Source organism: Stegodyphus dumicola, chromosome 12 (assembly GCF_044657685.1).
Source record: "Stegodyphus dumicola isolate Sdum_Otavi_A_Nest chromosome 12, ASM4465768v1".
In the NCBI taxonomy this organism is placed as follows: Eukaryota; Metazoa; Arthropoda; class Arachnida; order Araneae; family Eresidae; genus Stegodyphus; species Stegodyphus dumicola.
The window spans coordinates 33,036,917-33,325,274 of NC_140779.1; the positions used below are offsets into that span (position 1 = coordinate 33,036,917).

Sequence of the window (288,358 nt, forward strand, 5' to 3'; positions counted from 1 at the left end):
GGAATTAAGTTGTGATAGAAAACGTAAATAAATATCTAAACCAAGATGTATTTTTTATTTTCTTTTCGTAACTAGCAACTACACTTAACTTTGATAAGCTTAACCTTTTGATAAGCAAACGTACAGCTTCCTTAGGAACACAAATCAAAAACATACATTATATATTTTAATATGTTATACAAATAAATATTAATTGATGTTTTACAAAATAAGTAACCAACTACCATTTTTTTTAAATAGTGTATTTACATTGTAAGATTCGACGCACATTGTAAGTATTTGTAAGCAGCACAACTCAGTACAAGGCAGAAACTGTGGAGACAAAGAAAGTGTAAGAACTGGCAAAAATTGATAAAACATCATTTTACATGTAAACATAAACCTTAAATAAAACATGAGCTAGAATTTGTTGAATGCTTTCTTTTTATCAATATACCTTCATTGAATGTAAGCGAAATGATTCAAATGTCTTCTATTGGATTTTGTTTCTTATTTTCATGTTTGCAACGATATTGCAAACTGGAATTCTCTTCCCCCTTCATGAAAGATGTCGTTTCACTCTAGCGATGGTTTGCAATAAAAGTAATATGAAATATCTTGAATATATATTTGTCTAGCCACTTAGTTTTAATAATGAGAATATTATATGGTGGTCTCTCATTGACCCACCCTGTCCTCGGAAAATATTCCCAGTATGTAGTTGTTCATGCTGTCCCTTAGGTAATTATTTAATTATGAGGATGCATTCGATGTCCCTTAGGAGAAGGAATAATTTGTGACATTTATTTGCAAGCTGACGAAATGGGTTGAATATCTGAAAGTACTCTCGCAGTACCATTATACAAGCAGGCTAATGAATTATTGTATATCTTGCATTACTGGACCGATTTTCGAAATTTAACATGCGTTTTCTATGTCTCAAAAGCGCGATTTAGGGTATATCTATTAGATTTATACATAGCATTATTCTAACATAGGTAGTTTGACACAAAATCGAACTTTTTCTGAAGTAACATATTAATTTCTTTCCATATTTTGATTCTTCGACTCAAATTATGGCAGAGTGAAATGCGATTTTACATATTGGCGCGTTTTGAAATTTGGCATATTTGTTATAAGCGATAATAACGCCAAATGTGGTTTACGCACTTTGTTGAAATTATTTGGAAGTATGTACGATGATCTTTTTCTGCTCGTGTACATTGAAAAAAAAAAAAAAAAAAAAAAAAAAAAATCTGAAATGTTTCAGATTTTAAATTACGTCCAAAGGGGCTTTTTTTAACATTTTGTGTGTTACCTTTCTTTATTAAATATCATGTTCCTCGCACTTAAACCATAAGATCCAGTGCAACAGCAATATCGCAAAATAGTTTTAAAACGAGCATATCTTTAGAAGTTCCGATACAGAGACTCACGCGCTGGAGATAAAAATGTTTTTTCTGCACAACGTTGCCATTGCTCGCTTTGAAATCCTTGAGTTTGTTAATCAAAAATTCGTCAAAGTTTTAAAAAATAGGAAATCGATCATAAAACAAATTTCAAATTTCAAATTGGGTCTTCCACATGCTCATATTCGTTGGAGGATTACGTTATTCAAAATTCGATGACTCTATGTACCGTTGTTTTATCACAATACGAGAAATATACATACATTTACGCAGATTTTTCATTATTTAATTTCTTCAAATATAATGCAGGACTCTAACATTTTGTGGCAACAGTTTGAAAAGTGAACCGACATTTATGAGTCCGACGCAAAATGCCAAAACGAAACTAATAGTCCTTCGGGATTCAAATCCCTTTGGACTAAAAAAAAAAAAAGGGGGGGGGGAAATAGGTTGCTATAAATTATGAAGTTCGGCAAGTGAATTATCCTTGGCGCAATCTGAAAAAAAAAACACCAAGGTTAATTTTAAAGTTCTCCATAAATTTCTCATCAAAAATTACAAAATTTAATATCTAGGCATAATTTGATTCGTAGGAAAACAAATTGCTATGTTTGTAGTATCTGGCGACTGTTTGGCGATCAACAAAGCGTGTTTGGCGCGCGTAGCCTCTTCTCCAAAGGGAGTTACTGTATTTTTTTTTAGAGTTGCATGTTAGCCTCAGGAGAGGAAGGTTGTAGATTTCGCTATGCTGTAGTAGCGACGTATTGCTCTGAGTTTACTATTATGCTTTGAACTATAATTTTAATAAATGCTTGTTTCGTCTTGTTAAATGGTGACTTATTGAACCACGAAGGCATTAATTATAATGTTATTTTTAAAAAAGGTCTGATTTTATGTCAAAATAGAAGAACAATGCTATATATAAAAAATCTAATATATATCTCACTTTCGAGGCATAGAAAACGTAAGTTAAATTTCGACAATCGGTCCAGTAGAATGAAAGATATAGAACTATTCTCCTTTTTTTTTGTGCAAGGTGTGGTGTAGATATCCGATAATTTAGTTTCTGGAATTAGTTCGCATTTAATCTTAATGATGATCTACGAGAATCTACAATCAGACATTATTATTGGCGCAGTTATATGATGTCAATGATTATCTTAGCATCCAAATTTTACTGCGAATGTGTACGGATTTTTGCTACTTTTCAAATAAAGAAGAATTGCAGCAATGACATTTTTTCATATGCGTTACTCGTTACTTATACGTATTATAAATAACTTGAGATTTGATAAACTAATTCAATAAGTAAGTAGAACTGCGAATATCATAGCTATCACTTTTAAAAAATAATTTTTGTCTAAATTTTCATGTAAATTTGTTTCATCATGCTTCCCCGAAAGTAAACTTTATATGTCTATAATTGCAACACACTGCATAATCCTATTACTTGAATGAATCATGCTGCACAAATGAAAGACTGAAAAATTCCTTTTCAATCAAATATACAAGTTATTTCCATATTTTAACCAGCTTCAAATAATTTTCGAAAAACAAAATGTACGGTTAAAATTTTAATAAATCTTTACTGAGCTTGATAAAAATATTAAAAAATCACAAATATCCTGAGAAGAAAATGTTTTTAATTTTAGAATATACAGAGCAGCATTTAAATCTTTAATTTCAGACTTATATTAATTTGACTTTTATGATTTTTATTTGACTTTAATTTAAGACTTACATTAATTAGATCAATATAATTAGATTTATATTAAGATTTAAAATCTTTAATTTTTTAGAATTAAATTCCTTTAGTTTTTAAATTTTTATTAATAATTAAATTTAAATTTTGTAACATTTATCAAATTAGAATATTTTTTGCATTTGTTATTTGTCTTTGATTTTGTAACTTTTTCATTTTTGTTAGTTCTGTTCTTACATATTTTTTTTAATATTCATAATTTAAAAAGAAGGGACAACTAATAGAAAAATATAATAAAATTTTGTTAGTAAACTTTATTCAAATACCCATACTGTTGTGCTAAAATTTTACCTTGAAAATTTCAGTGCAATTTTAATACAGAGACTGTTCGCACATTTTTGACGATTTTACTTTGCTGTAAAAAATCTGCTTGGAATGTTTTTCAGCTACTATATTTTTGAAAGCATAAATTATCGTCTGCTACTTGACAGCTTTGTTTTCGTGCAAAAATTTCGCTTTTAAAGAAGCAATGGATGGAAGCCTATGTTTATGTTCTTTCCGAAGAAAATTATTTCTATCTATTTATTAAAAAATCTTGTGAAAGCCATAGGTTTTCGATATTTAAAGCTAAGATAAGTAATTTTGCCAGCAACAAAGAAAACAAGCATCAAAATTTAATTTCAAGTGGAAAAATTGTTCCAAATAGCTATCCAAGGAAAAAACGGAATGTTTTGAATGTTGCAAAAGTAAGATCTTATGGTGGAGAAAGATATTAAAAAATATGAGTTATCAAATAGAACATTTAAAACACAAAAAAGTTTAGGTGAAATAATTGTTTAAATAGAATGAAAGTCGTCTAAAAAATGTGCAGACAGCATTTGTAGTGTTGATTTTTCTTTAAAGTCCTCTTGTGACAGGACAATTTTAATGTGAATTTTTGTGGCATTATAGAAAAGGTTGTTATAAAAATTTTCTAAAATTTTGCATGCTTACATGTTTTTTGCTAAAATTTATTCAACTAGCAAGCTTAAGCTAAAAAAAAGCACGGTGATTTTACAATTAATTAGACTGTTATAAATCGTTTGACGAAAATCGTTCTTACAACGTAAAACATCAATTCGAAGCATCTTGACGATTTTTAGCATATAATTCCCAGCTTCTACTGTGTTGTGCTGCCTCAGACAAACATAGATATTAATTGCCATTTTTGATGCTTCAACATTGAAAATAAGCAAATCAAATGAAGAAGAACAGTAAATGCGTTTTCCTTACAGTGATTTTTATAAGGCCTCTTTATTTAAAAAAAGTCAGGATAACTATATTCTTTCTTATTAAATGAGAAAAAAGTCAATTTAAATACTACATATTCAAGCTGCACTTTTGATCGTATGAACAACAACATTAAGGAAAGATTTACTAAAGCGGGAAAACTGCATAAAAACGAAATAAAGTTTATTTTACTTTTCTCAAACTTTCATAAAGCTTTCTAATCGCTATTTGTAATTGATGTAGAAATATTATAGAAAATTTAATAGCGAATAAGAGAATATGAAATATGGAAGTTTCGAAAATTGGGAAATTAATTAAAAAATTTCGCATTCACTCTCTAGAAAGGACTTTGTTCTATATTTAAGTTGTGGAGATAAAAAAGATAATTTGTGAAGTGATAGTATTAAAATTTTTTTGGGAAGTACTTCTTACGATTACTTAATTTATCGTTCATTACTTTTAAAAGGCACGTTTAAATCATAGTATATGGAAAATGAAACAGACGTTCTTTAGGTTTTTGTGTGGCATATTTCATAATTGCAACATGCAAGCAGTAATGGTTATAGAGCTTTGTTAAACATGAATTTATGTTAACAGTATGGAAAATTTCTACATTAAAATATTTTAAAATTAAAGAGTATACTTAAAAAATGTAGATGCCTTCCAAATTTCAGTAAATCGGAAGAAAACATTCAGACATATTTGAAATACTTAAGGAATGCTTGAAAAATTACAAGTAAATAAATTAACAAGAGCTGTAGATTTACAAATCTGCAGCTATTTTAATATTGTCTGATAAAAGTATTCGTCTGTAAATTGTATCAATTTTAAAACACTTATATGATATTTATTATCACTATTTGATGTATTCAATATTAGCTTTAGTTACACTTACATTTTTCTATATATATATATTCATTTGTTTAACATAAATATATATTTAGAATAATATACTTAATTTATTTTGCCATAATTTAATATATTATATGTATTGTACTTTATAGTAGTTTAATATATTGCAATATAAACGTATGGCTTCGTTTTGAACCTTTTAATTTTCAGAAGCAAAAATATGCAAAAATGATGTTCACTTTTGTTAGAAACTGGAATTTTAGTTTCTTTTTGCTGCTGTTACTTTTAAATATTTTATCACGTTCGAATGCTAGGAAAAGTAATTTATGCAACTAAAATGATATAACTAATTTCGAACTGACAGAAGTATGAATAACGGTTTGCTGCACTGACAAATATTAGTGATTTCATTTTATTTCCAATAATCTGCTAACCAGGCCACCAGCGGCCGAGCGGTAAAGTCGCTAAACACTAGTAGTTCGGTCCGAGGTTCGAATCCCGGGAACAGGCTGGCTGCATAGGCGTTTTCGTGGTTTTCCCCATATGTAAAGTGTTAATACCAGCCAGTTTCCCTTAGAAAGTACTCCTCGAAGGCAACCCTTGCTTCCGTGTAGTGTCCTAGGGCGGAATACGTAAATAATAATAATAATCTGCTAACCAATTTCAAACTAATCTTAAAGCTATTATTAGCAGAAGCAGCAGTTTGTAAAAGTTAAATTTAGAGTATTTGCAAAATTCAGGTGAGAGACGAGCTACTATTTAAGCAATTCAAATTTTCCTGTAAGATAGCTTGCATTTTAAACTATAGACTTCTATAAAATACGAGAAATTTTTTGTTTCATAAATATTTACACTTGAGATGCAAATACATTTTTCTTAGACTCATAGTTACAATTACTGCATTTTCCCAGGTTAGAGAATTTAAATGCGAAAATTCTTACTCAGAATTTGTATTTATTTTCCTAGTTGTTTGGGAAATAACGCTGAACTGACTGAAAACAAAAAAGACTATTTAAATCGTCATGAATCTAAAAAAAAAATACAAGTAGTTTTAGAAAGAATGGAAATCAAAGCTTGCTACTTCGTTTCAAAATGTTCTAAGAAATCTTTTTTTAAGGTACAAGCTGTTATGAATCTCTTCCATCTGTACAAGACGGTCAAATTCATATAACTATTGTAAAACGTATCTTCTCTACGAATATAAACTTAAGCACAAAGAGTAATAGATGCAAATGTAAATAAATGCTCAAAAATATTTTTTTTGTTTGAAAACAATTCACACTGATTAATTAAAAATATTTTGAGTATATTTATGTTACACCAAATGCATATAAATCACCATTACATAATGTAGCATTAAAACCATTGAAATGCTTAACTTTAAAAGTTGTACAAAAGTCAAGCTATATTACTTCCAATATGTAAAAAAGCTACAATGTCGTTATGATTTTCTTCTTTTTTTGTTACTATTTTAGTTACATTTGTTCTATTTTATATTGATTTCAAGAAATTATGCGCTATCGCTGATGTACAATATGTGTGTGTTTAGTTGAAAAGTATGTTTTTCAGGTGAGTAGTTTTGGAGGATGTCGTCATTTAAAAAAATTACAACAAAATAAGAGATATCCATAATGCAACAAACCGTTATAAAACAGAAGAAAGAATTTTACTTGCTGAAATTTTTTTCATTATTAGGACTTACAGAATGTCTACCAGAAACTCTATACTTTTCGTCTCTGAAAAATACAAATACAGTATTTTTTAGTATATTAATTTCGTGTAAATGATATATTAAGAATAAATACCAGATATAATATAATTTTAAAACTTCTGCTCTAGAATGAAATGTGAATATTATTTATACAGGCGTAGAATTTTATACAGAGTCAAATTTTGAAATTTTATAAGTACGCTGCATTTCTCAAAATTAAAAACTGGTTTCTAATAGGAATTTATAGCAAAAGTTTGATAAAAGAAGGCTAGTTTTGTCGGAGAAAGATAAAAATATATTATAGATATAAGTTCTATTGCTTTTATATTTAACATGGAATATTGGTCCACTTTAAGGAAAAGGGAAACTTCCATATTATTGTATTAAAAGGTCACTCATATTAGAAAGAAAGCTGATATTAGAGATAAAGTTACTTTAGTAATACACAGAGTTTATAGTCCACCTGCTTGCGAGTTACAAAAATAGATTTATACAAATAAAGTTCATCAAGGATCTTATTCAGATTAATAAATATTTACTTCGTTGTAACCGCGAGAAAATATTTATTTTTTCATTAATGAATTACAGTTCTTTTGATAATTTTAGCATTAAAATTAAAATTAAAGAAAAGATGAATAATTTTTAAAACTCTTGTATTTGAAAAATCAAAACAGCAAATTCGAATAAACTTTATTTACATAAAATATACTAACTATTCATGAAAGGATTCTAGAGCAGGCATTAATTACTAGGTAGCTGAGTCCAATAATTTGGATAATTTAGTTTGTAAAATAAAAGAAAACAACAACAACAAAAGGCGGCTTAAAGGTGGTAGCACACACACATACACACACACACACACACACACACACACACACACACACACAAAAAAAAAAAAAAAAAAAAAAAAAATCTGTTATATGTAAATATTTAATTGTGGCCAAAACTGGTTTAGACTGTATCATTTGTAATACTGCATTATTTAACAAATTATTTTCCGTGTAATGAGAATCACACTTTAATAAATTAAAGTTTAAAAAAGTATTAAGTTACACTTATACTTCTACATAACTGACAAAAAAATGAGTACTTTTTATTCTTCCAAACTATTAAAGAAATCGATGTATTTAAAATCAATAAAGAATATTTTTTATATATTTATATAATATATAATATACTTTTAATTTAAGATATACATAATATTAATATAAATATATAATGTTAATATTAATTTATATAATATAATTTTAATTTAAGAAAAATGTGATTGTATATTTCAACTAAAAAAGAATTGCGTTACTTTTCTAATTCATAACAAAGCAAACATTTTGTTCAACTTGTATTATATTGATTTATAGAAAATTTGGGATCATGTATTTCTGATTAAAATTCAAAAACAATTTATTTCCAAAATTTTCATTCCAAATTATTAAACTCAGCAGCTGTGGGTATATAACAAGAATAACTTTTAATCAATTATGGTTGAGCCTCTGAGTAATAAGTAGTACCATTTTATTAATAAATTGATATTCAATATAAACTTGAATAGATCCCATAAACTTCATAACAATGCTTTGATCGTTAAACTTTTCATAGAATCTACGTAACTTAACAATCTATTTGACACATTTTTTTATCATACTTTTCAACAATGTACTACATTTTCGATTTTCAGTGGCTGTTCATCATCCAGGTGTTCCGCTAGGTGGAGTTGAGTTGTTAGCAACTACAGCGTCCTCTGTCGTTGGGGAAGAAGTTGAAGCACCAGCTGACATGGAACGATAAATTTCTTCATTTCCTTTGCGCACTGTAAGGACAAAAAGAGATCCTTTAGTTCAACTGAAAGTACCAAACCTATTTATGTACTGTTTGCTTCTGAAATAAGGAAAAGCATTTTTAGTAAGCAGTTATTCTTGGACATAAAAACATTATTTATTGTTTAAAATAATTTAGAAAGAATAAAAATAGATATCGCGATTGATTCAATTAAAAACTGACTAATTTTCTTCGAACAGAAATTTATAAAAAAATTCTTTATTCGCCGATAAAGTCATGTTAAGCATTCTGAACAACATTTATTAAAGAACTGAAAATTTACCAATGCAGTTTCAACTTTCTGGAACTAGAAAACATTAATAAGGTACCAGATAATAATGATTTATGTGAAATAAAATCATTAAACAATCACTAAATTAATTAGGCAGTACAATGCACAATCAGCTTGCAAACTGCATATGGTTAGCAACGCCAAATGAGCAGAACTAGCACAACATTTAAAAAAATCTGAATCGACACCACATGACTTCCTTGTACGGCCTATTAAATTACGCATATTTTTTGCAGCATTTCGTTTAAACTTATTTCATCGAATTTCATTAGAGAAATATTTCTCATTCAATTAATTCAGTTCTCACTTCGAGGCAAGGAAAAGCTGTATAAAAACTCAAAACATTCCCATTAAAAATTGTGAAATATAAGAAAAGCTAAAAAACTAAGTACAGTTAAAAACCCTTAAAAACAATTTCACAAAACTTTTGGCCCCACTCGGTAAAACGACACTGACGTTGCAGCTGAAACTGACTTAATTCACTATGCTACTAAGTTTCATATGTAAACAAATGGCGGCGTGGTTAGTGATTAGTGGAACTTTAAACCCTTTGAGTGGCAATGATAGTTCATAATGGAAAAAAACTGGCATGTCATTTCAAGAAAGGTCCAATTTTGCGTCAAAATACCTATATTAGAACAATGCTATATATAAATTTAATACATATCCTAAGTCGCGCTTTCGAGACATGAAAAAAGCAAGTTGAATTTTGTCAATCAGCTTAGTAGAACGGGAGATATAGAACTGTCTCCCCCCACTTTTTTTTTTTTTTTTCCCGCAGTGTACAAGCACGACTATCCAAAAACAATAAAATTTAGAAAACATATACAAATATAACAGTAAGCAACGAAATAATATAACACATTTTGACCCTGATTACATACATTGCTTTACACGATAATACCCCTTTTAAAAATGACGAATATTCTGTATCATTTAGAAAATTTCTCATTTAACTTAAAAATGATGAATCATCTGTTACGTTTTAAACGTAAGCTATTTTTTGTGTCATTTTTTGAGACATATGTTGTTTTTTTATAACATCTTAGAAAAGTTCTTTATCATAGGCCAACTACAAATATATATTTGCAATTAGGTACATAAACATCATAAGATACCGTATTCGAATCAATTATAAAAAGGAAACTTTAGTAAGTATGAACGAAAATACTGTTATGATAGTTAAAAACCGATGATTGACCCTAATCTATAATAAAACTTGAAAAACTGGAGACTCTTGAGGCCGTATTACACATTCAAAACATTTTAGAAGAACAACTCTTTAGAGAAATTTTTCTGCTTGGCACATGATATGAAACAACCAATGACCTCGGACCATTTTGGGGTTACCACGTAAAGGGGAAACTAGTTAGTTCTCTAGTACAAATCATGATTGATAAAGGGGATTTGATGTTGATAGCTGATTGGTTGCTGAAAACAAACAACTTACGATATTTTACGAAAGAAAAGAAAAAATTATGCATCTTTCTTTCAAAGCAGGTTCAAAAATCGTCTGAAACAGTTGTTCGTCTGAAATAAATAGATGTGTGATACCAGCCTTAATTGACATTTAAAATTAATTCTAAACATTTTTTTATCTACCGAGAATTTATTTTTATTTCTAGAGCTTATAATGCTCACATGAAAGAGATAAATAAGAAATTCCAGTAGGATTTCAAAGTTACATTTCTAACAATATTAGTGAAATTTTCGTGCTGATTTGGTTATGACATTACTGACGTAAATAGACTTTACCAAGAACTGTTGTTATCCCATGCGAATGGAATAACGCAAGAAGAAACCATTACATTTTTTAGTGAAAAGAAAAATGAAACAAGCTAAATATTCGTTGAGGATAAAGAAAGATTTATTTACTTGAGCTTTATATAAAACTGGATTTCATTAAACTGTTTTTAAACTAAGTACATAAAGGGTGTTCATTATTAGAGAAATTTACTACCAATAAGGAATTTAGCTTTTTTAGTCCAAAGGGATTTGAATTCCGAAGGACAATTAGTTTCGTTTTGGCATTTTGCGTCGGACTCATAAATATCGGTTCACTTTTCAAACTGTTGCCACAAAATGTTAGAGTTCTGCATTATATTTGAAGAAATTAAATAATGAAAAATCTGCATAAATGTATGTATATTTCTCGTATTGTGATAAAACAACGGTACATAGAGTCATCGAATTTTGAATGACGTAATCCTCCAACGAATATGAGCATGTGGAAGACCAAATTTGAAATTTGAAATTTGTTTTATGATCGATTTCCTATTTTTTAAAACTTTGACGAATTTTTGATTAACAAACTCAAGGATTTCAAAGCGAGCAATGGCAACGTTGTGCAGAAAAAACATTTTTATCTCCAGCGCGTGAGTCTCTGTATCGGAAATTCTAAAGATATGCTCGTTTTAAAACTATTTTGCGATATTGCTGTTGCACTGGATCTTATGGTTTAAGTGCGAGGAACATGATATTTAATAAAGAAAGGTAACACACAAAATGTTAAAAAACGCTCCTTTGGACGTAATTTAAAATCTGAAACATTTCAGATTTTTTTTTTTGTTTTTTGTTTTTATTAAAACTGCTTTGTGATCGTGGAAAAATAAATGCCATATTTGGGTTTATTAGTACGAAATCTGCAAGAAACGTACGTAAAAGTTGCTAAGAGAAAAAAAAAACGGAATGCAAAAAAGCCTTTATTTTGTGCCAGAGTTTTTCATAAATATGAATCTGAAATATGCTAAACACTGTTATCAGTAAAGTTAATGTATTACATATTTCTTAAAAATATTACATTACCCTAGATAAACAACACGTTATTGAAATTATCATATTAACATCATTATTGCTGTTGTCTTCCTTTAAAGTTTACTTTAGTTCAGCCGTAAACAAAAGTTGCTAGGTTTTTCCTCAAAAAGCTTTCGACAAACTTTTAAAAATTCCTCTGCGAACAAAAGCTTAAGAATACATGCTGTAATGGATATTATATCTTTTTATCCATTACATATGTATGAGTTTATATACACGCATGTTATATATATTGAGAACCGTATGCATACTGATGGTATTAAGAAACAAGTAATGGAAAATAGCTAACAGTGATCTACTATATTAAGCAGCACGCAACTCAATGCAAAAAACAGGACATTTCTAACTGTAAATTAAATTTTATAGTGACAATTCAAAGAGGAAAAAAGTGGACTTCAAAAAGAATTTTTCCAGTGAATATTTACTTTATAAAGATGTATGGAATGCAGCAACAGTCTCAAACATTCTAAATACTTTGAATACGAATTAAGAAAAGTATGATTAAATTTTCAATTTTTAGATTTTAGTAACAGGATGTAAAGATAAACATTTGTCTAAATTTGTTACGCACTGACAGTTTTAAGGTAGTTCACTTTACAGATATATACTTTTACAGTCATTTCTCACAAGTTATTGCTGAGAAAAAATTTCAGTCCTTATCAGTTTCAGTACACTGCGCAAAAAAAAGGACAGTTTATATCTCCCGTTCTACTGGGGGGGGGATTGACGAAATTCAGATTGCGTTTTTTATGTCTCTGAAGCGCGACTTAAGATATATATTAGATTTATATACAGCATTGTTTTGAGTTAGGTATTTTGACACAAAACCGGATTTTTTTCTGAAATGACATGCAAATGTTTTTCCATATTTCGGTTCTATTATTCAGATGATGCCAAAATACCAAGTTTTGTAAAAATCGCAGGAGTAGTTTTTTAAACATTAGCTCTCAAAATTTTAGCTCCTCAATATTAATCAAATCTGGTATATATTTATTACTCTCTCTCTTTTTATTAAACTTATTTGATTCTTTCTTTCACATTTCGAAATTTAGATTCGTTCCAAATAAAATTCGCCCATTTTTTATGATCTATTTTTATAATTTTCATTTTAAAATAATTTTTATAAATTTTTCGAAAAATATTTTGATTTTTAACCTAAAAAAGTTTTACCATCATCTTGAATTAGATGTATTTCTAAGCATACCTGCAAAACATTACAGTTTTTTATTCAAAACTTTCTAGGATATACGTGGATTAACATATTGGCGCGTTCTGAAATTTGGCATCTTTTTTATATAATCATTTTTTTTGCGCACTTTCCTAATTCTTGGCGCAAACTGAAAAAAATGAGCCAAGATAAACTTTCAAATTTCTCCATAAATTTCTCACCAAAAATTACAAATAATAGTAAGGCATAATTTGAGTCATAGAATCGATATATGGAAAAAACTGGTATGTTTGTTTCAGAAAAAGTCCGGTTTTGTGTCAAAATACCTAAGTTAGAACAATGATGTATATAAATCTAATACATATCCTAAGTCGCGATTTCGAGGTATAAAAAACGCAAGTTGAATTTCATCAATCGGCCCAGTAGAAGGGGAGATGTAGAACTGCACCATTTTTTTTTCGCAGTGTACACGAGTAAGCGTTATATTTTTACACTGCACATCTGTGCACCGCTATGCATGCTTTTAGCATATAAATATAAAGAAAACAGCGATTTCCGTTTCAAAATCTTTACGTAGGGAAGAAGTTTAAGTATTGATGATCGATTGCATAGAGAAATTTTCTTTTTTAACTCTATTTCAAGTGCTGTAAATTGTTAGAAACAATAGCAACATAAAAGTTAAATTTCGGTGCAGGTAAAACAACATATATAAACTTAAAAACATTGTTATTGTGTATAATATAGTTCAAGAATTAGTGAAAGTTCTGAAATACTCGATGATCTTATTTTTGTTTTTAATAATTTTTTTTTTCTCATTTTGTTACAGCAGTCGCCAATAGTTATTCAAAATTAAATGGAAAATAGTAAAAATTATAACTGTCATAATTATGCTTACATTTCGTAAAGTAACGACATACTCCATTCGCCAGTAAAAATTTACTCTTATATAAATAAAAAAATCTCATGTGTACACCACATGACTTCCTTGTACGGAATATTAAATTATACGCATTTTTTCTTGCATTTCATTTAAACTTATTGGATTGAATTAAATCTACTTCGCCGAAACCGCATAAACCACAATAGAATAAATGCATTCTGTAAAATTCACTCTAGTATGTGTTTATCATTGCGACACTCTGGCCGCTAGACTCACTTAACAGTATTATATTTTGTTCATAACTCATAATGCACAAAATTTATATCATTTAAAGAATAGAATTATCTAATCGTTGCCACATGTTCTACTCAAATAATATCATAAAGCTAGAATGATGTATAAAAGAAATTAAGCAAACAAAACAAAAAAGAAACAGTTTTTCACAGACGATTGAGTATTTCTCATTCAATTAATTCAGTTCTCACTTCGCGAGAAGACAAAAATACATAAAAACTCAAAATATCTATATTAAAAATTATGAAGTAAATAAATCTTAAACACTTATTTCCTCGAAAAATTTAAGAAAGGATTAAGCATGATTTAATTGGCAATAATAAATGAAGGCGTTATCTTTGTTGTTGCGAAGCTAAGTTTCTCTAGATTGGCAACAAATCCACTAGTTTGCTGTTTCAAATGTAAACAATCAATGTCGGCCATGAAAATAAAGGCTTAGCGGCACTTAAACAACTTTAAAATTGTTGATAATTCTAAAAATATTGCATACAGATTTCTAAAGGCATAAAATCCTTAACCGGAAGATAAAAACAACATAATTCGATCATTTTTAAAGCAAAAAATGTACAATTTACAAATATATGTGAGTAAAGAAACTGAGATCACTGAGCCGGGTAACAAAGTAGATATATATATAAATATATTTATATACGTTTGGAGCGACCGATTGCAACCAAGATACGAGGTGCACATCTACATGTTATAGCAGTCCTATATACAAAATTTCGACGTTCTGAGGCTACTCGTTTTTGAGTTATGCGAGATACGTACGTACGTACATACGTTCGTACAGACGCCACGAAAAATTCTCTTCGAAATTTATTTTAAAGCATTTTTATAATTATTTTGGAGGAAACGAGTCTTTTATTCTGTTCTTACGTACAGATATCACGGAAAAACATCGTTAAATTGCATTCGATAGCGGTCAAAATGGATATTTTCGTTGAAATATGCTGCCTGAAACTTCTCGCGATTAGAATACTTCCTTTTTACTTCGCACAAGGAAGTAAAAAATTAAATATATTAGCGATTACAACGTATATAAGATATGCTGAGTGTACTAAAAAAAAAAGTACGTTTCATAAAAGGCAGCAGAATAAACCGAATCTGAAGGGCGGGGATTGCACAATATAGCAAACGTAATTTAAAATTTTTAAACAACTTTGTTGATTGAAAATACTTACAGTCATATAAGTGTGCATAAAGACCAATTTAGTGGCCACTATTAGCAATTTAGTGGAAATACATAGGCCTACAGTACCAGGCCAATGAGTTGCGTTAAGTCTATCTGTTCATGAAATTCTAACCTCAGTCATTGCTCTTTTAACTATTTAAACTCATAAAGCGGATTATGGGCCAGATGTGTCCAGAAATGTTATAATGATACTAAAAGAGTTATATGACGTATTGACTACAGTATTAAAAAAAAAAAATCTGAAATGTTTCAGATTTTAAATTACGTCCAAAGGGGCTTTTTTTAACATTTTGTGTGTTACCTTTCTTTATTAAATATCATGTTCCTCGCACTTAAACCATAAGATCCAGTGCAACAGCAATATCGCAAAATAGTTTTAAAACGAGCATATCTTTAGAATTTCCGATACAGAGACTCACGCGCTGGAGATAAAAATGTTTTTTCTGCACAACGTTGCCATGGCTCGCTTTGAAATCCTTGAGTTTGTTAATCAAAAATTCGTCAAAGTTTTAAAAAATAGGAAATCGATCATAAAACAAATTTCAAATTTCAAATTTGGTCTTCCACATGCTCATATTCGTTGGAGGATTACGTTATTCAAAATTCGATGACTCTATGTACCGTTGTTTTATCACAATACCAGAAATATACATACATTTATGCAGATTTTTCATTATTTAATTTCTTCAAATATAATGCAGGACTCTAACATTTTGTGGCAACAGTTTGAAAAGTGAACCGACATTTATGAGTCCGACGCAAAATGCCAAAACGAAACTAATAGTCCTTCGGGATTCAAATCCCTTTGGACTAAAAATTACAGTTGCTCTTAAATTAGCTTTTTAAAAGCAGAAGCAGAAAGAAGCAAGAAAGAAAGCAGTTTTAATTCATGTTAATTTAACATTTTTAAAATTAATGTAAATATAAAGATCTTAAGAGAAACTGCAATTTTTGAGTGTTGTGGTCAAGAAGTCATATAATTATTTTATTTCATACGTTTTAGTGCGAATCAAGTTAATAAAAATAACCTTTAGATTAAAAGTTTTTCTTTTTTATATTTTATTAGTCCAAAGGGGCTTTGTCCCTGAAGGACTATTGTTTTCGTTTTGCGATTTTGCGTCGGACTCATAAACGTCGGTTCACTTTTCAAACTGTTGCCACAAAATGTTAGAGTCCTGCATTATATTTGAAGAAATTAAATAATGAAAAATCTGCATAAATGATTGTCTATTTCTCGCATTGTGATAAAACAATGGTATATAGAGCCATCGAATTTTGAATGACGAAATCCTACTGCGAATATGGGCATCTGAAATCCCAAATTTGGAATTTGTTTTATTATAGATTTTATATTTTGTAAAACTTTAACGAATTTTTGATTTACAAACTCAGTGCTTTAAAAGCGAGAAATGGCAACGTTATATATAAAAAAAAATACTTTTATCTCCAGCTCGCGAGACTGTATATCGGAAATTCTAAAGATATGCTTAATTTAACATTATTTTGCGATATTGCTCTTGAACTGAATTGTATGGTTTAAGTGCAAAGAACATGATATTTAATAAATAAAGGTAACACTCAAAACGTTAAAAAAAACGCCCCTTTGGACGTAATTTAAAATCTGAAACATTTCAGATTTTTTTTTTTTTTTTTTTAATTTTTTTTTTTTTTTTTTTTTTTGGAGATGAACTTTTTTAAATTTACAACATTTTTAGCTCAAAGCGCGTTAGCCCAGAAGGGCTATTAATTTCGTTTTGGTATTTTGCGTTGATTCACTATAAACGGCGAATCACTTTTCAAATGGTTGCCACGAAATATTATCGCCCTGTATCATATTTTAAAAAATTAAATAATGAAGAATCTGCATGAATGTACGTATGTTTCTCACATTGTGATAAAACAACGGTACCTAGAGCCATCCAATTTTGGATAACGTACGTTTCCACCCGAATACGGGCATCTGGAAGCCCAAATTTAGAATTGGAATTATCTATTTTATATTTTGTAAAGAAATAATAAGTTATTGATTAAGAAACTAAACGATTTCAAAGCAAACGATGGCAACACTGTACGGAAAAAAAAAAAAAAAAATGTCTCTAGCCCGTGAGACTGTGTATTGGAAATTATAAAGATATGCTCTTTTAAATATTTTGTGATATTTCTCTTCAATTGAATTTAACGGTTTAAGAGTGAAGAATATGCTATTTAATAAGTGAAGGTAACGCACAAAACTTTATAAAAGGCCCCTGTGGGCATAATGTAAAATGTGAAAGCTTTCATATTTTTAGTTTTTTTTTTAAATTTTAGAATTATTTTAAATTAAAATTTTTTATGGAAATTCTTAATGTTTTGTTTATATTCTTCAAGTAGTTTTCAGCGCCATCTATTAACGAGAGGATAAACGAATTCTTTCGCGTGCCATTGCAAGCAAGCGAATTCAGCAGAACGTAGTGTTATGATAGAGATTTGTGCCTTAAAAATAGCCTTTAATTAAATGCAGAACATTATTAAGGTTTTTTATATTTAGTTAGCAATTTTTGGTACAATTGAAATTAAAATTGTTTTATATCTCCGTGCAATGCAACACGAGACTCATTTGAAGAGAAAGCTTAGCCGGAAAAGTTAAAGTACAGGGGTACCCGCATTTAACATTTAATAAATAGATATGTCTTAATACTCTTTTGCTACTCAGAAAAATCGAAAAAATGGGAACTGCCAGAATGTTTTCATGGAATATTAAAAAGCTTATAAAAGCCAGATTAAAACAGCTCATTTCAGTTGTTTACTTAGTTGTTGTTGTTGACTGTAGCGAATACGCAGTGAGATCGGATAAGCTTTCTCTGCTTTGGATTGTGTTCCATTTAAAGTTTTAGTAGTTTAAAATATAACTATTGTTTAATTTCTTGGAATAAGAATAAATTTTATTAACTTTTTATCGACTCATGCATTCAGTCCGTTACGAACCCGTACGCACGCAACAATATGAAATACGATTGCAGGTGATATCAACTGAGTTAGACTTCGACAGTTTGTGTAAAAAATGCAAACACATCCCTGCTCCTAAATAGTGTCACTATAACGCAATATTGTTTTGTTTTCACATAAAGTATCTGTAATATATTGATTTGCTCTAAATATTATTTCAAATTAGATTTTTCTAAGGGTGGGACATGGATCCTGAGAGTACTAACGTTTGAATAGTATGATAAGAATTATGGAAAGCCATTTTTGCAGTTTAGGCGAAGGAACCAATGATATTGTTACGTTTTTCTCCTGCTGACACCAGTTGTTACGTTATTTGCTTCCTTCACGTTCGTACGGGGTTCGTAGATTTGGAGTGAATAATGACGACACTACTTGATAAAGTATCGAAACACACTTTATTTACCAATATTAATGAGGACAGCTCCAAAACACGTTTTACAGTCGTCGATGAACTACTATAAACACGCTGACATGATCAGCGACACAGCCTTCCGGTTATCAGGCTATCACGGTGGAGACAGCTTCACTGCAAAGCACTAGAGTACAGCTCCCGACTCTGCTCGGTCGTTCTCGGAGCTCTACGTACTCTTGAGAATCTCCACGCTACAACTCGACGACACACAGAGCACAACTCCCGACTCTTCGGTTCAGGCGTTCCCGGAGCTCAGCACGCTCTCTCGACGATGCACTAACGGTGATACACTAAGAGACTCCTTCGGTGAACTCGGCAACCCACTCGGCACTCGCTGCCCGGCTGTCAACTCGATCGACTCCGCAGGGATTGACTCGCTAGACGAGACACCAACTCGATACTAACTATCTCGCACTTGACGAGGCACTTTCACTCGCCTTCTCGACGAGGCACACACACTCGATGAGAGACACACTCCCTCGATACTAACTGACTGCGGACCAGCAGGGTTTATATAGCTTTCGGATTCTGTTCGAGAACATTCTGGGCTAAACCGGTAAGAATTCGTTCAGAAGGTTATCCAACCGTCCATGGTACATCGCCAATTTTGTCGCCAAATGCGCGATTTCTCGCCAAATGTGGCAACCCTGCCTTCCCTGACCATTTTATGGCAACCTTAAAACTGCTTTGCGGGGAAGCCAGCTCACCGCGCCTTTACATTTCGTAACAATATCATCTTTCTTCCGTTCTATTTGTTCTATTTTACATAAGCAACTGAAAGCTATAGCATATAAATATTTCAGATTTTTGCGTTTTATATGCAATCATGATTATTAAAATAATTACAGTATTTATTAAAGAAGCTTTTAATCTTAAAAATGACCTGTATATGTTACCGTGAGAGACCGAAATTGGAGAATGTCGACTTTCACCAAAGAATATCATCATTCACCAAATATGTCGGTGAAAGATCGAATATTTCACTACATTCTTGTATATTCGGACCCTCGCCGGTGTATGTCGACAATCACAGATATGCTCTGGTGAAAGTCGAAAAGAGAGGTCATAAAGTGCCATAATAGTTTAAGTTGTTGCAATAAATAAGATTTGAATCACATAATTTAGTAAGTTTTTTATTACTGTTATTTTATTTTCTCATTTAGAACGACGTACTGTACAATGAAGTAAGTTTTTAACTTCTATTATTTTCCTTTCTCATTTTGAATGTATTGTGTGTTTTAGGTTCTCACGTTCTCAAGTTCTTATTTCAAGTCTCAAGTGCCTTTATTCGCGACTGAATTACGGAGAAGAAAGTATAATATTGTTATATGTTCAACATTCACCATTAGTACATGGTGAATGTCGACATTGACCGGTGTAAGTCAGAAATAAGAGTATTTGGAAAATATTTCGGACATACACCAAGAGACTATGTGAATGTTGACATTGACCGGTGAAAGTCGACATTCTCTAGATTTCGGTGTTTCACCGTAACATATACATAATGATTCTTAGGATGAAAAATAAAGCAATTTTGGTTAAAGTTTGCTTTCATTCAGAAGGGAACGAAGCTTAAGATACAAAGCAATTTTCTTTTCCCTTAGGCACTTTTCAATTAACTTTTCAAGGCTTCTGAATTTCTTTTGAAGCCTCTACGTGACCATTGGTTTAAAATAGTCTTGAAGTAAAGCAGTGGACGTAATTCAGTTTCGAAAGTTTTCTTCCTCTTATCACTGTATTGATCTGAAATGCGAGACGACTAGATTGTGAGTCTTGGCACTCCCACGCAATTGGATTGTCCGGGGATTTAGGCTGTAAACCACCTACGCCGGAATCAATCTAAAATGTCAGAGTTCGTCTGAGTTCGTTAACCATTACAAAATGGTTACATTTAAGACGTAAATTTTCAGTCCTTCCTTTAAGTATGGAAACAGTAAATCGAGAAGTACAATATGAAATTTGAAATAGTAATAGCATAACAAGTAAGAAAAACATTTTGGTTTAAAAATTTTCATAGATCAGTTTTGCCAAACTAAAACAGAGTAGTGACGATAATCAAAGATGATCTGTTGTTTCATGGAAAATTATAAAATTTGAACCACCAAACTTAGCTTGAATTGTGAAATCAGTCCTGCCGTATCGCTTTGGAAAATTGAAACATTATTGCTTGAAAAGTAAAAAACATCTGCCAGTTATAAACTTCAACAAAGCATTTAACATATTTATCTTCGATTCTTGGGACGAAGACAAAGCTTTGTTTATATTAAACAGCATTCGTGTTTTTGAAATTGAGGTTAAACCAATATATGAGTTTCCTTCATGTAAAAACAAATGTAAAAGTATAAGTTGAAATGGTTACTTTTCTAAGCTATGAAGAAGCACAGCTTGTTGCTCTTCAATACCAACAAGCAATACCAATACAGAGTGATTGTTTTCTAAATTCAAAAGCATATTACAAAACAATAGATAGTGCAACAAAGAAGTTGATCTGTATAAATTCAGTATGATTCATTAAAGCTTCAGTCACTTAAATATGAATCTGCATGTGATGGGGGTTAATTGGTTGGTTGATGTAACTAAAGCAAAGCAAGCGTGGGCTGCCGTCCAATCGGTATAGTGGTTAGCGTCGCTGACTGCCGTGCCGAAAGGCCCGGGTTCGAATCCCGGAGAAGGCATGGATGTTTGTAAATGTATAGTGTCGGAACAGCAGGGCGGCACTCTAAATATGCGGCGAGCTGAAAGCCCTCTCGTGTGGTTTGGAGAAAGGGGAGAGGTGTGGGAGACCTCCCTTTTTTTGGTGCTCTCCATCAAAATTGGAGGCGGAACTGAGCTAAATCGCACTGTCATCTGTAAAGTCCCAATCACATTACGTTTCCGATACGAGGGACTTGACGACGAAAGGGATTCTTGACGAAAGGAAACACTTCTCAGAACCCGCACACTTCCAGGAAACCCACGTCGCTAGGTTACCGGCAAATAGTAATCGATTATTGCTCAGACTGGGATCACGTGATTCTTCAGGAGCAGAAATTTCGTCTGATTGATTGACGAAATGAATCAGATTGTATTGCATTGTAATCAATTAGATCTGATTGACGAAATCAATCAGATTGTCCCGCGTAGATGAAATCAATTTCGTCTACGCGGGGCAGAGCTGCAGCCGAAACATTTTCGGCAAGGTTTCAAAAAGTCCCGCGTAGCCGGTACATCGTTTCCGTAGCCAGGCTGGACTTCGCTTCCAGCAGGGCTCTTTATTCTAAGAATCCTCCCGTTTAAACTAGAATCTCGCTTCTTAGAAAAGTTACGTCTAGCAAGGATGGTTGCTAGATGTGATAAAGACCTCGAAGCAAGGCAGTTGCCAACGACAGGCATATTCTGTGCGCTTCTTGCAAGTAGGAATCTTGTGGGCTTGGCTAATGTTACTGTCAGACAAGTGAGCATAAGTAACAACAATAACAAGAAAGGGCTAAGTGGTAAAAAAGTGATGTCTTCTTGAAGGACATTTTAAAGGAAACGGGTTAGTATTCCACGTTATAATATGAAAAGAAACCTCATGAAAACGCCTGTTTAATTATCCCATTCAAAGCAACCGTCTATTTAGGCCATGATTCGAAACGGGGCTGAAATTTCAGTACTCATGAGCTCGTCTCATGAGCTCTAATGAGCTCATGATTGATCTCAAGAGCTGAATAATACTGCCTAAATTTATTTGTTTTAAAAAGATAAATATAACTTAAGAAATGTGTGCTATAATGCATGTTAATTAGGTACTAGGCATTTGTGTTATCATTTCATATACGCTGTACATTGTTTAACATACGTAACATAATTAACTAGCCAGAAATCTAACAAGCAACAAAACTGTATAAAATGTGTTATGTCTTTTGTTTAAAGAAAACGTTTTCTTATGCACTAAAATTACATAAATAAAATTTTAAAATTAAGAGAAATTTTCAGAAATGTATAGTTGTGGATTAGTAGTTATTCTCTGATAAAAGACATCATTTTTACGTAAGTAACTCTTCAGTGCCCCATGTCAGTGAATATTTGATATCAATAATATAAGGCATAAACACTGGAGAATATTTTACATTAGAAACGCAGGCAATATTAAAAATTAATAGCTGCAAGGATAATTGCAAATATTTAGGTATATTAATAAAAAATTGGGCTGACTTTTCATTTAACAATATGTTCTTTCCTCTCACGAATTAAGATTAACTCTAAGCCCGGATTTTAACTGCGGTTAACCAAAAATAGTTTTCAAACGGTTACAAATAATCGCATTTTGAAAAGTGTTTAAGAACCGCCACGGAATTATAATGCAAGAGGGTATTATGCTGTACATCCCATTTGTAAGAGAATCCATTAAAATGAATTTAAATGATATTTTATTGTTAGTGAAATGAAAAACGAAAGAATTTAATTATAGTAGCAATAGTAATAATTAATTTTGATAACAAAAGCAAAGATGATATTGCTGATGACATACTTCCTTAGTACAAATCGGTATTTGTTATATTTTGGGACTTAACAACATTAGAGAATGAGAAATGTTATGCATTCTTTGTGGAAATGTTAAAATGTTATCACTCCCGTTTTATTGAAAATATCTGACATAAATTTTAGACTAAAATATATTATGCAGATGAGTGATATTAAGAAACCATGAAATTTGCGGAGCAACCTGAAATAGCATCAAAGACGCGATGTAAAAAAAAAGAAATAAAGAACAGAAATAAAAGGAAAGAGAAAAAGGAATAAAAGCAAAGGGCGAAAAGTAGGAGAGAGAAGGAAAAAAAGACAGATAGAATTGGCATATATATCTATCTAACGTATAAGATAAATAAAAATAAGAACTTACCAAGCTAAGAAAGCAAAAACGATAGGCAGAGAGAGATATACGGAGAGCAATATAAGGATGAACAGTAAGACTGATGAAGTAGATGCCAGAAATGATATCAGCTCTTAGTTTTTGCTGCTGTACTAGTTTGTTGCCATTTTGCTTCAGTGTACTAGTGTTGCAACATCTTATTTCTTTCAATAATAATACAGAATCCGAGCAGATATATTTCCGAGCAGATCAATCTAAACTAGATCTTTATTAATTTTTTACCAATATATAATGTAACCCTGCTCTAAGTTAAAACATAGTAATCAATTTAGAAAAACTCCGTAGCAAAATGGCTGTGCGTTATACAAAAGTTATTCTAGTTGCAGTATTGTCGTAAAGTAATTAAATTGGGTAACTCTCTTGAATTGAATCTTAACAGAACAGAATATTTTTCAGATGGTATCAAGAAATATGAATTTTGAGAAATCATTATTGTAACTGTTTTTTATCCTATCATTTGCTAAAACTCCAAATGAAATTATACAGTTAAAATTAAAGCAGGTAAATATTCGAGAGTATAAACTCAGCGGATAAAATCATCTTTAAGGGAAACAACCAGAACTTTTCATTGTTAGGTAAAATGGTTGTCCCGGTGAGGATACTGCACATTTATCACGTCTCCCGCATCGAAAACCCTAATAACTCTACAAGTGTCTCCAGGACTAAAAGTGGTGGACGATAATTCGCTACCACCAGCATTTGACGACTGGGTCCCCTAATCCCAGTTGCGCTTTAAAAGAGAGAGTATGTAAGATATTTTCTCCTGTTTTTCCGCATGTCTCCGTGGTGTAACTGGGAGCATACAAAATTGCTGCCTTGGAAAGATTTTAATACATTGAAATATAATAGATACTCTTGTAGTTATAAATCCATTTATTATAGTTTTAATTAATTAAAGATATTAAATGGAATTTAAGCATTGAATATTACATAGATAGTATTGAAAATTCACTTTTGTTTTATGAACTCTCTGTTTGTAAATAAAGAATTTTAGTAATAAAATAATTTAGGAGGAAGAAATTATGTTTCAGCGATTTTATTACTAACAGAACTCATAAGACCTAATGAAGTTTGAAATCAAAATATGTTGGCATAATTATTAGATCTAGAAACAGTTAATTTGAATACTAATGTTCACATGCAAAATAAAGTTTTCATTATATTGCTCATAATTAATTTTTTTTACAATCCATTGCTACTTTTATTAAATTTTCATCTTCTAGATTATTATAAACTTATTTCCTGATTTATTAAAACAATTTTGAAATAAAATAATTTGCTAAAATGCAATGCATATTTTTTGCATTGCATTTAATGCAGAAAATAATGCATATTTTCTGTATTACACGCAAAGAGAAATTTGGATATTACCTGAAATATTAAGAACATGTATAATTGAAATAACTATTTATTAAACTTACAGGATAGAATAAATAAACAAAAAAAAATGATACATTCTTCTGCTTTCGTAAAGCATACATGACTACAAAGTAAAACAGACACATGTAATTATGAAAGTACTCATGTGTAACACATGGATGCACATCACGTAAAAGAAGCATAAGTACAGGAAACGATATATTTACAGTAAAATAACTATTGTTATAATTAAGTTTGGTATAATTAATTTAAAAGAAATGTCAAGTGAATGTATGTAAACATGTAATTTCCCAAAACAGTCGCAGCTTTGACCGTGCAGAGAGGAAGTCGACAAATATATTGTAAACAGGTGTAGAGAATATATTCAGCAGGAGAATAAATCTAGATATTCAATGAGTATCATATGATTGTGAAAGCAATTTTTTCAGCTATGTACAGTGCTGGTTATAACTGAAAATCGAAAATTCATAACTTAAAAGCAAAACAGCTATAGTAAATTTCTCAGGATGAAGTTTCAAATATACGTTTTCATTCCCCAATTTGAAGACTGCTCAAACGAAGACTTATCTCTCAATCAATCAGGAAGAACTCCATTCCTGCCCTAAATTGTAACCGTGTTATTTCCATTACCATAGCCAAACTGAGGGCAAAACACTTTAGAGGAATGAAGATATTCCCTAAAGAACTTCATTCCTGCCCTAAATTGTAACCGCGTTATTTCCATTACCATAGTCAGCTGAGGGCAAAACACTTCAAAGGAATGAAGATATTCCCTGATAGCCAGCGGGATTATAACAGCTGTCCTCACTGTATCGATAACTTTCTCCAGACCATCTCTTTGACTGTACTGCTATTTTGGCCAGGCTCCTCAGTATAGATATAGCTAACTCGCCCCAACTGCTCTATTCTTCAAAGGGTATTGATGTTGCATGGCTGTTCTGGATGCTTTCGGTCCTATTTGACTCCTATGCACTGACTACTCAGACAAGACAACAACAACAGACTGATCAAAGCAACATGAGGACTGCTGACCCAAGAAAGACAACAAATAGAATAATATCAACCTCCGGGAAAGAAATCTACTATTTACCAGCCACCAAAGGAAAATTGAGGCTAGCAGATCAAATGGGATTTATTTCTAAATATCAAGATAATTTTAATTTTACTGTGACGAAGTTTTAACACTACGACATTTTGCATGAGACTGCTACGTACGATTTTAAAGTTCTTAATAAGATTTTATGATAAACTTAAGTGTTACTAGCTGCTTTAGATAATGTTTTAAGACAATAAAGTTGTACAGAAGTTATAAAACAGTAAAGTTCTAAAGAAAATATATTGGAATCACGGAAAGCAATTCTATTTACTAGCGAATATTCACATTTCGGATCCACAGTTCTCGGGATCTGACTTTCGAATGATCTGGATCCTTTTACCCCTATCTTTGCCCAAAGTATTTGCTGTTATTAAAGTATTAGAATTGAAATTTCAAATGGTGTCATGGATGGTAAGAAAATATGGTAAAATTTACCAACTGCAGTTTGTTACAAAATTTTCATTTGAATTTGAAGATATAAAAAATGGCTGTGCGACAAAAGTAAAATTTTACAGCAGCAGTAGAAAATACCTGTCACCTTCCTTACAAGAATGTTAAAAGAAGTTTGAAAAACGCTGAATTAAATGGATCCTAGTTACATCGATCACATAATGTTTTGTTGATTTCCGACATGTGGATTGTGACGAATGGGGTCTTTTTTCTTTTTTGGTTGCTGCTGTAAAATTTGACTTTTGTCACATATCTCTTTTTTTTTCATCTTCCGATTTATTTAAAAGTAATGATTTAAGAAGGAAAGCGAAATTCAATCATCGAATGCATTTGATTTTGAAAATGCCTTCTGAGCTATATATGATATTAACTATAGATGAGTTAGATCAAAATAAGCATAATAAATTAATTATTTGTTTATAATTTTTGGCATGGTTGTAAGTATCCATCCCTTCATAGGAGGCAAAGGAGGCCTACCAGGTGCCTCTATAATAAAGTGACCACCACTTCTGGCCTTAGAAGTGGCCAAGACGAAGTCGTCTAACAGCTCGCTATTGGAAGAAAAAAAAACGTTTAGTTAGTTAAGTTCTTTAGAGGAATGAAATACAACCAACCTGAATTTGCTGTCACTGAAAATTTAGATTGAAAAAATATTGCAAAAACTTTGTACAGTCATTAGTTATTTTTATTTAAAGTGCAGGAGACTTAAAAATGAGCTATACCCTACCGGGGCTTCAACCTGGGATTCTCGAATACACGCTAGGTATGCTACTGTTGCACCACGACGACATGCTGGAAAGAAGGGAGAAATTATCTTATACACTCACCCCTTTTAAAAACGATTGGGGATTAGGGAACCCAAACGACAAATCCTGGTGGTGACGAATTATTACTCACCACCTTTTAATTCGGGCGCCATTTGTAGATTCATTAGGTTATTTTGGTACAGGAGACGTAAAAGATGAGCAATGTCCTCTCCAGGAGTCGAACCTGAACCTCTCGAATACGTGCCGAGTGAGCTACCGTTACACCCCGAAGGCATGAAATTACAACGAATTTGGGACCATTACCATGAATTTACCTGGTTTCATTACCATGAAATTACCGTTTGGCTGTGCATGTATAATACAAATAGATCAAACCCAGAAAATAACTCTCCAAAATCGACTAGCCAAGGAAAATAGTATCTTCCAAGCAGAATTACACGCAATTCGAATGGCAATAGAATACTCAATCGATAACAATTTACAAAAAATCAATATTTTCTCAGATAGTCAATCCGCAATACTAGCTCTACAAAATCCCATACACACATCTGAAATAATCCAAGATATTTTTAACAAAACTATCCAATATCCTCAAATATCACCAAACATTTATTGGATAAAGGCTCACGTCGGAATTCTTGGTAACGAAGAAGCCGATTCAGAAGCCAAATCAGCTACTACCAACAATAATATCCCTTCAAGAAAAATCTCCTGGCCGAAATCATACCTCAAGAACTATCTATGTAAAATCAGCCTCCAAATGTGGGAAGAAGAATGGATAACAATAAATATAAGAAGACAATTACATCAAATAGCACCTTATGTAAATGATACATGTACAATGGTCAATTGTTATATAAACCGCTTTTTAACTGGACATGGGCCATTTCCCACATACTTCTTCAGATTCAACATCTCCAACTCTGAGCAATGTGTATGTGGAAATAAAGGTGATCCAATCCATTATATTACTCAATGTCCCTTAACAAAGTCAAAAATTGCCTAATTCAAATATCAATGCCTTCCTTCGTTTTGCAATTACCAACAAACATTTAAAAAATATAATAGAAAATACAATGAAATATCTATCTTCAATAGGCAAAAATTTATGTGAGCACTAAAGTAATTAATGTCAAAACTCATTTTTGAAGCTGCAATTCATCTAAAACATTTCTTATCAAATTATCTTAAAAACAAACCCTTGCAATAATACTGATATAGTAAAAAAAAAGGAAAAAGAAGAGGAAGAAGATACAGATTCATAAAATAAACTTTATCTCAAGGAACTATTATGAACTGTTATAAATTATGACTGTTAGCCTACTATTATTATACCTATTATAACTTCTATAATTATATCTAATAGAGATGATATCAATCAAAATAGCGATATACTATTTATACTGTTATATTATGTGTTATATTATACTATGTATTTTTTTTAATATTAACTTTAAAAATAAACCGTAGTGGGACTATACCTACATTACTTATAGTAAACATTGGGTGTCCCACTACATTTCCACCCGAACCTGAACCTGAAATTACCGTTACACCACGAAGGCTGGAATTGGATTTCTCTTAAAAAGAAGCAAAGTCGGTTTAAAAAATGTACAAGCTATGACTAAAAAGATTCCAAATTTTTGTGAAATTAAATATGTACTAAATACGATGATTAAAAGTGTGATAATTAAGCTCCTCCAAGGGAATGTATCTGCATCAGTTAAGCGTAAGAAAAAAGTATCTAATGATAAATTTAAAGGAGAGAGTAATTTTGCATTATAATTCCCTTTCCTTGTATATTATGAATAATTACATGCCAGATAAGTGAACCTCCTGAATAAATAGCCTAAAGACATTTTAGAATAAGGTTTAGCAAGCGGGATCCGACACCGTTTTTTAAAAATCACCTTGAAGTCATCTTCATATATTTCATGGTGATTTTCTTTAGCAGATAAAAAAATAATTACCTGATTTCGTTTTAAAATTCATGATTCTCTTCTTGAATAAATTTATAACTTAACATTAATGAAAGTATAGAAAAGAATCCAAACCACGGAAGATTTAAAAAAATGTATTTCAGTGAGATATAATTAGTACCGAAATGCATAAAACAGTGAAATTTCTGTGCGAATTTTATTACGTTAATGTTTTAATCCCAGTTAAAGGAAGGAAGGCTTCGACCGTGAAATGCATGGAAATCTGCACATTAAATAACTTGATTATTTTGCATAAATTAATTGATTATTTTGCAATTAAAACTTACTGCATTGCTAAAATATATTATTTATAAAAACTACACACTTATTATAATTATATTAACTTCCCTAAACCTAAATATAATGAGAGTTCTGCAGCTTCACCTTCTTTTTTTCGTTTTGCCTCTAAAGCATTCTTTCTCCCTGGGTGAATTTTTAAAATTAGTGCTTCATCTTTGTAAACCTAATTTGAAGCACCTTGAATTTTGGTATATTTGAAACTTCTTACACCTGAAGCTTTCAATATTTCAGTTCGACAGAAATATACCTTCTCTAAAGTATATAACTGCATTCACCTCTGTCCCTTTTTAATGTAATTAAAACAAGCGCATTTAGAGTGGTCCCATGCCGCACAGACACTATACATTTACAAATATCCATGCCTTCTCCGGAATTCGAACCCGGCTTAAAGGAGGTCTTTATATGTAATAAATACTCTTAATTAAAATCTAGCACAGTAATTGGATAAAAAAACTTAGTTACTAAATTACAAATGACTTAGTTAAAAGCTATTTAAAAGAAATCTTTTAAAAAAGGGATGCGGCTCAACTTTTATTGATTTATTAGCGTTTGTTGTTTCTAACCTAATATACTACATATTTTTGAAATCAGGAATGTTTTCAATACTTTTTTAAAATCAAATTTGGAAAATTTTTCGATCAGGATCAGGATCAGGAGGGCGAAGTTTCATCCATAAGGATCATGAAATACTATACTTCATGACACCTATTAATGCTGAGGTTTGCTTGAAAACGAGCTAAGGAACATGCAAAGCAGAAAATACGTTTCTATGTTACAATGTATGAAAAGCAGAAATGTTAATACAATGTATGAAAAGTTAATACAATGTATGGAAAGCATAAAATACGTTTCTGCTGTTCATACATTGTTGCTGTAAATCATTGATACATATAATCATTAAGCACCTTTTCACATTTCTAATGGCGTTGATAACAGTGACTTCAAATAGCCCCATAATTAAAAACTGCAGGAAAGTTAGCCAGGCTGAAGAATAATCATCTCTCATTCTTTAATATGAATAAAACTTGTGTTTAAGATCATAAAATGAATAAAAACTCAATTTCAATAAATTATGATGATAAGAAAGGGATTTTAAAATCCGAAACATAAAAATGTCAAGTAAAGAACAAAAATACTTGCATAACAAATAAACATGCGATTAATAGCCCATAAGGGCTATTAGTCTCGAAACGACATTTTGCGTCGAATAACTTTAAATGCCCGATTCCCTTTTCAAATTGTTGCCACTAAATATTATCGCCCTGTATTATAATTAAAGAAATTAAATAATGAAGAATATACATGAATGTATGTATGTTTCTCGCATTATGAAAAAAAAAAAAAAAAAAAAAAAAAAAAAAAAAAAAAAGACACCTAGAGTCATCAAAATTTGAATAACATAGTTCTCCACCCGAACATTGGCACTTGGAAGCCCGAATTCGGAACTTATTTCATCGGTCTATTTCATATTTTGTAAAACTTTAACGAATTTGTGATTAAAAATCCCCCCCCCCCCCAAATCTGAAAGCTTTCATATTTTATATTACGCCCAAAGTTTTTTTTAAACGTTTCGTGTGTTAAGTTTATTTATTAAATATCATGTTCTTCGGACTTAAACCATAAAATTCTATCCAACAGCAATATCGCAAAATAATTTGAAAAGAGCATATCTTTAGAATTTTCGATCCACAGTCTCGCGCGCTGGAGATAAATTTTTCTTTTTCTTTTTTTTTTGTCGTACAGAGTTGCCACTGCTCGTTTTGAAATCGTTGAGTTTGTTAATCAAAAATTCATTAAAGATTTACAAAATATGAAATAGATAATAAAACAAATTCCGATTCCAAATTTCGGCTTCCAGATGCCCATATTCGGGTGAAGACGTACGTTATTCAAAATTTCATGACTCTAGGTACCGTTGTTTTATCACAATGCGAGAAACATACATACATTTATGCAGATTCTTCATTATTTAATTTCTTTAAATATTACACAGGGAGATAATATTTCGTGGCAACCATTTGAAAAGTGATTCAAACTTTCAAAGTTTTCGACGCAAAATGCCAAAACGAAATTATTAGCCCTTCTGGACTAATGCTTTTTGAGATAATCTTTTTTAGCCCAAAATGTTGTTAGCCCTAAGGCTCTCAAAACGTTTACGTGTCGGTAAATGAAGGAAATGCAAGTTTGGGCGTAAAATAAATTTTCTTTCAGCCTTTCAGATTTTTTTATATATGCTGCTATTAATATTATTGTATATAATTCATAATCCAAAAAACGTTATTAATGAAGAAATAACCAGAATCTGATATGTAGACGTGTGTCAAGTGTATCAAGTACGTGTGATCTATATAGAATACAGCGTAAGTGTTAAACACGAAAACGTTTTAATAAAAAATACATATAGTGCTGAGAATCAAAGCAGTTAGATATAAAAACAACTTAAACAAATTTTGCATTTTTCTTAAATTATTCTAATTCTTCCTTAAAATATTTACCATATTATATTTAATTTCTTTTCAGTGAAGTCTAGACACTTGTTTTATTATTCACCGCAATGTCAGTTAAGAAATACAATCTATACGTCATTATTTCATTCAAAAGCAATGGCTGCAGGTTTTTAAAGCTGAAAGGACGGTTACTTAATGTATCCCTTCAGCTAAAAGCGTAATCTATCTCCTTATTCCAAATACATGGGCTAATAAAATCTCAAGAGAAAGAAACTACATTGCAACTAAATCCCAAAGTCGTTACTTAAGAAGAGCACAGAAGGAAAAAATTAAACTAATTGACATATCCATTGACGCGGTATTAAGACTTTCCAAGGACTTATTTGATTTTCTTTCCTAATTAAAAATCACTTCATTTAAGTTTCTCTTTATTTTTTAACCCCAAAATAGCCTTAAGAAGTCTTAATAACAACTTCCTTTCGTCATTAACTGCCTTTGCGAAACGCGTTTCTATTTGTTTTTTCTTCTTCAGAAGAAGATCAAAATAAATCGTTTCTGAGACTTTTCGCAGAAACGGAAAAAAAAAAAAAAAAAAAAATTCTAACACCAAGTTTAACGACACTGTATGCATTCGAAAGCCACAAGATGTACCTTTTTTTTTAATCCAGTGATAAAATAGCCACGTCTGCACGTTCTTTGAAAATAGCCATTATTCTTTGCTTTTGGCAACATGATAGTTTTATAAATTTTATTTAAATTCTGCGGCTTTTCATCGATTTTTATGCTCAGCGAAATAGGAATTACATTAGTAACTTCAACTTTGTTAATTTATGAGATAAAAATTATATGCATTCGATTTGTTTGTGTTTTTGAAAACACTATTAAATATTTATTTCATATGGAAAAGGAGTGAACTTATTCATATTAACTGAATTTTAAAAATAGGTATAAGTCAGAATAACTTGTTACAGAAAAGTTTTCTGCTTTTTAAGAGATACTAGCATTATCGCTAAAATTGCGTAGAGAGTTTTAGGTCAAAGGGAAAATTTGCCTAAAAGCGCTATTAATTTCGTTATGGCATTTTGCGTTGGTTTACTATAAAGGGCGTTTCATTTTTCAAATTGTTGTCATCAAATATTAGAGCCCTGTATTATATTTTAAGAAATTAAATCTGCATGAATGCATGTATGTTTCTCGCGTTGTGAAAAACAACGGTACCTAGAGACATCCAATTTTGAATAACGTAGTCCTCCACTCGAATATGGGCATCTGGCAGCCAAAATTGGCGATTTGGAATTTGTTTTATTATCCATTTCATATTTTGTAAAAATTTAACTAATTTTTTGTGTTTTGTTTTTTAAATTTCTATTTTGAAATAATTTTTATAAATTTTTCGAAAAAAATTTTGAATTATAATCTATAAAATTTTTACCATCATCATATCATCATAAAGTAGGTGTATTTTTAAGCATATCTGCAAAAAATTAGACTTTTTTATTCAAAATTTTATTTTGAGCAGTGTACATAGATACATACTACGTACGTACAGGCGTTGCGAAAAAATTTCTTCTGAATCCATTTTAAATCCTTTTTGCAAACTGTTTCGGGAAAAAAGGTATTTTATTCTGTCTTTATGTATAGATGTCACGCAAAAGTATCGTTAAATTGCAGTGATCAAAATAGATATTTTCGTTGAAATATGATGCCCGAAAATTTTCGCGACTACAATATTTCCTTTACTTTGTACAAGAAAGTAAATATATAATAAGTGTAAATTGATTAAGAGAAGAAAAACAACATTCATTTAAAATGCACATTCTGAAATAATGTTAGACTATGAATCTCTTGCTAACTTGATACTGCAGTAGTATGTATTATTCACCAAAAATATAAAAATCTGATGTGTACACCACATGACTTCCTTGTATTGGAATATTAAATTATACGCATTTTTTCTTGCATTTCATTTAAACTTATTGGATTGAATTAAATCTACTTCGCCGACAGCGCATAAACCACAATAGAATAAATGCATTCTTTAAAATTTACTCCAGTATTTGTTTACCATAGCGACACTTTGGCGCTAGATTCACTTAACAGTATTAATAATTATCTAACAGTTAACTTACATAATAATTATATAACGGAAACGAAGTTAACTGTTATATAATCCAATAATTATATAACAGTTAACGTATATATTTCGTTCATATTATAACTCATAATGCACAAAATTTATATCATTTAAGAAATAGAATTATCTAATTGTTGCCACATGTTCTATTCAAATACTATAATAAAGCTAGAATGATGTATAAAAGAAATTAAGCAAACAAAACAAAAAAGAAACAGTTTTTCACAGACGATTGAGTATTTCTCATTTAATTAATTCAGTTCTCACTTCGCGAGAAGGCAAAAATACATAAAAACTCAAAATATCTATATTGAAAAATACGAAGTAAATCTCAAACACTTATTTCCTCGAAAAAATTCCAGAAAGAATTAAGCACGATTAAATTGGCTATAATAAAGGAATGCGTTATCTTTGTTGTTGCGAAGCTAATTTTCTCTAGATTGACAAAAAATCCACTAGTCTCCTGTTTCAAATGTAAACATCAGTAGTGTACAAATGAGAGAGCTGGCGCAGTGACCTTTGGGGGCGAAACAATGACTGCGAAACCCTCCATTAAAATCGAACCCACTTTTAGAATGTGATGGCTCTCCAACCCTCCATTAAAATCGAACCCACTTTTAGAATGTGATGGCTCTCCAACCCTCCATTAAAATCGAACCCACTTTTAGAATGTGATGGCTCTCCAACCCTCCATTAAAATCGAACCCACTTTTAGAATGTGATGGCTCTCCAACCCTCCATTAAAATCGAACCCACTTTTAGAATGTGATGGCTCTCCAACCCTCCATTAAAATCGAACCCACTTTTACAAACGCTACTTTTCCAAAACGCCGCTTTTACAAACGCCACTTTTCCTCTTCATCGCATGCTTCTTTTGCAAGGGGACATTCGTCCCCCACATAATCCACTGGCATGGTATATTTAGTGAGGGTATTAATTTATACCATCAGTGCACCATTATGTATGGCTTCTAGAGCGTCAAAGGAGAGACAATGGGTAATTGATTAATAATACCTAGTGAATAATAAAAGCATTTAAAGAGAAGGTTTGTAGTATATAGAAAGACAAAATGGATTTTCAATCAAAAACAGTTCGACAGTTACAAGATTACTGTCGAGAAAATGATATTCGAGGATACTCGAAACTTAAAAAGGTGGAACTGATCGCCCTCATTCAATACCACAACGGCTTTTCCAGGTTCCACAATGACTTGTTTATCAAGCGAAAGAAGAAGAGGGAGCTAAAAATCAGGTGTTGCGGAAAGTTAATAAAGGAATCTAGCATAAATAAGCACTTACAAACTAAAGCTCATCAAAACTATAAGCCTAAGAAGGCCAGCCAGGAGGTTCACAGAGATGATTTTGACAATATGCAGGGGCTGCATCATATGACCATTAACCAACTACGTGAATTTTGTCGATCGCGTGGCATCGCAGGCTATTCCAAACTACGGAGGAAGGCAGACATCAAAGCATACATAGAAAGCGTTTTGTTCAACCGTCACTTCGAATTTGATTCCGACCTGTTTTCAGATTCGCGAGAGAGAAGGCTATATACCCCCAATGAAATTGATACGGCTTTTGAAAACCGTTTGGTGACGTATGATGTCCAAAATGAGCACAATCTGATGCTTCCCAAAGACTTCTTGAACGATGTTTCATCACTGGTCCGGGGTCTTATTACAAAACATCTGAAGAGGCTGCATGGCTTGAAGGTTAATTTCCAATTTCTCTGTGACTATGAAAAAGGGAAAGATGAAACGATGACAGAAATGGAGAAAAACTTCAAAACAAAAAATGAAGTCATCTTAGAATCAACTGATTTGGTAGCTTATTACAGATCAGTTATCCAAAAATTATTGACGGAGATGGAGGAGTTTGTTGCAAGGGGTTCAGGTTGGACGCTTGCTAGAATCAAAAGTCTTGAGGTGAGGATCAATAAGTACACCCCACTGAGAGGATCATCCTACATTGATTTGTCAAAAGTGATTAAAGCTAAAAAAGCAGTCATAAACGTAAAAAATGAGAATGATAATGAGTGTTTTAAATGGGCGATACTGTCTGCACTACATCCAGCAGAAAAAGATGCCCAAAGAGTCACCAAATATAAGCCATATGAAAATGAGCTAAAGTTCGAAGGCATTGAATACCCAGTAAAGATGGAAGACAGAGTACTCGAAAGGTTCGAAAAATTGAATAACATATCAGTGAACATATACTCATACGATGAAAAGACTAACATATACCCCTTAAGAATAACTAAGCATAAAGTAGATAAGCATGTCAATTTACTTTACATAAGAAACGAGAAAGGGAACAGTCATTACTGTTGGATAAAAGACATGTCCAAATTAATATGTGGGCAATTAACCAAGCATAATGGAAGAGTATACCCATGTGAAAGGTGCCTGTTATTTTTTCACTCTGAGGAAGATCTTCAAACGCATGAAAAGGATTGTAAGAAAAATCAGGCTGTTAAAATAGTAATGCCTGAAAAAGATTCAAAATTAAAGTTCAAACATTACCATAAATCGCTACGAGCACCTTTTGTAATGTATGCAGATTTTGAAAGTTTAACAACTAAGATAGATACATGTCAGCCAGATCCCAAGAGCTCTTACATGCAGAAGTACCAAAAACATGAACCCATGAGTTTCTCACTTTACATTAAATATAAGCACGGAGACTACAAACCGCCTATCACATATAGAGGTCCAAATGCAACTAAAGTATTTTACGAAACGTTGAAAGCTGAGGCCTTAGAGATAAAGAAAATTTATGATAAGAAGCACCCAATCAAAATTACTGATGAAGATGACAGGCATTTCAAGAGAACCCATATATGTCATATCTGCGGGTTTAACATCAAAGAAGTACCATCACCATATTCGCCGAAAGACTCTGAGGACTTCCAAAAAGTAATGGATCATGACCATTTACTCGATCCATCCAAACATGAATCAAACTATAGAGGGCCAGCTCATAAATTATGTAACTTAATGTACCAATACCCTTCCCTCATTCCTGTCTTCATTCACAACTTATCTGGGTACGATTCTCATTTATTCATAAAAGAGCTAGGTGGTGATAATGGGAATATCGATGTCATTCCAAACACTGAGGAAAAATACATTTCATTCAGCAAAGAGGTTGGAGCGGAATGGGTAGATGCAGGTGATGGTAAAAAGGTCAAGCTACCCGGAATAAAGTTGAGGTTTCTGGATTCTTTTAAGTTCATGGCTAGCAGCATTGATAGTTTAGCCAAAAATGTGAAAGAATTCAGAGAAACAGCCAAATTCTTTCCCAAGGACAAATTGGACCTCGTTACCAGAAAAGGCGTGTATCCGTATGATTATATGGACTCGTGGGATAAATGTGACGAAACACGACTACCCAACAAAAAAGAATTTTACAACAAAATGACTGAGTCGGATATATCACACGAGGACTATGCACATGCCAAAACAGTATGGAAGACCTTCAACATTAAAAATTTAGGTGAGTATTCTGATTTGTATGTGAAGACTGATGTACTGATCTTAGCTGATATTATGGAACATTTTAGAGATGTCTGCATAAGGACTTACAAATTGGATCCTGCATGGTACTTCACTGCACCCGGTCTCTCTTGGGATGCTATGTTAAAAACCACTGGAAAGGAATTAGAATTATTGACTGATTATAACATGATTTTAATGTTAGAAAAAGGAACCAGAGGTGGGATTTCTCAGTGTTGTAATAGGTATGGGAAAGCTAATAATAAATATATGAAAGACTATGACAAAAGTAAAAAATCTAATTATTTAATCTACCTAGATGCCAATAACTTGTATGGATGGGCAATGAGCCAATTTCTACCATATGGCGGCTTCAAGTGGGGGGATACCGATATAGATGTAACAGCGATCCCCGACGATTCAGATGTGGGTTATATCTTAGAATGCGACTTGGAATATCCTGAATATTTGCATGATCTCCATTCAGACCTCCCACTAGGAGCTGAGAACAGAGTTCCTGATGGCTCAAAACATACAAAATTACTAACAACCTTATATGACAAAGATCATTATGTGGTTCATTACAGGGGTTTGAAACAATTTTTACAAATGGGCTTAAAATTGAAGAAAGTACACAGGGTATTAGAGTATAAGCAAGCACCTTGGCTGAAGACATATATCGACTTGAACACTGAAATGAGAACTAAAGCAACTAATGACTTTGAAAAAGATTTCTATAAACTCATGAACAACTCTGTGTTTGGTAAGACAATGGAAAATATTAGAAAAAGGCTTGATATCAAACTGTGCTGTGATGCGGAGAAAGCCGAAAAACTTATTGCTAAACCAAATTTTAAAGGAAGAACCATATTTGAAGAAAATTTAGCCGCTATACATATGCACAAAACTGCAGTACTCTTTGATAAACCTATCTATGTTGGAATGAGTATCTTAGATTTATCCAAAACTTTAATGTACGACTTCCACTATAATGTGATGGCACCTAAATATGGGAAAAACATTATACTGTTGTACATGGATACGGATAGTTTCATCTATGATATAAAAACTGATGATTTCTATGAAGATATGAAAGGAATGCTTGAACATTTTGACACGTTTGATTATCCGGATGATAATAGGTATGGAATGCCGCGAGTTAATAAAAAGGTTTTGGGGAAGATGAAGGATGAAAATGCAGGGGGGATCTTGGAAGAGTACGTTGGCTTAATATCTAAGATGTATGCCTGTAAAACTGAAAAAGACTTAGTTAAAAAATCAAAAGGTATTAAGAAATGTGTAGTGAAAAATAGAATTACTTTCGAGGATTACAAAAACTGTCTATTCTCACATCAAAAACAGTACAGATCTATGAATCTCATTAGAAGCACAAAACATAATATTCATTCCATACAAGTAAATAAGATTGCCCTTTCAGGAGATGATGACAAGCGGCACATATTACCAGATGGTATCCATACCTTGGCTCACGGTCACTATGCGATAAAGAGCAACCTCAAAAGTCACCTGTACAGACGCCAGGCGAAGGATCAGCATTTTGGTAAGGCCCCCAAGAAACCTCTCCTCTATAATAGCTCGGCTACGTACTGAACATTTCAAGGGTATCACCAACTGGTCCTATCCCAACTGCTGTCCTGAATCCCTCATGCCTCTTCGAACTCCGCCAATAGAGATCCGCCTCCAGAACTGGCAGCACCAAGACTTTTTGATTTTTGCACCTCATGCACTTATGTATAGACATGACAACAACATTATCAATCAATTTAAAAGGGGTTAAAAGGAAGACTTATTAAAATAAATATGGACATGACGGAAGAAATGGAGGAAATAATGAGATTGTTTAGTCCAGACACAGAAGTTTCTTCAGACTTGAAAACTAAAGAGTGTGAACACAAATATGTAATTGGTGATGACTGGTACAATTGCCAAGCATGTGGTGAAGAACTGAGATATAATCCAAATAAACCCCCTATCAAATTAGAAGATTTATATTTCGAAAAGGCGCAGACAGCTAGAATGAAAAGCAGAATGACAAATCTTTATAAATGGATAAGTAAGTATAACTTTCCTTTCGAAGAAGAGCTTATGATTGATTTATCATCTTTTATCTCTAAATACATAGAGTTGTATCCGAAGCGTAAGAACTTAATTAGCAAAGACTATATTTTATACCAAATGTTACGGAAAAGAGGTGGTTATGAGGTCCCACTTAAGCTACCTAAACTGATGACAACGCTAGCTCAGAATGAAGAAATCTGCAGAACCATCTTCGATGCATTAAATTGGAGCACAAATATGGGTGCGATGACCCCAATGAGTGAATTATAATTTTTAATAGCTTTCGTCGGCTATTAAAAATAAACTAAATCCTTCTTATCAATCCAGCTAGTCTCAGGATAGCCTAACCATTTTACTAGATATTTGTCCCCTTTCTTTTTGATGACTTTTTCAATCTTATATACGTTGTCTTTCTTATCATACTTTACCAATTCATTTTCATAAAAAGTACCTTTAACCTCTTCATTATTTAAATCCTGAACTCTATAAGTGATTGGATCAGTTTCCAATACTTCAGAAATGACAAATATTTCTTCTGTAAAAGTTGCTTGATAACCTCTTCTGAAGGCAGACTTATATATTGATATTCTTACTTTATCTCCTACTTGGTATTTAGGTTTATGTATGACCTTTTCTTTAAACAAATTGTGATACACATCACCACTGTTTTCTTTTAGACTGGCTTCAACAGGTGTCATTTTGATACTTCTGTGGTAGGAATTGTTATAATTTTTTACTAACTGACTCAATACATCTATGTATCTTTTTGTATTGTTTGATGCTAAATATTTTCTAATTTTACCGTTTAAAGTTCTGTTGAACCTTTCCACTATGGAGCACTTGATTTCGACATTTTCAGTAGTAAACCAGTGAATATTATTCTCTTTAAACAGTTGTTGCGTCTCTTTGTTAATGAACTCGGTCCCCTTGTCTGTCTGAATTTTTTGAGGAATTCTTTCCTTAAAGATCTTTTTAAACGCTATAGTAACTTCTTCTCCCGTTTTTCTGCGAACTGGTATAGCCCAAGCATATTTGCTAAAAATGTCTATGACTGTTAGTAAGTAGTTGTTACCATCATTAGAACTTGATAATGGTTTTAAAAATAGCAAGTCTGCTTGCCATTGGTCGTCAATGTGTGATACGTAAGTTCTCCTTCTTTTGAATTTACGGATAAGTGGTTTGTGTTTGGTATAAACATCTTGCTGGTGTAAGAACTCTTCGATATCCTTTCTAGGAACATGCACCTTCCTCTGAAGCTCCTTGATGCCGCAATATCCAGTTTCAGGATCATAGTACACATCTCTCAGTCTAGGGGTGTTCTGAGTTACCCCGTCAACTTTAAAAAAGAACTTTTCCTTGATCCACACTTTTCACACTTTCCTTTCATAATAGGCCTTCCGTTGCTTGTTACCGAATTTTCAACATTTAGTGTACCTGTCTTCTTTTTACAAATCAAGCAATATGTCACAATAGCACCTAGTCCAAAAACTCTTTTGGTTTTTATGATAGGTCGGATGATAGCCCTAGCTTGTTTTTCTCCGAGTGGATAAAATCCGCTGTTTGGGTTTTCAATGGCATCTAAATCCTTTAAAAGCTCTTCATCTGCAACATGTCTCTGTCTAGTGTCTTTTGTTTGACTGTATGCTATGTCATGCTTCTTACATGCTTTATCTACTCTGTTAACTCCTGGATCCCCTCTAGTCAATCTTTTAGAAAGCTTTGTAAAAGGTCCACAGTACTGATAACCAGGAAGATGCATTTCTGGTGGATTGAGCTTATCTTGCATCCAACCGACTAAATCTCCACCTTTAATCTTTCTATCTTGTTTGCTCATTTATTAAGAATAGAAAATTATTTTTCGTACCCGTTCAAACCTTTTTCCTTTAAATATTTTTCCATGGGGAAGTACTTCAAGTCCTTAATAAATTCTTGCTCTTTAATCAAAGCTTCCTCCTCCGAAATAGTCTTTGCTCTCAAGCAATTTAGTAAAGACTTATAAAACTTGTAGGCAAACTTGTATTCTTCTTTCCTTTCTGCGACATGCAAGGATTTATCAATAATCTCTATGACACTGGCCACGATGCTCAAGGATGCTAAGGGAAGCAGAGCGAAAGCTGTCAAACTCGAAGTACCAAACAAGAACTTCGCAATTGTCAGAGACAGACTAACATCACTGTAGAATTTGTAGCTTTTTCTGTATGCGTACAAGCATGACTCTAATTTTTGTTCCATGTTTTATTTAAAGAAGAAAAACATTTCCTATACCTCATTTCAGGGTTAACTAAATCAAGCATGAAAAAATCATGAGGTTTCGTGACACACTTTTTGTACATACTATCGAACTCCTCGCTGGTGAGACTACCATCGATTTCCCTCAGGATTTGTTTAACCTCTCTTGGTTGGAGTCTAAAGAAGATAAAGTAGTTACAGTTCTTGCGTATGTTGATGGGTGTTGAGTAATATGATTGAGATATATAGATGATGGACGCATTTTTCTTCCTACCTCTTATGAATAGGTCCTCTATGACTTTTTGCTTCTTTTCTGTCACGCAGTCATCGAATACAACTAGATTCTTAACGTTAGGATCAAGTTCATCTACTGTTATAAAATCGCCCAACTCTGACGTGAATAATGTTTCCTTCTTGAATTTGTGAAACATTTCTAAAACTTTTTCTTTATCAACCTTCTTAACTTTTTTAAGGCTAAGAATATCATCTTCCTCTATATCATTAAACTGCGTGTATGTTTCTTGTAGAGATGAATACTTGGGCTCAAAGATGTCTTTAGCACATACGTAGAGATTGTCAAACTTCAACCAATCATAGATGAAGTTAAGAAGCAAGTTTGTCTTACCACACCCTGAAGGTCCGGTGATTAAAAGTCTGAAGGGATGTTTGGGTAGCAAAGGATGCTGATCAGCATATGCAAACTCTTCAGGTTGCGTGTAATTCTTTATTCGAATCATATCTTTATTTAAGGTGAAAATATTTGCTTTAAGGCAAAAAATATTTACTTTAAGGCAAAAACATTTACTTTAAGGCAAAACTTTATTTGCTAAGTAATAAAGATGAATCAATTAGAAAAGGAACGCATTGAAAAGATAAAGGGGCAGATACTAGCCCAAAAAAGATTGGGTGAGTTACAAAAAGATCTTAGAAGAAAAAACGAGCAGCAGCTTCAAGAAAAATTAGGTGTTCGAGAAATGTTAACAGAGTTTCATAAGCCTGTGACAGAAGAGATGACTAAGCAGGAAGTATCTAGAAACAAACACCTTAAAGCTGTTCAGGATGCAATACAGGAAATATCCTCTCCATCGTTAGAGTCCACAACAATTCCAGAATTGGATTATGGAATAAAAGATTTGGAGCGCAGGATTTATAATTTAAACTTAAATAAGGATATCGACGAGTCTTTCATTCGGGAAGAGGGTTTTGAACTACCATCAGAATTAGTGAACAAAAGTGAGGGCGAGCTGAATGAAATCATAAAACGCGCCAACGACAGAAATAAAGAATTCGGAACTAGAAAAGGGCCTATGAAAAAAGAATGGAAGAACAGTGCAGAAGATAATGAAGATAGGAAAAAATATTTAAGAAAAGAGTTGGACAAGTTCGACTACAAAATTCAAATGATGAGGAACTATACAAAAGCACTCAAAACACTCAGGGATGGAAATTATTATTCAGGCGAGGGTATCGATAGGGTGGAGCTGCTTTCGCGACTGACGGATAAAAGATGTGGAGGGAATAAAAGTAAAACGCTCTACAATAAAATCGTTACTCTGTTGGATGCGCTTTTGAAAAAGGGTGAGCTAACTAATGATTTTGTAAAAAGCTACTACGCAAAGTTTTTGAGCTAACTAAAATTTTCTCTACATATAATAAATGAGTAACTACATTAAAATAAAAGTGCATCTGACTGATCATCAGATCAACAAGTTAAAGACTGCACACAAGAAAAAAGAGGAGGTCACTCTACAGATCAATACCTCCAAGGCGCCAAATCATGATCTATATCTTACACAAACACAGATCGAGCAACTAAAGAAGGGCAAACGCATAAAGATCAGCAAAACACAACTGGAGACAAATGGTGGATTCTTGCCTTTTCTTCTTCCCATTCTTACTACTTTAGCTACCGGTGCTCTTTCGGGGGCAGCTGGATGGGGAGCCAAAAAGATTATGGATAAAGTGAGCGGATCCGGTTGCGGGGGAAAGAAAAAAAAGGGGAAAGGCGTTCTACAAAACTGGGAATCTCGAACAAAATGATTGAGGAATGCATGAATGGTGAGAGAGGATTTCGTGGCGTCTTCACATCAGACTTGCTACCCAAAAAGATGAGAAAGTTTGAAAGTGGAATTATTAATTTAGACTTGTCGACAGGGCCTGGAACACATTGGGTGGCTTACTACAACGATCCAAAAAATAATTTTGTAGAATATTTTGATTCATTCGGAGACTACAAATATAAAGGTACTACTTTAAAGGATGACACTATCCCGGCAAACATATTTCATTACCTGAGAACATCAAACAAAGAAGTTCGGTACAATTCAAGCTTCCTGCAGAAACCCACATCTGAGCGTTGTGGCTACTTCAGTATGACATACATAAAAAAGAGAAATAGAGGACACCCTCCTTGGGACATCTTATACTCCCTAACTCAAGAACCAAGTGATCATAATGAGAAGAAAGTGCTACTTTAATGAAACATGTGTTATTTTAATAGGTAAAAGCCCATTAAAATAAAAAAAAATAAAATGCTTATAATAAAATGACTCTGCTTATATTAAACTCAAAAGACTACCCGAAGTCAGAAGACTTTACTGTCGAATACGCTACGCCTCTGAGAATCAAGAGGGTTGCTTTGCAATCATTTTCCTTATGGGTTTCATGGTACAACATTTGCAAGGCCTATGAGAACAACATGCTTTCATTCTATGATGGAAGCCTTTGGTATGATCTAACTATTCCGGATGGAAATTATACTCTGGGGGAGCTAAACGATTACATGATGCAGTACTTCAAGGACGAAAGTCCTCCCATACAGTTTGGTGTGATATTCGCTCGACAGAGATTTGTGATAAAACTGAAAGAACACTACAAGCTTGATTTATCAAAGAGTAAGCTTCATGAGATTTTAGGATTTGAATCAAAGATTTACGAAGAAGTGAAACAAGAAGCCAAGTATGTGGCTAATATTTCTCGAAGCATCGATGATATTCATATCCATTGTGATATAATAGAGGGAGCTTATTTGAACCAATTTGCATCAGAAGTTATCCATTCTTTCACACCGGCTCAAGAGCCAGGCAGTTTGCTCTCTAAAGATTTTGACAGACCTATCTTTTTTAAGACAAAGAGTAACCACATATATAGGATCAGGATGCGTCTGACCAATCAGGATGGTGAACCTATTGAGCTCAATAATCAAAGGGTACTTTACAGGTTGCTGGTGGAGTGAAGAAAATTTTTGTACTTACAATAAATGAACAGACATAGACTTTACGGAGCAAGCAAGAGGATACAAGGGCGAGGTTTCTTTGGGAGAAAGCTTTTGAACCTAGCTAAGAAAGAGGTTGAACAAGAGGTGCAGCAAGCAGTGAATAGTAAATTGGAGTCAATCCTTAATAAAACGATTAAAAGAGGCACAGGTTTAAAAGTAGTGAACGAAGCTAAATTAGAAGCTATCCTTGGAAAGAATATGAAGCGAAAATAATTTTACTGCATATAATAAAGATGAACAATATTTGGGAGTTGAAACAAACGTCAGAAGACGTCATCAGAGATATAGAAAGTTTTGAGTATAGAGAAATCAAAGAAACGCACAACACTCAAGATACGAGTGAAGATACCACGTATAACTTTCACATACTCGATACAAACGCTAAAATTCTCTACTCCAAAGGATATATTCACCAAGAACTCAGAGTCCTAAAAGCAAATGGAGATTCTGTAGGGGAAGAGAACGTGACATTGGTGAATGGTGGAGGTTTACTCAGGAGAAGTATCATGACCATCGGTGCCTACGAGATAGATTCAGATGTGTATGACACATCCTTGATGTTACAGGTTATGGGTTTAATTAACTTCACACCTGATTATGCAACTTCGGAAGCGACCAATATGTTTTACTATATAGATACCTCCGATTCTACCGAGAGAGGATCGTTCAAGTTTAACGGTGCCCTTACCGACGCTACAACAATAACAAATTTTTTCGCTAACTTAAGAGTGAATGATGACCATAACGAAGGTTTTACCAAAAGATGGATGTATACCCGAGATAGTCAGTCTGTGCACATATTTATACCGCTCAAATACATTTTCGGCTTCCTCAATGATTATGAAAAAGTCATTACAGGCTTTGATGTAAAATTTCAGTTTCAAAGAAACAGTCACAGGAACATGTTGTATACAAATGTACCTAATCCTAAATATAAAGTACAAGTCAAGAAACTTTCGCTTTGGCTACCTTATGTTAAATTCAATTCTTCTGTTGATGGTCAGTTTACAAAACTGATTCTGTCGGACCAATCCATCGACATTAACTGGAGGCAACCTAGAGTAGTCAAGTCCAACATTTTAGAAAATAGCAGCGGATCATGCAACATACCCGCCACTACTGATGAAGTGATGAGCCTTTACGTTGTGCCCCAATATGATAAAAGAAACGAAAACTTTTCTCAAAACAACATGCTGTTCGATAACTTAAACATGATTGATTGCTGGCTTATGGTCAATAACGTGAGGGTGCCAAACATCAATTATACTATGGACTTTGAGAAAAAAGATTATTCGAGACTCTACGCCGCTCTCTTAGATGCAGGGCTTAACAATATCACTTCCGAAGCCGGATGTCTGATCAACTATGAAACCTTTAGAAGTCTCTATCCAATCATATGCTTCAACTTATCTTTTCACGAGCCGTACGTAAATGTTAGCAACCTGATGATTGAATTTCACTGGAGACTGAAGAGCAGCCCTGATGATAAGTATGTATTTTACTTTGTTTTGAATGAGAGAAAGAGATGCAAACTCAATATGGTAGAAAAGAAGATCATAGTGTTGAATACTTTAAGGATGTAATATTTAGAGATTATTTTTAGATTTTAATAGATTACAATCTATTAAAAACTTATTTATATAATAATAAAGATGGCTTGGTATCCTTTTGGAATATACTATCCCAGAAAAGCGGTGGGTCTTCGCGGTCCACCTGGAATAGGGTTTAAACTCAAAAACGATGGGAATTATGATATGGAAAACAAGGTGCTGAAAAACTGTAAAGATCCAGTAGACGCCAACGATGTCACCACGAAGTCCTTCGTTTCCGGAGAATTGGAGGATTTAAAGCTGGAAATTAGGACACTTTATGATGTTATGACCAACAGAATAGAGGAATTAAAGCTGGAAGCTAGGAGAAGTAATGATGCTATGGTAAACAGCTTTAAAAATTATTCGTCAGAGACTTCGAAGAAGCTTAAAAGCTTGGAAATAGGATTCAAGCATACTGAAGAAAAATTACAGGAATATACTCAAAGTGTTTATGTATGCGCAGATCCTCCTGAAAGCGGGTACAGCAGCTCAAAATTTCAGAAGGTGACATTTACTTCGTTCAGTAATAATTTACTGAATGGAGCACTCATGACATTGAATGAAAGTGTAAAGGCTAAAATAACCTTCTTCGCACTCATAGATAATAATGGTACTTATCTTGAAAGTGTGGTTGAAGCTCAAATTTTTAACGGTAATAAGATGCTGCGGGAGTTCAATTATAACACCGAACAGGTATCATTTATAAACTATATTAAGAAAGATAAAGAGATACAAGTATTCGTTAAGACTAAGGACCTAAAAACTTATGTATACTTGAAAGTAGAAATTCTTTTGTGTTTATAATAAATGGCTGACGTAAATTGGAACGATATTTCGAAGACCGGTTTGTTGGAAGGACAAATCAGGGCATTACAACAGAATATAAGTTGGTCGCTCGTGAGTCGATACTCGACTCTTTCGGAGGAGTTCATCGAAGAATTCTCAAATCAGGTGAACTGGAAGGTCATTTGTCAGTATCAGACGTTATCAGAACCATTTATAGAAAAACATGAAGGTTTAGTTGAATGGTATGAAATCTCCAAATACCAGAAATTGTCGGAACCCTTCATGGACAAATATGCCTATAGTTTAGACTGGGAACAAGCTTGCAGGTACCAAAAGATGACAGAACCTTTCCTCGATAAACATATAACAAAAGTGCATTGGATAACAGTTTCCCACTACCAAGTACTGAGCATAGACTTCATGCGGAAGCACAAAGACTATATCGATATGGTTCTTATCTCTTCCCAACAAACACTCACTGAAGATTTCATGAGGGAATTCGCAGAACAGCTGGAATGGGAACGAATTGTCAGATATCAAACCTTTAGCGAAGAGTTTATCTTAGAACACCAGGATAAGATAGACTTTTGTCATCTGATGACTTATAAACACCATTTACTATCGAATGCCTTTTACGAGATGCACTATAAAAAACTGATTTGCATCCTTCTAACTAACATATGCAACAGAAATTTATATAGATATAGCAGCGAAAATGAACCTTAAACCTAGTAATTTTTTAATGCTGTGTAGCATTAAAAATAAAATAACTACCCGCAATTTGTTATGATCGTGTTTCCGTTTTCAACGTCCCGCGTGGGGAAAAAAAATCGAAGCGAACGCTGATGAAATGACCTTGGAGTGAAACGTGTTCCTAGCTTGAGGAAATGATAAGTGCTTTTTTTTTTTTTTTTTTTATTCTATCGTATACGTCACGACCTTGACTGCGTCTAAATGCGTAGTATTAGAAAGTGACAACAGATGGCAGCACTTCACAAAACATGTTTGATATGTTACATTTATAAGACAGTTAGCAATTATTGAATACGGGTACCCTGGCTGAACGGTTAGCGCGCAGGACTACTAACATCAAAGTCCCAAGTTCAAACCCCGACCTCTCCCGGATTGATGTCATTCAATCCGGATTGATGGTCTTAACCTAGCCAAAAAGACATGTCAGCGAGGTGGCCTGTGGAGGTGCAGCTGGCGCGCCTGTGAGCCCTGTGAGTCCAGTCAGACCACAACTCCAGGTGGAGGGCGCTGCGCCCTTCACTGAGAAAAAGTTGGAGGGCGCTGCGCCCTCTAACCTTCTACATTGGGAAAAAGTATGATAGCTTATCTTATCATGATGGTAAGGCCGTCTATATTTACTGTGTATGTGCGTGTTGTAATGGCTGTTCGCTCAAAGTTTAGTCCAATGGGGGAGAGTGTCCGCGGGGTCCTTCGGTCATGCTTGCGGGGCCTTCCTGGCTTTCTTCTCGGTACCTCGGCGAGCGAGTCCTTGGTATCGTTGGTGAGTGTCATCATAGTTAATTACTACAGCTTATGAATATACTGATCTCAGAGTCATTTCAAACGAAGGTTTCGTAAAATTTCGAGGGGTCTGATGAAACCTAGTGAATAATAAAAGCATTTAAAGAGATGCATTCTATATGTAAAGATGGAATTGTTACAAGAATTAAACACATTTAGTTCTCTCAATGAGTTCAAGAAAATGAGCGAACTTAATATCAATGAAAAGTATCCGGTTACAGAAATTAGAGAAATAAACACAAAGTATGGTAAAAAAATAATAGTCCATTTACCTGAGTGTGTTGTATCTTTACCGAAGCGATGTGATAACAAAGCATCTGATTATTTAAAGCTCAATGGCATTAAACCTCTTTATTTTGTTTATTTAGGAAGTAAAGATGTCGGGAAAGCCCAACCTGGAAACATGTTTAAATTTGAGCAATAACTTTTTTTTTAATGGTTTTAGAATCATTAAAAAATAAAGTAGGCTTAGTTACACAAAAGAAATCTGGTCATTTTTGATAGAGTGTCATAACCCATATTCTGTACCTTACTATTCTTTTCTTCGTGTAGTATTTGATACATTTGAATAATATATTTTAAAATTAGCGAATGAATTTCAGGATAATTATTATTCATATCTGTTTCTTCTTCAACAGCAGTCAGTAAATGCTGACACATTCTAGCAAGGCCGCACATTCTGCTGTTATTACCTGAGCTATATAAAGCTCTAATATCACCGAATAAGTCATAAATATTTTCCATCTTTACATATAGAATGCATCTCTTTAAATGCTTTTATTATTCACTAGGTATTATTAATCAATTACCCATTATCTCTCCTTTGACGCTCTAGAAGCCATACATAATGGTGCACTGATGGTATAAATTAATACCCTCACTAAATATACCATGCCAGTGGATTATGTGGGGGACGAATGTCCCCTTGCAAAAGAAGCATGCAATGAAGAGGAAAAGTGGCGTTTGTAAAAGCGGCGTTTTGGAAAAGTAGCGTTTGTAAAAGTGGGTTCGATTTTAATGGAGGGTTGGAGAGCCATCACATTCTAAAAGTGGGTTCGATTTTAATGGAGGGTTGGAGAGCCATCACATTCTAAAAGTGGGTTCGATTTTAATGGAGGGTTGGAGAGCCATCACATTCTAAAAGTGGGTTCGATTTTAATGGAGGGTTGGAGAGCCATCACATTCTAAAAGTGGGTTCGATTTTGATGGAGGGTTGGAGAGCCATCACATTCTAAAAGTGGGTTCGATTTTAATGGAGGGTTGGAGAGCCATCACATTCTAAAAGTGGGTTCGATTTTAATGGAGGGTTGGAGAGCCATCACATTCTAAAAGTGGGTTCGATTTTAATGGAGGGTTGGAGAGCCATCACATTCTAAAAGTGGGTTCGATTTTAATGGAGGGTTTCGCAGTCATTGTTTCGCCCCCAAAGGTCACTGCGCCAGCTCTCTCATTTGTACACTACTAACATCAATGGCCACCATTAAAAACAGGCTTAGCGGCAATTAAACAACTTTAAAATTGCTGATAATTCTAAAAATATTGCACACAGATTTACTAAAGGCACAAAACCCTTAACCGGAAGATAAAAACAACATAATTCAATCATTTTTAAAGCAAAAATGTACAATTTACAACCATATAAGAGCAAAGAAACTGAGATCACTGAGCCGGGTAACAGAGTGGATATATATATAAATATATTTATATACGTTTGGTGCGGCCGATTGCAACCAAAATACGAGGTGCACATCTACATGTTATAGCAGTCCTATATACAAAATTTCAACGTTCTGAGGTTACTCGTTTTTGTGTTATGCGAGATACGTACTTAAGTACGTACGTACGTACATACGTTCGTACAGACGCCACGAAAAATTCTCTTCAGAATTCATTTTAAAGCAGTTTTATAATTTTTTTGAAGGAAAAGAATATTTTATTCTGTCCTTACGTACAGATATCACGTAAAAATATCGTTAAATTGCATTCGATAGCGGTCAAAATGGATATTTTCGTTGAAATATGCTACCTGAAACTTTTCGCGATTACAATACTTCTTTTTTACTTCGTGCAAGGAAGTAATAAGTTGCAAGGTTAGAAAGAATATATTAGAAAGAAGAAACTTATTTCATTATGCAAAAAATTATAGTATTTAATTAAAATGTTCTACTAAGAGAAAATATTTTACTATTTGATAAAGCATACAAAGCGTAATGCAAACCTCATAGAATAGAGAAGTAATTAGATGTGGTGTTTATTATACAGCGTAAAAAGAAGCCACATATTTCATACACTACTTATTTATGAAGTATAATTTCCAAGAAAGCATTATTATTATTTGAGGAATTCCTAAACTACACTGACTACCAATAAGTATTTGGGCACCTATGCAAATGACGATATCTGCGGTCCTAAGGTATTTCATGGACTCCGCCGGTATATATCGTGTAGGAAACATCATCGGCTTTAGTCGCATGCAAGATGCCTCGCAGTTCGGAGCTCTCTGATTTCGAGAAAGGTATAATTATCGGGTATCACAAATGTGGCCGATCCTTAAGGGACATATCTAGCGATCTGAAGTACCCAAAATCGACAGTGGCCTATGTGATTAAGACGTGGAAGGTGAGCGGTGATTGTCGGAATGCGCCCCGAGTCGGCAGACCAACGAAACTGGAGATAGAGACCGACGAGTGTTGTCCAGAGAAATTCGGAAGAACAGCACCCAACCGATGGCCGTCATCTGCGAGGAGTTTCAACAGGCATCCGGGAGTATTGTTTCAATGAATACCATCCGTAAGGAAACACATCTGCTTGGTTTTCATGGTCGTGCTGCTGCCCATAAGCCTTTGATCACAAAGTCCAACCGCGCTGCTCGGTTAATGTGGTGCAAAGCACATCGAAATTGGACCGTAGATCAGTGGAAACGGGTTCTTTGGAGTGACGAATCAAGATTCACCCTTTACCGTTCGGATAGCAGGGTCTGGTTCTGGAGTCTACCTGCAGAACGTCTGCTGCCAGAATGCATTGCGCCAACAGTCAAGTTCGGCGGAGGTGGAATTATGGTCTGGGGTGTTTCTCCTGGTATGGGCTGGGACTCTTGGTCCCCATTCATGGTAAGCTCAACTCCGATGCCTACTGCACTATTTTGGATGACAATGTGCTTCCTACGTTGTGACAGTTTTACGGGTTGGACCCCTGTTACTTTCAGGACGACAATGCCAGTTGCCATGTTTCGACGTTAACCAAGGATTGGTATGGTGCCAATGGAATTCATCGATTGGACTGGCCTGCCCAGAGTCCAGACCTGAACCCTGTCGAAAACCTCTGGGACGAGTTGCATCGCCGAATTCAGGGGTGCACTACCCGTGCAAAATCGGTGAAGGAACTTCTATGTCTTCTCCAAGCCGAGTGGAAGAAAATACCACTAGCTGTCATACAAAGACTTGTGGAAAGTATGCCCCGGAGGGTCCACGCTGTGATTACCTCTCGTGGAGGCTCTACAAACTATTGATTTTGAATAAAGTTAGTTTTTCTTTTCGATCACAGGTGTCCAAATACTTATTTGTAGTCAGTGTATAAGCAAAACGTTTTCGAATCATAAATATTAATTTATAGAAAGTTTTGGTACGCAGATATGTGGAAAAAAAATTGCTTTTTGTTAATAGGACACATGCTTCTAAATTCTCCATTCAATAGAACATATGGTTCGAATCCCGCGAACGGGCTGGCTGCATGGGTGTTTTCGTGGTTTTCCCCATGTGTAACGAGCCAGTTTCCCTTAGAAAGTCCTCCACGAAGGCATCCCTCCCTTTAGGCAGATAGCCCTAGTGTGCTTTGCCATAATTAAATACACCACACCAATAGAACATATGATTTAGATTTATGAGATTCCTGGAAGTACTGGCATGGAAATTTACCAAATATGAAACCTATGGAACGGAACATGCTGGAAACCTATGGAAATGCTGGAAACATATGAACGAAGGAAAAAGTTTTCTAATTCAAAGACTTCAAAACTCTGTAGCTCACAAATATATGTTAAAGAGCCAATACTTTGTCAGCACGCTTGCGTACTGAGAAAAGACAAATGATCTTTTCTGGAAGTGGTTTTAGGTGTAAGTTTCACAGTAATATTAATATTCTTTCCGCTATTTTCGGATAACATTATGTGAATATTAGGAAAGTAAAACTGAATTTCTAAAAATAATTAGAATCTGCATACTTTCGAAGAATTGTTCTTACAATTCTAGTTGCATGACAAGCAGACGACTTATTTTGTTAACCCAAATATACCTGCATTCACAAGTTCAAGAAAAGTAGTTTAAATTTTACTCTAAAAAATCTTATATAATCAAATGGGAAGCAAAAACATTTCAGAATTTTTAAAATTACGCGCAGAGAAGCTTTGTTTAATGCTTTGTGTGTTACCATTTTTATCAAATATCATGTTCCTCGTACTTAAAGCAGATATTCAGTCCAACAGCAATATCACAAAATATTTAAAAACGGCATATCTTTAGAACTTCCGATCAACAGTTTGGTGCGCTGGAGATAAAAATGTATTTTTCCGTACAGTGTTGCCATTGCTCGCTTTGAAATAGTCGAGTTTGTTAATCAAAAATTCGTTAATGCTTTACAAAATATGAAATAGGTAATAAAACCAATTCGAAATTCAAAATTTGGTGATGGCTCTAGGTACAATTTTCTTTTCACAGTGAGAGAAACATACATTTATGCAGATTATTCATTATTTAATTTCTTTAAATATTACACAAGGCGATCATATTTGGTGGCTTTCCATACTATAAGTGGATTCTTTAACTGTTCTTTCAAAGCAATACCTAGAATGTTGAAACTGATTTTACTTTTGTGCTTCGGGAAACTTTAAGAAAATATTTGGGATATGAAAAGAGATTGCATACCCAGCATTTAGTCATACTCCGATAAATCCTTTTTTTAAACCAAATGGCTAATAATTTTGTTTTGGAATGTTTCGTTGAAAACGCTAAAAGGCTATATCACTTTTGAAATTGCTGCCACCAAATACTGTCGCCCTGTATTATATTTAAAGAAATTAAATAATGAAGAATCTGCATAAATATATGCATGTTTCTCGCATTGCGATAAAACAACGGTACCTAGACGTATCAAATTTTGAATAACGTAATTCTCCACCCGAATATCTGCATCTGGAAGCCCATATTTGGAATCTGGAATTTGTTTTATTATCTATTTCATATTTTGTAAATCTTTAATGAATGTTTGATAAACAAACTCAACGATTTCAACGCGAGCAGTGGCAATACTGTGCGAAAAAAAAATTATCTCAAGCGCGCGTGAGTGTGTATCTGAAATTCTAATATGCTCTTTTTAAATTACTTTGTGTTGTTGCTGTTGAACTGAATTTTATCGCTTAAGTGTGAAGAAAATGATATTTAATAAATAAAGGTAGCACACAAAACGTTAAAAAAAGCCCCTTTAGGAGTAATATAAAATCTCAAAACTTTCAGATTTTTTTCCCGCTATTGGCCAGGTGCTTTATTTAATAGCCATTAGCCTTGCGCCACTACAAGGGCTGGAAGAGGTGGCCATTTCATTATGGAAGCACCTAATAAATGGCCGTAGTAGGTAATACTATGGAGTGACGGACAGTTAAAACCCTGTCTTCTCCGGGATTTGAACCCGAGCCTATCGGTTCGGCAGTCAGGGTGATTAACCATCGTACCGGCTGAGCGACTCCGATAAATCCTTATTCAATTAATGGACATAAAATAAGGTTTCTGTAACTCACAAATAAACAAACTCTATATATATCTAAAAAGTACAATCGATACATAATAGTTGGAAAGATATGCCGAAACATCTCCAAAAATTGTTAAATGTACCAATAAAGAGTAAAAATTCGAACATATTCCTCATTACAGTATTTTTAACTGAAAATGTATTTTCAATAATAAGATTTAGTTTCTCAAGTTAATTCCAAAGAGATGCCATGACTACTTAAACACGACTAATTATGCACAGCAGAAAATAAATGATTGCAGAATTTTATTCTTAATGCGTAAGAGATATTTCTACATATAGAGAAAAAAGTAAGCAAACATATATATTTTAAAGGAAAGTCTTTTGCTGTTTTATCTAGCTAGAAGAACAAGTAAAAATGTTAAGGGATAATGAATGTACAAACTGCATCTTAATTACTCTGAAACATCGAAAGCGCACAAATGAACTGGTGAAAAGATTCTCATGGCTCATCTGCTGATTTTCATAAGGGAGAATTCGAGGCTGTGTGGAAAAATTTCCTTCTATATGCTCGTTTAGACAATCAGAAAATAAAGAAACCTAAAAACTTTTCAACTGACTTCAGGCACATTTGCCTGTCTGATGAATAAATTAATTTTGGAAGAAGACACTAAAAAGATTCAGCGCATTTCTAGAAACTAAAAACTGCACATTTTCGATGGCAAATTATTGAACCAATAGCTTCGTCTAAATTATTTCTAAAAGAAATTCGTTATAGCAGCTCATTAGCTAAGATGCTGTAGGAGAGTTTTAAAGCAAAAGCAAAAGCAAATTAGAACCTCAATATTTTTACTCTGTGATCTATTTGTTGCCGAGTTAATTAGCTGCCGTCATATAAAACCTATTTTAGCATATTTAATGGCGTCCAAAAGTTAAGCACTCAAGGCAAATTAGCAATTTTTGAAAACGTAGTAGTTTGAGTAGTTTTTTGAACGTAGTTTGAGTAATTTTGTGAAGCGCAGAGTTTGAGTGGCTGACAATCGTTGCGGATGCAGTGTTAGTGTGAAAATAATCGCATTTTACAATCATTTACGACCGGCCGTCCGAAGATATGCTGATTAGGCAGTCGTTGAAGACACCGGTATTCTGAAGCGTTTGAGAAGATTTACTCAAATTCTGGTACGAAGTGCTTATATAACTTTCAAAGGATAATTTTTGATAGTGTTTGTACTTCTATGCCTTGAAAAAGACGAATGGAGGACACTGAGCACTGGCTTGCTCTGGGGCGAATAGAAGCAGGACACTTAGTCAAAGATGTCGTTATTTTCTTTGGCAGTGATCATTCGGCAATTTCTCGAACGTGAAAACATTTTCGAACAAGACAAACAGTTATCTGGAGATGTGTGCCTGGTCGACCAAGAATTGCCACCCCTTATGAAGATCGGTATATTGCTGGAGTAGGCAAGCAGAAACGATGAGCGACTTTTACAACTGTTACTTACATCTGTGCTTGCATCGTTAATTGGTAAACAATATTTGCCAGTACTGTGAACAGAAGGCTCTACTTGAAAAGCTGTACTCCCGAGTCAACTAACAACACAGGATATACTTGTTTCCGTTTTCTTAACATATCCGTCATGTTATTTAACGTGAAATTTTACGGCCTTTCTTAGTTTGACCAATGCAAATTAAACCACACTGGCAAGGAATACTGTCAATACCCAGAATTTCATACCCGGAATAGAGTCTTGTGAGAACACAGAATTCTCACAGTGAACACTATGGCATCATCGATTCTTGAATCGTTATCGCGCGCTACCACGTGCGTCGCAGTGTATAAAAACTGGAAGGACTGGTTTGTCTTTCTCTTTTCCCTCTTTCTGCCTGACGTCGTGTTAACGAGTGTGTGGGCCTTCGGGCCACACACACTCAGCAGTCGCCATCGTTCCTGCATATTTTCACGTGGAATGTCGTCGTATTATGCATAGAAAGAAGCAGAATTAAGAGATGTAATATCTTGAGGAAAATGCTTGTTTTGAGACTCACTAAGTCCTGCTGCCGTAAATAACATAAAAAAAAAAAAAAAAAAAAAAAAAAAAAAAAAAAAAAAAAAACGCCCAAGAAGATTATCAATAGGTGTTCGACTCCAATATGTGCTTGACCAGCGATGGGTCACCACGTGATGATAAGTGTGTTAAAAAAATGTGAGTGTGAAAAAAGAAGAGCTTGTACGTGTGTAATAAGACTGCGCAACAATACGAAAATGAATATGAGAAAATTTCGACTGCATATAGATTGGATGAGACAGGATTGCAATTTATCTACAAATAGTCACGTTTCAGCATTCACCGACCATTCCATTTTAATTTATCACGTTGTGTGTATCTAAGTTATGGTATTTTGATATTTTATATGTGTTTGTGATAAATGTTCCTTATTTAGTCCAGAAAATGTGTTTGATTAAATGTGAGATTGGAAAAAGAGAGTTACCGACTCATGCATGCCTTATTGGGTAAGTCATTTTATTCTTATGAGTAAAGATCATGCAATGTACTAACCACTAAATTTTAGTTTAACTGTTTACGCGGAATTAATTGGTATTTGATACTCTTAGTATCGTTACTGGCGGTCACGCCAACAACACCAAGTCCTTAAGTATGAAAATGGGAACTTTATCACCATATCTGTTCTTCAGCTGTTCATTTGCCCTTAAACAGCTGAGGAAGATGGCTCTATAGTTCAAACATCGAAACATATTCGAAACTAATCCTGCAAAATTTACAAATATTACGTTGATTCTTGTTTGACTTCTCCAATAACCATTATTTGGCATGTTATTTTAACCTAAATTGCAATGCTTGTAAAGAAATAGGTTGTAAAAAAAAGACACATTGTACCTATTTGTCTGTAAATAAAAGGGTACATTGTAGCTATATATTTACAAATAACTGAACAAATTTTTTGTAAAACACATTATACCTATTTGTTTACAATGCAGTTTTTTTAAACAAAGAGGTACAATGTGTCCTGGCGACAACAGTGTTATTATTTCAAGAAAAGTTTGAAAAAAAAAAAAAAAAAAAATAAGATTCTCTCTCTCAGAAATACCACAAATCATAATAAATATTCACTCATATATTCGAAAATAGGTGAGGGAGGTGTCTTAGTTTCGAGTAAATATGGTAGCTTCGAAGACTAATCCGAAATAAGAAAACTTGAGTGGGATCCTTAATTAAATCTTGATTTGAACTTGTATTCGTTTAGTAGTAATCACAGAATTTTCAACCAAGAAAGTACCTTAATTGAGAAGGAGAGATGCTGCTCTCCTCAAACATTCCCAGGTCATGAGAAATATTTCAAAATCCACCACTGGAAGAGATTTGACATTCCGTATGGTATCTATCATAATTTCCGGAATAGTTTCCACTCCCAAACCCATTTAATAAATTCTGCAGAGGTGTTCTGCGGAATGTTAAATTTTCCTCAGCTCTCTGGAAGGAATCTTGTAAATAGGAACACCATTTCCGCCTGAGAAAAGCCGTTAGTGTGAAATATTTAATTAAATAGAGATTATCTGTGGCCAACCGATGCTCTCGTTCCGCTGGTAATACACGATATACAAATCTAGTGAAGTATTTCCAGCACTAAATGTGTTTTGGGTTAAGAATGCAGTTATATTGTCTACATAAATTTAGAAATGTAATTACATTATCTGAATAAATTATTTTTAACATATTAGTTGGCTAATTACACTTTCGGAGCGTTTAGAAACACTGTGTATCTAGTACCCTTCATAAGAAAATCATTTTATAACAGATTATGAGATTCATGTCACACGGTTGAAACCTCAATGTTTGATTTTTCGTAACTCTGACATTAAAGTTAAGATAGAAAAAAACCTGTTAAAAGGTCTGAGCTTCGGTGTTATGTGGTGAACAGATTTAAATATTTCGTCACACTGACTTCCGCAGGAGAACTGTACCAGCAAACAAAGTTCTGTAGTCTTCTCTACATATAATAAAAGAAAGAGTCTGTCTGTGTGTGTCTTTTGTTCGCGCTGCGCATAAGCTAATAGACCCACGGCTACGAAATTTGGTACATAGGTTCATCTAGACAAGAGCCAGTGCACCTCGAAGCGAGTTTTTCGAAATTCGAATTCGAATTTTTTTAATTTTATGTTTTGTGACGAAATCGCATCATTTTGAGACATAATGGGCTATAGGAAAGCGAGATTTTACTCTACACACTCCATTTTCACATCGTCATGAAACGTAGGCACTTAGCTATTTTACGAACTTAAAATAAATTTCGTGTTTCAATAAATCGATTAAATACGAATTTATTTAACAAAGGGAGCTTAACACCTTTTCAACGGAATTTTTTCTAAAAAAGCTTATTTTTAAAAATGCACAGTTTATTTTCTTTGATTTTTGGACACGTTAAACTTTCATCCTTGCGACTGCTTTTACAAAACGAATTTTCGAAAAATGATAATATTTTGTATTTTTAAGAAATTTTTTAAATGAAGCTTCCGAGTACATTTCTCACATCTTTAAAAATGTGATTTTGGCAAAAATTTTCCTGCCTTATTGTTGTTGATAGATTTGTGATGAAATCGCATCATTTTGAATATTTTCATTCTTTTAGAAATATGGGTTTGGCAACAATTTTTCATCGTATTTCTTATGTCACTGTTTTTAAGAGATTGGCACATTTCATTGTCATTTATATATATATATAATACATTTTTACTGATTTTTTTTATGAAGTTGTTCTGTAGAGTAAACTTCTGCGCGGAATTTTATGTTTTTTGAGTTGCTTTCATGTTATTTTTTGCTTATTTCACTGTTGGTAAGATAATGAAAAGTTTTGCATGATTTTTTCCTTTAACGGAAAGTTGGTTAATTTTTTTATTAGGATAATTAATATTTGTATTAAGGGATATAGCTTATTTCATTGCAATTTTTTTCTCTTGGAAAATATAAGATAAAATATCATTAATTATACTTTGCTTTTCAGAATTTTTTGTGTTTTGTATCTTTTTATGTTATTTATTGCTTATTTCACTGTTTTTAAGATATTGAAAAGTTTTGAGTGATTTTTTTTAGGAAACAAAGTTCTTAACCCCCTTTATACCATTTGAGTTAAGATTTCGCAAAGAGAAGTTGGTTAACTTATTTATTAGGATAATTAATATTTGTATTAAGGGATATTGCTTATTTCATTGTAATTTTGTTATACGTAATAACTTTTTTATTATGAAGTTGTTCTGCAGAGTAAAATTCTACGCAGTTTTTAAATTTAACGTTTGGTGTTTCCTTCAGCCATTTTTTCGGTACATTTAAAAGCCAGACGAAGGCTGGCAGCGAAGCTGCTAGTCAGAATAAAATTAAGTAAAAATAAATTTAAAAATTAAGTTCAAAGGGACGTGTTTTCCTTTACATACACATACACGTTTCGAGAGCATTGGGGCTAATATTCTTTTGAACTAAAAATATTTTAAAACAGCTTATCTTTAGAATTTCCTATACACAGTCTCGCGAGCTGGAGATAAAAATGATTTTTTCCATCGTACAGTGTTGCTGTTGCTAGCTTTGAAATCGTTAAGTTTGTTAATCAGAAATTCGTTAAAGTTTTACAAAATATGACATAAATAATGAAACCAATTCCAAATTCCAAACTTGGACTTCCAGATGCCCATATTCGAATGGAGGACCACGTTATTCAAAATTTGACTTTGATGTTTCTAGGTGCAGTTTTCTTTACAGGGCGAGAAATACATTCATTTATGCAGATTCTTCATTATTAAATTTCTTTAAATATAGTATAGGGCTGTAATATTTGGTGGAAACAATTTAAAAAGTGATTCGCCATTTATAGAGAAACGCCACAAAATGCGGTTTTGAATCTAATAGCCATTCTGGGCTATCGCCCCTCTAATTTTGATATATCGTTGAATTTGTTGAGGTATCGTTGAATTTGAGGAAATTTCTAAATGGAAAAACAGTGATTAATAGATATGCGTTGAGTTTCCTATGAAAAAAGTATTATCTTCCAATAAGAATTTACAAGGAAGTTTCTTCAGTCTTGAAATGCTAATATTTAAAAAGAGTGCAAATTCAACAGCTCACTTGTAAAGTATTTATTTATTTTAATTAACCAGTTATTTTATGTTCACTGTCTATGTTGTCATTTCTTCCTTTCCGCTTTCCCGTCAAAATGCTAATTTTAGTTCGCTTTCTTTAAATGAAGTAGAAAGAGATAGTTTTTAAAGAGAGGTTTTTAGATTGTTTAATCAGAGTGTGTTGCGCCTGCTGAAGGCCACGTTATTAGCTGAAACTTTAAGATAGCAGTTTCGTTGCTTTATTTTTGCCAATAGTGCTTGCCACGTCAGTATAGGTTTGAGACAACTTGCATGCTAATTATTTCTGTGTAGCCTTTGGGCTAGCTTAAGATTTAGCTCAGTTTTAATTTGAAATTCCTTACTTTTGAGTTACGCTATAAATGATGGCTGGTTTTGTAAGCATAAGAAGTGCCTTATGTTCAACTGTAAAGAATTCTTAATAAAAGGGTCTTTTACACCGTCTTACGTTCTGTTGTTTATATAGACATAGTGATGACTACTTCACAAGAGTTGTTGTTGTTTCTTATGGCTTTATTCGGAAATCAATCCTTTTACATCAGGCCACTCGTGAAAACAATAGTAAATTGAAAATTACATCACCAAAATATTAGAAACACTTATGCAGTACCAAAAAATCAAGACAAAAAAATTTCACAATTGAAGTCTTAAAAATCTTCAGTGTTTAGAGGCGAAGCAACCGTGTGCTCAAGACATAAGATCTCTGGCCATCCATTACACCTTGACCCTAAGTTACAACATAGAACATCACCACTATGCTGTAACTTAAAGTCAAGGTTCGGACAGACCAGCAAGTACTGCTTATTCATAGTGTCTGGTTTAGAACTAAAGCAATAGCTATTAGTCCTATTCTCCTTAGATGTTCGGCTAAATGGTCGTGCCCTGTACTTAATCTGAAATTAGCCACAGCCTTTCTACATGGCCTGCCACTAAGCCCATTTCAATGATTCCTGATACTCTCTCAAAGTTTACCCTTCGATTTTATTGATAATTCTGTTTTGTAAACTGACATAGGATTGTCTTTAATACTTCTTTTAAAGGAATCCAAAGGAATGTGACTCTGCTCAATAAATAACTCTGTATCCCTCTTTGTCAAGAGATCTGCTTTTTCATTACTGTCAAGAGATCTGCTTTTTCATTACTACGTAGGATGGTATCCACTGACATTCTACAGTTTTACCGTTTATTTAGTTCTCTGATGTCTCGTTTTATTTTTGACACAAGAGGAGGTTCAGAGTGGTGTTGAAGATCCATTGCCTCTTTTAAGCCAACTTAGTATCAACAAGAATGAAGGGCCTTTGTACAAAACTCAATTCTAGATTTCAAATTAGACACAGCCAAAAAGACCGCATGAACCTCTACATCAAAATGTAAAAAATGGTGACCCACTGGGACATACTGGGAAAACAGGTTCCAATATATACCTGCATCAGCAGCGTCATTCATTCCAGAGCCATCTGTAAATACGCGTATCCATTCTGGTTCAGAATAGGTCATTGTCCAATAGTGATAAGAGACTTGTTTCCAGAATAATATCAAGTGTGTCTTTTTTTCTACTTTCATCCAATTTTAAATTATAGGGTATTTTCCCAAACTCCAGCGGGTATACAACTGTATTTGTATTTTCAACAGGAATGCCAGGGGCGTAGCTAGAATTTCCAGCGCCCGGGGACAACTGAAGAATTTGCGCCTCTTTCTGTGTGCCAAGAACGGAAAACGTTTCATTAAAAAAATTCGTAGCATGAATTTGGCGCCCCTTGAATGCTGTTCCCGGGGACAGATGTCCTCCCTTGCCCCACCCTAGCTACGCCACGGAGGAATACTGAGGTCTCTTCATAAGAGTCACAAGATCTTTCTTGATATCATGGCTTCTTAACAAGTGTATGTGTCTTCTCTACAAGAGTCTTGACTTAGTGGATACCACCTAAGAGAGTCAGACTCTACACACTTAAAACTACATAATAGTAAATGTTAGCTGCTTTAGCGTTACACATGTGTAAATAAAATGTAAAAAATATAACGCTATATGATGAAGCATCGTTATTTTCCGATTTTAATAAATTTGAAAATACTGATTCAGAAGCTGTCAGATGATCCATCCTCGGAAAAAAAAATGAAAATGCAGAGCAGAAAAGAGTAGATCCCGGTTGAATTTTAATTTGAATACATTATTTACACATGAGTATCATTCATTTGCATTTACAGTGCCATTTTCGCCATTTTACAACAATTCACACACAAATATACACATTCCTTTTGCCAGTATGAATTAATAATGCTAAGCAGAAAATCAATTATTCAAAGAAATTCTGAAAATTATTTTATTACAAGTAGATGATTCATATTGCAGATTGAAATTATGCAAAGGGTATATGTTACATATGTCTGGCAGGGCGATTTTTCGTATTCATTGCGTCCTACATATAAAGATTTTATTTACGACAGTTAATGTATTGAATTGAATAAAATTGCTAGTTTGAGATCTGTAACAAAATGCAACTTTGATGTCAATTGATGCTTTTATATTAACATACACTAACCTAAGTAAAGTGTAAAAAATTCTGATTTCAAACTGTAGATTACAAATTCGATGAGACTCCGAGGGAGTGGTTTGGATAAAGCCGTAAAATTATTTGCTTCAGTTAAATAAAGTTTACTTTATATTTTGCGAATATAAGCCAATCCGTCTATAAGTTGAGGTATGTTATTTTGCAGTAAACATGAAGCCAAATGAGAAATTCATGTACAAGCCGAATTGAAAACCGATATACAAATCCAGTGTAGTATATATCGTCTCTATCTTAGCCAACTGTTCCGTCTTTTGGACATGTGTGTCATTTAGCCTTTTGGCAACAGTATAGCAAATTTGGCACTGGTTTTCAGTTACGGTAATCATTCTCAAGCGTCACCTGACTTTTTCCTCTTCATTTGCGCTCTAACTTTCACGAATAAAAAAATTATCTAAAGAAAAATCTTCATTTATGCTATATAGTAGAAGATGGTCAACCAGATAAGGACTGCGTATTTTTCAAGATTTTATTTTATAAGTAAATTTTAACTAGAAGTTATTAATTATTTATAAAATCAATATTGTTATTTATCTTTATTATAGGTTGCTTATAAGTAAATTATGAATTAACAGTTATTATTTTTGTTCAAAAGCGTTACAGACAGAACTAAAGATGATAATAATATTATTTACGAGATACATGACAACGACGTAAGTAAAGGAGAATGACAAGTTTCACCCAGATTTGCATTTAGCAGAGAAAGGCTTCAACACAAAATCTGAAAGCTTTCAAATTTTATATTAGCTCAAAGGGTTTTTTTTTTCAACATTTCGTGTGTTACTTTTATATATTAAATATTATGTTCCTACCACTTAAACCATAAAATTTAATCAGCAGTATAACAAAATATTTAAAATGAGCATATCTTTAGAATTTCCGACACAGAGTCTCGCGCGCTAGAGATAAAAATGTTTTTTTTCCCCCGTACAGTGTTGCCATTGCTCGCCTTGAAGTCGTTGAGTTTGTTAATGAAAAATTTCTTAAAGTGTTACAAAATATGAAGTCGATAATAAAACAAATTCTAAATTTGGGCTTCCAGATGCACATATTCGAGTGGAGGACTATGTTATTTAAAATTTGATGTCTCTAGGTACCGTTGTTTTTTCACAATGCGAGAAACATACATACATTCATGCAGATGCTTTAATTTCTTTAAGGGGGCTCATATGCCTTAAATCCCTTATGATCTTCGAATTATGTCACTGTTGCGAGAATTGGGATATTTTATTTATTTTAAAAGAAATTACTTCCAACTTTTTACAGCTGACTATATAATATAGCTGCTTTGGAAACTAGAAACCATAAAGTTTGTGTTGCCACATATATTTTTGTAATTTAATCCGCTTTGTGACAAAATGTTTCGTCATGTTTCCACCTTGCGCGCATGATATTTTAAAAATGACTAATGGAATTTGATAGAATTCTTTATATGGGCACTATTTACTAACTGAACCAAAAAGCTGATGAATATTTTTTTATTAAAAAATTTTATGCACGAAAACATTACAGATTTTTTAAAAAAAATACATTCTATGAGCTCAGCTCCAAATAAAATAACAATTTAACATGAAATTCTCATTATTTTTGGTTTACAATATTTTCCAAATGTTATAAAAGCTATATATTAAATATGGAATTAAATTATGCAACAGAATGTTTTAAACTGTGCGCGAAAGGCGAAAACATGACGAAGAATTTTGTCACAAAGCGGATTAAATTATAAAAATATTTGTGGCAACACAAACCTTCTCATTGCTATTTCAGAAAGCAGCTATATTATGTAGTCAGCTGTAAAAGTTGGAAGTAATTGCTTTTAAAATAAATAAGTTATCCCAATTCTTGCAACAGTCACATATTCGAAGATCTTAAGGGTTTTATGGTGTATGAGTCCCCTTAAGTATAACGCAGGGCTCTAATATTTGCAGGCAACAGTTTGAAAAGTGAAACTCCTTTTATAGTGCCTGGCGCAAAATGCCAAAAGGAAATAAATAGCCCTTGTAGGAAAATTACCTCTTTGCGCTGAATGTAATGTTATTTCAATCGATTATCACCATGATTTATGATCGAATTATTTGTAAATGGTTTTGAGCTCGTACATCAACTGGCCTTCAGATTTCAGTAATAAAGCATTCTCTAAAAATTATCGGAGGATTATGTAAGGAATTGAAGGTCTACGTCATAAATATTCGGCCGTTATCACCATGCAAAGTAAATTTGAAAGAAATGAAGTTAGGAGCTTGAAAAGAACGAGAGCTTAATTTTCTTTTCTTTTAAACTTAGGAAATAAAAATATGAGCTTTGATCTCACATTTTCCTTTTCTAAAGAATAGTTACATAAGTATCGATATTTTACCAGCTAAAACTTTCGAAGACACAAAATTACATTCAAAGTGTTAGAATTTTAATTACAGCAAAGTGTTAAAAATCTCCTTGTGCTCAGAAAAATTGATTAAGATTTATGACTTTTTAATCTACATTTAATTACTTGCTGGAAATCGATGTTTAATTAATATCGCATAATTCTTTTTCAATCAATAATCAGGTGCCCAGGCACAAAAGTTTTTACAGACATAGGCATTAAATATTGTATCAAATATTAAAGGAAGGAAAGATAAGACGATTATTCTGTTTGTAATTTTGATAGGAGAATTTTTAAAATTTAACTCATGGCGCTCTCGCTAATGAGACCCTAGCCACTTACGTTAAGGAATAATTAAGGATTTCAAGCAATTTTTGATTTTCACGAAGGTTTTCGATACTTAAAAAGGCACTTAAACCATATAATGGATATGCTTGAATATCATCACTAAGTAAACAAATTAAAGAACAGTTTTTAATATCATGGATATTTTTATATGTGAATGCTATGGAATTTCTTAAAATACAACAGATTTTTAACAAAAACGATAATTTTCGAGTGATTAAGAACAAAAAAGTATTTCTGTTTTATTATCCTCATTTCTCTCTAACCGAAACTCTAACATATTTAGGAATTTAAACACACGGATGTTTCATTCTAATCTATTTTAACATGCGTTTAGAAATGACTCAACGAACAAGATCAACATGAGGAATTTCGAACGCAAGTTATAACACATCAAAGAGTTTTTCTTTTTAGCCCAAAGAGAGTTAGCCCATAAAGACTATTAATTTAGTTTTGGCATTTTGCGTTGAAAACATTAAATTTCGGGTCACTTTTCAAATTGTTGGCACCAAATATTATCGCCCTATGTTATATTTAAAGAAATTAAATAACGAAGAATCTGCATCAATGTATGTATGTTTTCCGCACTGGGATAAACGAACGGTACCTAGAGCCATCGAAGTTTGAATAATGTAATCTTTCACCGAATATGGGCACCTGAAAGCCCTAATTTGGAATTTCAAATTTTCGATAAACATGCTGCTGCACAGTCTTTTTTTCCAAGACTACAACTTACATAATTCTTTTGAATGACTCTAACTAGCTAATTTACATTACTGATGACGAACTATCTTCATGATAATTTTTAATATTTTCGGGAAATATTCATTTATACTTTCTTTCATCTATTTAAATTTCCTAACATGGCGGAATATTTTAAATACTTACCCCTTCGCGCCGACTAACACACTTACCTACCGGCCGACACGCAGGCGTGCCAGAGCATTGTTGCGTTTACTACCGACTGTCACGTATTTGTGCCAGTACCTTGGAACGTTTTACAAACTATAATTTCTGCCACAAGATGGCACTGTATGTCCATATGGTTTCAGATACATGTACATTAGACCTTCTACTCGAAATGAGAGAAGCATGACTCACATACACGTGTTTTTGATTATATAAACAAACGGGGAACTAAATGTTTCCGAATGGCGTGATTTATGACGTCTCTTTAAATTGCACTTTATTCGCACGTGGTAGTTGTTTATTGTAAGTAGAAGTTTTATATGCGCTAAAGCGTTGAGTATTTCGGTTTACAGTTCAGTTTTTAGAAAATAATTAGATCTTGTTAGACGTGAATTCTTTCTGTTTCTACCGTTTCAATGTCGAAGCGTCGAAAATGTTTAACAGAGCATGAAATAGCAGAAATGATGCAAAATATTTCAGATATTGATTCTGAAATTCTGATATTGATTCTGAAAGATTAACTGAAAAACATTTTCCAAAACTTTGTTCAGAAGAGACTGATAAGAAAATAAGACGACGATGCTTCGTTTGTTCACATTCCCGGAAAAATCCTCCAAAACGGCAAATGAGTTATTACGAGTTCAAGGAATGTAACGTAGGACTGCGTGTAGATCCCTGTTTTAAAAGTTTTCATAGGAAAAGAGAATTTTAAGTAATATATTTAGTTTTCAGATGTATAATGTTAAAAGTCATAAAATGGTAAGTAATTAAAATAAAATGTGTAAAATATGCATTTAAACAAGAAATAAGGTAATTAAAGTATATATATAAAAATATTTATAAAGCATAAGCCGTTTAAATACTCTATAGAGCATTATTAAACAATGCGTTGATACTTCGGAAATTTCATGGATTTAGGCTTAGTAGCAAAAAAGCCCCCGGCCCTAGAGAGACGCTCGCGGAAGACACTGCCGGCCTCCGCGATAAGCGCGCGTTTTCGCTACCCGGCTCGATGGGGTTAACGTCACAAAGCACTGTAAAACAAAAATAAGCTTCATCAAGAAGTTATGCTCATCATTTGCCGAATGGAAAAAATGCTTGAATATTGGTAGTTTGACTATTGTTTAAGTTCTGGTCAGCAGTTTGGCTAGTTGGGTGTCAAGTCTTTTCAAATTTTTAGCCTTTTTTTAAGCCTTAATTTATCTTCCATATAGTATCACGAATAGTCCTTTATTACAATGCTGCCATTTTAAAGTCTTAAACATATGTTTGAAATTACAGCTGCATAGCTGAGCAATTGTAAAGCAATAGACTCATTTCTTAATAAGAATTTTTTATTTTGTTTTCACAAAACTTTAATTTGTGTGATTTAAAATATATTTAATTTGTAATAAGCATATCCATATTTGTAAAACATATATCCGAATGACTGCTATGATCATTTAGGTCATGCCTGTAATTAATAAAAATGTTTCTAAAGCTGTAATATACATTACGCAAGTCTATGCAGAATTGATATTATTTTTAACTTACTTCAATAATATAGCTAATTGGTGTAATTAAAACATATTCATTTTAATACATATTCAATTAATTATATTCCTGAATTTAAGGTTTCATATATATTACTGAACAAAGAGCCGCCCAGACAGTATAGTGATACTTGTTTCAGGTATAACTGTTTGCTACACTAAAGACATTTCGTTTTTTTCCGAACATAAAAGAATGTCTTTATTTCCTAGACATTAATAAAATTCGGTCTGATTAAATAAGCGATCGTTCAATATGCACCTTATTATCTTTCATTCATTTCATTTTTAAATGCATCAGTGTAAAATTTAAAATACAAATAAAATGACATATTTGACAATATAAATTAGTATTTAACTGAATATTCCATGTCTGAGTTGGGACTTTTAAGCAATGACTACATTTACAAATAAAATTCAGATAATTTTAGAATAAGTTTCATTATAAATAGCTGGTCTCTCAAAAATGTTTATATACTTTAATACACAGTTTCAGGTTTAACACATTTAGCATTATGCATGGAGTGATACTTTTAATTGAATACATAAGGAAATACCTTGTTATTGGAAGATTAAGTATAGTTAAAATTGAAATATAATTTAAGAGAGAGTTTCGGATAAATCCATCTACGCGATTTACCTTCAATGGGATTAATTTAAAGAACATTAAACAGGAGAAGTAGTTCAGAATGTCTACAAGAAATGTTCTAGAAGGTTGCAGTTATAAACGAACCCAACAAGGCAAGAGAATGTGATAGAAACGTGTAATGAGAATTTCAGAATATCTGATTCTTTCGTAAGGAAAGAATTTCAAAATTAACCATGCATTCCATTCTGAAGTGCTGTCATTGGATGTATTACATTCCCCTCCCCCAAAAAAATCATGCTCTCAATAAAAATGATTCCAATGGAAAGTTTAGTTTTGCAAGAGGCACTTGAGAACATTTCGAAGACAAGATTATTTGGAGTGATGAGGCTATATTTAGAAACGGAAGTTGGAAAAAATGATTTTGGAGACAGTTTCAAATTTCGAAAATGTGCTATATGTTAATAAAGATTAGCCATTCAAGGTGTGCGTGCATTTTATGAGGCATTTTGTGTTTATGCTATTAATGTCTCTAGTAAAGGAATATTTATAAATAAATACATTACGGGTATCTCATACCACTGTTATCTATAATATTATATCTGGAATAAAAATAAAATTTAACAATTTGGAAGATCCCTTCTTATACTGCTTCGTTTTACCTGGTCATATTTTCATCGAATTTTTTCCCTGGAATTAAACATGTGGTGATAAATACAGAAAAATGTATGGTGTATATTATACTGAGATAATATACAGTAAAGGAAAATGAAGTAAAAGTAAAAGAAAAAGAAATCAAGTAAAGTAAAAGAAAATAAAAGTACAAGAAAATCAAATAAAGTAAAAGAAAAAAATAAAAGTAATAATAAAAGAAAAATCAAGTAAAGTAGAAAAGTAAAAGAAAAAGAGTAAAAAAAAATCAAGTAAGTAAAAGTAAATGAAAAAGTAAAAGTAGTACCAAAAAATAAAAGAGAATCAAGTAAGAGCGGAATTTATTATAGTTTTGAAAGTTCTTAAACTTATGCTTCAGTAACTGAAGTTGTTACACACTTTCTGTATGTGCAGTTCTTTTTAATTCTTGCTCTTTTTACTTAATTTGTTCTAATTAGGAATAACGAATTAAAAAAAAAGAAATAAAAATACGTTAATTATTTAAATGAAACTAAAAATCACTGAAACACATCGATAACGGAGAATCTATGAATTAATATGTGATTACATGAATGTCAGAAAAAGTATGGTTGTTGATTGGCTGAAAAACTTGAAATTCCTTCAAGATTTATTCAGATAGATTCCGCATAGAATTTAAAGATGCTATTGTTGTTGTTGTTGAGACTTATCTCACTTGTTTGAGAGTAGCATCAGAATAAGCCCACGAAATTCATCATGCAAGGAGTACAAGATTGCGCCTGTCGTTTGCAAAAGTCTTGAGCACCATACAGGTGACAGAACGACCTTGCTCAGTTCCGCCCCCCCCAATTTTAATGGAGAGCACCCCCGGAGGGGGGGGCTCGGGTCCGATGGCCTCCCACTGCTCTTTCCCTACCACCCTACCAACAATCTCTTGAGAGAATGTTTGGCTCGCCGCATATTTAGAATGTCCCCATGCCGCAAAGACACTATACATTTATAAAAGTACATCATCCCGGGCTTTTGGGTACGGCAGTCAGTATCGCTAACCACTATTCTGGTTGGGTGGCGAAATGATTCTGTTAAAACATTTACCTTTCATACATTTATTACAAATTAACTTACATTCATCTGTCATTCCTATTACATTAATGATAAAGCTGACGTGAGTTGTTTTCAAAATAAATGTTGAAATAGGAAAAGAAGCAAAATTTAGTAAACGTTTAATAAATATTTGTAAATTACAAACGTAAATATTTTATAATTTCCTCTACAACCTATAAATTAATACTTTCTATTTTTTTCCGAATTAACCACCTTTTCGTTTATCCGTCCTAAGATACGCCTTTGTGTATAACGAGTAATCAAAAGCCTCTCATAATAAAATTTACAATCAGATACATTGACTACCAATAAGTCTTTGGACACCTATGCAAATGACGATATCTGCGGTCCTAAGGTATTTCATGGACTCCGCCGGTATATATCGTGTAGGAAACAGCATCGGCTTTAGTCGCATGCAAGATGCCTCGCAGTTCGGAGCTCTCTGATTTCGAGAAAGGTATAATTATAGGGTATCACAAATGTGGCTGATCCTTAAGGGACATATCCAGCGATCTGAAGTACACAAAATCGACAGTGGCCTATGTGATTAAGAAGTGGAAGGTGAGCGGTGATTGTCGGAATGTGCCCCGAGTCGGCAGACCAAAGAAACTGGGAGATAGAGATCGACCAGTGCTGTGCAGAGAAATTCGGAAGAACCGCATCCAACCGATGGCCCTCATCCGCGAGGAGTTTCAACAGGCATCCGGGAGTATTATTTCAATGAATATCATCTGTAAGGAAACACATCTGCTTGGTCGTGTTGCTGCCCATAAGCCTTTGATCACAAAGTCCAACCGCGCTGCTCGGTTAATGTGGTGCAAAGCAAATCGAAATTGGACCGTAGATCAGTGGAAACGGGTTCTTTGGAGTGACGAATCAAGGTTCATCCTTTACCGTTCGGATGGCAGGGTCTGGGTCTGGAGTCTACCTGGAGAACGTCTCCTTCCAGAATGCATTGTACCAACAGTCAAGTTCGGCGGAGGTGGAATTATGGTCTGGGGGTATTTCTTCTGGTATGGGCTGGGACCCTTGGTCCCCATTCAGGGTAAGCTCAACTCCGATGCCTACTGCACTATTTTGGATGACAATGTGCTTCCTACGTTGTGGCAGTTTTACGGGTTGGACCCCTGTTACTTTCAGGACGACAATGCCAGTTGTCATGTTTCGACGTTAATTAAGGCTTGGTATGATGCCAATGGAGTTCATCGATAGGACTGGCCTGCCCAGAGTCCAAACCTGAACTCTGTCGAGAACCTCTGGGACGAGTTGCATCGCCGAATTCAGGGGTGCACTACCCGTGCAAAATCGGTGAAGGAACTTCTATGTCTTCTCCAAGCCGAGTGGAAGAAAATACCACTAGCTGTCATACAAAGACTTGTGAAAAGTATGCCCCGAAGGGTCCACGCTGTAATTACCTCTCGTTAAGGCTCTACCAACTATTGATTTTGAATAAAATTAGTTTTTCTTTTATATCGTAGGTGTCCAAATACTTATTGGTAGTCAGTGTATAAGCTGCTAGCATCTGCATATTTCTTTGCGTTTTTAAAATCTTAACATTAAAAACTTAATTTGCCGGATGGCTGTACCCAGCGTTACATTTGTTTTAAACAAAATGGGTTTTGCTTTATTGCCTGCGTTGTAATACTTCAAAGCAATAAAAGTCAAACAGAAGGGTATTAGAGTACAACCAGGAATTCCTATCTCCGCGCTTCATGAAACGAAAGGACCTTATATCTATCTCTATGGTTTATTTCTAGTTCACATTCGAAATTCAATTTTCAGAACTCATAATCTTTTTACAATTCCTTCTTAAATTAAATATCATGCATGTGTATGAGTAAATACGTTTTGTTAGGAAAAGAAAAGTTTAATTTGGCACTTTATGTTACTTGAACGTTTCAAGCTGCAAAATATCAACTCATCATATTTTCAAGTGTAAGTTAGAATTTAAAGGATGCGAAGGTAAGCCTTTTGTTTTAAATGAATTTCACTAAGTTGCATTTTATTTGAGTTAGCATATTTTTAATATTACAATTACACTGAAAAAATAAATTAACGGATTAGCTTCTGATTACTAATTTGATTTCAAAATTCATGCAGATTACTAATTTATAGGATGCGAAGGTAAGCCTTTTGTTTTAATGGATTTCACTAAGTTGCATTTTATTTGAGTTTGCATATTTTTAATATTACAATTACACTGAAAAAATAAACTAACGGATTAACTTCTGATTACTAATTTGATTTCAAAATACAGTCAAAAGATATTTAGTTTAGTTGCAAAATTTCTTTTATTTTTAAGCAACCAAAACTGCCCCATTTAATAAGCTGGTAAAGGAAACTATAAATATCACGGTAGTTGGTACAGGTAAAGCTAGCTCAACCTTTTGACTAACGCGTACGATCTAAACAAAAATTGCAAAACTTTTAGTACCACCACTATATTTTACAGTGATTATTTTTCAATATATCAATAGAAATATCAAGAAAATATATTTTGCCATTTGCACAATCTATTGGCTATTTGTATTAAATATGCATATATTAAAAATTGGTTACCATTTAAATTATGAACATTGGAGTGATAATATTTTAATTCTAAAATTTAATGCGGCATTTGGGCCTGTTTAAGAGAGATCAATTTCTTTGATGTCTGGTCTTATTTCAGTTAGCTTTAACCCTAAATTAGGATCCACTTTTAATTTTGTTCCATAGTTTTAACCCTAAATTAGGATCCACTTTTAATTTTGTTCCATAGTTTTAACCCTAAATTAGGATCCACTTTTAATTTTGTTCCATAGTTTTAACCCTAAATTAGGATCCAATTTTAATTTTGTTCCGTATTTATTTTTCAATCTGACATGGAAGAAAATCCTTGTTCATATAAGTAGGTTGTGCAAAAAGGCAATAAAAATTTAATTTTGAAATGCCTTTAAATTCTTTTTTTTTTCCGGTTCAGACAAAAGTTAATAAGTGTGTTATTTTTTAAATCTTCAGTTAGAGTTCGATCATAGGAAATTTCTATCAGTTGTTCTTTTTCTTCACGAGGTTTTTGAATTGATTGTTAAAATTCTTTGTTTCTTTGCGTACCACCAATTGAGAATCCCTGCACTAGGTATAAAATCACTTTCTGCTTAGTTTCGAAAATAAAAATACATAATAATTTTCACGAAAGACAGCTTGGTAGCAGCAACCTCTTAGGCCTACATTTTATTACAGGCTTATATTTTATAATCAATTCCTTGATAATTTTCTTATTGTCATTCTGTTAGCCAACTTGCTCATTTTAATAGAAGTAACGTTTCCGAACAGGTTCGTAGAGCATTTTTCAAAAGGCATAACACACATAGACTTTAATTACATTTTTAGTTTACATATTTTAAATATTAAAGAAAGAATTATCAGTGTTTGAAATAAACTATTATTTTACAAAATTGTTAATTAAATATATAAAATAAAGAAAACCTTTCAAATATTTCAAGAAGGCTAAACGAAAAACATTAAGATTTATTTGAGAAACAATAGCACTAAAATGAATTGTACACTTTCATACGATGTTTGTTCTGTTATTTAAAAGATATCTTATAAAACACTTTTTAAAGATGATAGAAGGATAATTACAAGATTTTTGGACACGTTTACCCTGCTATAGTTTAAAAAGGAGGTCATTATTAGAAAGAAACTCACATAATCGAATTTCGTTTAGTACATGCCCACAGAGTTCCATAAAAACAAAGGACACATATTTCAAGCTATAAGTTTTGGAAGTGAGAAAATCGTGCATAAAAATCAGAATGCAAGAACACCATTTTAAGTTCAAATTATCGTATTTATAGTAAACAGTTATAATAACATACCTAAAGTTACTACGTTTATAGGTTATACCCTCGTTATGGCATTTTCCTTTTTTTACCATTATAGCTATTTTTTGGCAATTTTTATCACAGGCAATAAAATGCCTAGATTCATTAATTCGTGTTTTTTTCCCTAACTTCGATAACTCTTTTCAATGTGCTAAGCAACAGAATGAATGTCAACAATTTCAAGAACATCTACCGATTTCTTAAAATCTTTTATTGATTATTGTGACAGACATTATACCCATAAATTTATTGTCGAACAAAAGTACCTTTCATGTTGAAATTTTCTTGCGCTCTTTGTTCTCCAGTGCAAACATTTCAGACACAAATTTTGACAATATGGAGTTTTATATACGCTTCTTAGATCAGTATGTTTTTATCCTGCTTTGGACTCATTACTGCATTAAACTGCAGTTGCTGGAGCTTGCGAGAATTTATACTAGGTGTTAGGGTGAATTGTGCTACAATTATTGCACTTTGCATACTTTGCAAAGTGTCACAATTATTGTACAGGTGTAATTTAAAACGTATTAAATAGTTTCTAACAAATTTCCATCCCTTTAAGGGGACTCATACACCTTAAAAACCATACGATCTTCGAATATGTGACTGTTGCAAGAAATGAGATAACTTATTTATTATAAAAGCAATTACTTCCAACCTTTTACAGCTGACTACATAATATAGCTGCTTTCTGAAATAGTAATCAGAAAGTTTGTGTTGCCACAAATATTTTTATAATTTAATCCGCTTTGTGACAAAAGTTTTCGACATGTTTCCACCTGGCGCACACAGTTTAAAACATTCTGTTGCATAAGTTAGTTCAATATTTAATATATAGCTTTTATAACATTTGGAAATTACTGTAAGACTTTTATGTTAAATTTTTATTTTATTTGGAGTTGAGTTTATAAAATGTATTTTATTAAAAAAATGTGTAATGTTTTCGTCCATAAAATTTTTTAATATTAAAATATTCATCAGATTTTTGGTTCATTTAGAAAATAGTGCCCATATAAAGAATTCCATCAAATTTCAAGTATGTATCATTAGCCATTTTTAAAATATCATGCGCGCAAGGTGGAAACATGGCGAAATATTTTGTCACAAAGTGGATTAAATTACAAAAATATTTTTGGCAACACAAACTTTCTGGTTACTAGTTTCCAAAGCAGCTATATTATGTAGTCGGCTGTAAAAGATTGGAAGTAATTGCTTTTAAAATAAATAAAATATCCCAGTTCCTGCAACAGTCACATATTCGAAGATCGTGAGGGGTTTAAGGTGTATGAGCCCCCTTAAAAGATCACTAATTAAGATCTAAAGGCTTATTTCCGGTTCATTCTAGTTCACAGAATCTTCAAGTGAACAGAAAGATGAAAACAAACTTACTTTATAAAGTTTAGACATGTTGTATTGGATAAATCAATAAAATAAAAGTGTGCTTTTTTTAACAAAATTGGCCATTTCATCGTGTACCGATACCTTAAATATTTATAAGTTTTTATTATTTTAGATTATTAAAGCTGTTTGAGTGTTTTAATTTATAACTTTTTATAAGATTTACATCAAAAATTGCTATTTAGCATCCGAGGAAATTTAATTGCATAATGATACTTATCTAGAATGCATATTTATTTTAAATGGATGAGATAAGATATCATATCAGATGCAATATCAGCACTTTTGGAAGGTTTAAGAGTAAGAAAAGAAAACATGCTAGAATCATTATGCAGAAACTCACCAAGCTCATCAATAATTGGCGCCATCCTCAGTGTCAAACCAACTAGAAAGAAGCTTAGCATGATGAGAGATAGTGCGACAACAGCGATCGCCAGTCTGGCTTTCTTGGAATGCTCTGAGTCCCTACCTAGCCCACTGCTTCTTTTGTTGGAACTGTCTTCTGAATGCAGCCTTTGTCTTTTACAGCCACCTACGCGGTGGCATTTATGGCTTTTTCTTCTGCCGTTAGCAGTTCCTGATACCACATCGATAGCAAACACTTTTTTCTTTCTCCTTTTTCGCTTCTTTTTGACAATAGCTTCAGATGTATCGGGTTCCTTGGAAGATGATGGAGTAGGAAGCAACCGTGGAAACTCCTCATCTCTGGTAAACCACAAAGGGCCTAGATCACCGCCTCCTTCGAAATAATGGTTCTCAAATTGGCTACTGAGACAGCTAGAGCTGTGGCTTTTAGCTGAACACCTTGATTTGGAATGGCATGGTACGTGCAAGTGGCAAGCATCTGTCAAATAGTGAGCTCGCTTACCTGACATTCTGACATCATGCATGTTGTGGCGGTTCACTTTCTAACATTGGCACAAAGAAGTTTCGAAAATGTTCTTACGGAAATATTTATACTCTGTAATGACAGTACATTAAAGTGGTGTTTTCTGAAAAAATCTTCAAATATATAGAGCAGTTGCTCGTTCTAGACCAAATTACCTGAATTTTTTGGAAGGAATCTTTTCAGACTCAAGTTGCATGGTTCAGACAAGACATTAATTTAGCTACGATTTCCGCTTTTCTAAAGTGATTCCACTTGTTTTTGAGTATTTTTAATTCATACTAAAACATAATATTATGGAATGTAGAAAGCACGTAGAGAATTATTTTAGTTTTTGCATAAGATGGCATACATTTAGTCATCTAAAAAGTTTCAGACCATTGTGAAAAGGTGTTCCTTTGCAAGATGATGGCCACGTACGGATATGTCAGGAATTACAAATTACTTTTTGCCTAACTGATTGTAATATTCTACATATTTACACATTATTTCATGCTATATATATATCCGAAAAATGAGATAAGTCTTGCATTTCATTAGTATATCAAAATATCATGCAGTAATCATGATTTAATAAATATATGACAAAGATACTTCACATCAAAGGGTAACAAGACTAGTTCTATGAATTACTCGGACAAAGAAATCGTATAGCACATTAAATATGAAGTATAGACAATAAGAAGTTCTGATATGTTGATAATTAATGCACAAGAATACTTATATTGAGCAAATTATCATAGCTACATTACTTCATTTCATGATTAGTATGATTGCAGCACGTGCTTCATTTTTTCTAATACCTCATAAATATAATATTGAGCAGATTGTTTGCGAAAGAAATTAAATGTTGAATGACATATGTCTTTAAAATTTAGTATGATTTCTCTACTTTCCAAACAATGAAATATTGACTTCAAGTAACTTACAGATATTAATTTTTTTAAATGAAAGATTTCAAAATATCAGTGTTTAAAACTGACAGAGTTTCAGTAATTGCCTAAATTTCACTTCTATCAAATACAGTTCTAAAAATTTGTACTTGATATTGATATGTTGAAATTTCAATAAGAATTTAAAATTTCACTAAAAAATGTTTTCAGAAAACTTTATCACAAAATCTTAAACTTTGAAATTTAAGCTCAATCATTATTCATTTCACTATTTGAAAGAGAACGTTTCAAATTTTCAAAGTGCATAAAGGAATTGCGAAGACGAGACTTTTCTCCTACAATTCACAATAATGTTATTAAATAAGTTTACTAGGAAGATGGAAAATTACAATTATAAATACACTTATTCAGAATCAATCAAAAATGCATTTTTTTAGAAAATTGTAAAAGTACCCAGCTAAATGTGTTATCAAATTAATAATTTTAAGTCGATAACTAGGACACTTGGGATGTGAAAAAATGTTAGAAGTTAGAAAAAAAATGTATTACATATATTCTATTATGAATTTCAATTAAATAAGAAACTATATTTCCTTACAGTAATTTTAATTGAATAGAATTGTTACCTAAACCTATATGTTATGTCAAAAGAAATGAATATGTAAAAAATTATTTAAAAACCTGCAAAATCAGAAAGACAGACAAATCACGATATTCTCTCGAAAACATCAAAGTTAGAAATCAACACTAGACGATTTATTTTAATTCTCAGTTTATCAAAATTTTCGTTTTCGCACATTTTTTTACAGAAATTTTACATTTGGACATTCTATTTAATTTTCATTTATAAAAGCAAGCAGCAAAATTTAACTGAAAATTTTAATGAAGAGAAAACGTTATTATACTAAATTACACGACTAATGGAAAGGTAAGTAATTTTCATTCCTTTTGTAAACTAAAGTATGAAGAAATATTATTTCTCATTACGACAAGTCATTGAAGTTTGTTGAAGATGACATATAGGTTCACATTCTGCCAACTTTTAAAGAAAATATGATAATTCAGTTTCAAATTTACTTTGTAATAGAAGAAAATTTCTCATAAAATAATGTAACTCTTTGACAACTTATTCTGATAAAATTATTAAATCTGCCATAGCCTATATCACTCACTCAACAAGTCCAAGCATGTCAGAATCCAAACAGGAAATATCGGTACAATATTTTCACGAATAATAATTAAAGAAAGGCACATAAGAAAGGATGTTCGAAACATATGATAAAGCTATGACTTTCGAAACACGATTTTCCACTTGATTATTTTAATTTGTTTTCATTTTATAAGCCGAGAATAAACAACGATAATGTCCACTAAACCAAAATATCTCATCCATGAGCAGAAAATTTTCTCCAACGGATCCCTTGGCAAGAAGATCCGTATCGATTTGCGCGTGCGCTTGAATCATACGTTACGTCATGGTTCGGGGATGAGCTCCGATTGGATTGCTGTGAAAAGGTAATCTTTCCGTTTTACCAACAGCATGCTGTTGTTTTTCTTTATTATTTTTTCATTTTATCTTTGTTCTCCTGGTTACGAAGAGTTGAATTTGGCCAGACATCTAACCGTAACAACTCACTATAAAATAGCTTAGCATTTTGTTCGCTATTAATTTTCGAAAGAGAACGAGTCTAGCCATTCAGGATGGTTGTTTTCCTGTCACTTCGAAAGACAACAAGAATTTTTATCGAAAGAGTTACATGAAAAATTTGCTCACATTTACTTGCAAGACTTGCAAAATACATATGTCGACGTAGATGAATGTAATGATACGCCAAACATAATAATATCACTTTTAAACATTAACTTTTAAGTTATTTTCAAATACCTCAAGGTGAAACATGTGATAACTAATGTAAACAAAGTAATCAAATTTCCCAAGAAAATAAATAAATGAGGAAAATATCATTCTAAAAATTGATGTTCATTTAATTTTGTTAATAACAATTCAGGAATTAATATATACGCAAATGTTTGTTTTAAAACTGATATTCAAGTATAAATAACCATTGATATGAGGAAAAAACGGATTGGAATTCAAGGTCTCTTAATAACCTATAAATTAAAAAATCTGATGTGTACACCCCATGACTTCCTTGTATTGGAATATTAAATTGGAATATTAAATATACGCATATTTTCTTGCATTTCATTTAAACTTATTCGATTGAATTAAATCTACTTCGCCGACAGCGCATAAACCACAATAAAATAAATGCATTCTTTAAAATTCACTCTAGTATTTGTTTACCACAGCGACACTCTGGCGCTAGATTCACTTAACAGTATTAATATTTATATAACAGTTAACTTATATAATAATTATATAACGGAAACTAAGTTAACTGTTATATAATCCAATAATTATATAACAGTTAACTTATATATTTCGTTCATATTATAACTCATAATGCACAAAATTTATATCAGTTAAAGAATACAATTATCGCATCGTTGCCACATGTTCTATTCAAATACTATAATAAAGCTAGAACGATGTATAAAAGAAATTAAGCAAACAAAACAAAAAAGAAACAGTTTTTCACAGACGATTGAGTATTTCTCATTCAATTAATTCAGTTCTCACTTCGCGAGAAGGCAAAAGTACATAAAAACTCAAAATATCTATATTAAAAATTACGAAGTAAATCTCAACCACTTATTTCCTCGAAAAAATTCCGGAAAGAATTAAGCATGATTTAATTGGCAATAATAAATGAAGGCGTTATCTTTGTTGTTGCGAAGCTAAGTTTCTCTAGATTGGCAACAAATCCACTAGTCTGCTGTTTCAAATGTAAACATCAATGGCCGCCATTAAAAACAGGCTTAGCGGCAATTAAACAACTTTAAAATTGCTGATAATTCTCAAAATATTGCACACAGATTTACTAAAGGCATAAAATCCTTAACCGGAAGATAAAAACAACAACATAATTCAATCATTTTTAAAGCAAAAAATGTACAATTTTCAATCATATAAGAGTAAAGAAACTGAGATCACTGAGCCGGGTAACAGAGTGGATATATATATAAACATACTTATATACGTTTTGTGCGGCCGATTGCAACCAAAAATCTACATGTTATAGCAGTCCTATATACAAAATTTCAACGTTCTGATGAAACTCGTTTTTGAGTTATGCGAGATACGTACGTACGCACGTACGTACATACGTTCGTACAGACGAAAAATTCTCTTCAGAATTCATTTTAAAGCAGTTTTATAATTTTTATGAAGGAAAAGAGTATTCTGTCCTTACGTACAGATATCACGCAAAAACATCGTTAAATTGCATTCGATAGCGGTTAAAATGGAAAATGGATATTTTCGTTGAAATTGGCTGCCTGAAACTTTTCGCGATTACAATACTTCCTTTTTACTTCGTACAAGGAAGTAAAAAGCGATTGATTTAGAGCAAAATATTAACATGATTTTCATTATGCAAACAATGTTCTGAATTATATCCATAACTGAATCCGCATTTGATGAATCATCTGGGATCAGAATTAAAATTCGTTAAACTGGAAGCTATTAAATTAGACACGCAGATATGGAATTAAGCGCAAACATTATGTACTCATAATAACTGATATGAATACCAAGATCTCAGAAAAGCGGATCAGTGAAATGAACTTTAGATATAAAGATGAAATATAAAAAAATATTTTCTCGAATAAATTTTTCTTATGAAAAGAAATCTGGCACTAATTTTATGTTTATTTAAAAAAATTTTGTTCGGGACAGAAAGAGCTTCTCCAAAAATATGTTTTTGCATTTCTTCTTTGATGGAACATAAAACTTATTCTTTTTACCTATAGCATTACACTGTACTCCGACAAATGATATATTAACAGTGACGGATACATGATCTGAAAATTCAAATGAGCAATTTCCTTTTAAACTTCTGCCACAGTCGTTTTTTTAAAAATACGAGATAATACAGAGTAAATTGTACTGGTTTCCACCCTGCAGAATGAAAGAAACTTTTTTAAATATATACTTCCAATATTAAATGTTATTTCATAATACAAAGTGTGACACGGAAAAAAAAGAGACTGATCCAATAAATCATCGTACTTACAGAATCAGTTTCCTGTGATATTATTACCTTCAAAGTAGCCCCCTTCAGCATTTACACACTTCTGCATTTGATTCGGCCATTGCTGGTAACAATTTCTGAAACGAGGGTTTTAGAAGGTCCTTCAGGAGACTCTCCGTTTTTGCCTGAACCTCTTCAACTGGGGCAAAATGGCTTCCCGTTAAGCAAAATTTAGCTTTAGGGAATAAAAAAAGTTGCATGGAGCCAAATCAGGTGAATAAGGATGATACCCCATCAGAGTAATGCTTTTGCTGGTCAGAAACTGCTTGACAGATAGGGCCGTGTGAGCGGGTCCATTGTCCTGGTGCAACAGCCATCCATCACTCCACTGATATATCAAGAGCTGATATATCAAGAGATTTAGTTAGGGATATGAGTGAAGGGTATGAACTTGATACAGGTTTCTTGTTCCCTTTTGACTTTCTTGTACGAAGTAAAAAGGAAGTATTGTAATCGCAAAAAGTTTCAGGCATCATATTTCAACGCAAATATCCATTTTCACCGTTATCGAATGCAATTTAACGATGTTTTTGCGTGACATCTGTACTTAAGGACAGGATAAAGGACTCTTTTTCCACAAAAAATTGTGAAACTAATTTAAAATGAATTCTGAAGAGAAATTTTCGTGGCGTCTGTGCATACGTACGTACGTACATATATATCTCACATAACTCAAAAAGGAGTAGCCTCAGAACGCTGAAATTTTGTATATAGGACTGCTATAACATGTAGATGTGCACCTCGTATGACATTTGAAACAGCAAGAATAGCAGATTTGTTGCCAATCTAGAGAAAGTAAGCTTCGCAACAACAAAGACAACGCCTTCTTTTATTATTGCGAATTAAATCATGCTTAATCCAATCTAGAATTTATTCGAGAAAATAATTGTTTAAGATTTACTTCATAATTTTCAGTACAGACATCTTCAGTTTTAATGTATATTTGCCTGGTCGCGAAGTGAGAACTGAATTAATTGAATGAGAAATACTGAATCGTCTGTGAAAAACTTTCTTTTCGTTGCTGTTGTTGTTGTTCTTTGCTTAATTTCTTTTATACATCGCTTTAGATTTATTATAGTATTGAATAGAACATGTGGCAACGATCAGATAATTCTTAAGATGGTATAAATTTTGTGCATTCTGAGTTAAAAAATGAATGAAATGTAACGCTGATAAGTAACCTAAGGCCAGAGTGTCGCTATGGTAAACAACTATAGTGAATTTTAAATAGTGCATTTATTCTATTGTGGTTTATGCGCTATCGAGGAAGTAGATTTAATTCAATCCAATAAGTTTAAATGAAATGCAAGAAAAAATGCGTATAATTTAATATTCGGTAGAAGGAAGTCATGTGGTGCACACATTAGATTTTTTCAGAAAAATTAACAGTCGGTTTCGACATGCGGCTGCTTGCTTTGTTTTGATGCAATTTTACTCATTGATGTTACTGTGGGTAAAGAGAAGGTGTTTCATATTTGTAAATTGGATATGTAATGTGGTCCTGATAATAGTGTTCTTAATAATTTTCTGCACTCTCTTTAATTTTTATTTGTCGTCTCTTTAATATCAAAAACCAGCAACATTATTAACCCATTTGAAAAACGTTCTTTAGATTCTTTGAACCATGTTCTAATTTTTTTTTATCTTTGATGGTAATAAATGGATCTCTCTTTATTGCAGTCATTTAAATGTATCCCAGGTTCATTGTTGTCACAACAGTTTTTCCATTTTTGAACGAATAATTGTTTCTCATACAGAACTCTACAGAGCGTTCTGCTTTCGGTGACAAGTCGGGGGAGATTTACGATGCACATTACGTTTTTGCAGCTTTTTAAGATTCAAATCAGCATTAACCACTTTGCTTACAATTGAAACTCAACATTTTAATGATTATGCAACTGTTCTTTGACTTCGAAAAGTTTCTTTTAACATTAAAGTTCTTACCTTTGCAATATTCGAAATATTGCGTTTTTTCCTTGGATAAGTATTTCGAACAATTTTTCTCCTTGAAGCCAAGCTTTTATTTTTTTTCTTTCTTATTGAGAATATTATCTATCGTTGCTTTAGATACCGAAAACGCATGGATTTCACAACATTTTTTAATAACTAAATGGGAATAAATTTCTTCCGAATTAGCACAAACATAGGCTTCCGTCTATTGCTTCTTTAAAAGTGCCATTTTGCATGAAAACAAAAGTGTCGAATAGCAGACGATAATTTGCACTTTCAAAAATACAGCCGCAATTTAAAAAAATTCCAAGCAGGCGATTTGTTTTATAGCGAATCAAAATAAAAAAAATTGTGTGAACGACATCTGTATAGTACCGATGGCTAGGAAAGAACAGTACATTGATTTATACATCGAACAAAGATACGCTATTCTCCCAAATACTGACTCAGGGTCAGTGTACATTTGGATGTTAATTCATAGTAATTAGATAATGTAAAATATTACAAATTGCTATTTGCGTTTTATCTTGATTGATTGCCGAGTTAGATTTGAGAATTTTCTTGATTTTCTGTTGAGCGACACTGTAGTCGCTTTTATTTGATCAAGCCTGCCTATTTTCCAAAAGTTCTACGTAATGTGTATACCCTGGAACAGTACATTACAAAATAGAAAAGATCATATAGACCTCTTTTGAACACTGTTATCTTCTGAAAACTGTTTGTCTGTTATAACTAATAAAGACTCCTGTTCACTAGAGTTTAACATTCTAACTTTCGGGAAATATTTTAAGATAATCAATCGAACATTTAATTGAGAATATTTCATTAAGCAAATAGTTTCTTTTGCTTACATGTCAAACTAGCCGCTACGCGGTCAGTTTTCGTCTGGCTGTTAAATGTACCGAAAAAATACCTAAAGGGAACACCAAATATGAAATTTAAAACCTGCATAGAATTTTACTTTGCAGAACAAATTTATCAAAAAAAATTCAATAAGAATTTATCACATATTAAAAAAATTACAATGAAATAAACAATATACCTTAATACAAATGTTAATTATTCTAATAAATAAACTAACGAACTTCCCGTTGCAAAAATCTTAAGAATTCAAATGGTATAAAAGAAGTTAAGAATTTTGTTTCCTAAAAAAATCATGCAAAAATTTTTATATAATTAAAAAATGATATACAAAATTACAATGAAATAAGCAATAAATCTCATATTTTCAAGAGAAAACAGTCAGCAGTCCAGCAAAGCAATGAATGAAAAATTGTTGCCAAAATCACATTTCTAAAAGAATGAAACTATCATCAGAAAGCTATAACCAATCAAAATTGGGCATTGTGGATGACATAATTCAAAATATACAAAATATACTCTTTGCCATTGGCTAATAAAGAGAGAGAAGGAAAAAAAAAAGAAATTCTTTTTGTTGTGTCTCGCGAGACACATGCGCGTCAGAATAAGAAGCTTGCGACGGGCGTGTTGCGTGTATAATTAATAATATTTTATCTCATATTTTCAACAGTCAGCAGTCCAGTATACAAAGCAATGAATGAAAAACTGTTGCCAAAACCCCATTTCTAAAAGAATGAAACTACTCAAAATGATGCGATTTCATCAAAAAAGATAACATAAAAAAATCTGATTCGAATTTGAAAAAATCGCTTCGAGGTGCACTGGCTCTTGTCTAGATGCACTTATGTACCAAACTTTGTAGCCCTGGGTCTATTAGCATACGCGTAGCACGAACGAAAGACACACACAGACAGTTTATTTCATTATATGTAGAGATTTAAGTGAAATATTTTTGTGTGTATTTTATACCCACGTATAAAGTATAACTTTGCATCAAATTGCATATACAGATAGAGGTTTTATTCCCATCGTAAGTGGATATGATTAGCGTAACGTAACGAAAATTTTACTTATTCTGAAATTTTTGTAGCTTTCATATTCAAACTTTGTCTGATACTTTACTTAGAAATCAAAGAATTTTACCTAAGCCTTAAATATAAGCATAAATTTAAAATTTTGCAAGCATTCTGTGAAATTTTACGCAAATAAATAAAAGTCACCTTAATTAACTGAATGACAGATATTGACTTAACTTCAACTAAAAATGAAATACAAAAAAGCATAATAAAACATAAAGAAACTATGTTGAAAACCTCGTATAACGCCATTTTTTAACAGTTCGGAATTTCAGTTAACGAGTAACGCAATAAAATTTTACGCAAATAAATAAAAGTCATCTTAATTAACTGAATGACAGATGTTTACTCTATTCCTAGCTGAATATTAAGTATACAATACTGCTTAAACGGAATAGATAAAAAATATAAAATTTAAAATAATCAAATTTCTGTTAATACAATAAATTTTAAATAAATTCTTATCAAAAGAAGCTAATGTTTTTTACTTCCTTGTATGAAGTAAAAAGGAAGTATTGTAATCGCGAAAAGTTTCAGGCAGCATATTTCAACGAAAATATCCATTTTGACCGCTATCGAATGCAATTTAAAGATGATTTTGCGTGATATCTGTACGTAAGGACAGAATAAAAGACTCTTTTCCTTCAAAAAAATTATAAAACTGCTTTATAATTAATTCTGAAGAGAATTTTTCGTGGCGTCTGTACGAACGTATGTACGTACGTACGTACTTAAGTACGTATCTCGCATAACTCAAAAACGAGTAGCCTCAGAACGTTGAAATTTTGTATATAGGACTGCTATAACATGTAGATGTGCACCTCGTATTTTGGTTGCAATCGGCCGCACCAAACGTATATAAATATATTTATATATATATTCACTCTGTTACCCGGCTCAGTGATCTCAGTTTCTTTACTCTTATATGTTTGTAAATTGTACATTGTTTGCTTTAAAAATGATTGAATTATGTTGTTTTTATCTTCCGGTTAAGAATTTTATGCCTTTAATAAATCAGTGTGCAATATTTTTAGAATTATCAGCAATTTTAAAGTTGTTTGACTGCTGCTAAGCCTTTTTTAATGGGGGCCATTGTTGAAACGGGAGACTAGTGGATTTGTTGACAATGTAGAGAAACTTAGCTTCGCAACAACAAAGATAACGGATTCATTTATTATTGAGAATTAAATCATGCTTAATTCTTTCTGGAATTTTTTCGAGGAAATAAGTGTTTGAGATTCGTAAGTTTTAATATAGATATTTTGAGTTTTTATGTATTTTTGCCTTCTCGCGAAGTAAGAACTGAATTAATTCAATGAGAAATACTCAATCGTCTGTGAAAAACTGTTTCTTTTTTGTTTTGTTTGCTTAATTTCTTTTATACATCGTTCTAGCTTTATTATAGTATTTGAATATAACATGTGGCAACGATGCGATAATTGTATTCTTTAAATGATATAAATTTTGTGCATTATGAGTTATAATATGAACGAAATATATAAGTTAACTGTTATATAATTATTGGATTGTATAACAGTTAAGTTAGTTTCCGTTATATAATTATTATATAAGTTAACTGTTATATAATTATTAATACTGTTAAGTGAATCTAGCGCCAGAGTGTCGCTATGCAAACAAATACTAGAGTGAATTTTAAAGAATGCATTTATTCTATTGTGGTTTATGCGCTGTCGGCGAAGTAGATTTAATTCAATCCAATAAGTTTAAATGAAATGCAAGAAAAATGCGTATAATTTAATATTCCAATACAAGGAAGTCATGTGGTGTACACATCAGATTTTTTGAAGAAAGTGATTGTAATTACGAGTAAGAAGTAAGTTAGAATAACGAGTAATAAGTTGAAAATTAGAATATAAATAGAATTAAAATTAAACTGAGATTTCAACTTTTCGTTAAGCAATTACATTAGTTAGAAATTTTACTTATTTTAGCGTTGTAAAAGAAATACCAGCAAGCATGCTTTTCTGCTGTTCTTATATTAAAGTTACGAATACCCCTAACGTAAAATTCATACTTTTTATTTTGCCAAATATCAAGTTCAGAAAAATCACTGTATATATGCATTCTTATAATATATTTCAAATCAATAGAATACTGGAAAGTTCTTGATCAAATGCACATATTCCAAACATATGTCAAAAATTCTATTCGGAACTGTCAGAAAACTTTTTAAGATTCTGGAATCGTAAAAAAATTTTGTGCAGCACGTAAGTAGATGGAAGGATGGCTTGAAGTCAGAACCTAGGTCACGATTATATTTGGAATATGCTTTGTATCATTCATAGTCCATATTTCTTCTCAATACAATTTACTAGAAAGAAAAAATCTGATGTGTACACCACATGACTTCCTTGTACGGAATATTAAATTATACGCATTTTTTCTTGCATTTCGTTTAAACTTATTGGATTGAATTAAATCTACTTCGCCGACAGCGCATAAACCGCAATATAATAAATAAATTCTTTAAAATTCACTCTATTTGTTTACCATAGCGACACTCTGGCGCTAGGTTCCCTTAACAGTATTATATTTCGTTCATAACTCAGAACGCACAAAATTTATATGATTTAAAGAATTATCTAATCGTTGCCACATGTTTTATTCAAATACTATAATAAAGCTAGAAAGATGTATAAAAGAAATTAAGCAAACAAAACAAAAAAGAAACAGTTTTTCACAGACGATTGAGTATTTCTCATTCAATTAATTCAGTTCTCACTTCGCGACAAGGTATAAATACATAAAAATTCAAAATATCTGTATTAAAAATTACGAAGCAAATCTTAAACACTTATTTCCTCGAAAAAATTCCAGAAAGGATTAAGCATGATTTAATTCGCGATAATAAATGAAGGCGTTATCTTTCTTATTGCGAAGCTAAGTTTCTCTACATTGGCAACAAATCCACTAGTCTCCTGTTTCAACAATGGCCCCCATTAAAAAAGGCTTAGCAGCAGTCAAACAACTTTAAAATTGCTGATAATTCTAAAAATATTGCACACAGATTTACTAAAGGCATAAAATTCTTAACCGGAAGATAAAAACAACATAATTCAATCATTTTTAAAGCAAACAATGTACAATTTACAAACATATAAGAGTAAAGAAATTGAGATCACTGAGCCGGGTAACAGAGTGGATATATTATAGCAGTCCTATATACAAAATTTCAACGTTCTGAGGCTACTCGTTTTTGAGTTATGCGAGATACGTACGTACATACGTTCGTACAGACGCCACGAAAAATTCTCTTCAGAATTCATTTTAAAGCAGTTTTATAATTTTTTTGAAGGAAAAGAGTATTCTGTTCTTACGTACAGATATCACGCAAGAACATCGTTAAAATGCATTCGATAGCTGTCAAATTGGATATTTTCTTTGAAATATGCTGCCTAAAACTTGTCGCGATTACAATACTTCCTTTTTACTTCGTACAAGGAAGTAAAAACACATTTCTCCATTCATATTTTAGAATATTTCTCAGGTATCCCAGGAAATTACATCTTATTTACTATTACATGTAATTTAATATATTAACAAATAATAATTAAAAGAGTAAAAAATCATCGCTCGTTTTAAACAAGTTTTGTATAATTAATAGCTCATATTTTTTCTCCATAGAATGTAATGGAAAGAAAAACATTTTCACATCCATATTTTAGTGTATTCGTCAGGTATTCCAGGAAATTGCATTTTATTTATTATTACATCTAATTTAATAAATTAAAAAAAATAATCTTATACAGAGTTAAAAGCTCTGGCACTTTTTGAAGAGGGTTATTATTTTGAGACCAGATTTACTGAAAATGCTTATCGTATAAGTAAGGTTTTGTACTTCATTTAAAATAATTTAAATACGCTCCGATAACAAAATCTGAAATACCGTTATCAGGTTCAATGTTCCGTCTAACCTTCTTCGGGAACATGCAAGGACCTGACTCGGAACAGAGAGCTTACTAACTGTGGGAAGTAGACAGGATACACAAGAAGGGTATACAAAACCCTTTATTTTTCTCTATTTACAATAATTTCCGTACTTCGGAATACAATGACCCACTACTCGTGGTCTAAACGTAAGAATATAAAAAAAATATAACTAAACGCTAACTTAACTTTGAAATAATAAACGTGGAAGATTGGCCTTATATTAACAGGAAGCCGTATGTAGTACAGAGAACTGCTAACACTACAATAAGTTTAAAAATTATCAAGAGGATTAAAACCTCTGGCCTGGAAGGCAACCAGCAACTGCGTAAAACTTCTAAGGTAAGCGGCCTGCTTCGACTCACTGCTTCCTCTCTTTCGCTTGGCAAAAAGCCACAACTTAAATACTTGGCGTTCGCCAGACAAATTTGCATAAATACATTCACGCTTATAATTCTGGCCGGAAGTAGAAAATAAGAAGTGATAGTAAAGATTTAAAATAAAATAAACGTTAGTAAAACTTAAGATCCTTACATACTTCCCGCCAGAGTTAATTAGTTTGAAACTGAGGTCTAAAACGACCTTGTTGAAAACATTTAGCTCTAGAATCTAACGCGAGGCCAATCTTTTACAAACATTTTTCGGTAGAAACTAGAAATTTAAAAGGAAGAAATTTGTTTTTACAATAGCAGCTCCCAGAACACACAATTTGTTTCATCTGTACTGCATCTAAACAGGAGCTTTTATTCAAATCTGGTTCCTTCCAGAGATCTGGAAGGAAAACTAGTTTAATGAAACGTTACACAATGAAATGGCAAGTAACATGTATAATTATATTTCTCTTAACATTCTTTTTTCATTCATAACTATTTTAGTTATCTCTCCCCGTGCTCTCTGACATGTGTTGTAAAAGAACACCAAACACGAATGTGTTTATGTCTATGTGTTCAACACTTCCTCCTACAATCAAAACACTAACGTGTTAAAATTCAACATACCAAGACCTCGTAACACACCCTAATTTCAACTCTAAACCCTGAGGTACTATTCTGAAAGTGGCTAACTCTGAAGTGTAGCGTCAGAGAGCCTAACTACATCATTCAACCTTTAACACATATTCACCATGATTTAGTCTTTTTACAGTCACACGAATAACAAATTTTTAACATTACTTTCACTTTTACCATATCACGGTATTTCTTAACATTTAAAATAACAGTTCATATTGTATATAAGAACATATTAACATGCCGTTAATTTTACACATTTAAAAACATACATTAGTAGTACATTGTTAACTTCTATTCTTTTCAAAGCAAGTGCCAATTCTTTCTACATTGAAATACTACATTTCAAAAAGTCTTTCAGACTAAAACTTCTTTCTTCCCAGAATGTTTTAAATAAAATTTATACAATACTTTTTACAATATTTAAGTATTTACACATCGCTATTATACATCAACTTTAGTTTTACACGCGAGTAATTGAAAAACATAATACCAAAATCGGTAACAACTCATTTCTCGCCCTTTTGGCGATAAAGGTAGACCTCGCATGAGGTAAAACTTCTTGAAATCTGCCACTTGCAGTAAGAATGACAGATTAACTTAAGTTTGCAAAGTAACATAAAATTTTATTTATCTTTGTGATATTCGACATTCTTTTCTGGGCCCAGTCCTTAAAGGTAGTGCAGATAGTTGTTTGATTTATCCTCCTTCTTCTACGGGCTCGCCCTTCAGTGCCTTCCTCTAGATGCTTTCTTTTTTCTCCAGTTCGGTCACCCTTGAATACCTTCTTTTTCGCTTCTGCCTGTGGTCTTGGCCGTTTGATGGCAGCTGGTCTTGGCGGAACCGGGAAACTTCTTTCGTGTTCCTGCTTGGACCTCGTTGCTGGCCGTTCAAAGTTTCCTTGTAACTTTTCCTCCGCCGCTGATGGCCCTTCCGCAGTTCGGCGACATTTGCTGCGGAGAGTCCTGTCAGATGAGTAGATCTTCCGTTTTAGAGCCGGGTTATAGTTGCCGTCATTTCTCCTGGCTCTCTTTGCATACGTCGTCCTTCTCCCTTCTTCATTCTGGGGGTGTTCGTGAGCTGTCTTTTCTGGACGGTGAAACGGCTTCTTTTTCTTGCTACCTTCAATTTTTCCGCGGGGAAACTTTCTTTTCACTTGCTCCTGCCTCTTAATGGCTTGCCCTTGTACTTGTCGTTTTTTCACCTCTGGAGCTTGTGCCTGCGGTGTCTGCCGTGCCGGATCCTGCAAAAGATCTTTGAAAATTTCCATTTTATTACGATCATAGTAGGGTTTGATTTGATCAATGTTTGCGGAGCAGGTTTCACCATTTTTAGCTTTTAACACTACTACAACGTGAGGTATTTTTTCTATGACATATGGTCCTTCAAATCGTGGAAAAAATTTGGCAGTTTTATCTTCTGGGGCTGAAGAAAGTGAATGCTTAATTTTTAAAACTTCATCCCCTACTTTATAAGTTACTCCCCGTCGTTTCAAGTCGTAATACAATTTTTGTTTTCTCTGTGCTACTTCAGTATTCTTCTTTGCTTCCTTAATTAGTTTTTCTATATCACCCATTTTAAATTCTGGGGCTCTTTGTTGCACATAAAATAATTTATCTAACGGCGTTATAATCTTTCTGCCTAAAAATAACTCAGCAGGAGTTTTGCCCGTTTTATCATGTTTTGCGGTCCCAAGAGCGAAAGCAAATTCATTGACATAGTTATCCCAGCTTTTATGAAAATTTTTAACATAACTACAGATAATTTTCACTATATTTCTATTGACCCGTTCCGCTATATTTGATTGCGGCCGATACGGGACCATTTTTAAATGACGTATGCCCAGTTTTTGGCACATGTCTTCAAATACATTACTTACAAATTGAGGACCATTATCCGATATAACTTTTAGGGGCGCCCCGTATTTTAAAATATATTTATTTAAAATAGAATCAGTAACTAATTTCGCGGAGGCTCGTTTTAAGAGAACAATTTCGGTCCACTTACTAAAATGATCAACCATAACAAGGAGATAGCGACTTTTATTTAACTGACTTTTTGGGAAAGGGCCCAATAAATCGATGCCAATTATTTCATTTGGAAATTCGGATTTAATACTATTTAGAAACCCGGCCGGGCGGAAATTAATATAATTATCTGCTTGACATGTTGGGCAGGACTGGACATACGCCCTTGTTAACTTTTGCAGTTCAGGAAAATAGACTGTCTCGCGTACGCGTTGGATAGTTTTTCGAATACTAGCATGAGAAGCTAAAGGGCTGTCATGGAGCTTCTGCAGGATATTTAATCTAAGACTAGCTGGGATAACAGGTCGAAATTCGTTGTTGGAATTCGTAGTTTTTGTATAGAATAATAGACCATCTATTAGTTCGTAATGGGCCGCCCTATTTCTTATCGCCACAATATCTTGGTGGCTAAAATTTTCAGGATCCTTTAAATACTCATAAATGCTTCCAAACTCAGGATCCTCACCCAGTTCGGTTATTACAGTTTCTCGGGAATTTATTGTACATGCTGTGAGCATTGCCACCTTTACAGTATTACCTTCTTCATCTATTTTAATTCTAGATAGGGTATCTGCTACGATATTTTCCTTTCCGGGGGTATGCTTGATTACCAGATTATATTCTTGTAGCTTGAGTGCCCATCTTATTAACCTTGGGGATAAGTTTTCCCCTGAGTTCAATCTAGTTACCGCCGCATGATCAGAGTACACTGTTATTGGCGCCTTTCCAAAATAGACTCGGAACTTTTGCACTGCTAACAAAACTGCAAGTGCCTCTCTCTCGGTCGCGGAATAGTTTCTTTGTGTTTGATTTAAAGTTCGGCTAAAAAATGCCACGGGCTGCTGATTTTGCGAAAGTACCGCTCCTACCGCATAATCCGAAGCATCCGCTGAAATTTCTAAATTCTCATCCTTTTCAGGAAATTTCAACACAGGGGCTTGCGTTAATGCTTGTTTTAATTTTTCGAAAGCACTATTGGCTTCGGCCGTCCACGAGAATCTTGCCTTTTTCCTTTTTAATTTTAACAATGGCTCAGCAATAGCTGCAAAATTTTTTATAAAGGACCTATAATATGAACAAATTCCTAGAAAAGAAGAGAGCTTCTTTGCCGTGTTTGGAGTCGAATACTTTTGTACAGCGATTATTTTTGATTCGTCTGTCTCTATTCCTTTCTGATATATCTTGTAACCTAAATATTTTAATTCAGGGGCTGCAAATTTGCACTTTTCGACATTAACTTTTAGACCGGCCTCATTTAATAAAGAAAACACCTGTCTTAAATCCTGTACATGTTGGTCGAGATTATCACTAGTAATAATGATATCGTCTAAATAGATAAAAGTGGACTTTCCAAGAACATGTCTTAACACAATGTCCATACATCGCTGAAATGTAGCCGGCGCCCCTGAAAGGCCAAACGGCATACGCAAAAATGCATAAGTGCCAGACTTGGTTATAAAAGCAGTCTTAGGCACGTCCTCAGGCCTAACCGCTATTTGAAAATAACCAGTCGTTAAGTCTAAAGTCGTCATATATTTGGTGGATGTTATGTTCCTTAGAATTTCTTCAATAATAGGTAACGGATATACCGGATATTTAGTTATGGAGTCTAATTTACGGTAGTCAATAGCGAATCTCCACCTTTTTGGATGCGTCAAAGGATAGTCATTATTTTTCTTACATAAAACCACCGGGCTAGCATAACTACTTGAGATGGGCGTTATGATCTTTTTACGTAGCATATCGGTGATATGCCATTCTATAATTTTTTCCTTATTCTTATCATACCGGTATGCTTTGTGGCGAACTGGCATTGCATCTCCGGTGTCAATACTATGGTTAGTAACCTGAGTAAATCCTGGAATATCACTAAATAACGAAGCAAATTCACTTACCACTTGTCGGATTCTTCCTTGCTCGTCATTAGGCAGGTGGTCAAGATTTAACATCGGCGGTTCAGCCTTTTCTGCACGAACTGGTTTCATTGTCAGCTTAAGGGACGCTTCATTAAAATCCAGCGTTGCTTGTGCATCTGAAAGAAAATCTATTCCTAAGATTATATGTGCTTGCAGATTCTTTACTATAAAAAACATCACCTTTACTTGTTCGTCCTTGATACGGACATACAGCGGTACTTTACCTATACACTTACATTTTTCTCCTTGCGCCGCTAACACTGTATCCGAATTATATATGCGGTATTTCCGAAAATACTTCCTAAAAAAATCTTCTGCCACACAGGAACACTGATTCACTTTCAAACTGGATTGCTAGCTCAAATAACTTTTCCAGTGTAGTGGGATTTCTTAATTCAATAAAGTCTTGGACTTGGGACAGTAACCTTGGCAAAATCACTTGAATTATCGCAGGATCCGGACGGTTTCCATACAAGAGTTTGAAGACGTGAATTTTTCTTAAAATAAAGCTTGAGAGATTTTCGATTCTTTGTTGATATATACTGAAAAGTTCCGTTTCTAATTTCGCACGATCCCTTACAACAGGGAAGGCTTTTAGTAGGGCCGTCTTGAAATTTTCGTAAGTATAAGTGGGACTTCCTGCTTGACCCAAGAGACTTCTGCCTATACACTTGAACCAGTTAAGCGCTTGGCCCCTCAAAGCGCTGGTAGCGCTTTTTGAAAGGTAACTTTTTGAAATTCGTGCACGGGGTAGAGCATGAAGTGGTCATCCAATTTTTCCAAAAAACTGGTTACCGGTGAGTTTCCATTAAATGTTGCTTCTGGTTTCATCGAAGCGCGCATGGTCTGGACGATGTAACCAAATCCTTCCAGGGCGGCAGCTGGCATTTCTGGATTCTGAGCTGCTTCTGCAGGCAGCACAGGTTCTTCTTGAAACTCGGCCATGCTTATTCTTCTTCGTTGGGCGCCACTATCAGGTTCAATGTTCCGTCTAACCTTCTTCGGGAACATGCAAGGACCTGACTCGGAACAGAGAGCTTACTAAAGCTATGTTCACTAACTGTGGGAAGTAGACAGGATACACAAGAAGGGTATACAAAACCCTTTATTTTTCTCTATTTATAATAATTTCCGTACTTCGGAATGCAATGACCCACTACTCATGGTCTAAACGTAAGAATATAAAAAAATATAACTAAACGCTAACTTAACTTTGAAATAATAAACGTGGAAGATTGGCCTTATATTAACAGGAAGCCGTATGTAGTACAGAGAACTGTAAACACTACAATACGTTTAAAAATTATCAAGAGGATTAAAACCTCTGGCCTGGAAGGCAACCAGCAACTGCGTAAAACTTCTAAGGTAAGCGGCCTACTTCGACTCACTGCGTCCTCTCTTTCGCTTGGCAAAAAGCCACAACTTAAATACTTGGCGTTCGCCAGACAGACTTTGCATAAATACATTCAGGCTTATAATTCTGGCCGGAAGTAGAAAATAAGAAGTGATAGTAAAGATTTAAAATAAAATAAACGTTAGTAAAACTTAAGATCCTTACACCATTAGGATAGCATAACTATGAATTTTCATTTAAATTTGCTTTATTAAAAGCATTTAGAAATTCCTATGAATTATAACTATTAAGTTATATATAACTTAATAGGCATTTAGTTAATAGGCATCATAACGTAATAGGCATCATAATAAACATTTAACTTAATAGGCATCATAATAAACATTTAACTTAATAGGCATCATAATAAACATTTAACTTAATAGGCATTTAGTTATAATTCATAAGAATTATAACTTAATAGTTTAATAGGAATTTAGTTAATAGGCATCATAACTTAATAGGTATCATAATAAACATTTAACTTAATAGGCATCATGACTTAATAGGCATTTAGTTATAATTCATAGGTATTATAACTTAATAGGAATTTAGTTAATAGGCATCATAACTTAATAGGCATCATAATAAACATTTAACTTAATAGGGATCATGACTTAATAGGCATTTAGTTATAATTCATAGGAATTGTAAATAAATGCTAGAACTAAAAATACTTTACTTTCATAATGTGGTTATATTTATGAAATTTTAAAGGCATTTATTATTTTATTTATTGAAGTAAGTATTAAGTTTGTGGAGTTAATATATTTCGTCGAAGCAGGATGTAGGATTATTATTTGAAACTAACCAGCTAATTATGTTTTTTGACCAGTTATTCAGCCTTTACTATAACGTCTCCTTTCCGGTTTCTCATCGAAATGCAGATCGGTTAGATGGTATTTAAGCCGAGGTTTTTGGATTGTAAGACAGAGCGTGTTTCCGCCTCTCGAGTCCACGTTACTCTAGTTTAACCATCTCTGATAAGTTTCTAATTATTCGGCTTTGTGTTCTGCCGACATTTAATCGACAAGTTGCTTAGTTTTATGAGCCAGCTTAGATTTAAATATAATTGTTCAGTCTTTAACTACTTCCCCATGTTTAAATTTGAATTTGGCTATTACTTTAGTTTCATCGCAACAAGAGGTGGCTGATTCTGTTAAGCACAAGACGTACATTTATGTTCAAGTTCCGTTTTAACGAAAAGTTTGTTTGAAACCTTTTCAAATCTTTGCCATTTCTTTAGACACAGTGATAATTCGCTCTACGACTGTTAAAATTCTGGAAATAGGTTTTGCTTCAAAAAGAAATTTTACAAAATAAACATGAAAAATGTGCGATGCTCCTTCCAGAATTCGAACTCCAGAGCTTCCGACTGCTAGCCGGACGGGCTTCAATTACGCCATGAAGACCTGTGGTAAAGACAGAGAAACTACCTTAAAAGTTTAAATGCAAACTATTATTTTCTAGTAGAGCTATTTTAGTTGCAGCGACAGACTCTTTGAAGAGTAGGAAAGATCTAGTGCTGAAATCTAGAGAGAAATAAACCCTATTATCCTCTTAGAAGCGCTTTAAAGAAGGTTTTAGTAAGCTTATAATAGCTTCTTTCCTAGTTGGTTTGGACAATTTATATCTCTTTCTTTGTTATTGTTACAGCCGTCCTGCCCAATAGGTAGCTTCAAATATATTCATCCTAGCTTGGATATAGTTTAATATTTCATATGTTTTTAAAACTGTCATTTTTTCTGCAAGGTTAAACCTATTCATAAGGAAGTTTTTGGGGAGAGGGGGGAAGAGTGTTTCTTTCCATTCCCTTTTATATGTAATAGAAGTCTTTATTTCCTTCGAAGGACTCTTAAGTTCTTAAATTTTAGAAGATCATTAAAAGAGAGATTCTGTTCCTAATTCTTTCAAGTACTCATAAACTACGAGTAACATTGCACAGAGCAACTGCGCAGAATTTCCTTCTTTCTCAGTTTGGAACAGATGTAAGGTCAGAGAGACGAAATTTCAAGAAATAGAAGTCAAATTATTGCTGCATATGCATACAAATATGTAAAATGAATTGTAAGTAATTTATAAATTCTCCATTCTTCATTAAGGCCGCGTAGATGGTACAGTAGTCAGGAAAGCCTACTGCAGTACCGAAGGGCCCGGATTCGAATCCCGGAGAAGGCACGGATATTTGTAAATGTACAGTGTCTTTGCGGCAGGGGGCACTCTAAATATGCGGCATGGCGAAAGTCCTCTCGTGTGGATTGGTGGTAGGGGAGAGAGGTGGGAAACCCTCATATACACCCCCTCCTCTGGTGCTCTCTCTCAAAATTGAAGTGAAAATGGAAGTCCAAATTTCTTGAGGCTTTGGCAGCCATTCTTCCATGAAATTCATGGACAAGACAAGAATAGCAACAACATTCTTCATTAAGACTTTGCAAAGTGTTCGGAAAAAATTATTATATTCAAAAGCATTATCAGCTGGTAAGAATATTTTTAACTGCTTGCGCATATTATTATGTTTATCCGAACCATCTGTATTTTCATTTAGTCATTGGGGTGTTACAAATCTGACAAACCAGTGCAGGAATACACATTATGCATTGTCTTGAATACTTGGAGTAAACGCCAGTAATTGAAAAGAAAATGAGTTTTTTTTCCTTTTACAAATACTTCAAACTCTCTCTATATATGTTCCAAACCAATATTATGAAAACTACTGTAGAAGTAACTTTACAAAAAACGATCGAAAACATTACTAATTAACTCTCCAAATAAGTGCCCCATATGTGACTTAAAGAACGCAAGATAAATAACAAAAGGGAAGCAAAGAAAAATTCAACTTGGGCACATATGGCAATCTCGTCGAATGTCGGGGGGGGGAGGGACGGAGCGAACCCATTAGCCCCATGTGGCGGATAATTTTCTGGCGCAGAAAATTCAATACGATAATGATATTGTTGTTTGTCTAAATAATTTGTGGTTGGAAGACTAGCTATTTTTTCGTGAAGAAACAAGTCATTTCCATTTTACTGCTAGCTAATATTTTGTCACTTTTACTTTTATGCTAGAACAAATACCCAACTGAAACTCTACGAAAGCAACAATGTACTTGAGTTAATTAAAATTTTCAGTGATTTTAATGCTCTTCATGAGAATCAAAATATCGCAGTTTAAGTTTGCTTTAAAATATATTACTTATAGTTATGATAACAATTGCAAGATTATTCATTAAAAATCGAGAATATTGATAATAATAATTTCTTACAATGTTGATAATGATAATGTCTTATAATAGTTACTAGGAGAATATTTGTACTTTAAAGTCTGAGGATGCGAACAACTTGGCAATGACTTTAAAAAGAAAAACGATGCATTAAAAGTGCATTTTAAATTCCTTAGAAATAATAAATTTTTAGTCCAAAGGGGCTTTGTCCCTGAAGGACTATTGTTTTCGTTTTGCGATTTTGCGTTGAATCACTATAAATATCCGTTTCACTTTTCAAACTGTTGCCACCAAATATAATGCTGTCCTGTATTTGAAGAATTTAAATGATGAAAAATCTGCATAAGTGTATGTATATCTCTCGCATTGTGATAAAACAACGGTGCATAGAGCCATCGAATTTTGAATGTCGTAATCCTACTGCGAATATGCGAATAAGCCCAAATTTGAAATTTAGAATTTGTTTTATTATCGGTTTCATATTTTGTTAAACTTTAACGAATTTTTGATTAACAAACTCAAGGATTTGAAAGCGAGCCTTGGCAACGTTTTACAGAAAAAAACATTCTTATCTCCAACGCGTGTCTCCGTATCGGAAATTCTAAAAGATATGCTCAATTTAAAACTGTTTTGCTATATTGCTGTTGAACTGAATTTTATGGTTTAAGTGCGAAGAACGTGATATTTAATAAATAAATATAACAGATAACATGTTAAAAAGTCACTTTGGACGTAATTTAAAATCTGAAACCTTGCAGACTTTTTTTTTGCAAATTATGCGACAGTTCGAAATACAGAAATGTTTCACCTATTCTCAAATACTTCTTGAAATTTATTGGTGCACTATACAATTTAGAAAAATTTTACTTCGAAACTGGCCTTAATAATATTGCATCTCGCACATCTGTTTCGAGAATTTTTTTTTTTAGAATAGAAAAGAGAGCATTTTTAAACATAAAAGTGCTGTTTTTGAAGTAGGCATTTTTATTACAACTCCTCTGGATATGGTAAGTTTAATGTTTATCTTGAACGATTTAAGCTGGCATCTTCCAATTTGTGTAATTGCAATCTTGGCGTTCAGCAAAGTGTTTTCCACCTGCTTTTTGATTGCCGATTGCTTGATAAAGCAAGAAATCTTTTGAAATGTAGATTGAAATTCATTGGAATTCATTGGCCACCGAAATGTTATGATTTTGTATCTTCGACTTCAGCCTACCGAGCTTTCAATGATTTTGTTGACTTTTATTTTAAACACTGTTAATGATTTCTTTATTCATTTTTATACTTTTGTATTTACTTGTGTTTTTTAATCCTTTTTATGATTTCATTGGATTGTTGAAAACTGATGATATTACTTACTATTTTGCCTTTTTTACTTACGATTTGTAAGTCTCGTGTGATACTTTGTGGTGCACGAGGATTTTTTTTTAAATAAAAAAAAAACTCCTTTAAGGAAATAAACAAACACCATAAAACACAACATCTCTGTCAAATAGTTATATTAAATTTGCCATGTTCTGGTAATTCAGAAAACCACAGACTTTTCCTCGATAAATTCAGAATAAGTTCACAGACAATTTTACTTTCAAATGCAAACGAATTTCGTTTCATCCCTGCAGCTTAAGCTGTAAATACGAATGAAATTGATAGATTTTAGCATTACTTCACTATAAAAATTGTAAGATTGTAAAATATACACTATGAAGATTTTAAGATCTGTTTGTTGAAATGAAGCTTCACGTGTGACTGGTTAACTGAATATTTCGGAATATGAAAAAGTAATCAGCTTTAAGAAGAACGTGTTAATGGAGGACTTGCAATGGAAATTCGCTTGTACAGGGAACAGCTCGTACAGGGCTCGTACATTACGTACGGGGAAGACTGTGAATGTCCCATCCCACCAGTCATTTGTCGAGAACCGAGTGGGATGGAACACCGGAATATATTATTCTTTTGACCACGAGACGGCACATTACTATTAGGCCAACATAGGTTTTACCATGTTTTAACATGTTGTAGAGACATTAGGTATTTTTGGAAGCTGGCAAGATGAAAAATTAGCAAACGCCTTCGCCGGGAATTGAGCCACGGACCTCTGGAATACCGGCCCAGCGTGCAGAACCACTACACCACGAAGGCACGCTAGGGAAGCGGGAGAAATACCTTATAATGTGATCGGAATAGATGAGTAAGGGGTTATAGCTTCTACATGAAAATAATGTGCCTGTTGGAAAAGTATAAGCCATGAAACTTTATAGAAAACGGAATATTTTAAAACCTCAACTTTACATTAAGCTGAATCTTTTAACTGTTTTCTAATGCCAAGAGTAAGAAAGAATAATTGTATGAATTCTAAAAAAATTTTAATGGCACAAGAAATTGAATTAACGGCTTTCTTAAAATTCGTGGGTAATATTGAAACGAACAAATATGATGCTTGCATTCAGATTATGAAAAGCATTCCCAAAAAAAAAAAAAAAAAAAAAAAAAAAAAAAAGGCAGAAGAAAAAATGGCTTTAAACGAAAAATATTGTTAGTTTAGAGTAAAGTACATGATTTTTTTAGCATCATCAATCCTCATCGTCAGAGTGTCAAAATACCCGGTCTAGCAGCCTCGAGATTTTTATTTCAAATCTTTATTCTTGAAATTAGCTGATAAATGTATTTAATGGCCAGTATTAGTCCACCATCCACCTAAAAAATACAAGTATGCTACTTACTTTCCATATTCTCAAGTCTGAATCTGGATCGTTTTTCGATGTAGCATAATCATTAGAAATAACAATTACGTGTATGAGAGAAATTCTGTACGACGAAAATTATGATGATTGTGTGTATGATAAAACGTTCGTATTATATTACTATGCGTATGATAAAAAAACCTGCATGTTACAAAGGAAAAAAATTCATATTTGAAACAATGTAAAAAAAAATTAAAAAGAACACATCGTACAAATGAATAAAGAGTTCTGTTAATAAAGCTCATATGTAACAGGCTCGTATGCTCGTATGTAATGTATCTATTAATAGAAATAAAAGTAAAAAAAAAATCTGAAAGAAAGCTGTCAGATTTTACATTACGCTCAAAGGGCGTTTTTTTAAAGTTATGTGCGTTACCTTTATTTATTAAATATCATTTTCTTCGCACTTAAACTATAAAATTCAGTTCAACAGCAATATCGCAAAATAATTTTAAAATGAGCATACCTTTGGAATTTCCGATACACAGTCTCGTGAGCTGAAGATTAAAATGTTTTTTTTTAATTTTTTCGTGCAGTGTTGCCATTGCTTGCTTTGAAATCGCTGAGTTTGTTAATCAACAATTCGAGAAAGTATTACAAAATATGAAATCGATAATAAAACAAATTAAAAATTAAAAATTAGGGCTTTGACATGCCCATATTCGGAGGAGGGTTACGTTATTCAAAATTCGATGGCTCTAGGTATCGTTGCTTTACCACAACGAGAGAAACATACATGCATTTATGCAGATTATTCATTATTTAATTTCTTTAAACATAACACAGGGCGATAACATTTGGTGGCAACACTTTGAAAAATGAAACGGACATTTAAAGTTTTCAACACAAACTGCCAAAACGAAATTAATAGCTTATCTACGCTAAAAAAATATACGAAGAATGTATTACAATGAACTAAAAAGAATCAAAGATAATGAACATTAAATAAAATGAAATAAATAAATAATATTATTTTTAACCCAAAGGGGCATTAGCACAGAAGGTCTATTATTCTCGAAACAATATTTTGCGTCGGTTCGCAATAAATGTCCGTTTCTTTTTTCAAACTGTTGCCCCCAAACATTATTGCCCTGTTTTATATTTAAAGAAATTAAATAATGAAGCAGATGCATGAATAATCTACGCATGTTTCTCGCATTGTGAAAAAACAACAGTAATTAGAGCCATGAAATATTGAATAACGCAGGATTCCACTCGAATATGGGCACATCGAAGTTCGGATTTAGAATTTAGAATTTTTTAAATTGTTTATTTGATGTTTTGAAAAGCTTTAACGGGTTTTTTGATAAGCAAACTCAACGATTTCAAAACGAGCAGCAGCAACACTGTACGAAAAAAAAAATATCTTCTAGACTGTCTATCTGAAATTCTATGTTTCTATGTAAGATGTTTCTATGTATGAAATTCTATGTAAGATATGCTGTTTTTAAGTATTTAGTCCAAAGGAAAACTAGCCCAAATGCGCCCGAAACGTGATGGATGTGCAAATGAAAGCAAAACGCCCCTCTGAGGGTAATATAAAATCTGGAATCTTTCAGATTTTTTTTTTACTTTATAAAATTTTTAATTGTTATTTAAAATACTTATATTTTACCATTTTTTATTTCCGTAAATTACACTTTTTCCAGAAAATGTCAAGGACTGACATATTTTGCATGTGTATTAGAAGACTATTAGGAAAAAACTCGTTTTATAAAATTAATGTTTTTCTTATTTATACAGAAAAAAAAAATAATTGTTATTTAAAATACTTATATTTTACATTTTTTTTTCCCGTAAATTACACTTTTTCCAGAAAATGTCAAGGACTGACATATTTTGCATGTGTATTAGAAGACTATTAGGAAAAAACTTGTTTTATAAAATTAATGTTTTCTTATTTATACAGGAAAAAAAAAAAAAAATCTGAAATGTTTCAGATTTTAAATTACGTCCAAAGGGGCGTTTTTTAACATTTTGTGTGTTACCTTTCTTTATTAAATATCATGTTCCTCGCACTTAAACCATAAGATCCAGTGCAACAGCAATATCGCAAAATAGTTTTAAAACGAGCATATCTTTAGAATTTCCAATACAGGGACTCACGCGCTGGAGATAAAAATGTTTTTTCTGCACAACGTTGCCATTGCTCGCTTTGAAATCCTTGAGTTTGTTAATCAAAAATTCGTCAAAGTTTTAAAAAATAAGAAATCGATCATAAAACAAATTTCAAATTTCAAATTTGGTCTTCCACATGGAGACCACGTTGGAGGATTACGTTATTCAAAATTCGATGACACTATGTACCGTTATTTTATGACAATGTGAGAAATATACATACATTTACGCAGATTTTCATTATTTAATTTCTTCAAATATAATGCAGGACTCTAACATTTTATGGCAACAGTTTGAAAAGTGAACCGACATTTATGAGTCCGACGCAAAATGCCAAAACGAAACTAATAGGCCTTCGGGATTCAAATCCCTTTGGACTAAAAAAAAAAAAAAAAAAAAAAAAAAAGGATAAGGAACAAAAAAAATTGAATAAGAAAATTGAATAAAAGATTGAATAAGGAAATTTTAAACGCAAGATTAAACCTGTTTTGGAAAATTAAATAAGGAAAAAATTGAATAAGGAAATAACAAAAAAATTGAATAAGAAAATTTTAAACGCAAGATTTCGTAAAAAAACTATGATCTGAAAATTTTCATTCTTCAAGAGAAAGGAAAAGAAATAAAGACATATATTAACGGTTTCTATGGCAACATATCTGCGAATATTATTAAACTGGTGTTTCAAATCAGAGGCACTACTTTCTAAATTACCAAACGCAAAATTGCTACAAATCCTTCATTAGACTTTCAAGATAACATCGTGTTTTTAATTAAAAGTAGTATCTTGACATAATCAGTGCCACTGATAAGAGCACTACAACTACTTTCAAGCAGACGAAAGAGTCCTTTGAAACAGATCGGATTTTCACATTTTTATCTTTGAAATGTTAAAGGCCGTGGCGAAGTATTGGTTGTCATTAATGTCTACAGACAGGTTCTTGCTAAGCGAAGACAACAAAGAAAACAGACTTTTATAGCGATTCAAGTAAGAAGCACATTGAAGATTTCAGATAAAATCACATTAAATTAAAACTCCTTAACTTCCAGAAAAAACATTCTGTCGTACATACGAACAATATTTCCCTGACGCTTAATGAAAGATTCTTTCTTTGCAATTATAAGCATATTTTTAAGAACAATCTGCACTAAACGTAAGCACCAAAGGATTAAATTTTCCTCAGTAGTGAAAAGTAGTATCCTAGTAGAATTAGTAGAAGTATCCGTAGTGGTATTTAGCATTAATACGTAGACAAGATATAAAGAAAAAAAGCACACAATGTAAAGATTTTCTAGACATATTTCTTTTAATTATTTTTTGTAACATTAGAAGTTAAAATAATTAAATATTTCAGAAGTGATAAAAGACGTTAAAAAGGGATAAAAATATGTTAGTATGGTTTTAATATTGAAGGCTGATTTTAAATTATATTACAGAAGAAATGCCGAAGTTACTAGATGACATATTTATCCATAGAGGAATATATATACTCTTTTTCATCTTTTGATAAAATAACAACAATAGTTTGTTGTAATGATTTTCTATAACGAAATTAAAGTACTAGTAGCATTAGTATAGGAAATGCATGTAAAAGTTATTTGTTTTTATGCTAAATCACTTTCCTTAAGGGGACTCACACCTTAAACCCCTCATGATCTTCGAATATGTATGCTGAGCTTCTTTCTAGTTGGTTTGACACTGAGGATGGCGCCAATTATTGATGAGCTTGGTGCGTTTCTGCATAATGATTCTAGCATGTTTTCTTTTCTTACTCTTAAACCTTCCAAAAGTGCTGATATTGCATCTGATATGATATCTTATCTTACCCATTTAAAATAAATATGCATTCTAGATAAGTATCATTATGCAATTAAATTTCCTCGGATGCTAAATAGCAATTTTTGATGTAAATCTTATAAAAAGTTATAAATTAAAACACTCAAACAGCTTTAATAATCTAAAATAATAAAAACGTATAAATATTTAAGGTATCGGTACACGATGAAATGGCCAATTTTGTTAAAAAAAGCACACTTTTATTTTATTGATTTATCCAATACAACATGTCTAAACTTTATAAAGTAAGTTTGTTTCATATTTCTATTCACTAGATATTGAAGATTCTGTGAACTAGAATGAACAGGAAATAAGCCTTTAGATCTTAATTAGTGATCTTTTAAGGGGGCTCATACACCTTAAACCCCTCATGATCTTCGAATATGTGACTGTTGCAAGAATTAGAATATTTTATTTATTTTAAAAGCAATTACTTCCAACCTTTTGCAGCCGACTACATAATATAGCTGCTTTGGAAACTAGTAAACAGAAAGTTTGTGTTGCCAGAAATATTTTTGTAATTTAATCCACTTTGTGACAAAATATTTCGCCATGTTTCCACCTTGCGCGCATGATATTTTAAAAATGGCTAATGATACATACTTGAAATTAGATGGAATTCTTTATATGGGAACTATTTTCTAACTGAACCAACAATCTGATGAATATTTTAATTTTGAAAAATTTTATGGACGAAAACATTACAATTTTTTTTAATAAAATACATTTTATAAACTCATCTGAAAATAAAATAAAAATTTAACATGAAATTTTTAGAATTTTAGGTTCACAGTAGTTTCCAGATGTTATAAGAGCTATATATTAAATATGGAATTAAATTATGAAACAGAATGTTTTAAACTGTGCGCGCAAGTTGGAAACATGACGAAAAATGTTGTCACAAAGCGGATCAAATTATGAAAATATTTGTGGCAACACAAACTTTCTGATTACTATTTCAGAAAGCAGCTATCTGTAAAAAGTTGGTAGTAATTGCTTTTAAAATAAATAAGTATCCGAATTCTTGCAACAGTCACCTATTCGAACATCTTATGGATTTTAAGGTGTATGAGTCCCCTTAATTTCTTTACTAATAAATTATTGTCACCAAAATAGGTAGTATTTTTTACTCAAATTGCATAACAAATTAATCCTTTCGAAATACTGAAACAATTCACGGAATATTAAACGTAATTAAAAACAATCGGTTCCAATTATTAATAATGCATTAGTGCACACTTTTAATTTAATTATCTGGATATATAAACTTCAGCGAAAATGCAACTTTAGAATGATGTAGATTTTAAATAAGATATTATAGATGAGCTTTTCATATTTAAATCAATTTTTCTTCGATAATGGCGCTATGTTCATTTTCTCTTCGCCTGCTTGCTATGCACTATATACAAGATGCTTCAACAAATCGGTTATAAACTTTCAGGACATCTAGACGATGGAAAATCACATAGCAATGCATGGTCGGAAACACTTTCCAGGCGTGGTAGTGACGGCACAAATAACAAGACAGGAAGGATACGAATAGGGTGAGAATAATGTTTACTGTATTTAGTGCAGCGGAAGCCAAAGAATAAGAACAAAAACAGACAATCGTCATCAAAGGTGTTCGAAATTACGACCCAGACCATGATGGCAGGAACCATGCATTATGTATCTTCCTAGCGCCGGAGATATGAGAATCTGCATTACGGTTCGAGTCGTAATTTCGACCACCTTCTTTAATGAGGATCGTTATCTGTTTCTCTACTTTTTTGTTGGTTTCTGCTGTACTAAGCAGAATAAAAATGTTTTGTCACACTTTTCGCGTCCTTTTTTTGTTTTGTGTCGTTACTACCGCACCAAGAAAGATTTTCTGATCTTGCATTGCTGTGTGATTTTTCATCGTCTAGGCGTATGCTGTCTCTCCTGAAAGTTTATAACTGATTTGCTGAAACACCCTGTGCATTGAATAAAACAAACAACTAAGCCGTCCAGACGGTTTAGTGCTTAGGGAAGCCGACTGCGATAGCGAAGGGCCCCGGTTCCAAATCCCAGAGAAGGCATGGATGTAAATGTCTGTCCCCTCATAGGATGCAACGGTGGTCGCCTATTAGGCGCCTCCCCAATTAAAATGGCCACCATTTATGGCCTTAGTAGTGGCAAAGAAATGGCTAATTGCCCGCCATTAAAAAAAGATGGAACCCGACCCAAAAAATCGAATACGAAAATGAATCAAACTTTAACTATACCGGCTACATTAATGATACAAATTCTAAACTCAGAGACAATTTTTCAATCACGAAAAAGCAAAAGAAAGGTCGGCTTGCAATCTGATAACTATGGTCCATTTGGTTGTTAGCTCTGTGCAGTCTGAGGTAGCTTAGTGTAGGAGAGGATAATTTTACAGTTTTCATTCTGGCGTGTTATTTTCTAGTTATGTTTGGTGGATTTGTACCATTCGAACGGATTATGGGCACATACATATGATGTTTGTAGAGAGACAGGGTTATGAATCATGTTTCTTGTTAGATTCCTTGGATGGCATTTTTGAATGATGAAAAAAGCAAAAGAAAGGTCGGTTTGCAATCTGATAACTATGCTACCTTTGTTTTTTGTTCTACGCAATCTGAGGTAGCTTAGGATATTTTCTACTTTCATTCTGGCGTGTTATTTTATGGTTATTTCGGTGGAATTTGTACAATCAGAATGACTGATGGACACATTCATGTGATATCAGAGAGAGTTTCATGAGAGAGTTTTTAATAATGTTGACAAGATTATAAATTATGTTTCTTGCATTCCTTAGATAGCATACATATAATTTCGAGCTACACATATCGTTTCCCATTTCTGTCATTCTGACTGCCAATATATATACTTTTATTTGATAGCTGAAAGGGGTAATTTGTCCAGAAGAGTCTTTAATTGCGTTTCGGCATTTTGTATTGGTTCACTTTAAACGGAGTTTCGCTTTTCAGATTGTTGCCACCAATTATTAGAGCCCTGCATTGTATTTAAAGAAATTAAATAATGAAGAATCTGCATGGATGCATGTATGTTTCTAGCACTGTGTAAAAACAGCGGCACCTAGACACATCAAATTTTTAATAACGTAGCCTTCCACTCGAATATGGACATCTGGAAGCCCTAATTCGGAAATTTTTTTTATTATCTGGTTCATATTTTCTGAAATACTAAAGAATTTTTGATTAACAAACTGAACGATTTCAAAGCGAGCAGTGGCAACATTGTACGAAAAAAAACATTTAATCTCCAGCGCGCAGAAGACTGTGTATCGGAAATTCTAAAGATATATTCTTTTAAAATTATTTTGTGATATTACTGTTGAATTGGATTTTATGTTTTAAGTGCGAAGAACATGATATTTAATAAAAAAAAGATAACACACAAAACTTTAAAAAAACGGGCGCAATATAAAATGCGAAAGCCTTTAGAATTTTTTTTAAATAATTTTATACAAATTTAAAATTACAAGTCCTTAATGCTCTGAAAATAAAATTTTAAGGAGTAGATGAATTACGAAAACTCTTGCGCTCCTAATTAGTTATGGTTATTAATAACCAATTTAAATCAATAAAACTCTGGTCTCTCAAATTTATATTATAATGATTAATTTAAATAATCAGATTAGATGCTCAGTTAATAAATTACACAATATCAAAATGGCTTCTCAAAATTTTCGTTACACTTTAAACAGCTGGTTTTCTTTAAGTAATTTAATTTAAGGAGTTAAATGAATTTTCAAGCTAAAATTTTTGTTTCCTATATTTTTAACAGAAATTTAATTTGAAGTTTTTCTGCCTCCTAAAATATAAATTCTTTGTAAATTATACTATTAGTGTAAAGTACTAAGTGGACATTATTTTTTTTTTATTAAAAGCGAGAAAACTGAACAAATTAGAAAATCGTCTGGTCAAGGAATAGAGCAAAATTAATTTTATACTGCTATCGAAAATCTGCACTTTAAGTTCATCTCGCATAGATTAGCAACAATATTTGAAAAGGCTTGGGAACGGCAAAGTTTGTGTAGATATTTGGGATGATAAAATAGCTAAATTCTATTACAATACGCTTAAACTAATGCTGTTGAAATAATACCCGAAAGAGCATTGATTAATTCTGAGAATACTTTGTCATTGATTTATTAAAAATGTAAGAATGTTCAGCACAAATTAATTCGACAGCATCTTGAATAATTATTAGCTCACAAAGTCATTTTCTGTATAGGAATGTTTCAAGTTGTATTACATTGTTGTGTTAATATTATAGATTGATAAAATATAATACGAGAAAGCACAAAAAACAGGTTTCGTGACTGCTTAAATAAGATGAAAATTTATTACAAAAAAGCACGCGAGGACGTCTTTCTTCGGAAAGATTAATTCTGATGAAGCTTCTCAGCAGGATGTTGGATTTTGTTTTTATTACATATGCAGAAAATCCTGAAGATACATATGAAGCCAGCTCATTCCGCAGACAAATATTGCATTTGGGTAAGAACCATTTGTCTCTAAGCAACTGGTAAACTGTCATATCCGAATAGGAAAAAAATTGTAGAGGGACTATTAAAGATATACATTAACATTAAGGGATGAATATTTAAAAAGTATGTGGTAGTTGACTATAAAGTTCAAATTATCTAAGAAATGAAAGTCATTGTGTCATACTTAGCTTCAATATAAACATTGAAATGCATATTTTTTGAAAGGAAGTTTCATCACACAATCCAAACCCAGTTTTTGCCCTTGATTTTACATGATTGAAAAAAACCCATATCTTCCTTGTATGACCTATTAAATTATACAATTTTTGGCTGCATTTCATTTAAATTTATTTCCTCGGGTTTCATCAGAGATATATTTCTCATTCAATTAATTCATTTTTTTTTGCGGCAAAGAAAAAATACATAAAAACTCAAAATAGCTTCATTAAAAATTGAGAAAGAACATAAAACACAATCTTCAGTTAAAATAGATAAAAAATTTACGATAAAAAATTGTAGTTTTTACGCAAAAATAAGCAATTCGGCCTACTGAGTTTCAAATGTAAACAAATAGCAGTTCGTTAGGCTTAACTTGCCACCTTAACTTCCAAATTGCTGATAATTCTACAACTATTGCATGTACAAAAAGCAACATAATTCAATCACTTTTCAAGCAAAAATTCCTCAATTTGCCAACATATAAAAATAAAAAAAAAACTATGTTACTGTGAAAGACCGAAATTGGAGAATGTCGACATTCACCGGTGAATGTTAATACATAGCAAATACGTGGGTGAAAGATAGAATATTTGGTTATATTCTTGTACATTCGCACCATCACCGGTGTATGTCGACAATCACAGATATACTGTGGTGGAGGTGGGAAAGAGAAGTCGAGTTTAACAGAGGAGCGACTGTCTGTCGCCAAATTCTTTGCTCTGCTGCGACTGAAGTTATGTAGCATGTATTTATTATACTCTGGAACACTGTTTGTCAGTTTTATGCTAGGTTTGATGGTACGCGCAACGTTTTCTTAATTTTTTTTTTATCCGATACCCTAATTTATGTTGAATGGATACTGCAGTGAATCGTGAACTTTTCCTTGAAAAGTTAAATGCATTAATTGCGAGTAAATGAGAAGACAACTGTTTTTATTTTTCAAACACATCTCTGCTCATCGAAATTGATTACTCCTTATGAAGCTATGTTTGGCATTAAGTTAATAAAACTTCATTTTAAATGTTAACCATAAGCAGTTTCCTTTTAATACCGTCACAGCATTAAGGCGCTAGCTAGACATTTGCACGACGGCGCCGATTAGGCTTGGCCGCGATCTTCGTGAATTTAGAATATTCTTCGAGCTGGCCGTGGCTTGGCGCGGGCCGGATAACACAGGCCAAAAAGGTGGTTTATCTGCACCCGGTGAACTCGTCGGCAACGTCGCAAAGCGCAGTTAGACTAACAAAAAGATCATGCTTTGTATCTGGTGGAGTTGCGGGGATATTATCCACAAAGAATATCTGGAAAAAGGCAGAATCCTTGACAATAAGGCGTATAGCGAGATGCAGTTATCAAGGAAAAATGTCGAACTGAGTTACGTTTTTTGGCGGAAAACTTTCGTTACAACCCAAAAATTGGAAGGAGAAACAGAACATATATTTAATAGCAAAATTAAAGAAATTTTACTATTACATTTTGGCATAATTGTACAGATGCTACCCAGTTAAAGTTAAGGCTTACATTGAAATTCGTGAAAATGGAAACGAATTTGGCGACTTTCTACTAAGAGAATGTTTATTGGCGTGTATAAAATACTAGGATAAAACAACTAAAGTGAAACTGAAGCGTAACCAAACACGGAGTTAATTTAACAATGAATTCTGTGAACCAAGAAAACGAAAATAAAATGGATAGTTTCCAGGACGAAATATCAAACATCTATGCAGTAAGATATAGCTATAAATAAATAATAATAGAATTCTTACAAAAATCAATTTGCTAAATTAATTAACTACTTGATAATTTGAGAAAGCAAAATTAATGACATTGCCTAAGATTTATTTCTACCATTTTATCTCTAGCTTTTTATCTTTAGAGTAATACTATAGAGAATAAAAGTTTCGTTTTATCTTCTTTACGAGAAGCCTTCGAATGTAATCAACGCAAGAAATTAAATTGCTAAATATAATAACATTTATTGTGATGCTTATGAAAGGTAGAAAAGTTTAACGATCGATGAACCTACAAAAATAAATTTAATCGCTAGATAGGTTTTTCATTCATTAACTAACGTATCCACCTGCATGAAACTTAAAAATCAGATCAAGAACTTATTAGCTGCTACAAAGAAATAAAATCTGATGTGTACACCACGTGACTTCCTTGTACGGAATATTAAATTATACGCATTTTTTCTTGCATTTCATTTAAACTTATTGGATTGAATTAAATCTACTTTGCCGACAGCGCTTAAACCACAATAGAATAAATGCATTCTTTAAAATTAACTCTAGTATTTGTTTACCATAGCGACACTCTGGCGCTAAATTCACTTAACAGTATTAATAATTATATAACAGTTAACTTATATAATAATTATATAACGGAAACTAACTGTTATATAATACAATAATTATATAACAGTTAACTTATATATTTCGTTCATATTATAACTCATAATGCACAAAATTTATATCATTTAAAGAATAGAACTATCTAATCGTTGCCACATGTTCTATTCAAATACTATAATAAAGCTAGAATGATGTATAAAAGAAATTAAGCAAACAAAACAAAAAAGAAACAGTTTTTCATAGACGATTGAATATTTCTCATTTAATTAATTCAGTTCTCACTTCGCGAGAAGGCAAAAATACATTAAAACTCAAAATATCTATATTAAAAATTACGAAGTAAATCTCAAACACTTATTTCCTCGAAAAAATTCCAGAAAGGATTAAGCATGATTTAATTGGCAATAATAAATGAATGCGTTATCTTTGTTGTTGCGAAGCTAAGTTTCTCTAGATTGGCAACAAATCCACTACTTAGCTCTTTCAAATGTAAACAAGTAATGGCCGCCATTAAAAAAAGGCTTAGAGGCACTTAGACAACTTTAAAATTGCTGATAATTCTAAAAATATTGCATACAGATTTACTAAAAGCATAAAAACCTTAACCGGAAGATAAAAACAACATAATACAATCATTTCTAAAGCAAAAAATGTACAATTTACAAACATATAAGAGTAAAGAAACTGAGATCACTGAGCCAGGTAACAGAGTGGATACATATATAAATATATTTATATACGTTTGGTGCGGCCGATTGCAACCAAAATACGAGGTGCACATCTACATGTTATAGCAGTCCTATATACAAAATTTCAACGTTCTGAGGCTACTCGTTTTTGAATTATGCGAGATACGTACGTATGTACGTACATACGTTCGTACAGACGCCACGAAAAATTCTCTTCAGAATTTACTTTAAAGCAGTTTTATAATTTTTTTGAAGGAAAAGAGTATTTTATTCTGCCATTACGTACAGATATCACGCAAAAACATCGTTAAATTGTATTCGATAGCGGTCAAAATGGATATTTTCGTTAAAATATTCTGCCTGAAGCTTTTCGCGATTACAATACTTCCTTTTTACTTCGTACAAGTAAAAACATTGGTTGTAGATAAATATTTGATATTTAATAGATTTGCAATTAGTAGTTAATACTTTCCTTAAGAATAACAGGTTTTTTAATACAACCATTTAAGTAGATTTCTCGTATGGCTTTTAAATTTTAAACTATTAGAAATTTATTTTTAGTTTATGAAAAATTTTCTATTTGCAAGAAAATATAAGCAGGACTATAAAAAGATGATAGTGCAAGACTTAAAAAGAAGAACTTATAATAATTTAAGAATAGAATAATGTACAGAAAATATGAATATAAGTGTTCAATAAAATGTCAGTTAAAACTTAGTACGTTGCCTTGCATTACAGATATTAATTTTTTATAGTTTAAAAAAAAACGCATAATTTTGTAATAATATAATGTTAAAAACGACTTTTAAGCTAAATATACAACTTACCTCATGTTTCATTCTGCTGCCTAAGTTTAGGTTTTAAGTTTTAATCCATCTTTCCTATCTTTATTTCTTACAGCTGTACCAAGACGCTGTAGCATCTGCAAATGAGTGATTTTGTACCTGTAAATTGCGATGACTATGTACAGACATTAGGTTACTTTTGAAGGAGAAGTCTTGAAAAATGAACAATGCTTTCGACGGTACTCAAACCACGGACCTCTCGAATACGCGCCGAGTGTGCTGACCATTACACCACGAAGGCATGATAAGAAGGCGGGACAAATACCTTATATACTCCCTCTTTCTCTTTTAAAGGGCGACTGGGGGATTAGGGGATGAAATCGTCTAATCCTGGTGGTGGAGAATCATTACCACCACCCTTTTAGTTCGGGCGCCACTGCAGAGACATTAGGTAATTTTGAAGCAGAAGTGAAAAATGAGCAATGTCCTCGTCGCGACTCGAATCACGGACCTCTCGAATATGTGCCGAGTATGCAGACCATTACACCACGAAGGCATGCTAAGAAGGCGGAAGAAATACCTTATAACTATTTTAAATTGTAATTTCGTTTCTGTGATTTTATATGCTTCTCTAATTTTCGGTGTTAAGAGAATAAAAATCTATGATCAGATACCAGACACTTAATCAAACCAACAACGCACACGATTTGAGTGAGTGTAAGTCACTTAATTTTTCTAACATTGCTTACTAATTAATTGATAATTTTTTGAAAAGGATAAATTTTGTGCATTTTTGACCGTTTTGAATGACTGAAAATTAAAAAAAAAAGGTTAAATTGTGCACATTTTTAGAAACATATAAAAATAGAACTAAGCTTTCACATACTATTTTCAAGCTATTAATTTATACTTAACTTAATTCAGCATTCATAGATGGCAAGGTTAATTAATGTAGCTGTTTAAACAGTCAATATCTTAATTACTGAAATACTTAATGCATTCGATTACTATGAGTTACGTTTATTCGCGACAACGACTGAGATGAAGTGCTCAACATATCCAGATCTTTTACCGGATAACACATCATTCTGACGTTTTATCGGATGACACGCTAATATGATTTGCGTTTTTTCGACCGTTTGTGGATTTTGACAGTTTTGAATAACGAATAACTTTTAAAAATGTTAAATTTTACGCATTTTTATAGAATCCTACAAAACTTAAACTAAGCTTTCGCATATTTTCACGCTATTAATTTCTATTTAACTTACTTCAGCGTTAGCAGATGGCAGGAATAATTAAAGTAACCTGTTAAAACAGTAAACATCTTAATTACTGCATTTACTAAATGCATATGACTAAATATTCCTGACAACAACTGAGATGCAGTGCTCAACAAATACTGAGCTTTTATATCTGATAACACACCACTCTCGGTTTAAATCTTTATATGACGAATGCTGTAGTTGTCTCCTTAGACTTCTGCCTAGAAGAAGTCTAAGGAGTTCTTAGAAATTCTTAGTAGAATTTCAAATACTTCTTTCTATACTGAGGCTGAATTGTATAGAGAAAATTTCATTCGGCCCACCAAAGAATTTTTTTTCAAACGCTAAATTTTACAGCTTAGTAATAAGATGTGAAAGGGGATTTTGGGTATCAATCATTACCTGAGTATTTCTCAGCGAAAATTTACATTTTCGATCCTTTCTCTTCTTTAAATAGTGCAAAATACAAAGCATAAGTGAGCAAAAGTCTCTTATTTCGTTAATTCTTCCATTAACCGCTTGACGAGATGCTAGTACCATTTTATATTAATTACAGCAACGATGCAAATAATCATATAAATTATTAGTTATATTATAAATCTTACGATATTTAAGTGTACTGTGAAAACACAAATTTGAATCGCATATCTAAAGTTATTTAGATAATACTTCTTCCGTCAGTAACTCCATAAAACAAATTAGGTGCAAGTTAAATAACAAAAGAATGCGCGATTTGGAGAGAGATGGTTACGGTAACGCACCACAGGAGCAGCTTCTTTCGCGAGTCGATGCTATGTATGCCGATTGGGTTTTAGGAAGTGCAGCTAGCAGCGATTATGGTAACAAGTCGTGAACAATTCGGGCTGTTAGATATGAATATATTTGTCTGTTTTGTACATGTTTACGCTTTTGCATTCTCAAGACTATGTAAGTAGTGGTGGATGAGTTTAATAAAAGTTTAGTTGTACTTATAACAAGGAGTATTAAAAGCTTTTAGCTAACTTTTAACTGAGTCTTTGTTCTTAAATCTAAACTTCTAACTAAATGCGAGGGCAATCAGTCGTACGAAGCACGGGAAGATTAAACAAATAGAAATGCCGTATACGCTCACGTAACGTACGAACGAGTTTTACTAAAATTACATCACTAAAATGCAGATGCGGACATGACACGGATCGTTCAAATGTCAGGCTTTTTGTCGTGAGTAGTTTTGGTGTAAATTTCATTTCAAACAGCCAAGTTGGTTTCGAAGTGGAAGAAAATGGAATATGTAATAAAAGTATAAAATTTAAAATTGTCTAATGGCTACCTAAAATTTACAAACTCACTTTCTCCCATTCAGATATACAGTGGGTAAAAAAAGTATTGGCAATTGTCTTAATTTATTCATACTGACAAATAAATAAAATGTTATGCAATTTTAGCTGTCGTAATTAAATACAAGACATCTTAGATCTAGAAAAATAGTAAACATTTTGTTTTAATTTGCATTTTCTACGATTATTTTCTTTCGAAAACGAAAATTTGCATGTCAAAAAAGTATTGGCAAAGTTTTAACTGCTATTCAAATTTTGTTAAATTGAAGTCACGTGTTTCGATTGATAAGAAACTCTACCGGTATAAAGTCTGCAAAACTACTCCAAAAGAGTCTATGCATTATTTTGCGATTACTGCAGTAAAATGACTTCGAAATCGAAGGAGTTGGACGTTAGTGTTAAAACACAATTATTAGGCTCAGAAATGAAGGTTTGACTTATCGTGCTATAGGAGTGCAGTTCAATATAAGTTTATTTTCTGTCAGAAGTGTTGTAAAAAAGTTCAAGGAAACAGGATCAACTAAAAATAAGACTAGAAGTGGACGACCTCGAATATTTTCTACAAGAGAAGAACGTGTCATTATTAATAAGGATAAGAAAAATCCGAAAATAAGTGCACCTCAGATAGCTAGAGATGTTGCTTTCACTTTGCAAAAGACTTTCAGCGTACAGACTGTACGGAATGTTTTACACGTTTAAATCCCACGTTGATTTATCTGAAGAGTTTCGGAACATAGTTATTTTTTTCCGACGAATCAAAGTTTAACATTTTCGGCAGTGATGGACGACGATATGTGTGGAGGAGGCCAAATACTGAATTGGAAAAGAAACATTTAACTGCTACTGTAAAACATGGTGGAGGCAGCGTCTTAGTTTGGGGCTGTATGGCAGCTAATGGAGTTGGCAACCTGTATTTTATTGATGGTATTATGACAGCACGTACATACATTGACATTTTGCGCCATAACTTAAAATTCAGTGCCCAAAATCTTGGCTTGGGAACATCATTCGTTTTTCAACAAGACAATGACTCCAAGCATACAGCAAATCTCACCCGTGAATGGCTACTCTACAATGCTCCTCGCCAGTTAAAATCCCCACCTCAATCGCCTGACATCAATCCAATTGAAACTTTATGGCACCTGCTGGATCTAGAAATAAGGTAACATAAAATTTCAAGTAAAGACGACCTGAAACGTTTACTCTTGCAAGAGTGGCACAGAATTTCCAACAGCACAACAAAGACCTTAGTTTCCTGTGTGAGAAATAGATTACAAGCTGTTATAGATGTAAAAGGTATGCATACGAAGTACTAAACATATACTGATTTTGGTTTTGCTCATAATTTTGTCAATTTCATAATTTTGCCAACACTTTTTTAATCATGTAAATTTTGGATTTTCTCGTAGATTTTGATTAAAAAAATATTTAAATGAAAATTTTGTTATATTTGTTTGTCTTTTCTCCTTCTGTAATCGCTATGTTAAAATAAAATTTGTAAACATACTTTGTTAGCAAATATGATCATTTATAGGCAATTGCCAACACTTTTTTTATCCACTGTATAATATAAACCACCCCGTTTACGTTATTAACACTCGGCGAGTATTAGTTCGCACAGCGAGCGCAGAATAGATGCACAAATTAACGAACACTTGCAATTTTAATATTTACTTTTATACAAAATAAATAAACTTTGGTTTTTTTTAATATCTTGCACACATTATTTTTTTTTTTAAATCAGTTTTGACGCATTGTATGAAAATCCATTTCGTTTCATCATTCCCCGCAACCAGGCTTCGTTTGCTTTGAGTTGCGATGTAGGAATGTCTTCTTCTCGTGCCGCAGCAAGCGCTCTTATTTAGCACATTTCACGTGTTACTGTTACCTGAGAATGCACATCACGAACATACGCAACTACTTTTTTCCTAAGTTCGGAAACTCACCTTTCGAACAACGAAACGCACGTCTTGTTTTGTTCGTTGCCGCCAGCTGATCACGCTGTTTGCTCCAATTACGGGCACTCTTTTCGTCCACCTTATATACTCTTGCTGCTGCTTTTTCCCATTTTCCTGCGCCAAATTCTACGACTTTCAGTTTAAAAGCCGCTGCATACCTGCTGTATTTTCCCATTTCATGCATGCTACTTGCTAACTATCATGAATTTCAAATGATACTATGAACTTGAAATATACGAATGCTCCAAGGAGGATGAAGGGGAAAGTAATTTCGTTACAAAACGGTATTTCCTGGAAGCTATAGTGGTGAAAACCTGTTTGGACTGCCTTTATTTATTATCGCGTCTGCCGTCTGGATCGCTGGCGTGGATGTTATGACTGAATAAAAGCTGCACCAGAATGCACCAGAAATGCAATCCCTGCTTTCCATCCTGGCACCAACCAAAGACAAAACAAATGCATATTCTTTCTTTAAAGATATTTATTGACTAACGCTATTGACTAAAGGGAAAAGACGATGTTAAAGAAAATACATTTTAAAGTAAGAAATTCTTTAGTTTTTGGGGTGCGGACTTTGTGCTGGTCACTTTTTTTTTACATAAATATTATCTGTATAATTGGGATACGGACATTACATGAGAGCGGACATTACACGAGCGTATACGGTACTTTTAACAGTAAATTATTCTTAACCTCACACTATTATTAAGAATACTATTATTGTTTTCAGATCCTTCAGTTTATCAAGGAAATTTAGTTAACATTTTGAAAATGAAATAAAAATTTTATGTATAATACGAAAACAACACTTGTCAGGTCTCATAGATGATAAACACCACGATGATGTATTCTAACAAAATTGCGCAAACATTTCTAAAGACTTTGCTAAAGAGGTCTCAAACGTTCAATAGGAATATAAAATTATACAATTTCATTCATAAATACTTTTCAGAATTCTAAGCGTCCATTATATTCTATGTCGAATTAATAGGATAATAAATTTATAGTATAATATATAATAATAAGTAGGTTAATAGTATAAGTAAGGAACTCGAATACATAGAATTTAGTTAATTATTTAAAAATCAGTTTACAGGAAAATGTAGTTGCTTCTGATATATAGCAGAGTTTAATATATTAAATGCTAGAGCCATTGATTGGAGGCACAAGGCGAGTAATATACGGTTGAATTAAAGCTGGAAAGACCGAGTAATAGATGGTTAAACTAAGTAATTAAGCTCCGCTTGCCGAGTTTGGATACGATGTGTTAAAATGCACATTAAGACATAGAAGTGTCGGAGACTGATATTAAATTTACGAAAGATTCCAAAATTTTACCAAAAATGCAACAAATTTTAATTTAATTTGAAATTCCATAATTTTTAGGAGAAAAATCAAGTATTTGATGACACAAACAGTTTTGTTGCCTAGTATAATGTAACTTAGATATGCATTTTAAATTTTATTAACTGTTGAATACGACATTTAACTTTCTTTTACACACCTCACCTAATATAAGGAAAACTAAGGACTTTAAAGTAAGCTAAGATCTTAAGGTTGTTTCATTTGTGTTTCAACATTAAATTTCGGTTATCACTATACGAGTTTTGCTTTATTGTACAAAGTAAAGGATGTATTATAATCACGAAAAATCTCGGGTATCATATTTTCAACGAAAATGTCCATTTCAAGTGCTCTTGAAACCATTTAAACAATGCTTTCGCGAGATATGGGTACGTAAGGATAGACTAAAGGTCTGTTTTTGTCAAAACGAATTGTAAAATGGGTTTAAAATGCTTCAGAAGAGAATTTTACTTGACGTTCTGATTTTTCTTGACGTATGAACTTATCTCGCATAACTCAAGAATGAGTGGACGTAGAACGTTGCAATTTTGTTTATATGACTGCTATAACATGTTGTCGTGCACCTATCGTTTTAGTTGCAATCGGATGTACTAATCGTATATATATACTAGCGGAAGTACCCTATGCCAGTTAAGTTAAATTGTGAGTAATGCATGTAACAACAGAGAGAACGATACCGCTATAATCCTTCTCTAATAACGATGCAAAAAAATACGATTCATAGTCTTGCATTTTTCAGGTTGATGCGATATGGAACCCATATAAAAATTTTCGATACAAAAATAAACAAATTCTCTCTCGTTATATAGGCAACAATGGCATGCAGTTTTTAATGATTTTCGTCTTTCTAATCAAATGGTCGTAAAAGCTCAAGTTCCATCCAATATTTCACTATATTTAATTTTAGTCGATTAAATGAGGCAAAAAGTTGATCATAATTGATCAGAAATCAATAACGCGAACGAGCGAACAAACACATACACAAACAGATATTCTTCTTTATATACATAGAAATAGATTTTGTAAAACTTACAAATTTTTTATTAACAAACTCTACGATTTGAAAGTTAGCAGTAGTAACACTTTTCGAAATGAAGCATTTTTATCTCCAACGCGCGAGATTGTTGCCACTCGGAAAAATGAGTACGAAAATTAGTGCTTTCAAACTTTTTAATTAATATTTCGGCTGATCAAATTCGTACGAAGATGGGAACAGTAGAAATGTCTTTCCACTAATTTTTGGAATCGGGAATAATGTATTTAATGTTTGGCAATGTTATTTTTATTTCATCGTAAAACTTAGAAATATTTTACAACAAATTCTAGGATTTGAAAACGAGCAGTGGCAACAACTTATAAAAAAAAAGCAGATTTCCATCTCCAGTGTGCGAGACTGTTGCCACTCGGAAAAATGAGGACGAAAATCATCGTTTTTCCAAGTTTTTAATGAATATCTCTAATTTTAGGTACTTTATTTGAGGGAAAAAGTGATTTTAGGTACTTTATTTGCAGGATCCAGAAAAGAAATGTAGAAAGTTTGGTGAGGATAGCTATAATAATAACTGAGTTATTAGCTAACAAACACATACACAGACTTTCTTCTTTATACATAACAAACACACACGCAAACTTTCTTCTTTATACATATAAAGATATTTCCACTTTCTTATCTGGCTCGGTGATCTTAGTTTTTTCATTCTTATGTGTTGGTAAATTGTGCATTTTCTGCTTTAAAAATGATTGAATTATGTGGGTTTTATGCTGCAGTTAAGGTTTTTATGCATTTAGTTAATCTGCATGCAATGAAGAATTAATTATCAAGAATTTAAAATTTTAAGTGAAGAGTTACTCCTAATGAACCGCTGTTTGTTTACATTTAAAACTCAGTTGAATAACGAATGAAGTTAGTTGCTGTACATTGAATGTCTTTTTTCCAAATGGAAACAAAAGTAAACTTTTAGTTTTGTGTACCGTTCTTGCCCGCTGGCTGGATTGCTCGTTTTCGCGTAGAAACTAATTTTGATTGTAGAAATTCGTTTTTTAACTGTTTTAACCGTGTTTGACGTTTTTCTGTATTTTACAATTTGTAACGAAGATGTTTTGAGTTCTTTATGTATTTTTCATTTGCCGCGAAGTGAGAACTGAATTAATTGAATCAGAAATATACGTCTAATGAAATTCGTGGAAATAAATTTAAATGATATGCAACAAAAACGTCTATAATTTAACAGGCCATGCAAGGAAGTCATGTGGTGGCCACATCAGATTTTTTAGAATAATATAATATGTTCATCAATAATTTCCAGTTTTTGAAGAATGGTTTTGTTTACATTAAAGAATTAAACAGGCTTGTTTCTTCAAATGAAGTTATTCTTATGAATGTAGTCGAGTAACATTTCGATGCTGCGTTATTAAGTACTCAAAAAATCTAAATATTTTATTATTAAATATACACTGGTATTTGAAACTTCCTTCCGTATAGTAAAGAATATTTGAAATCAAAAGTCTCAAAGTCCACCATCAAAGAATTCAGAACTTTGCTGGTGTCACACACAATTATCATGTGCTTAGCTATGAAAGACACATTCCCTGAAATTTAAATCACAGAGTGCTTTACAACTAATTGAACATATCCTATCAATTCTGAAATGTAACATTACTAAAGCATTTTTTGTGATTTTAAGGGTCATTCAACAAATTTTGTCATTCTAATCTAATTTTAAGAAATTAATTACACAATTGTTCCTGTTCTCAATTTTTAAAATAGGCCCACCAGCGGCCGAACAGTAAAGTCGCTGAACACTGGTAGTTCGGTCCGAGGTTCGAATCCCGCGAACGGGCTGGCTGCATGGGTGATTTCGTGGTTTTCCCCATGTGTAACGTGTATACGAGCCAGTTTCCATTAGAAGTCCTCTACGAAGGCATCCCTCCCCTTAGGCAGATAGCCCTCGAGGCTTTGCCGTAATTAAATAACCTAACCTAACGTCAATTTTTAAATTCTGAAAAAATGTCAGAGAAACATTGTATGATAAATTATTGTTTTTAAAATTGTTGCTTTTACTTCTTTGTACGAAATAAAGAAAGTATTGTAATTGCGAAAAATTTGGGATACCATTTTCCAACGGAAATATCCCTGTATATATATGAGGAGCTTTAGGTAGTCCAAAAAGCTATGTTTATTGGCATAGACACGATCCTTGATCATGCCCCACAATCAAACATCACATGGCGTCAGGTCGGGTAAACGTGCTAGCCATGTGTGTGTGTGATTATGGCAAAGCCTCGAGGGTTATCTGCCTAAGAGGAGGGATGCTTTCGTGGAGGACTTTCTAAGGTAAACTGGCTCGTATACACGTTACACATGGGGAAAACCACCATGCAGCCAGCCCGTTCGCGGGATTCGAACCTCGGACCGAACTACCAGTGTTCAGCGATTTTACCGCTCGGCCGCTGGTGGGCCGGTCGTGCTAGCCATGAGAGATCACTTTTACCAGTCCAATGTCCGTGACTTTTGCATGTATTGAAATGTTACGGTGAAACACCGAAATCTGGAGAATGTCGACATTCACCGGTGAATATCAACATTCACATAGTCGCTTGGTGTATGTCCGAAATATTTTACAAATACTCTTATTTCTGACTTACACCGGTAAATGTCGACATTCACCACGTACTAATGGTGAATGTTGAATATATCAGAATATTATATTTTCTTCTCCGTAATTTAGTCGCGAACAAACGCACTTGAGATTTAAAATAAGAACTTAAGAACATAAGAACTTAAAACACACAGTACATTCAAAATGAGAAAGGAAAATAATAGAAGTTAAAAACTTACTAAATTATGTGATTCAAATCGTATTTATTGCAACAACTTAAACTATAATGACACTTTGAATTGCACAAGAGGCACTTGCTTTTACAGCTGCATTTACATGTGGAACACTTCCTCTTGCAATAACTGCGTGTACATATACTCCTCTCTTTTCGTCCTACACCAGAGCATATCTACGTGTCTCCCATATCTCTACGTGTCCCCCATATCAGTGTCCAGCAATCACATGTTATTCCCATCTTATGGCCCCTCGTCTGTAAACACACCCCACAATGTACAGTATATGTGATCAATGAGGCCAAATATGTATCTGACATGTGGTATATGTGTATTATTATTTTTTAAGTGAGCTTTATTTGTCATAAGTCTTCAGTGTTAATCAAGTGTATCCCTCTCCCCCCTTTTTTCCCGTGTGTTTTCTGTACATTTTCATATTTTTGTGTTTTCATACATTTAGTACCTAGCTCTGAGCCCCTCACCTGTAAATCCGTCCCACAAGTCTCATACCTGTAATTATGTAATTAGTCAAGCAATGTTAATAAGTCGCCCCTGTTTGGCCATGTAAACTCCTGCACCCTTAATAAGCTCTCGGTGTGGACTCTTGAGGCCACAGGGAGTTGTTGCCATTAGATAGTGGAAGGCGAGGGACACATGCCTGTTTATCTCTGGTAGCCACCAGGCGTCCCCGTCTTCCGTCACCTACCTACCTACCTACCAGAGCATATCTGTGATTGTCGACATACACCGGTGAGGGTCCGAATGTACAAGAATGTAATGCAATACTCTATCTTTCACCAACGTATTTGGTGAATGTTGACATTCTCCGGTGAAAGTCGACATTCTCCAATTTCGGTCTTTCACGGTAACATATATATCACGCACAACTCAAAAATGATTAGCCACAGAACTTTGAAATTTTGCGTATGGTACTAATAGAACATATTGTTGGGCAATTTCCTTTTTTACTGCAATCGGCAGACATTAGTTAAGTTAGCCGGCGTCTTGTAAACGTTTAAGACATGCGACTAACCTTTATTATCATAATATTATAATTCTCAGTTAAAGTAATGTAAAAAGAAGTTTTTTTTTTGTAAGCTCCGTGTAAAGCTTATACTTTATACTAAAAGTGAAAATAAGATTTTAGTAAAGAATTTGTTTTTCATATAAGTTTGGAATTAAAGTGAAATCTTCATTATTCCTTAAAATTTTGGATAATTAAATTTTACTATAAATTAAAAGTTATTTTGGAAGAAAACATATACAATTAATGTAAATGAAGATATTTTCCTCGGAATATGTTGTTTTAGTTTATTTAAAGTAACAGTTAAATTAAGGTATTGAAAACCAGATAAGAAATTCTTTAACAATACTCCATAATGGTATAGGAACCAAATTAGGTAAACAAACAAACGAAAGAAAAATCTGAAGACTTTCAGATTTTACATAACGAACAAAAGGGCGCTGTTTTAACGTTTTGTGTGTTACCTTTATTTATTAAACATCATGTTCTTCGTACTTAAACCATAAAACTGAATTCAACAGGTATATCACAAAATACTTAAAATGAGCATATCTGTAAAATTTTCGATATACAATCTCGAGCGCCAGGAGATAAAAATGTTTCTTTCTCCGTAAACAGTTTTGCCTTTGCTCGTTTTGAAATCGTTAAGTTTAATAATCAAAAAGTCAGTAAAGGTTTACAAAATATGAAATAGATAATAAAACGATTTTCAGATTTGGGCTTCCAGAAGCGCATATTCGAGTGGAGGACTACGTTATTTAAAATTTGATGCATCTAGGTAGCGTTGTTTTTTCACAATGAGAGAAACATAGATACATTCATGCAGATTCTTCACTATTTAACTTCTTTAAATATAACGCAGGGCTCTTATGTTTTGTGGCAACAATCTGAGAAGTGAAACGCTGTTTATAGGGAACTGACGCAAAATGCGAAAACGAAATTAATAGTCCTTCTGCGCAAATTGCCCCTTTGGGCTAATAAAATAAAAATAAAAATGAATAATAGTTTATTTTTTTGCTGGGAGATCATAAAAAGTAATATGAATGTTGAAAAGTTGAATTTAAATATATTCATAATGTTAAAATTAAATCTCGGTAAATCAAATCATTAATTAGAAACTACTTCTTGGTAAATCAAAAGAGTCTATGTAACTAAAATAAAAAATCTGATGTGTACACCACATGACTTCCTTGTACGGAATATTAAATTATACACATTTTTTCTCGCATTTCATTTAAAGTTATTGAATTGAATTAAATCTACTTCGCCGACAGCGCATAAATCACAATAGAATAAATGCATCCTTTAAAATTCGCCAGTGACACTCTGACGTTAGATTCACTTAACAGTATTATATTTCATTCCTATTATAACTCATAATGCACAAAATTTATATCATTTAAAGAATAGAATTATCTAATTTATGTCACATATTCTATTGAAATACTATAATAAATAATAAAGCTAGAATGATGTATAAAAGAAATTAAGCAAATAAAACAAAAAAGAAACAGTTTTACACAGACGATTGAGTATTTCTCATTCAATTAATTCAGTTCTCACTTCGCGAGAAGGCAAAAATACATAAAAACTCAAAATATCTATACTAAAAATTACGAAGTAAATCTTAAACACTTATTTCCTCGAAAAAAATTCCAGAAAGTATTAAGCATGATTTAATTGGCAATAATAAATGAAGGCGTTATCTTTGTTGTTGCGAAGCTAAGTTTCTCTAGATTGGCAACAAATCCACTAGTCTGCTGTTTCAAATGTAAACTATCAATGGCCGCCATAAAAAAAGGCTTAGCGGCACTTTAAAATTGTTGATAATTCTAAAAACATTGCATACAGATTTACTAAAGGCATAAAATCCTTAACCGGAAGATAAAAACAACATAATTCAATCATTTTTAAAGTAAAAAATGTACAATTTACCAACATATAAGAGTAAAGAAACTGAGATCACTGAGCCGGGTAACAGAGTGGATATATATATAAATATATTTATATACGTTTGGCGTGGCCGATTGTAACGAAAATACGAGGTGCACATCTACATGTTATAGTAGTCCTATATACAAAATTTCAACGTTCTGAGGCTATTCGTTTTTGTGTTATGCGAGATACGTACGTACGTACATACGTTCGTACAGACGCCACGAAAAATTCTCTTCAGAATTAATTTTAAAGCAGTTTTATAATTTTTTTGGAGAAAACGAGTCTTTTATTCTGTCCTTTCGTACAGATATCACGCAAAAGCATCGTTAAATTGCATTCGATAGCGGCGAAAATTGATATTTTAGTTGAAATATGCTGCCCGAAACTTTTCGCGATTACAATAATTCCTTTTTACTTCGTACAAGGAAGTAAAAAGGTTTTTGATTATTTTCTTGTAATGCAGTTAACCTTAAGGTTGAAAATGTATGATCTGATGTTTCTGCAGTTTGCAGATACAACCTCGAATCATGGGAAAAAAAAATTGTTTTCTTATTTCTTTCAGAATCTTTAGTTTGACTCTCACTTATAAGATGACGTGATGTTGTAAGACATCGTTTTCAATATGTCTCTTGGCTTCCTTGCATGACGTTTTTGTTTTGTGATAAAAAGATGGATTTTCAAGTATTGCTTTTCTTTTACTGAACGATCTCTGAAACTTTCTTCATGGATGCGTCAGCTGTCTTTGTCTTTCGCTTGAGGCGACTTTATTCTTCTGAAATTTAAAGGGTGCTCAATTTTTGATGATGTTTTTGCCTTAGTTTCAGTTTCGTTAGAAAGTCAAGTAGGAAGACCCAAAGTAGAGAATAATAATACCTATTTTTAGAAGATAAAGCACAGAACAGTGTCGGTGAAAAAATTACCGATAAGTGCCCAGATAAGACTTGAATACTGAAGATAAGGGCTTTGTGGCCCGAATCAGGTTAACACGCATTAAACTACTATCTTACTAGGATAATGTCTCATATGACAAGTTTTAACGGTCTATTTTTATGCACTTACTGAGTTTTTGCCTATAAGTTTTAGCTATTTATAATGATTATTTTATTTAGGTTAATTCATTTCTATTCATTGGCTTCAATAATATTCAAAAGTTAACTCATTGAATGAAATGCATTTATGTAAATTTTAACTTAGGATTAATTGTTAGACTTTAAAATGAATACGCATGATTAATTTGGATTACATTATTTTTCTTAAAACATAAGAGAAAAATATTTTATGCGTGTTTCATGTACCGAACAGCATTTCAGCTCTGGCAATTTTAACAAACTCTTTTTTTCAAAAAATTATTTCCTTCTTAGATCTTTTAACTTGATTTTTAGTGTATGGTACAGAGGCTGTTCACACATTTTTTAGACGATGTATATTGTATTCACAAAACTAAATTACATAAAAGTCTTGTGTTTTAAATGTTCTATTTGACATTTCTTATACTGAACTATCTTTTGACACCGTAATTTCCAGGATAATAATGCCTTTTGAAGTGGCAGAAGAGGTATTCTATTCCATTCCTCCCGAACAGCTTTCCAGAGTCCTGTTAGGGTTTGGGACAACGTTTGGATAATGAAGTTTTTAAAAGTCCGAAAGCACAAAAATCCATAGGTGACACATCGGGAGATTTAGTAGGGATATCAGTGAAGAGTATGGCCTTGATACCAGTTTTTTGTTCCATTCCTTTTAGGAAATTTACAGTGGATTTTGATGTGTGACTGCTAGCTTTGTCCTGATGGAGTCTCACAGATGGATGGCACTGTGGGTAAAGCGATCGCACTTCATTCAGAAAAATTGGCGACAAAATATGTTCCTGATAGTAGTTGGAGTTAATCTTGACATTTTTTTGCACTCTCTTTATTTTTAACTTGCGATTATAAGAAAAACCAGCAACAATCATGAATCCCTTAGAAAAACTTCTTTCGATTCTTGGAACCATGTACTTAAATTTTTTCCTCCCCTTTTATGATAATAAATGGCTCTTTTTTTCTTACAATCTTTTAAATACACCCATGCTTCATCTATTGTGACAATTGTTTTCCATTTTGCTTTGGATAAGTGTTTCTCATATAGAATTCTGCAGCGTGCTCTGCGTTGAGCGGTATGCTTTGGAAGAAGACGATGGACATTGCGTTATTTCGCTTTCTTAAGATTTAAATCAACTTTTATCATTTTGTTTACAGTGGACTCGAGAATTTTAATGATTTTGCAACTGTCCTTTGACTAGGGGGATTTTCTTTTAACATTAAACAACGTACCTTTGCAATAGTCGAAGATGTCCGTTTTTTCCTTGGATACTTGTTTGGAATATTTGTCCCACTTGAGGCTCCAATTTGACGTTTGTTTCTTTTCTTGTTGATGATATTACCTATCGACGCTTTAGATATTACAAAACCATGACTCTCACATCGTTTTTGGATAACGGAGTATGCATATTTCTCTTCGAAAAGAGCGTAAATGTAGCCTTCGAACCACTGCTTTGTTAAATTCGCCATTTTGAATAAAAACAAAACTTTCAAGACACAAACGATAGTTTTGACTTTTAAAAACATAGTACAATTGCAATTACTTCTTTTGCAGCAAACGAATTTTTATTACCGCTTACCAACATCCTCTAAAAAATGTGCGAACAGCCTCTGTATTAGGCAAGAACAAATACTTAATTTATATGTTTTTGTATCAATGGCTAAATAATTTTTCAGTAAAGAAATATTTAAATGTAATAAAATTATGTCGGATTGATAACAGATTTCACTCGAAAATTTTTGATGCAGAATTTAGTTATTAATAGTTGGAACAAGTTAAAAAAAATTGAAAGCTTTCAGATTTTATGTTACCCCCAAAGGGGTGTTGTTTTCATTTCCATACACATACACGTTCGACTTTGAAATCGTTGAGTTCGTTTAGAAAAAAAGTCGTTACAGTTTTACAAAATATGATATAGACAATAAAACAAATTCCAGATTCCAAATTCGGGCTTCCAAGTAGCAATCTGTGGGTGGAGGACTATGTTATTCAATATTTGATGACTTTATAGGTAGCACTGTTTTTTAACAATGCGAGACACATACATACATTCATGCAGATTCCTCATTATTTAATTCCTTTAGAAACTGAAACGATATGCTGAAATGAATGCCGAAAGCTGGTTTTCATTAAGCTAGGTGGAAGTATTACAATTCGCAAGTTACAGTATTAAGTAAAACCGGAAATTATGTTTCCAATTCAAATATAATTAACGTCATAATATCTGATTTTACATTCTAAGGTAGGAATTTACATGGAAGTACTATATATTTTTTCATGAAAACATTTCTAATCTCACATTCCTCATGCATTATGCGGAAAATCCTTTGACATTCCTCATTATTCATTTAATTCCGCCTTTCGGGCTTTTTTATTTTACAGCAACACTGAAATGTAACTTATACGAGACGTGTGCCTAAAATAGCTCAGCCGTAGGTTTTATATCGTAGAATAGAACGTTTTATGGATTTCAAGACGAAATGCTGCAGTTACGTCAAATGAATAATTCCACACCAAAGCGCATTCTCCGAGGGTTGAATAAAATTAGATTAACTAAAATTGTTAAAAATATAGCATCAGATTAGACAGAAGTGTAATCAAAATTGCTAAACTAATTGAAATGAAAGGAGCTTGTGTTTTAATATTTAAAAGCAGACCCTTCGTAAAATTGCGCAGTAAAGCACTTGCAGGATGCGCAGCTTTGCCTGCAGTGGCGTAGCGAGGAGGGGGCAAGGGGTGTATGATGCCCCGGGCGCCGCTCGTAGAGGGGCGCCAAATGGTCTCCAAACGAGATTTTACGGAAAATTTCAGTTTTTGTTTTGATCAATTTCTAGAAAATATATTTGAAATTAATAATTATTGTAATATAATTAATTATTTTCTTGATTTGTCTGATAAAATGTATAATAAAATTTTTACAGTACATCAACCAAATATCTCCTCATACAAAACGTTTTTTCTGGCCACTTTATTTCTCTAAAATAGATATATATATATATTTTTTTAAACAAATACAAGTATAGCTCCCGCTTTTTATTTTAAAACGATAACACGACTTTGTCCCGAATTTCTCGAACATATCCATTTTCCTAAAACCGATTCCATAGTCTGGAAATCGGCATTTTGGGAAACTCCTAACGCTACAATGGATTGCTTTTCACTCTCCTGTAAACCGATTCCATAGTCTGGAAATCGGCATTTTGGGAAACTCCTAACGCTACAATGGATTGCTTTTCACTCTCCTGTAAACCGATTCCATAGTCTGGAAATCGGCATTTTGGGAAACTCCTAACGCTACAATGGATTGCTTTTCACTCTCCTGTAAACCGATTCCATAGTCTGGAAATCGGCATTTTGGGAAACTCCTAACGCTACAATGGATTGCTTTTCACTCTCCTGTAAACCGATTCCATAGTCTGGAAATCGGCATTTTGGGAAACTCCTAACGCTACAATGGATTGCTTTTCACTCTCCTGTAAACGACTGATGGCCTTACTGGCTACCGATTCAACTAAGTCATCTTGCTGAGACATCGACAAAGCAGTAAACGCGTGTCAATTGTTTTAAATCTCCTACTACAAAAGGAATGCTGCAGGTTGGTCCTTACTCCTTACCTAAAACGCATAGTTTTCGACGTCACAGACTAAACTTGCATATTTCGAACTTTGTAAACATTATAAATTTCCTTTATACTCTCTTCTACTCCCTTTAGTTAAAAAGGTTGTCCATTATATGGTTATTTCATACCGAACTCACAATATTCCCTAATTGTTCTGAGCAGTGAATGTGACTGCAAAACGTTACTCCGCAGTAGAAAAGAAACTGAACCTGAAACTCCGTTACAGATCTATGGAGAAAATGTTTTTTCAAACCTAAGAGTCCCACTTCAAATACTCCTTACTATTTCCTTATCAAATACTAACTATGAATGTTCGTTCAGCAAATTAAAATAAATTTTTTACATATTTACAATCAACGACGGGACAAGATCCCCTAAGTCATCTAGCATTTTTAAATGCGGAAAGAAAAATATTTGAAATGATCGACTTTGATGAGGTAATTGATAAATTTGCTTCATCCAAAGCAAGAAAAATGTATATTTTGTATTAATGTATTATAATATTATATTATTATTAATAAACATATCTACTTATCTATAATATATATTAAACTTTTAATTATTTAAAAATTGTACTTTTTTAAAAACAATTATATAAATATGTGAAATAAAATAAATAATACCTTTTTAACTAACTCTGGATCATCGTATGTCTGATTATTTCGTCGGCACAGATACATTTTCGAATTCAATGCTAATGTAGTAAGGTAGTGAATATTCTTAATATATTTTAAGAGTATTTTATGGCAGATTCAGCATTTTATTATTATTTGCATTATTTTCCTATTACTAATATATTCTATACGTCATATTACTGTAAGTGCTTTTTTGGGGGGAGGAGCAAAAAGATATTTTCCCCCGGGCGCCAGTTATGCTCGCTACTCAACTGTGTGCCCTTTTAATAAACGCCATAGAATAGTGCAATGAATTTGCTTCTTAGATTACTAAATGGACATAGCGTAATTATTACACTTCCATTACAAAAGTAAGGGATGCTTTAAATTTTAATATAGTGGTTATCATATTTTAATATAATAGTTATCATGTTTAAATCTTATAAAAGGTTTCATTAGTTTTGCACTAATTTGAAGTGTGTGTGTGTGAGTGATTATGGCAAAGCCTAGAGGGCTAACTGCCTAAGGGAAGGGGTGCCTTCGTGGAGGACTTTCTAAGGGAAACTGACTCGTATACACGTTACACATGGGGAAAAGCACGAAAACGCCCATGCAGCCAGCCCGTTTGCGGGATTCGAGCCTCGGACCGAGCTACCAGTGTTCAGCGACTTTACCGCTCGGCCGCTGGTGGGCCCACACTAATTTGAAGAAAAAGAACGAAAAAAGTATTATGCATAAGCTCGTACTGATTGGAGCGTCATTAACAGAACATAAAGAATATGCCATATCATCTATTAAAAAAATAACAGTCAAAAAATTAATTAAACATACAAGGTGTTCTGTTTGGCAGTCTGATTCAAATTTAAATTGTTAACTTTAATTTATAGGTGAAAGCGGAAAATTTTAAGGACATTTAACTCAGGAACTAAAGATTTGTTTGAACAATATTAAAAAAAGAAATGTTAAGAAAAATGTTCAGATATTACGTTAAATGGCAGAAAATTTCTGACGTAAAATTCCTATTTTGTAACGAAAGGTTCCGACGTTCTGTTAGGTGGGCGAAAATATACAGGATTGCAGTACCAGTTTGCCCATTTTTTAGACGATTTTTCATTGCAGTTACAGAAATCAGTTACACAAACGTTTTATGTTTTAAATGTCTTATTTAATAACATTTAATCTCCACTATCTTTATACAATGTAATTTCCAACACAACCTTTTGTAGGTTGTGTTGGAAACAACCTACAAAAGGTACCTTTGTTTATAAAACCTTTTGTAGCATTGGTAAATGTATTTTATACTATTGCTCTCGAACAACTTTCCAAAGGCTAAGGAGGATTTTTATATTTATTTAAAGAAAAAGAAATCCTCGTGCACCACAAAGTATCACACGAGACTTACAAATCGTAAGTAAAAAGGCAAAATTGTAAGTAATAACATCAATTTTCAATAATAAAATGAAATCATACACAAGGGAAAAAAACACAAGTAAATACAAAAGTATAAAAATGTATAAAGAAATCATTTGCAATGTTTGAAATAAAAGTCAACAAAATCGTTGAAGGCTCGGTAGCCCGAAGCTGAAGATACAAAATCATATCATTTCGGCGGCCAATGAATTCCAATCAATTTTAATCTGCATTTCAATAGAGTTTTTGCTTTATCAAGCAATGGGCAGTCAAAAAGCAGGTGGAAAACACTTTGCTGAACGTTAAGATTGCAATAACACAAATTGGAAGATGTCAGCTTAAATCGTTCAAGATAAACATTAAACTTACCATGTCCAGACAAAAATTACGTAACTTTAAAATTGAGCAACAAGTCCTTCCTTACTATTTTTGAAAGACTAAAAGTCTTTCAAAAATAGTTGGGAAGAATGTTTTTGTAACAGATCCCTTATCAGAAGAAATATAATCACAGTTCCACCGCTCAATCATTTCAGCTTTGAATGTTTTTTTAAAATAAGTTTTTGGAATATTTACATCAGAATTAATATCATTTTTAGTTGCATTCTTAGCAAGCCAGTCAGCTCTTTCGTTTCCATAATTACCCGAATGACCACGGATAAATGTAAAAAACACTGAAATATCCTTCGTCTCCAGATCTCCAAGAGACTGCTGTATATTAACAATAATATCATTACATAGAGAGGTACTTTTAAGGGATTCCAGGGAAGAGATTGAATCCGTACAGATTAAGTAGCTGAAACCACGTCCATCCTGGTTAATTATCCACTTGATTGCAAAATTAATACACAGAAGCTCAGAAATATATGTACTACATTCATTTCTAATGCGAAATTGGTGACACTCAATTTCAATATCATCTTCAAAAATAACATAAGCAAAACTAACTTTATAATCAATCTTACTACCATCCGTATACAACACAAATGAGAATGAATTTACATCAGTGTCCATACTATCCAGAATCTGTACTGGTTGTCTTACAGAAGGATGTGGAAGAACAGACAAGGGCAATAAACAATCAAAATGAGAACTGGAGTATTTTGCAAGACTATTCTTGTAATCTATAAAGATCAGAATAAACAAATCCAGGGGTGGAAATCCGGTAAGAGAGGAAACAGCATTGCAACTAATAGTTAATAACCCCTTATAACTCGCAGTAAAATTCGTCTTTGAACTCGAAGCAGGCATTTAATTTTCTTTTTTAGAGACAATCCCCAAGTTCTACATCCATATGAAATAAAAGGTACAATGCCTTGTTTATAAATAATTGCGCTAACATTCGATTTAACACCAAAACTATTACATGCAATTCGATTCAGCCCACGCTGAAGTCTCTCACATTTATTAGAAATGTAGGAAATATGCTTTTTACAGTTTAATTTGCTGTTCAACAAAACACCTAAATATTTAATTTCATTCACCCTCTCAAGAGGATTGTCATTTAAAAGCAATTGATATCCTTCATAAGTAGTATTTTTTCTATCAATAAACATGGTGTCTAAGGAGGTTATAGGTCGAAATTTGGACAACCCGCTTTTTAAAAGTTCAAGAGTAAAACAATACATTGGTGATAGATTAGGAGATTTAGTAGGGATACGAGCAAACGTTATGGCCTTGATAACCGCTTCTTGTTCCCCCTGTCTCGAAACCCCCTGTCTTTCACAATATTTATAAATAACTAGTTGCGAATAATTTTTTTCAGAAAGAATACAAACATAGCCTTACATCCATTTCTTTATTAAAAGCGAAATTTTGCATAAAAACAAAAGTGTCAAGGTAGCAGACGATAATTTATACACAACAAAATATAGTTTCAGTGAAACAAAGAAGTTCCATATAGAGGATATTTTTCACAAAAAAGAAAATTCGTCTAAAAGGTGTGCGAACAGCCTTTGTATATTAGAAGATCGTAGTAAAAATTTTCTAAGAATTTAAGTTTAGAATTCTGGGCTATGCAGCACAGTTTTATAAATTGAAAAAAAAATTGATGTGTACACCACATGACTTCCTTGTACGGAATATTAAATTATACGCATTTTTTCCTGCATTTCATTTAAACTTATTGGATTGAATTAAATCTACTTCGTCGATAGCGCATAAACCACAACGGAATAAATTCACACTTTAAAATTCACTATATTTGTGTACCATAAGAACACACTGGCTAGGTTCACTTAACAGCATTACATTTCGTCCATATTATAACTCAGTATACATATAAATATCATCTGAAGAATTATCTGATTGTTGCCACATGTTCTATTCATATACTACAATAATTTTAAAATGATGTATAAAAGAAATTAAGCAAAAAAAAAAAAAAAAAAATCTGAAATGTTTCAGATTTTAAATTACGTCCAAAGGGGCGTTTTTTTAACGTTTTTTATGTTACCTTTCTTTATTAAATATCATGTTCCTCGCACTTAAACCATAAGATCCAGTGCAACAGCAATATCGCAAAATAGTTTTAAAACGAGCATATCTTTAGAATTTCCGATACAGAGACTCACGCGCTGGAGATAAAAATGTTTTTTCTGCACAACGTTGCCATTGCTCGCTTTGAAATCCTTGAGTTTGTTAATCAAAAATTCGTCAAAGTTCTAAAAAATAGGAAATCGATCATAAAACAAATTTCAAATTTCAAATTTGGTCTTCCACATGCTCATATTTGTTGGAGGATTACGTTATTCAAAATTCGATGACTCTATGTACAGTTGTTTTATCACAATACGAGAAATATACATACATTTATGCAGATTTTTCATTATTTAATTTCTTCAAATATAATGCAGGACTCTAACATTTTGTAGCAACAGTTTGAAAAGTGAACCGACGTTTATGAGTCCGACGCAAAATCGCAAAACGAAACTAATAGTCCTTCGGGATTCAAATCCCTTTGGACTAAAAAAAAAGAAACAGTTTTTCACAGATGATTAACTATTTCTCATTCAAATAATTTCAGCTCTCACTTCCCGCCAAGGCAAAAATACATAACAACTAAAAATATCTATATTAAAAATTACAAAATAAATCACACACATATATTTCCTCAAATACATTCCAGAATGCATTAAGCATGATTTAATTCGCAATAATAAAAGAAGACATTATTGGGAAGCTTACTTTCTCTAGATTGGCAACAAATCTACTATTCTGCTGTTTCAAATATAAACAAGCAATGGCCGGCATGGAAAAATTATTAGGCTTAGCGGCACTTAAACAACTTTTAAAGTGTTGAGTGTTGATAATTCTTAAAATCTTGCATACAGATTTACTAAACGCATAAAAACCTTAAACGGAAGATAAGAACAACATAATTCAATCATTTTTAAAACAAAAAAATGCACACAAATATATAAGAATAAAGAAACTGAGCTCACTGAGCCGAGTAACAGAGTGGATATATATATATATACAAATATTTATATACTTTTGGTGCGGCCGATTGCAATCAAAATACGAGGTGCACATCTACATGCTATAGCAGTCCTACATCCAAAATTTCAACATTCTAAGACTACTCGTTTTTGAGTCATGCCAGATACGACAGACGTCACGAAAAATTCTCTTCGGAATTCATTTTAAATAAGTTTTGCAAATTTTTTTTGGGGGGAGGGAAGAGACCTTTATTCTGTCCTTACTTGCGGATGTCACGCAAAAACATCATTAAATTGCATTGGAAAGCGGTCAAAATCCGTATTTTCGTTGAAATGTGATACACGAAATTTTCCGCGATTACAATACTTCCTTTTATTTTAAAAAATTGATGTCAATAGTACAGCATATGTCAGAACTAAAATATTCTGCATGAAACCTAAAATTACTGAATTATGATTTTTGGGGTTCTCTATATAGAAAAGTCAATTATACACTGACTACCAATAAGTATTTAGACACCTATGCAAATGACGATATCTGCGGTCCTAAGGTACGTCACGGACTCCGCCGGTATATATCGCATAGGAAACAGCATCGGCTTTAGTCGCATGCAAGATGCCTCGCAGTTCGGAGCTCTCTGATTTCGAGAAAGGTATAATTATCGGGTATCACAAATGGGGCCGATCCTTAAGGGACATATCTAGCGATCTGAAGTACCCAAAATCGACAGTGGTCTATGTGATGAAGAAGTGGAAAGTGAGCGGTGATTGTCGGAATGTGTCTTGAGTCGGCAGACCAAAGAAACTCTGAGATACAGACCGACGAGTGCTGTCCAGAGAAATTCGGAAGAACCGCACCCAACCGATGGCTCTCATCCGCGAAGAGTTTCAACAGGCATCCGAGAGTATTGTTTCAATGAATACCATCCGTAAGGAAGCACATCTGCTTGGTTTTCATGGTCGTGCCTTTCATGGTATGCCCATAAGCCTTTGATCACAAAGTCCAACCGCGCTGCTCGGTTAATGTGGTGCAAAGCACATCGAAATTGGACCGTAGATCAGTGGAAACGGGTTCTTTGGAGTGACGAATCAAGGTTCACCCTTTACCGTTCGGATGGCAGGGTCTGGGTCTGGCGTCTACCTGGAGAACGTCTCCTGCCAGAATGCATTGTGCCAACAGTCAAGTTCGGCGGAGGTGGAATTATGGTCTGGGGGTGTTTCTCCTGGTATGAGCTGGGACCCTTGGTCCCCATTTATGTTAAGCTCAACTCCGATGCCTACTGCACTATTTTGGATGACAATGTGCTTCCTACGTTGTGGCAGTTTTACGGGTTGGACCCTTGTTACTTTCAGGACGACAATGCCAGTTGTCATGTTTCGACGTTAACCAAGGCTTGGTATGGTGCCAATGGAGTTCATCGAATGGACTGACCTGCCCAGAGTCCAGACCTGAACCCTATCGAGAACCTCTGGGACGAGTTGCATCGCCGAATTCAGGGGTGCACTACCCGTGCAAAATCGGTGAAGGAACTTCTATGTCTTCTCCAAGCCGACTGGAAGAAAATACCACTAGCTGTCATACAAAGACTTGTGAAAAGTATGCCCCGGAGGGTCCACGCTGTAATTACCTCTCGTGGAGGCTCTACCAACTATTGATTTTGAATAAAGTTAGTTTTTATTTTCTATCACAGGTGTCCAAATACTTATTTGTAGTTAGTGTAGGGAAAAGGCGCTCTTCAGATGAAAAAGTGATAAAATGTCATGTCTTCAGTTATAAAAAGGATGTCACGAAGCAATATCCTTGAAGTTTTTGAATCATTTATAAAATGTGAAAAGTATAAATCAAAGTGAAAAAATTAAGTTCAACAAGGAATACGTACAGGGTCAGCTGAATCATCTGATTTTGTATAAGAGAATCATTCTGAAAACTTTTCAATCAGCATACGTATTACTGCTTTTTTTAGCTTATGTAGCTCCGATTAACTGCGATATCAGAACTAATTGCATATGCAGTCTAATGATTGTTTATGTAAAAGTGTATGAATTAACTACGTAATAATGAATAATTCCACACACTAATTTAAGTCATAAATTAGAATTACCTTCAGTCATAAAAAAATGAGTGACATAATAGCAGCATAAAAATGATTCCATTTGTTTTTGATAACTAAGTTTTATTATTCCCGTAGCTCCGCCTTAGCCTCTCGTGATGCACCCTAGAAACGTTTTGCAGCTAAGTGATCTAGAATTTTGGAAAGAAACTCTTCGTCCACCCATTAACACCTGAAAGTTTGCAATTTCAAGAACTGAGAATTTGCACCGGGGAAACAAATCATTCTCCAGTGGGTGCCTGCCCATTGTGGTCTTTGGGGCGATGAACAAGAGGAGTTCCTTGCTAAAAGAGGTGCTAGTTTACTACAACATGCTAACATTTTTTATTGGAAGATTAAATTATTTTTTAGAAGATATTTACGTTTGATATCTTACGAGATCTTCAGGCTCGTACATCCTTAAAAAATTGGAGAAGGTTAAGTCCTTCTCTTATTCCTGATAGTCCAAGACGCTATACAGTTACGGCCTTTCATTCGTTTACAGGACATGATTGCCTTGTCGCCTGCCAGCACAGCAAAGGCATTTCAACCGATCCTATTTGCCCACTTTTTGATTTTGGAGAAGAAATGGAAAGGACTACCTGCTCTGATGTGGAGCTCTTCGTGGTCCTACAGAAGAGCCGAAATACTGAGACTCAAGAACGCTCTTTAGGCAATGACTTTGGTCTTTATTTTAGTTCTATTGCTTGTAACCCTCTTTTATAAGATTTCAGTTCTTTTTAACTTTTTGACTAACCACTGGAAATTAAAAAATATTGTTACTTTAAAAACGTATTGCGCTACTCAGAAATTAAAAAATGTAAATTTATTGTTGAATTAAGGGATTTTATATAGTGACTATCACTTGAATCGAAGTGTTGTTTTAAAAGAAATTTTAGTTGCTGAAAAGATCCGGCAAACCCCTCAACTTTTAGTTCTATCATTAATTAAGCTTCCCTGAGAAAATGTTCTCCATCTTTATCCTTTTTTTTTTTTTTTTTTTTTTTTTTTTTTTTGTGAAATTCAATCAGGGCTTTCCTCTACTTCATTTATTTCTTCCCAGACGAGGACGAAAATAGAAACTTCTGCTCGTATGAAATGTGAAGAGAGTTAAAGAAAGGGATTTGCCAAGTATTAATTCTTCAGATCGGTGTCTGTTGATCAGCCGCGCATAAAATTACAACTTGAGCCTCACAAAATTGTAAAAAAATATTTTTCTCGACCTCAATTTTAGAAGACAAATACCTCCAAATAATATTTTTGGACTGCAAAATGTAGACTGAAAACGGGGCATGTTTTAATTTGAGAATACAAAAAATCTTTAAAAGAAGAGAATGATATAAAGTAACTGTGAATGGTATGTTTTTATAATAGTCTGCAAGTTTCAGGGTATTTTTGTCAAGAATTAGTAACGAAGGTTTTTCCAGAAAATATACATGTGTTTACAAATCGTTTAGTAATGAGTTACGTTAGATAATTTTATGACCCATAGAATTCAACCAATGAACACGATTTAAAAACATATTGAAGGAAAATCCGAGAATAAAAATAAAAGGTTAAGAAAACAAAATAAAAATTTTTAGTGCAAAGGAGCATTAGCTCAGAAGGGCTATTAGTTTTGAAATGAGATTTTATGCTGAATCACTGTAAACGCCTGAATCACATTTCAAATCATTGCCACTAAATATTATTGGCCTGTATTATTTTAAAATAAATTAAATGAAGAAGAATGTGCATGAATGTAAATATGTTTCTCGCACTGTGAAAAAATAACGGTACCTGCAGCCATCGAATTATGAATAACGTACGTTTCCACCCGAATATGGGCATCTGGAAGCTCGAAATTCGAATCTAGAATTTCTTTTAATATGTATTCCACATTTTGCAAAACTTTAACGAATTTTTGATTAACAAACTTAATGATTTCAAAGCAAGCAATGGCAACACAATACAGAAAGAAAACATTTTTATCTGTAGCGTCCCAGACTGTCTAATGGAAATTCTAAAGATAAACTGTTTTTAAATATTTTGTGATACTGCTGTTGAACTGAATTTTATATGGTTTAAGTGCGAAGAACATACTATTTCATAAATAGAGGCAACACACAAAACGTTAAAAATGCCCCTTTGGGAGTAATATAAAATCTGAATGCTTTGAGATTTTTTTGTTTTCGTTTTGCGATTTTGCGTTTAAAACTTTAAAAGGATATATCCCTCTTCAAATCGTTGCCACCAAATACTCGCCCTGTATTAATATTTTAAGAAGTTAAGTAATGAAGAATCTGCATAAATGTTTGTATGTTTCTAGCACTGTGATAAAACAACGGTATCCAGTTTTGAATAGCGTAATTCTACTGAGAATATGGGAATCTGAAAGCGCAAATTTGAAAGTTGGAATTTGTTTTATGATCCATTTCATATTTTGTAAAACTTTAACGAATTTTTGATTAACAAACTCAATTTGAAAGGGAGGAATGGCAACACTCTACGGGAAAAAACCTTTTTATGTCCACCGCGCGGAACTGTGCATCGGAAATTCTAAAGATAGACTCATTTTAAAATTATTTTGCGACATTGCTGTTGAACTGAGTTTTATGGTTTAAGTGCAAAGAACATGATATTTAATAAATAAAGGTAACACACAAAACGTTAAAAGAACGCCTTTACGTTAAGTACTTTGGACGTAATTTAAAATCTGAAACCTTTCAGATTTTTTCGTTTTGTTTTATTGCACTTGATAACGATTTTTTTTTTGCATTTAAAAACGAATTTCAATCTATTTTCTTTCCAATAATACAAGAATTTAAAAATGGAGCTACATAAGGTGAAGCAGAAAATAAAAGTTACCGGCATTGGTGCAGAAATAGTTTAAAGTTCTATTGCATTTCAAATGGTAAAAGAAATATATATCACTGAGAAAAACGCATTAAATAAGTACTTTTACAATTATACTTGTATAATGTTTGTATATAATCCATTTCACTTGTGTATTCACGTATTCCATCTGCTGTATTTGCATACATGTCACATATCATGCCCATACAAATTTCCTCTAAGAGTCTATCTGCTATAAATTTGTAATACGTGGACATAGTCTGAGTTAAAGAACTTTCCACTTCATGAAACACTGATCCTGAAATAAGAAAACTGCATTTGTGTAGAATCCGTTGCATTTGCGGATTTACAATAACTTCCATCCAACATTCCATTGCATTTCTTTGCATGTCATATATGATGGCCATACAAATTTCTTCTAACAGTCTATCTGGTTAGGTAATCAATATGTAATACACGACCATCATCTGAGTTAAAGAATTTTTCATTTTATGAAACACTGATGTTCAGCAGAGGAAAGAAAAGTTGCACACTTGAAAACCTAATTCTGAGGAACAGCATTCCCTTTAGATATATTTTAAATATACATAAAATGCTGAGTAGCAGATATAATGTTTGTAGCTTAATTGTAAAACCTAAACATATGTAGCATTATTATTTCAAAATAAAACAATACATTTGATTTATAAAAGAGTAGGTTTAATAGCATTTAGGTCTAAACAAGCAGTCTATTCTAAAATAAAAAAAAATCTAATGGAAGTTTCCTTTAATTTATAAAGGACGGAAGCTTTTTCCATCAGAATGTAGATTTTGTAAATAGGATTAAATGGTAATTCGTTAAGTAAGTGAAAGAAATTTATGTTAATAAATGATGTGCAATCTGAATTTGAAATATATGAGAGAAAATAACAGAAGCCTCGTGTCAGCGTCACAGAGAAAGTGAAGGGTCATGTGAAAGATGCCATAGAAACGCAACATAATTGGTGAGTTTCTAAACATAACATAATATGTGCAATCACACTGAAATTTTAAGCAGTTTTTTAGCTATAGAATATCGGAAGCAAATTAGAAGATTCTACTCGTATCCAAATAATTATAACTTTTTCATTTTAATTTTAATTAAAAACATATTACTTTACAAACAGTAATTTCTTTTTTTTTTTTTTTTTTTTTTATCTTTCGTTGAAAGAAACTGTTATTAACACAAACCCTTTCTTTGAAGATAAATTATCCTTCCGCAAAATTAAATTTTTACAAAATATACTTAATATTTATATTCATAACAAAAATTTAATAACGCATGAATTAAAATATTCCACTTATTAAAAACTTTGCTTAATTAATTCATTTCAAGTGTCTAAATTTACGAAATAGCGCGCTGTTTCTCCTTATATGTTCTTCCTCCGACTTTTAATACCTTTACAGACACAAAAAAATAAAAATTGAAAGTTTAATATGAAAGAAGAGAATCATATAAGTAGGTTTCTAGAAAATGAAACAAATTTGATGTTCTTTATTCGTTTTTTGCATGAAGCTGAAATCCTAAAATTTATAGCTTTGATAATACAAATGATGTTTTCCACACCAGCAAATGTTTCTGTAGGATAGCATTCCTGAGCTTAATCCTGTTATAATTAATTTAATTACCATGTAGGGTTTATATTTATTTTAACTAACATTTATTTTAAGTTTAAACTATCTTTCCTGTCAAGCCTTACTTTCCCCTGGAATTGCCAATGCCAGAGTATGTAAATTTTAGTAGAACGCGCAAAGTATTCAAATTGTCAGCAGAATTAATTTGAGTTAAATAGAAGGGAAACAAGTTCGTAAGTGTGCTTTTTTGCTTCACGAGCGTGAAGGTGGCTAGGTAGAAATTGAAGAACCGCGCGTTTCGGCCTGTGTGCTTACCTCGACAGATAGTTGAATCTTTCAACTTAATATTCAGAAGTTTGCTGAAATATCAGCGGTATCTTAGAACGCGGTTAGGTTAGTTACGTTTAGAGAGCCTCGTACGTAGTAACTTGTTATTATTCATTTTTAGTTTCTTATTTTTATTTTACCGCCGGGTCGGCGTAGTTTGTGAACGTCAAGTACACGCATCTGTAACTTCTAAAGTAGAATAAAAAGGGAGTTAAACCCTTCTTAAGAGTTTTGTGTACTTTCCAGTTCATAGCAGTCACTATTATTGTTGCGTGTAGGTTGGGGCCGCGCAACACCACAACCAATTAACTAATTATAAGAAGTGATTAACATAACTAGTGTAACTGACGTCATATTTAACCCAATGCATAAATTAAACTGATAATATTTAAGAAAAGGCCAAGGAAAAGGTAGAATTTAAATATTTCCTAATTATATAATACTGAATAATCTAAACAAATTAGACTAAGATTATGTTACTATTCTAATTTTCATTTTTTGTCTCACATAAAGGCATTATTATTTTAATTAGCATCATAGGAATTAAGTTATTGGTTATCTAACACTGACATCATTATATGATGGGTGATAAATATACAGCTTACAGTCACAAAGCATTGTGAACTATCCACTGATTCAGGAATGTACAGTTAGGGATCAAGTACAGCGAATACTAACATTTCTCATCGCATCAGTACTAAAATTTCGTTCAGCGGGAAACATGCAGCTATGAACTCCGTTAGGGGCAAAATATACTATTGCAAATTTGAGTACTTTTGCTTGTTCAGCTACAAAATCTGTACAGTTTGAATATATCTATTTGAACTTCTCGGATTCCTACAATTTCAAGTGTAAAACTGTTGAATTCTCGTAAACATTCCAGTGAAAGTTCAAATGTTTTATATTTGGTATATAATTATGTCATTATAGATACTGAATTTTTAATTAGTAGAAAGTGTGCGTAGAAAAAAGTCCCTATTTTTGGTTGCAAGAGATTTTGATGCAACTGATGAGACATTTATTTATGTTACTGCAAATAAAATGAGTATTCTGGCAGCAAAGAGGTATAAAAGGAACTCCGAATTACCCATAGTTTTGACAAACAGTCCTCCAGAATTGAAAATACTATATCAGATAAATACAGCGGCAAGCATTTGAGGATAAAAGAATCGTCAAAATTCATTATACAGTTACTTTACTGAATTTTAAGAGAAATAAGCTTGATTTTAAAAAGCAAAACGTTGGTCAACATTGTTTTGCGTTAGCCGCTGTTACTCTCAAAACAAGGAAAATAAAACAAAGCTGAGATTTAAATAATTAATTAAAGCATTTGAGAGCTCTTTACCTTGGCAAGAGTTCTTACTTCGATAATTTCGCATTACGTTATACATGGGAGAAACACATAATATAATCATATATATCTATACATCTATATATCTATATCTATATCTATATCTATATATATATATCTATATATACATATATATATATATACATATACTGGAGAAAGTTACTAGTGTTCTGTGCTCTACCTGTCTACATACTAATACCAGTTTCTACTAGTGAGCTGACAAAGATAGATTAATAAATATAATCATATTATTAGATTAATAATATATATATTAATATACATTAATATATACTTATATATTAAATATAAATCTATATTAATATATATATATATATATACATATATCAACATATTACACACACTATCAAAATTTTTATTTTAAAACAAATTATCCCAATATCATATCAACTGCTGCTGAAAATTAATCAATTATAGAAAAAAAGAAAGAAATTTGGAACAAAATCCATAAAGACATGAAAGAAATTCAAAACCAATAAATCTAAAATTCCCCTTATATATGTGAAAAATCAACCAACAGTCAACAAACCATTCGAAATACTGAGAAAGGATATGCAAAAATAACCAAATATAATAAAAAGTAAAAACATAGTATAGCCAGAGGAATGCAGTTAACATCTGATTCAACGTTATCATCAGGAGGTAGATCAGATCCAAAATTAGCTGATGAAGAATTCTAAATTACAGTATTTAATTTCAACATTTCGCCCGATAATATTCACCGAAAATATATATTATAATTATATAAATTTAAACAAATTTAAATTCTTAACAAATACGTATAAAAGTAAAAAAATAAAAAAGCAAATTTAAATTCTAAAAAAAGGAAAAAGCCAAAAATAATTTAAAATAATTTAAAAATATGCAAACATGTAAAAGATTTAATTTTCGAACTAATCTACAATATCATTTAAATTCAGAAGCATAAGCAAATCAAGTGCAAAATCTATCCATTTAATTTCCTTCAAGCAAACATACATCTCTTGATTAGCTCAGTTACTTAACTCCCTAAATAATTGACATTACTACCTTTAGGATTTTTAATTTAATTTAATTTAATTAATATTAATATTTACAAAAAATTTTTGACTATAACAAAGATAGCAGCTTGACACTCTACCTACATAAGAGCCATCTATATAATTTGAAGAACACACTTACTTCACTTTCACAACACTTTTGCAGACCCCAACACTTATATAGTAGGTAAGTTAGAATTAAAACTTACTATTTACTTGCTTTAAGTATTTTTTTTAAATGTTTTATGTAGTATCTAAGTATTTTCTAAATATGAAATTATATTTTTAAATATATATTTATTTTAAAAATTGTGAATTAGTTCTTTTTGTTTCTTTTTGTTTCTTATTTCTTATTGATTTATATGGATTTTGTATAGTTCTTTTATAGTTTCTTTTTATTGATATGCATATTCGTGTAGGGGAAGTTTCTGTAGACAAGGATTTCTAAAATACATTGGTTTCTAGATTTTTTTATTATTTTATAAAAAATTAATTAAAAAAAATTTAATTTAATTTTTTAAGAAAAAGTTTAATTCTTGACTTTACTTGCTTGTTTCTCAAAAGACTTAATTAGTATTTTCCTTTTTGAACTTTAATTCTTAAATGTTAATACTTAATGTAAATTTCTAAGGATACCACTTTATTGGAATTACTTTTGGTTTTGACTTTTACCCTTGTCTGCATGAATGACGAAACACGAATTGAATGATTGGAGAGTTAGGTTTGGAAGCAACTTCCCCTTGATAAGTCTGTCTCCTGCCTACTCTACGATCATTCACATATGCATTTAAAAAAAATTGTTTAATTTAATTTTAATTTATTAAATTAGTAGATTTATTTTCATGGATAGATTTTGCACTTGATTTGCTTATGCTTCTGAATTTAAATGATATTGTAGATTAATTCGAGAATTAAATCTTTTGCATGTTTGCATATTTTTAAATTATTTTTGGCTTTTCCCTTTTTTTAGAATTTAAATTTGCTTTTTTATTTTTTTACTTTTATACGTATTTGTTAAGAATTTAAATTTGTTTAAATTTAAATTTCATTCCTTGCAGCAATGGCGCAAAGAATCTTTAATTAAATATGTATTTAAATTTAATTTTTTTAATTAAACTCAATTTATTCTTATGTTTATAGATATATATGTTGTTAAAACTAAACACTAAACGAAAAGGTATATTTATGCTAGATAATCAGATATAAAATATATTTGCAGAAGTTGATACATCATCATCATCATCATCATCATCATCATCATAATAATAATAATAATAATAATAATAATAATGATTTTTAGAACTTACATACTGCGTCGACAGCCGGGGACAACAGCAAAGTTAGAGCAATTAATACCACACTGAGTACAAGGATTATGACAGAAACAACCATTACTGTAAAAACTACTCTTCTCCTTCTTGCCTCTTTTTGTGTCAGTCCAGGTATATCTTTGAGTCCCATTTCAACTGCAACTATTTCAGATATAGACACGTTACTAGACAGAGTTTTAGTTGAACTGCATCTAGAAGAATGAGTGTCACTCATACTATGTGGCCGAAGTCTGGGCCTCGGAGGAGCCAAATGTTTACCAACAACAATTAAACTGGATCGATCACTGATACTCCGTCTAATATGAGGCCTATAACTGGACTTGTTGGTTTCGACATCAGAAACAGACCGCCGGATTCTCTTAGAACGTGGTTTATGGTTAGTCTTAGGAGCTTTTTTTGTAGAGGTAGTGACATTTCGAGCTTCACTGTCACTATGATGGCGACAGACACGTCGTCTGGATGACGGTTTCCTTGCAATTCTTAAACTACTGTGAGTTCTGTCATCTCTATGTATTTTTATTGACTTCGAATCACTTGGTAGCCCTTCTTCATCAATATATTGAATATCTGGAGATAAAACCACATTAGGAACCTGCTGTACAGTTGGGAATTCTTGATTGTTCAATGATCTACAAGCATTCATATTGTCTTTCGAAATTCTGTATTCTTCCATTGACAGCAAAAAAACTGAGTTATGAATTTTCGATAAATTTTTTGTGGCTATGTCCTACTTTAAACTCTTTAAATGTTGATGCAAATGATTAGAAAACAAAATCCATTTAATTAGGTACCTCTCTTTCCACCTTTATGATCTTTATGACCTTTCTGTCTTTCTATATAATTTTAATAACATGAAATATAAAAGGCATTCATATCGTTCTAAAAAAGTCAACTTTTATCAAATTTTGATAATATATTTGATACTAATCATTTTGAAAATATCTTTTGCAGAGTTAAAATACATTCAATATTTAAATACAGGTTATTATTTAATTAGAAAATTTACATTTAAAGCATAAATTTTTAAAATTTAAAACTTATAATTAAAAGAGAATGATCCAGTGAGAAAGGTTGTATGTAATAAAAGGTAATTAACTGACGTAAGGGATATAAAATACATTGGCAATAATTTACAATTCAAGATTTTTCAAAGAAATTTTCTTTTAAAGTAATTTTAATAAAGTGCTCATATTGAATGTATTCTAAATTTAAACTTGGTGCCAATAGATTTTATAAATATTTTTTCTTAATATGTAATGCCTTTTTAAAAAATAAGACGGAATTTTTATCACAAAATATAACAAAAAGAATTTGAAGAATTGAAAAATTAATTGCAAGAATCCGATATATTCTTAGTTGCCAGTGATACTAAAAATGCACATTGCTAGCAAGAACAATTTTAACAGATTTAGTATTTGATCTTCTTCTTTCAAACAGTAAAACAGAGGAAGAATTTTCGCCACAACGATTCACTAACAAATATTGGGCTACTTTAAATATCAGATTATTTTGGATAAATCTCAGTTGGTATAAAATTAATACTTTTAATGCCACATTTAATCAGGATGAATAGCTAAGAAATAAAAAAAAAATGAAATAAAAATTAAAATTTTCCTCATACGCTTCAGAAATAAGATTTCATAAATGATGGAATAGAACTAGTTTAATAATCTGTACTATCTACAGATGCTTTTAAAATTTTCATAGTTTCAAACATATATAGAGGTTAAGTTATTTTTTATTCTCTAATATATTTACAAAAATATCCGATGAACGAAAGTATTTTTAATACTTTTGCAAACATACGTTTTCAACATACTTTTTCTGCAGCAGTACTTGTAATACTGAGATTTGATTTAACCGAAATAGCTATCTCAACTGTATAATGATATTCTTATTCACTCTGTGAAAGACATATTTTGAATAATACTTAGAATTTCCTGCCATTATACCAAACATGAAATACTTAAAGATGGTTAAAATCTCTAGCCATGTCAAATAATGAAGAATTAATTTCCAGGCAGAATAAAGCTTACAGCATTTTAAGTCAAAAAGACTTCGACGAAATACATTACACTATTAACATAAAATGTCCAAACATCTAGAAGGGCAATGTGATCACCGTGTTTCGAAAGCAATATAGAACACTTGAAAAGTGATGAATTAAACGTTGCATGCTGTATAATCCGAAGCGATACGGGAAGTTGTGAACACAGTCTTCGAATCCAACAAACTGATGTTAACAACTAGGATGCACCCAGAAAACATTAACCCGAGGTGTATGTATAGATATCCTTCCGATACCCCTTGTTCCCCCCTTCACTTTTCCGACTCCTAAAATTACCCGTGATGCTTCAGCAGATCCATCTCGAGGCTAAGTTTCGTTGAGGAGTAAGATGCTATTTTTTTTACAAAAAAATAGTGAATAATAATAATAATAAAAAATATTACAGAAGAAAAGAAAGACTGACGTAATTTCTTGGCAGTGATGAAAAGTTATGGATAAAAAGTGCCGGTTCAGAGTATCGTCATAATCTTTTTACAAATATTTAATACTGCGTTTCTACTATTCCTCTGAAAGAGAATGTTTGTACTTAGATTATTTTTTTCTCAGTATTTCAATTGCTCTTCAAAACGTACATTTCGTTTTCAATCAGTTTAACAGCTAAAAAGCGAATATTCTAGGTTGATATACTTTTTTCTAAGTTTTTATTATTGAATTCTTTTTTAAGCAAGCAATTCAAAAACTGAAAGCGAGTGTATCTTATTTTATTACTCTTTTCTGATGATTTCAGTTGCTATTCAATTCATTACATGTATGATAAATTCAACAAATGATGGAATGTTTTTCTTGATATGGTCTTTTCTAATGATTTAAGCTGTTGTTTAAGTAATACAAATTTGTGTTTAAAGAATGAAAATGTGTATAATTAAGTTACAAACCTTTGTGACATAATTATACTAATCTGTATTCTTTGTTAACAGAATATTTAATCAGTTGTTTAAGGAATACAAATTTGTGTTTAAAGAATACAAATTTGTACAATTAAGTCACAAACCTTTGTGACATAATTATACAAATATGTATTCTTTGTAAACAGAATATCTAATGTGTTATTTAATCTGCTGTTTAAATAATACAAATTTGTGTTTAAAGAATACAGATTTGTATAATTAAGACACAAACCTTGTAACATAATTACACATATCTGTATTCTTTGTAAACAAGAGTAAAACACTCTTGTTTATTTTACTTTCTGACGATTCCAAATTTTGTTCAATTGAGGCTTTTGTGCATTCTGATCAAGAGCTTAAAATTATATCATTGACTATAATGATGTTTTCTGGTGATTCAAGAGACTCAGTATGATTTGTCTATTGACCTGATTGAAAGATTTTATTTTACAACAGTTACAAAAGTAGGAGATTACTAAGTTATTTTTATCAGTAGCATATTTCCACGTGGAATTCAGTTAGGTACATTTTTCAATATTTCCAAGAGGTGCTTACGCAAGTTGCCATTTTTGTTTTACTCGGAAAATAAATGTCACAAACTGTTTTAGTTTAACAATAATCTTTAAAAACGATTTTGATGGCTTTGGCGGTACATATAAATTAAGCAAAATATTATTTCAGACTTATTTAATGCAACGAATATGTAATACTTTCCAGCTTAGTTCAGCTTAATGAGAAAGCAAACTATAGAAAACATTTTCAGTGGTTGCGTTTATGGTCAGAAACAACAGTTACAGTGAAGTGATAAACAGAAGAGAACTTGGAAAACATATTGTTAGAAGTTTTGATCCTAGCTAGGTAATTTTAATGCAATATATGTGATTTTGTTGTATTTTTCTCTATAATATCATGTGAAAATCTTTCCGAAGCTTTCCGGATAAGTAAGAATACAGGGGCAAGTCTATTCAACATTGAGTAAATTGCTACCTTACTAGATTGGCGAGATACCGCCAAGCTGGCAGCGGTTTCAGCGACTAACTTTTCTCATTAGATTTGGCGAGAAATCGCCAAACGTCGCCACAACTGGCGACATTTTGTTCCGGCCATTGTGTCACCGTAATAGTTACTTTAATTACATAACGAGTTCCTCAGTTGTTGTTAATTGATAATTCAATGTGAGTGAGGAATACTGAGATACCTCCGGGTTGGCTTAAGTATTTAATGATCCATATTTTTCAGCTCTTAAGATGCGCTTTGCATTGCGAGTAGTTTGAAGTGTAAGTATGATACTGTACTCTGTGATACTGTGAAGAGCTGTACGACTATTTTTGTGGAAAGTTCCAGAACTATGAAGTACTGCTATTCATAAAATAAATTTTGCAAACCTACCAGCGGACATGTGTGCATTTAGTCTACTACGAACCCGTACGCACACAAAAATATCTTAATTTGTAGCCTCAGAAAATAGCAAATAAAACATTTAAAGCACTACCTTTTCTATCTAGAATTTCATCACAATGAACTGATATTATCATCATTGTTTTAACAAATTATATAGATTATCATTTTTGTAATACTGAGCAATGATATGAATTAATTCCAATCTTTTCATTTCATACTGAATTTAAGTAGAACAATTGCAATCGAATTGAAACACATAAATAGTAGAAAATGCTAAGTAAATTAACCGATATTACAATTTGATATCTACTCGTAAATCAATCTCCAATTAAATTTTAAATTTAGAAGATTAATTGCAATGCATTAAGGTTATAGTTTTTTTAAAAAAAACATCTGCATGTTAAATATGAGAAATACTAAAAACAAAATGCTTAATCCATATTTTTCAGTTACCGATATGATGGAAAAGCATTACCAGTGTGTAGTCCCAGCAGCTGGTAACTTATTTGTGTTAAGCCACACACTGCTATGGGATAACAAGAAGTAGCTTTCAGTAGTTTCAAAAGATATCATTAGTTGATAAGACAATTATAATTTGCACTGAATCAGTGACAATACCAGTGATCATCAACTGCGAGTCAGGGCAATGAGAAAATGGCTACCATGCTGGAGGAATGTATGTGTATGGCTGTGTGCTACTAGCTCATTTCTAAAGGCGGTGAGCTAGTGGGAAGGCTACATGGCACTGCGACGCAATGTTGCGAGTTGCTACTTGTAGTATGTCAATATCTTGTATGATACCTACTACCTGTCACATCCTTGTAATACCAAACATATCAGCCCATTAGATTTTCAGGATCTAGCCTTACATTCGCTTTTCTTCTTTGAACTATTTTAGAATTACTAACGAATATATTAAATGCCATTTGCTTGGAAATGCTGCCAAATCAATAAATTCTTTAGCCCTTTAAAAATAGCGCAGATATGATACATTAATAGTAAATAATTTAAATAATAATTTAAATTTGTTATACGTAAAACCGAAAGTAAAACCAAAAGAGTTCTAAAACTGCGATTCTTTAAAGTTTTTCAATAATAGTGGTTTGGTAAAATAATGGCAATAGATATGAATTCAACATGATATCATTAAAGACAAACGAATGCATCAGCAATTTTAAGCAAAAGAATCTATACAATATTTTTTAAATGCAAAATAGAAAATGAGTTTTAGACATTTGAAATTCTTTCCAATTTAGTAACCTTCTAAAAAGCAAATAAATACCTAGTTTAAAAATAAAATTGACAGAAATGGTTCTACGTAGCTGTGATAATTAAAAAAAAACGGTGTTGGAACATAACCGTATCACAACAATATTGTCTAATTTATGCATTATATTCTTTCTAGATTTTTAAATCAAATATGTACCTTTCAATAAGAAAATACACAACACAAACAAATTCCTTCGAAGATAAAAGAAACGCTCTTTATACCGCTAACCGAACAATCGATATCATGTATTCCGAAAATCAATCTTCTATCGAATTTGTAGTCATCGATGCAGTTCCTTAACGAGGGAGAGTCCACCACTAAACAAGCTAGTGGGTGTGTAGGTGAGGGTTTTTCGAGTGGAAGATTGGAAATGCTATTTTTAGAAATGGTTCTAAACGGGCGATGCTACTCTCGAAGAGCTATTTTAAGACCGCCGGAGAAGGGGGTTTCGGGTGAAGGAAGGGGGTGTTGTGACGGCATGCACGGGGACTAGGTTATTCCAGTTGATGCGGGGGGACAGTTGCATTGACATCATTGTTCCTTAAGAGAATTAAGACCATTTTATTTCTTAATATGGAATGACAGCAACATTTAACCATAATTTTCTACTAAATCCTAAAGCCAAAAGAAGTGCAACGCTTCCCCAACAGAATGGTTTATTTGATGACTAAGGAAAGAAAGACATTAAACAGAAATCAATTTAGAATCAAATTACTATAAAATTTTTAGTACTTTCTTTATTTCGTTTTATGATCTTTGCACTGAACATTTCTTAGGAAATAAACTAAAGAATAAAATTTATTTAATAGCAGATAAAATTGTGGATTTTCTCCCCTTGTTGTTTCGCCTCGATACTTTCAAAAATTTATGTAGCTGTGCGGATCTTAAAAAGACATTAAACATTTGCGTACAAGCTCTTTTTAAAAAGGCCCAAGAAGAGATCTTCATTTAGTGCAATGGAATGATGAAATGATGTCGGCAGTTGAGAGGATTATGTACATAAAGGAAAGAACAACATTTGCATGAATTCGTACGCACGCAACATGTGACTGAAAATGTTTTAAGAATGCTTTTAAATAATTGGTACATTAAGAGACCAACTTTTGGTTTCAAATGGGGATACTAGTTTAACAACAGAATCTGCTTGCCTCAACCATATTCGTAACATATTTTACACTTTGTCGCTATCGAATAAATTTCTTATTTGAAAAAACAAGTGTTTCAGAACCTTTCCTTCCCCTCAAAAATAATAATATGAAAGGCAATATAATTATTTCTTTCAAAGCTACTTTAAATGGCAACAGTTCTAATGCTTATAAATGCACACAAGAAACCTATGAAACAATCACGTAAATAAGAATTTTTTTAAAGTGTTTTGTATTTTAAAATGTAGTCCCTATAGCTTTTATACTGCACACTATTTTTTGCTATTATTTATACAACTTAAAATGTCTAACATATTCTGCAAGTATCTGCATTATTTGATACAAATACCGGATAAAATATTGCTATTATTTTTGTTATTAATAACTTGTGTGGCTTATAAAATAAAATAGCTGTACTCTTAAATGTTCTATCAATTATAAATAAGGTTTGTGTTGAAAAAAGTGATATCCTGCAATGAAACTACTTATTATCAAATAAATAAGTAGTTACATTGCAGTCCAAACTGTAAGGATTATGTTAATTTTATTAACAGTTAAATTTTGAGTTGAAGTTCTTTTCATATCGATTCTTAAATTCAACTTACCACTTCCGGCCAGAACGTAGTTTTAGAATCACGTCTGAATACATGATGAGGAAGAGCTGTATTTAACCGCGAAGTTCTTCGGTCTTAGAAAGAGAGATACCAGGTATTCTGGCTGCACGCGTCCGCCTTTTCATGCTACTCTCTCGTAAGCTCGTCGCTCGGCCGTACTTTAGGCGCTTGTTAGCTTTAACGTTAAGGGGCCAACTCTGTTAGAATTTTGATAGCTTCGGCTATACCTCTTAGATTAGTTTAGGTTAAATCTTAGAATCTTAAGTTCAAGCCGAAGTGTCGGCTTTATTGTACTCTCCAAGACGGAGTTTTGTTAAACTTTAGTTGGAATAATAAAGGGTTAGTTTACCCTTCTATCTTGTTGTTTCCTGTCACACGAACTCAAGCGGTTATTCGCTTATCAGTTCTTAAGGTTCTTCACTTCCAACAGTAACTTAGAATTACAAAGTGAGGAACTCTACAAAACATTGTGCAGAAAATCCGGTATTCCTAATTACTAACTACATATATACATAGTTTACACATTCAGATACACATTTAAACGTATTTAGTAATAATAATAATAATAAAAAATCTGATGTGTACACCACATGACTTCATTGTACGGAATTAAATTATACGCATTTTTCTTGCATTTCATTTAAACTTATTGGATTGAATTAAATTTACTTCGCCGACAGCGCATAAACCACAATAGAATAAATGCATTCTTTAAAATTAACTCTAGTATTTGTTTACCATAGCGACACTCTGGCGCTGGATTCACTTAACAGTATTATATTTCGTTCATATTATAACTCATAATGCACACAATTTATATCATTTAACGAAATAGAATTTTCTAAGCATTGCCACATGTTCTATTCAAATACTATAATAAAGCTAGAATGATGTATAAAAGAAATTAAGCAAATAAAATAAATAAGAAACAGTTTTTCACAGACGATTGAGTATTTCTCATTCAATTAATTCAGTTCTCACTTCGCTAGAAGGCAAAAATAGATAAAAACTCAAAATATCTATATTAAAAATTACGAAGTAAATTTTAAACATTTATTTCCTCGAAAAAATTCCAGAAAGGATTAAGCACGATTTAACTGGCAATAATAAATGAAGGCGTTATCTTTGTTGTTGCGAAGCTAAGTTTCTCTAGATTGGCAACAAATCCACTATCCTGCTGTTTCAAATGTAAACAAACAATGGCCGCCATCAAGAGAAGTATTAGGCTTAGCGGCACTTAAACAACTTTAAAATTGTTGACAATTCTAAAAATATTGCATACAGATTTACTAAAGGCATAAAAACCTTAACCGGAAGATAAAAACTACATAAGTCAATCATTTCTAAAGCAAAAAATATACAATTTACAAACATATAAGAGTAAAGAAACTGAGATCACTGAGCCGGGTAACAGAGTGGATATATATATATATATAAATATATTTATATACGTTTGGCGCGGCCGATTGAAACCAAAATACGAGGTGCACATCTACATGTTATAGCAGTCCTATATACAAAATTTCGACGTTCTGAGGCTACTCGTTTTTGAGTTATGCGAGATACGTACGTACGCACGTACGTACATACGTTCCTACAGGCGCCACGAAAAATTATTTTCAGAATTAATTTTAAAGCAGTTTTATACTTTTTTTGGAGGAAACGAGTATTTTATTCTGTCCTTACGTACAGATATCACGCAAAAACGTCGTTAAATTGCATTCGATAGCGGTCAAAATGGATATTTTTGTTGAAATATGCTGCCTGAATCTTTTCGCGGTTACAGTACTTCCTTTTTACTTCGTACAAGGAAGTAAAAATAATAATCATGTAAAAGACATATTTATTTATTATTAAAATTGAAACTTATGTCGATCTCTTGAATCTGTCAATAACGCATTTTAAAATTAGCTTATGTAGTTCATAGTGAAGGCAAAATAACAAATTTTTATAAATATCCAAAACATTATATGTTCTTATATTGTGCATACAGATGAGGAAAGATCGTTTTCAAGAAGTCAATTCCGTCATTCTCAGCTTTAAAAAAATTCTTCATATACGATTAATTGAATTTTTACACATTGTTGAACTGACGATATTTGAATCTACTTTCTGTTTACAAAATGTAGGAATATAAGTCCAAGTAACATCTTCTAGAACAACATATGTTTTGTGTATGTCAAAACATTCTAGAAAATACAGAAAGTGTTTGAGTCTAAAATGAGTATTTTTTATGTAACTCCAAATTTTAGAACTTTAATGCTATTTAATTCCACCTTAATTAAAATATATTAATAAAAAATCTGAACAAAAAGAAACTGAAAGCTTTCAGATTTTATATTATGATCAAAGGGGCATCAACCACAAATTTTATCTCAACTGCAATACCATAAAAATAATATTATATCACACTAAAGAATAAACGTGATTTTCGCATGAAGACCATGTTGTTCAAGTTTTTTTTTAATTTTTATTCAAAACACATCTCATACATAAACATATTAGACTGATTATATAATCCAAGTATAATTAATCAGGTAATCCGAGAAGAATAAAGAATAAACTAACCTAGTAAGCAAAAACGATCCGTTACATTTCGAATTCTAAATATTTGTTTACATAAACGTTTATTGCAAGGTCTGCCGGGAAAAAGATATCAGACAATTGCAAACGCACAATCGCTAGAGATCACAACGTGATCATTTTATTTTCAACAATATTAAAAGCGAATCGACGCAAAATGCCAAAACGAAATTAATAACTCTTCTGGACTAACGCCCTTTGGGCTAACAAGGGATATCAAATGGAAGACTTAAAACACAAAAATGATAGGTAAAATTCTTTCTGTAAATACAATGAAAGTCGTCTAAAAATGGGCGAACAGGGTTTGTAGTAAAGCATAATAAATGTCAAAAATCAAGAAAACTCGAATTTCAAATGATATGTTTGGACACCATATGAATTCGTCTTACGAAAGGGGCCCACCAGCGGCCGAGCGGTAAAGTCGCTGAACACTGGTAGTTCGGTCCGAGGTTCGAATCCCGCGAACGGGCTGGCTGCATGAGCGTTTTCGTGGTTTTCCCCATGTGTAACGTGTATACGAGCCAGTTTCCCTTAGAAAGTCCTCCACGAAGGCATCCCTCCTCTTAGGCAGATAGCCCTCGAGGCTTTGCCATAATCACACACACACGTCTTACGAAAGGCATTCAGACCTTTTACTTATCTTTAAAACATTTACTATGAGTTTAGATGAATGCGAGCACATCCGAACAAATGATACGGAGAAAATCTATTTTACCACGATCTTTGTACCGGATAAAATCAAAGTAGCAGTTTGTGTGAAAATTTTAGATACTTAGTTTACCAATACATACTTAAAGCAGAAGCCATTTTTGAAACCTTACAACTACTTAAATCTTTTTTCACTACAATTTGTGAAACAAGACCATAAAAAGAACAGCAAAGCGGTTTCATAAAAATACAAAAAAATTAGAAGCCAAAATGCCGGTTGCAGTCTGGCGTTGATTTGGAGCATAGCAGAATGTTGTGTTATGGCGGAAAGAAAGTGTTAAATAAATACTGCCGGTGAATACCCTGGCAGAAGCGACATAAATCGAACACTCCAACCGCGAAGAGCTGAAGAGAAAAACAAACCTGGTATTTCTCCGCAGGGAGATTCTTACATGTTCGATGTTCGTGGGAACCATTGAAGCGGCGATGTTCTTTCCACAGCGAAAAAAGGAATGAAAGAAATAAAAAGTTGAATTGGAACACAATAAAAGATACTGCTTACACAGAAACGGGGAATTACAAGAACGTTAACGAGAAGAAAGGAAAGTAAAATATTCAAGTGTCTGAAACTTCTCGTGTAGATTAGACGAAAAAAAGCGAAATATGTTCTCTAACAAAACCTGAACAACTAGTCGTTATTTGGAATGGTGCTTGGTTTTGTTTAAGTAGTTCTCTTTGCGCTGCTAATGACTCTACTCTGCTAAGAAAGTTAGAATAAAAGCCAAGAATTTTTTACTTCAGAGTTATTCTACTTTTGCTGAACTCTGATGAGAGGATTGTATCAAATATAAAGAATAGGATGAATCTACAGCGTAGTGCGCATAAAATGAGGTTCTCATATAAAGTATTTCGAGTGCAATTTTCGATAACTGCGAATTTCAAATACAATAAATATTAAACAATTTTCTACGTATATGAAACAATTTAGTTCTAAGCCCCATACATGCTAAAAATAATACAACCAAAATAGCATTTCGGCATTAATGAGTTTAATTTCTTTGTAACATAACTATTGCGGATATTCAAAGAAATCGATTATCTATATATATGTAAATAAGAAAGTCTGTGTGTGTGTGTGTTTATTCGCTAATAACTTAGTAACTACTATAGCTATCGTCACTAAACTTTCTACAATTCTTTTCTGGGTCCTGGAAAAAGTCGACGTCCACGTTTATATAAAAAAAAAGTAGCTAAAATCAGAGATATTAATTAAAAACTCGAAAAACCGATAATTTTCGCCCTCTTTTTTCCGAGTGGCAACAGTCTCGCAAGCTGGCGATGAAAATCTGCTTTATTTCGAAAGTTGTTGCCACTGCTCGTTTTTAAATACTAGAGTTTGTTATAAAATATTTCTAAGTTTCACGATGAAATAAAAATAGCATTGCAAACATTACATTATTCCTGAATTTAAAAATTCGCGGGAAGCCATTTCGACTGTTCCCATCTTCGCATGACTTTGATCAGCCGAAATATTAATTAAAACTCTGAAAGCGCTAATTTTCGCACTCATTTTTTCCGAGTGGCCGAGTTTTTGGCCAAATATGAAGTATAAGAATTATTATATACTTCACCTAGACATTGTATATAGTACTTAGGCAATTAATGGAATGACAAATGCACTTTAGGTAATATGAAAAAAAAGGTAACGATAAGATGGTATTTAAAAGCCATTTATTCCTGAAAAAATAATGAAAGCCTGCATTAAAAACTTTTATTCTAAATAAGTAAAAAAATTACTGAGATGATCTTGGTACACAATGATAAATTTGCATTGTTTATCTGACTGGAAAGCAATAAGATCTACCTGACAAATGGAATTAAATTCACTATAATGCCCTTTTTAATACCTTTTTTTTTCTGGCAGCTTTCACAAAGTTGGATGTACAGTTTAATATCTATCCGTGGTATTTGATTTAAAGTTCCTTCAATATTCTGTCACGCTCTCCGTGTCCAACAGCCAAATGCATTTTATGAAGTACGTTAAATAAACTGACGCTTCTTTTAACAGGGTAAACGAGTTTACGTTTGTTTTCCACAAACAACACGTCATAGCGATTCAGCAACCAATAGTACCTTCTTAGCAGTCATTTTGGCTTTTTTCACATCATTTATTAACTTCAGGTAAGTGGTGTCGGTTATTCGAAAATGATCGCAGATGTAGTTCATAGCTTGCCGATTTGTCATTTAGCATTCTATAAAATGCCTAGGCAATATGTGAAATATTTAATCGTTTTATACACTGCCGATACACTGTTTTATACACTGATTGAAACCAAAATACGAGGTGCACATCTACATGTTATAGAAGTCATATACACAAAATTTCAACGTTCTGAGGCTACTCGTTTTTGAGTTATGCGAGATACATACGTGCGTACGTACATACGTTCGTACAGACGCCAAGAAAAATTCTCTTCAGAATTAATTTTAAAGCAGTTTTATAATTTTTTTGAAGGAAAAGAGTATTTTATTCTGTCCTTACGTACAGATATCACTCAAAAACATCGTTAAATTGCATTCGATAGCGGTCAAAATGGATATTTTCGTTGAAATTTGCTGCCTGAAACTTTTCGCGATTACAATACTTTTTTTTTTACTTCGTGCAAGGAAGTAAAAAGGCTAAAGTTACACATTGGAGAAAACACTCGTTTGTTATTAGTTGAAATATCGAACAAAAATATTAATTGCATTAGTTTAGAAAAAATCAATAATTAAATTCTTATGAAAAAAATGTTACGGATTATTATAACAAAATTAACATACTACGCATGCATAACTTAAAACTAGATATTATAATATAAATAGTTATTGCTTGAAATGTAAATATATATAATTTTGATAATTTGGTTTGTTCAAAACAGACGATTTGTATATGGTCACCTTTTTTGTCTTTAATTCAAAACATGGATTCAACAGCTATCAAAAGGCAGAGCTCAGCGGAGAAAGGAGTAAAAAAGTGAATTTCTATTTTACGTATGGTTTGTTCTACGCATAAAATATCAGTTACTTTTATTAATACAGGTTTGTTATTTCATTCCATTTGGGCATAAAATACCTCCTTATTTAATAATTAAATATAGACAATTAAGTATTGAATCTGTTTAATTTCTTCTCTTTGATAATGATATTTACATTTTTAGTTGCGTTATTTCTGCCGTTATGTACTAGAAGAACATTGTTCTTTGCATTCACATTTTCGTTGCATAGTGGTTCATAGTTAAATTTTCTTATGCTTTCATTAACAGATTCGACTATACAAAACACAATATTCGTTTGGAAACAATCATATATGTTTCATCGTAACAATCGAATGTTATAATAATATTACAACATCCATCATACCAATCCTTCATCTAGATGGATTGGTCTGGCAAAAGGCGCGACACCGGAAAAAGCAGAAAGTGAGCTATTAGATAAAAATATTCTTTATTGGTTTTAGTTAAAAGCTTATTTTACTAGCAGTAAAAAAAGAAATAGTGACCCATACTGCGTTTCTGTAGGAAGAAATCCTCTTTATTTCTTTATCAAAAAACGTGTATTTTGTTCCAGAACTAGAGAAGGTAACCGATGCCAGTTAAGTCAAATTGAGATTAATGTATTATTTTACTCACGACATCATTTGAAAATTCGTATAACAGCATACACATCATAAGGAATGTGATGTGTCATTGTAGAGCATAAAAATGCCAAAGAAACATTCAATACATATACTACATTTGACTACGTAATCATAGAATCATATGTGTATATATCCATATGACATCATTATGTTACAAAAAGAAAATCATTATTTTGAGCAAAATAAACTATTTTGAGCGATATGGAACCCACATAAAAATTTCGATCGAAACATAAACTAATTCTCTCTCATTATATCAGCAACAATGGCATGCAGCCATTGTTGCTAATATATCTCTGTTGTCGTTGTTGCTGATATCAGCACTGTTGTCAATCGGGAAAATGAGGGCGAAAAATAACGTTTTAAGAGCTTTTAATTAATATTTTTGACTTTAGCTATTTTGCTTTTGGAAAAAAGTGGACGTCGACCTTTTGCAGGACCCAGAAAAGGATTGTAGAAAGTTTGGTGACGATAGCTGTCGTAGCGACGAAGTTATTAGCGAACAGTATCACAGACTTTCTTCTTTATATATATCTGAAAATGGCCAGGAAAGGCGTTTATAGGGTTTTTATAAATCTGGTAAAAATAAATTCAAACTCCTAGATGTCAAGCGAATTATCGCTATGTTTAGTAGCTGCAGGGACTTGGAATGGTTTTAATAAAGCCTTTTTTAAATGGAACTTAGAATATAATTGCACGTTCTTGTGCTAACAAAATCAACCACAAATCGTGGTGATGCAAATAGTATATTAACAGTTAGTTTCAATTTGACTCTTAGAATAATAGTCAATGCTGTTGAATTTTAATCTAAGTTGGCACAGAAATTCTAACCGGTGTATCAAATTCAAATGTCAGCAGCGATATCGCAAGGCCGAATAATTGCAGCTTATTTAGAGCAGGCAAGGACGAACATAACGTGTCCGCGAAAGGCAAAATGACTGTCTATCTTATAATAAAATAAACTCAGTTTTAATCCTAAATAATTAATTTGAATTTTGGTGAGGGAACGGAAAGCAGAAGTTACAGTAAAAGCTGAAATCACAAGTAACTGGTTAATTTAAATAATAACCTTACACAATGATTGATAACGCTCAGTTTTCTGTCGGTTGAATCTAATTCTGTTAAATGTGGTTTTTTAATTAAATGGAATATTGCTACATTAAGAAGCATTGCGTATACGGACTTGATGAAAGTGAAATACAGGGTGTTTATAAAGTCCCGGACCCATTTTGATGTTTGATAACTCATAAAATAAGAAAGATAGATTAAAATTAATAACATAAATGGTTAGATAGACTCAAAAAGTTTCATGACCCTTGTCAATGAACTTCCACGTGTGGCCTCTTCGTCGCACGGAGAATATCAAGTCGATATTCAATTTCACGCCCAATTTCACGCCAGGTACCGGCAAGCATGTCGACATCCACAGAGGCTATTGCGGTTGTAATTCTGGATTTTAGGTCATCCATGTTCGACACTCTCCTTCTGTAAACGTTATTACAAATCCCCAAAGGAAAAAGTCCATAACACTGCAATAGTTGCCAAAAACAAAAGAGAGAAAAATGCAATTAATAAGCAGACGATATTTAGAAAAGTACAGATATTTACACTGGAAAATGAAATTGTCTGAAATTAACCACACACGCAGTCTATATTTACAAAAGTAAAGATATTCAAACCTGAAAAGGATACTATATAAGTTATTCCATCAATAAATGCCATACGTTTGTTTATAGCTTCAATATTTTATGAGTTATTAAACATCAAAATGGGTCCGGGACACCCTGTATATTCAATAGATTCTGAAAACAGTTACGGTAAACATGATATTGTATGGACTGAATAGTATACATTGTATGGATTCAGTCCATACATTGTATGGACTGAATTAGTCATTCGACTTGAAACTCGGAAAAACCAACACAATGTGCGTATGCAAAAGTTTGATAAAATGAATAATGTAGCTTCAAAACTTTTTGAATCAATAATATTATGTCTTCTTCTGGTAAGATGTTTATCAGTAAAGATATTTTGTTCTGAAAACAGAGGAGAAACAGATCAAGTGAAATGTAAATTTAGTAACACAAAAACCTTGAGTTTGTTACATTGGTGTAGATTAATTGATTTCGAGGACAAACAGGTATACTGCGGAAAAAAATTGGACAGTTCTAGTATATCTTCCGCTCTATTAGGCCCATTCACGAAATTCAAACTGCGTTTTTTATGTCTCCAAAACGTGATATGTATTAAATTTATATATAATGTTGTTCCAATATATGTATAATGACACAAAATCGGACTTTTTTTGAAATGACATGCCAATTTCTTTCTATATTTCGATTCTAGGACTAAAATTATGCCAACCTGCCGAGTTTTGTAAAAATCGCACGAGTAGCTTTTAAAAAAATTAGCTCTCAAATTTCTACTTCCTAAATGTTAATTGAATTTGATATATATTTATTAATATCTCTTTTTTATTAAACATACCATAACACTGCAATAGTTGTCAAAAACAACACTCTATTTTCTATTACACAGCGCCAAATATTCCCCTAGCGGTGACTTTTGGAACTAATTTTTTTTTCGCGTAATCCTTCGTTTCCCATCTTGTTTAATCTTCCTACAAAATGTGGCGTCATTCTTGCAAATAGATCGCGTTACAGAACACTGTGAGCACTGTCAGTTTAATTATGGCCACCCGGTATATAAATTTACATATTGGAGTGCTTTGAAATTTGGCATCTTTTTTTTGAGCGATAATAACGTCAAACGATAATATGAACTTTGTTAAAATTATTTGAAAGTATAAACCATGACTTTTTTCCCGCTCGTCAACAATGAAAAAAGGAAAAGGAAAATAGGTTGCTATAAATTAAGAATTTCGGCAAGTAAACTATTCTTGGCGAACACTGAAAAAAAATACGCCAAGATAAATTTTTGAATTTATCCGTAAATTTCGCACCAAATTTTACAAAATTTAATACTTAGGCATAATTTTAGTCCTAGAATCGAAATATGGAAACAAACTGGTATGTGTCATTTTAGAAAAAGTTCCTGTTTTACTTCAAAATACCTATGTTAGAATGATGCTACATATAAATCTAATAGTACATGTCTCGGAAGTCGTGCTTCCGAGACATGAAAAACCCAATTTGAATTTCAACCATCGGTCCAGTAGAACGGGAGATATAAAACTGTCTTCTCCCTTTTTTTGAGCAGGGTATATGCCCTTCTTAAGCCTTCTAGATTTCTTTGCTCTTGACGAAGAGGGACCTGTGCTTGTTTGCCCTCGAAATCTATTGAGACCTTGACATAAACCTACGCCAAACTTAGGGTTGTTTGTCTAACGAATTTTATACTTAGTTTTATTATTTGATGAATGATTTTTGGACTGGTTAAAGTTATTTTAGATATCAGTATTATTTTATGAGCACCACAATGGTTTGCTGTCCAGTTTGAATTAGCGTGCTTTAGGGCAAAGATATTACACATACAGGAAAGAATACCAGACATTTACAATGTATGAGTTCTCAAAGCTATGCATAAAATTTCCTTCATAATGTTGTAGCAAATTTGCATATAAATACTAAGTTTATACCTTAAGCTATAGCTTGAATAGTGAGGCAAAGGACCATAACTTATGAGGAATAATCAGCTTATTCTTAACTCGCAGACACACGTGAGTCATCCATTACTCAAGTGCTGAGAGGCAGTGCGCAGACGCAAATGATAATAATCGATTTGTCAGATAGGGATGTTGAAATCTCAAATACCAGGATGTAACAAAGGCGTGGGAAGCTTATTTTCGAATGTATTCTGCATATTATTTTGTAGGAAAGTTTTGTATTTAACAAAAATAATTGTTTGTAGTTAAATGTCTTTGATTGATAGATATGGATAATTATATTTAGGAAATGCAAATTCGTTTATTGAAAATTTAATTTTTTATTAGTTTTTGTTTCGTGTAAATTTGATTTTGATATTTTATTTCAGAATGGAAATGATTCTCTTTTATATTTCGATTTCAGAATAATTTTTGGAAGAAATGAAATTTATAGAATTTCCCAAGAGAAATCAACTGTAATCTTTGTAATATAATTTCTTCTCTGAGTTTTATTTTTTGAAATATTAATACCGAGAATATTATAAAAACGAGTTTTTTTTTTATCCTGCAAAAATAGCTCATTACTTTAGCATTTGTAAAAATTGCAGTTTATAACCAAAATTATATAACTAAAATTTGCTCCAATTCTCTGCAATAAAAAAGAGAACACTGAACTATTTTATACAAAGAAAACTAATTTACGTTGCATAAGAAAGCATAATTATGAGCAATATATATTATATTACAGAAAATAAAATCCATTTCATGTACCCAGAAAAAACAAACTTTGCAATAATTTATATTTTATTGTTTCCAAAACAATTTAGTAATTGCTAATAGATCTTTGGGGCTAAAATTAATACATTTATCTTATCAAGAAATATAAAACATTTTTATGGAAATGTAAACCATACGGCACTTTATTATTACAGAAAACACTAGTAATCCTCATTATGTTTAAAATTTATGCGTCAGAGGCGATCTGAAACTTAAAAATGACTTAATATTGATCCTTATTCAAACAAAAGTATTCAAATTTTGTGAAACAAACAAGTGGTCTCTCAACCTAAGGAGAAAATAATGGTCCTGATGTAATTGAAACCAAAGTCAAACAAACTGTCATTTTTGCTATTTCTTAACATTTAAAATTGTGTGCAGTTCTCGTATTCAGTATTAATTTCATAATGTCGGTTGCCATTCGGCAAAATGTAAAATATTTATCTTTCAAATTCAATCTGTCTGTGTCGGATTAACAAACTGTGCTATCTGAAAACATTCGATGCAATTCTTAATATTTGTTTTTTACTTTTGACTCGCATTGATTTAAATATTAAAAAAAAAAAAAATCTGAAATGTTTCAGATTCTAAATTACGTCCAAAGGGGCGTTTTTTAACATTTTGTGTGTTACCTTTCTTTATTAAATATCATGTTCCTCGCACTTAAACCATAAGATCCAGTGCAACAGCAATATCGCAAAATAGTTTTAAAACGAGCATATCTTTAGAATTTCCGATACAGAGACTCACGCGCTGGAGATAAAAATGTTTTTTCTGCACAACGTTGCCATTGCTCGCTTTGAAATCCTTGAGTTTGTTAATCAAAAATTCGTCAAAGTTTTAAAAAATAGGAAATCGACCATAAAACAAATTTCAAATTTCAAATTTGGTCTTCCACATGCTCATATTCGTTGGAGGATTACGTTATTCAAAATTCGATGACTCTATGTACCGTTGTTTTATCATAATACGAGAAATATACATACATTTATGCAGATTTTTCATTATTTAATTTCTTCAAATATAATACAGGACTCTAACATTTTGTGGCAACAGTTTGAAAAGTGAACCGACATTTATGAGTCCGACGCAAAATGCCAAAACGAAACTAATAGTCCTTCGGGATTCAAATCCCTTTGGACTAAAAATGTATTTAATTTATTATCTAATTAAAAGTATTCAACATTTTCATAAAATGGCATTATATATTTTTATCTCAAAAGAGATATTAGTTCTGAATGGAACATTTGTCTCGAAATGGCATTTTGCGTCTAAGCACTTACATGCCTTCTACAAGTTTTCAGACTGTTGCCACTAAACATTATCGCCCTGTATTATATTTAATGAAATTAAATAATGAAGAACCTGCATGTATGTATCTATGTTTTCCGCATTGTGAAAAAACAATGGTACCTGCAGCCATCAAATTTCGAATAACGTAATCCTCCGCCCGAACATGGGCACTTTGAAGCCCGAATTTTGAATTTGTTTTATTATCTATTTCATATTTTGTAAAATTTTAACGAATTTTGGATTGATAAAATCAAGGATTAAAATGCGAGCATTTGCAACACTGCATGGAATAAAACATTTTAATCTCCAGGGCGGAAGAGTGTCTATCGAAAATTCTGAAGATATGCTGTTTTTAAATATCTTGTGATTTTGCTGCTGAATCAAAATTTGTATGGTGTAAGTGCGAAGAAATGTGATATTTAGTACACAAAGTTAACACAGAAAACGTTAGTAATAAAAACAGAAAAAAAAAGCTTTGTAAACTAACGTAGTCTAAGAAAATTGAACATTAATATGATGTACTGAGAAAAGACTGAAAAGAAAAAAAGAAAATGTATACTAACACTGAATACTGAATCGAGAATTCTAAACATATGTTGCTATGCTGCTTTTAAATTTTTTGTGACTTTGCTGTTGAATTGTATATGGAGTAAGGTACCAAGAAAATGATGCTTAGTAATAAAATAATAAAGCTAAAAAGACCAAAAACAAAACGTTTTGGAAGAAGTGAAATCAAGTGAAACCAAAACAAACTGTTGTGAGCTCAGCGAGAGCGTAAAGAACCTTACCAAAACCTTTTGGACGATCGTTAAACCCTAAAACCTTTCAGACTTTTTTTTATTTTAGGTATATAACTATATGTATATAGGGTTCTATAAAATTATGTATTGCAAAGCATAAGGTTCTAGACTTCGAAGACAAGTTATTCTACATAGTCGTAATTTTGGGTTCATACATACAAACAAATACACAACATGTACTCGGGTGAATCATAAGTTTCATGAACGGAAATTAAAGCTTTTATCATTTTAGACTCTTTAACAGCATATTGGGAAACATATAAACTAACTTTCAGTGGATGCAATTAAAAAATTATCACTGTTCTAAACCTATAAATTCTGTATTTCACAGCGTTTTATGAACTTTATCTTTATAGAAATAATGACGTCATTAGTTTCATGTCGTTGTTGTAGTCGTGTTCATGTTACATTGAACAATGGTTGCCAGAGCCTGTTCCGAAGAGAGGTTGGACTTCTATTTTCCATTCCCAATTTTGAGGGAGAGCACCTGGGGGAGAACAGGGGATTTCTCACACCTCTCCTCTGCCACCAATCCACACGAAGGGAGTTTCAGTTCGCCGCATATTTAGAGTGCCACCATGCTACACCTACACTATACATTTACAAACATCCATGTCTTCTCCGGGATTCGAACCCGGGCCAGTAGTAGGCTCCCCTAACAACTATACCGTCTGGGCGACTAGTTTCATGTTACTAATCAAGAATAGCATTGAAGTTAACAGCTCAATTATATTTAACATGATAAAGTAATACAAAGAAATTTAAAAAAATCGTTAAAGCATTTCAAAAACTGCTGTGCGTTTTGTCTAAATTCAGTAATCCGTTTCACTTTGTTTTCAGAAAAAAATGTAAAAACGAGTCTACAAACCCCAGTTTAGAGATTAAGGCTCAAAGAATGCTATCTCTACGTTTTGGATAAAGATACTTCTGAAATCCATCAAATAAATCTACTCAAAATTTGAATAATTCTCAGATATGTAAAGATATCCAAGCTAGGACGAAAGTATTAACCTATCTGGTGAAATAGCCATAGACCATTTTGCTTTGATGCAAAGTTAGCTCAGATTCGGAAATATTTAAAGCCTTAGGGTTTATAGTTTGATTGCGAGAAAATTCTTCTTGAGATGAAATATCATTCAATTTCCAACATTCGATCGATTCGAAGATAAAAATCTATCCAATTTACCACGTAGGTATTAAAGAACTTTTCCCATCATTTCCCATTTCTGCATTTTCTTATTTAATGGATTTCAATTTCAGAAAAGCAACTTTAGAAAGCGTTAGCTCAGAAGGGCTATTAATTTCGTTTTGGCATTTTGGGTTGATTCACTTTCTGCGTTGATTTACTTTTCAAACTGTTGCCACAAAATATTAGAGCTCTGTGTTATATTTAAAGATATTAAATTATAAAGAATCTGCATAAATGCATGTATGTTTCTCACATTATGATAAAACAACGGTATCTAGAACCATCGACTTTTGAATAGCGTAATTCTCCTCCGAATATAGGCATCTGGAACCCCAAATTTAGAATTTGTTTTATTATCTATTTCATATTTTGTAAAGCATTTATGAGCTTTTGATTAAGAAACTCCACGATTTCAAATCGAGCAATGGCAACAGTGTACGAAAAAAAAAGCATTTTTATCTCCAGCGCGCGAGTTTGTGTATAGAAAATTCTAAAGATATGCTCATTTTAAAATTATTTTGTGATAATGCTGTTGAATTGAATTTTATCGTTTAAGTGCGAGGAACATGATATTTAATAAATAAAGGTAACATGGAAAACGTTAAAAAAACGCCCCTTTGGGCATAATGTAAAATCTGAAATACCATCCGTAAGGAAGCACATCTGCTTGGTTTTCATGGTCGTGTTGCTGCCCATAAGCCTTTGATCACAAAGTACAACCGCGCTGCTCAGTTAATGTGGTGCAAAGCACATCGAAATTGGACCGTAGATTAGTTGAAACGGGTTCTTTGGAGTGACGAATCAAGGTTCACCCTTTACCGTTCGGATGGCAGGGTATGTATCTGGCGTCTACCTGGAGAACGTCTCCTGCCAGAATGCATTGTGCCAACAGTCAAGTTCGGCGAAGGTGGAATTATGGTATGGGGGTGTTTCTCCTGGTATGGGCTGGGACCCTTGGTCCCCATTCATAGTAATCTCAACTCCGATGCCTACTGCACTATTTTGGATGACAATGTGCTTCCTACGTTGTGGCAGTTTTACGGTTTGGACCCCTGTTACTTTCAGGACGACAATGCCAGTTGTCATGTTTCTACGTTAACCAAGGCTTGGTATGGTGCCAATGGAGTTCATCGAATGGACTGGCCTGCCCAGAGTCCAGGCCTGAACCCTATCGAGAACCTCTGGGACGAGTTGCATCGCCGAATTCAGGGGTGCACTACCCGTGCAAAATCGGTGAAGGAACTTCTATGTCTTCTCCAAGCCGAGTGGAAGAAAATACCACTAGCTGTCATACAAAGACTTGTGGAAAGTATGCCCCGGAGGGTCCACGCTGTAATTACCTCTCGTGGAGGCTCTACTAACTATTGATTTTGAATAAAGTTAGTTTTTCTTTTCTATCACAGATTTCCAAATACTTATTGGTAGTCAGTGTATTACAAGAGACCTTATTTACGGAAACTGACTCTAATTTTCTTTACTAAAGCAGTTACTAGGAGAGCCTATGTAAGAGATCACTCGTAAATTAGTTGATGACATTTTTAAACCTGAAAACAAAATATACCTGAAAGTAATTCCTACACCGCATATTGTTCTTATTTCAGAAAACTGTTCACTTATTCATTTGTGATACTGCGTAACACTCTTAAATACAAAATATGAAATTTTTTAGACATGAATACATTTCTGTACTTTCGACTGTGTTCTATTTAACGTTTAGTAACTCCTTTAGTAAAGAAAATTAGAGTCAGTTTCCGTTAATAAGTCTCTTGTAATAGTATCTCTATTACCATCCAAGATACCATCTCTATAATCATCCAAGGAAGACGTCGACTGTTTTTTTGCAAAAACGTTAACCAGTCAGTTATGTCAATGAAAAATTAAACTGCTTTAAATTCACTTAATTGACAAAGCTATTAGTTTACAATATCCCATGAATAGTTAGCTCGCAATACATAAAATTTACTATTTCAAGAACTGTGTAATTGTGGATTAAAAAAGTAGGTAAAGAAAGTACTTTCAGACAAGCAAGTCCATATTTCCAATTATAGGTACAATGAGTTCGGGGAAGCACACAAAGCCTTTGCATACTTTAGAATTTCTGTTAGCAGCAGTAGACCCAGAACGAAAGTGTCAGTGTACCCTTGTATAGAACAAATTGGACACTTCTATAACTCCCGTTCTACTGAGGGGATTGACGAAATTTAACTTGCATTTTTTATGTCTACAAAGCGCAGCTTAAGATATATACTAGATTTACATATAGCATTGTTCTTACATAGGTATTCCTACACCAAAATCGGACTTTTCCTGAAAGGACATAACGATTTTTTTCCATACTACCATTTTACGATTCAAATTATGCCAAAGTGCCAAGTATTGTAAAAACTGCCCGAGTACTTTTTAAAAAATTAGCTCTCAAAATTTTAATTACTCAATGTTAATTGAATTTGGTGTATATTTATTAATATCTCGTTTTAAAATTAAACTTACTGTATTCTCTCTTTCATAATTCGAAATTTAGCTTCAATTCAAATAAATTCGCAGCACTTTATTTTCTTTTTTAAAATTTTCATTTTTAGTAATTTTTAGTACTTGAGCGAGTAAATTGCTTTGCAAAACGAGTGAATTGTATTCAATGCAAAGGTGCATAAAGATGTTATTCTAGGGTTTCAAGGAAAGGGGAGCATAATTGCATAATTTGGAATACGAATGTTCTTCCTACCCGAATGAATTCGAGGAATTATGAATCAGATATTTTCTCTTTCTGTAATCATTCGAAACTAGATTTTGAAGTGAACATAGAAGACTTTAGTAAACTGCATTTGCATTAGTTGAAATACAGTTGTTATAGTGTTCCTTTCAAATATATAATAAATTTGTTTGTTTCGCTTGCACTTTGTTTGTTTCGTTTGGCAGGAGCTGTATTTAAAAGAATACAGCTCCTGCCAAACGAAACAAACAAAGTGCTGGTTACCGATACATTCAATTTGCGAAAGAAAATGGAAATTGTGCCGCAGCAAAGATGTTTGGTGTTGGTGAAAACTCCAAACGTGATTGGAAGAAAAGTGAAATTGCAATAATTAATATGCCGAAGAATAAATATGCTTTAAGTGAAAGGGTAACGAGTCTTAGTAAAAAATGTTACGAACTTTGTCCTAGAAGATCGCCAGAAGCAGTATTTAGGTACATGCAGAAATCTAATTTATCTTTTCCGTATTTATCTTTTCCATATTTTATCTTTTCCATATTTATCTTTTCCATATTTATCTTTTCCATATTTTATCTTTTCCATATTTTATCTTTTCCATATTTTTAAATCTATCATTTTTGTATCTGGAGCTATAAATTTCGATCTTATTTTTTGCATTAAAAGTGCGCATTATACCCTGGAATATACGGTAAATATTTTGAAATTGATGCATAATATTTTATGTTCTGGTGTAGAAAACACGTTTAATAAATCATTCAACTTCATCCTTATCGTTTTCCTCGGGATAAATTACGTTTGTTAAGCAAAAATATTATTAACCACGGCATTTTCCCTGAAAAAAGCATTTGCAGAATTTCCCCTTTCCTTGGAAACCATTTTTTAATCTCGAAAACATTCTAGAAAAAGAAGGAAAGCTGTAAACTCTCAACAGTTTCCTAGGTTTAAAAAGAAGCTGAAATCGAGAAATATTTTTCAATCGTTGAATATGTCATAAACAGGAAAAACTGCTAGTAAAAATACGTTTTTCATTAAGTTACAACTCTCTTCCTATAACTAATACGAATAGTTTGAAATGGTTTTCCGTTTTGTCTGTCTCATCTAAAAATATCGTATCCTGAAACATTTAAAATATTTTGTTAAGCAGCATAGACACTACATGAATAGAAATACAAAGATTTTTCAGGCTTAATATTGTCAGTGTTAGAAAATATACACCCAAAGCTTAAAAACTATGTTAGCACAGCTGCGTTTTGTGTTTCTTCGAAAATACTTATATCCTTTAACACTCATTAAACCCAATTCCCTTATAATGAAATAACAAGTTACTTATCATAGGAAAAAATTATAATGCTTTTTTACGTATATTAAATTGGTTTATTTAATTACGGCAAAACCAGCGAGGGCTATCTGCTAAGATGCCTTCGTGGAGGACTTTCTAAAAGAAATTGGCTCGTACACACGTTACACATGAGGAAACTACGAAAACGCTCATGCACCAGTCCATTCGCATGGATTCAAATACTACAGTGTTCAGCGACTTTGCCGCTAGTGTGCTGTATATTGTAATATGATAGAGACCATCAGCTAGTAATTTCAAATCTTTTCTGGAGTAAACTTAGCCCTAACTCTGAGTTCCGAAGGCTACATATGAGACAACTGTGACTTCCTGAGGGTAAATGTCATCAGGAAGAAGTAATTTTAATTAAAAAAATCTGATGTGTACACCACATGATTTCCTTGTACGGAATATTAAATTATACGCATTTTTTCTTGCATTTTATTTAAACTTATTAGATTGAATTAAACCTACTTCGCCGACAGCGCATAAACCACAATAGAATAAATGCATTCTTTAAAATTCACTTTGTTTACCATAGCGACACTCTAGCGCTAGGTTTACTTATCAGGATTATATTTCGTTCATATAGTAACTCAGAATGCACAAAATTTATATCACTTAAAGAATTATCTAATCGTTGCCACATGTTCTATTCAAATACTATAATAAATCAAGAACTATATATAAAAAAAATTAAGCAAACAAAACAAAAAAGAGACAATTTTCCACAGACGATTGAGTATTTCTCATTCAATTAATTCAGTTTTCACTTCGCGACAAGGCAAAAATACATAAAAACTCAAAATATCTATATTAAAAATTACGAAGTCAATCTTAAACTTTTATTTTCTTGAAAAAATTCCAGAAAGGATTAAGCATGATTTAAATAATAAATGAAGGCGTTATCATTGTTGTTGCGAAGCTAAGTTTCTCTAGATTGGCAACAAATCCGCTCCTCAGCTGTTTCAAATGTAAACAAGAGCAATGGCCGCCATCAAGAGAAGTATTAAACTTAGCGGCACTTAAACAATTTTAAAATTGTTGATAATTCTACAAATATTGCATACATATTTACTAAAGGCATAAAACCCTTAACCGGAAGATAAAAACAACATAATTTAATCATTTTTAAAGCAAAAAAGGTACAATTTACAAACATATAAGAGTAAAGAAACTGAGATCGCTGAGCCGGGTAACAGTGTGGATATATTTATAAATATATTTATATACGTTTGGCGCGGTCGATTGAAATCAAAATACGAGGTGCACATCTACATGTTATAGTAGTCTTATATACAAAATTGCAACGTTCTGAGGTTACTCGTTTTTGACTTATGCGAGATACGTACGTACGCACGTACGTACATAGGTTCGTACAGACGCCACGAAAAATTCTCTTCAGATTTCATTTTAAAACAGTTTTTTAGTTTTTTTGGAGGAAAAAGAGTCTTTTATTCTGTCCTTACGTACAGATATCACGCAAAAACATCGTTAAATTGCATTCGAAAGCGGTCAAAGTGGATATTTTCGTTGAAATATGCTGCCTGAAGCTTTTCGCGATTACAATACTTCCTTTTTACTTCGTACAAGGAAGTAAAAACCGAAGTCGCAGCTTGACTGCAGTTATTAGTTTCGAAATTTTCGGGTTTCGTCTGTTTATATACAAAAGAACAGTAAAAATTTATTTTCTGGTTCAATTCAGTAAATCATTGAATATGTTAATAATTATATAGAGTGAATTCTTTTATTAATTAAAATAAAATCGCTAAACTAGGAAATGAAATCGTAAAACTGTAATTCGAAGGGGTGAATCACATCTACAATATTTATTAAATTGATTCTGAAATGGAATAATAAACCTAAGAAAGGTATTCCTTTTAGTTTTGACAATTACTGTTGTGTGCATTCTATACCTTTGAAAACGGAATCCTTCTTAACATGCATGAAATTCATAATTCAGTCATTGAAATGAATAATTGAAAGAATTATAGTCTATTATTACCGTGAAATGAATATAATCTTGCATGAGTAACTGGTAAGAATGGACATGTACGCAAATGAGTTAGCAAGTAGAAAAAACTTCCACGAAGCTCTGAATCTATTAAAAACATGTTAAATACATCTAAGGAAAAGCAAAAAGCAATTATTTTAAGCACGATAACTTTTAATAAAAGGTAAAAGGTACGACGCTGAATAAGAAAACCCATCAACCTGAAAAACATAATTGTGAGGAATGTTTACGTAGGTGTTCATAGAAAAGTTCAAGTTGCATTGATAACACAGTGAATTGCTCTGAAAAACATACATCCAAACACAATATTGGAGAAAAAGTTTTTGAAAAGACAGCGATGAAATTGAAGAGTAATTTACTACTATTACAAGCACTTAACTATTACATACTTATTAATGTTTATTCTTATTAGTATTTAATGCCTGCTCTTACTATCAATTTCCAGTTAATGCGCCATTTTCTGGAGGTAGATTAACTGAATTGCTGATTAGCTAATAACAATAATAATAATTGAAAAATATGAAGTTTATTTCAGAATGAAGAAAAATTATTATCATAAACTACAAGCGTAGAACAAAATTATCTATGGGAAACAAAAACGTAGAATAACAACAAAGAGAGCTGAAAATGTCATAGTGTTTGAGAATTGTAACCTAAATATATGAACGTTGTAAAATCAACCATTAAAATAAATTGCACGACTATAATAACAAATCAAGCATACAACTATTACTATTAGTTTCTTAGCATTAATTGCAGTCATTTATCGCTTAGTTCCTTCATTTTTAATGATGTTTATCCTTCCGTTATTTAGAATATATTCTTTTTGAATATTTTTCTGAATGTTAATTTAATTTAGGTAATTAAATGAATTCACCAGATAAACTACTTGAAAATGCAGGTGTATAGATAATAGTATTTTCGGTATTTATGTATTATCCCGTCGATCGGCCAAGTAGCCCGATTCAGTGCCAATTATGGATGACCGTGTTCCTTAGAATTCTGCAGTAAAGGTTGACGATTGGCGACCGCTGCCAAAATTTCTGCTAACGGTCGACGGAATAATATGTAAGTACCGTATTTTCTAAAAGTTACGAAATCAGTACCTACCCTTTGGTATGTTTTTACTGCTTTTACCTAACGTCATTCTGAATTAACGGTGTTTGTTGATCTAAGTATTATTCTGGTAAATCGGGTGATGACTGTAACCAAAGAGGTGAGGTAGCATTCGGCTTACTAAGATTAGGAGTACAAAATCTGTCACACAAATTGGCCATGAATACTAAAAATAATGAACCTTTTATAGATAAATTTTAGAATAAAGGTTGCAGGCTATTACGCAAAATTAATTAATTATGAAAATTACTAAGAACACTAATAATGAATATGCTTAGTTTTAATTTCGAATGAAAATCCTGTAAAATATATATTTATACATTTTTAAAAATATTTTCATTGAATTAGTTAAACTTCACAGACATTTTTGAGGGATATGTTTCTAATCGTTCATTGCTACTTTTGGTTAACGTTACATTAAAAAAAATAGGAGTGGACATTAGTGTTAAAATTAAGAGGCACTTATTATAAACCTTAGTAATCTAATATCATTGATGCAAGAGATTCAGATCAAAGCCAGTTTTAATAATTGATAAATTTTCAACTTTAGTTTATTCAATACCAGATGGATTTCGCCTGACTGCCGAACAGATCTGTGTTTTACTTCGCAAGAAAGAGAAATCTTTCAGTATTTACACTCTTTCTAAATGTCCTAAAAACATTTACTTGAAGTCATCATTAAATATAGCTTTTTTATTCAAAATTTTGCCAATTATATCTATAAACATTGACATAATTGGCCTTTGTTATGAACATAACGGTGATAGAGACATAATTGGCTATATCTTTGTTATGTTCATAATATGATAATAGACATAATGATATATAGTAGTTAGATAAATAATATGATTATAGACAGAATTGGCCTTTGTTATGAAACTACCAAGATAAAGATCTTGGTAGTTTCATAACAAACAACATATGGTTTTTCAGAGAAGAATTCTCTTTGAAAAACCATATGTTGTTTGTTAGATTTCAAAGTACTGAACATTGAAAAGCATTAAACTTTATTTTTTCATTTAATCAATCACACATGACTCATAAATTTAGTTGTTTTTTGTATAGGTTTCAAATATGTAACTGATTTCCTCGTTTTGCTTGAGCGCCATAAACCCAGATTTGGAGCTTATGTGTTAAATAATTGAACAAATTTCAAAACTGTAAAAAATATTACAAAATTCTAACTTTATGTTTAAGTTTTTAACTAATGCGCACTAATAAATTCATTTTAATTTAAAAATGTATAATTATGTAGCTACATCTGCGATTTATTGATAACATTAGATAGACTTTATCCATTTCAAGAAAAAAGTTTATTTTTATGACGAATATTGAATATAATTACTTAATAATTACGATTCGTATCAGAAGTGCGAGTAGAGAAAGCAGTATTAGCGAAGAATTTACAAATTTAAAATTAACATTAGGAATCTTAAAAAAATTATAACTTGGTGAAAGAAAATTTCCAAAAAATAATTCTAATCTATAAAATAAAAATTTACAAATTAACGTAAAGAAAGAAAGGAGAATCAAAATTTCGTTGTTAAAAGTTAAATCTGTCAAGTTTGTCGAAGCGTATCTAGGACAATTATTCTAATTTAAATCTTAATGATTTCGCTTTCAAGTAACAATTGTTTATACCGAAAGCGCACAAATTATTTACCAGGCTCTGCAAAACTTAATTGGATTAAGTTGCGGCACACGAAAATCCATAACAATTCAAAGAGAATTCTTATTCCAATGTCTAGATTTTAAGTAATCTCACGTGCTTGAAATTTAAGCAATCAAATTAAATAAGATCGTGGTCCTTACCAATACATATATACCCGTGTATATATATATATAATTTATTTCCTAAACAGTATTAATTAATTGATTATATTATCTCCTAAGTTTAATTAAAGTAGAATTATTTTAAATGTGTGCATCCATACTGGTAAGTTATATTTTGAAAGATGTTTTGAAGTAATTTGAAAGCAAAATGTTAATAATGTTTTAACGGGGACTGGAGTTAAATCATCACGAAGAATAATATTTCAATTGTAAAAGGAAAAATTAAAACATGCAATTATTGTCATTGATCGGAAATTAGTTGACTTTTCAAGGGGAACAAACCAACTCCCGTTCAATGAACAATAATTGATAAAAATAAGTAAATATGAAATTGTTTCGTCTTTACTCGAGTTATAAGTTAAAGCCAAACCGGCAATTCTAGTCAGGCCAAATATTTCCGCGAATAGTTGCTACTCAAAGAACTTATTCTCATGAAGCATTTTAGTCAATTCAATTTGGAGTAAAAATCAATTACTGTAGAGAAATCCTGTAAAACTCGAGTAACCGTCCCCGACACTATCATCTTTATGTATTTGAGTACTATATTATTTGTAGAAATTAAACATTGGAAATTGTCATCATGAAATCGAATTCAAAGTAAAGTTGAAATAAACATAGAAGATTATAAAAAAGATAAATAATGCAAACTTTGTAAAAACAAATCAAAGAAAACATAAAAATAATATAAAAATAATATAGAAAATAATAAGATCAGTGAATGTACATGAAGATATAAAGGCCATAAAGGTATTAAGTAACTCACATTCTTTCTAGTGGGGGAGTTGGCAAAGTGTTCTCTTCGTGTCTGACTCAGAAGTGTAGGGTGTCCGAAAATTCTTAGCGGCAGTAGGGGCTTTGAATAATATCAGTCGGTAAGACTTGGGTGAAGTAATTTATGGTAGTGGGTGGGACTTGGAATTCTTGAGGGATGTATTTTGTGGAGTTCTAATCTGAGAGAGACCGTCTGTTAAGATTTTTTTGAAAATACTAGTGAATGGAAATTAATTAATTTCTGGCTAATTGTCGTGTCGCAATGATTAAGAATTTAAGAAAGGAAAAAGGCATTTTCGCTGTCCAAGAGCTAATAGACAGTCTAAAGGCAGGAAATAGGCCCATTTTTTTAGTAACAGTATAGTAACAGTATATGTCTGAAGACAATTAGCTTTTTACAATATATACAATTGAGTAATTACACTATATACAAATCTTTCAACTGACAGTCATCCAACTTATACCGCCTTCTCAGGTTTAGGAATAAATTATCATATCCGTATCAGTTAAATGATTTAGAGTGAGTATTTAACGCCTGCTCTTTTAAGGCAATGGTTGATAAATTGAAAGGGAATTAGATTATTTTTGAGAATTTTGATAAGGATCAAAATTTCGCGTTGTAAATCTATTGTATCTGTGCATATAGTTTTAATTCGTTGTATTTGATTAATTATAGTATTGTTAATTACTTTTTTGGATATGTTGGAGTTCCAATTTATTAATTTGTTAGTATTAAAATTGAAGTTTCTTGTTTTGTCAAAAAGCAAAATTTTTTTGTAGTTAATGATTTGAAGATCTAGAAAGTCTATGCTATTTTGTGAATTATTAGTTTTATTAAGTTTAAGACAATTCGGATAAATGTCGGAGTTTTCAATTTTATCAAAATTATTAATTGTAATTAGATCATCAATATATCTGTAGGTGTGTTTGTAGTAATTTAACTCTTGTGGTTGTAGATTTTTTTGGAAGTTAAATTCTTTGACAAATAAAAAGATATTACAGATCGAGGTGCTGGAATGTAAGCCCATTGGAAATCCTCTGACTTGTTTAAAAAGTTGATTTTGAAACTTGATGTAGTTATGAAAAAGTGTGCATTTTAGGTAGGTTTTCCATTTGTCAAGAGTCATTATATTGAGTATATTAGGGAAAAGTTTTGGTAGATCAAGTAGACTGGTATAGATTTCTTCTAGAGGAAGTGAGGTATATAAGTTTTCAAAATCATAGCAGTTAATGTTTTGGATGTTAATGGTATGAATGGTATTAATGACAGGAGTGTTATTATGAATGATCCAGCAATAGTTATGATTAGTGTTACAATCATTGAAAATAAATTTACAGATTTTATTAAGTTGAATTGAAAAATAATAGTCTATATTTTTCTTGTAATTATTAGTATATATATATATATATATATATATGTGTGTGTGTGTATTATATATATATATATATATATATATATATGTGTGTGTGTGTGTGTGTATGTATATATATATCAGTATATATACATCAGCAATGTAAAAACCAGTAATATAAATAGTAATATAAAAATGTATTAGAAATACACTTATAGCATATATACTTCTGTCGTCATTCCTTGATCATTAATTAACAAAACAAGAAAGTACTTGAAATATTCTGAAAATAATAACAGTGACTGAACAGTGAAATTTTAGTATTTTAAAATAATTTTGTATAGGGAATAAGTTATGTGTTCTTTAATTTTAATATTGTTTTGAATTAATTTGTAGACATAATTTACGTTTAATTAAACAGTGTTGTTTTAATCCTTAAATGCAATAAACGTTATGTAATTTTCTTCTGGTAAAACTGCCTATCAAATGTTAAAATTAATCAAAAGCTTTAGTTTTAATCTTTAAACAGCTGAATAATAGTTTTGCTGTTTCTATTACTTTGAGCTTTAGCATAAGGAAAGGATGATATTGAAATCACGTTTAACAATTTCCTTTGAGTTAAGAAGAGTAAGAATGAAATTCTGTATCGACATAATAGGACATACATTATAAATAGATATATATGAATAATATATATGGAAGAACATAATATGAACTTGTATTAATTACTGTTTTTAATACGATTAATACTTGTGGAAAATTAATTCTATTGATCATTTTATCTAGTATAATTTTGTTAGCAATTAAATACACACACACACACACACACACATACATATACACCTTAATGTGTTTCTTCAAGCGGACGCGTCAGGAAATTGGAACAGAAAATTGAGACTCAAGATTCTGACAAAGTTTATTTAATTAATTGAAAAAATGTGTCGCGTACAGTTTCAATTGTCTGTTTCGGTATACGCGTGATGGAGTTAGCTTAGTTCGAAATTCATTAAAAAATATTTCCCCTGACGTGCCTTAATGAACTTCGAATTGGGCTAATCTGCCATTTACCGCTTCTTAATTTTCATTTTTAACTCGAATAATTAGTTAATACTTTTACTATGTTTTAAATATATCTTAATTAGTTTAGCATATTACTTACTATTAGTATTTATTAAACTCGATAGCTAATATAAAATCTTTATTTAAAATAATCATACAAAGTATGATACGTAAATATGGAAAATGAACTTGCATATTTACATGTGTATTTCTCCAACCAAACGGGATAGTAGTTAGTGACTCCGACAAGTGAAGGGCCCAGGTTCGGATCCCGGGAAAGGCATGGATGTTGTAAATATATAGTGTTTTTGCGGCATGGGACACTCTAAATGTATTGCGATCCAAAAGTCCTCTTGTGTGGATTGATGGTAAAGGAAGAGGGGCGGAAGACCCTCGGATCCCCCCCCGGGTGCTGTCCCATAAAATTCGGGGGAACTGGGAAAAATCGTGCTGTCACATATATTGTGCTCAAGGCTATTGCCAAAAACGGGCGTAATCTTGTACTCCTTGCCGCGATGAATTTCGTGGGCTCACGTCAGACAAGAGCGATTAGTCAAAACAACAACGACAAGATGTGTATTCGCTCTTCTTTTTTCTAGCAATTTTGCTTCTTGGAAACAGAAAGGGGATATACCAGTTCTGAAGAGACGGCTTACATGGTAAGCACAGTACATTAAAAAGCCCCCACAAAAGCACATTGATATTATTATATTTTACAGACCTTTCAGTTTCAATAATAACCTTTTTTATTTACATAAAAGACTTTCCTATTTGTATATGTATTTTCCGTTGCTTTACAAATCGGAAGTTTCTAAATTATATGCTGAAAAAACTACGGCTGGATATGGGAGCAAATGCGGTATATGTAATCGTTTTGGAATATGCACAATATTTTTACATAATCTACATTTTTTTGCTTTAAATGCGCAGTGGATGTGTGTGTTTAATTGTTTAATATACCAGTTAAAAATATATAAACACGCAACTGTAACATGCAACAGTCTATTGTCACCATTCACGGTATATATCAAAAGCCACCATGAATGATAATATATTCCAGTTATGCAAATTTCAACTTCTTCTAATTTTATACGATAACTATGTAAAACGTATGCTATTAATGATAAGACGTTTCGAGAAGTAACAATTTTATTGTTATTTATTGATAGAAAACTTATTTCAGTTATCTAAAATGATAACACACGATAGGAAATGATTAAAATATGAGTCTCATATATGTCTAATATTAATATACAACAAACGGGATTTTTTGTTGGACACTTATAGTAGTTTAGAGTACATTTTAAACTAGAAAATTAGGACTGAAATGATGTGCTTTGATTCCCACAAACGGTTATACTTCAATTCGTTTTTGAGCTCTACGAAATTTCTAAATTTATTTAATGAAAAATTGTGAAACAGTTCTGTTGGCATAAGAAACCACAGTATGGATAAAAATATCTTATCTTTGTCAGTCTAGTTATTGAAAGATTTTATCTATGAATTAAAAATTCATTTGATATAATTAAACGCAGTTTTTATTACAGAAATCTTCCAACATTTGAGATGACAATACATACAATTAAAGTACATGTGAGAAATAACCGTTTATGTTTGGTAAATTCGACCTTAATTTAGTATTTGAAATAAAATTGTACAGTGTATTTGCGGAGACAGCACATCCTTCGTTCAGGAGCAAGATCGTCTTCATTAGCAGAAAATATTTTTAATACATTAGGAAAATGTGTTTCCTTCGATTTAGCAGAAACATGTCTTACATGTATATATTAATAAAAGTTAATTTAAACCATTATTAGAATTATTCCACCAATAAAGAATAGCTTTCTTTTGAAGAAGACCGAATATTTCTTTTCTACAGAATTTCTTTTAACTGCTAAAAATCAGTTTCCACACCCAGTTCTACAAGCTATTTACAAAAAATCTTAAATGATATTTTCAAAAATAAATCTTGAAAAAATGTTTTTCCGAAACTTTAAATTAAATATGAGTAAAGATAATTTCGAGAAATTACAAGAATTTGCTTAGATTGGATGCGAATTTTACAAGGAAATTTGCAGATATGTTCTTTTGTTTAACCATAGAACCGTGATTTTATAAATTATCATAAACTATTGTGCTAAATTCATGATTTTATAAATTATCATAAACTAATGCCTTCTTATTATACTTCACAGCATCTTCATTTGTAAAACTGAGAAAAAATGTTGCATTAGTTTAGGCACCATTAAAGCTTTCATTATGTGAGTTATATAAAAAAATGGATGATAAATATGTTTGTGGGAAACTGGGTAACTTTGCTGCAAGTTCAAACAAATATCGAAAACAGAGAAAATCACAGGAATATAACAATGCTTAATAGGTAATTAAAGTATAGACCAATGATGAGAAAAATGTTCATAGAAGTTCAGAAAATGGTCTTTAGTAAATGATCCTCCAGAAAACGATTATTGTCTTTCAAGAATAATTAAACAAAAATACCAGTACATACACTCATACATCAATGAAAATTAAATGAATAAAATTTTGTTTGGTTTATCTGATTACGGCAAAGTATCGAAGGCTATCTGCGTAAGGGGAACATACCTTCGTGGAGGACGTTCTATGGAAAACTGTCTCGTATACATGTTTTATATGGGGAAAACCAAGAAAACTTCTATGCACCCAGCCCATTCGTGGGATTCGAACCTAACAACCACTGTTCAGCGACTTTACTGCTCGGATGCTAGTGGACTTCAGAAAAACTTATAAAATACAGAACAAGGTAAAAAATAGTAACAAATAAATTTAAATAAGCAAAATATGGACAAAAGTTTTTGAAAAGAAATAAAACAGCTATTTTTTCCACAATCCTCTTTAACTTTTACGCTTATCAATACATGTTGTTTTTATAACGTGCATGCAAATGAAACTATTTTAGCAAGAGTCCAGTTTAAAATGAGTTGCACTGAAATTATATTCCGATGTAGTAAAATGTGGGTGCATTCTAAATGTAAACTGTAACATATATGTAAATAAAGCAACGATAGTGATATCACAGTCATAGTGCATGCCATCATCAACATGGCCAGTTTTAACATTGTCAAATTAAAAAAAAAAAAAAACAGTAAATAATTTCGTGGCACAAATTTAGTCTCTTTTGTTTCCGCAATTAAATATTCTCTTACCGCAATTAAATATATAGGTAGATAACACATACATACAGCATAAGCATTTATGATGATTTCATATATATCTAAGAACTACAGAATACTGTTTTATGTCTTTCGGTGGAAGAGATATTTTAAGCTTAAATCAATTTGAGTTATGAACAATTCACATATATTATATCTTAGAGGATACCGCAATAGTGTTTATATTACGTTATGGGTGTGGGAAATTTACACTCTTTAGATATTGCCGTAGGAGACATTTATTTGGCATCTCTGTAAAAGATTATTGCAGCAGAAAAATGTGTTGTTTGATATAAGTAAGTATTATAACATATTACGTATAACATTCTCTAGATAAAATTTAAACCTCAACAAACTGAAAATCAAAGCGCGTTTTCCACATTAGTTATTAAAATGTTGATAAAGGAACAATTGTTGTTTTAATGATCTTGTTATCAAACATTTTATACACATAGAATTTTAATTACCAGCATGTTAGACAATTACCAGCATCTTACACGGGACTCGAACCTGGATCTCTCGGATATGCGCCGAGTGTGCTATCGTTACATCACGAAGGCATGCAGAAAGGAGGGAGAAAATACCTTATAACTCAATAAAGAAGCAATTAGTATCTGTATAGGACGAATTATTATATATGATAAATAAGACTTTGTCAAAGTTTGTATCAAATTAATAATCCCTCGGTTCAGTGATTTTGTCGAAATTTAAATTTTTGAAACTCAAATCCAGATATAAAATGAAGCATACTCCCCACAATATGAAATTTATATGTTATTATGCATATAAAAGTATATATAACTTTAGCATAATAGACGGTTCATATTATCCAACCGAATTTATCTGAACTTGACATTTAAATCAGAGTTTAAATGCGTTTGTGTAATTCTAGCAGAATCAAAAGTTTTTTTTTCCAGCGGCAGTTATAGGCCAGTATGGCGCTAGCTATTATAGGCGTTGGCCACTAAAAGGTGGTGGATGATGATTCTTCACCACCAGAATTTGGCTACTGGGTCATCGAATCCTCAGTCGCCTTTTAAAAGGGTAAGGTATTTACTCCATCCTTCCTGCATACCTTCGTGGTGTAACAGTTAGCACACTCGGCGTATTCGAGAGTTCCAGATTCGAGTCCTTATGACGGAATTGCCCATTTCTCATGTCTGCTGATGGCAAAAATAACTTAACAGTCTCTACAATAACTATTAAAAATAAGAAAGATCTCTGAAGGTTATGTTTATAATTGTTTAAGAGAAACGCTCTCTTAACTTTCAGAATCGACTTTAATGCATGGAGTTAGGTTTTGGAGGTTTTACTCACTGATAAGGCAATACCTGCATTAAAAATTTTAAGAATACAGCGAACTATAGTGGCAGTTTTAGCTTGGTTTTCTCTTTACGGTACTTTAGAGACATTAAAGGAGCAAATACGTTTGCCAGTAAAAGCAAATAACTAAAAGAATGAAAGAGAAAAAAGCTGTTTTCTGTAATTAGTTCAGTCTCATTTACAAAACGAAGCAAGATAGTAACTATCCTAAATAGCACTAAATGTAAGAACAAGTAAATGATTCCGAATAATTTAGATAACAACAGTGAACTAGACAACAGAAAATAAAATAACTTTAACTGCATTGCTCATTCAAATTTAAAGAGGAAAATTACGTTTCAACTCCCATGCAATTGATGAGTTTAATGGAAATAGCATTATGATGTAAATAACAAAAACCAATTCACATAAAATAGAGACTATCAAAGCTATTTAAACGCGAGAAAAATAAATAGGTAGCTTTAGATGATAACAAGTAATTGAATAACTTGAAAAGACGTCATGACCCTGTTATTATCTCTAATCGCAGTTTCTAACTAATAATTAAAAGCTATTCAGCATTCATGAATGTCATTCTCAATATAATAGGCAAATATGTAACGTTATAATGTGATAAATAAATTATTATCTTTAGTAAAATTGTGAGAAAATTCATATTACTTTTTACACTAAGACAGAAGTTCAAAAAATTCATTCAAAATAAATTTTATATATTTGAAAATTATGGATTGGATAACGTTGAATTAATCAAAAAATAAAAATCTAAAGAAAAGGTTTTTACACGAACGAAAAAGAGAATGTTGAATTTATGCATTGCATTCTCAATAGTTTGAGGCGCCTTGAAGTAATAAGAAGCTGTGATATTATTGATCGTTACAGAAAATATTGTATTCCATTTTGCTTAAAACTTGGTGTAAAAATAACGGCATCGTGATATTGTGAAAGAGAAAACAAAGAAACGCTTTTAATTATCTTATGGAGGGAATGACTTCAATAAATATTCTTGAAGTAATAATAATATTAAAAGGATATTAAAAGGAGGGGTTTGATATCCTAGCCACGAGGTGATAAATAGCGCCTTTCGTAGTTCAATCAAATATATATTAAACAACATGGTTATAATCAAATCCATATTATATAGATATACCTTTAAGCATTAAATAATAAATAAATATTATATAAAATCTTATACAACACATAAAATCTTGTATAAGATCTTATAAAATATAAGAAATTTTACACAAGATGCAAGTTTTTGAATGGTATAAAAACAACGAATAATAATACGAAAACCATGAATAAAGAACGAATATTAAAGAACATAAAAACAACGAATGATAAAGAAACCACAGAAGTTAAAATAATAAAAATGTTGCTGAAGTAGATTAGATAAGTTTTTAGGAAATTAAGTATCAAAATATGTGATAACCGATTTTAGTTCATCGTATCGTACCGCTCTTTTCAACCATTTTTAGTTCATCGTATCATATCATTTCTTTCAACCATTTTTAGTTCATCGTATAAAAAAACAATGAAATTGTAAAAAGATGAAAAATATTCATAAATGAGTAAACTATTTCTGCTACGAAAGGCATTGATTAAATCCTATTTATCTGATTCATAGAAATTAAAGCAAATAAATATTTTCACATGAAACATATCGGTATCAATATTTCACCACTGTGCCATAGCAATTTTTGGAGCAACATTTTCAGACTTATAAGTATCAGACGGTCCGTAAAATATCAGAGCTCAAAGAAGATATTGAAATCTTAAATTTAAAGTTAAATATATGACAAAAATGAAAGTATAAAAAGCAGAAAATGTCTAAAAATGGAAGAACAAAGTGAATGCAATTCTTACCCATTTCATCTATCACAGGTCCGAGTCTTAAGGTGACACCAACTAGCAATATACACAGTAGGAACAGAAAAACAGCTACAAAAACAATCACTTTTCTACCTAGAGGAGATAACTGGTCATCGTCCTTTTCCTTTTCCACGTTAAGTAAGTTTTTATTCCTTTGTTTTTTACCAGTCTTTTTCTTTCTCCTGGATCCTCTGAGTCGTTGTTTGTCTGATGCCATTCTTTGTGAAGACCATTGTTCGTTACCACCATAATTACTGTTTGATTGGGAAGAAGTTTCGTCCTTAGATGGTCTGCTTCCATCAAATTTGTAATTGGACCACTCATTCGTTGTTGATGGGGCTGTCAGATGCAGTCCTGGCAGCAAAGGAGTAATGGTTGGATCCATCAAGCAGTTTGAGCTCCTACTCTTGATGGAACCTTTGGTCACTGTAAGGCAAGATGATCGAATCATTGGATCTTCTTGTTCTTTTGTTGGCGTTTCCATTGTGTTGATTGTCAAAAATAATTCTAACGAGAGAAACTTCTATTCCATTGGTACATTACCATCCTTGATATGGCTGCTATTCCTAACTTCAGTTTTCTTCAAGAGATTAAAAACTACCTTGAAAACGTTTTGATTCCAAAGGACATATAAAATTAGATGTTGAGACCTATCTCAAATCTACATATTTTTATAACTGCATATCCTGGCAACTATATTCTGATAGCATGTCCTTGTACATAAAATGGTATATAAATGTAATTAACTAAGTAGATTATCTGAAGGTACAATAATTTAAATTTACATTGCACGAGCTCACAATACAGGATTTTGTTATGATTTTGTAATATATCGAAGACATGATATTCTATTTCATGTGTTTTTGTACCTGATTGTCATATATAAAAAAGCTCTCTAATCTCTAAAGTGATAGCTGTAAGTACAAAGCCATGGAAAATAATTGCAGTTTTTTTCTTCCTAAAGATTGAGAATGGATCAAGTAAATCATATGAATTTACATAAATTTTATATTCTAATTATAATTTCCATCTGAGGATATTTAACCTGGAATAAATTCTAGAACTATCTTCCATCTTAATTTTTGTTCTCTTTTCTGTGTTTCACTAGTGATATTAAAACTTTTAAATCCACATATTAAAATGCATTTTTTTTTCTACAAATTTTGATCTGAAGAAATAAATCAAAGTTTCATAAAGAATTATAATATTTAGTCAATGATCTTGCACTCTAATTAGGCTTTATGAAGTAAAGAAATTAATTGGTAATTCACCAAACGACATATGTAAATACAATTCCGATTAGTAAGGAAATTCAGGCTGTTTACAATATATCGTACATCGCAAGAGGCTAGCTTGTTGAAGGCTTCATTAATGGCGAAAAGAAATTAAAAAGGTTTTTGAAATTTCATTTTAAAAATAACTCAGATGTTTACTGCAGAATAATTCCGTGCTAAAACACGCTGTAAATTAAATGTGCTGATATATGTAACGATATCTTAGTAATTCTCTGAAGTAACTTTTAACCATTTTTCGTTCAAATTGCCATCGCAAATATGTTAACTACAGAAGAATAATTTAATAAGATTAACTTCTGAAAAGTAAATTACCTTCGAAAAGTTTTAGATGAAATTTATATTTCATCTAAAAAAAGCTAATTTTAATAGATGATATTAAGTATCTACGCAAATTAAGTTTTCAGTTTCATTTTCTTAGTTTCCTTTATTTGAATTTAAAGCTAATTCATATGAATTATATTGCGGTAAACTTATATATATTTTATACTTACGAAGATTTACTAAAAATGTGCAGTACCTTCGCACGTTAATCTGTGCGTAAGTGACATGATATTGGTTTCATTAAAATATCTGAAGGTATGTCAAACAGAATGAAGCTCTAGTTCTGGTCGTAACAGTATACAAATGATTCTTATTTCAGTTACATAACTCTATATTTCACTGAACTATACTTCTCTACTCTATGAGCAACTAATTCTAAAACCATACTAAGCTCGTATCTCACTTTACATTCTTTATCGGCGACTCAGTTTTTTTATGAGAAATTTGGTATTTCAAATATTGATGAAAGTTTATTCGATACTTATAAAAATAATACGAAATATCTTTTTATTTCTTTTCCTTGGTTACTTTTGATAACTTCTTCTTTCGATTGCAGATTTAAATTCCGCAATTAGGCTTAACCGCAAGTTTGACTTATTTTAAATTCTGTCGCATGACAGTTTCGGTAAATTACCTTCTAATATTCGATGAACTTGTGAAGCATTTAAATCCAGTAAATGCATAAGTATTTACTTCAGTTGATATGACTGATTATAAATGAATATCTATCCGATTTATCTAAAACCTATTCTCACATTCGGTGATAAACATCAACGTGATTAAATATCAATAGTTTGATCTACCACGGAAAAAAGTGCAAATTATTAAAGTTGAGTGCTATTGAACAACTATTACAACTCACCGATGTGATACAGAAAATGTGTAGGTGTGAGAAATGTGTAGTATTCCACTGAGTAGGTCTCCGGAATGACGCTGTCATAGTCGAAATCTAGAATTCACAAAACGTTGAATTCTACGTCACATTTTTTCAAATTAAACGTTTGAATTTTGTGTTCCTTCTTCCGGACTGATTATCGCGAAGGAGATGGTAATGGAAGTGGATGTTATCACAGGTAATAAGCGATGAAAACTGGAGACTTGTGCTCCGACTCGGGAGCTCTCGAATTGCAAACAGAACACCGGTTACGTCTTGCGAAGAGCTCTCTCTCTCTTTCTCTCTCTCTTCTCCCGGCTGAGATGGAGAGGGATGCCGCGCTGCATGTTGCCTTCATCAAATAGGGGTGATTTGGAAACTGAAAACTGCGTGACCGCATTGGCTGGGATTCCCAAGGACGAGGAAGTAAAAAAAATCTGATGTGTACACCACATCACATCCTTCTACAGAATATTAAATTATACGCATTTTCAAATCATTTTATTTAAACTTATTTCCTCAAATTTCATTAAAGATATATTTATCATTCAATTGATTAATTTTCCACTTCGCGGCAAAGCAAAAATACATAAAACCTCAAAATATCTTGATCAAAAATTTAAAACTAGAAAAATATAAAACGCCAAATACAGTTAAAACAATAAAAAAAATATTTTATAATTAAAATTACAGTTTCTGCGCAAAAACAAACAATTCGACCAGCAGGCAAGAAGGCAGAGTTTTCGATGCACAAAACTGAAAGTTTTCTTTTCGTCCCACTCGGCAGAAAGACACTGAAGGCGCACAAACTGACTTAATTCACTATTCTGCTAAGTTTCAAATGTAAACAAATATGGCTGCTATGGTAAAAAGAAAATTAGGCTTAGCCGCACACAACTGTTTATGATTCCACAATTATTACAAGCATATTACCTAAAAGCATAAAAACCTTAATCGGAAAATAAGAACAACATAATTCCATCACTTTTAAAGCAAAAAATGCACGATTTACCATCATATAAGAATTAAAAAACTGAGCTTACTGAGCAGAGTAACAGAGTACATTTATACACTTTTGGTGCAGCCGATTGCAGCCAAAATGGGAGGTGCATAACTACATGTTGTAGTAATCTTATATACAAAATTTTATGGTTCTGAAGCCGTTCATTTTTGAGTTATACGGAATACAGATGTCACAGAAAACGTACAGATCACGCAAAAACATCGTTAAACTGCTTTCGATAGCGGTCAAAATGGATATTTTCGTTGAAATATGATACTCGGAATTTTTCGTGATTACAATACTCCCTCTACTTCGTACAAGGAAGTAAAAAGGTATTAAAAATAACCCCAAATATCATCATTTTTAATTTCAAAATTTAAAGCTATGATGCTCAAAACTGCTGTTTTCGCGTCTATCTGTTAAACATAAAAGTTAAAGCTATTAAACATTTCAAATTCTAAATTTCAAAGCAAATGTAGTTTGGTTTTATTTTAATACTGTTCTGGGTATTTAAATTTTGCTGGTTGGTTTTACTGAAATAGAAAATGTTTAACGCATTTAAACTAATGCCGACCACAGCAACACACTGGAAACTCGTAATAATGACTCAAAATGAAAAAGAATGTTATAGCAAATGGTCATCATAACGCTGTAGAATATCACCTTTTTTAGTAGCATAAAATGGTGATCTCTAGATAGACTTCACAAGAATAAGCTTTAATCTTAAACTGCAGACACATAAAGTCAGGAGAAGGGTGTAATTAGCAAATTTATTCGAACGAAAATTAGCAATTACCCGCCTTGGGTTTACACAAGCCAAGCACTTCTGTCTTGACAGAAATACGTAATGTTAAACTAATTCAAATGTTGCAGATTAGCCTAACGGCTCACAGAATAGTTTAATGCGCAGGAAAGGCTCTGGTTTGTAGGAAAGCCGGCGAGACAAGCCAAATGGCTAGAAACACTCAACGCCACAAATTCAAATCGGTAATAAATCATGGCGCAACGTGGCCTGAACTAGGAAGATACGCTCTAAAAGTAGCTTCCGAAATTCTTGCTTAAATAGCACATCTTTCTACCTAAATTTGAATAAACGTTCGCGATATCACTTACATTTCTGGCATGAAAATCGTGGGTGAAAAGAAAATGATAGGAAGTCTTTCAACTAAAAATTATCTATTAGTTAAAAATAAATAGATAAATATCACAACAGAAATGGATTTATTATACTCTATTCAGTTGGAATTTAATGTACTGTCATCAGGTTTTGTACCTATTGGTTATAATGTATGGTCGCTATAGCAAGTGCTAAAATGAGCGTCGATGTACGTGTCATACATAAAAAACCTAGAAACATTAAATTTTAACCAAGTAAATACAGAACAGGGTTATAAAATAATATGATGTATAAAGTCGAGTTTCATTTACATGGGGCATTTGTAACTTTTAAACTAATTTCAGCTTTTTAAAAATAAAATATAAAAGCCGGTAAATGTAATGAAGGCGGAATAAGAATGTTTGAAAGATATAATACAAAGTTACGTGAAGACGAATAAAAAATAGTTAAATAAATTAGTACATATTTTCCAGAAGAAATATAATTCTTTAGTATCTCTAAGCAATGCAAACTTCTGACATAAAAACGATGATTAGGAAAAACATTTAGAACAATTTTTAAAGTTTGTTACAGTGATTTTTAAAGCTTTTATAGTATAAGCTGCTTACAGTTCATTGAATAAAAGAGAAGGCAAGCACCCGCCGTGATTCTAGTGTTAAACAGATCAAAACTTCTCTTTTTACTCTGACAGCAATAACGGATGATTTACAGCCCTCTCAATCTGAACGGATTTCATATATATTATGCAGTCTCTTAAATGAGATAAAATGTATCTGTAGAAACGTTTTGATCACTATTGGTTTTAGAAATTCTCAGGCTAGACAGTTTTACAACAAAATGAGTTACTGTATTATACAGTAAAACCCCGCTTAACGCGGGGGATACGTTCCATCAAAGTAGAGCGTAATGCGAAACAGCACTAAACGAGGCTATCTTTACATGTAAATACTGGGGTTAGGGGAAGATGGCTAGGAAATTGGTTAGGTATTAAATTTAAAAAGTATGTTTTTTTAATAAAAATGAAACCAAACATTTATTTCTTAAAGCCCAAATTAATACCACATTATTATTTCTTGCAAAAATAAAAACAAAATATAAATAACAAAACGAATATTCTTAAAAAAACAAATAAAATTCTCAGTCAGTCATATTTAGTTAGCCTTCCGCGTTTTCAGTGTTCTGCCTTTTTGTGACAAAAGCATCTAATGTTGTTTGCCTTTTTCTTTTGCGTTGTTCTCTTAAAAGTTCTTCATAAACGGATAGAGCATCTCTAACACCACGCCTTACTTTTGAGCTCCTGTCAAAATTCGGATCATTTTCAATGAATTGATCCATTATTTCAGTTATGGTAAACAAACTCCTTTTTACAAACGCCATCGAAAGTTCTTTTTGCTCTTCTTCTGATTCACTGCTGTTTTATTCTTGTTCAGTTAATTCCTTGAGGTCATCATTAGAAAGACTAGCCGCTGCTTCTTGAATTATCTCTTCGACATCTTCCACATTTACCCCTTCAAAATATGTCTGTACAATACCGCACCAAACAAGAAATACAAGTACACTCTTTCGGATATGTATTTGAAACCTATCGCTGCATAATATTTCGGGGAATCCCCGTATGCTGTGAGCGATTTCGTGGAATCCCCGGGTTGAAATAAAAGAGCGCTAAACCGAAACAGCGCTAAACGAAACAGCGTTAAGCGGGGTCTTACTGTATATTGTTAGACAGCCGCCCAGATGGGAAAGTGTTTAGTGTCTTTGACTGCTAGACAGTTTTACAACAAAATGAGTTACTGTATTATATATTGTTAGACAGCCGCCCAGATGAGAAAGTGGTTAGTGTCTTTGACTGCTAGACAGTTTTACATGCGACATGCGACGGAGGACGTGGGCACCACCCCTCTACTAATACGGTTAATCGGTATAGCTCCACGTCCACCTTATCTAGATAACCATACGTGTTCATTGTGCTAATATACTAATATATAAACATACATACAAGTTTGGTACTTCATACAGTGGCGTTAAAGCTAATTAATGTTAGACACTGGATAATACATTGCCATGTTACAAGGTGTATGCAAAAGCATGGATACGATAGCATATATACATAACGTGTGTACTCATATGTTGAGTACACTATGATCCTTTGAAGCATTATCATTAGATTACAGAAGACATGTACATACTGAAATATTAGGTGCGCAATGTTATGCTGGAATAATTTGTAATAAGTAATTTGTACAGTGAATTAAAAGTTAGACCCTAGATTAGTACTGTGTGTACAGTGTCTTGCTACTGAATTATTTGTACTGTTTCCTAAGTACATTAACCAATGTACAAAGATATTAAAACACGTGTATTAGGTACACAGTAATTAGTAGATACCCAAGCGTTAGGTAAGTGCTACTTTAACATACATTAACAATAGGTACTTAATACAATGCTGAACAGATAATTGGTGCAATTAATTTTAGAGTGGGGCTCTAGTTAGATCTTTGCGATACGGTGCCGTGTTACAGGATAAAATGTGCACATGTATAGTTACATTATCATATATACAGAACTTAAATTCATATACATATATACAGATATTTTGTCTACAGACACATTAGGTACATGATTATTCAGTGCGTAATAGATGTATATTAACTACACAGTGCCAAGATATGTGATAACACTAGTAGATACATGGGTACAATTACATATAAACAAGGACATACACAATTACATATAGACAAAAGCGTACATACGCTTATATTTGGTACCTAATAGTCATTGGTGACATAAACATTTGGTACTTACTTCATATACTTAAACTCTAGATCCATAAAATAATGTTATAACTAGTGATAGGTGCTTATTAATTTCATAATAGGACACTAGGTTGATATTTTGCCTTACTGTGTCACGTTACGTAGAAATGTATGCGGGTGCATGGGTACAGCTTCCTATTTACATTGCTATAGACAGTTTTACAACAAAATGAGTTACTGTATTATATATTGTTAGACAGCCGCCCAGATGGGAAAGTGGTTTGTGTCTTTGACTGCCGTACCGAAAGGCCAGGTTTCGAATCCCAAAGAAGGCATGGATGTAACTTCTCCGTCCCTTTCATAGGAGGTAACAGTGGTAACTATTAGGTGTCTCTATAATATTAAAATGACCATCAATCCTGGCCTTATATAGCATATAGCTAGAGATTACAAAATGGCTAGTGCCCGCCAAAACCAAGTGTCATAGATACACGCAGATACTTCGCATAAAAACAACCTTTTATGAACACACAATTAATCAAGCTATTCAGGAAACAGGTAAGCGAAATAGTTTTAATGTACCAGGAAACAAATATGGACAGCCATATGGGTAATACGATATCGAGAAACAGTAACATCCCTTCTGGAGACGTATGGTGGTTTTCAGACGTTTTTTCCAATCAAGCCAAATCGTAAGGCTTTTGAGACAGGTCTCATTTCTTTAGATAGAAGTTTTAAATCATACATCTCACTTACTGAGCTGTTCACATACTGCTTGTCTTTCAACGCCTTTCTGCCTGTTAGAACCACCTCTAGTATCGCAAATTTTCAATTCTGTTCAAAAACATTGCCATTTTGTAAGACTTTGCAGTAATTAGTAAAAAGACTCTTCTTTCCCTAATGTTTATCCGCAGTTTACTATAGACTATTACCATAGAATAGGTACTTCAAGGCCATTTCTTCACACCATACTATGACTCACAACCACGGCAAGAATTATTGCAGGGAAGAGGTCAAATCCTCTCATTTGCTAAAACCTCCCAATTCCCTTTGCGCTGTTATTACGAAGATATTTCGTGATCAAAGCCAAGCCAATTTTTGATCACGAAATATCTTTTTTTTACTAATCAGAGGAGGGTCGCCAAGACAGAAGTGTCATAGGGCGAAAAATATGGCAAATATTAATGCTTAAGACATGGATTTGTTTCGGATCAAAGAAATTAAGTCTTATCTCTCAAGTTCCAATATCGCTCCAAAGGGTCGAAACATGTTTTTACTCCGTTTGTATTACAATACAGATGCCTCTCTTCCCGATAATGTGACATCACATATTTCTTCTGTAAAGAGTACGCTTACTCCTTGTATGAGCTAAACTCGGTTGCTGCAAGTTCCACGCGCGTGACATGAATTGTTCCGTGAGTATTTTGAACAGAAGAGTACTATTACACTAATATTAGATATACAAGTGCTGAAATACTTTGAAATATGCACAAATTTGTTTCGCAGTTTTGAAATGATGCAAATAAACACGGAGTTACCAAATTATTATTATGCCAATCAAATGATTTCATAAAAAATAGTTACTCTACAAATGTGGCTGAAAAATGATCACTAAATTTATATGCGAAGTAAAAGACAGAAATAGCGAAGCCTAGTTGAATTTATCCTTAATTAAAACCATATAACGAACTTGTTTGTTAATAATTCCGAAATCTTGGAATATAGTATGAGTATTAAAAATGGTTGCTTTGGTGAATTATTTGAAGCAAAAATTGCGCTAATGTTGACAGATAAAATCCCTGAATTTTGCAATTAACGCTTATGACAAGCCTACCAACGGCCAAGCGGTAAAGTCGCTGAACACTGGTAGCTCGGTCCGAGGTTCGATTTCGCCGAGGGCGCTGGCTGCACGGGCACTTTCGTGGTTTTCGCCATGTGTAACGTATATACGAAACAGCTTCCATTCGAAAGTCCTCCACGAAGATATCTCGTCCTTTCGTATAGTGTCTAAGGACGGAGCAGGTAAAAATAATAATAAAGTCATATGACCTAAAAGCATAATGATTAATGAATGCTTGAAAGGTGAGTCTATTAGTGAAACGACGATAAATGAAAGTGATTTCAAATCAGGAAAAAATAGTTTTAGTTCAATAAATAGTCCTTACATATTACATTACATGATTTTCTGAAGGAAAATATTTGTCAATTTGCTACAAACAAAATGGAAAATGTAAGACTTATGTCGAGAAACAAGAGAATCAGAGGAAACATAATTGGAAATGTTTTATGCGGTCGGTTTTTAATAAATATATAAATATTAAATCATAATGTGATAATATGCAGATAACCACACGAGAGTACAGATCTCTCATCAATATCATTCTTCAAGCTGAGAGAGACAAATTTATGTCAAGAGCGCACTAGGCAATGTTATTAATTTAATGCACAAAAAAGTAGAGGGCTTATAAGAACAAAGAATAAATATGCCATATATTTAACGGCAGTAGCTTTTAATATTGTTATATCTAATAGTAGAAGATACACAATACAAATTAAACTGAAATATTACTTTTATTGAAGATGGTAACACAAAAGAAATAAATTTTAATTTAATAAATAGTTGTTTACTTTCTGTTATTTTGTTGGAATATTATGGTATTAAGTTTTCAATTTTGTTAGTATTTTTGCCCACAAATGGCGCTACTGTCTATTGTCGTTACTGCCGCGGCATATAAATACAAACGCTGCACCAGTTGCTTTCCAGTCTTGCAGATTTCATTGCTCCTGATGAAGAAGAACCTGCACCTCTTTGCCCCTCGAAATGGACTGAGATCTTGACTAAATCTACGATAAACACAAGATTGTTCTTTTGCTAATTTTACAAACAATTTAGATGCTTTTTTGAATGTAAAGAATAACATTTCGTACAAATTAGAAGCAATAAATAAATTAAATTTAAAAAAGCGCGACTTTTAATCTGCTGTTCGATGTTAAAGGATCCTTATATAAAAAATCTGATGTGTACATTACATGACTTCCTTGTACGGAATATTAAATTATACGCATTTTTTCTTGCATTTCATTTAAACTTATTGGATTGAATTAAATCTACTTCTCTGAAAGCGCATAAACCACAATAGAATAAATGCATTCTTTAAAATTCAGTCTAGTATTTGTTTACCATAGCGACACTCTGGCGCTAGATTCACTTAACAGTATTATATTTCGTTCATATTATAACTCATAATGCACAAAATTTATATCATTATAGAATAGAATTATCTAATCGTTGCCACATGTTCTATTCAAATACTATATAAGAAAGCTAGAATGATGTATAAAAGAAATTAAGCAAAAAAAAAAAAAAAAAAAAAAAGAAACAGTTTTTCACAGACGATTGAGCATTTCTGATTCAATTAATTCAGGCAAGGCAAAAATACATAAAAACTCAAAATATCTATATAAAAAATTACGAAGTAAATCTTAAACACTTATTTCCTCGAAAAAGTTCCAGAAAGGATTAAGCATGATTTAATTGGCAATAATAAATGAAGGCGTTATCTTTGTTGTTGCGAAGCTAAGTTTCTCTAGATTGGCAACAAATCCACCAGTCTGCTGTTTTCAATGTAAACAATCAATGGCCGCCATAAAAAAGGCTTAGCGGCATTTAAACAACTTTAAAATTGTTAATAATTCTAAAAATATTGCATACAGATTTACTGAAGGCATAAAAACCTTAATCGGAAGATAAGAACAACATAACTCAATCATTTTTAAAGCAAAAAATGTACAATTTACAAACATATAAGAGTAAAGAAATTGAAATCACTGAGCCGGGTAACAGAGTGGATATTTATATAAATATATTTATATACGTTTGGTGCGGCCGATTACAACCAAAATACAAGGTGCACACCTACATGTTATAGCAGTCCTATATACAAAATTGCAACGTTCTGAGGCTTTTATTCTGTCCTTACGTACAAATATCACGCAAAAACATCGTTAAATTGCATTCGATAGCGGTCAAAATGGATATTTTCGTTGAAATATGCTGCCTGAAACTTTCGTGATTACAATACTTCCTTTTTACTTTACGTACGATTACAAGGAAGTAAAAATGAACAAAGTATATCTTATAAACAGGCGCCTTTCCTGGTAACTATAAATATTTTTGCTTTTAAATGGCGTGAAAAATGGCGTCGGTGTTTTAAGGGGATGCATATATTTTTACCAAAGTCACCGATGGTATCAATGGTTTATCATCTAAGTCTTATATTTTACGTGGGTCGTTTTATAAAATATCAAAGACATTTTTATACTCTGCGGAGCTTTTCAATCATCAATGACAGTCCCATTTAACACTTGTATAATACCATCAAAAGGGGAATCCGATAAATGTATATTTTGTCAAAAACCGTAAGAAAGTGGAAAATAAAATTTATCATTGCATTTTAACTCTTTTTTTTTTTTTTTTTTTTTTTTTTGTTGTAGAGAAATAACATTATTTTGAAGCAGAAGAGATGAAAAATCAGCAATGCTCTCGCCGGAACTTGAACCTGTGCTTGTCGAATACGCGCCGAGTGTGCTACCGTTACATGCAGAACCGAAGGCATGCAGAAAGGAGGGAGAAAATGCCTTTAATTTTATGAAACACGTATCGGGAGCTTTCTTTCTTTCTTTCCACCGACAGCGAGGCAGCCGGTCCACTGGGTAGTTAGCATATCGGCCAGGTAGCGCCGCTGACGGAAATAACTTGAACAAAATTACACACTTATAAATACATATTGTGCTCACGACGACTACTGGGGGCAAAGTAAACAAATGCTGGACGAAGACGATAGTGCATGATGGAAGAAGGGTGCATTGCTGGTGAGAAGAAAAATTTCAGTTACATATTTACAGAGTTATGGATAGGTGGTTACAAATACTAAAAGTAATAAGAAATAAAATACTAGGAAGTGAAATAATACATAAAATAAAAAAAGGCAAAACAGTGGAAACAATACATAAAATAAGGCAAAATACATAATTCAAGGTTTACAGTTCAAGGAGATAAATATATACAGGGAATAAGAAAAGCCGAATATGCTAACTTAAGATAACTTAAGATACTACAGGCACAGAGCATACAGGGCCTGTGCTGGTTACGAGGATGGTAGCTGAGAATTACTCCAGCCTGTCTGAGATTTTGCGTGCAATGTTTATGCAATCGCATATGCGTTTCAATGCATTGCGATTTTTTGAAGTAGCTTCGGCCCATGCATGGATGTGGTTTGCTACTGGTTGCCTAAGATGATATGCAAGCGAACAGATAGTGGTCCGGATCTCCTACCATCACGCATGATAGGAGATGTTCGTTTTCGCGTCGTCTGAAGCGATGCAGGTAAGTCATGAAGGGACCATGTCCTGTTAAATACTGAGTGAAGTGAGACGAGCCAGATTTTAGAAGCCGGCAGACTCATGGAAAAAATCTGTAAACTCTTCTGCCGGTGGTCTCTCTCCCACAGATGTTGCCAACGTTTGAGTAATTCTCTCTCGAGCTCAGCTTTTAAGAACGAACCCGGGAGAGGCACGTCCAGTGTGCGAACGTGGGGATCAGTTGCTGCTCTTTTGGCTATTGCATCTGCAATTTCATTACCCAGTATTCCAGTGTGGGCAGGTACCCACTGGAGTTCAGGCCTATAGTATTTAGGTGTTCTTAGTAAGAGTTTTTGTATGGCCCTGACGAGTGGATTTTTACTACATGTGCCTTGGATTGCCTGGAGGCTAGAGGCTAAGTCTGAATATATACTGGAATAGTTATTTTCCAGTGCGTAGACAAGTGCAGCTTTTAATGCAATCAGTTCAGCCTGAAAAACTGAGTTGTGGTGCTTAAGCTTTCTTTCCCAGATCTTTAAGATCTGGTTCCCAAGTAGAACACAGTATCCGCTACCGGTGCCACATTCTCCTTTGGAACCATCGATGTAGATTGCAGTGGCGTTGAACCACGTTGTTGACCTGCAGTTAATCGAGACGTTGAATTCGGCCGGGTTGCAAGGTGGCTCAGGAATTCTTTGCTCATAGTCAGTATAAACATAAGTCCTGTCCCATAAACTTATTGTCTCTTTGAGTCGGAGCACTCGCACTATTGCACTCTAGCTAAGAGATGCAGAGGCGGTAGTCCTGAAATCACGTTTAAAGCATTTGTGGGCGAGGTTTTATATCCTCGGGTAATGCTTAGGAGGAATGGTCTTTGTGCTGAGCGTAGCAGATTCTCCATTTTAGTAGTGATCGTTATGCCCCACATGGAGGCCCTATACAGTGCAATACGTTCAGCAACTACAGAGTACCACGTCTTAAGCATCCTCGAAGAAACTCCCCATGTTGGTGCTGCTGTTCTGAGAATGGAATGAAATATCCTGTGAAGTTGTGCCTTGACCTTTAAATGTGGCATTCAAGTGAATGTGTCGTCAATTATAACTTCAAGATACCTCGAGTTTCTGACTATTTTAATATTTTTCCCATGAAGATTGATGCACGGGGTTCTTTGATGGCGCTTACCTGGGCAAATAAGCATATCTTGGGTTTTGAGTTGGCAATAATTAACTTATAGTGATGTAACGGTAGGATATTCGAACCGTATTCAAGAGGTACAGGTCCGAGTCCCGGGTAGGACGTTGTTCATTTTTCACATCTCTTGCTTGAAAAAAACCTAATGTTCTACAGTAGCGTTCGAACAAAAAAATGGTGGTGGCTGATGATTGTTCACCACCAGGATTTGGTGACTGTGTCCCCTAATTACCATTCGCCCTTTAAAAGCGGGACTATATAAGGTATGTTCTCTCTCCTTTCTTGCATGCTTTCGTGGTGTAACGTAGCACACTCGGCGGGATTCGAGAGGTCCAGGTTCGAGTCCTGACGAGAGCATTGCACATTTTCCCGTCCAACTAATCTAATGACTCTATATTGGCGACCTAACTAAAATGTGGTAGATGATGATTCTTCATCACCAGACTTCAGACCATCATTAATTTACTACTGGGTCCCCTAATCCCTAGTCTCCCTTTAAAAGAGGGTATTTTCGCCTTCCTTTCGTAGTGTAAAGGTAGTACACGCGGCGCGTATTCGAGAGGTCTAGGTACGAGACCCGGCGAGGGCATTGTTATTCCTTATGTAATCCTACTTTAAAAAAATCTAGTGAATCCACAAAAGTTGAAAGATTTTTGATGTGCTTTTTGATTATCTTAGTTATTTCATAGGACTAGTTCACAATGTAAAGCAAACAGGAGACATAAAAATGCCGCTGAAGCTGCTTAGCCAAAAGAACAATCGCAATTCATAAGCGCTGATAGCCAAATAAATCCAGACACGTTTTCTTTTAAAACGTCACATGCATTAAAATTACGCACTTGTTCAAATTACAACATTCAGTTGCAAAAGACACCCCCAAATGCTCATCTAGCCTCGAATTACTTTCTGGGATCCTATTTCTGAAATCAAACATCAAATCGATTTGCTTAGCACAAAATCACTTACTCGGTACATTCACGAAGCAACAATCTGGTTGACAGCCAAATAAATAATTGTACGATCGTTTCATTTGCTCAAAGAAGGCATCAAAGATTCAGACGCAGAAATCTGGAGATGATATATTAGAAGCAGAATGCATAAAAATTTCTTGAAAATATTGATATTTGCAGGACCATTTATGAGTCATTGAAGGTTTCTACATTTAGATTGATCCTTTGTTTGAGCTAGGAAATTCATGCATACTACAGATTTTAAATCTTTCTTATTTAACATGTGTAATCATACATATGCATAATTTTAAGAGCAGGGTTTTGCATCAGCATAAAAAGAAATAGGATCTTTTCTACTAATTTGAATCAATCTTCGGCTAAAGATACTTTTACTCGCTGCCGATATTTTAATTCTGACGCTCGGGTAGAGTACAGTTTAATTCATAATTTGGGTTTAAAATGTTATTGCAGAAATATTCTGCATTGTTTTAACTGCAATAACATTGCACTGCAGTACTTACTTACAGTGCATTAGGTATTACAAAAGTGTAGGAATGCGGAACAAGGCACGCACACTATAGTTTAAATCAAATTGTTACCAATTGCCAAATAAGACTTCTTAGCAGTATCTCAGATATATATCAGATTTAATAAAAGTGTTGAAAATTTATGGAACATATTGCATAACCTATAAATTTTAAACAGATTCCCACTCCGCGTAAGTCTTTTTTTTTTCTGTCTTAAGTTCGAAAAGTCAGCAGAAAGCTGTAAAAAAACTTCGAAGAAAAAGCTGGGAACAAACATATACTTTAAGTCGGCTTCATCAAATGGAAATAAAGTTGGGTTAAGATAAACAAATAAAAAAAAAGGAAGTACTATCACAACGTAGTTACTAGGGCCAAGTCAGACCTCAAAGTTTGTTTACTTTTTCTTGAAATACGTGAGTTTCATCACTCCGTGAATTCAGAAAGGCTATTTTTGTTTGACTTTTACTGGGAGTAGAGTTTTTTTCGCTTTCTCTGACTAAGCTGATATAAAAGCCTGTATCGCTCTTTTTTACGTTGCACTTTTGAAATAGAATTTCGCTTTGACGTTAAGATAAAACGAAATGTCTATTACAAATTTCTTGGAAACAGTTTAATTCATAATTTGGGTTAAAAAAAGTTGTGACTCTTGAACACATTCCAAGGAAGATATTTATAAATCTTCTGTCAGTTCAGTTTCAATTATCAGCTAAAATATATCACCGTTTTGGGGGAAGATGTGTGTGCACAATGTAGAAGCAAATTAATAAATAAGAAGGAAGCAAGTTACGTAAAGAAACAAAACGCCCTTATTTATATAAACGATTTTGTTTCTTGAATTTAATGACCAAAATATAAAAACACAGCTTTCGTTTTGCAAGTTTAATTTTCTTTCTTCGTTATTACATAAAACACATCTACTGCAAACATCCAAAATCTTGACAGTTTTCCACAAGCTTTTCCCTGCCAGGGTTAAAGATACCCAAAATAATCTCAGGAAAAGTTTAAACAGAAAATAATCTCAGAAAAGTTGTTTTAAACTTTGAATTGTTTCTTGGTTGGTGTGGAAACGGGCTGCTTTAATTACTTCTTTTGTTGTACCAACTCCCTGATGATGATGTAGCGAAAGATATAAATTTGTTCTTTTATTTTTACTACAACTTCTCCTTTTCGTACTCACCAGAATGCAAATGAGTAACCAATATTTAAACTGAGGTTTTAGGATTTTTAAGACAGACAGCTTGCTTCTGGCATCGAGTGCACGTTACGTGTTAGTTTCTGCCAGCTCTGATAGTTGTAATTATTCGACTTTGCGTTTTCTCGCTGCTGATATTTTAATTCTGACACTCGGGTAGAGTACAGTCTGTCTGTCAGAAGAAAAGCTCTCGCTCGTTAGTTGTCTGTTGCTGTAGAAACGAGCCTTGATCCATTTCTGTAGGGTTTTCCTGAAGATTTACTTTCAGTTTGCCATCTTGGCGTATTTAAAGGTGAATTGGTAACCTCTGGTTCTCCGCTATTTGAAATATACTAGCCCTGTTGCTATAGCGATCGCCAGATGCCAGACACTGTGGCGGGGCTGTTCTTCTTGTAGACAGACAGTAGTGAGCCAGCTCCTAGTATATTAATTAATTGTGTAGCCTTTGACTACTGTTCCACATTTAACTTAAATTTGACTATTATATTTAGTTGCATCACCCCGAGTAGTGGTTATATTGTCGCCTTTGTGTTCTAAATTCTACTTGAATAAAAAAGATTACTTTTAGTCGAACGATTTCATATTCGTTCATCATAGCGATAATTTGCTTGACTTGCCTTAAGCTTATTGGACTAAATAGCATTACCAGGTCAAGTGAAACCCTACAACAGGTACCCGAACATATTACGGATCATGTGGTAACATATTACGGATCATATTACGGATCATGTGGTAACATATTACGGATCATATTACGGATCATGTGGTAAGAAAAAGCAGCAGCATTTAGTGTGTCCCCACCCCCTGCATGATTACCCCCTGCTTTATCGGCAGCAGGAATTACATTGGAAGGCCTTTTTCCTGAGCACTATGCAAGCTCTGATGGAAACAGCCATTATATTCGTTGGTAGAACTTCGGTAATTACATTTTTGGAACATTTAAAGACGCATTTTCTACTTCATCCGGTCAATTGCAGAAGTACAGAAGGTCACGACAGCAATCGCCACGCTTGCAGGACAGGCACTAACCTGATACAAAGGCGTCGGTAAATATTTTTGGGTGAAAAACATGCCTTTCATTTTCAATTAAATATAACGTTGATAAAACATTTATCCTTACCCATGATTTAAATTTTATTAAATAAGGTACCTGCAGATATATTATTAGACACAAGAACGCAAAATAGGTTTTTCGCAGAAGATGGTTTTAGGAAAAACTTTAACTAGTAAGTGACAATTACAAAATTGACGTACTTAAAATCGCCCTTGTAAAAGGATTCCTTGTGATGAAAGACAGGGCGAAATTAAGCGGAAATGTTTGATAGATATCAAAGTAAAGCTGAAGAACTGACGGAGTTTATATTAAAGAAACGGAAAGTAATAAGCTTATGATACAGAAAAAAGCCCTATGCAGAAATTATTCAAATAATGTATCCTGAATCTGAGGCCTATGTTGGTTGCCTCAGATTCAGGATGTTAGTGATAATGATAGTGACGGATGACGTGGCTGATTCAGGATGTTGTTGAATTACGAAACCCTAATACGCGAAAGCAGCTACTTGAGCTAGGGATAAAGTTCGGAAGTAAGCGAGTAAAATGAACACCGGCACAACGAGATATGAGTAGAAGTCAAGCGGATATTTTCGCAGATTTGTAGCGGAAGGAAGCCTTAAGTTTAACGACAGTAGACATTTTGATAACCGGAAAAATGCTTCACCCGATAATAGAGATGGCCAAAATAAATCGTAAAATAGAAGACTGGGGAAGATACTAACGATTTGAACTTGTCACGTGTACTAAAATACATAGGATACTATCACCCCGAAGAGAAAAACATTCATTTCAATTTCAATTAAATATAATGTTGATAAAACATTTATCCTTCCCCATAATTCAAATTCTGTTAAATACCTGTTTACCTGCAGATATATTATTGGATACAAGAACGCAAAATAGGTTTTTCGCAGAAGATGGTTTTAGGAAGAACTTTTAACTGTCTAGAGTGTTTGGTGTTAAGGAATGAGAGCGATCACCTTGGAGGAAAAGAAATAAAGTCCGAAAATAGCGAAGCTGGAGTAGTTGGCAAGAAAATTTTCAGATATATTTGATGAGGCAGGTTTGGCTCAGATGGGATATCACGCAACAGAAACTGGAAATCAACTGCCTGCCGAGAAAAAAACCTACATCTATAGTAAGGTCAAGGAAGAAATAATAGAACAACATTTTGCAGAAATGCTAAAGAATAAAATTATAATCCCCACAAATAGCCCTTAGACTAGCCTTATGGAACTGTGCTGAAAGAAAGCATAATTTCCCACCTGCGGATTTTAAAGCATGGCGTTTTGCTATTGAGCACAGAAAACTAAATTGCATAACAATATACCCGGTTACTCCTTGTCAATAACTGAGGAAATCATTTGAAAAATAAAATCAATAAAATACATGGCGACGCTAGACCTCACATCTGGATACTTTCAGATATATGTGTGAAACCAATGTATGTGGCAACAACGGCATTTATTACCAAATCAGGAGTTTTCTTAGATTGCCGTTATGCTTATGCGGAGCACCCACCCCATTTCAAACAGCTATGGATACTATTCTGAGACCTGACCTCTGAAAATCTACGTTGATTTACTTAGACGATATAATAGTTTGTAGAAAGACAATTGATGAACATGCTCTGGATGTATAGGAAATGTTTTCGCTTCTAAAAGGAGGAGGTTTTAAAGGTGGATGTGGCCAAACTAAATTTGCAGCCAAAGAACTTCGTTATTTAGGCTATAAGATATTTCAAAGGGGAACCGAATTGGAAGATTTTAAAATCGTACGTTAAAAAATTATCCACTAATGTAATACAGGAATAAGATTGGCTCCATTTTTAGGCTTGGTTTCCTATTATAGGACGTTCATCAAGATTTTGCTCATATTGCAGAACCATTATTAAACTTAAAGACAAAAATAACAACGTTCACATGGGCAGCGAAAGCAAACACAGAATTTAAATATTTAAAGTTGCATTAATTCAAGCTTCTGTCCTGAAATTTCTTGAAGCGAATTATAAATCTTCATAGATGCATCGGATTTTGCGGTTGAGGCCGTGCTTATGCAAGATGGACAGTCGGTTGCATATTTTAGCAAGGCACGTAACCCAACTCAAAGAAATTATACCACTATCGAAAAAGGGAAACATCAGCAATTCGTTTCGACATTCCTGCACAATGAGCTTTACTAATAATCATGTACATAAATTGACTTCGGAGTGTCTTTCTTTGTTATACATACATATTCATGCGAAATTTCATTAAAATCTGCGACTTATTTTTCAGAAAGGAGGGCATAATGTAAAAATTCCCTTTAGTTTGCTCACGAGTGTATTTCCCAAATTTTCAGATGCAGATACCTGACCTCTTGTATGCAAGTATCTGTAATATTTTAAAAATGATACTCGATTTACTGATCAACTTGTAAGGATCTTAAGTTTTACTAACGTTTATTTTATTTTAAATCTTTACTATCACTTCTTATTTTCTACTTCCGGCCAGAATTAAAAGCTTTAACTTATTTATGCAAATTTGTCTGGCGAACGCCAAGTACTTAAGTTGTAGCTTTTTGCCAAGCGAGAGAGAGGAAGGAGTTAGTAGAAGCAGGCCGCTTGCCTTAGCAGTTTTTACTCGGTTGCTGGTTGCCTTCCAGGCCAGAGGTTTAATCCTCTTGATAATTTTAAACGTATCGTAGTGTTAACAGTTCTCTGTACTACATACGGCTTCCTGTTAATATACGGCCAATCTTCCACGTAGGCCCTTGTTTATTATTCCAAAGTTAAGATAGAGTTTAGTTAATATTTTTATATTCTTACGTTCAGACCACAAGTGGTTGGTCTCTGTATTCCGAAGTCCGGAAATTATTGTAAAGAGTGAAAACTAAAGGGTTTTGTATACCCTTCCTGTGTATCTTGTCTACTTCCCACATTTATTGAACATAGCTTTAGTAAGCTCCCTGTTCCGAGTCAGGTCTTTGCATGTTCCCAAAGAAAGTAAGGCGGAACATTGAACCTGATAAACTAGTCAAAAGTTAAGCAATCAAAGGCTATTTTTTTTGTAGGGTTAAATGCAGAAGGTCTTCTTATGGTTCATTCTGTTAGGCTTTAAATATCTTACAGCTTTGCTGCTTTTTAGGGCAGCATTTTTTAATTTACTGCAGCAGACTACTTACACTGGTGCCTGGCAATCAGAGATTTCTAGTAATATTATAAAGAAATATAGGAAATCCAGTAAATATTTATTATATTATATGCAGTTTATAATTTTTTACATACAAATCCACATATCTTTTCTATATGCGCCGAAGAAACAAATTAGCGCATGAAAGAAAAGGAACAGGTTGTCATTATTTATTCTAAAATTTCCCACTTGAGAAGTTTAGGTAATTTAAAAAAATATTATTGGTTAGTTCAATATAGTAGAAAGATCTAAAATAAAAGCTAATGTGAAAATTTAATATTTAGCTGTAAATAAGTTTAGATTAAAAAGTGTAAGCAACAGAAATTTCTTGCAGATACCAGCCGTTAGATTTCATACACAAAACAAGTAAAAATTTGGATTTTTTATTTGGGTCATTATTATTACAGTTTAAGTATGTTTTCATTAATATTTAGGAAATAAAATTTAAAGTCTAGCTATAAAATGTTTATTAACTTTTCATTTTGTTGGAACAAATCCCGACCCCCTAGCTGCTTTCAGATTGAGCAACGGTCTGCGTGCAATTTCAGACCATTAATGAAACCTGTATCGAAATTTACTGCTCTGTGTATAATGCAGCCAAATTCCAGAATTATTTCTACATATTTCACACATGCTCGATTTTTCTACCTTTCTGATTCGTGGGATATCTATACGATACACCATTTTGCCACGCATGCATACAAGTAAATTCTGATCGACCACAGCTTTATTTCTCGTGAGATGGCTGAGACAATCCTGAAGATCAGCGACGAGTGGAAGGAAGATCAGACAGCATCCTTGACAAACCCACAGTCACATGGGATTAAATCTGAATGCTGAGGAAGCCAGTGTATTAAGGATGTATTTGGACATCAGCTCCTTGTTTTGTGTGTCCTAGCCTTTTTAACGGCAAATATTCATTGAGATACTTTTTCAAATGGTCCATTTTGTTTTTGTGAATTTGGACTAAGGTACTCTTACAAATGATCTCTTATAATAGTTCTCGCAGTACAAAAATCGCAGTATTGTTCTATTGACATTGATAAAGAAAATATCTGCCGTGTCAAATAAGGTCGACAAACTGAGCGGTTGTGAAATCTATAAAAATCACTTTCCGAATTGATCTCTGTTTTAATTGTAATGAAATACGGTATTGGTTGCATAGGCTATTTGTCACGAATTTTTTAAAAATGTTTCAGACTTACAAATTAATCCCCTTTATATCTCTTTAAAAAACCTATTCAATAATAGAGACTAACTAACAATGATATAAAACTGAGCTTTGCAGGTTTTAATCTGAAATTTTGAAGTTCCTCAAAATGTCATGGATAAATGGTATGCTTCTGATTATAATTTAAAAACGACCCTCTCTTTGTACCTTTTCCATTTCTTCCAATATGCATCTTACTCGAATCGAATATATTTAAAATTGGTAGAAAGTTTCATATGCAATAAATAAAAGCCACCCTTCCATACGGAAGTTTACGTCCAAAACGCTAAGAGTGTTGCAACAGTGATATTCAGCAGATGGTATACAAGTATAAATCTTAAAAGTTTAAAGGAAACTATGGGTTTTATAATTTTTTTATAATCAAAAGGGGGATAAGAATGCGTTAAAAAGTTAAAATAAATAAAATTTTCTTATACAATAACATATATATATATGTTATTGTTCTTATTAATAATGGTCGTGAATTTAGCATAATATCTACATTTATTGTGTCACGCTGAAGTAAAATAACATTAATACTTTAATACAAATTTCTTTACTTTGTAAAGCTATTCCAGGGGCAGTGAAAAATGTTGAAAAAGGCGTCATTTTTTTAACATTTTCTAGTTCTATGTCATATTTTATTCACACTACCTGAGAATATTTTATCTTTTTTTTCCTTCAATGCAATAAAATTCCAAAGCTAAGTATAAAAGTCTGATATTTGATAAAAATGCTCTTCTTGTGCAATGTAATTTAAAAAGATTATGAATGGGCTAAGAAAGATTGCTCTTAAATATGGCAAGAAATACATGATTGATGTCATTTCTGTTTTTATTAGTACATTGTTGGATTGCCCGGAACATGAGTAGAAATGTAGTTTTGTTTCTATAAAAGTATCACTAAGAATATGGTGACCGTTTCATGGATAAAATGGCGTTAGACTATCGATGCCTGTTTGAAGAATAAAAATCAATGAGTTTGAGGGAGGAAGGAATTTTAGTAAGGTAAAAACGTTCCTTTATTGCTTTCGTTCTTATTCACATTAGATTTGAAAATGTGCCTTATGTTAAACTGAAATATGTCTGAAACAAATCGTTTTTTTATTAAATTAACATTCTCTTCGAGCATTGTTGGTTATTTTGTTATTCGTCTGGTATTTATCGACTTATACAATGATAAACTCTGAAAAGGAAATGTGAAACTTTCTTCTAGAATTGATAAACGAATACGAAATATTAAGCATGTAAAGTAATAGAAACACAGTGATAAACTAATGTAAAAAAGAGCCTAAAAATTAAGAGAAAAATGTGTTAAATATGTGTGCTGTGATAATAACTAATTAATGAATAAGTCAGCAAACTGAGAGTTTAATAAATGTGACGATATCCTCATGTTCAGGCTATTAAATGCTGAAAATATTACTTGCTCCAATATGCCTTCAACGTATTTTAGATACAAGGATTAGACAAAATATGGAAAAACTTCATATAAATGCATGCTTGAACTGAAATGTTTATTCTAGCAAAAGCTGTTGGTTGCGCTGATGTGTTTGCTCACTAACGCCACCTGTACAGTATTCTAAAATACGTTGCAAGTATCATTCGTTATCGAGATAGTGTTCTGTGTAGTTGTGAGTGCATCACGTTGAAGCTAAATGAATCTGAACGTGGGCAAATTGTTGGGTGCTTTCGTAAAAAAGGTGGCTGATGTGTTTTGTGTTTCAAGTGGCACAGTATTCAAGACTTTTTACTCATACAGGAAAACCGTATCCGCTAAATCACAGCGTAGACATGTGTTGAGGTATCATGACAGACGATCATTGAAGAGAATTGTGTTGAAAAATAAGAGGACTGTAGCAACAAAAAGTGACTTCTGAACTGAATTTCGCAATTGCAAACCCTTTCAGCACCAAAGGAGTATGAAGCAGGGCATTTTTGGGCGAGCTTTAATTAAAAAGCCACACATCAGTGATTAAAATGCCTGTAGAAGGAGAAAATGGCACCAAAGTCATAAAATCTGAGCAGTGAAGCATTGAAGGCAGATATTTGGTAAGATGAGTCTAGCTTCACATTGTTTCCGAATTCTGGACGAGTTTGCGTCTGGTGAACACCATTCCAATGGATATGATGGAGATTGTTTTCTGCCGAGAATGAAACCTACGGGGTTCAGTCATGGTTTGAGCATCCATATTGTGATGTTCTACGAGACCAATCATCATTGTGAGAGGTAACATTACTGCGAAGGATTATGTGACCATTCTGGCTGATCACGCCCGCCCTGTGGTACAAATGTTGTTCCTCAATGGTGATGCCGTGTTCCAAAATAACAGAGCTTCTGTTCACTCAGCTCGCATTGTCCAGGACTATTTGTTTGAGCCTCAGGATAAATTTTCACATCTACCATGCCTACCACAGTCACCTGATCAATATTATTGAGCCTTTGTGGTCTATTTGAAGAGAAATCTGCGTGAGTGCTATCCATTGCCACCACGGCTAACTGAACTTCATAGTGTTTTGCAGGAAGACTGGTATAAGGTTTCTTGGCAAACCATACAAGACCTATATTCATCCAATCTGAGAAGACTGCAAGGTGTTTTGAACGCCAGGGGTTTTCCTACACTGTATTAGTCACAGCAATATATTTTTTACTTGTATGTATACAATATATTTTTTACTTGTTTGTATACAATATATTTTTTACTTGTTTGTATTTTGGTGTTTGCATACTTTTTTTTCAACTCCAGTACCTGTACTGTTTTTATTAAAAGAAAAATAATTCTCAAAATAGTAAGAATATATGTATATACATTATGTGATATCTATAGCTATATTTAATATATATAGAACTCAAGATTTAATTATATGCAAATAATATGCAAGATTTTCTTAGAACAAGGGAAAAAGTCCATTTCTCCTTTATTCAGAATACTTAATTCTCTTAATTCTTAATTTACTCTATTTTCAAATTTCTTTAGCTTTTCTTTTAAATATTCAGATTAAAGCTCTGTTCAAAAACAAACGAAAATGCGAAAGACGTAAGATATTGCCCACGTAAGTAGTTTGGAAGTTGGAGAGATATTATTATCTTTCAAATTAAGTTCGGAATAGTTTCAAATATTTTCGAGAGAGTTTTACAGGCAAATAAACTATATCATTAAAAGTTTCCCTTTCTTTTTGCTTCGTTCCTGAATAAGGATTCCAAAAGAATGAACTTATAATTAATCCTTTCTTTTCTCTACCAATTTGCAACGACCAAGGAAGAATATACAAAACAAAAGTTTAACTGAAAACGTTTTAAAATATAATTGAGCATTTAACTGCTAAAATATGTAACAAATATATAGGAAGTATTTAATAAGAAGTAATAATAATTCTTCGACCTCGTTCCAAACGTTTGTTGAAATTCATAGGCCTTGAAGGTTTCTTTTAGTAACATGAATATTAAAAAGTATCAAAAATATTTTTGCAATTCTAATTGTACTCTCTTGGTGGAAGGTTTAAGCAAATAAAACGACGAACAGTGCCAAAAATGATGCCACTTTGAAACTTGAATGAATGAAAATTACTCAACTGCCAACTCAATCACATGCTAACGTCAGGTTTGGCGTCAACTAAGCAATTTTACTAGGGTTCTTTTGCAGTTGCAAATGCAAGACACAGAAATCAAACCCGTTGGAGTCGATCTTTCTACCATCTTTATGTTACACATTTATTTGCAATACGACAGATGATCTTAAGTATTTTCTTCTTTTATCTGGGACTGTTCCAAATTCTGTCTAAAAATACTTCTAGGTCCTAACCTACGTTTGAATACGATGGAGGTAAAAATTACTTTTAGAACCACACTTTAATGCTTTTTCTCATAATATTGGAATTGCTTAAGAGGGAAGTTTTATTATAGTTTTGAAATCCGTGAATGAGCAAAGTCTTTGCCAATGATTTATTGACATTCAAATCACATCAGAAGACTTTATGAAATTCAGTTTTCCTTGTATGAGAATCAGTTTCACAAAGAACTTACAAAGTGCTTCATAAAAGCAAATATACATACTTGTAAATCTCTGAAAGTTTCATTAATTTTAGATGCATATGAACTTATAAATCTTAGTTGCTTTAAATAATGTGCTTACCTAATCATTTCTTAACACAAAATATTTTTGGAAAATAAGAAATATTAATTTTAAAATTTAATGTCTTCCCTTTAGAACTAAGAAATAACGTCAAAAGCGTTTTATACCGCTACTGAAAAACCTTTACATAAATCTATCTGCTGTAAAGAAAATATGTAAATTTAGGACATTATTTTAAATCGAATATAACAGACATCGTCTATTCAAATGCTAAAAAATATTAAGGTTTATGTTGTAGAGTTCAGCAGGGTCACTATTTTGTGAAACCTGGGATAGTAGTAACTGCACAAGAGAAGGGTTAAAACTACCCTTTATTAACTCTTTAAAATTTACAATGCGTCAACTCAACGCTATAAACTACGCCTCTGCTTGAGTGGTAACTGAAATATCAGATAATGAAACTAAAAGTTTGAAGATATTAACAAGTGATAGAATGAAGTTACAGGGCTCAGCGAGATCTCGAAACTAGTGGCAGCAAGTAAATGCAATTAAGCCACTTGAACCAGCAATAAGGAAATGTTTGAACAGCAGAGGTGGCAACTGTAGCCTAACTCTCTTCTTTCCTACCGAAAGTTGGTTTCTAAACTATTTCTTCAAAGTGGAAATTTACATTCCTTCACGCGGCGCGCTACAAAATTTAAATGTTCTGGCACTGAAAATTAGGGAAATGAAGACTTATAGGAAAGTTTAAAATTAAACTTCTACTTGTTAGTTAAAATAAATATAAATGCCTACAATGTTATTTCAATATTGAATTACAATAGTTGTTTTTCAAGGAAGCATATGCTTTTAGGAATTCTTAAATTAGTTTTGAATTTGATACTCCAAAAAGATAAACTTTAACAATGGTCGGGTGACAGAACTTTCGTTTTTAAGCGAAAGATGACAAGAAAATAATTCTGAATATTGCAATAAGGTAGTGTGTGATAAAAGGAGGTTGTTTAATACCTTCCATAAGGCTACTCAATTCTACGTATAAAAGCCAAAGAAGAATTCCGAAAACTGAAGTTATTTCCAACAGCAGAAATTGACGGAGGAGGAGTTATGATACAGAAAGGTACATTGCTCTTTAAAAAGCTTATTTTTGAGTTTATCGCCAAGGATTAATATAGACATATTAATATTTTAATGTGAAAATTGGGATAATTTATTCAAAAACGTGACCTAAGTAATTCGGAATTTTCTCAAATGTATACAATCTCAAGCACATCGCTACGAATGTGAGGCTCGGTCTACAGTTTAATGTTCTTGGGCTTTTAAATTTATAAAAGCCGAAGAACATTAAACTTTTAAATTTATAAAATGGGGACGCATATATGAAAAAATGGATTGCGCAGTATGAAAATAAAGTTTTTTTTTTAAAGTAACGAGTGAAATTAAAATACAGTTTGTTAGGTCTTTATTTAATTCTAATCAATTATTTTAAATTTTCTTTTCCTTTCCCTCCTGATTTCAGTTTCCTGCCGGAATGTAAGTTTGTTATGATGCAGATGCTAATCTAAATGTGTTTCAGAAGCAGTACCTAAGCTACCCTTCAAGATTTTGAAAAGAGTAGTAGCGGACTCCAAGTTTATACTGCGTGTTTGAAATTAGCTCTCTAGTCAGTGTTAGACACCTTTCAGTTTATACAGATATTTCTAGGTTCGGCTTTGCTGTGTACAGTTGATTTAGCGTTTAGTTAAGCTAAGGGCATGCATCTGTTTAGTTGTTTAGATATCTCAATTTATTAGTGATTTGTTACATTCTTATTTTCTGTTAAATTTACGTTAGCCACAAGTGGTGGTGATTTGTGAGCACCAAGTGAATGTATCTGTTTTACTATAGTTTAAATAAAAAGTTTATTTAAATTCTTCTGCAATATTTATTCTTCACAACATAGAATTCGCTTCGTCGTCTCCTACATAGAGTCTACAGTAAATGGTTCCCAAGAGAACAAGGAGATTTTAGAAGATGATTGGAGAAAATTAGGTACGTATGGATCGGAGAAAATTAGGTACGTACAGACTGGAGAAAATTAGGTACGTATAGATCCGTGAAAATTAGGTACGTATAGATCGGAGAAAATTAGGTACGTATAGACCGGAGAAAATTAGGTACGTATAGATCGGAGAAAATTAGGTACGTAACCTAGCTGAATTTATGCCAAACAAATTAAACCAAATGATAATACTTGATGAAAATGTCCGATCCCTTTGTAACGTAATTTTATGTTCAGAAGAGAATACAATGGTTTTTTAAGCTAAACATTTTATTTTTAGAAAATTATTAAAGTAAACAGAGTAAAAGAAGTGATAGATAAATATATACTTCAGTGAAACTGGACCTTACAGTTTCAATTTAATGAATATAAAAGTTTTGATTTTTTGGGGGAAGTCTATTAAATCAATTCTATGAAATCTTGTATTCATTTAACTATTCTAATGGGATTTCGTGCAGTACAGATTGATAAAAGAAATTTTCTTCTATTTGCACACTGAACGTAAAAAACGGTATGTTTTCCTTTCACTTGAAATTGTTTGAATTATTTCAAGCATTTGCTATCTAGTTGAAAAGTTAAAATGCTTGCATTTCGTGTTCAGAGTTCTGTAGTATTTTATTTAAGAAAACACGTAGTAATTTTTCTTTAACGAAACTGACAACTTTCGTTTACTAATTCCTTTCTTATTTCTCATTCTACAGGTATTCGACATGAATTTCTATAGAAATGTTCATTAAGATAAGGGCATTCCTGTAGCAATTGTTCAAAGAACGCTGTCAGGCTTGCTTGCAGAGACATTAGGTATTTTTGGAAGCAGGCAAGATGAAAAATTAACAACGCCTTCGCCGGGAATCGAACCACGGACCTCTGGAATACCGTTCCAGCGTGCAGAACCACTACAGCACGAAGGCACGCTAGGGAAGCGGGAGAGAAATACCTTATATACTCCCCTTTTTAAGGGTCGACTGGGATTTTTAGGGGAACCAATTGCGAAATCTTGGGTGTGAAGAATCCTCATCCAACACCCTTTTAGTTCGGGCGCCACTGTACAGACATTAGGTATTTTTGGAAAAGCCGGAAAGATGAAAAATTAAAAACACCTTCGTCGGGAACCGAACCACGGATCTCTGAAATACCGGCTCAGTGTGCAGAACCAGTACACCACGCAGGCACGCCAAGGAGATGGGTGAAATACTTTATACACTCCTCCTTTTAAAGGGCGACTGGGGTTTTAGGGGACCCTATCGCCAAATCCTGGTGGGGAAAATTCCTCATCCACCACCCTTTTAGATCGGGCGCCATTGTAGGGACATTAGGATTTTTTGGAAGCAAGCAAGATGAAAAATATGCAACCGCCTTCGCCGGGAATGGAACCACGGACCTCTGGAATTCCGGTACCAGTGTGCAGAACCACTATACTACGAAGGCACGCTAAGAAGGTGGGAGAAATACCTTATATACATCCCCTTTTAAAGGGCGAGTGGGGTTTTTAGGGGAGCCAATTGCCAAATCCTGCATGTGGAAAATTCATCATCCACCAATCTTTTAGTTCGGGCGCCATTGTAGAGACATTACATAATTTTTGGAAGCAGAAGAGAAGAAAAATTGGCAACGCCTTCGCCGGGAATTGCACCACGGATCTCTGGAATACCGGCCCAGTGTGCAGAGCACCTACAACACGAAGGCACGCCAAGAAGGCGTGAGAAATATCTTATAAACTTAACGTTAAAATTTAAACACTTAACTTCAAAATTTAAAAACCCTAAAATTTAAACTCTTTCGGCAGTTTGGATAGAATCTAATATAGAAAATAAAGAAACTGAAAAAAACTTTCATTCTGTAGTATGATTGTTAGGAAATTTAGCATAATTAGTGTTTTTACTTCCCTGTACGAAGTAAAAAGGAAGTATTGTAATCGCAAAAAGTTTCAGGCAGCATATTTCAACGAAAATATCCATTTTGACCGCTATCGAATACAATTTAATGATGTTTTTGCGTGATATCTGTACGTAAGAACAAAATAAAATACTCTTTTCCTCCAAAAAAATTATAAAACTGCTTTAAAATGAATTCTGAAGAGAATTTTTTGTAGCGTCGGTACGAACGTATGTACGTACGTGTACGTACGTATCTCGAATAACTCAAAAATGAGTAGCCTCAGAACCTTGAAATTTTATATATAGGACTGCTATGCCATGTAAATGTGCACCTCGTATTTTGGTTGCAATCGGCCTCACCAAACGCATATAAATATATTTATATATATATCCACTCTGTTACTCGGATCAGTGATCTCAGTTTCGTTACTCTTATATGTTTATAAATTGTACATTTTTTGCTTTAAAAATGATTGAATTATGTTGTTTTTATCTTCCGGTTAAGGTTTTTTATGCCTTTAGTAAATCTGTATGCAATAATTTTAAAATTATCAACAATTTTAAAGTTGTTTAAGTGCCGCGAAGCCTAATAATTTTTTTGATGGCGGCCATTGCTTGTTTAAATTTCAAACAGTGGGATAGTGGATTTGTTCCCAATCTAGAGAAATTTAGCTTCGTAACAACAGAGATAACGCCTTCATTTATTATTGCCAATTAAAACATTCTTAATCCTTTCTGGAATTTTTTCGAGGAAATAAGTGTTTAAGATTTACTTCGTAATTTTTAATACAGACATTTTGAGTTTTTATGTGTTTTTGCTTTGTCGCGAAGTGAGAACTGAATTAATTGAATGAGAAATACTCAATCGTCTGTAAAAAACTGTTTCCTTTTTGTTTTGTTTGCTTAATTTCTTTTATACATCATTTTAGCTTTATTATTTATTATTTATTATTATTTATCATTTTAGCTTTATTATATAATATTTGAATAGAACATGTGGCAACGATTAGATAATTCTATTCTTCAAATGATATATATTTTGTGCATTCTGAGTTATAATATGAACGAAATATAATACTGTTAATTAAACCTAGCGCCAGAGTGTCGCTATGGCAAAGAAATAGAGTGAATTTTAATGAATGCATTTATTCTATTGTGGTTTATGTGCTGTCGGCGAAGTAGATTTAATTCAATCCAATGGTTTTGTACATAAATATTGGTATTGTTATTGATTTTGTCTATTAAAAGCGTAAAAAAAGAACCAATGAAATCTTTTTTATAGTAACTTTTAGATTTATGAAAAGCAAACCTTTAAAGCTGGCTTCGCAGCATTTACAGTACGTATGCCGAGAAAGTTGTCTTTGTAATCGGTTAAAATTAACACTTGCACAAATATATTTCAAATCGAACAGTTTTGCGAATTTATACAGAAACTTATAGTAAACAAGATATGTTCATGAATATTATACTATTACTCCCCTTACGATTCCTTTTAGAAATGTCCCATTTTTTTTTTTAAGTACCTTGTGCATAAAGTCACGATTAGTTCATATTTTTCAAAACTCAATCTTCCAGATAGCAGAATCTTTTACATCACATTTTGTTTTTGAATTGGAATTTGTTATCACGGTTTACTAACTAATTTTCTGTGCTATAAGAAAGATTTAATAATTATTTATGGTATATTTAAGAAATATGAAAGGTTTCAGAACGGTCGCCCAAAAGAGGTTTTTAAGTTTTTTTTTTACCCTCTGTTTAGCAGTTTGCTGTTACACTCACTCCTACTAACGTACTATTTTTTTTTTGTCTATTTAGCTTTATTTTAAAAACATAATGTTTTTCGCACTTATGTCATATACAAATGAACAGCAAAATTAGAAAAAGTTTACGAGCAGCATAGCAGTATACATTTAGAATTCAAGATCCAACTAAGTGCTGCTATACATTTAACGGCTTCATAAATCCTTTTTCGCCTTTTTATTGTTAACATTTTATATGTTTACTTTATGTATTAAATATCAGGCTCTTGGCGCTTACGGCACATGAAGCTGGATTCAAAATCAAAATAGAAAAACATTTAAAAACAACACATCTTTAGAATTTCCTATAGATAACCTCGTACCGTGGAGATGAAAATGTTATTTTCCGTACAGTGTCGTCACTACTCGCTTTGAAATTGTTGATTTTGTTAATCAAAACTTCGTTAAAGTTTTAATAGGAAATAAAAAATAAAACAAATTCGGGCTTCCATGAAGATTCGGGTTTCCAGGTGTCCGTGTTCGAGTAGAGCACTACGTTATTCAAACTTTGATGGCTTTGGATACCGTTGTTGCTTCAAAATGCGAGACACATGTATATATCTATGCTGATTCTTCATTATTTGAATTCTTTTAATATAATACAGGGCGATACGTTTCGGCTAATACAGAAATACGAAACCAAGTGATAAATATGAAACTAGAAAGAAAATACTAAGGAAAGAAAAATAATCTCGAAACTCACAAACAGCAAATTCTTGTGATTTAAATGATTAACGCAGGAAAATTCTTCATAAGTAAGGACTACGCATCAATGACATATATTTATCTCTTTAAGTTTCTCTCAATAATTAAAGTGGTGATCAAATCTGAAGTCGAGCTTACGGTACTAATACTTCTCAAAATTGTCTTGAAACAGAAACTGATTTGCATGATTACTTTTTCTCGACGCTTGTAAACTTTTAATTTAATTTAGCAGAACAATGAAAATCGAAAAAAAAAAAAAAAAAAAAAAAAAAACTGTGATTTATTTCATTCGCTCTCAGTTTAAAATGAAAATAAATTGCTACAACATAAACATTTAATCTGTATTTCTCTCCTGAAAGTGAAGATGAAAATGAAACTTTATTTCTGACTATTAAGACATTTTTACTTCCTTGTACGAAGTAAAAAGGAAGTACTGTAATCGCGAAAAGTTTCAAGCAACATATTTCAACGAAAATATCCATTTTGATCGCTATCGAATGCAATTTAACGATGTTTTTGCGTGATATCTGTACGTAAAGACAGAATAAAATACTCTTTTCCTTCAAAAAAATTATAAAACTGCTTTAAAATTAATTATGAAGAGAATTTTTCGTGGAGTCTGTACGAACGTATGTACATACGTGCGTACGTACGAACGTATTTCGCATAACTCAAAAACGAGTAGCCTCAGAACGTTGAAATTTTGTATATAGGACTGCTATAACATGTACATGTGCACCTCGTATTTTGGTTGCAATGGGCCGCACCAAACGTATATAAATATATTTATATATATATCCACTCAGTTACCCGGCTCAATGATCTCAGTTTCTTTACTCTTATATGTTTGTAAATTGTACATTTTTTGCTTTAAAAATATTTGAATTATGTTGTTTTTATCTTCCGGTTAAGGGTTTTATGCCTTTAGTAAATATGTATGCAATAATTTTAGAATTATCAACAATTTTGAAGTTGTCTAAGTGCCGCTAAGCCTTTTTTTAATGGCGGCTATTGACGTTTACATTTGAAACAGCAGACTAGTGGATTTGTTGCCAATCGAGAGAAACTTAGCTTCTGAACAACAAATATAACGCATTCATTTATTATTGTCAATTAAATCATGCTTAATTCTTTCTGGAATTGTTTCGAGGAAATAAGTGTTTGAGATTTACTTCGTAATTTTTAATATAGATATTTTGAGTTTTTATGTATTTTTGCCTTTTCGCGAAATGAGAACTGAATTAATTGAATGAGAAATACTGAATCGTCTGTGAAAAACTGTTTCTTTTCTGTTTTGTTTGCTTAATTTCTTTCATACATCGTTCTAGCTTTATTATAGTATTTGAATAGAACATGTGGCAACGATAAGATAATTCTTCAAATGATATAAATTTTGTGCATTCAGAGCGTCGTTATAGTAAACAAATATAGTGAATTTTAAAGAGTGCATTTCTTCTATTGTGGTTTATGCGCTGTCGACGAAGTAGATTTAATTCAATCCAATCAATTTAAATGAAATTGAAGAAAAAATGCATATAATTTAATATTCCGTACAAGGAAGTTATGTGGTGTACACATCAGATTTTTTTAGAAAGGATTAGTAACGTATAAGCTGTAGAAATGTATTAAAAAATTTCCAAAGCTGTTTTTTAATTTTTATTTTCTTTCTGATTTGATTCAGAGAACGTTCATTTACCTGTAATAATTGCTTTTTGTAAAGTCACACGCTGAATTGAGTTGAAATATTTCAAAATAGATACTAGAAACTGAGTTTAGAACTGGTGTTTGTGGCAATGTAATTAATGAATGGAAGGAATTTGGAAATCTCATATATTAAATTTCAGCTCCTTCTTAAATACTTACAACTAAATAGTATATATATATATTATAAATGTATTTAATAGTATATTAATATATGTATTCAATATATTTTAACTCGTAGTAGTTTATTTTCTATAGCGTTGCTTAGGGCATTTTACTTGAATATAGTGGGTTTATGAAGTTTTATGACGGAATTCAAAAAATAGAAAATAGATCTATTATTGCCTGATTTTTTAAATGTTTTCTAATTTTTTTATTAAATTAAAAGTTAAATTATTATTAGCCCAACGCGTATCAGTTTCTTCTTGTCATGTTACATTGGTTCACTATAAACGGAATTTCACTTTTCAAATTGTTGCCATCAAATATTAGACCTCTGAATTACATTTAAAGAAATAAAATCACGAAGAATCTGCATGAATGCATGTATGTGTCTCGCGACATCAAATTTCCAATAACGCAGACCTCCACTCAAGTATACCCATCATACAAATTGGAATTCGTTTATTATCTATTTCATATTTTGTAAAACGTTAACGAATTTTTGGTTAACAAACTCAACGATGTGAAAACGAGCAACAGCAACACTATACTGAAAAAAAAAAAAAAAAAGGTTTTATTCCCAGCGCGGAAATATGTAGGCTTCAAGGAGAAAAATTGTTCAAAATACATGTCCAAGGAGAAAACGGAATGTTTCGAATGTTGCAAAGATAAGAACTTTGATGTTAAACGAAGATCTGTGAAGTTAAAAGACAATTGCATAATCATTAAAATGCTCAGTGTGAACTGTAAACAAAGTGATTAATGCTGATTTGAATTTTTTTCCAATGGCAGATTGTGAACAATTACAAATGCAACCCAGTCCATTAATCTATACAAGGCCAGATGTGGTGGTCTCTTTATTATGGAGGCACCTAATAGGTTGGCCACCATCGCCTTTCCTATGAAGGGACGGACAGTTACAACCACGCCTTCTCCGGGATTCCAACCCAGGCCCTTCGGCATCGCAGTCAGCTTCCCTGACGACTATACCGATTGGGCGGCTCTTGAATCTTATAAAGTGGAAAAAAGTAATATGCATCGTCTTTCTCCAAGACATATCGCCAAAAGCAAAACGTGCTGCAGAATTCTCTATGAGAAACATTTATCCGAACAAAAAAGGAAAAATGTTTAACGAACATTTACATTCTAGCAGGAAAAAGAAAATGAGGAGAGTAGGAAAGTTTATTAACATTAAATAACTGGTTAAAAACTAAATGAGACCTTACAATGCTAACAGTTAATGTGAAAACATTGATATACACTGAAGAGCTAAAACTTTATTATCACCTTACTCAATAACGCGCTGCGCAACCTTTGGCCTGCAAAACAGATGCAACTCGCCTTGGCATGGATGACGCAACTTCTTGGTAGATGACTGGAGACACGTTGTACAAATGTCTAAGCACCAGTCATCGCAAATTCGAGGTATTCCGACATGGTGTTTGAGCTGCCGCTCCATGACATCACAAATGAGGCGAGTTAGGTGGCCAAGACATTAACTGAAATTAATCCTTATGCTCTTGAACCACTCCAACACAATAGTACGAGCCTTGTGATATGGGGCTTGTCCTTTTAGAATATTCCATTTAACATGATCATCGACGAGATGAATGAGAAATCGTGATTCATCCGACCAGGCACCTGTCTTTTACTTATGCATGGCCCCGTTTCAATATTCCCTGCCCCATTATAGGCGTAGTTCACAATGACGCTTGGACAACAGGGAACACGAGTGAGACATCTGTTGCGCTGCCCAACAGTGTCTGATGAACTGTGTGTTCCGAAACACTTGCACTTGGACTTGTCTGTATTAGGCTGTCATCTGAGCCACCGTCTGGCACCGATTTCGCAGCACGAAGCGGGACTGTCTTCGACGTCCTTTTTCTTCGAAGACCCGTGGACATCCAACACCTTGGCATCTACTGCTGGTTTCACTGTCATTTATCCATTTTGCATAAATACTAACAACAGCAGACTGTGAAAAACCTACCAATCGTGAAATCTTCGGGCCATTAGTCTGCCCTCTACCACATTCGCTTAGATCAGCAGCCCTTTCCCATCACTCGCTTAAGTAACTGCAAGAATGATTCCTCACCTTCTCCAAGAAGGAGATAAATACCATTCTCACTTAATCACGTATCCTCCATGCCATCCAGAGGAATCATTGAAAATATGAGGGCGGTCAAATGTTTTGCATCATCAGTGTATATGCAAACATTAACAAAATGCAGCATAGCACTTAATAAAGACTAAAAGCTTAAAAAAGCATTTTTTGCTCGTAATATTAAGAATTATTAGATGCTGATTCAATCATTATTTCGCAAAAATGATCCATCACACTTATCGCCATGTCGCAATGATAGATTATTAAGCTAATCTATCTAGAAATATAAATTTATGTATGAAACTAAATACGATTTGACAGCAAATATTTTCATCAAACATTCTGCCCTGGTTTTTTCGTTTTTCATGTTTGGAAAGATTAATCATGGCACTCGCTTTCCTCTGCAAGTGATTCAACAAAATATTTTATCTGGAACATGAAAGAAGCAAGCGTTCTAGTATTAAATAAGAGTGGTATTTAAAAATATATTTAAAGCTTTCCTATTTCGCGAATTGTTGATAAACAAAGAGAGCCAGGTTCAGGTTTACGAATTTGCCTTTCAGTGATTCAGTAAACTGTCAAAAACAGCTTTATTTCACAGCTGCAGACGACATAAAATATAATCATGAAATGCGGGTGAGTTTTCATTGCTGTTAATTATCAATTCATTATTATTATACTGCTAAAATTTTAATATTACTTTTCTCATACAAAACCAGTTTAAATTCTACTTTTATTAATCATATCTAGAACTTAAATCTGCAATAATTTACATTTCCAGTTATATAGAATACATCTGAATCAAAATAAGGAGATTTAAGGACCAGAATTAAGAAATATGACGAGTACTTCCAAAGAGAAGAAATTTACACGCCATCCATCTTTAAGAGTAATATTTTGAACAAGTTGTTTTTCGTTTTTTTGAATATAACCCATAAAATTGTCTTTAAGTTATAACGCATTTTCTCTCTCCTTTTCACAGACCTGGGTTCGAATCCAGGCAAACGGGCTGGCTGGCCATGCTTTTGACCCCCATGTGTAACGTGTATACAAGGCAGTTTTCTTTAAAACGTCCTCCACGAAGACATCCCTTCCTTTAGGCAGATAGACCTAGCGTGTGTTTCCATAATAAAACCAAAACCTCCTTCGAGTTGTAACTGAACACATGTTCGACGCGTATTCGGGAAGTCCGTAGTTCGAATCTCGGCGATGACGTTGCACGTTTTTTACGCTCTCGAATCGATATAACCTAATGAATCTCTACAAAGTGATTGCTGGTTGTTAATTCGTTCTACTTAAAGCTTTTCCTTTTCATCAAAATGATATTATGTTTTTGAGCATCACTTGATAATCTTTTTACATTTTTCAAAATTTAGTTTCTTCATGTCAGCCTTCGATGAATAACATTAATTAATTTCTAAATTTACTATTTTATCTCATTAATCTGAATTTTGTACATTCATTTGGCATTCCTTGCTTAAAGAGTTAAGAAAGGTGAAAATACATTTACTATTTTGGTGTCTGAAAAATAAAATAGATAAATAATATTACGATGAAAATAAAAATAAAATGTGCTCTTTTTACTTTTAATAAAATTGCAATAAAAATAAAATATTTTAATAAAATAAATCGATAAATAATATTCTAATGAAAATTAAAGTAAAAGGTGCCCTTTTTACTTTTAATAAAATTCGAGTCACTATAATTAAATTATTAGAATTAATTCGAGCACAGATGCTCAAGTCATTTTGTTCCTTAACCGCGTATAGACATCCAAGCGAAATCTGAGCATTAATAGAAAACATATCACAAATTAGAAATATAATAATCAAATATATACCTAATAAGCTTATTTTGACAAATTGAGGAAAAAAATTAGGAAATAACTAGTGATGTATAAAAAAATCTGATGTGTACACCATATGACTTCCTTGTACGGAATATTAAATTATACGCATTTTTTCTTGCATTTCATTTAAACTTATTGGATTGAATTAAATCTACTTCGCCAACAGCGCATAAACCACAATAGAATAAATGCATTCTTAAAAATTCACTCTAGTATTTGTTTACCATAGCGACACTCTGGCGCTAGATTCACTTAACAGTATTAATAATTATATGACGGTTAACTTATATAATAATTATATAACGGAAACTAAGTTCACTGTTCTATAATCCAATGATTATATAACAGTTAACTTATATATTTCGTTCATATTATAACTCATAATGCACAAAATTTATATCATTTAAAGAATAGAATTATCTAATCGTTGCCACATGTTCTATTCAAATACTATAATAAAGCTAGAATGATGTATAAAAGAAATTAAGCAAACAAAACAAAAAAGGAACAGTTTTTCAAGACGATTGAGTATTTCTCATTCAATTAATTCAGTTCTCACTTCGCGAGAAGGCAAAAATGCATAAAAACTCAAAATATCTATATTAAAAATTATATTTTCTTAAACACTTATTTCCTCGAAAAAATTCCAGAAAGAGTTAAGCATGATTTAATTGGCAATAACAAATGAATGCGTTATCTTTGTTGTTGGGAAGCTAAGTTTCTCTAGATTGGCAACAAATCCACTAGTCTCTGTTTCAAATGTAAACATCAATAGCCGCCATATAAAAAAGGCATAGCGGCACTTAGACAACTTTAAAATTCTTGATAATTCTCAAAATATTGCTTACAGATTTACTAAAGACATAAAAACCTTAACCGGAAGATAAAAACAGCATAATACAATCATTTTTAAAGCAAAAAATGTACAATTTACAAACATATAAGAGTAAAGACACTGAGATCACTGAGCCGGGAACCAAAGTGTATATATATAGAAATATATTTATATACCTTTGGTGCGGCCGATTGCAACCAAAATATGAGGTGCACATCTACATGTTATAGCAGTCATATATACAAAATTTCAACGTTCTGAGGCTACTCGTTTTTGAGTTATGCGAAATACGTACATACGTTCATACAGACGCCACGAAGAATTCTCTTCAGAATTAATTTTAAAGCAGTTTTATAATTTTTTGAAGGAAAAGAGTCTTTTATTCTGTCCTTACCTACAGATATCACGCAAAAACTTCGTTAAATTGCATTCGATAGCGGTCAAAATGGATATTTTCGTTGAAATATGCTGTCTGAAACTTTTCGCGATTACAATACTTCCTTTTTACTTCGTACAAGGAAGTAAAAAGGGAAAGAGTAATGAGAAATTCTTAAAATTTTTTAGGTATCCATATACAGAAATTATTCGGTTTAAAAAGAACAGAAACATGCCAAAGTGAAACATAAAATTAGCAGAGTATCAACCTTGCGTTCGGCGTAAATTTATTCAACAACTCAATCGATTTTGAGGGCAAACAAGTACAGGTTCTCTTCATGAACAACAAAGAAATCTGAAAACCAAAAAGCATTGCGTGCTACGATCATATTTATAACCTACGGCAGTAAAGCGAAGAAGAATGTAGCGCCATCTGTTGACAAAAACTGAGTTACTGACTAAATCTTCGTCAAACACAAGGTTCTTGCTTTGATAATTTTATTAATCGGCTTGTGTTTTGTGTTACTTTTAATGTTACAGAAATGTTAGCCAGTATGAACTAAATAACGGGTAAAAGTACATTAATTATAATATGCTATACGTAATAGTTGATTTGATGTATATTTAATCCAGATTCAATCAACTATTTTGTAAAATACAAACAATAGGTAAATTACAATGAATTAAGAACCGTTTTGCTGTATAGCGAACGACGACTAAAGTCCCCGAAATTTAGCCGACGGTTCAAAACATAAATTATATTTTTAAAGGCAATAACATTTAAAAATTGTATATCTCATTACATTACTTTAGAAACTATTCCTTCACATCAAGTGGGAAAATGCGACTATAAAAGTATTCTTAGATTAAACTAAAATGTGCTTTAGCATTATAAAGGAATTTTTATGCTTGAAAAGAGGAACTGATATTTAGGTACGCCTAAAGATCTTAAGGTAACAACAAAAGGTAATATTTTAAGCAGCGTGAAAAGGTAAAATCTCGCTTCTGCCCTTAAAGTATATTTTTTCCTTAAATTGCGCTGCTTCAGAAAAGCTGTGTTGCTGAAATGGGTAAAAATTGCTTTTATGGTGCATGTTAATATTTAATCCAATGAATTTTACATGAATATTCTTCAGTTTCTGGAGCTAAAATTTTCAGAAAGCAGTAATAAATGTGGATGAAACTGCAGAAAATAAAATGAAGTTATGAAAGAAATAAGGAAATACTCATTTAAAAGGTTTTTGAATACACTACTAGCATAAAATATGGGATTTCCTAATAATAATTACATTATGGATAAAAGTAACTAAGAAAGAATTAAATGTTTTTAGGAAGCTTTGATATACGAAATTTTTCAGAAATATTTTAGTGTTATATATATTTACTATTTTTTTAGTGCATAGGAATAAAGTGTGAAATATACTTTTTAGAGAAGTTGGAAGTTTAAATTTTTCATTTTTGTTACGTTTTGTATACTTTAGCATACTGGATGATTTAAAGATTAATAAATATCTTTAAAAATATGCTTTGCACAAACTAAAAGGCTACTAATATTTTACTTATATTAATTACTCTAAATTTTTACATTCGGTATAATAACGGTAGGAACGAAACCTGTCACGTCTAAACACAAGTCTGCTTTGGCGTAACCAAGAATGGTTACAATACTGTACTAATTGGACACCATTTGAAATATGGTTAAACTAAACGTGTAGAGGTATGGGTTAATTACAAATTAGGTTTTTATTATCTAATTATCCGTACATTTCCTTTATGCTCACAGCTACTTCCACCATGATAAAAATTAGTTAATGTATTTAATTGCAGAGTTAATTAGTTCAAAAAAAGAGAAAGCCATTGGCAGAGATTCTGGGAAGTCATTCTATAACTTCTCTTACTGCCACTGTAGTGCTTAATCAGCTTTGCTATCATAATTCATTCGTTAAAGGCAGATCCAAAGCTTAGTAGTAGCGTTTTATTTTGTAATTACTATTTTAATTTGAATAAAACATGTGCTCACCGTTATCTCGTAAGTAGACGATGTTGCTTTTGTGTTAATTGATAGCTTTTTATAAGACGAGTAAATAAAAATGTTTATTTTAAAACTTCATATGAATTTTATTTCTGTACTTTAGAAGTTTAGATAAGTCGTCTGATTATCTTCACAGTTTGAGAGTTGATAATTAAGGCAGTGTGAAATCCTGAAAACAAGTACAAGAACTATAACCCAACATGAGCTTTAATACCTAATAAAATTTAAATTAATTAATTAAATAAGATACATATAACACGATATAGTTGATTTAACAATAGTTATTAGTAATAAGATGAACAAAGAAAAAAAAAAGAGAAATTATCCAAAGAACTGAAATCGTAAGTGAATGTTCTCTTTGTTAAAAGGTAAAATTTTGATTTGAATTTTTCACTAAAGTATTTTATTACTTCACTTTCGTTTTCAATTCTTTGAATAGAGTTCTCTTTACTTAAAAGTAAACAATTTAATTAGAAATTACTTTGTTAATCCGTTGCTTTAGGGAGGGGCCAGAATTTTCGGGTTAACTATTATAATTTAAATACATTGAAATAATTCATCGACTAATTCTGGATACAGAAAAGCAAGGATTTTTCAAGAAGAGAGATTTCAATTCTTTTCAGTATTCCTCCTCTTGACGAACAAGCATTAAAGTTGATCGAATTCCTCTTCTATTATGTTCTTTTTTCTTTAAACTTCATTGATTTCTCATTTGGAATTTTGGTTTTAACATTTATTAAATTCTTTTTGCGTTTATATCATTATTTGAAATTTATTATTTACTAGCCGCTATGCGGCCAGTCTTCGTCTGGCTTTTATACGTACCAGAAAAATGCCTAAAAGACACACCTGGGACTGAATTACAATGAACTAAGCAGTATCCCTTAATAAAAATATTAATTATCCTAATAAATAAATTACTTAACTTCCCTTTGCAAAGTCTTAAGAACTCAAATGGCATAAAGGAGGTTAAGAACTTTGTTTCCTAAAAAAATCACTCAAAACTTTTCAATATCTTAAAAACAGTGAAATGAGCAATAAATAACATAAAAGAATATAAAAAACAAAAACTTATGAAAAGCAAAGTATAATTAATGATATTTTATCTTATATTTTCAAGAGAAAAAAATTACAATGAAATAAGTTATATCCCTTAATACAAATATTAATTATCATAATAAAAAATTAGCCAACTTTCTGTTCAAGGAAAAAAATCATGCAAAACTTTTCAATATCTTACAAACAGTGAAACTAAGAAAACAATAACATGAAAGAAACTCAAAAAACAAAACATGCCGCGCAGAACTTTACTCTGCAGAAATATTTTATCAAAAAAATCAATAAAAATGTATTATATATATAAAATATCTGATGTGTACACCACATGACTTCCTTGTACGAAATATTAAATTATACGCATTTTTTCTTGCATTTCATTTAAACTTATTGCATTGAATTAAATCTACTTCGCCGATAGCGCATAAAACTCAATAGAATAAATGCATTCTTTAAAATTCACTCTAGTATTTGTTTATCATAGCGACACACTGTCGCTAGATTCACTTAACAGTATTATTATATTTCGTTCATATTATAACTCAGAATGCACAAAATTTATATCATTTAAAGAATAGAATTATCTAACCGTTGCCACATATTCTATTCAAATACTATATAAAAAAGTTAGAATGATGTATAAAAGAAATTAAGCAAACAAAACGAAAAAGAAACAGTTTTTCACAGACGATTGAGTATATCTCATTCAATTAATTCAGTTCTCACTTCGCGAAAAGGCAAAAATACATAAAAACTCAAAATACCTATATTAAAAATTACGAAGTAAATCTTAAACACTTATTTCTTCGAAAAAATTCCAGAAAGGATTAAGCATGATTTAATTGGGAATAATAAATGAAAGCGTTATCTTTGTTGTTGCAAAGCGAAGCTAAATTTCTCTAGATTGGCAACAAATCCACTATCCCACTGTTTGAAATGTAAACAAGCAATGGCCGCCATCAAAAAAATTATTAGTCATAGCGGTACTTAAACAACTTTAAAATTGTTGATAATTCTAAAAATATTGCATACAGATTTACTAAAGGCATAAAATCCTTAACCGAAAGATAAGAACAACATAATTAAACCATTTTTAAAGCAAAAAATGTACAATTTACAAATATATAAGAGTAAAGAAACTGAGATCACTGAGCCGGGTAACAGAGTGGATATATATATAAATATATTTATATACGTTTGATTCGGCGGATTGTCACCAAAATAGAGGTGCACATCTACATGTTATAGCAGTCCTATATACAAAATTTCAACGTTCAGAGGCTACTCGTTTTTGAGTTATGCGAGATACGTACGTTGAGTAATGCGAGACGCCACGAAAAATTCACTTCAAAATTAATTTTAAAGCAGTTTTATAATTTTTTTGGAGGAAACGAGTTTTATTCTGTCCTTACGTACAGATAGCACTCAAAAACATCGTTAAATTGCTTTCGATAGTGGTCAAAATGGATATTTCGTTGAAATATGCTGCCTGAAACTTTTCGAGATTATAATACTTCGTTTTTTACTTCGTACAAGGAAGTAAAAATGACAATGAAATATGCCAATCTCTTACAAACAGTGACATAAAAAATAAGATGAAAATTGTTGCCAAACCTATATTTCTAAAAGAATGAAACTATTCAAAATGATGCGATTTCATCAAAAATCTATCAACAACAATAAGAAAGAAAAATTGTTGCCAAAATCACATTTTCAAAGATGTGAAATGTGAGAAGTGTACTCGGAAGCTTCATTTAATTTTTTTTAAAAAGTACAAAATATGATCATTTTTTCTGAAATTTGTTTTGTAAAAGCATTCGCAAGGATGAACGTTTAACGTGTCCAGAAATGACAGAAAAATAAACTGTACATTTTTAAAAATAAACTTTTTTATAAAAAATCCCGTTGAAAAGCTGTTAAGCTCCGTTTGTTAAATAAATTCGTATTTAATCAATTTATTGAAACACGAAATTTATTTTAAGTTCTTACCTTTTATGGCGATGTGAAAATGGAGTGTGCAGAGTAAAATCTCGCTTTCCTATAGCGCATTATGTCTCAAAATGATGCGATTTTGTAACAAAAGATAAAATTTAAAAAAAATCTAATTCGAATTTCGAAAAAAATCGCTTCCAGGTGCACTGGCTCTTGTCTAGATGCACCTATGTACCAAAGTTCGTAGCCGTGGATCTATTAGCTTACTCGCAGGGCGAACGGAAGATACACACGCACAGACACACAGAGAGACAGACTCTTTCTTTTATTATATGTAGAGATGAATTTCAGTTTTGGTCTTTGTGAAAAATGGATTGTAAATTTCTTACTTTACGTCTTTGCTGATAATGTTTCAGCAGATTAATGCGCGGAAATATTAGGCACGATTATATTATGTTTTTAAAAAATGGCTTTTTAATTATCTATCTATCTTTATCTGTCTATCTCTCTATATATGCATATATATGTGTGTGTGTGTGTATTGATTGTGTATGTAAAATATAAAATCTGAAACAAAATTATTAATCATTAGTTTAATTGGAAGCAGAAAAGATGCAAAATACGCAGCCGCCTTCGCCGGGAATCGAACCAGGGACCTCTGAAATACCGGCTCAGTGTGCAGAACCACTACACCACGAAGGCACGCTAGGGAAGTGGGAGAAATACCTTATAAACACATCCCCGCTTCAAAGATACTCTTGGAATTCACTCAGCCTAACCGCAATGAATAAAAGATTAAAACAGAAAAATGAGAAGAATTAAAACGCATACCATTATTGAACCCGCAAGTTAAACTAATGATTTCTACAGTATTTCATGGTGCATTTCTCGAATATTTTCTTGTGTATCATGAAGGAAGTTATTTTTGCGGATTACTATTAAGAATGATCAGAAGTTACCTAATTCTTAATAATTTAACAAAAATAATTACTCTAAACACGAAAAATGTTAATATTAACTTGACTGAAACCACACGACGAATAAAGAAAAGAAATTACTACGCTTCTTCTAAGATTATTTTTATTCTTAACAAAAGTTGTAGAGTCACTAGGTTATTTCGAAGCAGGAGTCGTGCAAAATGAGCAATGCTGTCGCCAGGAATCGAACCACAGACCTATCGAATACCCACTGAGTGTGCTGACCACTACACCACGAAGGCATGCAAAGAAGGCGGGAGAAATACATTATATACTTCCCATTTTAAATGGCGACTGGAAATTAGGAGACCCAATCGCCAAATTCTGGTGATGGAGAATCCTCATCCACCACCGTTTTTAGTTCTGGCGCCACTATAGAATCATTAAGTTATTTTGAAGCAGGAGACGTGAAAAATGAGCAGTGCCCTCACTGAAAATCGAACCATGGACTTCTCGAATATACGTCGAGCGTGACCACTACACCATGAAGGCATGCAAAGAAGGTGGGAGAAATACCTTGTAATATAAAGTAATTACTTTTCATTTTTTGAAATTAAAAATGAATGAATTATATAAATAAAATTTCTAGTTCACTTGATACATACGTATATTTAATTTCGGATTAAAATGTGCAAAACACTTAATAACAAATCATAAGTGTAACCGCTCCTGATACTATAAACTATGGTGGACTCACGTTAGCAACGAGAGTAGGATGCCCTCTGGTGAGTAGTCAGAGAAAACCTTCAGTAAATGTTAGATGCTGAACCTGTTAGGTTGTATCAGACGCACCGTTTTGTAAAATCACAAAGTTATGTGTTATGTCCATGTGTAACTTAGTCCTTGTCATAAATTGTTGTTACATGATAAAGGACTGATTTATGACCACATCCAACATGACTCTCGACATAAGTATTTTAGATAAAAGTAAACCTATATTACAATATAATCAGTAATAAACAATGTAATATGAAGTTTTAGTTAATAACAAACTAGTAACTACAAGCAAAAAAGGTTAAACGTTTATCTGCGAGTAGATTGTATATGCTGGGTTTGTGCCAAGTTTTAAAACCTATCTGTGGAGTTTTGTAAGAGCTTATTGTTAATAGTGTAATTAGCGTATGTTGCACAATTAACAATGGATTTTCGAATGCGAAATTTGCTTGGAAATTAGCAGCTGAAAATATAATGGTCTATGAACTCTGCATATTGGTCCAATTAATCTTCTTCAACGACAAAGGATTAAAGATATGAAGCGAATGGACCACGGCGAGTAAAAAAGACTGGGCGACAGATATTATATTCTGCTTATCCGAGAACTTGCAACTTCATAAGATAAAACATAAATGTATTGCAATCAGTGTGACACAAGTTCCTGCTTTGCTAACAAGCATTTACATCTCTCTTCCGAGATCCAAGCTCAGGTATATTACTGCGACGGACCACACAAAGATGAGAAAATTGTCTGCGCGGTACGCTCAAGTCACTGTTTCAAAGCTTTTACGATGTGTCAGATGACATGGTTCTGACATCGCAGACGCAATAATTCGTACCAGTTGACAATACAAGAGACATAACTTCACGACCAGTGTCAAGAGATTTTAGCGTTCTGCACATTGACTGTCATCAAAGCCTCTTGATTTCAGAAGGGCGGACGAAACAATGATCTTGTTTTTCCTCAAATATCGTTACGGATATAAGGAATCAGAGGATGTAGAATACTACTTAAAAATTAAGGAGGCATGGCTAATTCAGTCTAAGATTTTTACGTCAGAAGAAGGCTCCTGAACTCTCGACTAGAGAGACCCCAGAATGCTTTTGAACTCTCGACTGGAGAGACTCCAGAATGCTTTTGGACTCTCGACTGGAGAGACCCCAGAATGCTTTTGAACTCTCGACTAGAGAGACCCCAGAATGCTTTTGGACTCTCGACTGGAGAGACCCCAGAATGCTTTTGAACTCTCGACTAGAGAGACACTCGTTGGCAGTTTTCTCACGTCACGAGAACCCGAAGACTATACTTCACTACAATAACTATTCTATGCTGTCCATGAATTATATATATATATTTGCAAGAGCTTCTTGTAATGTGTAACAGATATGTTTTTAATGCAATAACGCAGCAAGTAGTATGCAACCTCAGAAATGTACCAACCATTATACGGAGTCAGATGCGCTACCTGCCTCCATCACCCCATGCAATAAACAGAGGCGAGATGTCACATTCATTGCTGCTCTTTTTGCAGTAGTTTTCTACTAGACTAGTTTACGCAAACATTCAGTATAGAGTGGTGGTTCTTAAGGTTACCGGAACTGACAGAAGAATGTTTCTTACAAAAGTATTCTTACTACGCCTGCTTGAATAGCAAAACAGTTGCCGCAGAATATGTATACACTGTCATTTTCAATCTACAAAGTGTTATATTGCTTGCTTATTACTATCGATAAACTTATATAGTAGATCCACCGCGTGAGTTACGAAGTGACCTATTCGGAAAATGTTTTGCTGTGCGCCAAACAGGTTTTACTACTATTAATGCGATAACTGAAATGTTTACTGATTGCAATTTTCAGAACTTTTTTAGAGTAAGAAATAAATTGTTGGGTCTAAATTAAGCAATATCATATATAATTATAATCAGTATAGCGTTCCAAATTCAAACTCTGTGCATGAATGTCTTTAAACTCAGTTCAAACACCTCAGAATCCTATCAACTGGTGGACTCAGTCGAAACACCTCAGAGTAAGAAGAAGAGTTGTACTTCTTCTTACTCTGAGGTCTGAAGAATCGATTCAGAGCCTTAGAAAGCCATTTTTTACTTTTCTTGAAAAAGTATTTCAAAACAAAGTTTAATGGTTGGAATTGAATTTCTGTACCAGTTCTACAGAAATGACGTAGTTCTTCCGCAGTATTTGTTTGAGCCTTAAAGTGAAAATAATACACAAATTCATTCCAACAATCGATGAAACATAGCTGTTAGCTGCTTATAAACCTCAGAACTGAGACGCTCAAGATATAGCTGTCATAGTGGCATCCTCGTACAAAGTGCCTTTTCTCACGTGTTATTATTGTTACTAAAATGAAAGCATCAGCTAATTACTTTATCTCCCAGTATACCTACAGGTGTGTTTCTTTGAAGGCGGAAATTTTGTGAATCTTAATAATTTTTCACATTCCATTTAACTTGTAACCTCTTTATTACCTATCATGGTTAGAGCGTTAAGCAGTCTGTTTTGAAACACACGTAAAAATTTCCTTCTGTACGCACAGAAAAATTGAATGAAAAAGAATTTATAGGTTACTATAGGTTACTCTGAACCATCTTTATTTATAGTAGATGGCAGCTCAACACAAACCAGTCCACATGTTTTAGCCATTTTTAGTTTTTTAAGGCCCTCATTTTTCAAAGAAATCTTCCAAATTTTTTTTAGGCTATAAAAGGAATTGTTTGAAAATAAATTTCTATGTTATTTTTTGGCTGTATGCTAATCTTATTCTATATTAGTTTTAAATTTTTACCTTGAAATCTTGCCTAAAATAAAATGGGGAACCCTAGGTGTGCCCAGACCGGGCTCACCGATAATCTAGGACTACTGAGAGTCTGTATTCTTTGTTTCTCCGCATCTCATCGGTCAGTTCACTGACAACGATGCTCGTTTCAGCAATCTTTTCGAAGATCTATTCAATCAGTGTGCCACTTTGGGCACACCCACAGAATGAAAACGATAAGTGCTATCTTCACAAAATTTTACTTGTGTTTTCCTCTAGGCCTAATTAGACTACCTACTTTTTTTTTCTTATCAAAACGCCGACTTTAAAAGGTAGCGTGACGAAAAGGGTTAAAAAATGTTACATTTAGATAAACTGGTAGGAAATGCAGAAGAAGGATAGGAATTTCTGGCAGCTAGAGTGGCCAGTTAATGTTCGAATGAAGAAATACTATTGATCATCTGCAAATGGGTGTACACCCAGAGAACGGACTTTTATGAAAAAGGTAAGAATTGTAAGAATTGGAGGCTCCCTTCAGTCCACCTGGACACGAGTCTCCCCATAAGAATTGGAGGCTTCCTTCAGCCCACCTGGACACGAGTCTCCCCATAGCTCAAAAGAAGGGGCCCCGATGAACAAGGTGTACATATGATACCACAAATACAGTACATAGTACATTATAGAGAATGAGCCTTTAAGACCTGGCTTATATTTACATTGCTTTATACGGCTAAATGCCCCAACCCCTAGAAGAGATCCAAGGCGACAAACCCCCCCCCTCCCCCGATCAACGCAGAGAGACAGAAATGCACAATGTCTGGGAATAAAAATACTAATCAATAACACAATGGCCAATAAAGGAAACATAGACTGTTACCTAGTGTTGACAAGGAGGAGCAAATCCATCCCCGACAACCTTCAATATCTAACTATGCAACGTCCTCCCAACCAAAGGGCAGACAAGTTAGTACCAGCACGGTCTTTACCAAACCTGAACCTACCACCGAATAAACCATGGCTCTTGTCACTGTGAAACAACAGAAAATGCATTAAAAATCTCGATTCTCATATTGATAAAAAGCTAATGAAAACCATGCAACTTCACTGCGTAAGTGCTTTGGTTTGTCTATCTAGTATTAAATTTAAAGCCTTACCATGTGATTATTTAAACGATATATTGCACATATTGAATATCCATATATAATACATGAAATTATTTTCAAATTTACCGTAAGGATATGTGGGTACCGGCGGAAGGTAGTGCTTCTGAATCCGCGTAATTATTAATACATTTCTAACGTACTGTTTTTCTTGCATGAACAATATGTTTTCAACGTATTTGGCGATATCTTGTTCTTGGCGCCGGTCTCGGCTCTTGTTGGCTAGAACGCCATTCATGTAAACTACGCATTTGCAGTTTTGGTTTCGTCTATAGCGGCACTCAATGCATTTAGACAATTCAAAAATTAGTTAAAGTTCATTATGCTTACGTTTGATTGATCATAGCAAAGCACATGGCATCCGTATCCACAACATTTGTGAGATTGCGTAATACTTACTGCATTTCTAAACTCAAAAACATATTTATTACAATTTCGAAAAGCTCTTTACAAATATACATAATTCAGGCATAGCACAGGAATAGTTATTGAAGTGAATTATAGTCTTCGTGATGTCAGGCACCTGCTAATGAGGGTTTCTCTAGCCGAGAGTTCACGATCATTCTGGAGTGTCGTACCGATGAAAACAAGCTGCAAACTGAATTAACCACGTCTCCTTAATTCTGCAGTTTTACATCCTCTGATTCGTTATATCTGGAACGATATCAGAGGAAAAACAAGGTCATTGATTCGTCAGCCCTCGTAAAATCGAGAGGCTTTGACGACCGACACAGTGCAGAACGCTGGTCGTGTTAGTTATGTCTCTTGTATTGTCATCTGGAGCGAATTATTGTGCCTGAGATGTCCGAACATGTCATGTGACATGATGTAAAAGCTTCAAAACAGTGACTTGCGAGGACCGCACACAGGATATTCTCATCTCTGTGTGGTCCGCCGCAGATGAATAAGTCTGAATTAATGCATGATCATTATAGCATAAACAAAATCCAAATTTGGTTATAAAATAATATAAGGGATTTAACATAAATCCTCTTCTTTGAAATTTCTATTCGTGTAATTAGAATTACTTTTGTTGCTTGACGTATTATATTCATTATAGAGTTTCAATTAAAAATATATTGATAAATATTATTAAAACGACATTCGGAAGACCTTTATGGAAGCTAACGACTATTTCGTTCGTTAATTTTCACTACTGGTCAAATATTGCTCGAGACTTCTATGTTTTTACTTCCTTGTACGAAATAAAAAGGAAGTATTGTAATCGCGAAAAGTTTCAGGCAGCATATTTCAACGAAAATATCCCATTTTGACCTATTTCAAATGCAATTTAACGATGTATTTCCGTGATATCTGTATGTAAGGACAGAATAAAACACTTGTTTCCTCCAAAAAAAATTATAAAACTGCTTTAAAATGAATTCTGAAGAGAATTTTTCGTGGCGTCTGTACAAACGTATGTACGTACGTATCTCGCATAACTCAAAAACGAGTAGCCTCAGAACGTTGAAATTTTGTATATAGGACTGCTATAACATGTAGATGTGCACCTCCTATTTTGGTTGAAATCGGCCGCACCAAAAGTATATAAATACATTTATATATATATTGACTCTGTTACCCGGCTCAGTGATCTCAGTTTCTTTACTCTTATATGTTTGTAAATTGTACATTTTTCGCTTTAAAAATGATTGAATTATGTTGTTCTTATCTTCCGGTTAAGGTTTTTATGCCTTCAGTAAATCTGTATGCAATATTTGTAGAATTATCAACAATTTTAAAATTGTTTAAGTGCTGCTAAGCCTAAAAATGTTTTTGATGGCGGCCATTGCTCTTGTTTACATTTGAAACAGCAGTATAGCGGATTTGTTGCCAATCTAGAGAAACTTAGCTTTGCAACAACAAAGATAACACCTTGATTTGTTATTTAAATCATGCTTAATCCTTTCTGAAATATTTTCGAGGAAATAAGCGTTTAAGATTTACTTCATAATTTTTAATACAGATATTTTGAGTTTTTATGTATTTTGCCTTGTCGCGAAGTGAAAACTGAATTAATGGAATGAGAAATACTCAATCGTCTGTGAAAAACCGTTTCTTTTTTGTTTTGTTTCCTTAATTTCTTTTATATATCATTCTAGCTTTATTATAGTGTTTGAATAGAGCATGTGGCAACGATTAGATAATTCTTTAAATGATATAAATTTTGTGCATTCTGAGATACAATATGAACGAAATACAATACTGTTAAGTAAACCTAGCGCCAGAGTGTCGTTATGGTAAACAAAGTGAATTTTAAAGTATGCATTTATTCTATTGTGGTTTATGCGCTGTCGGCGAAGTAGGTTTAATTCAATCTAATAAGTTTAAATGAAGTGCAAGAAAAAAATGCGTATAATTTAATATTTCGTACAAGGAAGTCATGTGGTGTACACATCAGATTTTTTAAATAAGGTTAGAGAAAATGCAGTGGGTTCTGAAACTGGACACAGCTCATGGCTACAACGACTAGGAGAGACGGCTAATAAAACTTTCATCATTCGATTTGTGTAATGTAAATGTGTTTTCAGACAACTAATAAATGTAAAATTTGTTGTTATGGCGGCGAGGAAATTTTTATTGAATACTCAAGAACGTTTGATTTATGACTTCTGAAAATTTTTTTTATTTTCATTGTAATTATGGGGGAAATATTTATAAACATTAATAGTTACATGTATCGCAAATTCCATGAATTAGATACATTATAAATATATCAATTAGAGATTACATTTTAAAAAAATTTAAAAAAGCTTTGATTATTAAGAAATGTGTAATAAATTTTGCTTTGATCAATATGTTAAGAAATGTGCAATTTTAATTCGTGAGGTAAGTAAAAGAGCTAGTGATACGTTTAACATAAATACCTTTGTGAAATGAGAATTAGCTAGACCGTGTAATGGCAAACTATGGTTTAAAAATTTTATGTCTTTTAAAAGGATAGTAATCGCAAGCCACGTGTCTCATGAACAAGAGGTAACGAGACACAAAATATAAAACGAGACACAAAATATAAAAGGAGTAAGCTATATATGTGTCTAATGACCTATCTGGTATGATATTATATATGTCTAATGACCTATCTGGTAAGATATTATGTGTGTCTAATGACCTATCTGGTATGATATTCCTCTTTATGTAAAGAAATAAAAAAAGAAAAACAATTAAAAAGAAAAAAAATTGGAAAGCTATCAGATTTTACATTACGCCCAAAGGGATGTTTTTTTTAACGTTTGTGTATTATGTTTATTTATTAAATATCATATTTTTCGCACTTAAAACATAAAATTCAGTTCAAAAGCAATATTGCAAAATAATTTAAAAGGAGCATATCTTTAGAATTTCCGATATAGAAACTCGCGCGCTGGAGATTAAAATGTTTTTTCCCGTAAAGTGCTTCCATTGCTCGCTTTGATGTGGTTGAGCTTCTTAATTAAAAATTTGTTAAAGTCTTACAAAATATGAAATAGATAATAAAACAAATTCCAAATGTGAGTTCCCAGATGTCCATATTCGAGTGGAAACGTACGTTATTCAAAATTTGATGGCTTTTTTATCACAATGCGAGAAACATACATACATTTAATCAGGCCTTCATTATTCAGTTTCTTGAAATATAATACAGGGATCTAAAATTTGGAGGCAACAATTTGGAAAGTGAACCGACATATATAGAGAACCAACGGAAAATGCCAAATGAAATTAATAGGTGGTGGATGATCGAGTAGTTTCTGGGCTAACGTTCTTTGGGCTAATAAAAAAATCTGAAAGCTTTCAGATCTTACATTACGCTCAAAGGGGCGTTCTTAACGTTTTTTTTGTAGCATCTGTATTTATTAAATATCATGTTCTTCGCACTTAAACCATAAAATTCATTTCAAGAGGAAAATCGCAAAATAAGAATAAATGTGATTTTTGATCATACAGAAATTTTATGGGGAGCATGATAGGTCAAAACTACTGATCATTAATGACGAAATAGGTTTATTTAGAAAGAAATAACCTTCTTTTATTGTTATAATTCTTTGAAGAATAAATAAATAAACAGGTTCATAAAATGTATACATATGTTTTAGATTATCCTGAAACGTCTTCACAAATTTCCACAAAAAATCTAAAACTCATGTTCAGAAGGACGAAAGGTCTTACGCAATATTCTGTCATAAACAAAACTTAACTCAAGTACTATATTATCAGAGGTAGTAGAACTACCAAACGATATTTGACAGTGGAAGTTTAAAAATAAGCAATAATAATTGCATCATTTATGAAATGTAGTGCATGATAATCATGGACCAATGTATGGAAGACTTCAAAATAAAATTTAAAAGTGGAAGGATTAAAAAAAGTTTAAAAAAGTCAGATTTCTTATTTTGTAGTATACAAAATACAATTTTAAACATCGGGTAGCAGTTATTGTTTTTATTTTACGATAACATCCTGTCCATCAACCGTTAACATTATTGCTAGTTGACGATGCACAAGATCCTCCATTTATTTTCAGCATTAGAAATAATACACCACCCAGTACAGTCAAATATAATCATAGATAGTGAGATCACTTAGCGACATAGACAATTACCTCAATGTTAAATATACTTGCCCCTTTAACCTTATCTTTCCTTATCTTTTTCAAGCATTTCATGTTACATCATATGATAGATACTACAATTTCACAAAAGTTATTTACGTATGTACAAAATTCGTAACAATACCAAAACTTGAATAAGAGTAGTTTTTTTTTATTCATAAACTTATACAGCATTTTCTTCCTCCTTTTTGCATGCCTTCGTGGTGTAAATATAGCACACTCGGCACGTATACTAAAGGTCCAGGTTCGAGTCCCAGCGAGCGCATTGTTCATTTTTCACTTCTCCAGCATAAAAGAACCCTAATGACTCTACACTGGCGCCCGATCTCAAAGGTGGTGAACGATGATTCTTTACTCCGGATATGGCGTTTGTGTCCTCGAATCCCCAGTCACCGTTTAAAAAAGGGGGAGTAAGGTTAGTTAGTTAGGTCTAAGCACTAGCCCCCAGCCCACCTAGCAGGCTAAGCCTGCCATGTGGCTATGGGGGAACAGGCCAGTCCAACAATAAACAAACGTTATATAAAGAAACATAGAACAATAAATAGAATTATTATATATAATATATCAGGTATAAATAGTAATTCTATTTATTTTGTATTATTATATGTAGTGTGTAATATATATACATATATATATATATATATATATTACACACTACATATTATATTTATTTTGTATTATTATATGTACAGGGATCTAAAATTTGGAGGCAACAATTTGGAAAGTGAACCGACATATATAGAGAACCAACGAAAAATGCCAAATATAATAATACAAAATAAATATAATGTACTACATATAATAATACAAAATATATACATATAATAATACAAAATAAATATAATGTACACATTATATTTATTTTGTATTATTATATGTAGTGTGTAATATATATATATAATTGAAAAAGAAAATGTAAAGCGAACTGGTAATTAGACGAAAAACTTATCTGGTCTCAAAAACTTTTGCGCATAATGCTGCAAAAAGATTTGAAAGAATAGTAGTAGGTATGAACATTGCAGCAACCTTGCTAAAAAGCTACCAGGAGCTGTAGCTCCACGAAATGTTGTAACATAGTACTACATAGACAATAAGAAATTTGCCTGGTAAAACTGGAAAAACTGTATAAGCGCGATAAAATTGCCAAATTTTAGTGCTGGAAGACTTGCTATTGCACGAAAAAAATTAATTAATCTGACCGTTGTGTAATGTGAAAAGTTAACTCACATGAAAAAAAAAGATGGACGGAAAAAAAATATATATATATCAGGAAGTTACAAAAACATGGATTATAAATGTCAATATATAAAATGCCTATACATAAAAAATTAAAATTAAAATTGCCAATATATAATATGCCAATACATAAAACTTAAAATCAAAATTAAAAAAAAAAAAAAAAATCTGAAATTTTTCAGATTTTAAATTACGTCCAAAGGGGCGTTTTTTTAACGTTTTGAGTGTTACCTTTATTTATTAAATATCATGTTCTTTGCACTTAAACCATAAAATTCAGTTCAAGAGCAATATCGCAAAATAATGTTAAATTAAGCATATCTTTAGAATTTCCGATATACACAGTCTCGCGAGCTGGAGATAAAAGTATTTTTTTTTTCTATATAACGTTGCCATTTCTCGCTTTTAAAGCATTCAGTTTGTAAATAAAAAATTCGTTAAAGTTTTACAAAATATAAAATCTATAATAAAACAAATTCCAAATTTGCTATTTCAGATGCCCATATTCGCAGTAGAATTTCGTCCTTCAAAATTCGATGGCTCTATGTACCATTGTTTTATCACAATGCGAGAAATAGACAATCATTTATGCAGATTTTTCATTATTTAATTTCTTCAAATATAATGCAGGACTCTAACATTTTGTGGCAACAGTTTGAAAAGTGAACCGACGTTTATGAGTCCGACGCAAAATGCCAAAACGAAAGCAATAGTCCTTCGGGACTGAAATCCCTTTGGACTAAAAAATAATAAAAAGACACAAAAGGCATCAAAAACTAGCGCTGTAAATTAAGTAATGGCAACATAGGTATAAATCAATTTTTAATGAACTTACAAGTACAATTGCATTGCATTCCTTCTATGTAATCACCAGCAAAGCTTATAACCTTTTGCCAAATGTCGGGAAGCCATTGTAGACCATTGGCAAGGTGTTGATTGTTGATGTGAGCGACCGAGCGCTCTACTGAGTGGAGTACAGATGAAACGCCACGAAATCGGTGGCCTCGGAGGGGTTCCTTCAACTTCGAAACAAGGATTCATGTCGGGTGAGTAGGTAGGGTTTTCCAGGATTTCCCACCGCGACCGTCGCAAAATGAGAGCGACATTGTTTGCGACATGACAACGAGCGTTCTCATGCAATACGATAGAGAGATTGTTGTGCAATAAACGTGGACGTTTGCGGAGCATAATCGGACGCAGATGGTGCTGTAGAAATCGGCAATTGTAATCTGCGTTGACAGTTTGTGCTTCAGGTACAGCATGTGTAAGAATCCCACCGTCCCAGTCATATGCCATAATCAGCATAACCTTCACCCGACTGGGTTCCTGTCTAAATTTCTGTGGACGTGGCGAACCTTGGTGTCGCCATTCATTTGATTGACGCTTTAATTCAGGCTCATAGCCTCGTGCCCATGCCTCATCAATGGCGACAATACGCTGCAGAAAGACGTCTCCTTCATTGCGGTATCTCTCCAAGTGGGTGCCAGCTAATTCATACCGGTGCCATTTCTGTACTTCGGTTAGTCGATGTGGAATCCAGCGGGTAGCAAGTTTCCTCATGTTGAGAGATTTCTTCATTATGCGCCATACCGTTTGATGACTCAGACCAACCTCTAAGGATAATTTTCGGACAGTCCATCGGCGGTCTATGGTAAGGAGTCTATGTCAATCTGCTCTTGAGGAATGAAGGGCCGACCTGTGCGTTGCAAATCCGCAGTCCCATTCCGACCCGAACGAAATGCTTGAACCCATCGTGCTACCGTCCTATACGGTAAACATTTGTGCCACAGGTTTCCACTAATCCTCTATAGCATTCTGTTGCACTTTTGCCACGGCCAATCTCGATTTTAAGCCACGATCGCTGATGATCACCTTTTGAAAACATGCTTTAGGGAGATAGAAACGAAACCCTCACTTTAACGCCACACAACAATTACCCTTCTAAGCAGATCAACTGTTTTTTGCACTCTACACATCGACAACAGCGCCACCTCACCGCTCCCATATCATATTTGCGCATGTCTGTCCTTCTGCGAATTTCAACGTTAAGTTGCCACGATTTAATTTCAATACTATATGTATATAATATATGTAGTGTTGTGCTATTATTTATAGTATTTTTGAATTATTATATGTAATATACAAGGTATTTTCTCTCTCCTTTCTGCATGCCTTCGTGGCGTAAGAGTAGCACACTCGGAGCGTATTCGAGAAGTCCAGGCTCGAATCCCGGCAAGTCCATTACTCATTTTTTACTTCTCCAGCATAAAAAAAAACCCTAATGACTCTACAAACGAAAGGTAAATGCTGGAAAACTAAATAAAATGTTGATCACATCCCCGCTGAAACTAGAACTTCGTGAAAAGGTAGAATTCCCACCTCCCTGGTTGAGCACCGCTGGTAACAGCACATAGAGACTAGCCTGATTTTATTTCACCCGTTCTCGTTGCACTTGGTTCACTGCCACATTGTTTGTTAATATCATCTCTAGGAAAATGTTATTATTGTTGCTATTATTCTTAGAATAGATATAAATATGACGGGTCTGATTACAGCTATCGGAACCCTCCTAAGATAGGATGTGGGATTTAAACTAATTTCATTATACAAAATCTATTTGGCATTATGACTCCTTGTAATTAATTTCTATGATATTCTCTATTTAATTTGAAAAATGTTATTAAAACTTTGCGTATCATTTTTGATAGCTGCAAAAATTTAGGTCTTACGCAAGATGCTTCTTTTAAAAATAAGGTCAAATGCGTTCTTGAAATTTTATATCTTTTACTTTATCTCCGTGGCTATGGAAAAGAAATCTGATTTTCTATAGTAAAATGTTTTTATCAAAAATTAGTACCTCACTCATTACACTAATGCATGTGTAATGCACACTAAAAAGTACTATAAAAAGCAATATAATATACCTTCTAAAGCGTGCATAAATATTTTTTCTTTATAAAGTTACTATATAATCTTGAATACTGTAATGAATTAACAACGATGTTTTCATAATGAACCCATCAGGTTTTCGAAGATTGTGTGTTCGATTTTTTGTGAAGACGCAGTTTATTTTCCGTATTAGTATCTCTCACCCCTAAGCTTTTCATGCTTTTCACAATATTAAGAAATTAGTATCTCTCACCCCTAAGCTTTTGATGCTTTTCACAATATTAAGAAATTAGTATCTCTCACCCCTAAGCTTTTCATGCTTTTCACAATATTAAGAAATTAGTATCTCTCACCCCTAAGCTTTTCATGCTTTTCACAATATTAAGAAATTAGTATCTCTCACCCCTAAGCTTTTCATGCTTTTCACAATATTAAGAAATTAGTATCTCTCACCCCTAAGCTTTTCATGCTTTTCACAATATTAAGAAATTAGTATCTCTCACCCCTAAGCTTTTCATGCTTTTCACAATATTAAGAAATTAGTATCTCTCACCCCTAAGCTTTTCATGCTTTTCACAATATTAAGAAATTAGTATCTCTCACCCCTAAGCTTTTCATGCTTTTCACAATATTAAGAAATTAGTATCTCTCACCCCTAAGCTTTTCATGCTTTTCACAATATTAAGAAATTAGTATCTCTCACCCCTAAGCTTTTCATGCTTTTCACAATATTAAGAAATTATACTGCTGTTCCCAATTTTAAAATCGTAGCTAATATAACCTATGATAGAATTGGATGTAGCATTTGTGAAAGGCTCTGGGGGCGGGGAAAAGGATTGTTTTCGATATGAAAATATAAATAGTCAGTTATAATTCTCTGCTCGAATTTTCATAGGATCGAATACGTTATAGACGAATGCCATATTTGTTTTTATCACGGGAAATGAAAATTTATCTCGCAAATAAATTTGTACTTTCAAGTGTGAGGGGAGGGGGTTATTGTATATACAATGGTGAGCGATCTTGTTCCAAAATAATTTTGTAGCATATAAGTAAAACGATTGGATGAAACTGATAACGATTATTTTTTAACTGTAATACTGAAATTACATTACTAATAAAAATATCTCTATAAACAGAGATACTGAATGAGAGGAATTTTGGAATTCTTTAGGCATAGCCCGTTTTAACATTAGTAAATGATGGCAAGAGGGATTTGGGGAATTTTTAACTGGGACTTAGGGAATTTGCGGAGTTACGGAAACAGCAAACAGTGAAACGTTCATCCACTTAAAATTAGACACGGGGATCTCAAAAGTCTAATTAGGGTAACGACAGGTCACTCTGCCATTCGCTACAATGAAGTTTGATCTTAGAGAAGTACACACGAAATCCTTTATTTTTGAGGAGAGAATCAACTCCGCTTTTCCCTTGGTTCCAACTGTTAGAAAGCTAATCTCATTAGCAGTGCCAGGTTAGGGAATTCGCCCCAGCAAACAACTGCTGTTGATTGGAATCATATCGATTATAAACTGGATGGTAAGTAAAGGTACCTGTTCGGTGTTTAGCAAGACATTTGTTTTATCGAAAAAGGAAATAAATAACTTTGGAATGTGTTTTTAGAGCTTTTTATTTACCAACATTAATCAAATATCTGAGAAATTCCAACTATTTTATTTATTTTCTTTTATTAAATACACTGAAGTGCTTTTCATTCTTACAGACATTCATGAAAATTTTGCTTCTTTTTATTTATTCATTAATTAAAAACTAATATTTATTCTGATGTTCTAGTTCCTGTTGTCAGCCGTCCAGCCTGTGCCAAAAAGCCCGGATTCATAAGTGCACATAAGTATCGCCACTGAGAGAGGGGGTTTAGAAAATGGACCAATAAGCTTATAAGGTATTTCTCCCGCCTTCTTAGCATGACTTCGTGGTGTAGTGGTCAGTACACGTGGTGTAGTGGCGCGTATTCGAGAGGTCTGTGGTTCGAGTTCCAGAGAGAGCACTGCTCATTTTTCATCTCTCCTGCTTTCAAAAAATAATTTAATGTCTCTATAGTGGTACCCGAACTACAAAAGGTAGTGGGTGATGATTCTCAACCACCAGGATTTGGCTGGGACCCTAATAGCCAGTCGCCTGTTAAATGGAGGAATATATAAGGTATTTCTCCCGGTTGCTTAGAATGACTTCGTGGTGTAGTGGTCTGCACAGCACACTTGGCGCGTATTCGAGAGGTCTGTGGTACGAGTCCCAGCGACGGCACTGTTCATTTTTCATCTCTCCTGCTTTCAAAAAATAACCTAAAGTATTTACAAGCTTCTGTTGATTTTGTGACGCAGAATCTTTGAAACTGTGCGTATGAGCACATGTTGTTGTTTGCATTTTATTTCGCATTTGTTTTGCAGTTGTAAACGTAGCTGTTCGTTGTATAGCAAGACGTTTGTTTTTTCGAAAAAGGAAATAAATAACTCTAAAACGTGTTCTTAGCGCTTTTTATTTACCAAAATTAATCACATATCTGAGAAATTCCAGCTATTTTATTTAATTATTTCTTTTTATTAAATAAAATAATTCTGTTTGAATATTTCTTGTGCAGGCAATACATTTAAAATATTATGAATTTAAGCTTTATACTGAAGTGTATTTCATTTTTATTTACAGACATTAATGAAAACATTGCTTCTTTTTTATTTATTCATTAATTATAAACTAACATTGATTCTGATGTTCTAATTCTTGTCGTGAGTCGTCCAGCCGGGAAAGCGGTTAGTGACTCTGACTGCAGTTACAAAGACCTGGGTTGCATAATTCACAAGTGCACATAAGTATCGCCACTGAGGGAGGAGGTTTTTCAAAAATGAGCTTCTGTTGCTTTTGTGACGCTGAAGCTTTGAAACTGTACATATGAGCACATGTTGTTGTTTAAGTTTTATTTTGCATTTGGTTTTAAATGTATGCTGTTATCATTTTAGAAAACTGCTTTTATTTCATAAGTTTATTTAATAGTCAACATTTCACTTTCGCGAACCTTATCATGCATTGATATACGGATTAATGTTCGTGGCATACTATCGTTCTTTGTATCGAGAAACTGACTCAAACTATAATTAGCCTTGAATGTCATGCATTTACTTAAGAGAATTCATTATTAAGAGAATTCAAGTGGATAGTTTTTTTATTAAGATTAGAATTACTGGAAGTGTTACAATGAATCTAGTATTTTCTTATCTCAACGCTTACATTCCTTTGGTTTTGAAAGCATAAGATTTAAAATATATTGTGAATGATATGATTATACCTATTGTTATTATTAGGTATAAACATAAGTTATATATGTATAAATTAAATATATTCGTTGTGAATAAAACAAATTCATTCTTTTTGAGTATTTCTTGTGCAGATAATACATTTAAGAATGAACAATTATTAATGTGAAATTTAACACCCTAAATGTGTAGGAATGCAAATTAGGAAAATCACTTTGAATAAAACTGTACATTGGCTATTCTTATAGAACACATTTTTCGTACAGACTGCGATAAAAAATGCTAAGACTTCTTCTATTTACATATATAATTATGCTCATATTTGATCATGATACGTTCGCACTGAAAATTTGCACAAGAAATCCGCAGTGCTTTAATTATTTTGACAGGAAATTGCGTGGCAAAAAAAATTTTCAATCACCTTGCTTAAAGCTCGACAAAGATCATTCGAAATGACAGAGATATTACTGGAAGCCCATTGGTCCATTCTAGAAGCCACTCCCACGGTGGTAATATAGATGTGCACTTACTAAACGAGCGCCTGGATTCGAAACCCGGAGAAAGCATGGATGTAAATGGTCTGTCGCTTCAGGAGGTAACAGTAGTCCATGTATTATGTTCTTTCACAATAAAGTAACAACCGCTTTCGGCTTTAGTAGTAGATAACACTTAATAACGGCTAGAGCCCGCCATTGGGAAAAAAAAGGTTTTTTTTGTGACACTCACAAAATGGGTGTAAATTTTTATTGCAAAATTTTTGGGCCATCCGTTAAAAATTACAGAAATTTTATACTTCTTTCATTCTCCAATTTTAAGATAAACAAATATCTTTTGTAATGCAAAATATACTCTCCTTCATTCTCTGATAGTTTTTAATAGTTGTGATGGGTTTTTGTTTCATCAGTGGGCTGAAGGACATTCTCGTCCTGCACTGCAGATCTTCCAGAACGAGGCTCGTTGTCTAGAATGTAGTTATGTAGTTTAGAATTCGGAATAGCTTATACTTATTCCCCATGCCTTATATATTGCATTATTATTCCTGATAACAGATATTTAATCGATCATATAAAGCAAAATATGCCTAATATGCTTTGATGCTTTGTTAGTCCCATTATAGACGTCCAACCGGCATAGTGGTTAGCGTCGCTGACTGCCGAGCCGAAAGGCCCGGGTTCGAGTCCCGAAAAAGCTATGGATGTTTGCAAATGTATAGTGTCGGTGCGGCATGGAGCGCTCTAAATATGCGGCGAGCCGAAATGCCTCTCGACAGTTTGTGGTAGGGGAAGAGGAGTAGGAGACCTTTGCACCCGTCCCCCCGAAGGTGTTCTCCATCAAATTGGGGGCAGAACTGAGCTATCTCGCTGTAACCTGTAAGGTGCTCAAGGCTGTTGCCAACGATAGGCGTAAACTTGCGTTCCTTGCCACGAGGGGAATTTCGTGGGCTTGGGCTGACTATAGGTCAGACAAGTGAGCATTAGCAACAACAGCTTCCATTATATCTTTGAAAAATAACTCTTAAAATCGAACTGCACTTGAAAACTTAGAATAAAATAAAATTACTACCTATGTTAATAGAAAATTAATGAATATAGATTAAATCATTCTCCTCCGATTTTCACGCAATCAGAACACCGCATTATTTATGAGATGACCCAGTACTTGGGATTCTTACAATAAATTTACGCATTTCATGAATCTTCAGACGTATCAAATATAAATTTGATGATTTTTTATACTTCAGATTTTCAGAAAGCTATTTCTGCGAAGACAAATCCTTTAACAGCAATGGTTAAAGAGCTAAACGAGTTAAATGAATAATCCCCTCACATTATGAATACATCCCAAATAGTTGCAAAGAACTGGCATTTTGCAAAGGAATGCCTTCTCAGATAAATTTCTGTCAACGGTAGAACATTCTCCAATAAACGTAAAATACAAATGGATATGAAGTCCTGTAATTTAAGCTTTATAGGAAAGTACATCGAAGCTTTCCAAAATAATTTTCCTTTTTAAAATACGCTTACCCAATTTCTGTTTCCACTGCAATAATTTACGTTCCATGATGACGGGATGAGTATGATGTCAGCAAATGATCCTTGCAGCGCAATTTTTGTTGTGGGACTTATCTCACCTGTCTGACAGTAACATCAGAATAATGTATGTGTGTGATTATGACAAAGCCTCGAGAGCTATCTGTCTAAGAGGAGGAATGCCTTTGTGGAGGGCTTTCTAAGGGAAACTGGCTCGTATACACGTTACACATGGGGAAAACCACGAAAACGCCCATGCAGCCAGCCCGTTCGCGGGATTCGAACCTCGGACCGAACTACCAGTGTTCAGTGACTTTACCGCTCGGCCGCTGGTGGGCCCAACATCAGAATAAGCCATCGAAATTCATCCTGGCAAGATTGCGCCTGCCGTTGCGAAGAACCTTAACCGCCCTACATGTAACAGTAAGAGGTCAACAGTAAGATTCATTTGCGGTTTTGCAGCTGAGGATGGTGGTTCGGTAAAACCATCGAAACTAGTCCTGTGAAAATTTTGTAAATATAACGCTGATTTTTGTTGTTTGACTTCTGAATTAGTAAGATGTCGCTCAATTCCGCCCCCCCGGATTTTGATGGAGAGCATACCACGAGCCCCAAGGGTCTCTTACTCCTCTTTCTCTACCACCAACCTCTCAAGAGGACTTTCGGCTCGCCGCATATTTAGAGTGCCCCATGCCGCATTGACACTATATATTAACAAGCATTCATGCCTTCCCCGAGATTCGGACTCGGACTCTTCGGTACTACAGTAGGCTTCCCTAACCACTATACTGCCTGCGTGGCGCGCAATATTTGTATCCCCTAAATATCATTCATTACCTATGCCGGAAGGGTAGCGATACTTATGATGCTGAATATTTATTATGGAACTTTGTGTATAATAGTAATCTATTTCTGCCAAAGCACTAGCTTATAAATGAGAAATTTGATTTAACTGTTTCTAAGAAATGATTTCAATCTTCATCTGTAAATTACAACTATAATGAATCTCCTGCATAAGAAAGATAAAAGCATTCAAACATATCAACGAAATTAATTGATTTATGGTCCACGAATGTGACTGCAAGTTATTTTCTGACAGTAATTTCTATTTTTATGTCTAAACATATTGCACTTAGATTGAAAACATTAAATAAAAAAACTACTTATGCACTAAAATTGTATTTTAAATCTAAATATTATTTTTTAAGATACGATATATTATAGATTTTATAGCAAGTAAATGTTGTTCGGCTCTCCTTGTATCTCAAATGCCCCTTTGTCCCACAGACCCTATACTCATACAACATACATGCCTTCTCTGGGTTTCGAACCCAGGATATACGGTGCGGCAGTATACGTCGCTAAATGACATATTATAGATTTTGTTATTATTAAAGATTATTATAGATTAAACGATTATTATGGACTATACAGCAAGTTAATGTTGAAAATCGGTAACTTTCCTTATTAGCATAATAATAAACATTTCTAACTCTGAACCGAGCAAATTTTTCTTCCGAGCAATATTTATATTTTAATTTGATTGTGTTTGTAGATTTCTCCCTTCTAATAACACCAAGAGAATCTCTTTGCTAATTTAAGACTGCAAAAGACCTTTCCTTTCTTTTTCCATTAGCAAAAGTATTAGAATTCTAAGCATCTAACTCCGGACTGTATGGCATTTGTGTGCTACCCAAAACACACTTACGCTTGGAGAAGTAATTGTGCTCTTTTTCATAGGCAGCAAGTGCTTGGAATTCTTCAGAAATAAAAAGAAGTTTGTTATTTAAGCCTGAGGATTAAAATCTGGACATCTAAGAACCTTTCTCTTCTTCGAATAAATGGAATTCCGATCTCGTTTTAGCGGCTACCAGCTTTAAGAGGTTTCGACCATCTCAGGGCAAAGACTTCATTTGTTTCTTGGCTGGGAAGAAATCGCTTCCAATTTCGAATTTTGAAAGGAATAAAAAAAGAAGGAATATGTAATATTTGGGATAATGAATGCTTTGATTAGCAAATTATAACGTAGGCTCGAAACTATGGATGGCAAACTACTAAAGCTGTTCGCACATTTTTCAGATGATATTCATTGTATTTATAGAAATATTTTACCTAAATGTTTTGCAATATAAATTCCCTATTTGATAAACCTTATTCTTCATTATCTTTCTACATCGTAATTTCCAATAAATAAAGCTTTTTTAGAAGCGGAAGAAGTATTTTATCCTATTCCTCTTGAACAGATTTCTAAAGTCCAAGGAATGTTGCAGGTCGAAGCCTGGATAATGCGATTTTTAAAAGTCCCCAAAGGGCAAAAATCCGTGGATGTTAAATAGGGATATGAGTGAACGGTATGGGCTTGTACACGTTTCTTGTTCCATTTTTTCCAAGAAATTAACAGTGGATTTTGGTGTGGCGTGCTTGCTTTTCCTTGATGCAGTTTTACTCATTGATGGCATTGTGGGTAAAGAGAATATATTTCATATTTGAAAAGTGGGTGTAAAAATATGTTCTTGATAATATATGGAGTTAACCTTAATAGTTTTCTGCAATCTTTTTAATTTTTATTTGTCGTTATATCAAAAGCAGCAAAAATCGTAAATCCCTTTGAAAAACATTTTTTAGATTTTTTGAAGCATGCTCTAAGATGTTTTCTTCCGTCTGATGATAATAAATAAATCTCTTTTTATTACGTTCATTTAAGTGAACCCAAGGTTCATTTATTCTGACAACATTTTTGTATTTTTATCTGAATAATTGTTTCTCGTAGGGAATTATGTGAATCTAATCTTATAGAGAATTATGCGTTATGCGATATGTCGTAGAGAAACACGATGAGCATTATGTTATTTCCTCTTTTTAAGATTCGAAGATTCAAATCAGCATAAATGACTTTGTTTACTGTTGACTCTGAGCATTTTAATGAGTATACAACTGTTCTTTTACTTCGTAGATTTTTCTTTTAACATCAAAGTCCTTATATTTACAACAATGGAAACATTCTGTTTTTTCCTTGGATATGTATTTTGAACAATTTTTCTCCGTGAATTCAAACTTTGACGTTTTTTCCCTTTCTTACTGACAATATTATATATTATTGCTTTTTTTCCCTTTCTTACTGACAATATTATATATCATTGCTTTTTTCCCTTTCTTACTGATAATATTATATATCATTGCTTTTTCCCCTTTCTTACTGAAAATATTATATATCATTGCTTTTTTCCCCTTTCATGCTGACAATTTTATATATCATTGCTTTTTTCCCCTTTCTTGCTGACAATATTATATATCATTGCTTTTTTCCCTTTCTTACTGACAATATTTTATATCCTTGCTTTAAAGATACCGAAAAATCATTGCTTTCACAGCATGGTTTAATAATTAAATATAAATAATTTTCTTCGGAAAGAGCACAAGCATAACCTTTGCATGAAAACAAAATTCTCAAATTGCAGACCTCAAATTTAAGCCTTCAAAAATAATAGTTGCAGTTAAAATATTTTCCAAGCAGGTTATTTTTGTTTATAGCCACGCAAAATCGTCTAAAAATGTGTAAACATCCTCTGTATTATCCACAAATACTCACTTAATTATATAACACCTAACCTGTTACTTTAACTGTTAATAAGGATAAGTTGTAACTGTTAATAAGGATAAGTTACTCTAATTTCTTAAGAAATATTTTCCGTGTTTTAATTTTAGCCATAAGAATATCATTTCAGAGATCAAACGTTTTATGCATAGCTATAATATTACTTTACGCTAGTTGCGTAATTTAATTTTGGGTAGCGAATAAAGGAATCCTACTTCTACCTGGCAGCACCCTAACTAGGATGTGATGCCTGCATCACGGGGTTCACGGAATTTTGTGAATTATTAAATAAGTATATTACTAATCACGCGAAATATTGTAATTTATGATTGAAATAACTTTTATAGCGGTTCACAAAGCAGTGTAAAATAATATATAGTAGGAAAAGACTTTAGAAATTCTGATTTTAGTTAAAGTAAATTATAATTCGAATGTTTTATGTTAATATCGACACACATATACATGAGAATACATAGAATCACTATTCAACATTATACTACGTGTATTTTAAAATCACAATAATGACTGTTTTGCGGTTATTTAATTCAAGAAAAATTTTTTATGTAATATTCATGAAAGAAATTTGCCACTGACATTTACCATTTCTACTGTCTATCTACTATGAGTTTTGTATTATTTCAATTAAGCAGCCACTTCCGTCACCAAGCGCCTGAAACAGTTAATATACACAGCGCACAAAAAAAAAAAAAAAAAAAAAAAAAAAAAAAAGGGGGGGGGACAGTTCTATATCTCCCCGTTCTACTGGGCCAATTTACGAAATTCAAATTCCGTTTATATATAGTCTCGAAAGAGCGACTTTGGATATACCGGGTGATCAAAAAGTCAGTATAAATTTGAAAACTTAATAAATCACGGAATAATGTAGATAGAGAGGTAAAAATTGACACACATACTTAGAATGACATGGGGTTTTATTAGAACCAAAAAAAAAAAAAAAAGTTCAAAAGTATGGGTTGGATTTACCACATCTACTGTTATCGGGCCTTTTTTCTTCGAGGAAATGCGTAATTCTGGTTTTGTAACTGCTATCGTGACGGGTGAGAGGTACGCCGATATGTTACAGAATCGCATCGTCCCCAGCCTGGCTGATAAACACCTGATGGAACGTACGATTTTTATGTAGGATGGCGCTCCACCCCATATTACTAGACGCGTGAAAGATCTCTTGCGCGCGTCGTTTGGTGATGATAGTGTGCTCAGCAGCTACTTTCGTTATGTTTGGCCTCCCAGGTCCCCAGACCTCAGTCCGTGCGATTATTGGCTTTGGGGTTACCTGAAGTTGCAAGTGTATCGTGATCGACCGACATCTCTAGGGATGCTGAAAGACAACATCCGACGCCAATGCCTCACCATAACTTCGGACATGCTTTACAGTGCTGTTCACAACATTATTTCTCGACTACAGCTATTGTTGAGGAATGATGGTGAACATATTAAGCATTTCCTGTAAAGAACATCATCTTTGCTTTATCTTAATTTGTTATGCTAATTATTGCTTTTCTGATCAGATTATTGCTTTTCTAATTATTGTTTTTCTAATAAAACCCCATGTCATTCTAAGTATGTGTGTCAATTTTTACCTCTCTATCTACATTATTCCGTGATTTATTAAGTTTTCAAATTTATACTGACTTTTTGATCACTCTGTATATTAAGTTTATATATAGTATCATTCTAACATAGGTGCTTTGACACAAAACGGGACATTTTCTGAAATGACATGCCAATTGTTTTCCATATTTCTATTCTACGATTCAAAGTATGCCTTAATAATTAAATTTTGTAAAATTTAGTGTGAAATCTATGGACAAATTCAAACATTTGTCTTGGCGTATTTTTTTTCAATTTTCGCCAAGAATAGTTTACTTGGCGAACTTCTTAATTTAAAGTAACCTATTTTCCTTTCCTTTTTTTTCATTGTAGACGAGAGGAAAAAAAGTCATCGCTCAGACTTTCAAATAATTTTAACAAAGTGCGTATTATCATTTGCCGTTATTATCGCTCAAAAAAAAAAAAAAAAAAAAAAAAAAAAAAAGACGCCGAATTTCAAAAAGCTCCAATATGTAAATTCAATATGTATATCTTAGAAAATTTTGAATAAAAAACTCTATTTTTTTACTTTTGGAAAGGAGGGGAGGGGAGATCGTCTAGCTATGGTGAAAGGAATGCATGGGGGGAAAGGTTAAGGACCACTGCTATACCACATTTAGCAAACACAGCTTTTAGAAAAAAAAAAATGATCAGACGCCCAACCGGGGTAGTTGTTAGGGACGCTGACTGCCATACCGCAGGGCCCGGGTATGAATCCCGGAAAAGGCTTGGATATTTGTAAATGTATAGTGTCTGTGCGGCATGGAGGAACTCTAAATATGTGGCGAGTCGAAAGTCTTCTGGAGAGGTTGTGGTAGGAGAACAGGTGTGGGAGACCCTAGGACTTGTCTCCCAGGGTGATCTCCTTCAAAATTGGAGGCGGAACTGAGCAAATTCGTACGGTCACCTGCATAGTGCCCAACACTCTTGCCAATGACAGGAGCAAAATTGCTCTGCTTACCACGATGAATTTCGTGGGCTTGTTCTGTTGCTACTGTCAGACAAGTGAGATAAGAAACAACAGTAACAGAAAAGTATCAAAATCCTAAAGAGTACATCTTCTGAATACACATCACTTTCGCAGCTTCGTCGAATGAGAAAAGCATAATTGGACCCACCAGTATTATGATTTTAGTAGTATCATTTCCATCAGACTATTCTTTCCCAGTGTCCATCCATTAGACTATCACTAGTTACCATTAGACTCAATAAATAATTTTCATTAAACTTTATTACTCCAACAGTAATATCAATTTTAGCATATTAAGCACAAAATGCAATACAAGAAAAATTTCTAAACCACAAAACGAGTTTTAAGGTAAATAAAACATTAAAATTGAGGGCTTCATTTGGTGGAATTGCTAAAATTTGTAGACCATTAGGAGTTTTGTGAAGCGGGAGACGTGCAAAATGTGCAGTGCCCTCACCGGGAGTCGAACCTCGAACCTCTTGAATACGCCCCGAGTGTGCTAACACTCGGAGGCATGCTGGAAGGAGGAAGAAAATACCTTACATACTTCCCCTTTTAAAGGCTGACAGAGGATTCTGGTGGTGGAAAATCATCATCCACCACCAATTCCAGTTCGGGCGCAACTGACAACATTAGGATTTTCCTTTTTTGAAGCGGACGATGTGCAGTGCCCTCACCGGAGCTCGAACCTCGGACCTCTCGAATACTCGTTGACTGTGCTAACCTTTAACGAACACCACGAAGGCAGGCTGGAAGGAGAGAGAAAATACCTTATAAACTAAGCTAAATGATCTTACTGTTGCATTCTGTAGTTTTTATTTCGAACAATATAAACTTGTAAAGTTATATTCCTCTTCTGAGAGCTAGGTCATTATTGCATTTGATATTTGAAACAGCTCTGTACATGCTGATATTAAATTGTATTTTCACCATACCTATGATTCTACAAAATCTTCACTTCGGGACGGGGGTCATGTTTAATGCTTTGGCAGTGCTTAATTTTGTGAAGGTTTCTACATAATGATTCTCCTATATTCATTTCAAAGAACATGAATCTTTCTCTTTTAGCGTGGTGCAAAGCATCAAATTATCATATAAAAAGGGAACGGTTAAAAACGTAGATTCTGTTTTTCAGCTTGATGTTGACGATACATAAATAATGCTATAAGAATACTTTATTATGGCAAACGAATATAAATTGAGGTTTCCGAAAAAGAATGCTAAGGAAAATTCAAAACGTAGAATTAAGCTTTGGCTATCGCTCATCTTAGGATAAATCTGCGGACAAATACGAAAACAATGTACCTGAACCACTCTCTCCTGAACACTGAAGACTTTATTGGGAAATAATATATTTCAAAGGGAAATATGAAGTTCTTCCGCTAGCAGTTTTCATGAAAATACTTCATAGAAACTCAAAATTTAAACGTTATTTTTCACTTAAAATTTTCAATATGATTTTGAGCACAAATTATTGCTATATACGTTACCGGAGAAGTATGAAACGTCGGCATTCTATACGATGCCTAGGCATCGTATAGAATGCCGGACGTTTTTAGGCAAAGTATGAAATACGAGAATTATTATATACTTTCCCTAGGCATTATATATAATACCTAGGCATTCTATAGAATGACAAATGCCCTTTAGGCAAAGTATAAAACGCCGGCTTTTTATAGAACGCCTAGGCTCTGTATGAAATGTGAGAATTATTACGTAATTATAATTAGTACTGGCAACGCAATGTTAAATGTATTGTTATAATAATGCTAAAGAGGTAGGTGTCCATGGATTATTTCAGATATATTGGTTTATTGAAGTTTATAAAGTTCACGAGAGGATCCATTTTGTCCATAATCACAGCATGTAAAAGTTCACTAAGTTTAAACTGTATGTGGACTTACACTAGACAGAGATCTAGTCCGTAGGAAGAGAGTCGTTGCATAATTATAAATTATTGAGGAAAATACTTAATGCTTTTAAGTTCCCCAGTGTCAGCAATTAGAATTATAATAACAAAGATTAAGATTTTATGTAGCGTCAGTTGGGCACACTTTCAGAACTGGCTGTTTAACGATTGGCATGTAGGACGACACCAATCCCTTATATTTGGTGCAGTGAGACAAAAACCAGGTCACGTGAACAATAAATGCCTGGCAACCTAAAATCTCATGGCATAGAATTTTGGAAAGACTTTACTAAAGGTGTTTCTGTAATGTCAATATTACGTTTATTTTGTTTAGACATCATTTAGGCGGAATGCAAAATATCATAAAAATAATCATGTTAGATTGTTTGTTTATTTACGAACAAAAACGAAATACTTAATTAAAGTGAAATAAATAAATGCATTTTATTTTCTTCGATATCAGTAATTTTGCTAAAATGTTCCTTACTTCTTGCATAATTAAATGATATTAAAAGGATGTAATTTTGTTAGAGGGAGGAGCAATGGTTGTTTACTCAGGAACTGGAATGAAGCCTAAAAAAAGTTTATTTTAAATCATTTTTCAAATACTAAAATTTTGGACCTCTTTCATACTTTTGTCTTTCATTTGTACTTTATAATTATTTTTCGCCCAAATGGCGTTAGCCTACAAGGGATATTAATTTTGTTTTCGCATTTTGCGTTGAATTTCTATAAACATTCTATCACGTTTCAAATTCTTGCCACCAAATTATATTTAAAGATTCTGCGTTATATTTAAAGAAATTATATAATGAAGAATCTGCATAAATGTGTGTATTCACACTGTGATAAAACAACGGTATTTAGAGCCATCAAATTTTGAATGACGTAGTCTTCCACTCGAATATGGGCATCGGAAAGCCCAAATTTGGGAATTTGTTTTATTATCTATTACATATTTTGTAAAACTTTAACCAATTTCTGATTAACAAACTTAACGATTTCAAAGCGTAATATAAAATCTGAAAAATTTCAGATTTTTTTTTATAAAATAGTTCCGAACTTAGTTTTATGATCTATAAAACCTATATTAAAGATTTATTTTAAAACATAAAATACCATATGATACTTATATTTATCCTTTAATACTTCACATACGGCTGATTTATAATGACGAGTTTCAAATTTAAAAGTTACTAGCAGAAATATTCAAAAGTGAACTCCTTAATTAAAAAAAAGTCTATTAGATAGAGTTACATTTTTATGTAGATATTATTTTGATATAAAACTGTCGTTTGTTGAGCATTATGACTTCATTTATTCATAACTTTAAAGATATACTTATTTTTATCAGTGAATTAATTCCGTATTTCTCTCTGCAGAGAGAAAATTCTCTCCTTCGAAACCTGTAAGTATATAATAAATATATGCTTACGGTCCCTTATCATCACCGGCTCTTCCGATTTGCGGAGGAGGGGGGAACATGCTATCGCGCATCCCCTTTTTGCTCTTCCCAACAGTTTCACTCAGTATAGAATGGAACAATTTATTGACTCCCTGGCGAGATTCCTTAGGATTAAGTTGCCATATTTGGCAAAAAATTAAAAGTTTGGCGCGTTTTTCGGGATACATTAAAGAGAAGAAATGAAAGTGATAGGTTGTATACAGTGTCTCACAAAAGTGATGGGACACTTGTGCTTTGCAAAAGGAAACTGTAGTAAAATAAATTAAAAAAACATGTAAATTTCTTTTGTGGGAGTGTTTCATACTTAAATTTAGTAACAATTATTACATAACATACATTTTCTCAAAATATTAAAATATTAATTTAATAAAAATACAATGGTTTAGAACGGTGCAAAAAATGGCTCACATAAGTGATGGGACACTTACTTTTCCATCAAATATTTATCCAAAAATTTTACTTTTTAAAAGGTTTTAATATTTTCTTGGATTTCCTTTTACTTTTAAAACATGATTCAATCTTCTTGGGATGGATTCGACTAATTTTTTTGGTGATTTCTGGAGTGATTTTACCCCATTCTTCTTGAAGCACCGATTTTAATTGTTGTTTTGAAGAAATGGCGTGTTTGCGAATTCTTGATTCCAATTCTTGCCAAATATTCTCTATGGGATTTAAGTCTGGAGATTGTGGTGGTGTTTTTATTATATCAGGACAGTTATACAGCAGCCAGAGTCTAACGTTCAAAGCACTGTGCTTGGCGTCATTGTCCTGGTAGAATTTAAAATCGTTATGAAGGTTCAATTTTCGTGCTGAAGATTTCAAATTTTGATTTAAAATGTCAATATATTGGTATTGATCCATTATACTGTCAATAAAAACGAGATTACCGACTCCAGCGGACGACATACACCCCCATACCATAACTCCTCCTCCACCATGTTGTACTGTTGGCACCAAGTTCTGTTTGCGAAATTCTTCCCTGGGTTTTCTCCACACCAAGATTCTACCGTCAGAACCAAATATATTAAATTTACTCTCATCAGCAAATATAACTTCATTCCAGTAATCAGAATTCTTATTTATGTTGGATTTTGCGAAAGCCAGTCTGAGTTCTCTATTCTTTTCACTTACGAAGAATTTTTTTCTGGCTGCTCTACAGTGATATCCAGCTAATCGAATTACTCTTCTAATAGTCTCAGGATTAACAATTACTCCATATAATGCTTGTAAATCAGCAGCAACTTTAGGAGCACTCATTCTTGGATTTTTTTTTAATATTTCGAACGATAATTCGCTTTTTTCCATTGGATAGCTTTGATGGTCGGCCAGGTCTTCTTTTATCCTGAATCATATGATTCTTTTTATATCGTTTAATGATATTGTAAATTGTTGAATGACTCAGGTTAACTGTTTCAGCAGTTTCTCTAATAGATTTCCCACGTTCGATATGCAAATTAATAACTAATTTTCGAATTTCAGGCAAAGTTTTTTTTCGTTTAGCATTCATGGCTGCACAGAGCTAAAAAACACAAAAATTCCAAAACAAACTGGAGAGAAATACTGCAGACAATTTTATAAATTATTGCCAATTGCTTTTGAGTAAAAATGAAAACCCAAAAAAATATTTTTATTGTAGTACGTAGTAGTATCTAATGGTGTCCCATCACTTACGTGAACCATTTTTTGCTCCGTTCTGAACAATTGTATTTTTATTAAATTAATATTTTAATATTTTGAGAAAATGTATGTTATGTAATAATTGTTACTAGATTTAAGTATGAAATTTTTACAGTTTTTTTAAATTTATTTTATTACAGTTTCCTTTTGTAAAGCACAAGTGTTCCATCACTTTTGTGAGACACTGTACATTACATATTTTTTGGATAATTTCATACCCTGTTATAGACAATGGATCATTTGAATGGAATTATGAAAATTTCTTTCTTAGAAAGCTGAAACTGTTTTTGTAAACAAACTAATTCATTATATTAACTATTATTTCAGTGGCAGACTACAAAAGTACTAAGAAAATACTTCGATAAATCATCTGCACAAATAAAGAATTTGTTTAAACGAAGCAAAATTTTATTAAACTAAAGTTATTAATAGTTAAATCAAAGACAGAGAGAATTATTTAGAGTATATATTTCACAAAAATGAACCACATAAAAGATGATCATGCTTTAACTAAATTTTAACTACTTTTTATGTTCTGATTAACATGTATATTATGCATATAGGAATTCCATATTTGCTATAAATTAAAAATTGTATTCAAAGCTATGTTTAAATAAGATTTAACTGCAATTTTACAAAAAATATCATCAATCATACAACGAGAGAAAACTCCCAAATCAGAGAAAGTGTTTCAATTAAAATACCATTCTGTCGTGTTGCCTTCTAAAGGTGGATATAAAACTACTCAACTCGAAAAGCATTACACATGCTTCTAGCAGCAGTTATGTATCGTTACTTCCATATAAAACGACTAATTATTTTGCTTTATTTAAACATTACTACGTTTTTTGATGCCATAATAACGATTAGCTTTAGGAATGAAAAGTTAAAATAAGTAAGTAATATCTATTAGTGATTGCAGAGTAACGTTTTTGTTGCTTTTTGAATAAAAGAGTACAAAATATTTCGAAACAAAATAGCGAAATAGCTTAATTTTTTTATTTAGTGTTAATATTTCAAAAACTGTTTACTAGTTATTTACTAAGAGTAAAAACACGATTATTGTCAGCGCAAAGAGGCTTTGTCCCTGAAGAACTATTGTTTTCGTTTTGCGATTTTGCGTTGAATCATTATAAACAGCGAATCACGTTCAAAATGTTGCCGCCAAATGTTAGAGTCCTGCATTATATTTGAAGAAATTAAATAATGAAAAGTCTGAATAAATGTATGCGTATTTCTCGCATTGTGATAAAACAACGGTACATAGAGCCATCCAAGTTTGAATGACGTAATCCTACTGCGAATATGGACATGTGGAAGCCCAAATTTGAAATTTGGAATTTGGTTTTTTAAGGATTTCATATTTTGTAAAACTTTAACGAATTTTTGAGTAACAAACTCAAGATTTAAAAGCGAGCAATGGCAACACTCTAAGGGGGGAAATCCCTTTTTATCTCCAACGCGCGGAACTGTGTATTGGAAATTCTACTGGTATTCACATTTTAAAATTATTTGTGGACATTGCTGTTGAACTGAATTTTATGGTTTAAGTGCAAAGAACATAATGCATAATAAATTAAGGTAACACACAAAACGTTAAAAAAAGCCTCTTGGATGTAATTTAAAATTTGAAACCTTTCAGATTTCTTTTTCTTTTTTATACAAAATCGCTGTTACTTATCAGCTTTTATAAAGATATAGGGAGAAGAATATTTGAAATCAGCTAAATCTCTGCCAGTCTCTGAAGGAATTCTTTCAACTACAATTTTATCTTTTAATGGTTAATATAATAACGCACAATGAGTTACAAATAAGTTGATGCAATGCTTACCGAAAGCCTGCGATGGCGATCGACTTGCGTTCGAATTTAAAAAAGATATGACCATTTGGGAATATAGTGTCTTTACTAATTACGAACATTAAAATCTACCAATCAGAAAGTTGTTTTAAGAGTTTTATGGTAAAAAGCAAATTGCCTCTCTGTGCTTTTTCATAATTATTTAATCCAATTTAAAGGTCAATTTACAGTGTGTTTTAATCGCTTTTGCACCTTAATGCTTGCTTGTAAAAATCAAACTATTCCTCAGAATATAATGAAATTTGGCACTGACATACTTTAACATACGAGAATACATGATAACCAACAACATATCATGAGTCAACGCATCAGTTTTCCGCTGAATACCGTCTTGCAGGTCCATAACAGTCTTTGGCCTCTGGCGGTGGATTTATCCGTTGAGCATGCTGCGTAAGATGCTTTGTAGTTTGGTGGAGGAAAATCACATTATATCAGACTGGTACGGGAGATGTAAAAAATGAGCAATGCTCTAGCCGAACCCTGAACCTCTCGAATACGTACCGAGTGTGCTATATATAAGGAATACAGGAAAAGAATTGTTCACAGGCGCTTTATAAGCATTTCAGTGCAATAACCGAATAGTTATGACACAAAGGATGCATTTAGATGATTTCTTAAGTGGTAGAATTATCGGCCGTCTCGAATGTGGGCGTACCCAACTGGAAGTATCATACGAACTTGGAATTGCCCAGAGTGTCATCTCCAGGCTTTGGCAACGATTCCAAGATGATGGTAATGTGAGTAGACGTTACAGCACAGGTCGCCCCAGAGTTACAACGCCGAATGAGGACCGGTATTTGGCATTTTTGGCATTCAAAAGAAACAGGCGGAGCACAGCCTCAGACCTGTCTCGTCAGCTCTCTTCAGCCACTGGTACGACAATTTCAAGGCAGACCGTGTACAGACGCTTAGGGCAGATTGGTTTATATGCTCGTAGACCTGTCAGACGCGTTCCACTTACTGCAACTCACGGTCGCCTGCGGTTAGCCTGGAGTAGAGAGTATACATTGTGGACACCGCAACAGTGGGCTTGTATATGTTTTCCGACGAGTCTCGGTTTAGCTTGCAGTCTGATTTTCGCCGAACTTTCATATGGAGAGCTCCAGGTACCCGTTACCACCAAGAAAACATCATTGAACGGCACCGTTACGGTGGTGCAGGAGTGCTCGTTTGGGGTGGAATTATTCTGGGTTCCAGAACTGATCTGCATGTTCAAATTGGAACCATAACAAGCCAAATCTATCGGGACGTCATTCTGGAACAACATGTACGTTTGTTTCGGGGCGTCATGTGCACACAATTTGTGTTTTTGGAGGACAACGCCCGTCCTCACCGTGCAAACATCGTTAAGCGAATGCCTTCAATCGGAGGATATCACCCGTATGGACTGGCTAGCATTCTCACCGGACTTGAATCCAGTAGAGCACATGTGGGACATGCTTGGCCGACGAGTTGCAGCCCGTCAACCTCCTCCTACATGTCTACCGGAACTTCGGAGAGAATCGCTTTTTGAGTGGTGTAATATCCCCCAAGATCAGATCGATAATTTGATCCTCAGCATGCCTAGGCGTTGTACGGACTGTATTGCATCGTGTGGGAGACATACAATGTATTAACAATCATACCAACCATGTAATATTGGTTTTTTGTAAATAGTTTTTTTTTTTTTAATTTGCTCCAGGGAGAAAAAATCGCTAATTTTTTTAATAATATCAAACATATAGCATCTTTTTTGCTCTTTACCTTTTGTTTAATAAATAAGCTTTACAAATAAGTCAAATTTGTTTTGCTTCTAACTCTTCCTTTGCCTGATTTTGCATTATCCTTAATTTATGGACATGAGTGTATATACATCCCCTTTTAAAGGGCGATTTGGCATTAGGGGACCCAATCACCCCCTCGTGGTGCATCATCATCCACCACCTTTTAATTCAGGCGTCACTGCAAAATCATTATGTTTTTTGAAGCAGAACACATGAAAAATGTGCAATGCCTTCGCAGGGACTCGAACATTGACCTTTCAAATACGCGTTGAGTGTGCTAACCGCTACACTACGAAGGCATGCAGAAAGGAGGGAGAAAATACCTCATAACATTATCTAGTTTATCCCCAAATTGGAACCTTTTTAAATGTAAATCATAATTTCGCTATGTATCTCAACTCATACTCTACTAGTTTGCTCATCCTCTCTCATTTACCTGTCTGCTTATCTTACATTAATTTATGCGTCTGAAACATGCAAACGGAAACTCTTATAATCAACAAAAAATAATCTCATTTTGGCATTAATCGTGGTAGAAAGGAGTCATTCTACAGATGATAAGATAGTTCAAGTTCTTTAAAAAAATTTTCCTTTTCCTCTTTTACATAGACGCATTTGTATAAAGATGTCTGAAACGAAAGGTATTTTACGAGATGTGTGTGTGATTACGGCAAAGCCTCGAAGGCTATCTGCCTAAGGGAAGGGATGCCTTCGTGGAGGACTTTCTAAGGCGAACTGGCTCGTAAACACGTTACACACGGGGAAAACCACGAAAACGCTCATGCAGCCAGCCCGTTCGCGGGATTCAAACCTCGGACCGAACTACCAGTGTTCAGCGACTTTACCGCTCGGCCGCTATTTTACGAGATAAATGTAACACTACCTGTAATACTTAACTACAGAAAGCTGGAAATTCAGTTGTGAATGGTTAAGTTATTCAGGTAAGTTAATATGGCTTCTACTATCTAAATGCGAATTCATCAAAAAGTATAATAAAACGCACGTCACACAATAATCAAATATTAAGACTTCGATATAAATAAATCGTAAAATTATAAACAATAAAATTACATATTTGCCAAAATATTAGAAATGGATCTTGAAAAATGATATAATAATGCTCATAAGGGGTCATAATGAAAGGACTTGCCAAAATGATCATCATTTTGGCTTCAAAGAAACAAAACACAACACCTGAAAAAGGAATATTTAAGACGTTATTAATTTTTTTATGAGTATTTTATAGCACTATATCATAGCAATTAAAGGAAAGTTTATATTATTAGCCCAAAGGACGTTAGCCGAAAAGGGCAATTAATTTCGTTTTGACATTTTGTGTCGAAGCCTTTAAAAGTCTGAATGACTTTTTAGATTGCTGCCACCAAATATTATAGCCGTGTATTATATTTAAATAAATTACATAATGAAGAATCTGCATAAATGTATGTATGTTTCTCGAATTTAATGGTTTGAGTGTGAGGAACATGATATTTAATACATAATGTAACACAAAAAAAGCGATAAAAGTCCTTTTGGGCATAATATAAAACCTGAAAGCCTTCAGATTTTCTTTTCATCTATCCTTGCGTTTATGAAATTTTATATTAATGAATAGTTTAATTAGTAAGTATTACCATATTACGAAACTATTTAAGAATTTTAAGTCATTCGTTGCAAGGAAATAGTAAAAATGTAGTACGTACGTAATGTTTAAAAATTTGTTTGTGATCCCACCTCTTACTCTAAATCTGTTTTTCGTCAACGAAACGGTTATCTCTTTTGCGAGTCTGGAAAGTTTCCAGGTTATGAGCAAGATGATTCGCAAGCTACTCTGAACTAATTTTTAATTCTTGTATTTTCTTGAATACCTCTATTACACGGTACTAGCTTTTTGGAAACTCACCAAAAGCAATTTAAAATAATTAAACGTCTTTCATATTTAGGTCACAAATACGCAGTCGGCTTGCAGTCTTCTGCGCATCTGGGATTCTTGTGAAACAGTTTTGAGATTTGCACATACCTCTATGGGTTATCTTGAAAATATTAGGAAAACGACAGCCAATAAAGGGAGAATCACAAATACACAGTTTGCTTGGAATGGAAGAGAGAAGCTGCGCATCTAGAATTACTGTAACATAGTTTCGAGATTTGCAAATACCTTTTTGGTAGACCTGATAATGCTAGAAGAAACGCAATCTGCGGCGTACAACACAGAGATGAGAAAAACGTGTGTGCGGTACCCGCAAGCCACTGTTTTCAAGCTTTTACGGCGTGTCACACGACATGATCTGACATCTTAAACGCAATAATTCGTTCCAGTTGACAGTACAAGAGACATAACTTCACGGCCAGTGTCAAGAGATTTTAGCGTTCTGCACTGTGTCTGTCTTCAAAGCCCCTCAATTTCAGGACGGCTGATGAACAAATGATCTTATTTTTCCTGTGGTTTCATTCCAGATGTAACGAATCAGAGGACATCAAATTCAACTGAAAAGTTAAGGAGGCGTGGCTATTCAGTTTGAAGATTTTTTACATCGGAACCATACGCCACAATGCTCTTGAACTCTCGAGTAGAGAGATCCTCGTTGGCAGTTTCCTGACGTCACGAGGACTGTACTTCACTTCAGTTACTGTTATATGCTACCCATGAATTATATATATTTGTAAAGAGCTTCTCGTAATTGTAATATGTTTTCAGTTGAAAATGCAGTAAACATTTCGCAACCTCATAAATGTACTAATCATTATACGGAGTCAGATGCGCTATCGGCCGTCAGCCACTTCACAAGCCAATAAACATAAGGAAGCGAATTTAAAGCGCCTGAGGAAAAACGCCATAGAAATGCAAGCTACATTACAAGATATAGTACAAGATGTATTATAACAAACTACTTACGCGGTATTATTATTTACATTAGCAAATAAATATGCCCTAGATGCTCAGCAGGTAAAAGTAGCTCGGCGCGTTCGAAAATTGTCGCACCACTGCATTTTAGGAACTTAGCTCACCACATCAACAAGTACTTAAGTAAGAGGGTCGAAGATATTGTCAGATAAGAGTGATTGCAACAAGGTGTCTGTCACTACAATGAAGGCAACGGCAGATTTAAAGTAAGAACATTTCGGGGATCACCATGCAACCACACATACTATAATATATTCGATATCTCGTACTCTTAAACACATTTCTACGTCTCTTAATTGTGTCTGATGAGATTTCTGTTGCAAAACGCCTGTCAGAAGCTGTATTCCATTATCAGCATCTCTTATTGCGTCTGCTGCTAAAGATTGGGTTTAGACAGCAAGACTTACTTTTACGCTGAGGCCATAAACTTCGAATGCACACTGCTGGGAAAATAAAAGACAATTCTATATCTCCCGTTCTATTGGGCTGATTGACGAAATTCAAATTTCGTGTTTCATGTCTCGAAAGCGCGACTTAGGATATATATTGGATTTATATATATCATTTTTCTAACATAGGTATTTTGAAACAAAATCGGAATTTTTATGAAATAACATACACATTGTTTTCTATACTTCAATTCTACGACTCAAATTATGCCAAACTCCCAAGTTTTGTAAAAATCGTACAAGTAATTTTTAAAAAATTACCTCTTAAAATTTTAGCTCCTCAATGTTAATTCTATTTGGTATGTATTTATAAATATCTCTTTTTTATGAAACTTATATGATTCCTTCTTACCCAGTTCGAAATTTAGGTTCATTGCAAATAAAATTCCCCCATTTATTATGATTTATTTTTAAAATTTGTATTTTTAAATAACTTTTATAAATTTTTGAAAAAAAAATTTGAATTATAACCTATAAATGTTTTACAGTCATCTTAGAGTAGATGTATTTCTAAGCATACCTGCAAAAAATTACAGCTTTTTATTTAACATTTTCAAAGATATATGTGAATTTATATATTGGCGCATTTTGAAATTTGGCATATTTGTTGAAAGCGATAACGAAATCGTGGTTTACGCACTTTGTTAAAATTAATTAAAAGTGGGAATGATGTCACTTTTTTGGCGCTCCTGCCTAATGGAAGGGTAAGGAAGAAGTTCGCCAAGTGAATTAATTAGTCTTGACTTAAAATGATAAAAATGCGCCATGTTAAATTTTTGAATTTCTCCTTGCATTTCGCAACAAAGTTTACAAAATTTAATATTTAGGCATAATTTGAGTCGTAGAATCGAAATATGAAAAAAAAATTGGTATGTTATTTCAGAAAAAGTCGTATTTTGTGTCAAAATACCTATATTAGAGGTATATAAATATGCAATATATATACTAAGTTGCGCTTTCGAGACATGGGAAAACACAATTTGAATTTCGTCAATTGGCCCAGTAGAACAGAAGATATAGAACTGTACCTTTTTTTTTTCGCAGTATACCAAGCTAAAGCCATACCATATTCAACAATGAATTTAGCTTCGGATGAACGGAAAGTTTATATTGGAAAAGCCCGGCCAAACATTACTTACCCAATATTCTACCACACCCGCTATCTTCTTTTGAACATTTATAGGCTATGATAAACTATTGTCTTTGGTGATTTTTCCCAGCGCTTTAATGGCGTAATAATGAATTATATAAATGCACGGTTCTAAGTTGAGCAACAAAATACATTAAAATACGAACACACAACAAACAAATCCTTCTTTTTCTCTTTAAAATCGGGTCTTGCAAAAATACTGCGACTTTCAAGTCTCATTTCCTCTGTCACGTTATCCATGTAACTCATTTTAGCGTTTATTAATTACACAGATGCTAATAATACAACATCCTTTGATATAAGCAGCTTTTGTTTAAAAACATTAAAGCTTTTAGCAATATTTTTCTTCCACCAAGCAATATTTCTTTTCTTATAATGGTAGCATATTAAAATCCTGCAGAATCTTGAATACTTTTAAGGTAAGGATACCTTCTAGATCTTTCTGATAATTAAGCTTAAGACGAAACCGCTTAACGAATTTTCCAATAATTAAAATTAAAACGACATTCTATTATAGAAATAGAGGGAGAAAAGCGGGTGAGCTGAGCGCAAAAATTAAGAAAAGCCCAGTTCATAAGGTGTTACTAATTGCTGAAATTATTAATATTCGTAGTTAAAGTATTTGAACTGTGTGAATTTATAAGTGTTATACCTTTCCAGATAGCGAAATGTAATTTTAGAACAGCGCCCTCTCGGCTAACGCCCATTTGGGCTAAAAAACAAACATCTATCAAAAGATGTTATAAATATTTACACAATTTCTGTTCTTATTCTTAAAGTTATCATCAAAACGATATGAATCCGGTTCTTAACAGTAATTACAAATCGTAGGAAAGAGGCATTTATGTTTTATTACATATATTTAATTAATACAGGAGTATGGAAAATGTTATAGGCATAAAATAGAAAGCAACATTTTTATGCCCCCCAAAAATGCTTTTTAAAATCTATTTTAACTTTTCTCCAAAACGAACACAACTAGACAATTATTTTTGGGGTTATATTCTTTGTTAATAAAAACTTCCTAAGCATTAATATGAAAGTACCAAAATAAACAAAACTCAGATAAATCATTTCTAACATGTCTAATATATACTGTTACGCGAATAATGTAACAATTCCAGATATCTTTGGCATTTTCCCCAAATAACCCGGAAAAAATAAATCGCTTCAAATAATTCTTAATGATGTCAAGCAGAAATACCATAGCAAAAGAATCTTCCATTTCAACTAAATATTTGTTCACAATGGAAAATCTTACCCTTCTAATAAAGCATAAAATAAGAAAAAACTAACTGAACTATTCTCAAGTAAATCTGTTTAAAAAAATAAATTGCCATTGCTGTAAAACGATATATTCCAGTATCCAAATCTTCTGACGTCATTTAAGCAGTGCATACAGGTAATGGGACATTATTCTTTTCCGATAATTTATCGAATGTACATTTTTTTGTACGTAAATACAATAAAAAACGGAAGAAAACCGTTTCATGGTAACCATTAAGATGAGATACGGCAATGATTTTAAAATTTATTTGAGAATTAAAAATATCGATTTATTTGACATTTATCTTGCATCGAGTTGTAGGAAAACAAAATAAAAAATGTAATGCTTAGGAATGAATACTGATTATTTCGGGTTTTCGTTTTTTTGAATAAAAATGTATAAAAGTTAAAAATAAAATTGCTCTTCGGATGAAAATCGATTTTCAACTGTCTCCTGATTATAATAAAGAATAAGTGCTTTTTAATTCGTGTTTTATTGGCATTCCTGTTATATTTAAATGAAATGAAATAAATAAGCTGTAGTTACGGCGTAGCCGAGCGTGCTTTCGATGGAAATTTGATTAACTACTTAAAAATGAATGAAAAGATGCTTTTTAGGATTTCTGGAATAAATTTTGTAGATATTCATGAAAATGTATGTATATATAACTTCATGTTTTATTAAAAATCTTGCTAAATGTTTTAAGTAAATCATTTTTCTGGATTTTTATAATAATTAATTGTTATTTATTCCATTATTAAAGTTCTTCCTTCATTAATAAGTTTAACGAAGTGTTCATTTGTTTCTCAAAATGCATACTCTATTAAACTGTTCGGGTAGAAATGGCCAAGCAATTTCTAGAGATATATAAGCGGTCTCTTTTCTCCAGGAGAAAGTTTCTGCACATGTTCATAGTATATGTTTTATTAACCTATTCAATTTTAAACTGATAAACATCAAATAATAGCTGAAGTTTCCCAGTTATTATACGAAATTTTACCTCCTCCCTTACCTTCCCTTTGAGTATAAATCCTCGTATTTATACTCAAAATAATAGCTACCATTTTTGCTACCATTTTTGATGCTATTTTTGTTGCTATGTCAACCAATTTTGCTACAGTTTTTTAAACATTTATGTATTTAATTTTGTCCTTTTTTTACCTTTTCTTTGACGCTTGTAAGGCATATTTTGACAATTAATTTTATTTCACTTCATCACTTTAATTCTTACTAATTGAAGTACAGAATGATAAAAGAATATTTTTGAAAAACAAATACACCAGAGATGGAAAGTGGAAAGATAAATGAGGATTTTTTCTTTCGAATTTGATTTAATTAAATTACAAGAATTTGGAAGAAACACGAAAATAACAAATTTAAATTAAATCACTCTTAGATTATTTTGTGTTTCCATAGAAACTCCGTGCGCATTTCAAAAGAAACTGGCACTGATTTATGATTCTTTAAGAGTAATAGATGTGATGCCAAAATAGAAGCTAACGTTTAGCATAATATGTTTGCTTTATGGGCAAAAACAATGATCTGATCCTGTCTCCTTCGAAATTTAAAGAGATTTTTTTTTTTGTAAAACCAACGTAAAGTGAATTTTCAAATCCTATCTTAACAATTAATCTCCCAGAACTACAACAATTTAATATTAAATAACCGTGTCATAGAAATTCAATTTAATATGGAATCTTAAATAATTAATTTCGTCAGAAAATAAATGAAGTTTTATAATTAATTAATTAAGGAATAATGATGCATAAACAAAAATAACTATTAATTACGAGATACAGTTTTAAAGCATTTTGTAATACTATAATGATAAGAGATAATTTGTAATGTTTTAGATCTAAACCTGAGTCCTTTTTGAGACTTACTTTTGCCATCTGTTGCTGAGGAGACTAGAACATATATTATAGATGTATATTTTGAAAGAAGTATGATGCATTTCGTAGCTTGAAAATATCCAATAATTGTACAAGGCAAATTCGTTCTTTTAATAAAGGAAAATATAAGCTTGAGTTAATTTACTATAACTCTGTCAAAGTAGTGTAACCTTTGCAGTCTTTTTCACACAACCAGTAAGTAGAATTCACATAAGCATGCGGCATAAAAATTGGCATAGTTTTAAAAACCTTTCACTTTCGTGGTATCCACTGCTTTCTTCGAATGTAATAAATAGCATGCCGACCAGCAATGGAAAGTTCTGGAGTTCAAGCCCTAGCGTGGACATTATAACGAATCCCTTTTCTCTGTGAATACGATGGACGTAGAGAAAAACTCTTCCGCCTTAAATTTCCATGTTTGGAATTTTCTTTCTACCCGTTCGCCGTAAATTTGCGTTTCGATGAGAACTTCATGTCGACTTCAGATAGGGTCAGAGGCCTCCCCCAGCTATGGGCTGAAAAGAATCGGACGTTTCCAGGACTTAGAAGAGAAGGGCTAGCTCATAGAGCTTTTCCCCCTGAAGCAGAAAGTGAGAAGTGATGACGTATCCATGATGACACTGAGCGCGCCAATATAATTCACAGCTTGGAAATTAGCGTTTTTGAACCAGCGTTTAAAATGAGCTGTGTGTGAAAGATAGCTATAATTTGGAAGAGGCAATGTTACTGCTTTATGCATTTTAGACTGAACCATTAAAAAATTTAATAATGCTTACTCAATTTAAAAATAATAGATAAAATGTGCTACTCTTTTAACATAAAGTTCCGTGGGTTTTTTTTATTTTTATTTGCAGGTTTTGTTTTTTATTTAATGCACGTTTATTTCTAATCATTTCTTTATTTGCATGCTAACTGAGAGAATTTTTATACTGCTTCTAAGATAACTATAATAGCAGCTATTTAAATTTACTCAAAAAACAACTTTACATTGACATAGGTTTAAACATATATGACATATATGGCAACATTTCTGCTAACCTACGTTTGATTTTTTGCCTGATTGTAAATTTTACATTGTTATAATTCTCTTCCGATTCAATATAACAGATATTTTTAAAATAATTTTGTAATTTATACTTATATCTATATTACAATTAAATAAATGTGTATAAGATTGTTACCTTAATTTTGACAAAATAGCTTTATTCAGAGTACCTAAAACAGTTATTTAATTTTTCAAAAGTGTGAGTAAAGGAAGCAGGTCTTTTTATGCCAATTACTTTGATGTTTTATACTGTTATATTTTATCTAGAATGCTAATCTAGCACAAAATATAATCAATAATTAGTTACAAAGGATACAATAAGAATAACAAGTACTTAACAAAATTAGTTTGTTAAATACTTGTTATTCTTGTTGGTATTATTTTGGTACTATTCATAATACCGAAGATATTATCGATTAACTCATAGAAGTCAGATGCTTTCTGATTTCCTGTGGGGTAGAGTATACCTTTTGCGGTACTTTTTGAAAATAATGTTTTCTCTGGAGCGACTTTTTGTCTCTCGTTTCCCTTGACCATTAAATAATTTGGTTTTAGTTTGTGACACAATTTGATTTCTTCTTAATCTCTATTTAAAACCTCTTTAATAATATCAAAATTTAGAACAGTTACATCTTCTAAAACAAATCCTCTATCTCTATCTAAAATGCGGTTTCTCAGTAATTTGAGGCAGAGCCGGAAATGAGACCTCTGATTAAAACAAACTGCACATTTTGAAAAGAACCAACTTAGTCTGTTTAGAGTCATAGCAGAGTTTTCAATCTATATGCATTTCGTCGAAACTGAGAGCGCATATTTTTTCTACAGAATACAAATATTCGCCTCTTTCCTTCTTTAGGGTAAGAACATTACTTTAAATTCTTGGACTACACTAAAATTTAGAAAACGCTAAAAAATAAAATAAACACCCTTTCTTTAATTTGATAATATTAGGTAAAGATATTCCAATTTTTTTCTTATTTTTTTTCTTTCCAAAAATCATAGCTTTAAGATGACAGAGCTCTTATGACAGTACAACGTGAAATATTTTCACTAGTCCACCTGATTTTTCAGTAATGCATTAATCTGCGTCTTTATAAAAATAGGCTTTAGACATTTTTCCAAATTCTCCGATTTGTGCTCCCCCCTCCCCAAATTTCGCTATTTGAGATTTTAATTTCTGATACCAATTTCTGTCTAGATGTCGTCCATCTTCTTTGTCGCTGAACAAACATTCTAAAATTTTTCTTTTCTCTATTTTTCAATACTTTAATACAATTTAATACAATTTTCTAAGGATATTATTTTGTTCTTCAAATTATCAATGCATTCTTGTTTATCCTTAAATCTGATGATCTACATTTTCATTTGTGAGTTTTATTTCAAAATCATTAAAATTTTATTATTGTCATCATCAATTTCGATTTATTATTGTCATCATAATTTACTTTCGGCACAGCATTCCATTTCAACAGTTTTTTTTTGTGGCTATCCAAACAAGTGATTTTTCATATCATCATCATAAACACTGCATAGAAAATGTTCGCTGCAGATTTTCCCGCTCTTCACATTAATATAATCTTCTCTTTGACATTTGTGTATCCATCCTTTCGTCAAAAGCAAACTCTCATTTGGATCCTTTGGTCCCATGAAATAAAATATCTCATCCTTTCATACTTCTGTAAGTGCTACGGCACGTTACTGCAGCGCAAAAAGCCATATTACGTAAACGATACTTTACAATATAGAATTTAAAATAAAAACTGACTAAAATTACATATATATAAATTATTTTAAATATATACATTATTAGAAAACAGATATATATATTATTAAAATTAATTTGGGATATGTAACCTCTAGAAAATCGTCTCGCAGCTCAATGAAACTACTGTTTTAAACGCGGGAAATCAGGACAGGTGGCATCACAGTGACGTCAGATTATTGCCTATTACGTCCCCCCATTAGGCTCGCGTCGGCGAGGAGTCGAACAAAGAAATGAGCTAGCCCTTCTATTTATCCCTGGGACGTTTCAACGTCGTAGGTGTCGGACAAGACTTAGTGGCGATTGAGCCCGTTCCCAAAAGAGCCTTAACACTTTTGTTCCTGCATGAGCCTAGAGGGGAGAATTCGGCAGTTTTATTCCCAGTTGATTCTAACCAGGAAAATAACCCTGAATTTCATTTGTAACACAAACTGTGTTCTTGCACCCTCTTCTATAAATTAGAGAACGTGAAGTCAGTGCCTTGAACCACATAGCACTTCTTTATTTTGTATTATTTTAATGTAACGTTTGAACCCCGTAACGTTTTTGGCCGTTTTGTGTAATTTGTTCCAAGAAATGCAACAAGACCGCTTGTTAGCGTCTCTCAATAATCTTAGCCGTTATTAATATTTAATCATAATTTTGATTCTATAACATAACTTTGTTTAATGTCATCTTTTTCAAAATTAAAATGTGGAGTTTTAAGAGCATTTTTATGTTAGAAGTCTACATTAAGTTCGATGTAAAAGATCACCTTGAAAAAAATCTCATTTCCCGAAGTTCCCAATATTTTGAAAAAGAAAATATGCTATTACTACGTATTAACCACAAAATTGCAAAATTGAAATGGAAAATTGTTAACAAATAAAAAAGGAGGGAGGAAAAACCTGCTCCTAGAAATTGGTCTGAAAGATCAAATGTGAAACCCCGCATTTGGTTTGGTATAACAAACGGAGGGTGAAGTATAAACTTGGGTAAAAGTTTACAATTGGGTGCCCCTTGTTTATTGGCGATTCTTTTTTGACGCCAAGATCGGCACCAGGAAGTCACAATTTCAAGATGGCCGCTACACAAAACCAAAATAAGAAGTCGAAGAATTGCATAAGATCTGTGTCCATGTACACATCGATCTGTTTTTACTTAAAAAAACATACTAGAATTGCACAAACTAGACATTGCGCACTGCCTTAAATATATCCATGTACACATCAATCTATTTTCATTTAAATAAAATCGGGAAGCTAAAACAAAGTTAAAACTATCGTGGTAACCAGAAGTGAGGTTTCATCGCCAAAATTTTTTTTTAAATGTCGCCAATCGAACGGGCACCCAATTCTACACTAAAGCCTAAACTTGCCCTATTTTATGTTTATATAAGGGGCTAATATAGTAAGGATGATCAACAGCTATTTCCGATTCAGCCTAAGCCGGGAGTAAAGTCGCCAAGACTCTTTTGGGATAAGGCTGTTTCGGCCCATCACCGTAGGATAGTTGAGAGGGAGGCTGGAATTCCAAAGGGAAAGGAACGAACGCAGGATTTTCTGGCTACTTTGTAGGATAAGATGTATTTTAAATTTTCTTCAGTATAACTTACTGTAAATATTTTTCTGTATAATAAAAAAATAGCTTAAAAATTAAATAATATTAGCCTATATTAATAAAATTAATGAATATTAGACTAGAAATGCGATTCAGATGAGTTTGTTGGTTATGGTCCAACTTAGATGATAAACAATGTTTTCCACTTCCGAAAAGTTCTAAAAATTTTACAAGCTGTACTCGACTAAAACTGTGGTGGAACGATAATTCTACACCACTTGGGTTTTGTTACCACTCTTTAGTCACCCTTTATTTGAGGAAGTAACCTTCCCTACTGCGTGCCTTTCCTACTGCGTGTCTTTACAATGCTGCCATCTGTAAAAATAATAGCATTGTAAAGACCTTACTTTATTCTAACAAATCACTTTTAGTTTTTCGAAAACTTTCCTTTTCTTTTAGTTTCAATTTCCTGCCAGAATGTAAATTTTAATGACGTGTATGCAAATCTAAGCGAGTTCGGAATCAGAACTTAAGCAGCAGTTAAAGAGAGCAGTTTAAAGAGTTAGAACAGCTAGTTCCGAATTTATGTGTGTGGCCGTCTTTAAAGTGGCTATATACGTGAATAGTTGGTGCTTAGACACTCCCTTTAGAACGTGATGATATTCTACGCTCGGCTTTGCTGTGTGCATCCGGTTTAGCGATTTAGATAAAGAAGGTGCCAGTCGTGTAGATAATCTTTAATTTTATTGTGATTGTACATTTTATTTTCTGTTAAGTTACTTAGCTGGAAGGGGTGGTAAATTGTGAGCTCCCAGTGAATGCATTTCTGTTAAATTAAATTCAAATGAGAAGGTTAGTTAAGCCTCCTTCTGCAGTCAACTGCTCTTCCAAGACCTAGCGAGAATTCGCTACGTAGTCTTTTCAGTAGTGTCTACCGTGTATGATTCCAAAACATACTAGATGACTTTACAGCATCCCCGTCTAGCAGTCAGAAGATCTGAACAGTCAAGAGAATAGCATAATTTCTCTCGTATGAACAATAACATAAAAATAACGTACTTTAACGTGTACCACTATCTGATGTTCTTAATACAAAAAAATCTTAAATAAAGCTGTAGAGACATTAGGTTAATTGGAAAAGCCGGAGAGATGAAAAATTAGCAGCCGCCTTCGCCGGGAATTGAACCACGGACCTCTGGAATACCGGCCCAGCGTGCAGAACCACTACACCACGAAGGCATGCTAGGAAAGCGGGAGAGATACCTTATATACTACCCCTTTTAAAGGGCGACTGGGGATTTTAGGGGACCCGATTGCCAAATCCTGGGTGTGGAGAGTCATCATCCACAACCCTTTTAGTTCGGGCGCCGCTGTAAAGACATTAGGCATTTTTTTGGAATAAGGAAAGATGAAAAATTAGCAAACGCCTTCGCCAGGAATCGGACCACGGACATCTGGAATACCGGCTCAGCGTGCAGAACCACTACACCACGAAGGTACGCTAGGAAAGCGGAAGAGACACCTTATAAAGCTTGCATAAGAAAGCTCTCAATGTATTGTTTGGCATGGAAATAACAACGGAATGCATTGGTAGATTCTAAACACATGCATCAAAGTCCTTTAGATGTGGCGCAATAAATAACTGTGATTGCACACTGGCTGCAGAGTTAGTTCCTAAGCATGAATACCATACTTTATTCAGCCAAATACGGCTACACTTGCTATCCTTGCATAAAAGTTGTATATCGGATTAACTTCAATATGGAAAAGGTATACTACGATTCTCTCTCGTTGGAGCATCGCTAGCATTGTGCCAGATTTTCTTGAATATATAATGCTTCAAGAGGGTAGTGTGCTTTGCGGCTGGTAATTTAAATACTCTCCTATAATATCACCGAATATAACCTTTGTACTGGGCATATAATCACCAGAAATAGACTAAAGATAGACGCAACTCTCTACTCTTTACAGATGAGCCCACGTATCGAGTTGAAAACATTATCTGGCATTATTCGATATGGAGAATTATAGAAGGAATCAACTCGCATCAACGTAATGTTGACATAAGGTATACTTATGTTTAGGGTGGCTCTGAGGTGAATATCGTAAATTTCATGCGGCTTAACAAAGGGAAACTTGTATTTAAAAGCATTAGAAACAATAACACAGATCTATATGCACATCCATCAGCAACGAATTCAAATATTGGATCTCGTTGTGTACTTGGAGCGGTCGTTTATTATCTAATATTAAATTAGAAAAGCGTATGTGAAATATATCCAGAAAGACACGTTTCTGTTTTTAAATTGCTCGAGTACAGTCTGATACAGCCTGCACTTATTATTGAGGGAAAATGGTCTTTATTTTCTTATTTTACGATTGGGATCACTGCAAAAAATATGAAACGTCTGTACTAGTTTCATACTGCAGCTAGACTGACCTCGCTCCATACTGACGTAAGTTGCTTGCTATGTTGTTGCACATCATTTCTAGGTAAGTTTCGTAACGAGATAATTTTTCTGAAAAGAATCCTTGTAAAAATAGTTTTTGGTACCTTAAATTTCATAATTAGCCCAAAGGGCGTTAGCCGAGAAAGACTATTAAGTAATTTCGTTTTGGCATTTTCCGTCGAATCACTATAAACGCCGTATCCCTTTTCAAATTGTTGCCACCAAATATTATCGCCCTGTGTTATATTTAAGGAAATTAAATAATGAAAAATCTGCATGAATCTAAGTATGTTTTTCGCACTGTGATAAAACAACCGGTACCTAGAGCCCTTAAGTTTTAAATAAAGTAATCCTCCACCCGAATATGCGCATCTGGAAGCCCAAATTTGGAATCTGGAATTTGTTTTATTATCTGTTTCATATTTAAGCGTTTATGGAATTTTTATTAAGAAACTCAAATATTTCAAAGCCAGAAATGGCAACACCGTATGAAAAAAAAAATTATCTTCAGCGCGCGAGATTGTGTATCAGAAATTCCAAAGATGTGCTCGTTTTAAAAACTTGTTTTGCGATACTGAATTTTATGGTTTAGGTGCGAAGAATATGATATTTAATAAATAAAGGTAACATACAAAAACGTTAAAATCGTCCCTTTGGGCGTAATGTAAAATCTTAAAACTTTCAGATTTTTTTTAATTTTAAAATCTCTTAAACATTTATTAAATCATTCATATAGATTGTATTTTACCACGGTTTTCATGATTGTATTTTAATGTACGGAAACCAGCATATTTTAAGTGCCCATATTCCGTTATAAGAGAGTTTGTATTTATCTGCTTGGGAATTTTAGCTTGATTTACATATATTGTATTACTTCGGTATACGTCCGCTTTGAAATATGATCAAATTAGTACACATCTTGGCTGGACGCAAAAATTTTGTTTGGTATACATTATTTGTTTGGAATACGACTCAAGTTCGATGACTCATGACAGCGTGCACTACACTTCTTTATCTCTTTTCATGCAATGCTACGGCTACTCATGAGTCACTATGCTTAGTGCACCCTTCACTTAACAACCCGTGTTATAAATCTGAATTTTCGAGTGGTTTTGAGTATTTTTTTTATTTGTTTATTTATTTATATATCGTATATTCATTAAAAATGAGTTTTAGAAAGGTAATCGAGAAGAGCCAAACAACGAAGAAAATTGTTAGGATTTCTTCGTGTTTGTTCTTTGTGTCTAACAATTGTTAGGATTGTTAGGAAAAATGGAGGTGAAAAATAGATTATTGAAAAGTATGAAGATAGAGAACGTACCCAGGACTTGGCTACTGCATACCTTTATGGCGAGTATGATCGTGTCTACGATTCTGAAAATTAAAGGCATTATTAAATGGACTGACGCTGCAACATAATGTGAACTCGATTACTAGACGACTATTAGAGACGTTAGAGTATGTTGAAAAAATTGCTTTTGATCCGGATAGCAGAAAATCATGCAGGACAAATTACACAAAAGAATGGGACGGTTCTTTATCTCCCATTCTACTGGACCGATTGTCGAAATTTAACTTGCGTTTTCCATGTCTCGAAAGTGCAACTTAGGATATATATTAGATTTGTATATAGAATTATGTTAACGTAGGTATTTTGACACAAAATCAGACCTTTTTCTGAAGTAACGTACTAATTCTTTCCCAATTTTTGATTCTACGACTCAAATTCTGCCAAAGTGCCCAGTTTTGTAAAACTCGCAGGAGCTTGGTACATATTTATTAAAAACTCTTTTTTTACTTCCTTGTACGAAGTAAAAAGGAAGTATTATAATCGCGAAAAGCCTTCAGGCAGCATATTTCAACGAAAATATCCACTTTGACCGCTTTCGAACGCAATTAAACGATGTTTTTGCGTGATATCTGTACGTAAGAACAGAATAAAAGACTCTTTTTCTCCAAAAAAACTAAAAAAATGCTTTAAAATGAATTCTGAAGAGAATTTTTGTGGCGTCTGTACGAACGTATGTACGTACGTGCGTACGTGCGTATCTCGCATAACTCAGAAACGAGTACCCTCAGAACGTTGAAATTTTGTATATAAGACTACTATAACATGCAGATGTGCACCTCGTATTTTGGTTTCAATCGGCCGCGCCAAACGTATATAAATATATTTATAAATATATCCACTCTGTTACCCGGCTCAGCGATCTCAGTTTCTTTACTCTTATATGTTTGTAAATTGTACATTTTTTTTGCTTTAAAATAATTGAATTATGTTGTTTTTATCTTCCGGTTAAGGGTTTTATGCCTTTAATAAATCTGTATGCGATATTTTTAGAATTATCAACAATTTTAAAATTGTTTAAGTGCCGCTAAGCCTAATTTGATGGCGGCCATTGCTCTTCTTTACATTTGAAACAGCTGAGTAGCGGATTTGTTGCCAATCTAGAGAAACGTAGCTTCGCAACAACAAAGATAACGCCTTCATTTATTATTTAAATCATGCTTAATCCTTTCTGGAAATTTTTTGAGGAAATAAGCGTTTAAGATTTACTTCGAAATTTTTAATAGATATATTTTGTGTCTTTATGTATTTTTGCCTTGTCGCGAAGTGAAAACTAAATTAATTGAATGAGAAATACTCAATCGTCTCTGGAAAACTGCTTCTTTTTTGTTTTGTTTGCTTAATTTCCTTTATACATAATTCTAGCTTTATTATAGTATTTGAATAGAATATGTGGCAACGATTAGATAATTCTTTAAATGATATACATTATGTGCATTCTGAGTTATAATATGAACGAAATACGTATAATACTGTTAAGTAAACCTAGCGCCAGAGTGTCGCTATGGTAAACAAAGTGAATTTTAAAGAATGCATTTATTCTATTGTGGTTTATGCGCTGTCGGCGAAGTAGGTTTAATTCAATCCAATAAGTTTAAATAAAATGCAAGAAAAAATGCGTATAATTTAATATTCCGTACAAGGAAATCATGTGGTGTACACATCACTTTTTTATTAAACTTATTTGATTCTTCCTTTCACATTTCGAAATTTAGGTTCATTTCAAGTAAAATTCGCCTATTTTTTATGATATTTTAAATTTGCATTTTTGAATAATTTTATTTAATTTATTGGACAAATTTTGAATTATAACTCATAAAATTTTTACTATCATCTTAAAGGCGATGATGATGTTTAATGATGTTTGTTAATCAGCATAACTGCCTTAGAAAAACACAATCAGAACACACAACATAATGGCGGCCAGGTTACCTCCATTTCTCTTCTACACTAAGTTGCCAGATCCATCAAGTTAAACAATACAAATATTAGATAATGGCCTCACCTCATTTCGGCGTTAACACTAATTGTCTTCAGATTAACCACATTCATATTTTTTGAGACAAACTGCTTTTTCAAAAATTGCTAAAATGCGACGTTAAAGAGTTTGGAAAGCACTTTTTTAACAAAGATGCAAAGACGTATGATAAAGGTAAAAATATACAGAGATAAATATGGCACTTAGAATGAAAGGCAAATAAGATACCAACAAAGTGATAAGAAATAAATTAGCAAAGAAATATCTGTAATACGGTTAAACAAATGCGGAAAACTACATTAAATGAGGATAAAAATCAAGAAACAGATAAACAGTTACATAAATAGCTAAATATTTGAAATTAGGAATACAGATGACAGACAAGCAAGGAGGAATAAAAAGTAGAAACTGAGTCAAACACTTGAAAAATTCTATAATTTTGAAGAAACCATTTGCGAAACATAATATTCCATTCCAAAAAAAATGTCTAACTACTTATTCTAACTTTCTACTCGTTTTTCATGTGGAAACTAATGACAAGTCTTAAAAATTCCCTTTCCCCGTTTCGGTGTCATAACATTCAGTAACATTCTAGGAAGATAATTGTCACATAACGTCAAAAGCTCAACAAGTCAAGATTTGATTACTCCGTTGGTAGACGACGCCGAGTGAAGTGTCGCCATTGCACACTCGATACATCATCAGCGAAAGTACGAGCCATTACGATTGGATAGATCATTCAGGATTGCGAATTAGAGTTATCCGTCTCTGCGTAACTTTTTATCTTTTATCTTTTTATCTGGGCGTAATGGCCAGAGGCAATAAATTTTCTGCCTTCGTTTGCAAAAGTAAAAAAGTGCTGATGGCAATTTATTATCAATAATTTATCAAAATCATACGCTAAGAGCTCAGATCTATACAATAAAAACTCGGCATTTTAACAAAGAAGCAAAGCATCAAACCGAAGTTATGCTCGATATGGTTTGGTATGGTTTGCTCAGCATTTTGCTCATCTTTATAAATCGTTAGTCTACCAGATTTTTCTGACGTATGTCAATATTATAGACCATCACATCATCGATAATACAGTTAGTTTAAGTTTTCACATCGTGCAGAAAGTCATTAATTGGTAACATGTCAATAGCAGCAACAATTATTAAATTTTGGAAAGATGTTTGAGTATGAGTATTATTCACATTTCAAATTGTTTGTTTGGGATATCAGCACCTACAGAAAAATTGTGAATATTTTATTTGCAAGGACACAGCTACGTAATGAATATTTTAAGAATATTTATGATGATGAATATTTTATGGTGTTGATATAAGAAAATTATTTCTTAATATAATATATATGTTACCGTAAAAGACCGAAATTGGAGAATGTCGACTTTCATCGGAGAATGTCAACATTCACCAAATATGTCGGTGAAAGATCGAATATTGCACTACATTCTTGTATATTCGGACCCTCACCGGTTATGTCGACAATCACAGATATGCTCTGGTGAAAGTCGAAAAGAGAGGTCATAAAGTGCCATAATATTAGTTTAAGTTGTTGCAATAAATAAGATTTGAATCACATAAGTTAGTAAGTTTTTTATTACTGTTATTTTATTTTCTCATTTAGAACGTACTGTATAATTAAGTAAGTTTTTAACTTCTATTATTTTCCTTTCTCATTTTGAATGTATTGTGCGTTTTAGGTTCTCTTGTTCTTAAGTTCTTATTTCAAGTGTCAAGTGCGTTTATTCGCGACTGAATTACGGAGAAGAAAATATAATATTGTTATATGTTCACCATTAGTACATGGTGAATGTCGACATTGACCGGTGTAAGTCAGAAATAAGAGTATTTGGAAAATATTTCGGACATACGCCAAGAGACTATGTGAATGTTGATATTCACCGGTGAAAGTCGACATTCTCCAGATTTCGATGTTTCACCGTAACATATATATTCATACAGGTAATGATTTAATGCGTAGAAAGAGACACTGGAATTTTTAACAGCTTTCTGTAGCAGTCATGGGTTATTGTTAAGGCATACAGATGAAGATAACGAATTGGATTTCGATAGATCACCAATCTTTATTTTCATACATATCCAATTAGTTTGGCAGACAGTTATTCAATCATAATTATATAGGATAAATTGCTATGTACAGGGTGGTTATAATTAAAGTTCCACTTTCAAATGGTCATAAAAGGAAAATACAGGACCAAATGTTATCAAACATGGTGATCGTGTAAAGGAAGTCATGGGAATTTATTTCCCACAAAGGAAAAAAAAAGTTCAAAAACTCACCACCAGGAGGGGGGAATGGCGCTGTATGCAATATTGTTAAATGAAATAAGGGTCGGAATCTAACTTAACCTTTTGTTACACGGGTTTAACATGTTGTAAAACCTTAAGAAACATTCGCTGATTTGATGCTTTTTGAAGCCTGAATTCGGCCCCAAGACGGGAAAATATCGGTTTAAAACGTTTTTAATCTTTTCTAAAACGAAAGTGTTTGTGGGGTGAGGCAAACGCGCAATGGCTTATAATTGGCTTACAGCAGGAAAAAGCAAATGATTTATGCAAATAATCTGAAAAATTTGGTTTAATTGAA

The 288,358-nt window shown here is 32.8% G+C and overlaps 1 protein-coding gene across 3 annotated transcripts; it reads right to left on the minus strand.

Annotated features, from left to right (window-relative positions):
• Nucleotides 1-8,197: 8,197 nt before the first annotated feature.
• Nucleotides 8,198-191,896, minus strand: LOC118195097 (uncharacterized). Of its 3 annotated transcripts, none has more exons than XM_085827608.1 (2): nucleotides 188,911-191,896; nucleotides 8,198-8,729 (listed from the first exon to the last, which is right to left on the minus strand). In XM_085827608.1, the coding sequence occupies exons 1-2, from the start codon at nucleotides 189,398-189,400 to the stop codon at nucleotides 8,608-8,610; spliced, it is 612 nt and encodes a 203-aa protein (XP_085683734.1). In that variant the 5' UTR covers nucleotides 189,401-191,896; the 3' UTR covers nucleotides 8,198-8,607. The 3 variants fall into 3 exon arrangements, with proteins under 3 accessions (XP_085683734.1, XP_085683732.1, XP_085683733.1); XM_085827606.1 differs by lacking the exon at nucleotides 188,911-191,896 and adding an exon at nucleotides 148,361-150,639; XM_085827607.1 differs by lacking the exon at nucleotides 188,911-191,896 and adding an exon at nucleotides 76,734-78,008.
• Between the last annotated feature and the right edge of the window lie 96,462 nt (nucleotides 191,897-288,358).

Excerpts from the sequence above, each read along its gene's own strand:
- LOC118195097 (XM_085827606.1), bottom strand. The coding sequence starts at position 149,057 with ATGGAAGAATACAGAATTTCGAAAGACAATATGAATGCTTGTAGATCA. Across the intron at positions 8,730-148,360 it reads CCCGGCTGTCGACGCAGTAT|TGCGCAAAGGAAATGAAGAA; the intron begins GTAAGTTCTAAA and ends TTGTCCTTACAG.